The sequence below is a fragment of the Balearica regulorum genome, chromosome 3, assembly GCF_011004875.1.
Source record: "Balearica regulorum gibbericeps isolate bBalReg1 chromosome 3, bBalReg1.pri, whole genome shotgun sequence".
In the NCBI taxonomy this organism is placed as follows: domain Eukaryota; kingdom Metazoa; phylum Chordata; class Aves; order Gruiformes; family Gruidae; genus Balearica; species Balearica regulorum.
Window position 1 is genome coordinate 59387645 of NC_046186.1, and position 236847 is coordinate 59624491.

At 42.5% G+C, this 236847-nt stretch overlaps 1 protein-coding gene and 3 long non-coding RNA genes across 8 annotated transcripts; 1 reads left to right on the forward strand and 3 right to left on the reverse strand.

Moving 5' to 3' along the window:
• Nucleotides 1-104455: 104455 nt before the first annotated feature.
• Nucleotides 104456-128806, reverse strand: LOC142600991 (uncharacterized). The gene is made up of 3 exons (XR_012834530.1): nt 128699-128806; nt 112649-112744; nt 104456-105911 (listed from the first exon to the last, which is right to left on the reverse strand). It is a non-coding gene; the product is annotated as an uncharacterized LOC142600991 (long non-coding RNA).
• Nucleotides 128807-138555: 9749 nt separating this feature from the next.
• On the reverse strand, nt 138556-142645 carry LOC142600989 (uncharacterized). Of its 2 annotated transcripts, none has more exons than XR_012834527.1 (5): nt 142536-142645; nt 141169-141314; nt 140385-140528; nt 139622-139850; nt 138556-139219 (listed from the first exon to the last, which is right to left on the reverse strand). It is a non-coding gene; the product is annotated as an uncharacterized LOC142600989 (long non-coding RNA). The 2 variants fall into 2 exon arrangements; XR_012834526.1 differs by having other exon boundaries at nt 139595-139850.
• Nucleotides 142646-142677: 32 nt separating this feature from the next.
• On the reverse strand, nt 142678-152876 carry LOC142600990 (uncharacterized). Of its 2 annotated transcripts, none has more exons than XR_012834529.1 (3): nt 152516-152876; nt 147192-147537; nt 142678-144850 (listed from the first exon to the last, which is right to left on the reverse strand). It is a non-coding gene; the product is annotated as an uncharacterized LOC142600990 (long non-coding RNA). The 2 variants fall into 2 exon arrangements; XR_012834528.1 differs by having other exon boundaries at nt 145315-147537.
• Nucleotides 150410-212053, forward strand: RSPO3 (R-spondin 3). 3 transcript variants are annotated; one of them, XM_075748042.1, is made up of 6 exons: nt 150410-150940; nt 151177-151322; nt 185783-185974; nt 187476-187622; nt 189985-190182; nt 190596-190777. In XM_075748042.1, the coding sequence occupies exons 1-6, from the start codon at nt 150459-150461 to the stop codon at nt 190760-190762; spliced, it is 1332 nt and encodes a 443-aa protein (XP_075604157.1). In that variant the 5' UTR covers nt 150410-150458; the 3' UTR covers nt 190763-190777. The 3 variants fall into 3 exon arrangements, with proteins under 3 accessions (XP_075604157.1, XP_075604156.1, XP_075604158.1); XM_075748041.1 differs by lacking the exon at nt 190596-190777 and adding an exon at nt 211007-212053 and having other exon boundaries at nt 150423-150940; XM_075748043.1 differs by lacking the exon at nt 190596-190777 and adding an exon at nt 194436-194593 and having other exon boundaries at nt 150423-150940.
• Nucleotides 212054-236847: the final 24794 nt, after the last annotated feature.

Here is a 236847-nt window from a genome sequence, read left to right on the forward strand (position 1 = left end):
CACTAAATGTAATCCATGAAATAGTTTTAGTTCTTTATTAGGGAGTGGGGTCTTTGTAAAGTGTCCCTTGGCCTTCGAGCAGCTTATTTTCTTGTACCAAGCCAGTTGCACTGCACCAAGAAGTCTACTAATCAAGGAAAAAAAAAAAAATCCCTAATTCTCTGCCATGCTGGTGCGAGGAGATGGGGAGAAGCTGTGATCCGGGGCCAGCCATTGTTTCGGAGCAGAATGCTGAGGTGATTGACAGTTGCAAATTAATGGGAACGATTTTTAGACAGGGCTTGTCACATGAGGGCCCGGCCATCCTGGACATGCTGTCTGTGCTTTAACTTCCTAATTCCATCTGGAGTTTAGACAAAGAGGCCTGGATGAATCCTGCTCTCTGTCCATTTGGCTGTCATCATTTTGATTAACCTGATTCTTCAGCAGGAGCAAAAAGTAGCTGGCTTCAGTCCACGCAGACATCAGGAAAATAGCTGCCGTAATGGCCCGATGATCTCCACACAAGAGATCCTGGGGCTAATCTGCTTTTTCTCCTATGTCTAATTAAAAGCTTCTCTTCCTGTTTACATTAACAATTTTTACAATATTTTGATTAAATAATTCCTTTTGGAGCTGTGGAAAGGTCAGAACATTATTTTTTCCAGCACAGGTGTTACATAAGGAGGGAGAAAACAGGAAAAGAAGAGCAGACGTGAGAGAGGAAATTTGGGGTGTAAAGGAAAGAAAGAAAGAAAGAAAGAAAGAAAGAAAGAAAGAAAGAAAGAAAGAAAGAAAGAGGGAAGGAAGGAAGGAGGGAAGGAAGGAAGGAAAAGAAAGAAAGAGAAAGAAAGAGAAAGAGAGAAAAAAAGAAAGAAAAAGAAAGAAAAGACTTGCATAGATGAACTGCGGAAGGGAACTACACAGGCCTGGGGACCTCAGCTTGCCACTTTCCTGCCCAGTGTGATTGTCTCCTGACCTTTCCCTAGGACCTCTGGGATCTGGGGCAAGTTGCACTTGCTTAATTTATTACAAATGAGCTTCATTTACAAATAAATGTAAAATAAAATTGCCATGTTTCCATATTTGTATAACAGTAATTTTAAATACATTTGTATTTTCCACTGTTTGATCTGTTTTCCCATAGTTCCAAGTAGACTGGTCAAGCCAAAGCATTGACTCCAAAGCTTAATCCTATTCAGACTTTTCCTGACTGGAAACATTGGTGGATCCTTGTTGGTAATCAGCTGGAGGTTGGGTGCTGCACACAGCTTGTGCCCCAGTCAACTTGGCAGAAAAAGAGCATGATTAGACACTTAAGCGTAACACGTGTCTCCTTCAAGTTCAGTGTGCAGACTCCAGGTGACTGTGACTCCAGGCACGGCTAACTTGTGCTTCTCCTTACCAAAGATTTGACAAGCCTGCTGTTGATGCATAGAGCACAATCCCTCCTCACTACTCTTAGGAGATGATGGCACCTACTCCCTGCCTTGGGGCTGGGCGATGGATACGCAATCCACTGTGCAGGGAAAGGACATCTGTCTTTGGTCCAGAGGATTGGAGGAGCTGCCTATTCTAACCAGTCACTCAACAGTGGAAAAAGCTTATGTCTTCCCAAGAGGTCAGCCACGCTGCCTTGCTGCCCTCAATGCTTTCACAGTCCCTTCAGGCCTTGCCTCCCAGCCTCTGCAGCTCAGACAAGAACCACGGGACATGGCCTACAGCCAGCCATCATGTCTGTGCTCATGCACTAAAATGCATCGGCCAGAAAAGAAAGTGAAAAGGTAGAGGTGCACCTGAGTAATGCTGATCAGATGTCCCTGCTTTGCTTGTTGCTCTCGATCCAGAGGAGAAAAGTCCTGCACCTATGGAGGCAGTTTCTGTGTGTCTTTCCCCTTCGTTTCTTTTCTCTCCTCTTCCCACGACTCCTCACTCCTACTTCAGCCCCAACAGCACTACATTTACTGCTGAAGAGTGCTGTCATTTACTGAGCCTAATTACACAGCAGCAAACTGAAATCCCTCTTGTCTCCTTTGGACAACTTGGACTCATTGTGTGGATCATGCAAGTCGGATTTGGCATGGAGCCAGGAAGAAGAGTAAATTAACATGGTCACTTAAGGTCATGGTCATAAAAAGCCATAGCTTTTCTGTTGCAGATTTGTCAAGGCTTTGGCTCTTTTGTACAGGTTTCAGTGGAGCAAAGAAATACAACCTATTTTTTTAGTGGGTCAGGCAATGAGTGATATGTTGCAGTGGAAAGCTATGGGCAGTTTTCAGCTGAGCTGAGCAGCCGATGACTTTGGGATGATCTCTCAGCCATAGCTGTTTGTTCTGACAGAGAAACCAGGGAATTGAGGAGAAGAGAGGGTCATTGACGTTTTATTCTTATTTATCTCTGAATAGAAGAGACTCAGGCATGGATGATACATGGAGGTTTTCAACAAACTACTCTTGCGGACAAAATGGTCATACTTGGGAGAGCACATAAGAGAAAGAGAGAGCCGAGATTAGGTTTCCAGTTTCTTTGCAAATGAACAACCTAAATCCCATTTCTGTTTTTTTCCCTTTGTGTGGTAAGTATGATTATTACTCTGTGAAAAGCAAATAGCTGGAAATGTGACCCTAAGTCTTCTGTGGGACTACCTTTCAAAATCTGTTATTTCCCATCTTTTCCTCTGCATTACTAAGACATGTATGCTTAACGAGGGAAGCTACAGTGACATGGCTTTTAACAGCCAAACACCTCCTGAGGATCCTGGTTATTGTATAGCCCAGGCTGATGTCCATACAGCCATGGGTTCCTCACTAGTGATGGCTGGGCTGGCTGGGCTGCAGCTAGTGTGGGCATCTCCTTGTTGCGAGGCAGTCATGTTTGGTAGGTATATCATCACTGCCCACCTGAGCCTTCATACAAGAATTTCCTCGGGACTCAGCCAACATGCAAGGTCCTGTTTGGTGATATTCTTAGGTAGACTGATATGGCTGAGAGAGAAGAAACAGAGATTGCAGCAGGTCAAACCACACTGGGAAGAGGCTGGAGGGGAAAGCTGTTTGAACCACAAAATGTAGGTCATTGTGAAGCAGGGATGTTTCACCTAGGCATGAACCTGAACCAAGCCACAGTTAAGGACACTCCACATGTGTGAGGAAAGTTCAGCATCAAGTCTCTCTTCCATGGATATCTTCCACATTTCAGTAATGCACTAAACCAAAACTTTGGATCCAAACACCCATTCAGACTTAAAAGTATTTGGGTTTGGGTCAAGACTGTATTCCAGTTCCCTTCCAACTAACCCCCACCCCCTCCTCGCCCCGCTCCCACTGTCTGCAAAGTGCCTGCTTCAGAATCCCACCAATGAATGCTTCTGATACGTGGAAGCCTTCATTTCCAGCTCCTAGTTTTAGCATGCTGGCCCAGACATAATGTTGACATGTACTTACGTGAAGTTCACTGAACAATGCCACTTCATAAAAGTCCCATAAAGGTACAATCTTGTGCCTGGAGGAGATTTTATTTATGGAGTCACAGAAAGCTGTGTGTGTATGTGTATGTACTCTGTAAAAAGTCCATTAGCCAAAGTGTAAGTGAAATGAATCTGACCTCTGTGTCATTAACGTGCTGTCTGCAAAGGTGCTGCTTCAGAGCATTCCTGACCTCACCCCAAACCCTCAGTGAGAACTGAAAGTGAGAACAGGGTTAGAGGATGACTTTTTTAAGTGAATCAAGCAGTGTTTTGTCTGAGGAGAATAAGGATAAAAAAGTGGAAGAAAAAAAGTAACCCAGGCCCATGATAAATCTTGGTCTTATTCCAAGTCTTACTGAAAGCTTTAGCCAAAAAGTAAGAAACTGTATCTGAAACGTTTGTGAGGGAAGGCGGCTGTGCCAGCACTCGTCCAGCAACATCTGAGAGAAAAGAGAATTTTACATGTGATTGCCTTAGACTTGTTGTCATTATCAATTAAGCTTAGAAAGCTCATTTGATATGCTCGGCCATCCTGCACGCTTGCCAAAAAGGCAAGACTTCTCTGCAGCTGCGGCCCTGAAGATCTCTGAAATATTGTGAGGAGGAGAAAGGAGTGAATTTAGCCAGCGAGGTGATACTGGATGTGCTGTACTTTTCCTTGAGAAAAGCCACTTTGGATGGGGGCCCAGAGCTGGCACTTGGTGCACATCATCGTGTGTCACTCGTCACTTGTCAATCCTCGTGCCTCCTGTGAGTACAATGCAGTCTGGTAATGAACTGATTTTGCTGCATCCTCATCTCTAGCCGAGGGCACACAGCTCCCAGCACTGAAGATGTGCAAAACAGCCCTGTTGTGAGTGGCTTATGTCTCATTTACATGCCAAGAGGTTTGACATACTGGATAACTGTGTCATGGAGGAAGGAGCGGCAGCTTCAAACGTGGCTTTTGCTCTGTGGCTTTGTTAGTGTGAGCATTCCTGTGCTTTGAGGTTCACAGACAGCTCATGTATAGCTGTACTATGCACTCGGGGAGAGATGCAAGCCACATGCTCACAAGCATCGCTTTGCTTCAGATTCTGCATGAGACTGCTGTTCTCCATCTCCCGCTGTGCTTCAATACTCAGTACACTCTTTTAGCAAAGATACTCATGAGGAGTCCAGAGCACCCTACTACCACTTCCAGTCCAGAAGATGGTAAGGGGTGCTGGTTTAGTATCCTTTACCCACAGATAATATTTGACCTTACTGTTGGACATAAATTATTGCCTGTTGCATAAGAAATGTTGAGGGCTGAGCTCCTCAGAAACTTTCCCAGTATAACAAACCCTGATACATAGTAATCCAGACCGGCCACTGTGGATTTAAATTAAAAAAGAAGTTAATACAGTTTCTACCATATTCACAAACCCCATCCTGTAAGGGTTAATTCACACCTTAGATTACTTGAGATCTCAAGCTTGGTCCCTTCAATATCATAGGTCCAGAACAGCCCAGCAAAGATGATGTGAATACTTCTGTAAGAGTTTAACTGTACGACTGAGCTCTTGAGTTGCTGGGTTCTGACTCAACCTCACTCAGACAAAAAAAAAAAAAGGAAGAAAATCCTATTTGAGGGGAAGAGAAATAAATTTCTTACCCAAATTCCCCTGTAGGAGGGTAGCAGGAGAGTGAGAGGGATCTTGTGGTGACCCAGCTGCCTCCTGAGACACAGTGTGGATGTGCTCCACTAAGAGAGGCAATTAAGGCATTCTATAAATCCACCCCAGTTATGCTGAGGGGACATTTTCTGACATGTTGTTCGCAGAGGGTTACGACTGTGCTGGCAGAAACTGTTCTGCAGGAGCGAGTAGAGCATACACCAGCACTGGGTGGTAGGAGACCTGACCTTCTCTGGCATACCTTATGATCTGGCACAGGGACAGATCCAGTCCTCACTGTGTCCCTCAGTGCAAGGGCTAACAGTAACAAAATACCTTTGTGTGGGGAATTTTCAGGCCCATCCTTTGGGAGTTCTCTGGGGACAGAGGGGAGGGCAAGATCTGCAGGTTCCTTTTAAGTGGTTTCACTATGTTTACATCACTGAAATGAGTAGGGATTTTTGACCCAGAAACTCTAGAGCTAAGGAGGTATTCAGGACACTGTGACTACAGCACCCATTTCAGAGGGAAGGTGTCCATTGTAGAGAGTCACAATCAGCAGCTCCCAGCAAGCTGTGAGCACCAGCTTCTCTTCCCTTGTGCACCATGTTTGGCTCCCCCCAGAGCTGTGCACCCTACAGGGCATGTAGCAGTGGGGTGACATACTTCCAGGAAACATCCCGGCAAAGTTCCCCTTCCTAAAAGATGTGGCGAGCATATCAAATGGTGTTGGAGATTGAAGCTATAAGAAATTCTGAAGCTATAGGAAATTCAGTCTCAGTTCTAGACCTTGCTAGGGAAGCGATACCCACCCTTCACAACACCTTTTTCCCTCTCTGCTTTCACTTTTTTTTTTCTTTTTTTGCTGTTAATTATAGGCCCTCGTGAGGCCCATGGGTATAATCAAAAAGCGGAGGCAGGGACACCTCCTGGATTAATTGATCCTTGAACTTTATTAATGAAAATCTGATCTTGCATCCATTAAAACATATGTTCCATTCATATTCAGCCAGCATTTTCAGGGGCTGATCCAGCGCAGTATGTTCAGGTCAGCCTCAGAGTGAGTCTGAGCTGTGAACTCCAGAAACCCTATCCCAGACATAGGTCCTAATGTAAAAAATATGTGATGTGTTATCAGCAGGCAGCCTCCTCTTTGCTTTTTCCAGACAACTGGGCAGCAAAAGTAGAGATAAATTCCATGTAGATAAATGTCAGTCATGTTTTATAAACAGATAAATGGATTCAGCAATACAAAGGGTAATGCTTTTGAATGTGAATTTTCGAGCATAGGTCTCATCAACAGGATTTGGTGCTTAAACACTTAAGCATTAAATCCGTAGAGAGAATGTTTGTGTTGCAAAGTGAAAGGAAGTGAAGCCATTTAAAAAATGACAATCATCATCATCATCATCCAGTCATCTTTCCTTCAGAGAGACTGTTCAGAATGCTGTTCTTCTGAACACTTCCACAAGCAGAAAGGAAACAAAATAAAGCTATTTGTTAGTTTCACATATACTTTAGATCAGCATAAACCAGCACTGCTACCACTGTCATCCACCTCTTGCATCTTGTTTGCATCTCTGTCCCATCACTTCCCAGTGCTGGTGCAAGCATCTGTGATTCTGTATGGTGATCCAGATCACTGAATTCATCTGCATTAAAACTATGATTGCCAGAAAAGAAAAAAAGCTTGGTTTTAGCTGTGGTCATTTCCTTAAACAATTCACCACACCTTTTCACTACCTTGTGAACTTCATTTGAGTATTGAAGCTGTCCACCTCAGAGGTGTACCGATCCTCAGATCAACACAGGGAAGAGAGAAACATAGGGGTGGTGTGTTAGGGATAGGTGAGCTCTTTGCACCACCATAGTGGCTTATGTCAATGTGTCGTGAGTGTGCACGGGCAGCAGTCAGTGCCACGCACAGCTAAGTGCAAATTCGGGGTTTGTGGACACCCACTGTCTCATTTTTGCTCTTTTGCCTGATCCAACTCCCTTTGTGGATTTCCCCTCAGCTGGTTTTGAAAATGGAGGCTAATCTCCTAACCTGAGCAGACATTTGGAAAAATTGAGACTAGCTTGCATTCAGCAAAGCAACTCAGTAGCGGAGTTGAGACCAGAATCTGTGCTACCGGATTCTGTCCTGTGATTTAATGACCAGACTAATGACCCCCTTCACATCTGCCTGAAAAAGATCGCGTGCAGATCAACTTCCAGAGCAATTTGGAGGCTAAGGAACTCATCATTATAAGTTACCTTCCAGAGCTCTGCTGATAATGAGCTAACCTGCACTGGGAATAGAACATCAGTTTAAAGATGATCCTATCCAGTGCTGGAAACCAAAGCACATGCAACTTCCCTATCTTAATGGATTTGACAGTGTAGCATGTGTCATTCATAATTTTAGAGTTTTGCCAACATTTTTCTCATTAAGGGGAACAGTAACTGCCATAAAATATCCAAAATCTAACATATTTAAATGTGAAATAAAGTTTCTCTCTAGAAACAAGAGCTGCTAGACAAGTGCGCATATGATGAACATCTGTGCACAAAGAGAGTAAGAAATTAATTTAATCTGAGAAAAACCAAGCAGTGCTTGCCTGCAAGCAAAATGTCCTACCTGAGTGGTAAGCAGAGGAAGCGAGAGGCACATACGTCTGCGTTGTGACTCTCTCTGGCACTATTACAGCATGTGCAATAGGAAGACCAAATTTTAAGAAGTAACAACTTCATTTCAGAAGTATGGGGTTTGCATTCATTTTTTAGCACCTTTATTCAGAATCTAGTTTCCAAAGATGATGAATATGATTATTTTCTTTAACTTAGATCAGAGATGCAGGTAAGAGAGCTTAATCTTTAGTCTCTCTGTACTTCAGCTTACCTTCCTTTAGGGCTGATGCAGGAATATTATCATACTCCATTACAAAAGTTCTCTGTCTTTTTTAAGCAGAATGCTTCAGATTCCTGGAGGAAAAAAGTATTGTTCTCCCTGTGCAAGAAATGGATCATTGCATTAGAATTTAGTACTAATGTTACACTGCATAATGTTTCCCCATCGTCTTACATTTTCCTTCTTAATTCCATTCCTTGGCTCTGAAACCTTTGACATCGACACAAAACCTCAGGTACACTGACAATCTTGCTTTCTTTTTGAATGTTTTTATTTCATGCTATGCTTACACTACTGCTAACAATTTCTTTGCGGAGATTAAAGGAAATTACCATGCTCCACTTAATGGCAGCATGCAACATGACAGAAGTATGTCATTTGCTTATTTGTATTGCACCTTGGCTTGATAATAGTTAGGCCACTTTTTTTAAAACCATGGTTTTTCACAGCCATGTTGAAATTTCAATGGACAGGAGCCATTTTTCAGCTGTCAAATCTCTAAACAGCTAAAAGATGAGGATCAGAAACATCTTGGAACAGAAGCTGAAGTAAAACAGCAAGAAACCCAGACTTAAATATCTGAAGAAATGAATCTGTGCTTTTTTAGCAAAAAAGAAATGTTCTAGTTCAGAATTTTCCCCAAACCACTAAAGCTTAGAATAACATTCTTATCCTCTTTTTTGTCCTCACTGCATAATACACTTGTGAGAGGTCTGTGCTGTCTTTGCCATACTTTTTGTTTCTCTGAAGAGAGAATGAGCTGCAGCATTAGCAGAGGCTCTGAGTGCTGCAGCTACTGAGTCAGATTTTGTTTAAATCATCTGTACTTGTTTATTTCCTTGGAGCTTTCCACTGGGAGAAAGTTACAGACAGTCGGTGTGTTCCTACATATGCCAATTAGGACCCTCAAGCCCACACGTTCTCCTTTTCCTTGCTTTTTTTATTTGAACAGATTTTTCTGCCTGGAAGCTTCCCCACTGGCTTGGGAGGCAGATTACACTGTTCTCCATGGGATGCATCCAGTTGGCTGCAGGAGATCTGGATTTTATCTTTATTTCTGCTACTAACCTACTTTGGGCAAGCTGCTTCCTTTCTCTGTGCCTTTCTGCCCTTGCTCACCAGCTGAGATTAGAAACGGTTCAGGGCAGGGCATGCCTGTAAAAATTACAATGAATTTGTGCAATACTTTTAGCACAGTGGGGTCACTCAGTCAGCGATGTTCTTAAACTGTTGCTAAAGGACAAATGAGAGTAAGGTCCCTACAGCTGCTTTTGATCCACATCTCTCAATGACTCTTACATCTCATCCCATATCATCCTTTAATCCCTTTATCGTCTCATTTTGTTCTTCCCTTTTGTCCACACCTGCTTATGGAGGTTTTTATACGCTTTCCTGCCCCACAGCTCTGAATCCCTCAGAATACCTGAACTAATGTTGACACATTTCCACACTAAATAGCTTCCCTAAAAAATGTAGTGTCACTGTATTAGGAGCCCAAGCAAGTACCTGCCTGCCTATACCACGACTATGGCAGTGAAGAGGGTTAATTCTTGGCTTTTTCATCTTTTTTTTTTAGAGACCTCTTTTTCCATGGGCCTGAGACTACAGTTTGCTCCAGGCAGGATCACTTTCTGTTTGGAGCAGGGAGCACTGCATGGTTGTCGAGCACCCTGAGACCTTAACAGTGGCATTTACTATCCCATTTTGCATGGGAAACCCATGTGCCAACAGACCGTCTGTGTCAGCGTCTGAACCACTGCAGAAAGTTGTATTGGTGAGATCTTCCTCAGAGAACAAGGTCAGGTCACAGCCAGAAAGTACGTGAGGCCAGCAGGAAGCAAAGGAGGATTCTAGCAATGGACCCAGACTGGCAACGTGTTGCCTGTCCTTAGCTCTGCCTGTGTCCTGGTGATGCATGTATTTGAAGGAGTACGCTGCTGACCTTTGCGCATGGTGCTTCGGTGGTCAGTTAATCCAATCTTGTTTTCACATTCTCATCCATTTTAGGAGACCTAGGACTGAACTTCCTGGGATGATCAGGTAAACCAATTTTAAAATAAAGGCACAAAAATATACTCAACAAAATTAATCACAAGTCTTGATTCAAAATACTGAAAGTTATTTGTATTGGACTTTGGATCGGGATCCAGTGTCTATATTTTGATGTCTATAATAATGTTCCTGCACACACAGTTAATGCAGTTAATTGTTCTTTGTATCTAGAGCTGTTCTGCAAGTAACTCGGGGCCTCCTGACAGACAACATGAGTAAAAATTAGCACAAGATTATTGGAGGCACCAAATCACGCCATGGACTTGTTGTTTGGATAATAAAGTTCAGAGGTACAGAGGATAATCTCATCAGAGAGACAGGGTGATCAACTCTCAGTTATCATCCCTCTGTACACTTCCTTTTTAGCTAATTAAACCTCAATTCTTCACAGGAAGCAGTTTCTGCAAATTCTGCAATAGCTTGGCTTCATATTATTTGACATATCTCTCTCATTTTTATCTGGAGAAACAGGAAAAGTAAAGTTCCAACATGTAGACCTAAAGCATTGCTTTATCTTTCCATTAGTGTATTAGCAGTTCTCATCTGACATAGTACGTGCTCCATTCTCCAAGAATAAAGATTTTTTTTTAAACAACTACTTTAGGATAAAAATGTGGATGAGCTTTGAAGCTGGAGAGTTTCACTATACATGCTATTTCCTCTCTTTAGTACGATAGGGAAAGCACTCTAACTCTTTAGATTTTACTTTCACATCATTATTCACTGCCTTCTTTGTTTGAATAACATTATTTCAGTGTTCCTAACTTCAGGCCATCACATTCCTTAAAATACCAATAAAGCCAGTGTCTTTTTGTCATCTGGTGGCTCCGTCTATAGGATTTATATTTTCAACTTTTCTTCACAACCGCAAAAGGTAGAAACAATTTCTGCTGAAGAAATGAAACATGACAGCTTCCTGTAATCGTATGACTTCAGGAGCTAGGGTTTTAAGAAAAAGTGATCTCTCTCCTAATAAAATCACAAGTGTTGGCAATTCTGTTCCTGCCTTTGACCACTTAATTTTTGTAGAAGGGTCTCATAGCACAGTATCAAAGCATAGCTGACTTTTCAGAAACAAAATTTTGTTTCACAGTCAGCATTAAAATTTATGGAAAAATCAGTCCCTGCTGCTCACCAATCTCCTGTGAACCCAGTTGCAATAGATTTGCAAATGCTGGTGTTGACATGAAGAATCAATTTATAACAATTCATGAATCCTTTTGGAAATTATGAACTTGCTGCATATGTGAATGTGAGGCACGATCTCCTTTTTACCACTTTTGTCTTTGTTACGCAATTTCATCTGTGTCTGTCATAAAATTCCCCACACTAGTGGCACAGAATAACAAATCTAACAAGATTTGCTGATTTACATGCTTTTCCCTCATTAGTTTGCTTCAAGAAAGAAGGTATTTCACCCAAGTTAAAGAATTCATTGGAGAGAAGATTACCTGTCAATGGTACACCTGATAGTTGTCCCTGACCACCTCCAGGGGCTGATTCAAGCGATCTGATGACAAAAGAAGGATGTTTATGGAGAGCAGTTCCTTGCTCAGGATAGGGTAGGAGATCCCTGAAGCATAGCTTCTTACTCGACTCTGATGTCCTGTGCAGATGGGCCCCCAGTGAAAGAATGAACATCAGAGAGAAGGATTTGTATTCAGCTTGTTTGCTTGTTGGCTTTTAATCTCTCTTGCAATTTGCCCTTGAAGTGAAGAGCTATATTGCGTTCAGAATCATAGAATCATAGAATCATAGAATCATAGAATAGTTTGGGTTGGAAGGGACCTCAAAGATCATCTAGTTCCAGCCTCCCTGCCATGGGCAGGGACACCTTCCACTAGACCACGTTGCCCAAACCCCCATCCAACCTGGCCTTGAACACTTCCAGGGATGGGGCTTCCACAACCTCTCTGGACAACCTGTTCCAGTGCCTCACCCCTCTAACAGCAAAGAATTTCTTTCTAACATCTAATCTAAATCGACCCTCCTTCAGCTTAAACCCATTACCCCTTGTCCTGTCACTACACTCCCCGATAAACAGTCCCTCTCCATCTTTCCTGTAGGCCCCTTCAGGTACTGGTAAGCCGCAATTAGATCTCCCCAGAGCCTTCTTTTCTCCAGGCTGAACAATCCCAACTCTCTCAGCCTGTCCTCACAGGAGAGGTGCTCCAGCCCTCTGATCATCTCCGTGGCCCTCCTCTGGACTCTCTCCAGCAGCTCCACGTCTCTCCTGTACTGGGGCCCCCAGAGCTGGACGCAGTACTCCAGGTGGGAATCTTTAAGGTTGGAAAAGACCTCTAAGATCATCAAGTTCAACCGTCAACCCCACACCACCATGTCTACTAAACCATGTCCCAAAGTGCCACGTCTACATGTTTTTTGAACACCTCCAGGGATGGTGACTCCACCATCTCACTGGGCAGCCTGCTCCAATGCCTGACCACTCTTTTGGTGAAGAAATTTTTCCTAACATCCAATATAAGGAACTGTGCAAAGCCTGAAGGTGAGTATATTATACACCACATCTAGGAATTAAACAGGGAAGGATCTGCTTGGCTTCTTGGAGAGAATTTATGTTAGCTGTGAGCGTCTGCAAAAAGTCAGTATGGAGCTCCAAAGACTGGCTGTTGGATGGTGGTCCCAGATCTCGGGAATGAGGACAAGACAGAGATCTGAGCTGCAATGCCTTGATTTGCCATGAGTTCTTCCAGAGGTTTCTGGATCTCATTGAGTCCAGACGTGGGCTCTTCACACAGCGTGGGAACACATCTAGTCAGCAGGGAAGCACAACTAAATCTGGAGTTCAAAGAGAGATACATTTAAAGTTTTATTAAACCACATGTTAGAGGTTTACTACAACATTAACTGAAATTGTGGATGATCTCCCCATGACTTCAGAGGGGTTATTAGCAAACCAGACAGTGAATCCATGTTCACCTATGCTGTCTCCTAGTTGTGGCTAAAGGCTTAAACTCCAGTTTTATGTTGTTGGTAGAATACAGTTTTAATTAAACAAAAGATGCAGAAAGCACTTTCTGTTATGATACTTGTGAGATAAAGAGGAAAGAGACGATTTTTACAAAGCAGTTTGGTCAAAACCCATCAAAAACATCAAGAACCACAATGAAAATCACAATGAAAATTTACCTATGACAAAGAAAAGGAAACCTGAGTATCATCTAACGCCTTATTTGACCATTCTGCATACTTGAAATTTGGGAATTTCTTTAGATAGTCATTAAGAAGAAGCTGATAAACTATGTCTTTAAAAATGTCAACATGATAAAGACGTAGACATGGCCTACTAGTTGTTTTATTGCTACTTTATAGTAGCAATACTCAAGTGGTTTGAATGTTTCACATAAGATATAGGCCTGGTTCAGACAGTTCAAACAGCATGCATGACAGAATGGTTAGTTGAAGAACGGCATGGGGAAGTACATGTGCAATGACCTCATTTCAGCCTCATCCAAATTTTATTTAAAAAATTCACAAGGAGCTGGGTTATGCTTTTTCATGTGTGTACACCAATGGATTGGTTAAACTCATCCATCCAAGTTCAGATATTTCTGATAAGAATCATATTTTCAAAGTCTTCTGCAAAGGGTACTCTTTAGATTATGTTCTGCTACCAGTTGGTTTCCTTTCTGGTCTTTCAACTTCCCTTGTGCTTCTCTACCAGTAAATTAAATTTATCTTCCTTGAGGGTCCTGTCCTGGAAGGATATCACTATGACTCTCATTCAGCCACTGGAACAAGATTAGATTAATCATAAAACAAGTTTATTATGGAATGACTGTTATCTCTCTTAATAAACACAGGTTATAAACACAGCTTTGGCTCCATTCTATTATTGAACAGGAAAAAAGTCCCATACTGGTCTAAAAATTAGTAGACTAAAAATGCAGTCAAGATAAGCGTGCTTTCTTAGGAATTATGAAGGGAAGTATATAAAATTTTCTGACGTTATAGGTTAAAAATAAAGCTTCTCAAAATGTTCACATTTTTTCATGAAAGTTCAAAATTAGAAATGATACAAGACATAACTAGCTTTCATAGGAAATACTGAATAAATTATTTTTGTCACATTTCAGTTGGAAATAATTTAACATCCTGGTGAAAGAACAACAAAAAAAAATAACCACATGTAATTGTTTGCTCAGACGTTACTGTAGGTTATTCATTTTCCTTGGGTTTGCTTTGATTTTTAGTTCTTTATAAAATATTTTACATATTAATTTAAAAAAAAATTTTTTTTAGCAATCTTTGTTTTGGTGGAAAAGACAATTTCTCATAAAAAGGTAGGAAGAAGATGTTTCTGGCCTCAGTCATTAAATTCAACCTTATTATAGGTTTTACCCTGGACCTATATTGCTCTGCCACCAGGAAAAGCTGAGGACTTGTATGAGAAATAAAAATTTTAGCTTACATTTTCTCACTTTACATCTAAGAATAAAAAAATATTGTTTTGCTTATAACTTGTTGATATTTCTGAGTGGCAGCAAGTTGCATATACCAACAGTCTTAACACTTCCAGACTAAACTATTTCTGCCTGCTATTATGGTGCTATTTGACATAAAAGAATCAAGATTTGTTTCTGGATACATTTTACATATATTTTACCACGAGGATAATTTTGGTTGAAAATAATAATAATGTTGTTATAATGATGAGAATTCTATTTCATTGCTGTTGCTGAAAACAGTCCCAGTATCTCTGGGACTCAGACCTCTCCAATCATAAAATTACTTTAGGATTACCAAACTGCTGCCTCACATTCAATCAAATTTAATATACACATTATTTATCAAAAATGCATGTTCTTCAGCTTCCTGTCCCAGAGTTAGATAATTCACTGCATGTCTCAGAAAAGCATTTTATATTTTACTATATAGGTATAATTATTATGGATTCACATGCAAGTTGAGATTTAAAAAAAAGATTTCTAGTTAGTAGACTAAGTGGAAAAAAATTAACAATATCTAATGTTAGGTCTGCCTAATTTCCAATAACTTTTTAGACTACGTCTTATTCCAAGATTCCTCTTTAGTTCTTAATCCAGATCAGGACTGATACAGAGAGGACCTAGTATCATTTGAAAAGGCTGCTTGTCTAACGTCTCTGGAATATCTGGAAGCAGAAATTACCATTTAACATGTAAGAAGGTATTTCCAGCACTGTCTTTCTTCACTATTTAAATCTAAATGGTGGTGTCACACCAGAAAAAATTCTGACCAGTGTCTAATCCATCAGGCAGTTCATCACCCTGAGCAGAGCTTCTTCTACTGGCACTGAACATATTGGGTGAAGCTAGCAATGAGCTCTCACACAGCCGTACGTTTGCATGCTACAACATACAGCAGAACCTGTAAAAGGAAAGTCATGGGTGAGCTGCTGCTTCTTTTCTTTTTTCTTTTTTTTTTTTTTAATAGATAAATTTGATTTTAAATCTCATCTCTGTTATGGCATGTTCATGAGGTGTGGACTAGCAACAGCTCTGAAGTCTTGTGTGCCTGATAGTTTAAGACTTTTAAGAGTAACATACAGAGAGTAACACTAGATCTAGTGCTGTTTTAACAGTGTTCTTCCCCATGACCTTAAACATTATGATCCATACCCAAAAACCGTAAAAAATGATAAAGGCCGAGGTACTAGAAAAGTTGAATGCCATTTCCAGTGCATTTGAAGAATGTAAATAGGAAAATAAGAATAAACCAGAAGATTGAACCTCTTTTTCTCTTGGACTACTGAAAGTTTATTCAGCTGTTTCTGATGTCTTTAAACTAATTTTTCCTTCAACCATCTGTTCTAACTTTTTTTTCCTTCTATGAAAATAGACTTCTCCTGCATGTTACACTTTGGTGAAATACTTATTTTACCGTCTTGTTGATTTCATGCAAAGAGAATGCAGGCTTTACATGAAATAAGCATATCAACATATTCCTCCCCGGCATATCACTGTTCAAAGGCTTTGGTTTTGTAAGTCTGTTTTCTTTACCCCTTCAGAGCTGAAAATATTACCCCTCCACAAGCACCATTTAAGACCCAAGTGTCAATGAACCGAGCAGCGAAATGACAGTTACTTAAACAGCACATGATTCGAGACAGTTTTAGGAAATTCCTAACACTTTGCGTCCTATTTCTTTCCTGGATACAAAGGGACAGATTGTGCCTGACCTTGGGGGATGCACAAGAGGCGAGGTGGGAGGAGGGGGAGGCCTAGAGGCACATTGCTTTCCCTTTTGCTTTTCCTTCTCTTCCACGAACGCTATTCCCTTGCTGAGCGGCTGGGTACAGTCTCTTTTCTTCAGCTGTGAACACAAAGACTGTCTGGGTTAAAGTGACTAAAAGTAATGCAAGTTTTGCCACTGAGTACAAGAGGGTCCTATTGTATCCTGAGCACAGTGCTGGTAAAAAGGAAAAAATTCACTGATGAAGCTATCCTACCATGTTTACTTCTGATATATCCTGGGTATCTCTGCTGTTAGCTCTCCATGAACTATCTTCTTCAGAAGCTTGGACTGAAGATCTTGGGCAGTTCCACATTTCTGGCAAAACCCTTTTAACAGAAAGAATAAAGAGAAACTGGGTCTGTGGGCTGGTGGCTAGGAGATTCAGGACAATGGGTCAGGCCCATGTTAAGGCCTACCTGCCTGATGCAGAGGAAGAATGTCTGAGATCCTCTACCTGTGCCCTAGATTTTGGGGGTATTGCTCATATCTAAAATGTATCCTTTACCTCCCTCATTTTTTGGCTATCACAAAGTTTCCCATTCATTTTGACTCCAACAAAACCCCAAACACTCTGGAACTTTTTTGTAAGATAGAATGGGTTTCTCTCCAGTGCTAAAGACACAGATGTAAAGAAATAAATCCTGCCCACTACTAGTCACTTGCAGTCAACACCTTTGGATTCCTCAGTTCTCCATTTTAGTTCAGTAATTAGGAGGGCAGAACAATTTGCAGCAGGTGTTTAACTCTCTCTGCTTGCGATGTCATCTTGCTGCAATTTGAGTTCTAAAGTCATGGGTTGCGGTATTTTCTGTATGTAATACATGCCAGTTTTGTGTTGTTCCTTTACTCTTTGCAGCTGAATCATGGTCTGGTGGAGACTGGACCGCCAATACTAAGGATCTGGAAGGAGATAAAAAAATATTTTCTCCCTCGGCTGGAGTGTCTGCCATTAGTTAGTTTGGTTTTGCTTCAGAAACCAGATGGATTTTTCTTTTCCTGTCCAGCCTACTGTTGATAGAAATAATTGTCCTTCACTTATGTTGAGGAAGATGAAAAGCAACTTGCAGCTGCAAAATTTTACACAATAAGCCTACTACATTGTGTAAGCTTCTACTGTGAGCACTACATAAGGGCTACACTTGAAGTTTATATCAAAACAAAACCTGTATCACTTGTCAAACTTTTGTGTTTGCCTTGTTGGCAGCTACTTTATGTTTTCTTTGCAGGGCTTGTTCTTTTTTTCTGCCTAGCAGCTTTTTCCATTGAATTAAAGATGATCCACCTGGTTTTCTGGATGGCATGTAGTACCAAAATGTAGTAGACAAATGGCACATTAAGGGCAGCTCAGCAGACTAGCACATATTTAATGAATGCATCTTACACAGAAATAAGAGAACTCCACTTTTTGGCTTACAATATGAGGACTTTGTCATCTTCCATGCCTGCCTGTGGAATCTGAAGGATGCTGACTTTGTCCTTTCATGCCTGATAGAGAGTGGCTTGAGTCCCCCTGCCTGAGGTGTGATGTTGGTGCCACAGTAGCTGCAACATCTACCATGGGGACATCAGAGTAAGGCACCTTTATGGTCATCCATCTCCATGAGGAGACTGTCAGGTGTGGAATTGCCACCTGGGCAATTCTCCCATCCTGGGAGATCTGTGGAAATGCAAGGCAAAGTTCAGAGGTGTTCTTCTTTGGGAGAGTGAGGCATAAGTTATTTAAGGAATGATTTTTTGGTGAGGGCTGGAAATTCTGGCAGTTTGGCCTGAGCAACATTGCTAAGTTCAGGGACAGAGCTTGCCTCTGGTTCTGCCTGTTGGTGGTGATTGGAGTCTGAAAAAGAATCTCAGTCCTGAGATAATGGGGATTTGTGTTCTCCAGTGCTCAGACAAACACAGGTAGTGTGGATTTAACAGTCAGTCAGTAGATTGGTTCCTATCCAGGATGCTTTCCTTTGCTATGGGAACGCTAAGCAGATAGTGTGAAAAATGGTCGTGTCCTCTGATTGGCCATAAGCCAGTCCAAAATACATGCAGAAAAGTCTTTGATGGTTTAATATATGGGAAAGGACTTTAAAGCCTTAGAATTTGCTATGAATTCACTCTGCCTTGAAAGTCCAGTAATGAAAGGGGAATATGCTTTGATTTAAAGAGCGGCTTTAAAACATTCAGCTTTGTATTTAGATGCAATTAGGACCACAGCATGCTGCCCATCCAGTTTTCCCTGTAATTATTATCTTAAACACAGGACTCTCTGGCCTTTTGTTCAAGTGTTGCTGCTCGATATGATTTCCAGGATGCTGCAGGTGTGCACCTTCCTCAGCAGCAGCTGATAACTATGTACAGTTGCTCTGCTACATCACCCTGTTTCTAAAACAGTTTTTCTTCTTATGTATTTAGTATTGGGTAACTTTCGGTTTGGTTTCTCTTACAGAAAATTAAGTCAAACATTTCCAAACCTGGTCACATACACATAGGAGCCTACAACTAAATTAGCCTTCATGTTCCTGCTAATCCACTGAAGTACCTAAGTAAGGATCTGAATTGAATGCCTTTTTTTTTTTTCCACACAAGCTTGATAACGTTGGCTTAATTGCTTATCTAAAACAAATAGTTCTAAGATACTGACCCCCCTACCCCAAGACATAGCATTCTTATCAGTCTCCCTGAAGTAAGACTCCAGTCATCACACTTTTAGCTGAGAGATTAATAATGAATGAATGTTCTAGAGAAAAAAAACCCAATTGTTCACACTCCAGCTTGGCCTTACTTATGACTTACTTACGACTGTAAGTACAATGCTTGACAACTGTTAAGTGGCTGAAAGCCCAGATAAGTTTTAATCTAAAGCATTATTAATTGGGACAGTTCTCTCTAATGTATACAGTGAAGAATAATAGTGACTTACAGCTTTGAGCACAGTCATTTCAGGTGACCGGGGCACTGGTGTTGCTGAGTGGTAAGACCTGGAGGACTGAAGTGAAGCTTCAAGGCAGGTTGTCAGAGAGAGAGGTGGGAAAGGAGAAGCTGAAGGAAAGAAGGAGAGAATGGATATGATGGTGCCAGAGATGTTATGTGAAAGATGGACTAATGTCTCCTTGATTGCAAGGAAAGAGGAGACTGTTGCCTTCTGGAATGCCAGAGAGTTTCATACAACTGTTTTGTACACATTTGGCTCCATGCAGCTCTTACCAATTCACCCTGCCTTGCTCACGGCTGTTTCAGTAAAAGCACTCGTTTCATTTATCTTCACCTCACAGAAACAGAGCCTTCTTGGCTCTGTCTGTATGGGGCAGTGCAGGGCTGTGTAAGGATTCCCGTGCAAGGAGCCTCCAGACAAAATGGTGTACGTATACAGGGCAGCACAGCGATACTGGCTTGGGCCTGGAAGCTGTGGTCCCCTGTCAGAACACCATTGCCACCCTTGGGCAATATGGTCTTGCTACTCTTTGTCCATCCTGTTTCCAGATCTCTGCATAGCACCGCCTTGTAGCACGCACATGAACCTCTGAATTCCTACTACAGCCCTTGAATTGGGTGCCAATTGTTTCTTATAGCCTCTTCCCAGAAGTGCAAATGGTGCAGCCTGGCTTCCCACTGACCAGCAGACACCGTGTGTTGTGGGATCTGTTAAGAATAATGTGCTGAAATGTCTGCATTCGTATGGCATTGGGCTAGATTCAGATTTTCACAAAGGCTGAGCAAGTCTGTTGAAGTTGGTGGAATCTTTCACACTTAAACACCACAATCAGACTGTGGGCCATTCCTTAGCTGTTCTTAAAACAATGAAAATTGTTACATGCTTGTGATACTGCATCACTGTCAGTGAGTGAGCACAGGATATCACTCCAAACAGCCTTTTTACTATCCATCTCATCTGTTAATGGAAGCTTGTGTTTTATCGCCCCCCCCCCCCCCCGCCCCCCTCCACACACACTTATTATTCTGTTCCATGATTTCCATACCATACATTGTGATTGTATCTTGAAGGGTTGGTATTCTGGGCTGAGGTAGCCTCCAACCAGCAGACTATGCTGAACAGGGTTGGTCTTCCCAGGCGCTTGGCTCCAGTATCCAGTCTGCAGACTCGTCTCTCTTTTCATCTAGGTCCCTTGATTATTTGTAGTCTCATCATAAAGCTCATACTGGTGTCAGGGTCCTGGGCAGATGTGTGACTCCAAAGTCTTTTTCTGGAATTCTGCTTGATTGATTAAAATGGATAGACAAATTGGTCACCAGATTCTGGTAATAGTTGTGGGATAATTTCCCTTCACAAAACCAAGATCTGTTTGACATTCACAGGGCACTACTGATGTATGTATTTGAGATTTTTTTGAACTGAACTTGAGAGTACAAGCCACTCTAGGGCTTACATGTCCAACAGCTTTAAAGGGGGACAGTATAAAGGCTTTTTTGGACCAAAGGTTTCCTCATTTCATTTGTAACTAATATTAGTGCTGTCTGGGAGGATTGTTAGCAGATTCAAGCTGGAGAATTTAATTCCTGCTACAAGAAAGCACCAGTCAGAGGCTTGTCTCCACATTTTGTGGTTGAGGCTAGCTCTGGCAGAAGTGTCCTTGGGTTCACCATGGGCAAGACGCCCATCAGGCGGCTTCTGACCTGAGCCCGGAGGAGCAGGGGGGGATCCTCTGTCCAGGAGGAAGACATTTAACTTTCTCTGAGAATCTGGTTCTTGGCTTTCAGCTACTGAGTCTGCTGAATTATGCACCGCGGTTTTCTAATGCAGACTGCTGTTCCCCCAGGAGTGGAGCAGAGACTACTCATTTAACACAGGACTTGAGATTCAACTGAAAACCTGGATCCCAGAGGAACAAAGCCAGTACTCTATTCAACACGTCACTCAGCCTCTTCCCACACACTATATCGTTACAGCATGAGCGCTCCGGCTGGAGTCTTCAATTTCTCAGTAAAATAAGACCCAACCCTGCCATGTGGTAGAGGAATGTCAATCTATTTTGATGTTAAAAACCAAAAAGTCGCGGATGAAAGAGCATGTCAAGATTTACAGTCCTGCTTTTAATTCATCTCAAGGTGCTGATTACTAACGGCACTAAATCAGGCTCGGCTGCCTGTCTGGACAGGGAACACCTGGGAAAGAAAACCTTGATCTGCAGGGTGGCTGGGGCAGAGTGGGAGGACGCAGGCTCACCTGCAGTAACCCCGCAGCCCTGCAGATGGCTGCACTGAAGCTGCTGGTGGAACCGGGGTGGAGGCGAGAGTTGGTGGCCCAATTATCAGCAGGCTCTGATCCCACAGTGACACAGATACAGTAATGACCTGATAGCATGATCACTGACCTTTGTTTTAAAAACACAGATACTTTATAAATACAAAGCTGCAGACAGCCTGCAAAAGCCGTCTGCATCCCAGAACAATGCTATTGCACAATAACAATCCCATTTTGTTTAAAGCAAACAAACAAAAAATTCTAACCCAGTTACTCAACAGCTCAGGGGAGTGCCAAATAGTTTTGGAAAAAAATAAAATGAAATTTTAGGCCAGAGCAAAGGGGCCTACCTAGAAGTAGCTTGCTTCTGCGGTTACTCTGTGGGCCCATTTCCGATGTCCTCTATGTCCATGACGACGTGGTGGCTGCGCAGCGGGGCCACACCACTATAAAAGCAGATGAATCAGAGGAGAGAGAGGCTCTGCATGACGTCCCTCTGGAAACCTGTGGTGCAGTGACCAGGTCTGACAGCTCCTTTGCGAGCCTCAGCCTTCCTGGGCTGCTGCCCTGAGATGCTGCAGAACCACGTTATTTGAATGAGCAACTCAAGGGAACTAAAAAGAAAACAAAGACAGTGCTGGTGCTAAAATGAGCTTTTGTAGTGTTGGACACAAAATGGTAATGTGTTTAATGAACTATAGAAATTTTTTATTCATTTTTATGAGTCGGTTCTTTCACCCCTAGAAGTCAAAGCAAGGATAGTTATTACCTTTGCTACCTAGAGGAGGCTTCAAGCCACAACATTCATTCAAGATTTAGATTTGAGCACAGTACTGGGAAGGTGGGGAGCCAGTTAAGTCTGGTGGCCCAGCTTGACCCCTTATGGTAAGCAGCGTAAGGCAGATGCTTCCTGACTGAATACAAACTTTCCCAAACTGGAGGGAATCCAGCACCCATATTCACACTTGATTCTTGTAAAATGGAAGAAATTCATACTCCAGATTTTTTTCACATATCTTAGGAGCTTCAAGGCAAACACCTAACAAGACAGTAGCTTGGCTTTACATATATCTCTTCCAACCTCTCCTCCTCCAACTTCACACGTGCTGGCAAACTTATTTCAAAATTGCTTAGCTTTATCACAAACTACCATTATTGCTCCTCAACTTTTGGCAAGCCTTACCTCCTAGTAAGCCTCTGAGAGTGCACACTGACAATACACACAATGTGACACCACCATGAACTGCATCTTGCCCAAGGAAATTGCTGTGTGCTTGAATTCTCACAGAGTGACTCTCTGTATATTCGTTTGTAAGCTTTCTCACCTTAGCTAGCTTCCATCCAAATTTTAAAGCCTCCAAGGTAATGTTTTAGCAGAGAACCTTTTGAAAGTGATGATGGATGTGGAGAGGACACATCCATTTTGATTCAATTGCTCTCCAACAGATGTGTCACCAAAGTAGCAGAATTTCAGAGGTTTTCATTCCCTGCTTTGACCTTTCAAGCTAACCTTTGGATCATTCAAAGCAGTAAACTGAGAAGGAGACATGAAGGACACATCTGTTCATTCACATAACCAAATATTTCTGAATTAGAAGATATCCTAAACAAGGCTATTAAAAAAATAGAAGTGATTTTCCTACCATTGCCAACTGTAGTAAGAGAATTTGCAAGACCTATATAACTTTGTATACAAATAAATCATCCAGAAAGATATCCATTTGACTGTCTATCCTGCTTAAATACACCAGCCAATCTCATTCTCTAGAAAAGAAAGGATTTTTAATTACTTTTAAAGATTAGGTTTTATGCCTTTTTTGATAATTTATATTTTCTTTGTCTTTTACCAAGTAAGAATTCTGGTGACAGTTTCTTCCCAGCAGGAACTATAATCTGATGATGTGTTCTCAAAATGGAAAGGGAAGACATGCCACAAAACACTGGTAATGTTAAAAAAGAAAAATACTTTGTACCAATTTGAGCTATGTTCATATATACAATTTGTAAGAATTTCATAGTCTAAATACCCCAAAGAAAAGGCATTTTTGTGGTATTTCTGTTGGAAGAAGCTCAACAACAAATAATGTGGCAATATTTCTAGCTGCAATAGTGCAAGGAGGGATTTTTACTTGGGATGGTAGAAATAACATGACTGAACTCTTTGGCCTAAAACGCCTTTCTGGCATTCTTTCTGTTGAAAAGCAGTAGGTGGGAACATTTTAATGGGAGATGTGGGAATTTCTCCATAGTCAGCCTTCAGGGGCATAATCACTAAAAAATAAATGGGTTAAAACTTGGTCTTACAGATTTCTCTGCCAGCCAGTTCATTAACCTCAATGCAGGCCACATCTTCCTCTCTCCAAGGAGTCGGTTATGTTTAAATGAGGTCTCTATATGCTTGAGTATTTCCCATCAAATGCACTCAAAGCAGATATGAAAACACTCAAAGAGCCACTGTCAACATCGCAAAACTCTTACAAAAATATTCAAGAAACCATCATCAATAATGTATAAAACTTATATAGAAATATTTAGAGCCATTGAAAAATGTTCCCAGAGACATGTTTGACCTGAACCAGTCTTCCCCAGGACTGTATGTGCAATGGCACTGTGCAGGACCATCTTACGTGCAACTGAGTATTAGATGTGAGAGTATATAGATGCTCTTCTGAAAACCTGAGCCCTAGTGTCAGTCCTATCACATCTCAACCATTCCACCAAACTAGTTCATCTTGTATCTCCTGTGGAAAAACAATGTACTTCTTTTCCAACCCCTGCCATGTCCCCTCCTACATTTTTAAGACCTCCTGACTTTCTTGTGCATTGTTACAGGTCCTTTATGCTCTCTTATGAGTGTAAAGAAGTCATGCTACCCTTTACAGACACTGGGGATTTGCCAAGGGACAATCTCTGAGTTGCCTTCTCCTCTCCAAGCCTTGGCTGTGCAGAACAGAATTTACTGTGGCTGCAGTCAGCCTTACTTTGACAGCCTTCTCCAGAGGGCAGTTGCAGGCAAGGTCCAAGTCTCCTTCATAGCTTAAACTATCTTGGGAACTGATTTGACACTTTGAGACATACTGGGGTAGAATCCACAATTATGTTAACTCCCTCTCCTCTGTTGTAAATAGCAGAAACTCATTCGTTTCACAGTATCACAGAATCAGAGAACGGTAGGGGTTGGAAGGGACCTCTGGAGATCATCTAGTCCAACCCCCCTGCTAGAGCAGGATCACCTAGAGCAGGTTGCACAGGATGGCGTCCAGGCGGGTTTTGAGTATCTCCAGAGAAGGAGACTCACAACCTCTCTGGGCAGCCTGTTCCAGTAGGGCTTGGTCACCTTCAGAGTAAAGAAGTTTTTCCTCATGTTCAGATCGACCAGTTTCAACTCGTCCTGAAAGAACAAGTGAGGCAGGAAGGAAGACAACTAAGTTGGTCTAAATTAAATAAAACTTCTGGGGTTTACAAGCCAAGCAAGGCTGTTCATAATCTATAATTGGTGGGATTTTTTAGAAATTGATAGCACGTAATTTTATCTAAACAAATGTATTCAAATTATTATTTGCAAATTTCCAGAGGAATCAATACTGCTATAGAAACAGTATTTTTTAATTTGTTCAATAATTTCTGCTTTAGGAATAAGATGTTTCACATTTGCTAGAGGAACCTCCTTGCATACTTAAGCTCTTTATTTGAAATTACGTACCTGGATCCTGCTTTGTTTTTTGCATTGCTGGCTTTCAGGATCTGAGGCCTCAATTTGTCTTTGCTGTAGCCCCTTTACAGGCTCGGTCTTGGGCACATTAAGGCTAATGGTGAAGTTTCCTTTGCCCAAAATGGGGAAAGATCAGGCTTTGAGCCAGAAAGAGGTGCATACACGATCCCGCTCTCTCTCCATCTCCGATGCAGTTCCTGAGATGCTGAGATTAAAATTTTGTTTCTGGGTATTTTTTTTAGCCAGAAGTGTCCAAGGTGTAGTTTGGACTGACTTCTCTCAAGTTTGTTTTTCACAGGCGTCATTGGTAAGTATAATTTACTGGTGCTTAAATGTATTTAGTGTTCATCTATAAAACATAGAGAATATAGTCTCAGTCTATCAGACTGTGAAAGCTTTGCCCGAACACTAGTAAAGACTTACCACGAGAAACTGCATGGAAGGAAGGGCTGGAATGAAGAAAATGTAGTCATTTGACCCAAAAGAAAAGGCAAAAAACCCTCAAAGACAAGGCTTTTGTAGGAAAAACAGTAAAGCCAGAAAAGAAAACAAAAGGGATGTTTAAGTATGGATGAGTCAGGTATTGCATTGGCCTGAGAATCAGAAAATGTGAAGAAATTTTTGATAAGAAGCTCACACATGACATAGGAATTTACTAGAAACTGCAGGAGGTGTTCAAAAAAGAGAAGTGACAGGGGCTTGATTTGTATGAGAATAAATGGGATTTAACAGCATTATGTATACACCAGAGGGAAGCGTGATGAGATGCAAAGGTGAAAGTGGTAGAGGTTGCAGTAGTTGAGGCAAATGATTATCAAGGCATGTGTGGTGCAGTTGTGATTAAAATAGAACGTTCTAGTTTTTCAGATATTTTAGAAATATGAAAGAGCAGTAGGTTTCTATACCCGTTAACTGAAAAAGGAGAAATAAGAAAGATCTTAAATATGGTATTAGTGGCTTTTCTGCCCAAGGATGGTCTGGAAAACAAAGGCAAATTTACAAAACTGGTGAACTTAAAACACAGTGAGCCTGTCTGTGATAGTGCTCATTTGGAAATAGAGTGGCTTTAGCTTTCATATATTTAAACAGCTTCCAAAGGGAGTCGTAGCTATAAAGTGACAGGGGACCTACAGCGTGGTGGTGAGGGCACTCGCACCGGGGGGTTACATCCCTGCTCCCCGGGAAACCTGTGTTTCCAGCATTGTGGATGAGTGCTCTAACCAGGGAGGCTTAGATTATTAGCACATCACTCTCTTCTTTTCACGAGCGGTACTTAGATCTTCAAACCTCTTGTTTCCAAATTCCCTTTCCTTTTCCTTAAGAGTGCCTGAACTCTAATTCAAATACCATTGGCTTGTTTAGAAATTAAATTTCTTTGTTTTACTGGACACGTGAAAAAGTTTTGCTTTTGGTTTGATTAGAGATTCTTCCCCCCGCCCTCCCCCCGCCCCCAACTGCCCGTGAACAACCAAAAACTAGTCACCCAGCCCTCCAGAGAGGCGAGGTGGGAAAGAAAGATGTACTTATAGAGTCTGTGTGCCCATATGCCCGCTCTCCCTGGCAGAGCTCCATTTTGCTTTTACAAGTGCCACACACAGCCCTGAGGATTCAGCCCCGCGCTCTGCGGTACACGAGATGCATCTGCTGACAGCACTGATTAGGGCAGATTCACTATCCGAGCTGAAAAGTGACTAAGGGATTAAACATGTTAACACCAGGTCTTGTAGCATGGCTCAGCTAGGGAAATCTTCTGTTTGTTCGAGTAGCGAGGGCACGTAAACCCTTCCTCGTGGTGCTGGGAGTGAATAATGGCAAGGAGCAGAATTGCTCCTTATAAGAATAGGGGATATCTTGAAATTCTTTGAAATCTGTGAAGCCAGAAAAAAGTTTTTGAGCACACCCACTTATATCTAATATTACTTACAAAATCTGCCTCAGTTCAGTTTATGCTTTCTGCTTCTTAACTTTCTCTTGAAGAGTTTTTTCTTAATCTTGTTCATTTAAAGCCTGCACTAAATTCCAAAACCAAGGCACTGTGTATAAATGCCTAGCTGATGACATTGGATCATCTGGGCCTGAACAATATCACTATTGGAGATCTGCTAAGTGATTATGCTGTGGTGAACATAAACAATGCTGGAGACTACCCTAGCACGCTGAGCAGGGAAAGCTGAGACGCACAACCCACGCGACTGAGAGCAGTTGCTTTCCTAGGAGGTGATTAATGCAAACTCTGAGTCACACAGAGTTAATAAGAATGATGAGCCTTTGCTATAACAGTTAAAGAAAAAAATCTTAGAAGATAGATAGACTTTAGAAGGAACAGCGAGGACTTTATTTCCCAGTCAGTCTGCATATGCCACTCTAACTCCTGTGTCAGTAACTAATTTTTTTAATCAAAATGTTTCACGACATGCAACATTTCAGCCCAAAATTCTTAAAATGTTAGCATCCCTTCCAAGTGCTGAGAGTGCTTAACGGTTTGCCTGCTGCTTTGAAATGGCATTTCTCTGACTCGAAAGCAGAGAAGAGAGGAGGGAAAACTCTCAGAGGTGGCCTGTGCAGCGATCGCTCTTTGTTCGGATGTAGACAATTTTTCAAGTAATGTTCAAAACCTGGCTGTAAAGTACAAACATGAGGGCATTTAGATTGAACGCCAGGACTTAACCTATGATACCACTTAGCTTGACCTATACAAAGTGCCAAGGCGCTCATTCTTTCAAACCTACAGTGCATGGGAACAGGGAAAACTTTCCGTTTTACTCAACTGCAGCGTGCTTGTTCAACTGAAATGAAGCCAAACATTAAATGCTATTTGAATATATCTTTCTGGATCTTAATTTTCATTTCAGACTGCAACTGAGTGACTCAGTCATGATGAATTGAATGCTCTATGTAGTTCCTATATATCTGGCCCTCTTCTTTCAACAGCTTGCCTGTGAAAAGGCTAGTTTTCTGGAAATTATTCACAAGCCATTTAAAGAATTTCCTTGCAAATGGTTCTTCTTTCTCACAAGATTTATTAGGAAAAATATATAAATAGATAAATAGACACAAGTTTTTCCTTTTCTTGCTATTGTGGGTTCTTCTTGTAATTTGGATGCCAGGCTAATGGGTCTCAAGGGCATGGAGACACTCTTTAAGGGAATGTTAATTCTTTGTACAATTGTTGAGCTAGTTATCAGATTGCTGAGTTACTGGAAGACTCACTCTAGCCTCTGCTGATTTACGTCTGTAGCACGGTTGTTCAGAAAATAACGCGAAGGCAGCATATTTTTTTCAGATAACTTCAGGCCATTCTTGCAAAGCTGACAGTCTAGTCCTCAAAAGGACCTGATAAGCTTGTAATGGGATACCCTGGAGGTATCTGGAGTGACTGTCAGGGATGGGTGAGGAAGGGCTGAAGCAACCTGCCTCTCCCAAACCTCCCTGGAGATGTGTTTTGGATAAGACTGAAGTGCTTGCAGACCAGTGGTAAAAGGGTGTTTCCCTTCACTTTGCTCCACTCAGACCATGAAGATTACCTACAGATTTTTTCAGAGAAGCTGTGTGGTCACCCACTTAGCCTTGGGTGGCAGCTGTAGCCGTGCGGGAAGGGACGTGATCACCCTGGGGCGGGGGGCTTCCCCTGGAGAAGCGACAGCTCCCACCTGCCTCCTAGACACTTCCTGAGCTGGTGGACGTGAGCGTCTCTAATCTCCACACTTCCTGGAAGGAAGGGGAAGGATGTAAACCACCCATCATCACTGAGGTACCAGTGTCTTTGCCTGCAGGAAACTCCTGGCAATGATGCTAGTTTTGGGGGTACAAAGTTGGGGTCACAGGAGTTTACATGTGAAACCTGAAGGTCTGTTAGTAGGCACTGGTAGTGAACACTGCAACTTATGATGCTGATTCTCCCATCATTTTCCAAGTTGGGGCCTAGCTGTACATATTCAACTATAGACCTTCATGGATAATTTTTTTCATTTTTTATATTTCATATGAATTTTTATCACAAAAATTACATGGCCCAAGACAATTGGTACTAAGTACAGAACAAAACTATAATGTGTTACTTTTTGCAATTTAGAACTGAGACCCTTTGTACTGAAAAAGTGACAGACTGACAAAATTTCGTCCACACTATTTCGGCCAGTTTAACAATTTTTTTAGTTTAACACATTTCTTCCCTCAAGCACAGACACCAAAAGCCTTTGAGTGTTTTTTCCTAAATTCCTATGCTTGTGATGTCTTCTTGACAATTGACTTCAGGGAAACTAGAAAGCAGCAGAATTACAGTTAGACACTCTCAAGAGTTTTGCTTCTATTTTCATTTCATTTTGCTAATTTATGACAGTTTCAATAATGTACCGGAACGAGTCCCATCAAAATAGTGTTGGACACCTGGAAACAAAAGCGTAGATCTGACTTCCATCAGTGATTTCACAGACAGAAAACTATTTTCAAGTGATGGTGTAAGCAGTAATGCACCAAGCTACTTTTGTACATCACCACACAAAGTGATGTAGCAATCAACACTTAGGAATTTTAACCACACTGAGAATTCTCCATCACTTTCAGAAATAATTTTCTTCTTGCAGTGAGAACTTGAAGGAAGCATCAATATCCTGAGGGTTTTCTTTAATATGTAGATATTTTCAGACTCCATATAATATTCTTTCAATTATATTGAAAATAACAAACACCTTTAAAATGCTCCTCTCCATAACCTTAATACAGTGTCCTGTGCACATGTTGTTCAGTCAGATAATAGATACATAGTAAGAGAGGACTTTTGCTCAACTCTAAACCTATAAAGCAGCAAGCGTGGGAAATACTATTTTTTCATTGGGACTAAACACTGAGATAAAACTATTTAGTTTAGTATGTGGGATTCGGATATGATTTAATGTAACTCATTTAATAAGTTTTACAATCTTTTTTATTAGGACATATCTAAGAAGGCAGTAATTGCTAAAAAGCCAATTTTCCAATGATTGTATTTCCACAGGAAGCAGAAATGCAATTTGGGTCTCTGCAGACTTCTTGGCAAATGCTCAGAAGATGGCTATTATAAAATAAAGTATTAATAAATAGCAAGATGAGCATATACATATATATATGCACACATATAAATGTTTTCTGTAGCTTTTTTTATATGTGACGTTAATATAAAGAAAGAATAATTAGCTCCATAATGTGTACCTCTAAAGACTTTTTATTTACAAAACTCACATTATAAGCACTTCATTCTAATTGTAGTTGAAAACCCTAAATTATAAAGGCTTTGCTAAGGCTTTTAAGTAAACTTAACCGGGGAGAAAAGCCTTCACATCATCTTGTGTAGTATCTGGGATTGTCTCTCAGAACAGTTTGGGGACTGATTCCAAATTGTTCCCCATTGCTTGGTCTTCAGACATGTCCTGGGGATGGTCCTGAGCCTGCAAGAGTTAGCATGCACTTTCCTCATCACTGCAGGCTTTTTGGCTGGGAGGTCCCTGCCCATCCCAAGCCCATCCCATGGCTTGGCTCTGCCACTGGGGAGCTCCTCCTGGCACAGGGGGACAGGGCACGGGATGTGCTGCACTGCTTGGAGCACAGGAGCAGGCTGCTCACTGCCCCGGACACCCAACACACACTTTCCCTGGGAAGCTGTGGCTGCCTGTCACTGGTTACCTCCAGCTGTGCTTCATTGGTGTTGGCTTGCTCCAAGCTTGCACAGCCTACGTGCCACGGCATGCAAGCCATCCTCCTTTTCCTGTTTATAGGAGGTTTTTGACATCTGAAAGCTTCCAGTTTTGTTACTGGAGAGCCCCAGCTGATTTCCTCCTTCATGCGTGTTCCTTGTATTGTTCTGTGTCTTGTTTCATGGCTGTGTTGTGTTTATTTGATATCGGGGCTTTTATACCCATTTTCCATGGTTCATTTCTTCCTCTTTCATTTGTACTTATAGAAACTGTTCTTAAGAATAATCCCAAAGTCTACCTATTTAAAAGGCATGGGTGTCAAAAGCCTTTCTAGTATTCCCAAAACCAATGTTTCCTCATACCTCATGACTCCAGAAGAACAAGTGTACAGGTATAGATGTATTTTAAAAAGACCTAATGCTAACTAATTTTCTGCCACATGTGGGGGCTGTGCCCTGCGACGCTATTTTAGAATTGACCTTGTGAGTAGTGAGGTAGGGTGTTTTTTCTTGCAAAGATTTATCTCTGTGTTTGTTCCCAGGGTTTTGTGGAGCTGTCTGTCTAGAATTTCCACATTATAAATGGCTCTTGTTTTGGTAAAGTTTGAATTATTTTCATTAGCTGGTCACCTGGGGCCTGACCAGAGTCAGGCTAAAAACTTCAGACAAGCACTACAGCTTTTGCAATCAGTCTCAGTCTCTCTCTCCTGTCATCCCCAAGGAAATGAAAGGCAGAAACGTTTACGCTTCAGGTTAATGTTTTAGAAGCGTTTGAGGCAGGAAGCAAATGGACTTATTCATAAGTTCCTCGAGGATGTTTTGTTTTAGTCATGAGGGTTGAAGCTTTCCTGAATAAAGGCCAGCCAGCCAGAAGTGACCAGGGGCAGGGTCTGCCTCTGGGACATGCTCTGAGACCTGGGCACCCGGAGGGGACTTGCCTTTCAGAGTCCTTCTGACAGTCCATGCCTAGCTTTGACATGAACTTTCAGAGCGAAGTCTTTGATGAGACTTGTATAAATCTCATACTAAAAATACAGACCAAAACATAGCAAGCTTCGGTTAGATTAAGAGAAACTAGAAATGTTTAGAGCCATATAAAAGTCATTGTATGGACATGAAAGGAGAGAGCTGGAAAAGACCTCTCCTTTACACTAAGGATGAGCCACATTTCTTTGTTTGCAGAAATAAGGATCCTTCTGGAGGGTGCTTACTTTTGAATATCACATCACACTTATTAATATCACATATTATTAATATGCCTAACTTGAGCACCCAGTTTGCTCACTAGTGTTTCCTATGAGAAAACAAAGCATTTCTTCTTTCTGGGTCTTTGACAGTGTTCACCCTGCCAGTCACAACCCTGAGCATAAGTCAGCAGGGACCACTTGAGGACAGTGGAAAATCTGCAACAGTTATCCAGTGAGAAGGCAGGTGTTGCAGCTTTTGAGCCACTCAATTTAATTGGGCTAATATTGCACTGTAATTTTAGAAGCATATGCAAAATATGACATTTATTCCAATGGCCTAGAACAGGTGCTGTTAAAACTTCTTTCCATTAATGATCTACAAGGCAGGGTTTGCATTTTAGGAGGAAACATCAAAATATCAATTATATTGACTGAAGTTCATTTTCCCGGGTATAGAACATTACGGCAAATGGAGTAGGTTAGCGATAAGAAACGTTTCGCTTCTGACTGCATCCATGGTTCAATGTATCCCTCTCTCTCTTTTCCTGTTATTCTGACCATCTGTGGTGTTGTAGATTCTAATTCTGTAAGACATTTTGGTGTATCTCTTGCTAAGTGAAGTAACAGTCAGCAAAGTATGGTCAAAACAAAGTTGTGCTCTTTTAGTTTTGATACATCTATTTTCAGTTATAATGAAACTTCTTAATTTCTATGAAAAGCCTTCATTAAAATTAGAGCTGAATTAAAATTTCTATAGGTAAGTATATCCCAACAAAAAAGTGGTTCATGACTGCTTTCTGATCTTGTGTCCCATGTGTGCCAAAGTCAAATGCGGGACAGCAAGGGGTACATATTGCATGAGGAGCCCATATGAGGGAGCCCTGCAGCTTTCTCAGAAACCATTTTGTGACTACTTTCTTGGAAGAATTTTCTTTGTTAGATGTTCAGCCCTCACAATATTTTGTGGGTTGACCTCTGATGGCTAAGTCTGGTTCTGCTTTGTATCGTTTGTCTCTTTGTGTATTGCTTTCTGTGTCTGCTCCTTTGGTTGTTTTCCCTGCTCATTTTGCACTAAGGCACCTATAATATTCTTTTGGTCTTTAGGGCTATGATCCAAGCAACAGCGATATGCATAGCTAAGCACTTGAAGTGCTATGAAAATATAACCCTCAGTGTAGCAGTCATGCCTTACTTTCATAAGACAACCTTCAGTATTAAAAATCTCATTCACACACAAGGCTTCTGCTCACAAATTCATGGTTTCAAAGGGAAGAATTTGCACCTCTGGAAGACAATTGTTTTTGTTGGTTTGATACACATTTTCCTTCTGATTTGTTAAACACCATAGTGGCCTCCCATGGCACGGGTAGCAAGATGCTGCTCTTCCACACAGCCACATGTGAACATAAAACTGGTGTTTTCAAAATGTGTGCTTTTCCAAGCCATTCTCAACCAAGGGGATGTTCTTAAGATGGCCACAATGGTAACCATTACCACCTTTCCTTTGCTATTCTAATATGCAAAATCTACAAAATGAAAATGCACCTTTTTTGAGAAATCTCTTGGTGCATCAGAGGTAAATGATATCTTTCCAGATGATTTGCAGGATCTGGATCAATCTTGTAAAGGAAAGAAAAAGGCCAATTTATCCTTAATTCTAATGATTAGCCATGTAAAAAGTCAATCATCCTTTTTATTTTCAAGAATGCTAAAAAATATACCAGATCTTCAAGAAAGGCAATTTCTGAAGTGCTCATGTTGATGGAGGATGCTTTTTGTCTGCGTGGAACTCTTTAGTGAGGTTGGCAAATCAGAGCCTCCAGCTTCTCCATCTTCAGAGACGCATCACAACTCTGATGCCTTTGCTAGAAAGAGCAGGGCAGAATCCAGTCAAGCATGGTGAAAACATGGGGATAAGCCTTAACTTCAACTTCTCTCTACTTCAGTCAGTTAAGTGAAGTCCTGAGCAACAGCTGGCGTGCAACCTCCCCTTCCCTCAGAAGACCAAACACATCATCTACTACAATACATGGAATCCATCCAATCTGCTCTAACACATGGTCCCACCGTCCTGCCTGCATGCACCCAGCTCCGACCTCCCAGTTTGTATGGCAGTGTGTAGTGGTTGAGCCTGCCCAGCCAGCTGGCTGGGGTGAATCAACAAGCTGGAATTGACAAAACATTTTTCCTGACATATTTAGAATATTTCACTGGGGAGAAATCTCTTGAGATTCAACATCTGATTCTTCAGACTGCCCTGGGAGATTAAAATAAAGGAGAAGGCAACATTAAGTCATGCATATTCCGATTAAAAACAAACACAATGGGTCAGATTCCATCCTCGATTGCAGCCACACTGAAGTCTCTGCGGTTGCACGAGAGTAAGTGAGGACAGAGTTTGACCTGGTGCCTTGAAACAAAAATAATATAAATGATAGACAAGCACAAACTCGACTGTAAAGCTGCAGGATATTTCATCTGAGGAACCTTGAGAGAGGAAAATGATCTTATATCAAGGGGGACTTAATTCCTCAAAGGTGATGCAAGATAAAAAATAATTATTTGCAAAAAATCAGTTTTGGCTGACAGACTAAGGCGGATTTTTGTCATCTGACAGCTATGCATACTGTGTGGCAAATGATTAAATAAACAGATTGCTGCTCAAGTAAGTTGCTTTCAATTTGAGAAGCCAAAGCCACTAGAATAATCTCTACCCACTAAAAGAAACTCACTTGGTCACACTGTGACCACACAGAAGGCCCTGTTCATCAGCGGAGTTTGCCTGCAAGACAACTTCCCTGAGGAACAAGCATCCTCCTTACCTCCTCACTGCAGACAGCATTAGGCTGGCTGAAGGCATCCAGACCTCTGCTGACTCCAGAGGGGCTTTGCACTGATGGGAAAAAAAAAAAAAAAAAAGAGATTTCATGAATGGTTTTGTCTCTCCATTCAGCTTTCTTTCCTGAAGCTCTGACAGAAGTTGGATTATAAAGATCCCACCTTCTGCACTCACAAGAGCTGTTTTATAACTCTCTAGTAGCAATCCAGTCCCAGAGAGGCATGCAAATCACATGTGCTGATGCCAGGAGGTAGAAACCATAGAAACCACATGAAAGTTTCCCCATTCCTGTCTCACCTGTGACCTGAGTGGGCCCATCCTGAAGCTCCTGTGCAGTCTCCTGCCTGTTTACATTCATACCCGTCTGTTAGCATGGCATTGCACCCACTCACCAGATAGTCCATCATGTTCACCGGAGCTGATGATAGATCTGAAATGGCAGTCTGCATGACTTTATAAAAGGCTGTGATTTAGTGCATGTCCGCATATGTAGTGTCTTCGGAGTTCTGTGTAGTATCATCCTATCTGCTTAATCTCACTGTCCAAGGGTTAGGATTTTTTGTTTTGTTTTGTACTTTCTAAGCGCCTGCTCTGTCATCTGTGTACCACATTGCACTCCATATTCATCAAAGATATTTAGGACTCGACAGGACGAGTGCTTGAGGACTCTAAGATTTCTATCAAAACCCTAGCCCTTCTTAAAGCAAGATCTTGCATTTGCCTCATGCATAAGAACCACATGGTTTTCTCTCAGAGCCTACCAGCTCAGAAAATGCAGCTGACATAACTGTTTTTCTTTTTAGTTCGGTGCCTTGTTTCATCCCCACTGACCTTACTAATTGTACTTTAATGAAGAGAGAAGTAGATCCAATCTATAGCGAATGAGAAAAAAGCTCAGCTGTAATGAGAACCCTCTAAAAACTCTCTGTGTATGAGGAGAAGAGAATCCAACAGCTCTGCAGCAAGGGAAAGGAACTTGTATGTTTGGTCTTTGAATATTTGCTTTGGTTTCAGTGTGACTCTGTGTGCAACCTTACCCTTTGGCATATTTTCATCATTACCAAAATATACAGTTTCAGAAAAAAATGGAAACTTTTGGTCTGAATCATTTTACCTGTGCCATTTACAGTTTCTGGGATCAGGGTCTCACTGTACACAAGTGGTAGGAGGCAATCCCAGCTGTGAGGTACTTTTACCATTAAATAGAAGAGAAAAAGGATGGGACACAGGTAAAAGGTGATGGACTCAGGGTCATGGAGAAAGGCACTGAATGCATCTCCCCTGCTTTCCTACTCTGTTCCTTACATTGCAGTTACACACGGTTATTCCAACAGAGGCAAAGCTGATCTGAAAGAGGTCACCAGGAAGAAGTAAGATTCCCATTGATTTCAGTGGTAGGGTGCTATCCTGAAGCGAACCATCCTACAGCTCGCCTTTCATTTTCTCTCATCTAATACTGCCTGTGACAAGCAGCTGCATTCAAAGTGAAAACTTCAAGCCTCGTGATACTTTCCCTTTCCTCACCAGCCAGCAGAGAGATGCATAAACTGCAGAGGAGACATGTGCCTCTCCAGAGCTGCAGCCAAGCTCACCATGGCTCTGAGGACCATCAGCAGAGGTTAGACCTTCGCTTTGACAACACATGATGCAGCTGGTGGCAGAGAGTCAAAATCTGGCCCCAGGAATGCTGCACAAAACTTTAAACTGTGGGGTTCACACACTTCATGCACACAAGAAATTGGAGAAATGGAGGATAATCAGCAATGTTTTCATTGTTCCACGAGGAGGGATTGGGAGATGGCTCCAAGAGCCTTTTCAAAATCTGTTCTTTAGGGTGCCTTCTGCAATGCCAGTCGCTTGGCCAGCTCTCCCTGAAAGAGCCCACATAAATATAGTTACTGCTTTTTATGCTAGCCCTGCACTGAAAAGACTAGTTCAAAGACAAAACCCCAAAAGGTAGTAAAATACAAAACACCCTGCTAAAGGAACCTCTATTGTATGGATGGAGCCCCAAAATTTCTGTCAAGTAAATGTCTGGTTTATGTTTAAAAAATAATTAAAAAAAAAAAAAAAGCTATATGATTTCTGAAACAGCTGCTGTGCAGACGTATTTCCCATCTTCACACTGTAGCGATATGATTCCCTCATCCCTTGTAGCATCTTCTCAGCCGGGGAACATGTTCACCACTGGCCCAAGATTTCTGTGAAAGAAACATAAATATACACACTTCTTTTCATACCTTGCCCATCTTGCAGATGTAGATGTGAACAAGAGCAGTAGGATCAAGGCCAGAATATGCTGTCTGATTGTAAGGATGGATAAGAGGCAGAAAATAGCATTTATGTTTAAATCAAAAGCAATTTGGTAGGTTTGATGTCAGGACAAGCAGACCTACTGGTGTCTCTTTAAAATGCAGGAAAACACAAATAGCCAAACTTGGTCTATACAATTATAATCAGGTTTTTTATGATCCTGAAAGCAGATGAAATCTCTCTGCATGACAGCCTCAAGTGCCAAATCTAGATACAGATTATGGGATAGAAATTTTGAGAATTACTGTTCAATAGTCGAATATCAACAAAAATCTGTCAAGTAAACATCAAGATTACCTCCAGGAGAGGCAACTAGGCTTTTCAGACTGGCTGAAGGCACTTGTATTCTCTTCACCATTGGGTCCCTCAATGGTCTTTCACAAGTCTTGGACTACAGGCAGACAGCGAGCTGTCTGAAGAGTCCTCACAGCCTGCACAAGCCCTGGGTTTCTCAGTCCTTGAAAGCAGTGCACTAGCTCTCTGGCGATGTTTTAAACATCAGTTCTCAAAGCTGACCTGACCTCCTCAGCAGCAGGGCCCATTCAAAGTGGCTTACAAACTGGCTGAGTGGTTTTTCCCAAAATACCTGTGGCTCGAGCTTTCCATCAGGGAAAAAAACCCTAGGATCTCACCCCATGTGCTGACATCACACTGCAAATTATGAAGAATACCGTTTAAAACAGTGTAGTGAATTACTAACTTGTTTTTTGTGTTGTATATATCACAGAAGAACTAGACGTAAGAACCAGGTAACTTGCATTTTGGCATTAGTAGAAATGTTATTGGCACAGAGCAAGCCAACCTCCTGTTGACTTGAGACACAATATTACAAGTCTCCAGTAAATCCCAAACTCGGCAATAACTTCTCAGCAGCAGTAGAGCTCTCCCCTGATTTACCCTGGTGTAGAAGGCAAAATGCACCATTTTCTGACAAAATTCACCCTTGTAATTGGAACTGGTCACTATCCAGATAGCAAACATGAAACCACAACCCTGGTTGCATAGTCTTTGTGTGTGCACCAGTAAGCACTTGGTGTGATGCTAGGGCTCCTGGATGGACTGTCTGTAAAATCCAGGTGTAAACCAGAGACAGGAACAGCTGGGAGTATGCTGCAATCTGAAACTGCTATGAGTGTGTGTGTGCGCGCACATGCGTGTGTGTGTGCATGTATCTATATTTATCTGTATCTCATCATAACTGTTTTAAAATATATACCGTGATATATTTTCCTCCAAAGTCCTACAAACTGAGCTCTACTTTGATCATGAAGGAGAACAGTGTCAGCTCCTGATACCAGAATCATCTTCTCTGTTAGATGGGGTGATGTATCTCCTGTAGGCATGTGTCTGAGCAAATCACATTAATGCTAGGGTTAACCGGAATTAGAGTAACACTGAAAGATGGGGTTTAGTCTTTAAAAATGCATATGTAGATAGTAGAACATTCTTTGGCAAATTTTCCTGTTGGATGCTTGCGCTCCTTAACTTCAGAGGCCATACAAATGTTGCCTGTCAAAATTGAGCTAGACCCAGTTTGTTTATTAAAACTGACCGTAAGAGTGACAAGTCATTGGTATGACATCAAAAGTAATGAAGTTGGGTGTACTACAGCCTTAGGTTAGATTTGGCTGGGACACCTACAGGATTTATTTTCTCTGTAAGGACATTATCTTCACAAAACTTCCAGGAATTTTTTTTTTTTCTTAAAGATCTCTGCTTTTCTCTGAATCTTTGGAGAAATGGAAATTATTAGGAATAAAAGAGGAAAAGAAAGAATTTATAGCCAGAAGAAGTTACCTTCCACAAGAAACCAAGCTAAAAGGGTTCAGTGAAAGTTGCTGAGTAACGTAGTTTTATTGCCATTACTTGTCCAAAGACCAAAAAGCCAAACAACCTTTAACCAATCATTTTCCATCTGCCTGTTCTTGGTTTGTCTTCTTGCCAATACTGATTTCCACCAAAACTTATCAGGGGGATGAAGAGCTTCTCAACAGATGCTCCAAGACTGAAGAAAGACTAGTTCACCAGCATGGATGCTACTTTCTCTGGTGCGGCTTTTCCCTGTAGTGCTCATCGCTCTTTTGGACGCGGTGACAAAGGCTAACAAGCTTCCTCTTGCCAGCGAGTGGAGAGCAGCTGCTGATAAAGGGGATCGTATGCTGGGAAGGGAACGCGTTTTTAAGTAATCTGGGCAATGACAGGCTTGAGGGCTCTGCAGCTTGTAAGCAGCATGGACACTCGCTGACCTTGCTTTCTTTGCCTCATTTCACCTGATAAATGAGTGTGGTGCACTGGGAGTTCAGGTCTCCCCGCCCACGGCAGTGCAAATCACTTCAGTGAAGGGATAATTGAGTAAGTGAGAGGATTTGCTCAGAGACCTTTCACATGGTTGCAGTTGCAGAGGGCAATCGCTTCCCCTGTCTGTCTGGGCTCTGAAAGGTAAAAGTCAAATGGAGATCAATGCAGGCACTGACAGAATGAGTAGAAATGAAAGGAGAAAACCCCACAATGAACAGGCAGACCCGCAGCTGAAGTTAGCCGAGCTCTGGGGGCTGGACTCAGCCCCTGGCACACTGGCCAAGTGTGTGGTCACACCCCGTCAGTGCGGTGTGAGTGCGTGTGGATACAGCTCCCATTCCTTTGTCCGGGAAATCACAGGCAGAAATGCGGCGGCTGGCTGAATCTCCTACACATGCAGCATGCAGATGGCCAGCACGTGTGTGATACGTGCATCAGGCTTGCTGGGCATATGCAGATATGCTTGGCTGCATCAGGAAGCACGAAGGAGTGGAGAAAGAGAGCGAGCCTGCAATTATTATACACTTCTCTGTAAAATAATGGTGCACTGTAATTATGTCCCTCTGCTAAGGAACCCAGCCCTAAAGCATGGGTTTACCGCTTACATACATTTTGATAGCAGCCCAATCAGCTGTTAACTACAAATTTCCTCTAGAAACAACCTGAAATTGTATTAAGGGTGCGTGTATGCTCTCATATCAGACCAAACTGGAGTGCCAACCCACCTGTTGCCCACATGGGCAAGGTGGCAGTGCGTGCTCCTGCTCACACTACCTGGAGTGGAGAGCCAAGGCTGATGCATCCACACACACCAGTCACGCTCCTTGGCTGTGTGGGTATTAGTGGGCATTGCCCAAGGGCCTTTGTCTTGGGCAGCAGGGACACAAAGACTGTGCGGCACCCAGGGAAGTGCTGAGATTCACACCTACAAGTTACTTGGACAAAAGCCCACAGGTTCATGTTGCTCCTTTGAAGTGTTGAGCTGCCATTTTTAATTTTTTTTTTCCCCCCAGGAAAAAAGAGACTTTTTTGCATTTTGCTGCATTCATTTTGGAAAGCTAATTTCAATTTTTTACCAGACTCAAGGTTATCTGCAAGTAAATCAAGAAATGCTGCTCGGGATCCTAGCTGAACAGTTGAAGTTTCACTACAGTAATAGACAGTTCAACGTAAAACCAAAACAAATCTTAAACCTTGAAAACTGCATAAAATGAAATCTTTGTCATCCAGTCAGTTTTTGTTCTAAGCACCTTGGCTCCTAGTGAAGTCAATAAGAAATGAAGGTGCTGAACTATTATAGGATTCATCTTATAACAGCACAGGAAACATTCAGCACAGGCTGCTGGTTATGGCTGTTCTTCCTGACAGTCATTCATTATATTCAAATATAATTTAAACATGTTCCAGAAACTTTGGAGAGACTAATTCTTGGAGAAATGGGCTCAGGACCAAATCTTTACATTAACAATAATCCTTTAGAATAAAATATTTTTTGTTTCAGACCATGAGAACATACAAGCCTCTCCTTGGCTCTCACCTTTTAAAGAAAGAGATGAAATTTAAGTTTCGTGAACATTAGTATAAGTAATTCAATGCTATAACAATAGCAAATTTATACTGTTGCAGCTGGTGAAAATTCATGAGGAAAGAGTAACATGTCCAGACACAGGTTTTATTAAGGATCTGATTCTGCACACACATTTATGCAAGTAAGTAACTTTTAATCATTTGATAGGTCCAAAGAAATCAATAGCTCTATTCACAAAGCAGAACTGATTTGCATGTATAATATTATGTGCTTGCAGATGATGAGGGATAATTTTATGTTTATGCTAACCTGTAGTACTCAGGCATACCTGTGGCTTGAAAATTTCTCCAGAGTTATTTGTCACTTCTCAATATGTTGCCTTCTTTCTGGTAAACACTGTAATCTCAAATATAAAGTCATAAAAATGTTAGCTCAAGACTGGAAAACAACTACAGGTCTCAAACTGTCAAAACTGTCCATAGTTCCAGGGCAGTACATCTTAAAAATGCCAGATAATTGTCATGCCATGTACTAATCATTTTATATGGTAAAATAATTATTTTACTGTTTTATTAACATTGTGTCCTGGTTTTGGCTGGGATAGAGTTAATTTTCTTCCTAGTAGCTGGTATAGTGCTGTGTTTTGGATTTAGTGTGAAAATAATGTTGATAACACACTGATGTTTAGTTGTTGCCAAGCAGTGTTTACAATTAAGTAAAGGACTTTTTAGCTCCCCAGGCCCTGCCAGCAAGGAGGCATGAGCCTTCTGCAGGAGGTGCACAAGAAGCTGGGAGGGGGCACAGCCAAGACAGTTGACCCAGACTGACCAAAAGAATATTCCATACCGTATGACATCATGCTGTATATATAACCGGGGGGAGTTGGCCAGGGAGAGCACAGCTTAGCAACTAGCTGGGCATTGGTCAGTGGTTGGTGAGAAATTGTGCTATGCATCACTTCTTTTATATATTATTGTTGTTATTATTATCATCATCATCATCATCACCATCATCATCATTGTTATCCTCTTCCTCTTCTGTCCTATTAAACTGTCTTTATCTCAACCCACAAGTTTTACTTTTTTTTCAGTTCTCTCCCCCATCCCACTGGGGCTGGGGGAGAGAGCAAATGGCTGTGCGGTTGTTTTAGCTGCTGGCCGGGTTAAACCACAACACATTGCCTTAAAATAAATAGTTTGCAGTGGCTAAAAGAAAAATTAATGCACTTTAACTGATTGATGAAAATAAAATTAACATCGTGAAATGTTATGAATAGCGCGGCTGTCATGTAGCTTTCCGTGCCGCTGCTGTGTGGGAACAGGCTGGAGAGTGGGAAGCACGTTTGACTGCACAAATCCTGCCTTCAGCCCAGTGTCAGGCCGGGACTCCTCTTAGCCTGGCTGGTGGACAGCCTTCGTCTGCAGCCGCTCTGCCACAGCTGCTGTCTGGTCCTTTGCAGAAGGCTGTTACAGGATTCAGGTAAAACCTGTGTTCATGTTCAGCAAAACCAAACAGGATTCAGTAAAACTGCTGCCTGTGTTGTTTTACACATTCCTTCTACGAAGCATATTGAGAAACTCACGTGAGGTCCTCTGCCTTGGGTGAGCTAATTGATAGAGTCACTGCGTCCAGCCCTAGGGTGCAAACCCCCCGCAGTTTTCCAGCCCGCTTGGCTGTTTGCACGTCCGGGGTGCTGAGCTGTGGGTTTCTGGGCAGACCAGCTTACTGGGACCCCAAGCAGACTGGCTTCTTGCTAACTCTCTTCAACTTGAAATCTTTCCTCCCCACACCATGACTCACACCCAAAAATCTTTGGATGTTTCTTAGAAGACTCAATTCTCTTTTATTCGGGCCTGTTCTTTCACATGTAGGCAGTTATAATAATTTCTACCAAATGTTACTTCCAGTCTCTGATATTAAGATCATGCTTTTTCCATGCTGTTATTGGTGATCATTAGTTTATTTTTCTTTGTGCATTGTAAAAACAGAAAAGAGAAGTTAGAAAGAAGGGGTTTTGTGGCTTTGTTTTTTTTTTTTTTCTTTTCTGTAGATTAAGATGTTAGGTTGGTGACATCCTGTTTGGTAGTCCTTATGGAGGACATGTGTTCACATTCACCCAGGTAGGAATATTCAGTAGAAACTTGTTAATATAAAAATTACATAAAGATATTTAACAGCAATCTTTACTGGTCCTCTGTCTTGCTGTTATCAGTCAGTATGCTCTAGGCATCACAGAACACATGAATATTAAAGAGAAATTGTTAACATTTTGATGTTTTGTCAGCACTTTGTGTCAAAACATCTTCCTACTGGGATGCAGTGTGATGACACTGTGTCAAAACAGAATATCATCACTCTGTGTTAAAATGGTGCAATGTGATGACATTTAGATCTACGTGATCCAAGAGCTATTTGTACCACAAAGTCAAACCTTTCTTAAACTGGTGGTGGCACCTGGCTCGAGAGCAAATATGTGAGGTAAAGGTGTAGCATATGAACAGTATATACTAAAGACAGAAAAGGTGTTTTAGCAGATCTCAAGAGCCAGTACAAAAATTTAGGAGACAAGATTTTTAGTACTGCATACTAGGCATTAGAAATACCCATAATTATTTGAAGACCAGGTTAAAATCATCTGTTTTAACAGAATCCCTGCTTATCAATACTGATTATTCCCTGGATAGTCTCAATGACTTCTGGCAAAACTGATTTTAAAATTGTCATTTTAAAAATATGAAATTTCTTTTTGAATGAGAAAGCAAATCAATGATAATATTTTCTTTTTATTTCTTTTCCTTGAATCAGCTTATATTCCCCTCACATAATTGAAACTAATTCTAGATTCAATGCCTTATTTTTTTAAAAGATAGTATTGGGGGAGGGTAGTATATAAAAATCTGGAAAATAAAACTTCTGACTGAAAAACTTGAAAAGGTCCAGTTTCCAAAAGTGTATTTTGGAGTAAGGAATTACAAACATCCAGTTGTTGTTGAAAACCAAACTGAAATATTGTAAGAACATTTGAGGGACTGGAATTTTTCCCATTTCTTTAAAATATTTGTGTGTCCTGTTATATTTCAGTAAAAATACTTGTGACGTTCTGAATGATGGAAATAAAGGGATATAGGTCTATTCTTCCCTCAGGAGCTCAGTATATTCTACTTATATCTTTCAGAGAATTACTGATCATCCTAGATAATTCAGAGACCATTAATTCAGAAAATGAGTATGGCATGCAGTCTTAAAGACCTCTGTTAGGACCAAGCTTGTACAAGTTTTATATGTCTACAATTCCATTGGTTCAAAGAAACTTTGAGCGCATACCAGACCAATGTGACCAGAACAAATCCTTTGGCTTCCAGCACTGCACTTCCAGCTCCTAGCGAGGTCAGCAGAAATTGCAGCTGCCATGGCCCTCTTAGGACTGGGCCCCCTTTAATTCTCACAAAGAATTTTCCTCAAACAACAACAAAGAAGTTTTGAAATTTAGTCACCTACATATGTCGTACCATCTCAATGTTGTTTTTGTGCATCCATTTTGAAGGCAGCCTAGATGTTCAGCCAATGATGCAGCTGGCTCTTTTCCAACCTAAACAGCGTGACCTCTTCAGCTTTACTGTTCTTGCAGGCTCTCACAGATTCGGAGGTAATGTGCAATCAGGTACATGAGACCATATTACATACTGGCAAATTTCTCCCCCTGGAAAATGAAAACATTATAGTCCTAGGACATTATAATTATTTTCAATGCAGTTAAATTTAAAGAGTGAATTAATCCCCAGTGTAATTCTATTGATTTGAATAGAGTTATACAGGAATGAATGTGGTCTTAGAGAATTACATCCATAAATATAGTAAGTTACAGAGTCGCTGTTTCTGTATATTAAATCCTGATCTTAAATTCTGCTCTCAGTTACATCTTTTACTTTGGAGCTACTCTACCAGTGCTAAACGAATCATAGAATCATAGAATTACAGAATGGTTTGGGTTGGAAGGGACCTGAAAGACGATCTAGTCCCAACCCCCCTGCCATGGGCAGGGACACCCTCCACTAGACCACGTTGCCCAAAGCCCCATCCAACCTGGCCTTGAACGCTTCCAGGGAGGGGGCAGCCACAGCTTCTCTGGGCAACCTGTTCCAGTGCCTCACCACTCTCACAGGGAAGAATTTCTTCCTAACATCTAATCTAAATCGACCCTCCTTCAGCTTAAGGCCATTACCCCTTGTCCTGTCACTACATGTCCTTGTAAACTGTCCCTCTCCAGATTTCCTGTAGGCCCCTTCAGGTACTGGAAGGCTGCTATAAGGCCTTCTCTTCTGCAGGCTGAACAATCCCAACTCTCTCAGCTTGTCTTCACAGGAGAGGTGCTCCAGCCCTCTGATCATCTTTGTGGCCCTCCTCTGGACTCTTACCAACAGCTCCCTGTCTTTCTTGTACTGCGACCTCCAGAGCTGGACGCAGTACTCCAGGTGGGGTCTCAGAAGAGCGAGTAGAGGGGCAGGATCACCTCCCTCAATCTGCTGGTCACACTTCTTTTGATGCAGCCCAGGATATGTTTGGCTTTCTGGGCTGCAAGCGCACATTGCTGGCTCATGTTGAGCTTCTCATCCACCAACACCCCCAAGTCCTTCTCCTCAGGGCTGCTTTCAATCCATTCTCTGCCCAGCCTGTAGTTGTGCTTGGCATTGCCTCCCCCCATGTGCAGGACCTTGTGCTTGGCCTTGTTGAACTTCATGAGGTTCACACAGGCCCACCTCTCAAGCCCATCAAGGTCCCTCTGGACAGCATCCCTTCCCTCCAGTGTGTCGACCACACCACACAGCTTGCTGTCATGTAAATAAGCGTAAATAAGACAAAAAATCTAGCTCTATAATTAGAGAAGTGTTCCTAGAAGAGGAGGGTATGTGCCCCACATCCCACACAATTGCCATCCCTGACAAGTACTCAATGGCCACATCTAGAGGGTGGGGTTTTGCAGCAGTCTGATTTCTCATTTGTCAGGAGAGAGGGAGGAGAGGACAGACATGTGCATGGTCCCATGGAGATGCTCTAAATTTGGATCTGGGATGCACTCCCAGGTCCCACAGTACAGACATAGCCAAACATACAAGTCTTGCCATCCCAGCTATTTGATACCACTGTTCAATGGGAGTGCCTTATTTGTTTTTTAATCTTAATTCAAGTCTCAGTTATTGGACAGCTTTGGTCTGCACAATTTATTTTTGCAAGAAGAAGTGTTTGCAAATTTAGGCTGTTCTCTTAAACTCCTGACATCCTAGTTAATTATGGTAGATGCAGAGGGCTGTTGAGGAAAGACCAGTCTTGGAGCATAGTTAACCTTTAGCAGCCTATTCATGCACAAATCCTGACTTCTGTGAAAAAAATCCATCCTCAAGATGCCCACCAACTTTTTTCCTCTGTGGAATTATTATACTATTTTCCAAGACAGGTTTCATTGGGACCATAGTTTAGCTTGAAGAAATCTCCCTCTTCAAGCACCTCTGCAAGCAGGAAATGAAATCCCCTGTGAGAAATCACCTGGCAGGTCATTATTGGAAACAGATGATATTCAAGAGGTCTTGGACTCATCCCTGTGTGAGCAAAGGTTTCTTTGCTGCTGTCTCATTCAGGAACTAGCAGGGAAGCCTCCAAACCTTGCCCTCATGGGTTGCCACCATGTCTTTCCACCTTTTTTTCCTCCATATACACATCCAGTATCTCTGCAAACTAATCTGAAAATAATCAGGTACTGATAAAGCTTCAAACAGAAAGTGAGAAAGAGTAGGAGAGATTTATTAGTTAGAGTTGATGGCCGAAGTAGAGGAAAATAAAAAAAAAAAGGAAAAGGACTAATGAGCGAAGACCTATATGAGGAAAAGCTATGTGACTTGGGGCGATAGGATGGAGCACACTATTGGGTACCATATAAATGAAACAAGGTAGATACTAATCTTCCATCTCCTTGTCCCATGGCTCAAATACAGTTATTAAGAACCTGATTACTGTCTTGTACGTTTGGGAGAGCCTCACATTACCTGATTTAGGGAAGGTGAGTTTTGAGTGGGTTATTTTATACATTGTAAGTTTTCACTCCAGGTTCCTGTCCTCTGTGTGTTCAGTCATTGTGGGGGAGAACGTAAATTAAGTGCATTTCCATAGCTGCTCCATCGCATGGTGAAAGTTTGTAAACTGAACAATGTGTTGTTTTTTTTCTGTGCACATTACTCTCTTCCTGTAGGGGAATCTGAGCAACAAAATATGCAGCTTCTCACTTTCCACCAGGATTTGAAGATCTCTCTTTAAGCATCTGTAAAGCTGTGGTAATAGTTCACGTACTTGTAAGTATGTGGCTTGACAGGAGGACTGTGAGCTGGATCAGGCAACTCACTGCAGGCAATTTGCAGAGATCCTCTACTTTGTATACTGGGGAGCTGAACAGGGACTGAAGGAGATGAGAATGGCACTACAGGAAACAGATGATGTCCAAAAGGTCTTGGATGTGTCCTCATGTGAGTACTTGCCCTAGAACCTGCTGCCATACTCCAAAGGGAAGATGAGGCTGTTCTGTAAAGCAGCATCATTGGCTGTACCAATGCCCAGGCCTGTAGTAATACCCAAAACCAAGCATTTGGCACCCAAAATGAAAATGCTTAACTCTCATTACCTTCTTTGCACGGTTAGGTAGTGGTGGAATCACTGACAAAGTGAGGTTCCCAGTTTGCTGCCTTCCTTGGCAATATAGTGAATTCTGCTCCTTGTAAATTCTGGTAATATTTGTCTGACCATACATCTCCTCTCTGAAAACATATTTCTAAAGGCTACCATTTAAAGAAGAGTCTTTTTATACTCAAGAACATAGAAAATATAGAAACACATCACCTGCAGAGGCATAGAACACAACTTATAAGTACTAGTACAATTGTTCAAGGAAGGATATTGATAAAAATAAAGTAATTTTGGGTAGGATTCATCTCTTCCAACCTGAGAAATCTGAAAGTGAGGTACTTCAGCTACATCAGTTGTTTAGATTATTAACTTCTCCAGTGGACTTTTCTGTTGCTTACGGTATGCATACAGTATGCATATGGTGTACTTGTTTCTGTACATTTTTGTGTGTGTGTCTGCATACACACAAAGAAACCCCAACACATAGGTACCTGACCTGTCTGCTGTGGCAAGTCCAACTGCTCTAGTTTTCCTCTAAAGTTTGGCCAAGTTTCATCCCACAAGTGGACACTAGCAGATTTCTCTTCAATTTCTCCTTGGGTTGCTGATTGCTACTTATCGTCACTTTCCGGGAAAGATGTTGCTATTGTATAACTGTTAGCTTTTTGTGGGAACTACCTGAATTAAATCTTTACTACACTGTTCCATTGATTTTGCTATGACCTGCAATTTGTCAAATCATTTTTTCCTCTGCTGTGTGCGCAAAGCAGCATGAGATCTCCGGAAAGGGCAGATTCCTTCCAGACGGCATTTCTGCTGAAGGGCTTGGTATTCGGGAGGAGGACCTTGCTGTGGCTCTAGTGAACAACAGGTTATATAATAGCTGAAAATTTACATTCCTGCTTCTGCCTTTTCTCCAGCATTTGGGGAATATTTTACAAACTGCTAGAAGGGAGGAGGTATTTTTAAATCACATCCATTTTAACAATTTAGAACATTTTAATCCCAGCAACTGACCTTGCCAGAATGCTGATCTGAACACTCCAGAGCATTAGCAAAATATATACGCAGAGATGAATTTTGCAACGTGAGATCATCCATAATACTAAACTTCCAATCACCAGCACAAGCACAAAATGCAAGTAGACAAATGCATGCTCACATTTTTGTATGCTATATGTATTTTCATACTTTTTAAATAACAACATGAGGAAGATTTCAGGGAATAAAGAAGCAGTTAGTCTGGATAAATCATCAAGGCATAACTCACAGATTACAGATCAAGATCAGGATGTATGCTCTACCAAAATGACTGGTGCTTTGATGGCTGAAATATTTTGCTCTGGTTTGGGAGAGAGCAAGAAAGCAGTGGCAGAGGGTGCTCATTTGTATAATGCCCTAAATCAGTCCCATATGTTGACCCCGTGACCAATCCTTGCTAGCAAAAAAATCAAAACAAATCAGTGGTATTTTTCAAATGGCTTCCAAGTAAGAATCTGCATTCACCTAGGCCAGGGTACACACACACAGAGCACTTTGCACCTGCATAAATAAGACAGTGTCCTTTACTGATAGCAAAGGAAAAAAAACCCTCTGTTTTGATTCATGCATAGAAAAATAATTGTGTATAGAATGAATACAGCTTGACCAAAGTATTAGACATGGTTGTACGGATACCTTTCTATTTTTCTACCTCTAACAAATACAGCATTATATATGTCTGCAATTTTATTCCATGTGTGCTTTGGAGGGAATTGAGAAAGACTGGTATTTAGCCACCACCTTTGCTGAATACTCATTTCCCACCTAAGATGAACTAATACGCATTGAAGTTCAATGTGCAATGACTGAACAGGAACTGCCCAAGCCTCAAAACTGGCAATTTATTCGTAGATGTTTCTATCTGTAAAGATGGTGACAGTTCAAAACTCCTCAGGCAGCACAGTCAGAACAGAGTTTCTCTAGACCAAGGCCAAGGTAACTTCTGCCAGGGAAAATAAGTGAAGTATGGAGGAAAGACCAATGTGGTGAAGAACCAGGAAAGACTCCTCAGGAGCTGAGCTTCCTGTTTCTGGTACATGGGGAGACCACAGTCAATGGGAGCAGAGAACATGGTGGCTGGGAGAGGCTGCCACCACACACACTGCTGCCCTTCTTTCAGCTGCAGATGCTAATCTGCTTTTCGGGCTTCATCATGGGTGAAGTAGGCTTGGCTACAGCTTGTTTATCTTGCCTGAGAGTCCCTAGGCAAACTGAGCTTCTGCCTAGAGCTAGAGCTGCATTTCGAGGCATTGCCTTGTAGCTATAGTCCAGGATTGTAGTAATTCTTTCATGCTCCACACCTAAGCTATGCTCTGTGCTATGTTACTTTATTCCAGTGAGACTTTGTACTTCTTGAAATTACTATTCAAAAAATACTCTTGTTAATATCTTCCAATAACACTTCTAACTGTAACAAGGGTTCATTTCCCTTAGGATTTCTCAGACAGAGAAATGTGTGACGTACACACACAGAAAGCCTGACGGGCCCAGGCTGTGTCAGACCCGTTACACCTGCCCTCTATACATATCTGCAGTGAATCTGCCATGGGCAAGGTGAGCAGAGCTGCCGATGGGGTTCATCTGTGCCTTTACAATAAGCCTGACATGTCTAGCCTGCACTGGACCTGTAGCAAGTTTTCTCTATATGCAGAAAGCCCACTTGTCTGGGTCTTTTATATACCCAGCAGCACTGTCTGGTCACTGGTAATTTTGCCAGGGACAAAAAAATCTTGTCCAATGTTGTAATTATTTTCTTTCAGAATAAAATTTGGGCTATAAGAAGAGGATGTGCCTGTAGAAAGCCAGGTCTGGGTGTAAGTGCACAATGACAGATTGATTTGGCTTTGGTTCCTCTTTAGGAGTATACTGCTTCCAGGGGGCTGGTTGCTAGGGTCACGGAAGAGCACAGCTTCTGCTTGGACTAATGAGTGTGATAAACCAACAGACGACCTTCCTGAGTCAATAGCTGCCCATATGCTATACAGTACTATAAATATTTTATCCAAGAAATGCTCTTCTCCCTATCCTAAACTGGGTCAAATGCCTGCTGGATACGCCTGTTCCTTCATTGACTGTAGAAGTGACCAACACAAGTAATTTAGACTTGACACATAACTCTGAAGTGCCTAAGCCTAGAGACTATTAATCTCTTCATTGTTTCCTAAGAAAGTGGGTCATACACATTCAGTCCCTCTCTCCATTTGTTTGCATATGTGTTTGTCATTCCTCCTGGCAGCTATTGGTTAACTCCAACCAAATTTGACAGAACGATGGAAGATTCAAACAAAACTACATTTCTATAAACTTTGTGGAGTCGGTGGCTTAGTAATGGAGGTTAGCCTAGTTTAAGGATTAAACAAAAAGTTGCAGTGTGACAGTAGTAATTATCTACTTGGTTTGGTCTGCCAGCTGGCCTGTTGGGACATGCACATTAACTGGCCAGTCAGCAATGGAGCTGATACAGCTCATACTTCAGCTTCTCTAACCAATGGAGGGCAATGATGCTGATGAGCTCAGTGGAAGCAGAAGCAAGGCAGGACTCGATGCTCTGGAAGAATCCAGTCATTCTCTCAGGTATGGAAGGCCAGCTAGGCATGGGATATGCACCTGGCAGCTGCTCAGAGCACAGGAGAAAGCAAAGAGAGGAATTGTTACATCTGAAATTCTGCTTCATGTAAATATAAATTTGTCTCCTGGTGTTAAAGACTTTCTTTCCTTTCTGCTGGAAACTCCTGCTCTGTAGGATGAGAAATGCTTCGCTGTGGCCCCTTGTGCCCCGCGGGCATGCTGTTGAGAAGCCATGCACATACATTGCAGAGGTAACAAAAAGTTTTGCATGCTCAAATAGCTGTGGTCTCCTAGGTGAAGCGGCTCTGTAATGTTACCCTTCGGATTGCCTCTGCTGCAACGTGAGTCAGATCAGGTCTGGCTGGTTATCAGCTGCTGACCATGAAGGCAGGGTGGAGAGGGTTTGTTAGAGTCTCAGTCTGCAGCCTGTGGCATGTCTATCCAGGAAAGAAGCCAGGAAGCATTTGAAGGAAAGTATTGAGTTTGGTACATGCTGGGTGGTCCAGTAAGTTTAAGATTTTTCCTGCACCTTATTTCCACTATAATCTGGGGGTTCTTTTCCTTCAGTATAATAATTTTCTTTTCCAATTTAAGAATTGTCATGAAGATTCTTACATCTTTTTTCCAGCCTCAGCCACTCTTTGCCCCAGACTTTCAGGAAGGTAAAAACAAAGGAACTGCTAATGGGACATTTTTGATGCGAGGATCTGATTTTTGAGTTTACTTTGAATTCATAACCAGGAATGCTGATAAGGTCTACCAAGTTTCCCAGGCATCAGGGGAGAAAACAGCAGGTAGATGGAGGTATTTCTTTGTCCCTTTCTCCTACTTGGATAGAGTGTCTGTGTTGGCTGATTGATTATCTGGACGAGGGTTTGTATTGTTGAACTGTCATGCTGTATGATAAATTAAATGTTTCTTATGGCTATTACATGAGGCAAGACATTTAATTGGTTTATTTAATGAATAAATATGACCAGCCACTTGGCTAGTGTAGATTGCCAGTCCTAACCAGCATCCTTCCTTTCTGTGCGAAGGAATGTGGGTATCTTCAGAGAGCGTTTTCCAGCAGCACGTTTGTGCTCTGACAGAACTCCTCTCTCCTGCAGTTCTCACTCCATTTTGTTGCTTCAGTGTCTCTGGGTTGATTGCAGCTGCAATCTTTTCTTTCCCTTAATATTTTTTTTTTTCTGTAGAAAAAAGTTACACATAGCTGTTTCACCCATGTTATAAACCTCTTAAGAATACAAATCTGCTTGCTTGGAGATGTTTTTTGGCTTGAGTTGTGGTGAGAGGAGTTGAAGTTCACAGCAAATGTTTCTGGCTTTCTAACCTAACACCCTGTGGCACCCCTCTGATTTTTAAGATTTCAGTAAGATTAATTTGAAGGGGGAACATTTCATGAGACTCTTTTAGTAAAACAAATCACTCACGTGACTTTTTTTTCCCCTTTTTGAACAAGAGCCAGCTTTTTTTTTTTTTTCCTTTGAGACTAAAGATATATTATAGCTGCACCCATCAACTGCCTCTGTTGATGTCCAACAGAAGATGGGGTTAACAACATCTGGACTATTATTCATTACTAAGTAATCTGTGAGCTTGTTTCCATTTCTTCTTGAGTCAGGAGGTCTGACAAAAGCAAATGGTCACTTCCCAGCCAAGCTGTTTTGCAACATTGAATGAAAAGTGCACTGCACTAGCATCAGATAAGGTGCCATTGACGATTTATCTCTACTATGCAAAGTTAGATTCTGTGAAGCAATGTAAAAAGTGACATTTATGTTGCATGAAACAGTAATACTAATTCTATTCAGGGGGACAAGGAACCAGTCTAATTGCAGCCAGAACCTGCCGACCTGTTTGCTGTGAGAAATACCCGGCACTGGGACCAGCTGCTGTGGAGAGGGCTCTGGATTTGGCCCAAGCTGTGAGGAGCGTGGCAGATTCACCCTGGGGACCTCAAAAGGAACAGGAGGCTTTTATATATGAGGTACTTCTGTGCCTCTACACCAACTCTGGTGTAGCTTCCATGGTGCAGCGACTCCCTGAACGACTGCAGTGTGATGCTTACTCAGATGTCAGCCCTTGCTGAGGGCCAGAGCACGACCGCACCGTTGTTGTGTGGTCACAGCAGCGCAACTGCTTCACTGTGTGCCCAGGATGCGTTTCCCTGGTCTGCAGAAGGATCAGTGTGAATTTGCAGCATTGGTGAAGCCCAGGGCAAAATTTGTTTTGACTTTAGTAAGGTAGGAAGTTTGTCCCTAAGTTCCTAAAATTAAAATTGGAAATATAATTTAGAAGGAGTGAGGAGGCACCCTTGTAAGAGTAAATGGCTCTTCTCACAGCCAGCTACCTTGCCAGCCTCGTTAGTTTCTCCTCTTTTGATGTAATTTCTTCCGATAAAGAAATAAAAAGATTTCTACCTCAGCAAACAGAGGAGTGAACTGTCAACCCCCATCCAAAAATGGGTTCCATAGGTACCTCTCATCACCCTGGAAAATGTTCACCACCATGGCTTGCTCATTCTCCCTCACCACCTTTCTGCTCTCCTGACAGGTCATTTGGGTCTCCATAAGCTCCTCGCATAGCAGAACCTGTGTTAGACAGTAGGTAGTAACACTAACCCCTCCAATCAGCACTTCTTTGCTCTACCTGCCTCAGTAACTGAAACATCTGAAAATAGACACGGCATAAAGATAAATCAAAGATTCAATATCCACCCCGTGGAAACAAAAAGTAACACTGACAAACAGACACAAACTCTGGCACACTGCTGTTTTGTACAGGACATGAGAACAATTAGTAGTTTAATAAAATATGCTGCAATTGCCAATACCCTTTTCCGGTCACAACCACAGCTGAACAAAACATTTGGGAAAATCAATTAGCTGTTTCTCTGGTGTTTTGTTTGGGGTTTTTTGGTTTGTTTTGGGTTTATTTGGGGGGGGGGGGCGGTGTTGGTGTTTGAAGTGGGTTTTTTGTTTGTTTGCAGGGAGGTTTTTTTCCATTTTTCAAAAAATCAATAGCACAACTAAATCATACTGGGAAAAAAACGCATTATGATTTTGCTATAGCAGTGAAAAGTTCACATCAGGAGGCAAGTTACACAGCACCAGCACAGCAGGAAAAACATCTTATCTTCCAATTTTGCTGAATGTTTTGGGTCTGCTTTTCGCTCTGCATCTTCTGCAGATTTCCTCAGTTCAGCTTCACTGAGATGGTTCAGGGACATTGCAATCTTCCTTTGGGAGAGGAACAGTAAGCAAGATATAACACAAAACTGGTCTCTTGGTACTCAGGAAAATTGAAATTGTGAATTCAATAATTTCTTCTTAATCCACATAGAATATTTAACTTCATGTAAGTAGACTACTGTGTTCTTCTGCTTCATTTCCATCCCGTCCCATTCCACCCCACACCATCCTACTGAACAGTATCTGGGGTGAGAAGGGAACTGAGATTTTGTAAGGCAAATCCATGAGTAGACAATTTTCACCCAGTTTTCTTCCCTAGTATAACAAAAGACAACAGACGCAAGGCTTGCAGTTGCACCCCTATGTTGATGCCCTTGTTCAGCCTATCTGAGGATGTGTGAAACTTGTCTGCTTTTCCTAACACCTTCTCAGTGCCAGGTCTCACTTTTCTCCAGGCTTGGCAAAATTAAAGCCAGTAATGTCTTTACCTGGAGTTGATCCAAAGCCCAGGGATCCCTCCCCTGCCCGCAGCAGGCTCACAGCAGACTTCTGGCTACCACGGGTTAGCTGGGCTCCCAGGAGCTGTGCCAGTGGCTTCAGACAGAGTGGCTGCTAGGTCTTGCATACAGGCTTTTCCCAAAAATATCTTTGGCACTTTCTCTGGGAGCTAGTGTTCAGATATCTTCTTTACGAAAGGTGCTGCCAACCATAATGATAACCTAGACCTAACTCTTCTACAGTACTTTGCGATGTTAGATTTTAAGGTAGTTGACTGAGGATACAAGGAAAGCCACAGCAGGCGTGGGATGAGAAGGATCTGTGGCATCAGCATGCTCTTAGGGGATGCCAGGCAAAGGCTGTCACGTCCGAGGCCGCAAACATCTCCTCTGGCATCGCTGCTGCTTAAAGAGAGGGACGACAGGACAGCATGAAGAGTGTGAGCACAGGGGACATCTACAGCCATTGAAAGTGATAAGGCAGACATTAAAGTGGGTCCAGATTTACAGCTCTAGAGATCAGCATTTATCCTTACTTTCAAAAAGTAAGGCAGTGTAATAACTTCCCCAGGTTTTGTGAGCAACCCAAAAGCACAGCTGAGGCCATAACTCCTGCCTCTGAGTTCCCAAGATAGCACTAATTTTTCCATGACGCTGTGCCTTGTGTCCTGATAGGAAAATTCTCTTTTATTTGAATATTATTGCTTATGAAGAGAAATTCAAAGCACAGCTCTCAGAATTAGATGATTGTATAATTTAGTAGGACCTTTATTGAGACAGGTATTTTATTGTAGTGGGGACAAACTGCAATTTCATAATGTCTACAACATAATATAGGCTTTATCTTCACTGGTCTGTGCTGTAGGCTTTAAATTGCAATTAGAGAAAAAACATGTCTTCAGCTAACACTGTGCAATGCTCTGTTTCTGATAACAAGTCCTTGTGTAGGTATAATTTAAGTAGCAAAATATTGAGGCAGATTCTCTTTGGTGAAATCCCTTTGGCCAGTGGAGCACTGGTAAATTCGGCAACAATGATTTCTACTCCAGAAACCAAGGCGTTCAGACCTTGCTCTAAGCACTCTTGGGAAGAGTGACAGTCTTTCATTTTTCATCCTTAGGGTTAAGAGTTTTCTTGCTACAAGAAAGCTCTGGTAGAGCTCACCAAAGAGACTTGGTATTTATTAATCTGAACACTGTCAGCAACCTTCACCTTCCTCTACTACTTCAGGATCTGAGATCCCTGCAATGCAGGTCCCTAATTACCATTTGTAGGCCAAAAAAGTCAACACTGCCATTTACTTCAATCACCAAATGTTTATTTCATATTTGAGGGACTCCAGTGAAGGACAAAGGAGGACTGGGGTTTCTTAATGCAGTAAAACCACATTGCCGTGTTTCTCTAGAAAGAAGCAGTCATGTGGACTTTCCTGCCTTTTCTGTGTTATATAATCTACTATATATGTTTGCTGGGAGAAAAGGCAAGAGAGAAGAGATACACCAGGTGCTAGTAAATGAAGCATACAAATTCCCAGGACACTAGCTCTCCTTTTTTAATTATGTTGAGAAAAAAAGTGCAGTGCTTATGAAAGGGGATGGGTTGATGATAGAGGAGAACAATACTACTACTTTTCTGTGGGACTTTTCCAGTACAAGAGGCAGGTGTACTCGAATTCATGAATTTTGCTTCATTATTTTGTCCCTTTTTTTTCATTTGGGCCTTTCAGTGAAGTTATGATCCGTGGCAAAGAGTAAAGGTTGTACCAATAAAAAGCCTTCTGTTTAAAAAGAACTAAAACGTATGCCCCTATCTGTTACAAAGGAATACATCAGTGGTATTTGCAAAGCGGTTCAGCATTCCCACTGTTGTTGTAAAAGATAAGCATTTTTTCCATAGGGCAATATAAACGTAGCCTAAGTTAGATATAAGTAGTCATAATTTCCCCAAGAAATTGTGGAAAAAAACCAACTCTAAAAAAACCTCTAAAACACAAGAAGAAAAGAAGAAATATTGCTGAAGTCTAAGATGCCAGGAAATGTGTTTCAAAAAATCAGATGTTTTTATAATGCATAGTGTTCTTTGCAAAAAAATAATCCCCACTGCTCATAAAAATGATGAAATGATACAGTTGCAGAGAGTTTGCACACCCTCTTCCTGCCTACCCATGATTGCATATTTAACCTCAGCATTAAAAAATGTGAGAGACTTAGAGGAATTTTTTCATTCTGTTGCTGCTCAGGCAAACATGCTGTTTCCAAGATATATTTATATTATAAAGGTTAGTTCCAAAGTGCTCAATGTCCAAAGCAGGGTTCAGATATTCAGAAGAGCAAACCACAGTTTCCACTACCTCAGTGGAAGGCAGTGGGTACTGAACAGTCCTGGAAATCTGGCCAGTCAATTTAAATACCTAATTTAGGTAACTGAGTCTTGGTGCGGAGTCCTTTTGCAGAGCTCTCTTACTGGGTCAAACAAATTGAAAATAGAACTTGCATCTTGAATCCTATGTGCAGTTCTTTTTCCCCATTTCCAAAATAAAGAGTGGAAAGAGAAAAATACGCCAGAAATGACAGTGATGTGCAAAATTAGGCAATGACTTCTATAAAGTGAGACAGACTAGGAGTATCCATCTTGGAAAAGAGAAACCTAAAGGGATATATGATAAAGAAATAAAATGTCATGAATGGTATGGAGAAGATGAAGGATGAATTCACTAGTTTTCACAGTCCAAGGACTAGTAAGTATCAGATTAGATGAATTCATGGGATAAAAATCTATGAACAATTATTAAGCACAAAGGTGCAGCTTTTTTATTTAAGAGGTCTTTAAACTGCAAACTGCTGAAAACTGTGAAATATACTGGGAAAAAGATCATTGTAAGTTTGTTCTGGTTTTCCTTAAGTGTCTGTGACTAGCTACTATCAGAGAAGTGGTAGTGGCCTTCATGGACTTTTGGCTGGACCCAGTGCAGCAGTTCTAGTTCTTATAATGGTTAGGCAATTCAAATAGCAGGGAACCAGACTCATGATGCAAGAGGTCACTTCATCCCTCTGCAGTTCATGGCTGAATAAATAGGCCATCAGTGAGTAGGAGTTGAGGGGTAAATTAACTTTTGTATTCCACACTGGGAGAAAGATACTACAGCATCGTATCCACTTCTGGTAACTGTAGTTTTAAGAGGGTGTCAAGAACTTGGAGAGAGTACAAAAAAGAGCCACCAGAAAGACTGGGATTAGGCTTTGTCAGTAAGAATTTTTCTGTTTACTTATCAAAGAGAAACAGAAGAATTTATCAACACTTTGGGGAAAGAAAAAAAAAAAAGAAAGCAAAAAAAAGTCACTCAAGATCTCTTTAATCTACTGAGAAAACAAGGAAAAGCTGAAAATTAAATCCACAAAAATTCAGACTGGAAATAATTCAGACTGGGGGAAGGGCGGTGTTTTTTGGTTTTTCCCTCCCCAGACTTGAGAATGTTAAACCGTTAGAGAAAATTACAAAAGAAGTAGTGGATTTTCCATCTCTTAATACCTTCAAATAAACACTATTTTTCCAGTCAAGCATGTTATTGGGTTTTGTACAGGGTTAACGGGTTAAAAGCAACACCACACAGACAATTATAATATATAGAAAGATAGCCTATTTCTTCTAATGATCCTGCCTGGTGTTGTTAAATTGGTGACTGTAAAAAATCTCTCCTCCTGTGTGCCAATCCCCTCAGTGCCTCCCTCCAGTCACATACAGCCCACGTCTCTTCACATATCCTGAACAGCGAACAAATACTTTTAAACTCCAGGTTCTGTTTGATGGATTGTGTAATCTTCATAAATGGCTTTCCATATGCATTTACCCTTGCTGATTGTTTCTGGAAGTGATGAACTTCCATAAGTTCATGATGAACTTTGCAGATTGCACATGGCTGAAATGGATATCCACCTCTACCAGTCAGGATGCATTCTTCAAATCACTGAGCTGTGCTATTAACATCAGTTGATATTTTAGTTTGCTGTCATTCCTGTAAGACTGAACAATATGCAGCAGAACCAACCTTGTTTGGGGCCTGACGAGCTAATTGACTAGCTGTCTGTGTACCTGCATCGCCTCCACCGGGGAAGCACAGACAGATAGCTGCTTGTAATTCTGCTAGCTTCTTCAGTAAAATCAGTCACAGCACCAGGAGAAGTCAGACTTCCTCTTCATTTCTTGTTTAGTATTAATAATGAAACACAACATTCAGCAGTGTGGTCAAGCCAGGATGCAGCCCCACTGGCCTCTCTGTTACACAGACCTTGGTGTTACATGGAGTAAGGTTAATCATAAGATCAGGGTAAAATCTTGAGGTCCTTTTCAAGGGACCTCAAAAGATCATAGAATACTACTCTTCTAATCCATGTCAGAAACATACTATACAAACTACATCATTCCTAGCAGACATTTGTCTGAAGACCTCAAGTTAAAGAGGCTCTGAAACCTCCCCACACTTACACTTTTGCCATGGATATTTATCTTGGAAGCACCTTCATCCATTCAGGAAGTAAAAAAAAGACCCATTCCTTTCAGGACATTCAAGCTGCTGCTTTCTGGACCCTCTCCTGTAGGTCCACATCCTTCTTGGAGCAAAACTGTAGACTGGACTCCAGCAAAGGCCTTTCAAGCCTGACTGGAATTGAAGGATCATATCACATCACCTTTAGGCTCTACTCAAGTGTATATCCCCCAGTGTGACATTCACATTTTTTCAGCAAGCACGTTCAGCTTCTGATTCATCATAACTCCTTTTATTTCCCCTGTGGATCTGCTGTCTAGTCAATTGTTCCCCACTGCGAACTTGTTTTTCCACCTAAGTGTAGAAATTGGTACTTGTGCTTATCGTCTTCACATAGAATTATCCTGGTTTAGACTATTTCTCCAGTTACTCTATATCCTTTTGAATTTTACTCCTGCCTCTGGAATATGTATGATCTTTCTAATTATGGCATTATCTACAAATGTAGTAATGCTGTTTTATCCACCATCCAGCTTGCTCACAAGAGCACTGAACAGAGCCTGGCTAGGATACAGTCCCATGCAACCTCTCTTCATTCATTCTTCCCATGGGAGAGTGAAAAATTATGAGTCCCTTGGAAGATTTATCTCAACAGCTTCCACATACTCTCAAGGCTATGCTTTCCTAACCCACTTACTTGGTGCATAGCACAGTGTCAAAAGTCTTTTTACAATCAAGATATATGTTTCTGTATCTACTATTACTACACAGTCCAGAAAGTTTATTACCATTCTGTGGAGGGAAATTAGATCGTTCTGCTCCTGATGAGTCCGTACTGTTTGTTACTCAGCCCATGCAGCAAAATCATGTCTGCTCGTTATTTCCACTATTTCCTAGATACTTAAGTTAAACTGAATAATCTATCCCTTTGTTTCTTTTTCAAAAAATTAAGTATGACATTTTCTAGCTTTCCAGTACCTTGTGTGTCCTCCGCTATTTCTTAAATATAACTGCTAATGCTTCTGAGATTGCTGCAGCCAATCCTTTAAGTATTCTAGGATGAAGTTCACTAAGGCTACTCAAACTGAAATACCTAATTTAAGAAGTCTCTAACTTGTTATTTGCTTATTCTAGGCTGAGATATTACTTCTTCACAATGGTTTGAATTATAGCCATCTCCTCACAATTGACCTCATTTCTTCATTTGAAACAGAGATTTAACACTTTGATCTTCTCAGGGTGGAAATACAGCACTTTTCTCTCCTTGGCCAAAAAAAATCATTCATTATTAAGGGACATCAGCTTCAACCCACAGTGTGCAAGACAGTGGTGTTCCCAACATGGCACTAGTGTGGCTTTCTACTTCATGATTTAACTTCCTAGGAGTATATTTGCAGCTGAATTATCTTGTGCCTCTTAATCCATAGTAAAAATCCCTCATTATAATATGACATACCTCATTATAACATAACATAAGCAAGTCATCTTTTTTTGTAAGCTTTTTACTTGCATTACAGACTATGTGAGGTCACTTACATGGAAGAGTTGAGTGGGGCTTAGGTCCCTGGGCTAGAGAATATCCAATTATTTGTACAAAGGACAACAGCACCAATCTAAGAGATACAGGGAAAACCACGCCTCAGAATACTTTATTCCCTGGTGACTAAACTCACAGGGTGGAAGACCTGGGAAGCTACATACCTACTTTCCTTTCTCCAGTCAACCAAAAGGCAGAATTTTGATCTTCATATCTCACTTCTCAGACGAGCACTCCAAAGTACTTGGCTACTGCAAATATGGATGATATTTCTCCCCCTCAATGTTAGCAAGAAAGGACTTCTGTGCTTTAGATCTCTGACCCCAGGAAAGAAGCCATGTTTTGGAGTCTATTTGGAAGCAGCCATGTTTTCTTAACCCTTGACTGTCTGGGCCAGGGACTGACCACATATCTCTCCTTGATGTTTCTTACTGTCTGCTTTGGCTATCCTCCACTTCCCTGCCAGCAGATGGGCTAGTGTGTCTTACACTGTTTAGGTACCTAGATCTTTCAGTACAGGGTGGTAAGTGAAGCTGTGGATTCAAGTAGGTGATAAATGAAATAAAAGTCATTTGATTCTGATAATCTAGATAATCCTAAAACAAGTCATGATCAGCCAGTCCCTGCAGTGGCTCCGCTGCACGGATGAAGCAGACACACACGCTGCGGCTTCCAGACGGACTGACAGGGCTTGGCTACACATCTTCTGTAGGAAACAAAGTTAAAATTTGAACTCTAAAGTGAAAGCCTTGTCAGACTGGATTTTAATGTGATTATACCAGTGAATAATGACTTTCTGAGAGAAAAAAATGCATTTGTAGGCCCAGACCCTTGCTGTTTCCTGGGAGAGCGCTACCTTACCTGAAAGCAATGGATCCTTCCACCCACCCTATCAGTAACTTCTTGGAAAGAGTCTCCAGCTCGGCAGCAACTTTTCCTTGTCTCCCATGAGACTGAAATCTTGTGCCAGTATGATGTGATGACAGAAATAACTGCAGGGTTCATGGTATCTGCATGGAAAGCAGAACTCGTGGACCAAGCTGATCCCTGGGGTAGATCTGTTGAAACAAGTGTAGCTAGCCTCACAAAGGACTGTAACCTTCTTTTTGTAGCACTATAGAGTTTCCTCTACAAGAGCCCAACACTTTCAAGGCTACAGCTCTGTAATATTTTTTTCCTTTTCATATCATGTTTACCTCAGAGTATTCATCTAAGGGAGAAACTCCCTTCATGCTGAATTCTTAAATTACTAGTAAAACAGATGACTTATGAAACTAGAGATCTGCAGCTAGGTGTGTGGGTTAGATGCAATTTTTGCAGAAGATGTGTTATTTAGTTATGCCTTTTTTGCTAAATTCTGGGAGGAGAATTTTATTATTCTTTCTATTTATATGGGTTAATATAGCCATTAAGTAAAATTCTTACGAGCTTAGAGAAGAATAATGATACCTTTTAGCACTGGGTTTGTGCCAGGGAAAATGGAAGATGATGAATATATATATATGCATAGGATATGTAAAAAACAATTAAATAAATAAAGGAAGTCCAATGGAAGAGATGAGTTTTTAACAAGAATACAAGTGAAGGAAATAAAGACAGAAACCAGCTGCCCTTTGAATAACCTACAAATCCTTCATCTTCATGGCAAATGCTTTTAATATGCATTCAATGAACAAGTTCCTGCACAGCCATGCTTTTGTAAGCAGCCCAGATCAGTATGTGAGCTACATGGCTGGGACATCCAACACATCACTGTGGAAAGTGGGCTTCTATTGCTAAAGAACTGGGAAAAAAGAGTTATATTAGTTTTGTAACTGAAGCATGAGGCTGGATAATCCTGGGAATAGGGGGAAAGATCACAGATGCAAGACTAGGCATCAAGTATATGTTTTGTATGAAACTTTTCAACCAATTGGTAAAAGCCCAGCAATTAAAACCAAAGCTGCCAATAGGAAAACATAGACATTTGTGAATCTCAAGGCTATTATTATTATTATTATTATTTTAATGATTCCAATTCTTTCACCAGTTTTGTTTTGATGCTTTCCTAAGAAAAGGTTTATTTTCTGGACCCTAACAATTTTTCACTTTGACATGTGAATTTATACTAAAAGTAATGGTTTGACCCTGGTCAGAATGTATCTTGGGTGCTTCATATAGAAAATATTTGACTTTTTATTCTGATTTGGGATGGAAAAATAGCCTGCAGTATCATATAATCTAGCAGGACAAGAAAACTCTTTCCTAGACAAATTTAGGAAATAATGATGCATTCAGTACTCTGCTCTGTGACTAATTTCCTATACGATTTCTTACAGTTAAAATAATACCTCGTAACTAAAAATATCTAAGGTAATTATGTGGAATATAAGTTTCCATAATATGAGAGATTTTGCAGGGAATCCAGTTGTTGTACTCAGAAGTAACAGAGCAAGTTTCAAGGCAATATGTCTGATCATGAAAAGAAGAAAAAGGTGTTTAACTAATGAATTGTTCAGAAATGCAGAAAACTGAATATGTACAACATATTTTCAAGTAACAGGGAATCCCTGCTGAGTAAGTGACTGTAGCAGTTAATACTCTTTAACTCATTGGAAAGAATGAATCACATTTATCTAGTCTTCTGCCATTGTCAGAAAAATCAGTTCTCTTTTCCGTGTCATTTAAAAACAAGAATTAAAAGATCTCCTTAATTTTTTATAAGCCTTAATGTAACAATGCTAGGCAGAAGTAAAAAATATTTAGAGAGCTTTTATGGAATAAGTGTCGTCGCCCTGGCTGCTAGGCTGAGACGTGCTCATAAAGACCTTGCTCCCAAACAGAGAGAAGTTTTATCTGTGCACCCATCCTTCTTATTGAATGATTTCCCTCTCCCAAATAAATTCTTATTCAAAAAACATTTCCTAAATTCAGGTGAATATCTTAAGGACTAGGCCCATTTTTGGGGGTGGCTACAACAGAAAAGTGTGTGCCTTGCCACCTACTGTGATGAGGGATGACAAGACGCAAAATGGGCCAGAGTTCAGCTGGCATAAACCAATAGCAGAAGTTTTGAAATCAGTGGATGTCTACTGATTTATATCAGCTGTTCAAAAACTGAGGCAAAAGCCCTGCTTCCAGCTAGCTGAATTTTGGAGATGATGTCTGGAGCCAGTTCTGCAACTCAGGTTTCTCTCTATTAACTTCACAGCGTGAGGGGGGAAAGTGAGATAAAACAGTTAAATGTGAAGCTCATGCCAGTCCAACCCTTTTGTAATTCTAAGTGACATTCTCCTGTGGCCTTTTCAGTCCCCGTTGTAGAGTTTCACCAGCATTTTACAACAACTACAGGTGATGCATACAATATAATAATGAACATGTTCTAGAGTGATTAGAAAATTTGGAACAGAGACAGAAAAAGATCTAAATACGAAATCCAAAATCTACAAAGACCAGTATTTGAAACACACAGGCCTGTTGGAAGAGCCTGTGCAAGTGGCTGAGCTTAGTCATATCACACAATGACTGGTTTCTACTGCACTGGTGAGGTGAGAAGGTTTTAGGGTTCTTCCCATCCCTGCCAGCTCTACTGCACACACATGGATAAAGCCATGCTTGAGTGGTGACTACAGAGATGCATCACCTTTTGTTCTCTGTAGTCATGGAGACCCACATTCAGATCTGGCCAAGTCATGGAAAACTATGATGACAAGAAAGGGCAAGCACCCTCAAAATCCAGCTGACTTAGTGAACACAACTATACCAAGGGCAGAGAACTCTGGAATGGCATTTGGAAAATAGCTTTTGGACACTGCTGTCATTGTTGCTACATGACAGAACCAGTGTCAAATCTGATGCTTTTGTCCCTGTAAAGATGGAGTTTGCAGTTGTATTTTGTCCTATGATTAATTTCAGTCTGGGAATGGCTCTGATAATTGTGCCTTTGACAAATTGACCTAGATGGGAGGCACCAGAGTGGCTTATACTGTGTTAAAGTCTATGAGTTGTTTATTTGTGTTTCTAACATTAAAATTATTTCAAACTCAATGTTAACAGCTTCACGAAAGTACTAGGAATGACATTCCCACCTGCAAGAGCCAAGCTAAAACAGATGTTTTCAGAGCAGTTTAAACTTGGACTTGGAATAGAGACTACCTATCCAATTCTTGTGGTCTCTTCAGCAAAATCTGTCACACTGTAAGTAGAAGCCAAAATCCTTCTGTTCAGTGCTGTTAAGATATCCATAAAATGAAAAGTTCGTAAGTTCACCTCCACATAAGTGGAGTATCAGGCTAATGAGATATGGCCATAGTGGCATGCAGCCTCTTCCCTGTGAGATAAGGCAGGCCCTGATCTTCCATTGGGCAGTCAGAGATATCTGGGGGAACTGCCGGAGGTCTCCAGGCCACCCCGAAACCCCGAGGTAACACTACCTATGTCATTCCTGACAGATGTCTGTCTAATTTGCACCTACAGACTGCTGCTGGTGAACTGTCCACAGCTTCCCCAGGCAAGATACACCAGGGCTTCTCCCACCGGTACGCTGGAAAATTTTTTTCCTAAGTGCTATGAAATTCATCAAACTGTGAGCAATCATTTAAAAATGTAGTTGCTTGGGCTTCAGGAGCTTTTTGGCTACAGTGCTGTCCTGTCTCATCTGGCAGGCAAGAAACCAGAGTGATGGATGAGAAATCCAGCTTCCAATGATTAACCGTTTGACCCTAGGAACAACGGTTTGACCAGCTGAAACAGACAAAGAGAAAGAAAAGTGCAATGGTCTGTTTTTTCAGACCCCAGAAATGAAGGTGAGAAGACACAGTGAATGAAGAACAGACATTTAATATCAACCTATTTAATGGAGAGACTCTTCATCCCAGGAAGAGTACAGGGCAGAACATCACCAACCCCCAAACAGGGTTGAGGTTGGGAAAAATCATGACAATCTTTTCTTCTGTGACACTTTTTTTCTGTATCAAACTGAGTTGTCCATTAAAAAAAAAAAAAAAAAAATCAGTGATAATCCATGGCAGAAACTACTCACATTCTTTGCACACAGGAAGATGAGTACCCTGAGCATGATTCTGGTAAAAACTTCACCTGTTGGCTGACACCTTTTCTTACCCTCTGTGAATCAGGATTCACACCAACACCTTTCCAAGGCAGGCAGTGGGAAGGGATGCACAGTATCCTGGCCACAGGCCGTCTTTTGCTCCCTCCTACTGAAGCTTTGAACGCCATAAGGCATTCAACCAGTTTGCTATGGCTTTGTCAGGTTTCAGCACACAGCTAATGGCACTGTAATTTACATGCTAAGAAGCCAAAAAACAGTCCTGCTGGAAAACAACTGGCAGATGTCTGCAAGGTGAAGCCAGCCTGTTTTTGTCACACCATACTGCTACTCAGCACATCTCAGGCTTGCACTTAATGGATACCAGACTCATCTTACACCAAAACGCATCAGTGACTGCAAAAACCCTTCCTAAACATGTCAATGGCAAAGTTATTGCTTCATCACATCCTGGGTGAGTCCAATGAGCTGAGGTAAGCCTCCCTCTTCAGGCCCTGTGGCTTCGACAGCTGGTCCGTACTAGCTTCTGCCCAACAGAGCAGTTTCAGAGCTGCCCATGCCCCCCAATAGACCTGACCCCTCTCTCCTGCCTCACAAACACAGTCCCTGTCAAAAACGTGTTTGGTAACAAGACATTTTCTGGCAGAAGTCAGGTAAAAAGATTAAACCAGGTCCTCAGATGCAGTGCCAGCCCTGCCATTGCGTGGGTTTCTCCAGGAAGCTGGGGCCGCACACCTCAGCCACTCGCCGCCCGGACACTGACTCCCATCGCCACCCACTGCGGCCACTTCCTACTGCTCTGCAGCAAACCACCAGCATTTAAATGGCACACTCGGCGCCACATCTGTTAGCATTTAGCCTGAGTGTTGGCTGTCCTTCCTAATAATTCATCTCGAATAGGCTAAAGCAACAAGTGGGTGTTCATTCTCTCGCTCTCTTTTTTTCCCCATTGTGCCATTCAACAGGCTCCAAAGCTGCTAAAGCCACAAAAATGCTAGAGTGATTATTGGCCAATGTCAAACTTATTTTGGAGTGGTTGTCTTATATTGGGTAGAGATATTATTTACCTTTCTTATCTAAGCTTAATAGAGTTAAACAAATCAGCGCTTCCTGCCAGGAGGCTGCTAAAACATGATTGAATGAGCAGTGCCATTAGGAGAACACGTGTGCCTGAGTTCTGATGGTGCATCTGATGTAGCAGAATAAAAAAATCAGAGAGGCAAACACGGTTTAATACACCTTTGTACGTTTTGGTACTTGTAATTAATGAGTTGCTATAGAATACATATAGGAACCTCAAAAACTCAGAGGATGAAAGTGAAAAAAATATCTTTTTAAACTCTCAGGTGTTTTAAAGTAGTTTTTCTTAAAGTCAGCAAAAAATTCAGCCAAGGACAAGTGCATGGTGGATTAGCACAAAAGAAGTAACACTAATAATCAAAATGGTATCTTTTTTTATACTATGAAGGCTGCAGAAAACTACGATAGAGAGTTTCACAACAGACACTTTAAACTTCATTTTATTCCTCCAAAAACCTGTTCCTGAAGGGAGTGGGTTGGAAAAGGCCAGAGATCAAAACTATTGACAGAAGGCTCACCTTATCTGCCTGGGTACAACACGCTCATCAGCACGCTATCTAAAATCCTCATACTCCAGCTGATTTAATTTGGGATGGCCCCGCACCTTAAGAGACATATATTGTCTTCTGCCGAGGACCTTTGGCTTTAAAGAAACAAATAGCGATTAACCCAAGCAGCAGCCAAAACAGAGGCTAAAGTGAGAAGGAATAGCAGCACTCCTGCGTCCACCCACCGTCGTTGCCTGCGTGGTGTTTTCACGGTCTCACCGGGGCCGGCCACCCCCCGCTCGCCCACGCCTCAGCACGCCCACGGCCCGCTGCCCGGCACCGCCTGCGCACGAAATCTCCCTCGCCCGCCCACCGAGCACGGCAGGCGGCTGCGCAGGGGCCAGCGGCCTCCCGACCCGCAGCAGCTGCGGAGCGAGGGCTGGCTCCTGAGCAGGCAGCTTGGCTCACCTTCCCCGGCCCGAAGCATCCCTCTCTGTGGTAGGTAGCTGCCTGGCTGGCCGGGGGAGGGAGCTCACTCAGAGCCCTCTCTCCCCCCCCCCCGCCCCGAGCTGCGGTGATAGACTCAAGCGGTGGCCGTGCGGTCCCTCGCTGTCAGGCTGCCCCCCTTCCCCGCCCCGCGGTGCGAAGAGGGGTGCTCCCCAGGCCAGCAAGGGGGGCAGCCATGGCCGGCGGGGGCTGGAGAGCACCCTTGCCTGCTGCTGCCCCTCTGCTGAGTTTCTGCTGGTGCTGTTCCCCCCGCACCTCTGGAGGTCTCAATAGTGCCTTGCTGGTGAAAAAGACATTCCCAGGTTCCCTCTTTGGTTAGCAGTGTCTCGGCTTTCCCGAGTCTTACAGCCCTCACAGAGCCGTCTAGCAAAGCGAGGTTTGGAGGCATCCTCACACCACCGGTATGGTCCATGCATCTGCATAGCAGCCTGCCTAGAGATGTCCACATCATGGCCCTGCACCAAGGGTGAACGAAAGGATGATATATATGTCTGCACCTACAGGAAGAGCGCTCAGGCTTTTTATGGGTAAAATGAACTTTGGTCATGAAGACCACTTCATGACCAAGTGCAAACTTAAAAACATCTTCCTTGAAAGACTATCCCCTTTTTTTTGATCAATGCTGAGCCTAGTATCTTTGGTGATGTTTTTATTTATTACATGATAATCTGGCAGGGAATTGGTAGGCCACTTGCAAAAATGATTAATCAGAAATACCAATCTTGTTCTGATTTGCAGCATAACAGAAAACAGCAGCTCGATCCTGTGCTACTCCCCAGTGAGTTACATCAGTATGTGCCAATGATGGAAAACATGGCCTGCCTGTAAAGCTACAATTAGGGCTAGTTTCCATGGACATAATCAGTTGAATGTAGAAAAAAAAAAAAAAGAAAAAATAAAGCAGAAAGAAATAAATGGGAACAATATAAAGTAGCCATTATAAAATAACTGAGGACTTTATATGCCAGAACATGAATGACATCAAGATATATGTTTCTACTGGCAATTTTTGTACTTTTTTTTTAATGCTTTGTGAGACTATCCAAGTTGAAAAGTTCACATTTATACAGGAATAAAAGAAAAATCTGAAGAAGCCTGGAGTTTATAAATAAAAGGCATGATACATTAATATGCAGTTTCCAGAGTATTCTACTTCTACTTTAGATAACCGGAGTTATACTCAAAGGAAGTACTATCAAATAAATACAGGAATAAACAGCTGAGGAAGGCAGAATATTTACAAAGATCCAAAAGCTGCTGACACTACATCAAGAGAGGGAACATTTTGACAACTTTATACATGCCAATAATCACAAGTTGCCTTTTTTAGCATTCAGACTACTAAAGTTGCTTTATGCTGTTTCTTACCCTGTAAAGTTCACAAAAATTATGAAAGTTTTGATTCATAATTTTAGGCATCCCCAAATTTCAAAACTTTGCCATTGTTCTGTCAACAATTCTTGTTGTATCAGGATTTTTCCCTCCTAGGTTGTATGCCCAGACTTGAGAAGTCCTGAACCACCTCATACAGACCTTAAGTACCATCACTCTTCTACAGACAGTAATATGGAAGCTGATGTTTAAACACGGCAAGAGATATTTCGATTGCCAATGTTAGGGGTATTTGCAGGCACTCACTGCACTAGCACTATTGTTTCTTAGCCTTCTGTTCTTCACTACCCATGCTAGCAAAAGTGAAAATGTGTCTGAGTAACCTCTAACTCTGTGTAGGTTTTGTTTGTGAGAGAGCTGTGTAGGTCTTGATATTTTTTCTTATCAAACACTGAACTCTTCTGGGATGCTTCCCACTCTTTGTGTTACAGAGTTAGACTGACATGTGCCTCCAGTTAGGCTGCTGTAGATTTCTAACCCATTATAACTAGCACATCTTATGTGTAATAGTTTCTGGGAAGGAAACATGCAATATAAAAATACCCTTAATGATTTAACTGTACCCTGTGTAATACTGTATTACTTTGTGTTAGGGTACAGCAGTACAGAGCCATGTTTTCACAGGTTGTTATTCTGTCCCCTGGCTCTCTTTATTCAGGCAACTTTAACCATGTCTGAAGAGACAAACTCTGCAAATAGGGTATACGCAAAAAAACCCCCACAAGACAATCATGTATTGGGTAGTGTACACAATAGACAGCTAGGATGTAAGGAGCTAAGCGTTAGCATTAGGTATGAGGCTAAGCATTAGCATGCTCCCCACCCCTAAGAAGACACCCAGTAGGACATTGCTGGCCAGGCAGGTGTCTGTTGGGTGGAATGCATCAGCCTTGGCTGCTGCTCCTGGGAGTCACTGAGTTGCCATCTTCCAGCTCACTGTCTTCCCCCGTAAGATTTTATAACTTTTCTTGTCAGTGATTTTCTCCTTGAATCCTTCAGTCGTTACCTGTGCCTGTCCCAATGATGTTACCTCTGTCTCCAATTTTACCTTTTAATTTGGCTGAGTCTAGTCTACGTACTTTCTCACAGCTCTTTCTCATAACTTAACGTTTTCTCTAAAGTTTGAGCTAAGGTTGCACAGCTGGGCTCTATCAAAACTAAGCCTGGGATCACAAGCAGCTGAACTCCTAGAAGGAGAATCACGAGCTGGGGGAGGAGGGAGGAAAAGTTCTGTTTTGATGGAATTGTACCATACAGCTTTCCAAGGTTTTGAGGGGAACTGTGGTTCTAAGCTGCAGATGACAGTGCTTCTTAAGCTTTGCCAAGCTGAATATCTAGGAGATGGATCTCTGAACTCCAATCAGATAAAATTTTCCAGACACCTACAGTCAGCTATTTCTCTTTCTGAAAGTAGAATGAATAGATATTTGCAAACTATGCCACCAACCCACAAACCCAGAAACCCAGGAAAGACAATGCTACAGAATTTTAAATTTTAATAAATATGCAATCTCTCTTCTGCTTCAGCTGAGGAATAACTCAGAACAGGTCAGTAGTGATGTAACTCAGCAGGACCTGTGGAGCTCCATATTCAGCTCCTGGCTCTTCCACAGACCTTCCTGTGTAATTTAAGGCAAGATGTGTAAGTTCCAAACTTTGACACTACAATACCTTGAAGATGGTTATATGACCCCAGTAATACCAGTTTATTCATATAAGACTCCAAACTAGTTCATAAAAGGTTGTAAACTCGGGGGGGGGGGGGGGGGGGGGGGGGGGGGGGAGGTGGGGAATGATCTAGAAAGTTTAAATACTGCTTAAAGTCAAGTCCAGGCACCTGCATTTCTCCAAAGCCTTGCTGACCACATCAGTGCTGGATGCCTCATTTTTTCCCTGAAAGCGAGTCACCACTACCAATCTTCCTCTTAAAAAGAAACCAGCAAGGAGATCTTTTGCTTATGAGTCTACTGGTAAGAGTACTCACCTATAAAGGGGGAATCAGGGCACTAGCTCTCCAGAGCTTTCTGAGATTGAACCCATGGAGTTTATATACCATTTTTAAGGCAGTACTGCCCTATTGCTACAGCTGAGCCACTGTGACAAGTAAGAGTATAGGAGTCATGGTCCAGACAGACAAGTCTGGCTGTGTTCCATCATGGAAAGACCATGCAGCTGGAGGGGAAAACTTGATCCTGGTCACTGTGGTCTGGACTTCTGATGCATTTTTCAGTAGATGTTGATTTGCTAAAATACAGGAATTGTCCAGAGAATAGGGATTGTTATGCAGACTAATGCATAACATAAAACCTGAGTGCCACCACCGCTGGCCATAATTTAAACGAGACGGCCACTTATTGCTACGTGAGGTGATTTTGATACCTCGGTTTAAAAAGAAGACTTCGGTTATTAAATTCAGTCCCACGTAGGCTGAAGATGAGTGCCTAGCCTGCTGAATAGGGGAGAAGTCAGCATTTCCAAATGAACTGTGTAGGCATGTCCCCACTCAGTTAGTGGCTGTTTGTGAACCCCAACTGAAGCTCTAACTCCCCCATTTGCCGTGTGAGGAAGTGTCCAACTCCTTTCCAGATACGGCCCAAAACATTTGCTAACTATTATTTTTTGAGAATGATATCACTTCAAGAATGAACTGTGACTTTATTGTCATGGCGTATTGTCTGACTTGCACTCCTTCTCTGCAAGTTACAGCAGGCTCACCAATGGCCCTTAAATGCGTGCATTAGAAAGCTATTTAGGAGCTCTTGTTAATTTAAATGGGAGCTGTGCTCCTTGGTGGCTGTTAGGTGAGTAGCTACTTCAAGGATCTGGATGCAGATCCCTGGTGATGTGGTGATGTCACGCCTAAATCCCCTTGTAGAGCTAGCCTTAAATTTATAAAGAGAGTGAGCGGAAAGAATTTAGGTCAGGCTATAGACCAAAGCAGACTTAGCAATACAGTCACCGATAACATGTGAAGTGACTTCACCTTAGCACTAATATTTTTAACATTAGTTAATTTGTCAGAATTTTGAGAACCTAATTTTTTTTATTTTCCTGAACAATAACGAAATCTTACTGTAGTCTTACATGCCATAGAAGGGCAATAAAGTATATGCAAGATATGGTTTTTATTCTACCTGCTTTTCCTAGATTACATTGAGTCTCTGCCGACAATACCCAAATTTAAAATATTGCACTACACTTTATGACTGTTGTTCTACACTTTATGACTGTTACTCTAAATCACATGCAATTAAAGCAGCCATAATTATTAGTCCAGTTAGAGCACTTTCCTTCAGAGCCAGCCTGGGGGTTTCTGCACAGCCCTGTGCTCCAAATATGGGGCTGAAGAACAAGGAATTGTCACTGAAGTAGTCTGAAAAGGCACCTTGCTGTCTTTGCTCTCCCCTCAAAAAAAAAAAAAAAGAAAAGAAAATACTGGTCTTCACATGAGAATGTTTGTATTTAAACATTTCCTCCTCTTGTGCACTCTATATTAATCACAAGAGAGAAGAAAGGGAGACAGACAGATGTAAAAAAAGCCTGTGAAACTCAGTGGAACAAGTGGGATAATTTCCAATTTCTTTAGTAGGTGTTAGATCAGGCCCAAAGGAATCACCGGCTGAGAACCAGTCTGCCTGCAACAAACTCGTACTGAGTTTTCAGGCAGCTAGTTAAGCACCACTGCCCACCCAATGGAGGGAAAACCTCTCTGAGGGTCTCCAGAGAAAGACCCTGCCTCCCTACCCCCACACCCAAACTGAGTACCTGGTCTTCTTCTGGGGGCTCTCCAAGATGCTGCCTCCTCCCTCATTAGCAGAGTCAGGTGATTTCTTTTCTGCCATCACCTCACTACACACCACGTTAGATGCCAAAGCGAGGTGAGCTGGCTCTCCCCATGAGTACCTTGCATTAAAATTGCTCTTACCAGTATCACAGGGGCTCTGTGTCACCACTGTCAGATTGGATTCCCGTGCATAGACTGTGCAGAGACTGATGCCAAAATCTTGTGGAGTTATAGATGTGAGCTTCTAGCCACCATCATACTAGTGCTGATCCAAACTGGAACTTACAATTTTAATGTAAGAATAAGTAAACAAAGAAGCATTACAGATCTTGTGAGGATAGAAGAGTGAATGACCAGTGCACATAACTCTACCAAACCACTCAACAGCTGATGCTATGCTAATTTCCACAACAATTGCTAAATTTCACTTAAAGGAAAAGGTACTCCAGGTTTCTTACATTCACACAAGTTCTTACATCATACTTACAGACACTGCTTGTTTCTTGGCATGTAGTGGGAGAATATCCCCAAAGGAGCAGATGAAGTACATGTTGCAGATAGGATGCTGTCCCTCTCATCAAAAAAATATAGGCTACATCTATACTGGCAAATTAAGGCCAGTAGAAGTTCCTGGGCACTGCAATTTGATTGTCTATACTCTTAGAAGTGTTAGACTAGTCCCTCGCCCTGTGTTACTGGGACAACCTAGGACTCCTGCAGAGAATACCCACACACAGTTCAAGGGTTAGCATAAACTATCGCAGGGGAAAACCACTGAGTTCACAGAGTTTAAGTCAAATCAGGATTGCAGTGGTTTGTTGTTTATGATAGTAATTAACCACCAATCAGTGAACTACACATTCAGGATCAGTATCAGTAATACAACAGATAAATCACAGTGCTAGACATTTCTAAAATGTCACTAAAAACACCAACAAACCTTTCAACACCCTTCCAAACCTAATCCCAAGAAGCTTTAAACTCATGTGCATAAGCAAACATGCACATACTCGGCCATGGGGGATCTCCAGCTGTCCACCTACCCCTGCTGCTCCCTGCAACCCGTTGATGCCCCAGGAGGTCAGAGCAGGCAGCCAGGACGAGCTCCCATGCTGCCTGCCCACTCGGGGTGGGCTCCCACGCTGCCTGCCCACTCGCCGGGTGCTGGCTGCTCCCGATGCCCCATGGGGTGCTGGCTCTGACTGTCCTGCCCGAGGTCAGGGTGCTGCAGGGTGTCTCCAGAGGTGGAACACCAGGTTTTGACTACTGCTGTTTCCACATCAAGATCTCCACCCCTGTTACGAATTGAGATCCTTCTTTTATATTTCCTTTCAAGCTGATTCTTTTTTGTTTGTTTGTTTCTAAAGCCTCTTTGTAATTCCTTGGTTACTGTTTACTCTGGTTTATGGTCATCTTCCTCTTTAACACAATGAGTTTTGGGGCGGTTTTGTGTATTTGATCCACACATGCTGTTTACAGCCACATGCTTATCTTAGCAGGTGGGGTTATCCAGGCCCTATTCCAAGGGTGGGCTGTGCAAGCACCCCCACAGTGAGCCAAGGATCATTTCAAATGGACAGTTTGGGATGCAGCCATCCTGTTCTGGAGGGCAAGAGCAGTTAATGATGTGGACACAGACTCTCATATGTGGGTTGGGCTCAGTGCCAGAGAACTATCCCAAGCACCTTTAATTTACCAATACAGACAGAGCCAAAGATGACTCTCGTGGGAAATGAGCAAGCAAACTTTGAGCTACATGCAAGATGCAGAGTCAAGGTCTTGATCTGGGAGATAACTCTCCTCCAACACTCAGTGGTTTATAGCTGGGATTTTTGTTCTCTCCAGCATACCAATAAAAAACAGCCGTAAATTTCAGAGCTTAATTCTGAGTTTAGATTCTGATGCTTTGTATGTTCAAATGGGGCACACAGCCAATGTTTTGGTTCAACAACATCTCTAAAACATTGTATTATCTTTATGTCACATGGAATAAAAGGTAAACCTTTTCTGATCTTGGTCTGCAGCCAGGTCATTAGAGGTTCCCTCCCCAGCCTCTTGGGCCTGCACAGGGTCTCACTGACTGTGGAGCCAGTCGCAAGATCTGGTCGCTTGTTCCAACCTATAAAGTTTTTTTCTATAGCCATTCTTAAAGTGATAAGATACAGATATTGAAACTGGGAGGAACACTTTTTTCTCCGCGTGTCTGTGTCTATTACAGTCACTTCTCTGAAAAATGGCATAGGACAACTGATCTTGGGGTGGGGGGGGAAGCAGTTACTGTCAAATTTCTATAGAAACCTCAGAGTTTTTACTGTCTGTTTTCTCAATATTGAAGACATCACAACAGTGAAGGATGAAACTAAGTCTGAGATGCTGTTTGTGTCACTGGCACTGTCCCTGTCAGAGTTTTTCCCTTCAGGTGCCTCGGGAATTTGTCTCTTTTGTTTACACTTTGGTGTATCATGTGAATAAAACCTTCCTGAACCGAGCTCGTACAAGGTAAAGCATAGCCTCGTAAGGACTTTATTATAATCTCAGAAAAATCCCAGGAGGTTACAGGTTGACCCAGGCAAACAAACATGGGGAATGCCAGTATCTAAGGTGGAAAACACTTCCCTTCCTAAATGAGCCATGAAGACCAATCTGAAGAAAAAATTGTGGTGCTCAGGGAGTACATTACAACAAATTACAGAAATAACTGTGACTATATCCAGTCTTTCATTCCTCGTTCCTTCACATTCCTCGTTCCTTCACATTTTATTCGTAAGAATAAAAGCCAGTCAGAGTAAAAGACTGTTTGGAAGTCCACATTAGAAAGAAACCCCCAGTATTATAGTAACTTTGGAGTCAAGTTTTGGAAGGAAAGGAGAGTTAATAAGGCACACTGAGGGGCAAGAAAAAAAAACAAGACAGGACTGTGTGGAGCCAGGAGCTGGAGGAAGTATCTGGACTAGAAGGAGCAGGCCAGGGGAACTGAAGGGAGCAGTTGGGTAGGAGAATGAGTTATAAACTGAAGACTTCATATTTTATTCATTCACTGAGGCTGAATCAGAGAAATTTGGGAGCTTGGTGGTATACACATGAAGAGATGGTATTCCAGGAGCTGATATTTCAAGTGGAGATCACACTGGTGGCTGCCTGGCACCTTTCACAAGTGGTTTCTTTTGTGGGGGGTGGGGGGGAAGAAAAAGAAAAATCCTACTGTGTGGAGATAAAAGGTCCAACGAGGAGTTAAATGCGGTAGCATCCGTTCACTGTTTGTGTATGCAACTTGCCGGTAGTTGCAACACTACGTTCTCTGGAAAGTAAGAAAAAAAAGAAAAATCCCTGCAGTATTTTTTCTCATAATGTGCAGAGCATGATGTCAGCCTGGCAAAGGAATTTAAAAATAAACAATAACACACATTTTTACCAAACAGAAAAAATATCACTTACAAAGGCAATAAAATAGCGGGTGTAATATATTCTGTCTCTTACTTTCTTCACGACTGAAGAGGAAGTAGGTAAGCAGTAGCAAAACAGACATTCTGCAGGACTGTGTGGTACATTTATTTCAACCACCGTTTGCACTGACCTGTTCTCTTTTTGCAACCCTGGAGCCAGGCAGCCCTCATAAAGGTATTTCCATGAGGATGGGTAAAATGCTACAGAGAAAACAGCGCAGCTGCTTTCCCCCCACTGCCTCAATACATTATACCTCCCCCCAGTGACAGAATACACTACTCTGTTGTATTTCAACCGACAGCAATTTTTGTGTGAGGGGAAGGACACAGCTGAATTACTTCAACTCATAGAATTACATCTTTTCAAAGCAATCTAGTTGGAAAATATTCATGAAGCTGAAGCTTTGACAAAAAGTTGCTCTTTCATTGATGCCTTGTTTGGAGTAGTATTGGCTTCAGTAAAATGTTCATGGAAGATAATTTTTTCGTATAGAACTTTGAAGGAGAAACTTTGGATCTTAAATACCTGACATAAATTTAGATATTTTCTTAGCAAATATCTCCATCTGAAATAATTATTTACGTGCTTTCACAGACTGAGGAAGACACAATTAAATTGAAGTGGTGAACTTCTCTCTACCTGGTGGCGAATGAGGTCTTGTCAGAGGAAGATTTCAGAATCTAGTCATTTTTGTACATGAACTAGTTTAAGAAAGAACTTGAAAGAAATTCAGATATGTAACTACGTATTGAAAATGAACACTGGAGTGAGTCTCAGTGCCAGCTCACTTTGAAGAGTGGATATGGACCCTAAGGCAAACATCCTAACATAGAGATCCAATTATGACAAGTGAATTGCATCCCAGAAACACCTATATTACCACTTCTGATTTTAAAGGGAGCCAATAGTTCACATGAAAAAATCTACCTGGTAGATGTCCAAAGTAAATTAAGTAAATCCCACTCGCTATCCCTCACTACTTGTTTTTCAGTGTTTTGGGTACTGGGATGGAAGACATCATTTCTTGCCTGTGCTGAGATGGATTGCACATGAAAAATCTATTCTGAATCGGGCACGGGAAAGTCTTCAGTTTGATTTTGCAAATCAAAGACAAATAGATAAATAAACATTTTTGTCCTGAAAGCAGATGTTTTGATATAGCTCACTTTCCAGAAGATTTGGTTTTCATTCCAATAGAAGAGGAAAATATCTTCAGAAACTGTCCTGGTTTCATCTGGGGCAGAGTTAATTTTCTTTCTAGCAGCTGGTATAGTGCTGCGGCTTGGATTTAGGATGAGAATAACGTTGATAACACACTGATAGTTGTTGCTAGATAGTTGTAGTGTCTACACTAAGTCAAGGACTTTTCAGCTTCCCACGCCCTGCCAGGTGCAGAAGAAGCTGGGAGAGCACAGCCAGGACAGCTGACCCAGCCTGGCCAGAGGGATATTCCCTACCATAGAATGTCATGCTCCGGATAGAACTGGGGAAGCTGGCCGGGAGGTGGGATCGCTGCTCGGAAACAGACTGGGCATCAGGAGGAGGTTCATTTCTGCATGTGGTGAGCAATTGCATTTGTGCATCACTTGTATTATTATTATTATTATTATTATTGTTCTTGGTCTTGGTCTTGGTCTTGTTCTGGTTATTGTTCTGATTATTGTTGTTATTGTTATCTTCCTTTGTTATCCTAATAAACTGTCTTTATCTCAACCCACATGTTTTCTGAGCGAGTGTCTGTGTGGTGCTTACTCACCAGCTGGGGTTAAACCATGACAGAAACCTCCAAAGGAGTGGCCATCGTACTTTGGCCATGCCTTTTGTTCACTGCTTTTGACAAATCTGGATGCTATTTAATTCTTCTAATCTTTTTTTTTTTTTTTTAATGAATTTCATTAATTCCTTAATCTTTGCTGTGAGACTATTTAAGAAGATTTTTACTTCTTTAAACTGAAATCATGTATGATTTGCTTATCTTAGACCCTCCAAAGTGGACAACTATAAGGATCAGAAGATTCCTTCCGCAAATCAAGTTTTTTCTTCTTTCATTGTTTTCTTTTCCTCCAGCACTTCTGGATAAGGGTCCTGAGACATCTGTCTGACCTATGGTATGAATTTGAGAAGATGAATGTCAGGCTGAAGCACTGTCTGAAACTAAGTGCCACAGGACAGACCATATATAATGTAAGAAAACACTGCATCATAGAAGAAGACTGATTCATTTCCCTCCTTCAAGGCAGCTGATCTCCAGGCAAGCCATGAATTCCAGATTGTCAACTTCATAACAAAAAGGAACAGAAGTAAATTGTTAACTCGGAGAAGATCTCGTGTGGTTCCAAATTTCACTGCTGCCTTTGCTGACCGCTCATCACTGCCAAATGCTAAATACTCTGAATGCCAGCCTTCACCATCAGTAAAAATGTCAGTGCAGTTCATTGCTTTCACTGACACACTTCTCCTTGGGATTACAGAGCATCCTTTATGGATCACCATCTAATCTCAGTGGCTTACTGCCATGCCAACTGCGCTGAAATACTCCTAGATCTCTGGCTAGTTTTGTCTCTCTGTATTTGGACGAGTGATATTAGTAGAGCTCTGAACACCTAATGACATGATAGTAAAAAAAAGAAAATAAAATAATATCCCCAGATGACTTTCAGGACTGGTGAAAATCGAAACTTTTTATCACTTTCATATTTTCTGCTACATCTGCTGCCTGCAAAGAAAAGCATCAATGCCAATAACAAGTATGCTAATTACTATTTAGGCCATAGCCTCAAGTCTTTAAGTAATGTTGAATAATTCTTTGGTTCAGTCAGGAAATTTGCTAAGACACATTTCTCCAAACTGCTGCCAAAGGCAATGTCTGTTTTTAATACTTGAAAAATAAACCAGATTTGCACTTTTAAGTGACCACATTTTTACAGCTCCTTTTGGGCTCCTATGCAGCATTTGACTTTATCCCACCTCATGCTTTTTCCTTCTAGCCATCATGCTCAACTCATGTACCCTCCAGGGCAACACTGAAGATCACAGTTCTGGGAGCAAATTGCTATGCTATTTTATGCACTTAGATTTAATATAGCAGCAGGCAGGACTGGAGGTGTGGTGATGGTGGAGCCATTTGCTTTCAATGGCTCTAAACAAAATCTGAGAAAAGGGTAATACATGAAAGACAAAAACAGAAGGTGGGGAAGAATTTCTTTAACGTTTAGAAGAAAATACAGAGAACTTCATGCTTTCCATTGGAACTACATGTGTGATTAAAATGAGACACCATCACTTTAGGACTGAACAGACTCATTTCAGTCTCAAGTGAGGATCACAGCGGAATAATGACATCTAATAAAATTACTTTTCTTTATAATCCTTTGCCCCAGAAAGCAAAGACTGTCATCTCAAAGAAAATAGCTTGAAAGATTATAGGATGTTGCCCAGTGCTGAAAGCTGAGGGCACTGTGTGCAGCTAAGAAATTATTTGTTTCCTTCAAGGACAAGGCTTATCTGTTGTTGACATCATGACAATATCTTCTGCGGTATGGCCTTCAAGTGCCTTCCTATTCTAATGTAGTCTTCTTACAGTTGCAATTTGCCTGCTTCTCCATTTTTATCTCTGCCCTCCATAAATGTAACTTACTAGTGAGAATTTGGTTTTACCAAATATTTTTAAACAATAAAGTCACATTACTTGTAAACTTACAAGGTTGGTCTTATTTTGACATAGGATTGTGCTTTGTACTTCTATACTTTTTACCATTAGCCTATTTTGAGGCAAATAAATAAATGGTAACATGGAAAAAAAAATAAAAAGAGGGAAATCTCTCTTGTTAAGACATTTAATGCAAAAAGTTTTATTTCACCTGAAAAAAACCACCAATATGCACATATAAATCTCTCTGCAATCAAGGGGAGTTGCATAGACATACCTGAAGACAAAACAAGACCCCTTCTATTTATTTGCGATGTTCCCAAGAAGACCTGCAGGGATGAGGATTGAGATCAACTGGCAAGTTTACCACTTCTAAAATGACAGAAAAGTGAATTTAGAAAACAGTACTTTTCAAAATGTTTATTTAAAAAAAAATAAATTCACTTTTAAGAGTACTATTCACTGGGTTAATTTTCAAATGTGATTGCCCGGAGATATGTAGAGCTTGAAAGCCAGCTCAACTGCCTTAATCCTTGATAATGGCAATTAGGTTTTCAATCCTTTATACAGATTCAAAATATACATATACATGATTTAAAGAAAATGAAAACAGTCAGTAACTTTCCCTGAAATACAACAACTGGGTGTGTGTTGGCTTTGCGTGGCAAGGTTTTGGTAGCAGGGGGTGCTACAGGGGTGGCTTCTGTGAGAAGCTGCTAGAGGCTTCCCCTGTGTCTGACAGAGCCAATGCCAGCCGGCTACAAGATGGACCTGCTGCTGGCCAAGGCCAAGCCCATCAGCGCCTCTGTGATAACATATTTAAGAAGGAGAAAAAACAGTTAGAGGGAGCTTTTGCAGCCAGAGAGAGGAGTGAGAAGATGTAAGAAACTCTTCAGACACCAAGGTCAGTGCAGAAGGAGGGGGAGGAGGTGCTCCAGGCGCCGGAGCAAGATTCCCCTGCAGCCCATGGTGAAGACCATGGTGAGGCAGGCTGTCCCCCTGCAGCCCATGGAGGAAGGATGAGGGGGTGTAGAGATTCCACCTGCAGCCCGTGGAGGACCCCACACTGGAGCAGGTGGAGGCACCTGAAGGAGGCTGTGGCCCATGGGAAGCCCACGCTGGAGCAAGCTCCTGGCAGGACCTGTGGCCCTGTGGAGAGAGGAGCCCAGGCCAGAGCAGGTTTGCTGACAGGACTTGTGACCCTGTGGGGGACCCACACTGGAGCAGTTTGCTCCTGCAGGTCTGCACCCCGTGGAAGAGACCCACGCTGGAGCAGTTCATGAAGGACTGTAGCCCGTGGGAAGGACTCACTTTGGAGAAGGTCATGAAGTCTCCCGTGAGAGGGACTCCTTGCTGGAGCAGGGGAACGATGAGAGGAGTCCTCCCCCTGAGGATGAAGAAGCGACAGAAACAACGTGTGATGAACTGACCGTAACCCCCATTCCCCGTCCCCCTGTGCCGCTGGGGGGAGTGGAGGTTTGAAGCCGGGAGTGAAGTTGAGCCTGGGGAGATGGGAGGGGTGGGGGGAGGTGTTTTAAGATTTGGTTTTATTTCTCATTCCTCTACTCTGTTTTGCTTAGTAATAAATTAGATGAATTCCCTCTCTAAGTTCAGTCTGTTTTGCTCGTGATGATAATTAGAGAATGATCTCTCCCTGTCCTTATCTCGACCCACAAGCTTTTCGTTGTACTTTTTCTCCCCTGTCTGGTGAAGGAGGGGAGTGATAGAGCGGCTCTGGTGGGCACCTGGCCCTCAGCCAGGGTCAACCCACCACAGGGTGCTACCGTAAGAGTTACTGTATAGACAAGATCTCGCTGTTCCTTGTCACATAGGCTTGACAACAGGTTTTTTTATTATTATTATTTGATACTGACTTTGAAGATTAAATTAATTGATTGATGCTGTCTGCTCTTCATTAGAGTGTAGTTATGTTTTGGCCTTCACCATCGGATAGAAAGAGAACAGATACTTGTATATGTTTCCTATTGTATGTCATATAGCACTGAATACTCCAGGTCCAGCATTTTAGTAGCTGTTAACATCTATGGGTTCATTCTTTCCATAAAACTGTGAGCCCCAGAAACAATTATCTATGGCTTTTTCAGATCCTGAAAGTTTGCATTGTAGAGGAAAAGCTGAGGTGAGGTTCTGTCCTTGACGAGTAGATGATCAGATGATCACTGTTGGAGAGAACTGTTCCAAAGAATGTCTCTGCCAGAGAACCTTTTGTCTGTGCTCACTCCAGTTCACATTCCTAAAATAATTTCTCTCAGGTAACCAATGGGCCTTCCTGAAGAGTCACATACAACTACATTTTATACTTCTCAAGTATTTACACTATTCACACACATACAGCTAGGAGCACATAAATTTGCCTTCTTGTACCCCATTCAGTATTTGTTTATGCCAATTAACCCTTAGTTGGGTCACAGGCATTTGGTGGTCTCGAGTGCTGCAGCACACACATGTCCAGTCTAAAAAATTTCAGGTTTAGATTTTTCAGGGTGTCCTGGTTTCAGCAGGGATAGTGTTAATTTTCTTCCTAGCAGCTGCTATAGTGCTGTGGTTTGGATTTAGGATGAGAATAATGTTGATAACACACTGATGTTTTCAGTTGTTGCCAAGCAGCCAAGGTCTTTTCAGCTTCTCATACTGGCCTGCCAACAAGAAGGGGTGGGGGGGGCGGGGGCAAGAAGCTGGGAGGGGACACAGCCAGGACAGCTGACCAAAACTGGCCAAAGGGATATTCCATACCCTATGACATCATGCTCCATATATAACTGGGGGTTGGCCAGGAGGCGGGGCAGCTCAGGAACTGGCTAAGCATTGGCTTCTGGTGGTGAGAAATTAAGCTGTTCATCATTTGTTTTGTATATTATTAGCATTATTGTTATTGTTATAGTTACTATTCCTTTTCTGTCCTATTAAACTGTCTTTATCTCAACCCATGAGTCTTACTTTTTATTTCTTTTTTTTTCTTACTCTTTGATTATCTCCCCCATGCCACTGCAGGTGGGGGTGAGCAAACGGCTGTGTGGTTGTTTTAGCTGCCAGCTGGATTAAACCATGACACAGGGCTAGATCTGCAGCATTCGAAAAATAACCTTTGAGAGCCCCAGCTTTTCCAATACAAGAGGTTTAAGTAGCAAGAGCAACCATTGCATGTGGAGAGGTTTTTGTGCTGGAAGGGTGTTTGAGTCTCCAGCTATACGTTTCACATTACTGCTGCATGTGGAAGGGGTGATAGGGAGAGCGAGTGAGACCTGGGAGAAAATGCTCTGCTCTTTGGCCAAAAACACCTCTAGCCCCTGCCTGCCCCAAAGTGCCTGAGCAGGCTGCCAGGTGGTCTCACTCCAGTCTCCCCAAACAGTAGTTCATACGGTATAACAAAAAAAATGCAAGTGTAATTTAACACAACATGCCATCTCTGCTTGGACATGGCCCAGGCCTGATCCAGCATGGAGATTGAATTACCTCCCAGCTCTGCAGGGGGAAAGCCCTCCCGTCGCTGGCAGGCAGCGGCAGAGAGCTTGGCATGCAGCTGCCTGTCTAGTGCAGGGACAGAGAGGTGGCCTCAAATTCCTCTGCTGCCACTTCCCAGCCCATATGTAAGAAGACGACTCCTTACAACTCCTTGCAGACAAAATAAAAAGGACGGTTGTCCTGAGCATGACAAAAACATAACATACTCTTTAGGGATGCTGTAAGCACCTTGCAGCACCAGGAAAACACGGAGTCTCTGAGCAGCTTGAGGCAGGGTGAGCTTCCAGGCCAACGTGGTGCTTGCAGCAATCACAAAATGCGTGGTGAGATTGCGAGTGCTTTCCCTCTGTAATTTAAACACATTTTATTTTAAAGATGAGTGAATTAAATAAAAGCATAGCTAAAGTTAGGAACACACATACACATATATACAAATAGTCTAACCTATGTACTTTCTACAGTTCCTTTTCTTCTCTCACCTTTTTCCCCGAGTTGTTCCTAATTGGAAATGGACCACATATTGTGCTCACATTGGTATATGGAGATCAATACACTTAAGTAAGCTAAAATTCCAAAATGAGATTGACTTCCCCTGCTTAGACTCAAAGGCAGTTTAGAAATCTGGCAGGTTGCACATTGTTGTGCCCTAGCCCTGCTTAGCATCAAGCATATTAACTTTGTCTAGGGTTATTCCTCTGCTTAAAGCTAAGCTCTGAAGCAAGCTCTGAATCTTTATAGTTTACTTTCTTTTGTAAGGTGAAATAATTACGTATTATATCATAATTGCTTGACAGTAAGCAGAAATTAGAGAAAAAATATTACTGAATAACTGAATGCAATTATGCAACTTTACACAGTTACTAGAATTTGCTAAGACTGTGTGTCAATCTAGGCAATTGCTCCTCCCTGGTAACCATATAATTTCACTAAATTAAACTCCCAGCTTGGAGGACAGACTGATCATGTATTTATGTTGTAATGATACAGTATTAATTACCACATCCACCCACTGTATGGAAGGTACTGTACAATCAGTTCTGAAGACTTACCATACATGATAATTTGAAGATTACTCACATCATGTTGCTGTTCTGTAACTTAAACCTAGATTCTTTAAGTTTCTCACAGCTTCTAACATCTACTGCATGCTTGGAAAGAAGGAGGAACTGGTTCCTTCTACATAAGAACATAACCTTGCTTTGCATTCTGCATCAGAAAAAGGCTACATCCTCCAGATGTCATTACAAAATTCCACTGCTTCAATTGTGTTTTAGTCCAACATAGCTGAAAGGATGGATACAACAGACAAGATTCCCAAGGTTCATGTATCTTCATAAAGATGTGCAAAAGGATATTACTGTGCCCAGCATGACAGGGAAGAGTAATCTTCTAATTTTCTAATTTTTAGAAATTAGAATAAGAAATTAGGAATAGAAACCACAGGAGGATGACATGATATCTACCTCTTACTTTAGCAGCTTCTCCTCCTTGGTCGTCTAACTCCTGGTCTCTGTCTGTCCCTTCATGCCTTTCTCACTTCGTTTCCATCATGGTCAGTGCTACTTCGTACTCCTCTGTGTGTGTGTAGGCTGTGTTTCTGGATGACAGGAGCGTCAGAGGTGGTGCCAGAAGTCTGGTCCCACAGGCCAGCCTGATGGATGCTAGCTTTCACCTAGCTTTTCATCTGGATCTCCTTAGATGCCCCCATACCTCAAGCCTCTCTGTGCAACAGGAGCATTTTGGCACCTTCCAAAGAGTTTACCTTCATCATGTTTGGTATCTTGCCACACAGGCAAGAAACACAGCCAGAATGCTTTTGCATTTCTTCTATGACTCCTGTTCCTTAATTTGGCATGAAATCCCATTTAGCCTCCTCATTTTTACATAGCCAGCCTGAAATGATGAAGCCTACCTCTGTGGCTTATGAGAACATAAAGCTACAACAGGAATATAACTTCTCAATTTGGGCACCACTTCCACAAAATGAGGACACTGTTGACTTCTAACCAGAGAGGAAAGTCTTCCAGTCATTCTCAAGACCTGAGCCATTCTCTATCTGTGCGTATAGGAATTGTATCTAGTCAAAACTGTACCTTCTAGGCTATCATACAGGTTTTAAAATCATGTTGTCATTGCCGTTCCTTTTTCTCTGTATTACAAAATTACTATTGGAATTATAATCACGAACAGAGAAAACCCTCCCACAAATCTCTGCATTTCCAAGGAAGAACATTTCCACAGAAGCTTTATGTATTGAATGCGTAAAAACTCAATACAGCTTTAGATGATTGTGAATTGTCACACACAGGGAAAACCTAATCTTTTTTCCTTCATAAATTATTACTTGCCCCAGAGCTTCTTGCGAGCATGAAGGGTTTGTGAATTGCAAAGCCAGATCAGGTTATTTCAAGGAAAGAAGATAAGATAACCTATAAGGGCACATAACATTAACACACTAACAAGAGATGTATTGTGGAGAAGAGGAGGAAAGGCATATTAATTTTAGAGAGAAGAAAAGGTTTTGGAAGGTGAATTTAGATGTGGGGAAGAGGTAAGAGATTGTATGGGGGAAAGGATCTAAAAGATTTTAAGCATGGGTTTTCCTGACACACAGGTTTCCAAATTGCTCAATTTCCTTCTTTTCCTCTGGACGTGCCAAATCCAAAGCAAGACAAGCGTAACCCTGTCCTGTCCGGCCATTTTGGCACTGTGGTAGAGGCAGTCCTGGCTACAGGTTGTGAACTGGGAAAATTTGGGCTTTTGATGACCTGGGAAGAAAGCTAACCTGAATACTCAAACTGAAACACGGATGCAGAGGAAATCTGTTTTGTGTCTGCTTGGTCATTCTGGCTCACGGTAACAGCACTCTCACGCTCTTCATTTGTGTTCCTGAGTTAGTGCTCTCAGCATAGAACTGAAAACCTCCAAGTTTTACTTCCAACTATGATAAATTTTTTTGTGCCATTAATTTTACTTCTATTTCTCCATATGTGAAATATTATTAAGATTAATTCCCTACCTCCCAATTATGTTTCACTGACATTTTTCACATCAACATCTCCTGTCGGAAATCTTTTTAACTACATGAGGATTTTTTTTTAAAATAACTGACCTCACGCTAATTTTCTATTCATTTTTTCTTTAACACATGACAACATATACTACCCAAAATTTAGGCCTGTATTGTTTTAAGTGGTTAACAAAATATATTTTGTTACTGAGTTTTCAATAAGTAAATGAAAATTTCTAATGGAATATTTTATCAAAAAAAAACCCAAAAACCCAAACCATTTCAAGTCTTATATCAAGGGAACTCCAATATTTCTAGCACATTTTGAAATGTTTCTTCTGCAAACACTATTAACAAGGGTGCAGAGAGATTATACATCTCTAAACATTTTAAAGGTGAAAAAGAATTTTTAGAAGTTGAAACATAGCAGCTACCCATGACTTTTACGATAAATGTATACCTTTACTTCATGTATAATCATATAAAATAACTTGCAATTGTGTTAACGTGCTGGCATTCCTTTCTTTTAGCAGGACAAATTAGTATGCATTTATTTAACCTGTCATTACATCATACTGTACATCAGTCACTATGCAATTACAAAGGTAATGGTTACCATGTAATACTGACAAAGCCACTGTTTGGCTCTTGTAATTGGTAGTCAGTAAAATGCATTTTCCACATGATGAATGAAGTAGCCAGCAAAGCAGTCAATGCTGCATGAGATTTGCCAGAACAAAGATTAGTTTTAGAGTCCTGTATGAGCTTGAGCATACAATAGAGTGTCTGTTTCTTGTTTTTTCAGTTCTGTTACAAAACTCCATAGAGTGAGTTCAGCAGGGGAGACCAGTGAAGGGAAAAGGAGCATATTTGGGGGCAGGGAGGGGAAGAAAGAAACTCAAAGGATAAAATTTGCCATATATAAAGGTCAGTCCAAGACACATGTCAGTCTTAAATCACCTTATTTTAATTTAACCCCCTTCTCTTTCTGCAGCAGCTCTGCTATTGACTGTTGTTCCTTGACACAGCCAGAGATGTTAGGACCAAAGTGAGCCATTTAGTAGCTGGAGCTGATGCAACATGCAGTCAGCATATCTTCCCACAGGTACACTCATCTCTCTCCCAGACACATGAGGACAGGCTGCCTTTAACTAACAGTTAAACTTGGCTGTCTTTCTCCTGTCACCTGTCATGAATTTGCTCCTGCAAACAGATAAATCCTCTTGGAATCAGTTCCTTTAAGCATTTGTGAGGGCCATATTCATAACTTTCACAGATACAAGTTGATTCATTGGGGAAATATTGCGATGCTGTAAAATCTATTGAAGAACGAGCTGCAGGGAGGGATTTAGTCTTTTGTCTTGAATTACATTAACTTAATAAGCAAAAGTTACTGACGCTGCAGTGACTTCCACATTTTGAAGAGTAATCTATGTCAGATTTTAGAAGTATTTAGGAATCTGATTCCTAATACGAAGTATGCGTTGCAAGCCTACATATCTGGATAAGTCTGCTTTTTTGATTTTCTCTCGAAATCCATGGGAGTGAGGCACTTTTTGTGAAATACCTCTTGCTGCTCTGTGATCCTTTGAGCCCAGCACCTTTATCACTTGGTGTGCCGTTCCCAGAGAAGCTCTTGGAGACGTTCCGTGGGGTTCCCCTTAGCTGTACAATGGAGCAGCTTCACCAAGGGATCGGGATGTTGATGGCTATAAAAGAGGTGCACGCTGGAAGTGTGGAAGCTGGCAAGCTAACAAGAGTGCTTTCTGCTCCTGTGCTGCAGTGCTGCAAAAGGCTTCACACTCATCCCAAAGATAAAAAAGCTGGGAAATGTATTAGAGCTGCCTGACAGCATCAGTCACTTCTCACAGAGACACACCGTAAGCCATGGAGGCTACTTTTCTAATCCTCAGACTTTCTGTAGTATAAAAGAGATGACCAGTTCTAGTCCTAAAAGGACCAAACAGACAGAGCTCAACTGTCCCCCGGCAGCAAGTTAAGCCTCCAGCGGCTCTGTCAAACTGCAACCTGAGCTCTGTCCTTTGGGCCCTGGCCACCCATAGCATTAGCCCAATTAGGACACAACTAAGCAGCTAGGAAAATAGAAACACCTTTCATATCTCCCCCCTCACAGGGCCCGTGGAAGTGCATTTCTTCCGGACAACTTGTGGGTCCCCCTGGAATCTCAAGAGCCAGCTGAGGTTAATAGACAATAACCACAGATTTGCTCATGAGGGCCTGACTTTGGTGTGACTAGGATTTTACCTGGTGCATTATTCTTAGACATAGAAACTAGATTTTATATTTGAGCTAAGAGCTATTCTGTCACGTACTCCTCTCAGAATCTTCTTGTCTGGGTTTTCTCTGTGTTCCCTAAATCCATCAATGCACAACTGGTTTAATTACTGTGTGAAAAACAGCAACACTTTTGGCCTCATCTAGGTGAGTATTGTGTCTCTGACAGACATCAAAGCTCACTGGTGAAAGACAACTGCTTATAGAAAAACCTTTTCTCTCAGCTTTTCTGCTAATCATTGACTCCAGGAAGTGCAGCCATTTGCAGTCATCTGCTGCTTTACATCTAAGGCTTACTGTACAGAGTTCTGGATTTCTAGGAGAAAAGTAGATCTCAGGGAAATGTCTTGTCCGTGCAGACACTATAAGTTGTATATTTAGCTTTTCAAAATATCTGAAGGCAACCATGGCACAAAGTATAAAGAAAGAGCAAAAAAGGGATTTTCTAATAAACTGTGTGACAGTTTCCCAAGGTAAAAGGCATATATTTAATTTCATGGGACATCTTAGAACAAGAGCAGTAAAAACACTGAAAATGTGCTATGGAGTAATGTTGCATTACCAAGGGGATGGCCTGTATAAGCTATTTCGCCTCTTCTGACTCTATAAATTCCTTTTAATTGGCCTTTGCTTTCATCTCTCTCACTCTGCAAAAAAGCAAAGGATATGAACAGCTTTGGGGAAAGAGGGAGCTTGGAAGATTAAAACTCAATGTTTGGATTTTGTCTAGAAATAGTCCATAAGGATAGGTTTTTTTGAATACATATTCAGTGTCGTTTCAGTATTATGCATTAAGAATCCATACTTAAATATGCACACTGTTTCCTGTGTCTTTTAACAACACCAAACCTAAACAGTAAGCTATTGGCAGTACCTCTTCTGAGCTATTTGCCTAAATTATTTCTGCAGTAAATCTCTAGAAATGTCCACTTAAACAGTAAGGGTCATAAATATCTCATGGAAGCCATAAAATACAACAGAATTTTGGAAGTCATAATTTTAATGGATAAAACTGTGCTATAAAAGAAGGGCCTCTGGGACCGAGGCTAAAGTAAAATTTATCTAAGCGAGCTGCGATGCTAATCCATCTGCAAGCGATAAATTATCTTATGTCCCAGGTGTGGCATATTATCCGAAGGGTGCCTAGTGATTAAGGACACAAAGGTATAGATGTGGCTGAGGTCCAAGAAAGCCCCAAGCAATTAGTGGTGACTGGAAATTGTCAACAATTGCTCTGAATGTTTGATAATTTCCTCTGCGCTCAGGTTTGCCAAGGCACACACTCCCAAGTGTCTGTGGTCGGTCTCCAAAGTGTGCATGGGGTGCAGTGGCAGGGCCCGGCTGGGGACCCACACAGCTCTGGGTAGGATGCTTGCAATCTTTTCAACAAGGTACTAATACACCCCTCCCTGGCTCCTGCTCAAGTCAGAGGGTCAGGTCAACAATTAGGAGGAGAAAAAAAAAAAAACACCAAAAAAAAAAAGAAAGTGGGAATGCTTTTTTTTTTTTTTTTAAAGTACATACATGAATAGAAATATTTCTGTTTGGTGAGAAACAAAAAAAAATCTTAAAAAAAGTCCTTTCTGTTCTAAAGAAAACAAAAGTAATTCTTGGAAATGCTGAGTTGCATTGTGGTATCATTATAAACTGCTGCAATTCTGAAAGGTCTTTTGAAGGGGCCAGCACAGTCCCCATAAATTAACAACAATAAAATGTTTAGCCAGCAGGCAGGGTGTGTTGAACTGGATACCCAAATCAGTCCATATCATTATACAAACTGATTATGTTTCAAACAGTAAAAATGGCGAGCTGTTAATGGCAGCAAGCATGTTTACATAACTTGGTGTCACTGGAGAAATCAGAAACAAACTCCTCGGATTCCCTTATTTGCAGAGAAGATGAACGGGATCCAGATGAATGGCTCCCGCAGCGAAACCCTGAGCCCGTGCGCTGGAGGAGCCGTGCTGCTCCCAAAGCAGGCTGCCGTTCTGTCTGATGATCTGGGTGAAAGCTTCATCTGGCTGATAAAACAATAATTTGTGGAAGAGGCCAACTGGATTATCAGCATTATTCGGAGGCTGCAGTGGGAGAGGGAGAGCAGAGACATTCGGGGTTGTACTCGCCAACTGATAGCGTCTGGTATGAAGAAGGATGACACGCACTCAGTGGATTAGATGAAGCCTTTGGGTTTGAAACCTGTGCTCCGCTTCACACCCAAACCCACACTGCCGCACACGGCCGGGTCACACAACAGCCCTTTGAAACCCTCCTCGTGCACCACAGTCCAACGTGAGGTCGCTCAGTGGCGCAGAGGGCTGGTGCGGTGCCTGGTGCGAGCAGCGCCTCGGTGCCCGTCCCTGCGTTCTCCTGGTGCTGTGGCCCAGCTCTCCCTCTAACCCACAGCGCACGTGCGTGATAACTGCAGCACTGCACACGTGCGTTGGCACTCACGGAGGGTATTGCAGAGGGGACTGTCTAAAACTGGTCCTCACCGCTTATATTCTCAAATCTCCATCTAACCAGGATCCATAAGATCTACCCTCTGTTTCAGGAACCCATGAGAAGGGAAAGCTTCAAGGGCATCTCACAGGCAAGACATAACGTGATATTCTGGACGTATGAAGAAATAACACTGCTTTACTATATGACTAGGTTGGGCTAGATGGAGAGCTGGCTCCCAAACAGAACTGAGAGTGCCAGTTTCAGCCTCTGTGACAAGGTATTTTCCACCCTTGCTGGAGGACCCAGGGTACCCAACAGACCCAGGATAACATAGTCACACTGAAAGTGACACTTCACATTTGGGAGTGCCCCTTGAACTGCCATGAGCCTGTCATAGCTCACGGTCTGGCCTCTCCTCGCCTAAATCACCCGTCTCTTCAGACCCTGCCTTAGCCATGTACAGGTGTGCTGACAGTGCCTTAACCACCACCAACCTGACTGCTGTCATTCATCGTATGCTTCTCTACCTTTTCACTTTTTACCTGAAATACGTTAGTCCCTATTAATACAGCACTATGCTATCTGTCTGATTGGAAGGTTTGGGGCTGTTTATCTGCCCCGCTGTAGCTTCCCAAAACCGCTGCTAACACCAGGGTTCTCATTTCCATACAATCACACATGACAACTGTGCTTCTTCCCCAAGGAAAATGCTACCTATTGCATTATTCTGCTCTTATACAAACAAAATCACCATTCATCTAGAGACCTTCTGGTAATTCTCACAAAATGGACTTAACTGACTCTGCTCTGTCCTCCTGGGCTTTGACATCCTTGTTGCTACTGATTTCCAGTAACTTAATGTGGATTAGTTCACCCCTAGAAAAATTGTCAGCATTTGAAAAGATGCCTTCATTAAACACTAATCAATATGAGGCTGTTTCTGCAGTCATTTTCCATTGAACTCTCGCTTTTGCTCCAATTAGTCTTGTTCATTCCTTGCCACAAACTCAGGGTTTTGATTAAAGGCTTCATTATCTTCTGACCTGTCGTGGAGACAAAACCATAGTGGAAACTTCTTCCCTATCCACTGAGAGTAATCTAGCAGAGGTCGAGCTCCCTCCTGGATGCCACGGAGCCTGCTGTATGCCCTGAGGGGCTTAGTCACATGGAGAATCCCAGATAGCTGCAGCAATACGGAGAGGCTGAGGAGGAGCTGCTTCCAGGGAGAGCGGGGCCCATGACTAATGGCTACAGCCCTTCTCTGCATCACAGAGCAATTCACTCAGTTTTAGTCAGAATTTGCTTTTGCCAGTTCACTGAGTATGGGTGCCTTCTCTTACCTTTAGGTATCAGTGTAAAGAAGAGTCTGCTTGGATTACATTTGATGCATATTTTAAATTATGATCTTTATAAGCCATTAGAAAATTGGCTTCAGTGAAAATTAAAAGATCAAGACTCAGTAATTTCACCCACCAGTCACCTTGTTAGGACTATTTTTAGAGAGTTAGACAGGCTGTGGTGAGGAGGAGGACACCAGGAGAAGAGGAGGGGGGAATTCTATGTCCCATCAGAGCCAACTGGATTGCCGTTTGCATCCTGCTGCTGTTCAGTTTATGACATGCAAAGGGACCCTTCCAAGATCTCCAGTGAACCCAGTTTATCAATATCCTTCCCATGTCAAGTTGTTGTGACCCAATGAAAACTGGTGGGGTCAGGCTGCTGCAGAGGGCTCAGCAATCCCCTGGTGCTGCTACCGACCTGCCCACCTCGCAGCAGCATCCACTGAGCAGGGGACAGAAGAGGCAAGTAGCTGAACCCCCCATGTGAGAGCTACATGCAGCCACCATTGGTCATCACTGCCTTTGACCGGACAGAGAGACCCTTCTCCCCTTGTTTCCATTTACTGTAGCCATGGATGTTGTTTGTTCGTGCTCTGATGTGGAGCTGCAGGGCTGCTGAGAGAAAACTTGTCAAGTTGGGTATCAGATCCTTGCTGACAGGGGCAAGGAAGATGGGCTATAACATTGATAGGAAGGTTTCTTTGGGGTGCCTGCGTAGCAACTGAGTTGTACTGGATATTTTGGCTTGCATATACCACACAGTCATGGTTGAAAAAAAATCAAACATAATAATGTTTTATTTCATTTATTTCACTTCAGAAACTGGAGGGCTATGTGTAGACCTGACGATGCATTTGGCAAATATAAAATATAAAAATAAAATTTATCTGCTTTGTAACGCAGCTGTGAACTGAAAGACTTGCTTCAGTCAAAAAGATGAGGGGAAGATGCAGGCATTTCTAAAGTCTAACTGTTTTGTTTCAGCGGCCTTAAGAAAAGAGAGCTTAATTTATCATTTCAGAATACCAATTTTATTTTGATGCTGGGCTACAATTTTAAGTAAAAGAGATAAAAGTTCAATTGTCTGAAAGCAAAGTGTTTTATTTTGGGTTCCCACAAAATATTTTCTTTGAGTTATTTAGGGGCTAGTTGGCTTTGGCCAGTGATAGTAAACCCTTGCTGTGCCTCAAGATCTGGGGAATTGGAATTGCCTTCTGCAAATCCTGGCTCTCCCAGTGACCTGCACAGAGACTTCTCCTGTGTCTCTCCTCCAATTTCTGCTTGCCTGGCTGGGCTGAGAGCTCCCTGGGGACAGGCACTGTTGTCAGACACCTACTTGTGCAGCTCCTGGCATGCTGGGGTTTCTGTTTACATAGGTGCTGCTGCAGTGGGAGCACTTTAATAAATGTCTCCCCTCTCATATAAATGTTATTATAACTGCTGAGCACTGTAGAAAGTCCCACACCTGTCCTCTCCCAAGACTTTGAGAAAGAGAAGGGAACACAAACCAGCTGCAACTGGTAACCACAAAAAAGTTTGATCAGAGTTCATCTCTGAGGTAGCAATGCCAACCGTGCTATTATAACCAACATTTGAACCTACATTCATAAACAGAGATGACACTTATTCCCAGGAGAGGCTGCTGATATGTCACGCACACATGAGCTGTATGGGCGTTTCTTCTGATTCTCACACGCTGGTTGCAAAAGGCAAGTAGCAAATCCAGACTGATACCACCTCCCTGCTTCTGTCATGTAGCAGGTGGCTGGCATGGTTGGGTACGTCACGTTTGGATGTCTTCAGTCCTCCAGAATTAGCCATGAGGCTTCACTAAAAGACTCCCTGAACCGTAATATAAAAATAAAATGTCAAACATATGCTATACAAAAAAGGAAACAAAAGAAAGGCTGTAGTTATAAATGTAATATGAGCTTACCAAGGTCCGGGCTGCCACGGACATCACTGCTGTGGGTTTTAATGGGCTTTGAAATAGAAACCATTAGCATCTCATGTATAGCAATTCTAATTCTAATAAACAGTATTTCACAATCCTACCCCAGAGTCCATTGCATAAATCATTAATGTATTTTACTACTTTTTGGAGGCAGTGGAAGAAGGAATGGGACGTTCACGCTCTCTGCCACCACCCCCCCATCGCTGCCATGACCCGTGAACACTCTGTGGCAGAAAGGGACATAATCCAGTCTAAGCAACTTTCATTCTTTTGGGTTTTTTATTTTCGCAGCCTGCAACCCTTCTGCTCCTCCTTGAGCACAAGCACTGGCAATGGGATCACTAAGCAGGGTGCGAGCAGTTGGCGGGGCCCTTTCTCCTTGAGACCTCTGCAACTGCCTTTAATATTTCAGCAAGCTGGAAAGTATGCAGTCACAGGGCTGTGTTTCAGTGCAGACACAGGAGGTTTGATCATTGTGGTCCCCTCTGCTGGCATTGACGAAAGAGAGGAACAGAACAATCTGTCAAGCAGCTCCAAAAATGTCCCAGGTCTGGTCCAAACCCAGAAACTCACAACTAAGCATCAAACTTTAAATCTGGTACAGAACTGCGGACTGTGAAAAATGTGGTCTGATGGTTGGGAGGAATGTCTGTGCAACCCCTGGTAGGACTCTCCTGAAACCACAAATCCCATTGAAATCCCATCTAGATGATAAGGTCTCCAGACCACAGAGCATGTATTTTATTTGACGGCAAGACCCCAGGCAAACTTATTAAAAAGCCTGGAAAAAAATAATCAGCTGTGGGTTCTGTCATACCTATTTATTGAAGCTTGAAACTGGAACCTTTGTCAAGGAAAGCCAGCCTAGTGTGTAATATTACATATCCTACATGCTGAAAAACAGTGAAATGAGGAAACTTCAGTGGTTTAGCAAGGGACAGCTGTCACATGAAAGAGGAGACATGCTGTTCTTCCATGTTGTTCCTGTGCCAGACCCAAGCAACCTTCCTTCCCTTTCCTCACAGAGCGCAACACAACGAGGTCCTTCTGCAAAAACTCAGTGAGTTTTCAGATTCAGCTTTTTCCAGAAACTTTTCTCATTTACTGCTTGTCCCACCTTGACTCTCAGCCTTGTAAAATCCTCAGCCCTCAGCGTGCTGCTGCCGTCACTCTTCGCCATGGCTCATCATCATGCTACCATCAGCCTGTTCTCCACCAAATCTCTTTCCCTCTCCCCAGCACAATTGCAGACCTCATTTCACAGGCTCCTTTGTCACCTCCTCCAAACACAGCTGCCAGTTCCTTTCTCTTTTGCCCTGTCCACCCCTCACACCTGCCTTTCTGGCGCTTTGCCTCTCCTGCTCTGCTCTGAATTTTAATTCCTCCCTTCAGCTGCTGTCTGCAGTTCCTATGTCCTCTCCAAAAAGATTTCAGGGAATGAGGATTGCTTTATGGTGCCTTCTCCCTAGATCATGTTCCTTGGATACCTGTATCCCCCTCTCTACCTCTCTATATCCCTTTCCCTACTTTTCAACAAGACATCCATAGTGGGCATCTTCTTTCCTATGTGGGGTATGTCCCTGTGCTTTATCCTCCACACAGCACTGCCTTGGGCTCCTCCCTGGCTGCAGCTTCCTTCCACCTGCCCTCCTTCCAGGTACCTGTTCCCTCCCACCTTCTGGATTCTGGTTCTATTCCCTCCTCTCCAGCCCTCCCATTAAAGACCCGAACAAGATCCTAGAGCATTATTTCCTTCTTTATTTTCCTATGGTGCTCTGGCCCTGGTTTAAGTTCCTCACTCACCACTGACCAACAAATTCTGCTATGTCTTATCAACCAGGACACAAGCTTGGGCGTCTTCTGAATAGCACTGGAATGGTACATTGATGATTTCAAAGAGGAATCATGGTTCAGCTCTGAAATTAAGTGCTGTTTGTTTTGGTATGTGATAGCTAAAGACTATTTGGTACTAGTCCATTATGACTGACTTTTATTTTACTTTATGATGATGCAATCAGTGTAGTCATGTAGCAATAAAGAGAGAAACAGTATGGCACACTGAATTTAAGATTCACACAGGTAAGTAGTGGGCCAGACTGCAGTATGTTGCATTAAGTGTGCCTGTCTGACAACTCTGATTGAGACATAAGTCAAAAATATACTCTGACTCTTCCCAGATAAATTATTTCTGTAATTCATTAAACTGCATGTGCACATAATTCTGGAGAAGCAAGAATTTCTGAATTTAAAGACTTAAAGAGAAGACTGCAGGGCAAAAAAAGTAAAGTTGTCACGTGTAATGAAGATAAAGTACCCTTGCAATAAATTTAATTATGCAATAAAGTGCCAGTGTGGTGTGCAAAGAATTTGCTCAAGGTTCCTAAGGTAGCCTTTCATTCATTTTATCTTGCATTCTTAAGCATTAGCAGTCAGACTTCCGAGAGAATAGATTAAAGTATGTGTATCACCTCTCCTCATTATTTGTCTTTTTAAAATGTACCAGAGACAACATGTACAAGTTGGTTAATGCAAACTCTTCACTTTAAGAATGCAGAAGCCAAGAAGAATTCATGTAAAGGTATTTATTTATTTATTTGGTTTCCACATGACATATTCAAATATAACGTCTCAGTTTCTTTGAATAAAAGTATGAGTGGTTTACATCACTCTTTACACACTTTTCCACAAACACATTGCCCTATGGCACTCTGGCTCGGTAATACAGATGTAGATCTCACAGATCTGCATGACAAATATGATTGTAAACCCAGTGATAATTCTTCTCTTTCTTGTGTATTTACAGTCAGCTGCTATGAATAGAGGACTTGGGGAATGGCCATGCAGCATTTACAGAAACAAGATCATAACTGAAATGGATGTGATTTTCCCTTTTCATGTCATTTTTAACCACAAGACAACGATAGGCTTGTATACATTTTTGGGTAGAATGACCCACATTTTATGCTGATATATCCTGGCAGAGCCTCACTGACTTCAGTGAAAATCCAATTTATTTGAACTTCCAGGAAATTCAGCCCTCTTTTCCTTAGAAGTATTTTTATGTATTCCCCCTGAGAAGGCAAAAGTAGGTTCAGCATTTTCCTTGAGCACAGTCCCATGTGCTGCAGCCCCTTCTGTTGCCTGTCATGTTGGTCATTTCAGAAGGTAATCAGGTGGTCTATGGGCATCCCACATTTTGTTCTGTGTTTGGCCTGCAAACTGGTGGTGTTCTGCTGTACAATCTTGTGGCTTGCTATATACGGATTTGGGCTTGGCTTGTACTCACTGTGGTCTAAAGTCATGTAGGAAGGATTAGAACCAGACTCTCAAGTAAGAAGATGGTTTAGAGCCCTGTAGAGGTTTTCTCATCAAAGGGGAAAAAGCCTCCCACACAAGTATCTCTAAAGAAGGGATTACCTGTTTTCATTTACCACTGAAACAAACCCAAGCATCTCTGAGATGTTTTTGTGGCTAATGCATAGCTGGTATTGTGAGAAGTACTGTAAGTGGTGGCTGAATCCTCTTCTCAGCGATGCCCATGTAAGGCTGAAATGACCACTTTTTGCTGAAAGGAGTAATCCAGTTTTACACCGTCATAAGTGAGGGCAAAATTTTCCCCAGTGGTTGAATGTCTTTGTCCCAGTGAAGAGACTAAACAGAGTCAAATCAAAGTGGCAAACAAGTACTCCTCAGAGGTGCACTAATTTATATCAATTAAAACTGTCGTTCATATTAGGCCATTGTTCTGGAAAGCGTTTGGGCATGTCCTTATCCTACAAAGCAGGTAAAACACATGCTGAATTCCAGGTCGATGCCCCTGAGATTGTAATGCTGGTAGTGAAGACTTTTGACGAGCTTCTACCTGTGCTGCAGAGTAACAGAAATTAGGAAAATGTGTGGGGTCACTGCCTGCCCTCCGGTCCTGCAAAGCAATCTCTGGACTGAGCACCAGGGGCCAAAGGGACCGCACGCCAGTGGGAGTCAGCCAAGTCTGAAAGCATGGCAGGATCAGTGGAAGACCCTGGAGGCTGTGGGCAGGGCAGTGGCATGGAACAGTTGTGCCTCACATCTCCTACTGGGTGTGATGTGGTTGGGTTCATGGTACGTTCAGCATGGCATTGCTCTGCCCCCTTATAAAGTCTCTGTATGCTCTATAGTGTCTTTCCAAGACGCCATTTTCTGGGCACCTGGGAAAGTAGTTGCTGCAAAAATGTGGCAAAAGCCATATCCTTTTCGTTTTCATATAGGATGCAGTATTTGGCTGTGTAATATGGAAAACTCTTTGTCACATGGGATATTTGGCAGCTCTTGCACTGACGTGTGGAGTTGGGAGCTGTATTAAACTGAACGTCCAGGCTCCATGGGCCCATGTTTTGACACACAGCTGGGATGGGGTTCTCCTGAGCCCATATAAAAAGGAGTTATTCCTCTACACTTTTAGTTTGGTTGCATGCAGTAAATATCCTGCCCTTGAGGTATCCTGCTGAGTGTGTTCAGAAAGGAGCGGCATCTAGAACTAGCATCAGAGTAGGATTTCGGCAACGTTGTGCTGCCTGCAGAGCATAACTCACAGCATGAGGATCATTCAGCTTTCGGTATCCACCCTCTGAAACTCATTGACAAAGATCTGTGAACCATGGATGTGTGTAGAGTTTGGGAGATGTGGGTCTTTATAGAGTCATAGACTGAACTCTTGGATGGCTGTGTATCAACAGCTGAAAAAGAGTTTGCAGTCAATAATAGCATGGTTCCTTTCTTCCCCCATCACTAAAAACTGTTAGTGGAAGATATAACCCAGGAGTTATATCTTCCATAGTGGAAGATAACCCAGGTACTATGGAAGCTAGAGATTGAAGTGGGTAGGTTACACAACTTTCAAGAGTACATAAAAGTAACTAAGGGCTTATATATACTTTATATCTGAAAAAATCAAATACAATAAAGGTCCCCGTTCCTCTGTGTTAAGCTTTTCCTGTTCCAGATCTCTTATACCTCTCTCCCATTGGCAACATACCAAGATTTTTAGACCACTAAATTTAATAGTATTTTTGCATCTCTGCCTTTCACAAAGGTGGACTTGACCCTTGTGTAGATGAGGAACACAGCACTATACTTCTGTGCAGACATGCTTACTGTGTAAGCAACATACTTGCTTGAGACCATGCATTCTTTAAGTTTCATAACAGGACTGCTAAGGTCAGAGATAAAGCTTCCACACAAAAGCTTTGCAAAACATCTCAGGGTGTCTAGAAATGTGCTGGAACAAGCATATTATACCCTACGGAGCCACAAAGTTTTGCTTCTAGGAAGTTAGTCCTGCTTGGAGTAAGAATTTGCACTGACCATTGTGTAGTAAATGACACATTTTTTCCAGTGTCAACCTCATACTTTGGTTTCCCCTTGACACCTCCAATATTTTCACAGGTTGTGACCTGTTTGTGTTTCTCATGTAGAGGACTAGTTTTATTACAGATGTTAAAATGGTATCATAATGACTAGGAAGTTTTGACACGTGCTCTGAAATCAGCCTTCATGACATATCGCCGTATCTTCTCTTTTCAGCATGCACGTCGTAGCAGCGTACAGCAGCACATACCAGAGTCAATCCTGGGACAACAGCACAGCACGACACGCAGCGACCAGCCGAAGGCAGTCCCTCGTGGGGTACAGTGGTTGTGCTGAAATCCTATCACGTTGCTAGGACATCCTTTCAAAAACTGACCCAAAGTCTGCTGGGAATCTTTTCAGGGTTTTGCATGAGGACACCCTGATCTGATTGTAAATTAAATGTGCTGGGTGAATGTGCAGTATGGGACCTTTGAGAATAGTCAAGATACCACAAAAGGACATCCATGTCCATTAGGTAGTAGGTAGGATCAGTGAACTAACTGAACTTTAAGGAGCTACAGTAAAGCATGAGTATTTTCACATGCATGTTTCAAGGTAAGAAACTGGCTCTGCGTTTCCATTCTAGGTTCAAAGAGGAAAAAATATCATATATGAATCCAAACATTTATAAATCAGAGACATCTCTTTTCAAAATTCCCTGTCAGAAAATTGGCAAAATTCTGCCTGTATGGATTTTTGTATATAACAAAGTGCAATAAGATGAAATGCAGTCTCGGGAACAGAGACACGAGTTCCATGAAATCTCTCTGCAGAAATAGATGTATGTGCTTAGAAATCCATGGAATAGATCACTGTGGAGCTTTTGTCTTTTTCTCCTGCTTGGCTTCAGCAGGTACTCCCAGGCACTCGGAGAGTGTTGCCATATTGCTTTTGCATTAGCTTGCATCGTGAAAAAAAGGGAAGGTAGTGCTGATAAATACAGAACACATGTTGTGCAGAAAATTCCTCTCCTTCCCCTTCATGGTGAGGGAGCATGTTGAATTTTGAGGGAGTTTGAATGGCTTTAATGGAGTTGGTGTGAAGGCAGAAGTAGAGTTTATATATAGCAACTTAGAGCAGGGAGGGAAAGCAGCACATGTGCACTGGAGGGACAAGGACAGAGCTACTCAGAAGCATCGTAAATTAACATAGTGTGATGACATATGAAAAAAAGGGACCTTGTTAACGAACCAAATTGTTATTGCAATGAATGTTTATTTTTAGAGTTACAGGAGGTATGTTTTAGAGGCTATTAGAAAAAAAAAAAAAAAAAAAAAAAAGAAGGGAGGGGGGATTTCGTTCAACATCTGACCACATGCTTCTGCCCTGCAATCCAGTGAAACAAGGAGAGCATTGGATTTCACAGATAGCACCACAGACAGCTATTAAGGCCTAATCCAGTGTCACATTTCTGCCCAGTGCTGGCTAACTACCAGCACAATTTGCTGGCTTCTCTCTCCCTGTGTTTCTTCATTGTTTCAAGCCATGCAGAGACTTATCCTAATAATGGGTCAACCCTCAGCCAAATGTGTTCAATTGAAGGCCACCATGGGAGAATGGCAGGATATTGTCTTTCCAACAGCAAGTGAATTTCAGGCAGCTTAAGGCGGTATCCATTTCACTATAATGCTGGTTTATGTTACAGCCCTTTTCAAACTTCTAATTGCCCTGTACTGCTGACATTTATAGACATCCCCGACTTTAAATGAAAACACAACACTGAGGTCAGGAGGAGGTTCTGGGACAGCAGAGATCCCAGGTGAGGCCAAGGGAGGAAATTACTTCAAAACTTCCAAATGCTGAACATGTTGAGGTGGGGGGAGGAGAAGAGAGAGAAGACTAAAATCCAGAGGTGAGGGAGACCCCATTCACAGCCTCAAAGGTATAGCCACTAATAGTGGCTCTTACTTATCCATACATTCAAAGCCTCGAGCACAGCTGGTCCTCTCTCCCCTCAATTTCTTCTTCCCAGGTATAAACATTTTGAAATATTTATTCATCTGGATGTGTAACTCTATTTTGGCCCAGCTCTTCAGTTGTGCTGAATTGGTGGAGCTCCAGCGAAGTCACTGACTTTATGTCAGCTGGGAACCTGTTCTCACTGGAGTGAGAAAGTGCTCTGCCTTTTACAGAGGGGAAAACTCCCAGATTTTCTTTCTTCTGTCCAGGCATCCTCTTCTGAGGGAAACTGATTTAGCAGCGGCTCATGGTAGGAGATATCATTTCATAGGCTGCCCCTTACTTTCTGACATGCTGCACAGCCTGTTAGCCACGTGAGGTTAAATCTGAGTTAAAAGACCAAATTGAAGAAACAAGACGTGTCTCACATTCACACAGGGATCTGTTAGAGTGGTAGACTTTGTCTGCTCACTTCACATTACCCCTGTGGTGGAAATGGCTCCATTATTCCAGGGGAAAAATACCTTGCAAGAACAAAAGTGAATCATAGAGTCATAGAATCATATCATGGTTTGAGTTGGAAAGGACCTAGTTCCAACCCCCCTGCCATGGGCAGGGACACCCTCCACTAGACCACGTTGCCCAAAGCCCCATCCAGCCTGGCCTTGAAAATTTCCAGGGAGGGGGCAGCCACAGCTTCTCTGGGCAACCTGTTCCAGTGCCTCACCACCCTCACGGTGAAGAATTTCTTTCTAACATCTAATCTAAATCGACCCTCCTTCAGCTTAAACCCATTACCCCTTGTCCTGTCACTACATGTCCTTGTAAACAGTCCCTCTCCAGATTTCCTGTAGCCCCCCTTCAGGTACTGGAAGGCTGCTATAAGGCCTTCTCTTCTGCAGGCTGAACAACCCAACTCTCTCAGCTTGTCTTCACAGGAGAGGTGCTCCAGCCCTCTGATCAGCTTCGTGGCCCTCCTCTGGACTCTCACCAACAGCTCCCTGTCTTTCTTGTACTGTGACCCCCAGAGCTGGACACAGTACTCCAGGTGGGGTCTCAGAAGAGCGGAGTAGAGGGGCAGGATCACCTCCCTCGACCTGCTGGTCACACCTCTTTGGATGCAGCCCAGGACACGGTTGGCTTTCTGGGCTGCAAGCGCACATTGCCAGCTCATGTTGAGCTTCTCGTCTGCCATGAAGGGATGCTACTATATTTTTGTGGAATGTTATTTATTCCCTTGTATCTACAGCTATTCTTATGCATTTCCAGGGTGGGGCGAAGCCTGGCCTCTGCTCCCCAGATGCTTGACACCCCTGGGACTGAGCTAGGCAGAACAGGACAGGGAGGCAGAAAGCTGGTGCTGCACCAAGGAATACACTTTCTTCATTCAGCTTGTCAAAGGATGCCTATACCTTCAAGGCATCATCCCATCCTATGCAAGGGAAACTTGCATCAATGAGAAATGGTGGGGAAGAAACTTTGCAGTGCCACAGCCTCAGTACCCAGGGAGAAAGGCTGCAGCTGCCTGATGGAGCACAGAAGCAGTGCGTGATACCACAAAAGCCCACAGATCTGTGGAGCACACACAAGAGGAAAAGACATGGCAGCTGGATGGACCCCTTGGTTCTCGATCATGAGTGCCACAGCTCCTCAAGAAGTCTTAACAGGTCATCATTTTGTTCCTGCTGAAGGATTTCCTACTGCACCAACAAAGGATGATCTCTTCCTGCTACTGAATGGAGAGAAATTCAAGGGGAAAAGGGATAGGGGAGGGACTGTGGAAACCTTGTTGCTCTGTTCAATGCCACTAAGTAGAGCTACTGCCACTAAGTGATGGTGCCCTGGGAATTTATTTTTTCTCTCTCTTTGATTTATCAAATATAGACAGGCAAGGAATAAGACTGCAATCCACAGTTAGACTGGGAGGAAAAATCAGGATGTGAAAAATTCCTGTGCTGTTTGATCTGCTGCTTGGTGCTGTGCTTTATTTTTTTTTGCTTGTGTCACTATCACCTTTTGAAAAATAGGTTTATGAACTATGTGATGGAGAATACGTGATATTGGACTAGAACTTGGACAATGAACCCAGATTACTATTCTAGAACCAGACAAAATTAAGATAGTTTTCTATTAATTATGTGAAAAAGATGATAAATGCCAATGTAAACAGATGAAAAACAAAGAAAATATGGATTTTGTTTCAAATATATTGTTGAAATATATTTACAACTTTCAGATACATAATATTTTTTACTTGAAATACAGGCATGTTTATATATTATTCTATATTTCTGTGATTACAGGTTGATAATATTAATGAATATTTATAATGTTTTTATATAGCAATAAAAAAATCTTCTAAACACAGTCAACTGTGTGATGATTTTAAAGTCCTGTATTTTATCCTGCCCATAGATACACTCCTATGCCTTTCCTGGTGTCTTGCAAAGTATCTAGTAGACATGCACCAACTACTATGCAAGATATCCAATAGCTGCACGGTGACAGATTAGAGTACTTCAGGCCAGTTGTTTAGGTTGCTAATGATGCTAATGATTCAAATGCACCTCCAGTGACTGTCAGTGGGAGACAAGTAACAAAACATTTTCTAAAATCCTGTGACAAATACCATAATAGGTTTGATTCAGTTGCTCATACACAGATATTTAGTGTCACTCCAGAGACTTTACAATATCTAAGAGGGGGTATCTGCCACACTGGACTGGCAGACATAAATAGGACCTCCAAGAGAATCATACATTTCTGGAGCAACAATTTGAATATCTTTATGATAAGGACAGAGGGTGAGGGTGGGGGGCTAATACTTTCCTATGTTCAGCAGAACTGAGCCCTGGGTGTCTTATAACACTTACAGATCTGACCTTTCCTGGTTGTAGGAAATTTAAATTGAAAATTGTCACCCCAAAGGCAATTTCTGATAAAGAAATGAGGCTTTCATTGTGCAGGAACAGGTTCACTTACTTTGCTTCCTTGTGGAAAAGAAGCATGGGTGCCACATAGCCAGCCACTAAAATTCAGAGGAGATCCACTCGCTTTAGTGGGCAGATGTTAGTCTACCACACTTAAGGAAATGGCCTGGTAAGATTCCTCTTCCTGGGATTTTTGCAATTATATAGAGTCATAGAATGGAATATCACTCAACTTGTCATAGGGATAGACAAGGAGGAGAAACTCAAATTCCTTCAACTTGGTGTTTGCCCCCATTTTGAAAATACAGTTCAAGTTTTAAATAACATACTATTAATACAGTGAAGTTTGAGACCTAAGTGAAGTTTAGGACCTTACAAAGCACATCTGGACCTCAAGTAGCTGTTCTTTCCTATGTTTGTATCTGTTCCTATCTCCAGGCATCAGCAGAAGATACCGAAATTCTTCCTTATAGAGAAGACAGTCAAGTCCCATAGGACTGGTGTGGTACTTTGTAAGCTGAGACAGGTGTGCAGAATGCACAGGACAGTCCTCCTTCTCTCCTGCAGCTGCTCTTCATGCTTTTGCTCCTCACTTACAGAATTGAGACTTAAAAGCCTTGTCTGTCTTTCAGCATCCCAGTGTTGTGTCAGGGTTAGTCAAGTAACATTTGCGCTGTGTTAAGCTTTCAGTGGCTTTCCTGCTGATACCTTGGAAGGCCTGGGCCACAGCAATCTCGTTCAGCTTCACTTTCTGCCTGATCCCTTCTTGTCCCACACCGTGCGGGAAACTCCAGAGCTGGAGAGAAGGAAGGGAGAGGGAGATCTCTTGCAAATGCATTCATGAAATATCCCGTCTTTGACTTTTTTTTTTTTTGAGTGGTGACAACCTGAATCTGTGTTATTAATAGGTCTAGTGACTGCAAACAAACTTACCCAATATTTTATTTTATTTTAGTGAGAGCTGATATTTCCATTAAAAATTCTCCAACTCAAATTTATTGCTGGAGTATAAATTACATTTTCTATTTCCTCGCTCTTTTCTTAATTTCTGTCAAGTGACAACACGTCTAAGGAGGAAAAATGTCATTCTCATAATGGGATCTGTCAGTTCCCTTAAGCCCTGGTAGGTTTTTATTTGATGCTTTTGTTCCTTTCTGATTCTAGCTGTTGATGAAAAAAGGTCTCTTTAAAACCATACTTAAAGATAAAGATATTTATGAATGGGAAAGCTATTTCTAATGCAGCTCCTTGTTCTTGCACTATCATTTCTGAGCAGAAACCCTGACCCATGTTTCCACTGTTTTCACATTTCAGCTTGTTAAAGGGAGTATTCAGTATGCAGCACAACATTCAGCCAACATTTCATTACATTTTGAGATCCAATTACTCATGCAGAGGGTTGGGTTTTTGGGTTTTGGGGTTGGTTTTTTTTGGTAACTTGGTGTAAGTTTCCTTTTCCTGGGGAGGTTTTATTTTAATTCCCTTCAGTCTGCAATCTCCTACAAGTATTTAGTGATATTTTTTAAATGGTGGCAGAGGTACAAAATAAATACCTTTTTTTTCTTTTCTTTTTTTTTTTTTTAACAAATCTGGAAAAGAACCAAATCCAGATGAAATGCATCTCCAAGATTTTTGAGTGAAAGCAACATTAAAGGAGATCTAATTAGACCTACAGTAATAACATCACCATCCTTGTTATGGGACATATATATATCTAAAGGCTTGTGATCTGCTGAGTTAGGAAGTTAGCAAGCTGGAGGGTCTACCACAATTTCTGAGCACCCAATCAGCTACACCACATATTACACACACCATGGAAATTATAACCTACTCTATAGCTTTTGTGTAATCAATTTGGAATGACCAGATTTGCTCTCCAAACAAGACTTCCAGGATGCAAAAACCACAGATCTGAACAAAACCACAACTCCCTATATGCAAACTATCACATTTTTATATAGTACAGTGAATCTAAAGAATTTAAAACAAGATGCAGAAAATCTGAAATGCCAGCAAACTAGTTGTGCTGTTTGCCTATGACCACAGAATATTACTCTGGATGTCCTATACAGCCTGTAACTTTTAAAAGAACATTTAATGAGTATATAGGAATTGCCATCTATGAATCCAGGCATATAGCTTCACCAAATCCTAATATAGCATCTCTTCTGCTTGCTGTTGCTTGGCTCCTGAATGCCAACACAATCTTTAAATGGTAACCTTCCTTACTCTCCAAAATGCTGATCTGTGCTTGTGAATTTTAAGTAACATCTGTTCTTAAGAATTTCAATTACTTTACTCAACATTGATGTAAATTGTTTGGTTTTGTTTTGTCTTGTTTTGTTGGGGGTTTTTGAGGGTTTGGTTTTTTTGGGTTTTTTTTTTTTTTTTTTAGTTTTCCCCTTCTACTGCATCTATTTGCCATTTTATGCAACATTGAGTTTTGATGCTTTTATTAATCTTTGCAAAAGCTATTGAAAAGGACATTCAATACCATAAATAAGTAAACCTGGTCAATTCGGAATAGCCCATGACTGCTATGCATTGAAGGAGGCATTATGGACCGGTTCTGTTCAAAGAAAGATACAAGGAAGCATCTTACCTTGTAAAAGTCCCATTTACTTTGCCACATTTCTGTTGCATCATCCCATATGTCATGAATACAGTGAAGTACCCCAAGCACTGCAGAGTCTGCATTCAACCTATATTCTGGACTAAATCTTTTTCTAGACAATCTATAAAATACTCTTTTAATACTCTTTTCTTGCTGAGATTTTATTAGGGAATGTTACCCGGTTTCAGATCCAACAAAGTATTTTTATTGATTAATTTCTCCACAAATCATCTTCTTTCTTTTCCTTCATTTTTGCTTGAGGGGTCCAGATTTGAAGCCATCAACCTAAAGCTAGATACACCTAGACCTGACTCCCAGACTCTAAATAGCCCATTTGCATATCCTGGGGAGAATCCCTCCATCTTTACAGACATGGGCAGAGACAGGGGGAGAATGGAGAGTGTTGTCCTTCCCTCCCACCACACTGTCCACCTCCTGGCATTATGTGAGCTAAACCCATCTGGCCTCTCTATTTTAAGAGAGCCCCTGCTGCTGCCTCAGAGGATAGACAGACTTGCCTTTGCAGCACTTTGTGAGTATGGTTTGAAAGCTGCAAAGAAGGTCTAAGTTAGCAGAGCTGAGCAGGCTCTGAGACAAACTAAGGGAGCTTATACGGATGGTCATGTCATCCCAGCAAGGGAGGTGGCAATAAGCTCTGCTGGGATTGTGGTAACAGGGCAGCGGACCGATAAACTACTCTGGGTAGTTAAGTAAAAGTACATCTGCTCATATCCTTCGTTCTTCAAGCATAAATAGGAATTATGTCATTTTTCCCTCTAACACACATTAAGGATAGAAACATTGATGTCTGTGGTGGCTCTGTACTACAGAAATAGGGACTATACTAACTTCTGAAGAGGTACATTTCTTCACAGCAACTGACCCCCAGATTTTTGAGGCAAAATTTTCAGTATTCTAAATTCAACCAGTTCACATCACACTATTAGGACCCCCATTTCCAGGACATTTTATGCTGCCATAAATATTAGGGTCATGAAACTCTAAAGTCATTTGACTATAGTAGATATCAGCTCCTGAACTGCCCATTCTTGCTTCCCTTTATAGCCATTTGGGAGAGAAAAAGTATGTTTACAACAGAATTTTATGACACACTTTAAAATTGCCCAAATCCTTTCATCAAGGAGGGATAAAAAAGTGTACAGAAACTAGCCAGCAGTTGTCTTTATTTTATTAGCTGAATCTTACCCACAGAGACAGCTGGAGTGAGGCTCTTGGAGGGGCAATGCTTTTAAGACAGGGATGTACTAAGGACGGAGAGCAGCAGTAGCTGAAGCCCTGATCTGGCTGGAGAGGCTGCACAGCAATGTGGTCACAACTGCCTCACGTAATGCAGGAGCACGCATCGCCCTCGCTGATGGCTCAGGGGAACTAAAGCTCTCTCCTCTCACCTCTGTGACAAATCCATGCTTGCAACTTACGGCTGCTTTGGATCAGAGAAACAAAAGATAGGGAGCAATGAGTGTCTGGTTAGAGAAATAGCCAAGTAACCTGAATCAACTTGCAACACAGAGGTGTCTATTTTGACACATAATAGCACAGTATTTATAGATCTTTTCTGGGCTCCAGGAAAATGTTCTGCTTTCTGTTGTGCTCAGTGAAATAGATCTGGATGCCGTGCACCCCTCCTGTTATCACTAAAGTATTTAAACACCTACTCCCTTATCTCCATCATGCTGTGGATCAAAATGACTGAGTGAATGTTCTGAAACTTTAAGCTGTTGGTCTGGAGTTATTCCAAAAAAAAAAAAAAAAAAAAAAAAAGCAGATAAGGAAACAGATTTACCATGTTGTAGGAAAATATGACAGGGGAAAGGGGCAAGATTTCTTTTCTTGTTTGGTCTATACTGGCCCAAATAATGGCTAAGACTAAATCATGTCTTCCTCTATCCTGCAACTATTCAGAGAAAACAGCACTTTTCCTGAGCGCTAACAGGAGGTTCTGATGGTTCACTGTTCACTCAGAAAGAAACGATTGCCCAAGGCTGGGGACCCAATGGTCCTGTCCTTGGGGCAGAGCTGTCAAGAATGAAGAGAATTTGCAGAACACTTCTTTGTTTTGCTGAAAGTGTCTCAAATTCATTACATTTTCAAGAAAACAAATGCACACATTACACAGAGAGCATTCTGTCATCAGGAAAATGTTGACCGGATGTATTCACAGTAAAGAACAAAAGCATAAAGATAAACAAGACCTTGACAAAGAAAAGTATTTAAATATTTTTGAGGTATATGTTCAGAGTGAAACATCTCCATAATCGCTTTGCTGAAGCGTATCCAAAATACAAAACTAACATACTTATTTTTCCAGAAGTGAAAATGAGCAATGTGGTCCTTGTTTTCCTGCATGTCCTGTTGTATCTACCGATCACATAGCTCAATGCAGTACAAAACTTCTGTCAGATAAGAACAGTTGCATTTAACATGCAGTTTCAACCCACAGCAATTATCAAGCCCAGAAAACAGATTTTGCATATATATATATATATACACACACATACACACAAACTCATCTCCACATACACAGTCTAAATGTGTTTCCATTACTTCCTAAGTTATTGCAAGTCATAAGAAGATGACATAGTCAAGTAGCCCACCACAGCACATCCCCCTATCAAACAGAATGCGACATAATTAAAAACTGTAATGTAGCTTCATACAACTTGAGCAAATGCATTATTTAGTGGTGAATTTCCTGGGAGGGCTGGTGGGGACCTAAGGAGGTCCTAAAGTTCCTCTTGCACCAGCACCCTGAGTGGTGTTTCCCAGGGTAACAGCCATGCCACTGATCAGCTTACTTGCTCCCACCATGTCTCCACCCAGTACTGTCATGTCTCCTTTATATCCAGACAGTTCCTTTTACCATGTCTTAATTTATGAAGAACTCTCTAGTATGATTTTCAATCTACAAAGGCAAGTACTTCAAGGAGATGGTCCTCATGTAACTCATAAACTCCAAAGTTTTCCCACCATGGGTAGCATCTACTCATTATGAGGGGGAGGGGGGGGAGTCTGAATTGCAGCAGCCACAGCTCAGTTACGCTTCATGTAAACTACCCTTCTATAGGAATATATGTGGAAAGATGTCAAGTCAATACGTGCCACCTTCCCTACGGCTGGAAACAGTTGTGCTTTCACTTACCCCCCCCTAACTTTAGACATCTGCCTCTGGCAGTGATCCTCTCTCCACTGACAGAAAAAGAAATTTAGCAAGTCTCTGCCCATAACTTAAGCACCATTGCCAAGGACCTGAAATTGGGTGGGATGACTCCAGGTTTCTGTGATGACCTGCCATGGTCCATCTCCACTTAAATTTCTATATGCAGTTTCAGTAATGAGACATTTTAAATGTTGAAACTGTCCTTGTCCTGCCTGAGATTACACACTGCAGCATACCTATTTGCTCATGACAGTCATCGCTGCAAATGAGCCTAGCAGGTAGCCTTGCCTGGCACTTCATGATCATGTACCTTGGCCACGTATCCTAAGACTTTTTCCTAGCTTTCACACTGACACACAGTAGCTAATTATAAAAGCAAACTGTAAGCCTATCTGTTTGCCCTTGCCTGTTGCCAAGTAATGTTTGGTTTGACGTGTGACAATAGTATCAAGATGCTTGAACCAAGGTTGATATATAATAAGAGAATGATGTTCAGAGGAAACAATTGCAATAAGTAACTTTCCTCATAAGGAAAAGAATCAGAAAACTATACACAGTTTTAACATTTTAAATGCCCTTTCACTTTAACAGTAGCTTATATGTTAGAGGATAAATTTAACTTTGTGTATTAAAATTACTGCTATCATTTCACTTTCTTTGATATTTATAACGAATAAAGAAATATGTATCTCTCTTTATAGACTTACAAAATCCCAATAATTTCTTGAGGTCTAGACGTCCAGGCCTGAAAGATCAGATGAACCTTTTTTTATATAAAAGAGAAGAAAAAGAAGATAATATAGAATACCCAAGTAAGGTTTTGGATCCATGATTCCAGAGCTGTCTGGTTACTTTGTGTGTGACTTTGATCCAGCCAATGTCTACAGCTATGCATAATTTTATATATTCTGACCTTCGTGCAGCCAATGACAAATAAGATGTAGCTAATGCATAACAAATTGCAGATTCACATCCTAATCAGTATCACAGCACAGCAGAGATCATCCTTTTCACCTTTGTACGTCTTCTCAAGCCGTGATAACCTGACTAAAATTAACATACTTTCTAAGGCATCTGAAAGCAAACAAAAATGAAGTCTTGCTCAGAATACGTATTAATTTTTTTGTCTTCAGGATTTCTGGACAAAAGCTGAATCCACCAAGTCAAAATTTCTGAAACCTTTTCATAGTTTAGTCATTGATTTTTATATGTGTTATGTTCAGTTTTATATCCTAAACTCACAAGTTCTTAAATATAACCATTCAGAAGCATATGGGAGAGTTGAGCTGGCATTCCTATTAAGGCTACTCCAGTACTGACAAGTTCCTGGCATGCAATCTTCTGCTTTTTAAATTCTACTTGGTTGCCAAACCCAGGCATAGATTGGAATAGTCCGTCCATACATAAACTTCCTAAATTCCCATTCAGTTGATAACAACATATTCTTTTGGAAGTCCTAGGAATTGAAAATAATTATTATTTTCCTTGATCAGTAGTCAAAGGAGGTCCCTGTGGGTTCTACTCAAGTCACTGAAACGTAGAGGAGAAAAAGAAGTGCCACTGTCTGATAGTCATGTACCTTTAATGTTAGGCAATGCAAATTAATCTGCTTTGATAGAAGAGTAGTACCAATATCAAAATCCTGAGTATCTATTAATTTCTAATAGAAATGCACCATGGCTTCAAAAAAAAAAAAAAAAGCAGGAAAGCAGATCTTTTCTTCATTCGTTCCAATTCATACCTGTTCCAGCTATTTATGGCTTGTTCTTTCCACCCAGTCTTCTGGAGGCATTTTTGTTCCTCATGACCCTTCAGCACTTTGTCTGGATGCCTCTGCCTGTAAAGAAAGGTAGGATTGGCTTTTGATTAATCAGCTAAGTCCCTGATGAGAATGAAAATACTTTTCCTGCTGTGGGTGGAGAAGGAGTGCTTGCAATGGCTTGACGTGGTCTGAGAGCTCTCTGTGTTCAGTAACTTGTCTGAAACATTTGTTGTGGGATGTCAGCCATTTATCTCGATCAGTGTTGAAATTTTTAATAGGAGACTACTGGAAAACAACTTTCTGTTAGAACTGTTCTACCTTACAAACAACAAGATATTTAACATTCATATGGAAAAATCTGAAGCAGAATGGATTATATATTTTAATATTTTACTAACGTTATGTATTATTGGGCCTTATTTAATCACATTTCTAATTTAAATTAACATCTGGCTCCTCACTGCATCCAGAAGAAAGAATATGTTCACCTCCACTATGTTGTGTACAAAGACACAATAGCAGGTTCAAGAGACAGTACAGTCTATTTCTGGATGGCAGATGCTCTGTAGTGTAATCATTATTCATTGGCTGCAGGGATTTTCAGGCAGGCTGCCAAACAGCCCATGTGCCTCTGCTTATTGCCACATTTCTTAAAGGTAGGCTTTTTAATTGAAAAAGGGAGAGATCATGTGTGATTTGCTATGTAGTTCTTGACAAGTAGTTTTAAAAATTAAATGCTATGCTATTTTTTCACATCCAGGAAACTTTGGTGAATGTGATCTGCCTCTCCAACAATCACACATTAAACTATAAAGCTCCAGAGGACACAACTGTTGATAAGAAGAGAGGAAAACTGGGAAATGATTTACACTGGGCTGCAGTTCGGGCCCTTAGGTAAGTGCATGAGAAATGTAATGCACATATCTACCATAAAGAGCAAGCGATATATTCACTAATGCATTCCTTCTCCAATGCAAAGTGCTCTTACCATGTACTTTTCTTCTCTACCTAGACCTGTATCTTCATCTATACTTTGTACAATATACCCCTCCCATATGGCAATGGATAAAACACAGATCTACAGATCAGTCTAATTCCAGGGTTTGATGGACATGACAAACATATACTTTGCATCTTCTAGACCCTATCTAAGATTTTACTGTTGTCCAGATCACCACATCCTTAGGTCTTGGTCTGTAGATATAGGATGTAGCCCTATAGGGATAAAACTACAGGATTTTGTCTCAGAGGAACTAGAATATGGTGAAAGGATGATGTATTGGGTTTGTGTGGCAAGATTTTAGCAGCAGGAAAGCACAAGAGTAGCTTCTGTGAGAAGCTGCTAGAAGCTTCCCCCGTATCCAACAGAGCTGATGCCAGCCGGCTCCAAGATGGACCTGCTGCTCGCCAAGGCTGAGCCCATCCGCAACGGTGGTGGCGCCTCTGAGATAACATAGTTAAGAAGAGGGGGAAACCCAAAAAACTGTGCAACATCAGAAGCATCCAGAAGAGAGAGGAGTGAGAATATGTGAGAGGAACGACTCTGCAAACACCAAGGTCAGTGGAGGAGGAGGAGGAGGAGATGCTCCAAGTGATGGAGCAGAGATTCCCCTGCAGCCCATGGAGGTCCATGGTGGAGCAGATATCCACCTGTAGCCCATTGAGGACCCCACGCCGGAGCAGGTGGATGCCCAAAGGAGGCTGTGACCCCGTGGGAAGCCAGCACTGGAGCAGGCTCCTGGCAGGACCTGTGGCCCCATGGAGAGAGGAGTTCACGCTGGAGCAGGTTTGCTGGCAGGATCTGGGACCCCATGGGGGACCCACGCTGGAGCAGTCTGTTCCTGAAGGTCTGCACCACATGGAAGCGACCCACACTGGAGCAGTTCCTGAAAAACTGCAGTCCGTGGGAAGGACTGAGGTTGGAAAAGTTGGTGGAGGACTGTCTCCTGTGGGAGGGACCCCATGCTGGAGCTGGGGCAGAGTGTGAGGAGTCCTCCCCCTGAGGATGAAGGAGCAGCAGAGACAACATGTGATGAACTGACCACAACCCCCATCCCCCTTCCCCCTGTGCTGCTGTGGGGAGGAGGAAGAGAATTCAGGAGTGAAGTTAAGCCCAGGAAGAAGGAAAGGGGGTGAAGGAAAGGGTTTTTTTTAAGATTCAGTTTTTATTTTTCATTATCCTACTCTGATTTGATTGGCAATAAATTAAATTTCCCCAAGTTGAGTCTGTTTTGCCTGTGACAGTAATTGGTGAGTGATCTCTCCCTGTCCTTACCTTGACCCATGAACCTTTCGTTATATTTTCTCTCCCCTGTCGAGCTGAGGAGTGATAGAGCAGCTTTGGGGGGCACCTGGCCTCCAGCCAGGTTCAAGCCACCACAGATTAATACATTTCTTCACTGCAAACTTGAAAGGTCAAATTTTCACATTTCAATGTCTAGAAGTCATAAATCCATTTCTAGCTTTTAGCTTATTTCAGGTTTGTAAGACTTGATTTCAGCACATCCAAATGAAAATGTCACCTAGATATATACATGTCTTCACAGGTACCTAGTTCAGCTTCATCTTCATGTGTGTCTCAGCAGTGTAAATGTGTACATCTGAGCTGGTCGTCTAAGCTCTTCTTTCAGACAGCTAGAGGAAGAGGCTCCTGTAAGGCACTGCTCATCTCTTCCAGAAGTAGATTTGTAAAGTAGATCTGTTAACCACAGCCTAAAAATGCCTTTTTCTTTTCTTTTTTTTTTTTTTTTTCTACATTGACAGTAAAGAGAAGCTAGGGAACTAGCCCCTGTGTAGACATCTGCATTGTAGATATTGCACACACCTTGCGTACTAACCCACAGGGCTAACGAAACACAACCAAGTTTAAAAACTGAAAGCGAGAGTGATAACCTATGAGGAAAGAGTAGAAATGCTAACACATTAATACAGCCTGGTTAAGCTGTGACAAAAGCCCTCCTTCATGTTCTTCAGCATCAAAAATACCAAGAAAGAAAAAGAAATTTTCTTGATGTGCTGGGGTTGCCCAGCTTTATCTACATCAGTTGACTCTCAGTAAGACTGAGCTTACCTGCAGACTGCTGGGATGACCCAATCTCTAAATGTGGGTAGAAGGAGACCAGAGGGTACCAGCATCCCATCCGCGGTGTAGTGCAGCCATGGGGCCCTGTAGGAGCCACTGCCACCTCCTTATGCTTGCACCCACTCCTAGAAGCCCCCTTTCACCATCCCTCCTGCATCTATTTTGTGTTTCAGCACCTTATGAAGATTTTGTGATATATCACCAGGGGTCAAGAAGACTGTGCTGACATATAGCTAGAAATAATGAAGTAGAAATAAGAACAAACAGAATAAGTATAAGGAAAAAAAAGTTTCCTAGAGCTTTCTAACAGTGAACTCTCAACAGGCATAAAAGAGAAGCAGCTCATTACTTGCAGACTTTTTCTTCGGTGTCTTCAAGCCTGACCGTCAAAGGCATTATGAAGCAGACAGACACGTAGCATTCTCACAGATTCCCGAACCTGTTTGTGATCAAAAGATGTGAGGTCCCCTGACACTTCTGAAAATATCTCTACAGGTAATCTGCTGCTATAGCTACTTTAATAACTTTAGATATCTGACACTTTACCCACTTTTTTGCTCTTCTTTAACCCTACTAGTGTACCTGCTCAACTCTCTTCACAAGATCTCCTGTGAAGCTCCATTAGACTACTGCTTTCCACAGTTACCAAGATATGAATAGAGACGTCTTGACTCTCATGCTCGCTCACTCTCTGACTTATCCTCCCCTTTTAGGAAAGCTGTCTGACTGAAGCTATTGATTTAAATCATGCAGACCAAATCTGCCAAGCTTTCAATATTTTATGAGTAGGCGTTGTTTTCCTCCCAGTTGGAGACCACCTTGCTTTTGGACCTTAGTTGTTTAAGGCTAGGGTATGCCTTAACAGAGGTTTTTTTAGACCATGTGAAAAATCAGGTGTGTAAAGCCCACAAAGGATGGAGAAGCTCCATTTTAGGGTATGATGCCAAACAGGATAGATTAAAGTCATAGGGGCCAAAGCTGGGCTTCTGGGGGCTGCTGTGGGTTATTCAGTTGGCGGGGATTTTCATGTCTACATTACAGCAGGAAAGCATCCTACAGGTGAAGTTTGGACACAGAAGCTATTTCCCATCCTTGTGGGAGCACGAGGGAGTTTTGGGGCTGGTGATGTATGGAAGGGAGAAGGGGGATGGACACATTAGTCAGGACCATCAGGACCTCCAAGCTGCTGGCCCTGCTCCTCAGGTCCCCAGCGAAATAAGGGGTCTAAGATGTTTAGGAAGGAAAGAAAGGAGCATCTCAGAATAAAAGAGTCTGCAAGATGTTCTCAGATGCCAAAGAAGTCCTTGGGGAAAAAAATAAAAATAAAATTTAAAAAAAAAAAGCAAAAAGCTTTGAGTCTGGTCTGAATGATTAAGCAGCTTTTTCTGTCTCTAATTTCTATGACTTCATACTTGTGTGTTGAAATCCAGACTCCACTGAAACTGATGATGAAACTCCCACTGAATTCCAGGAGCCAGGCTTTTATCTGTAGCGTCTAAGGAGAACTTTTGCTAATTCTAAAAGTCCTAAGTGCAATTTGAGAAATTTCCAGCTGCCATAAAAGCTATTGTTATCTTCCTAGTACTGCAAGCACAATTCCATTTGAAAAGAATTCTGTACAAATATAAGTATTTGTGTAAGTATAAGGCTGCCTTTCTGTTTCTCATTGTCTTTAATAAGACATGTTTCCACCAATCAGTCTGAGAGTTAAAAAACAGTTATCTTACAGATGGGTAACTAAACTTTAATGAGATTGAAGATTGGCTCCCAAGTCTATATGGTTTGTAGGCTGCCTATCAGCACTTTTTATGCTGACAATTCCTGCTACTCACAATTGACAGTCTGAAGTGAAGCTCCCAGGCTCCAAAAGTCTATAGCTACAAAGAGAATAAGGGAGATCTGCAGGGAATTTGGAGAAGCCAGTTTGTTCCACACAGACATGCCCACTGCAAATACTATGAAATGTGCAAAGCAGGAGAATACTTTAAATGCTCCTTCTTTCTCCATGCTAGACTACTTCCTCAGCACCACTGCAGCACAGGTGTCCTTCTGGGTTTGGTTTCTTTCCCTGGCTGAAAAAGGCTCACACCACATCTCCCATGTTCCTGCAATTCTTTCATTTTTGGGAAATACTGAGGGGAATGCAACATATAATTTCCCTTTAGCTGCAGCAGTTTAACTTTTCATTTTAGGAATGAAATATTCATGAACACAGTAAGAAGGAACCAGTGTGAGTGCATCTCTGTGGTTTAGTGCCTCTCCCATGATGATGGAAAGGAGAGGGAAAACGTTCTCAGGAGCAGGAGGTTATTCAATGCTGCTCTTGCTTCTTGAATGCTGTCAGCCACGGCATGTTGTCTGAAAAGGGTGAGAAGGACTCTTACTTCTTCCAGTTGTCATGAGAGGGAATGGCTAACGACACTGCCTTGCACAGATCTGATTTGTGTAGGCATTTTCTCACCTTTGGGTGAGGAAGGCAAAGCAATGTCCAGCCTATGGATCCCAGGATCACTCAGAGCATCAATCACTCAGGCTTTCTGGGCTTTCTTATTTTCTTAGGACACATATCGTTCTCATAGCGTTTCCCTTTTCACAATGGCAGCAGGCACTGGAGCATTTCCAGTGCATTCTCTGGCGCTGGAAATGCTCAAGCTTCCAGTTCTGGAATGACGCAGCTGTTGCATGGACCAGCATCAGCCCTGACAGGGAGACAGGCCCGTGTTTCCTCATCTGTGCCCAGGTTTCTGCTTCCTCCCGTGTCACCTGGGTAGTCTTAGACAAATGGTCAATCTCAGCTCCCAAGAAGCAGCAAATGCCTAAATCAAATCAAAAAACTTAGGTGTTCTGAGTCATCCTAGTATGTAATTAAAGGTAACAAAAAATATATGCATAACAAGGGTGACAGGTTGCCACAGCTCAACCCATCAGCACATGGTTGTGCTTGCAGTTGGCTTTATCCAGGAATCATCATTTAGTGGGAGTCCTTTCCACATCATCTGCATGGCAGAGTCAATGGCTTACTCACTATGGTGATTTGGATAATATCTGCATAGTTTCATTCGTACAAAATACTAGTGGCTCTTGACCTTGATTCTTTGCAAGACACTTTTCCAGGTTCTTTCCTTTTTAATTCTCTTCCTTGACTACCCTGAATGTTCCCTTGGGGTTATAACTGCTTTTAGCAAAGCCATGCTCCTTAAAAGAAGCATACAAGTCAGTATGCTGGTGCAGCCCACAAGAGACAGATTGCAAAGTTGTGTTCAAGTTTATTGAGGTTTCTTGCTTTACTGACAAACTGGACAAGGATGTATGAAAAGAGTAAAGCTAACTACAGAAAATTCTGGCGACAATTGTTCTGTCCTACAAATGCCAATTTAATGTGCCTTTTTTTTCATCTGATGTGCAAAATGATGAGAAAAAACAGTTTTGATCAGAAACATGTGCACAGCAGTATGAATAACATTATATGAATATCATTAATAATATTTCTATCAAAGGGTTGGGGGCTGTTTGTCTTTAGTTTTCCATTTTATATAAATTACTATTATTGCCTCTTTTTTTCAGACATCAAGGGCTCCTAAAATATCCTTAGATAAGGACTGAATTTAGCAACCATAAAGCAAAGCAGATACCTGTTGATGGTGAGGTAGAAGAAACACTGCTGTGCAGAAAAGAATCTTGTATGGCAACCAGTCTTCCATCTACATTTCCCAAGGTAAATAACTGTAAAGCTACAGCTTTTGACACCTCTAAATTTATTCCTGGATCCCTTTTCCTTAGGTATTTAACACGAGGCATATGAATTGATCAAAATGATACATACACATCAACTTTCTACACGTTGTGAAGTAATTAAACTAAAATGCATTAGATTATCCGCATATAAAATAGTAATAAGTCATTGTCTTGAATTAATCTGTATCAATTTGGATGTGCTACAAGTCTGGCCAAACAAGCAAAAATTCCCTGCTCTGGGAAAATTTCTTGGCATCAGCTCTATACATATTCTAAGAATACGCAATTAGTCGCTTCTGTTTAAAACAGGAAAGAAAAAATTCACAGAAGCAAATAGCTCTTCCCCACAAATGCTTACAGACTGAATATTCTGAGAGAGGATCTTTGAGATGCTAACAGAAAAATAGCATGAGACAGAAGAAATATTTTTGACCAGAAAAAATCAGCAAGAAAACAATGAAAATGATCTCTTGCATGTAACAGAAAGCAGAAGTGCTAGGGAAGCTTTTTGCCATATAACAGACTGGTTTCTAGCAAGAAGGAAGAGCTGAAGAATGATGGTTTATGTAAATAAGTCAAGATAATAGAGACTAATAAATTAACTTGCATTAACACAAAGTATAAATAAATCCCATGTTTATATTTGGATGCTGAAAAAAGTACTGACGCATAAATGAAAAAGTAAGAGTTTTTCCATGGCTATCAATAGTACAGTACCTTACAGATTTCCTAGAAAATCATCCAAACAAGACAGCAAAGCCTGCCTGTACTTACTGGAATTATATTTGCTGGAGAGAATTAGGATCACACTACTAAACAGAATTAAAGCTGCTATGGCGGGTGTAGTAGCCAAACAGCAGAGAATACATTGGAAATGTATAGTGTATTTGTCAGCTAGACTGTGGCTTTCTGAATACTTCCAAACTATAGACATGGAAAAAAGCTTCCAAGAAATAAGATTTCACTATACTTCCCAAAAAACTCAGACAAAATATGGAAAGATATTTATGAAAGGCTTAGATTTCCCTCTTTTATATATTAGTGTTTGGACTCCATACTTATGAGAAGCCTCAAAGAATGTATAGCTTACAAGCTAATATGCCATCTTCGTATGCAATGAATTATGATATGGATAACTTTTGCGAATATACATACAAGAAAGTGTGTTGTGATGGAATCAAGGTTGTCTGGGAGAGGACTTGGCTTCCTTTCCTGTGAGATCGTCCTTTCCCTGCAGTCCCCTGCCTTGTTCACTACAAACTTGTCATATTCCGCAGCAAAGGAGCCAGAAAACCCAAAGAATAAAAACTGTGTTCTTAACATATGATTCTGTTTCTGTCTCCGCATATGAATTAGGATATGCTTAACCTCTTGATCTAGTTTAGCAAAAAAGAGGAGAAAAGGAAAGATGAAAAATGAAAAAATGAAATAATAGAATAATAATAAAATGAAATTAAATTAAATGAAATTAAAGAGAAAGGCAAAAATTGGAACTTTAGGTAGATTTCCCAGTGTCTTCTTTAAGAAGCATCTTACAGAAGAAAGCAGACAAATGTATGTGAGAATTTGGGAGTTTTTCTTTCCTTGTTAAGCAATTTTATTATTTTTTTAAGTTGAGATAACTTCAAAGTAGCTTGCTTTATAGTGTGGACCCACAAGTGACTTTCCCTGTTCTGTTATTAGCTTTAATTTAGAATTGCAACAAATGTATTTTTCAATTTCTTATGAAATGCAATTTTTTAAAAATATTGTGATACTTGTTTTGTCAGCATGGCAAAATGTCAGATCAGAAGTGCAAGAATTTTTGAAATCTTTACTAAAACTTGGGTTTAGGCAACATGTGACAAAGCTCAGTGGCATCTGTAATTTGTTTAAACCTAATAAATCAGTTGTGCCATACATGACAAATAGATACTTCATCAGTTTCAGTGAGGCTTCATATAAGAGCGGGAGCTACTTCACTGATTAAAGGAAAGATAAATATTGAGTTCCGTTCTCAGATATAGTAACACAAATCTGGAATGATTCCAGTTAAAGTCAATCAAATTGCTTTAGCTTCCTAAAGACATTGCACTGTGATGCAATTGATATTATCACTCAATTTTCACTCATGTGGAACATACGAATACTGTCCACAATCTGCAAGTCTCTTCTAAAAAATCTATTCTACAAATCTATACGCAAGTGGAAAAGATTTTTTGAGGCTTGCATTTAATCATTTTGCTTTCTGAATTGTGAAGTTTTCCTGCATTGTATCATGGTCATGCCTTGCATACCAAGAGATATTAGTAACGGCCGTTAAAGTATCCTGTCATTTTAAAAAAACAAAATTACAAAATCATCATGACATTTGACAGGATTACCACTTGCAAGAAGAGAATTACACAAATGCAAGAAGCTGAAAGGGTGATCGTTTTCTTTATTTCTTCATATTATAATATTGGATATTAGTCTTCCTATGGTGTTTCCAACACAGGGAATTATGTAAGTGTTTTCTGTCTGCTATTAATTGGCTTATGTGGATGCCTGTGAATTTAGACATTTACTTTAATAGTAGACTTTGTCCAACATTGAGCATATTTGAAAATTGCTTCTGCAAGTTACTAGTGACTGGGAAAAATGTTTTCCTCAGGCTGAGCCCTTCTTTGGTTAAGTATTGTCTCAAAATAGATCCCACAGTGGGACAAATGTGTTTGTTGCTTAGATATAGTCTGCCAGATTTTCATGTGGAATATTTCAAGCCAAGGAGGGAGAATGACCTGTACCATGCAAGTTCTTCATGGGCGTTTAACACCCACAGTTTGAAACTCTAGCTCTGTTTATTTTCTCAAATAAAAACCAAGTGCTTGTTTCTGGGTCCTAGGTTTGGACCAGACCTCCCTGTCAGTGAGGCCTGGCAGGAATGACTGAATAAGCAACCGCTTTGGGTCATGCTAAAGTAACCCCGGGTTACTGGCTGGAGAGAGTGGCCAGAACTTGCAGTTGCTCCTGGGCTGGCTGACAACTGAAGCCTGTTGTTGCTAGCCCTTCCCCTGACCTTCAGCCTGCCTTTTGGCTACTGACTTTGTTTTGGTCCCTGAATCCAGATCTTCATCCTAAACACTGACTTGGACCATGTGAGTCCTATTGCTTAAACAGAGGTCATGTGATGGGTTTTTTCAAGTGTGGGGAGTAAATCTTAAGAGTCTCATGTCTTCGCGGGAGTGTTTCAGAATATGCCACCCCTGGTGAATTTAATTCAGGTGCTCCCTGGCATCTGGATTAGCTGAGGGTGGATGTGAACAGCTACAGCAGAAAGCCATCCTCTCATTACTGCATCCAGATGTGCGCACCTTTCGTATGAGGTGCTAGGACTCATAAGGACATATCCTGTGACTCACAGCGCTGTATGAAGTGGCACTACTCTGAATTGTTTTCATTATGTGTTAGGAGAGACCCTGTTCCTTTCCAGATGCCTACCCTGAAGTGCTCGCAGCCCACCAACTCAGAAACATTTCCTTCGTATTTGTTATGCTCCATATTTCTGTCTAAGATTTTTATTCTAACAGATGGAAAGACACAGACTCTACAGACCTGTTCTAGCTGTTGACATCAATCCAGCTTTCATTTTGTAGCCCCAGAGCAGAATTCATGACGTGAGGTGTACAGTAGAGCAACCTGGCATGTGAGGAAGTCAGCTTGGCTTTGTTAAGAAGATCACACAGTTTACAAGTGGATACAGCAGGTTTTAATAACTACAGCATTTCCTCATGCTGATTATCAATATTGGAACAGAGTGCCAGGACTGTATCACCATGCTTTCTGGGGTAGCTTTTAAGAAGTTGCGTGAGGGACATGCTCCAACCAAGGTAAGGATGCACAAATTGGAAAGACCCTATCAAGCCAGAAATGGGCTGTTATTAAACATCTCCCTATAAACTGGCCTTTAAATGGCCAAAGGTTTGTGATTTACAATAGTTTTAACGCTGACAATTGCAGGGATTGTAATGAAAGGTAAGCTAATGATACTGTTGAAGATGTCTAAAATTCCTGCCGTTTTCAACCAAATCAGATATCAGGGCTGCTATCTCGTTTGTTGAGCTGGATGTTGTGAGGGAAAAGAAACACCGTGGGCTAATAATCTCCTATTAGCCTATAGTGATAAAATATTTTGAGGTTGAGGTGGCACTAGAAAAGCTGAACTTAGCTAATGAGTATGACATTGGTAGTTTATCTCCCTGTGTTTATGGACATCTTTCGAGCTTTGGTGACAGAGTACATTGAAGACTGAGGAAATCTGTGTGTTACAAGAAAACACTAGGATTTCATTCTCCAACACACTGCCTTGAAATTTCTGCCACAAAGGAAATTGCCCTGCACTACTGTGCAGGCAGGGATTGAAATTTGGGCTAATAGGAACAGGATGCTAAGTGAGGTTGCAGGATCCCTGCTCACGGTAAGCTACTGTGGGATCTGTGCACTTTGCAAGGGCTTGGGGCTTAAATTTATCTCAGATCAGCAAGTAGATTGAAGTTACACACTGGACTTCCAAACCAAATTTTCTCTGAAAACTCAAGTGAAGTGAAAAAACCACCAAACATATGGATCAATATACCTATGCTTGGATCTTTCGTCCACAAGAATTCCTGGATTTCTATCACAAATGCTTGCATTGAGTTCCATTGAATACTGTAAACCACTTTTTACATATGTGAAAATGTGGTTCCTCTACTTAGAGCCTGTCCTGAGTCACATCTGCTAGGGACCAAAAGTGAAACAAACAAAAAAAAATGTGGGTTCTACCCTCAACTAAAGTTTATGTGAAAAATCTCACTTTAGCTCAGGGAATATTTTACGTTCCGATAAGTGATTTGTCAGTACTAGGCAAAAGCTGGACCAGTTAATGGCCCCACAGTAAGAGTAAAGACAGCGCTCTCGGGGTTGCTGTGTGGCTGGCTTTTCTCTGTTGTCCTCTCCAGTCTGATCTTCCTTCTTGTCCTTACAGAGGTCAAAGAATCCCAGTTTGGGTTTGTCTTGACTGAAAGCTGCTTACATCCCTCTGGTCCCAAAGCTGCTAGTGACTGTTCCAGCTCTTCTTGTCTTTCTGTTCCTAGATGAGCTTTAGTGGCTCCCATTTTTCAGAAAGAAAATGGGCTTTCTTTTCGTGGAAATAGTAAGCAATTGGTCCAGCTCATCATAGTATAGATGGGATCTTAGTGAGCTACCAGACAAAAACACTGGTCAGGCTTACAGACACCAAGAATGTCAGGTGCAACAGATTTGCAGGGATGTACTGGGCCAACTCCAAGTGCAAGACGGTGCAGACAGATTATTAAGAACAGTTCTGAGAAAGTCTTGGATGAAGTTCAAATCACTGAAATGACTAATGCGTTTCAGATTTGGCCAGGAAGCAGCATTAAGCCTTCATTTTCAACAGAAGGGCACCTACCATTAAACAACATGTTCTCTCTGACACATCACTTTTTACCAACTTCGCTGTCGCAGCAATTTAATTGCTGCTTACTTTTACTACCAAGGCAAACTCTTATGTGAGGTTTGTGTGCAGATAGGATGATTCGTTTCGTATGTCCAAAATATGTTTGCTGCAGGCTGGGTTTGCTGCTAAGTAGATAAACCACATCTGAAGCACTAATGCTCTCATAAACTGGCTTGTGCTTTCTGATCTTCTTTTAAACACAGCTTCTACTCAGCATCAAAAAACATTAGCACTTTTCAGAGAAACCAGATCCCTCAGCTTTGACACATGATTTAGCACTCTGATCATTACACAACACATGGTTTCAAAGTGTCTGTTGCAATTTTAAACATGTATGATGCTACTTGAACTACACTGCCTTTTTCACAAACTGCCCTGGGGAGTTTATTGAACATATTTTCAGTCAGGTTTCCTGGCACTTTAAGTATAGTTTTCTCAAATAGCAGGGAATGTTGAAGAACTACATGAAACAAAACGATGCAGCGTGGACTGAGCAGGTGCAACTTTCATTGCCTGTACTCAGAGGTGTTGTGAATTCACAAGTGTTTTGAGTTATTCCAAGTTAGTTTTGATCTGTCTTATCCCATTTTGGCATTTGGAGAGAGTCTAAAAACAAGTATAACACAAATGCCACGACTGCTGGAAAGCAACAAGAAGTTCCTTCCTGCCACTTTAATTTCCTCCTTTAGTATCCTGAGTCCTTTACGAGAGGCAACCTCCTGGCAGAGGCAGACCAAGCACTTCCGAGGTTGCACTTGCTTGTATCAGTATGGAGCTTTTCATGGTCAAAGGAGTGGGTGAGAGAGTTTAGTTTGCAGAGGGATGCCCTCTTTGATCCAGCTCACCACAGACCCACATAAGTGCTAGTGACAGCGCTAGGGAGGGCTGTGGGAATGAAAGACTGAGCCCACAGGACGGGATGAGACCACCGCTTTCAGCAGCAGATTAGATTTATACCAGATTCAAATAATCCTGGAGGTATAGCATGAGTAATACCCATTGCTTACAGCCACTGGAAAACCAAATCAGCCCAGGCTATGCTTATTGCTGAATCAACTCCTTCCTTACAGCTTCAGAAACACAAAGCTGTGCTGCCTGCCAGCAATAGGAAAGAGGAAAATGTGGATCAGAAACTCCAGCCTGCAAGAGGATGAAGGAACTGAAGCTCTCTGCTCTCCCCCGAGCATCACTGACTGCAGTGCACTGGGAAGAGGAGGCAGGATATTACGTCTGATAGGAGCAGAGCCACTTTGTTGATGGACAAGTGCTAGCAAGGATTTCTCCTTGAGAGCAGGTCTCTGTACTGGTTATCCTGACTGCTCATCCCTCCTGGTGACAGGTTCTGTGGATCCACAGCACTGTGCAACAACTCCCATGCTGCAGGCAGCTGAGGAGACAGCCTCGCATCCCTGCTTCAGTCAGTGGAAGAAAGTGGGTGCAAGAGATCTCGGCACTGCCTTGTGGCACACACCTGCCCCACGGCAATGGCGTGGCTGGGGCTATTGGAGAGTGAGCTGGGTACTTCACAGCTACAAATTGGGCTTTTCCAAAAAAGGTTGTGTTCTGTGAAGGCCCTTGACTGCATCAGTCAGCCTTGCTCACTTCAGCCAGACAAAGGAAATGATGGAGCTACTGCAAAAAAAACCCTTTTCCTGGGAGTGCCTTCAGTTCTCCTCCAACTTCAGTACCAAAGTCCACACTAAACAAGAGACAGAATTTAGTCCTACCTGCACTAATTTGAGCAGGTACTAGTCCCCGGGCTATTCCAAAGTAAATGGGGTATCTGCCAAAATATCAACCCACTTCACCTTGTGATTGCTTCCTGGTGTGCCCCTGTTTCAGGAGGAATAGGTTAATAAGGAAAAAGCCTTAACAAGCTGAAAGGAGGGTGTGGTGCTCTGGGGCTAGCTCCAGTCATCCCAGTTTTCCTACAGACACAAATACTAATTGGCCATGAAAGCAAAAGATACCTTTCTGAAACCTAGCTTAGTGAGATGAGCAAATCATCACGGGCTGCTACAAACCCACTGTTCCAGATCTATAGACAGATGAAGAAAAACCTCTGCCCCTGAAGAACAAAAGGAAATCTCACCTCGTGGGTGAAAGGATGTAATGGTATCATTATCAGTGGTATTTGACTAGACTGAGAGTTTTGTGGTGTGAAGGTTCAGCTAGAAGACCTACATTTACTTCTTTGGAGCCTAAAAAGATCTGGTGTAAAACCACACAAGAATCAAAAGTTGCAGAAAGCTGCACAATTAATTACTTCCAAAATTCTCAGATATAGAAAATCGAGTTGTTAGTTTGCACACACAAGTATAATATCAAGGTCTAATCTCAACTGATTTTACCTTTCCTTAGGCAAGATATATAGACCAGGGATCTGTCACTGCGAAACTTTGACCAAAATTGTATTTTAAGTCATGATAATAAGGGCTACTGATCAAGACAAGCTCTGGCACTTTTGAAACATGGTTGTCTGACCCTTGGAAATACTCCTTGTCACTCTAAAATTTGTTATCCTACAGACACTGTTTTATTCTCTTCTGCTATTTGTCAATAAGACACATATCACTGTCACCAGGACGCATACAATTTGATCTGGCATTTTCTTTCTCATGTGGGAGAGCTGTTTCATTGTAGGCAGTCATGGCAATATACAATGATATGGGGTTCATAAGATAGCAATCAAATCAATGAAATCATCATCTGGTTAAAGCAGAAAGCAAAACATATGTGAAATAAATTTTAAGCCAGCAGAAAGAAAATCCAGTGCTGCCATCACCCCGGCACGCTATCACCTGTACAGAAACAGTGCATGTACGCTGGGTGATCCTGCCACCCACGTCCCAAAATCACGTGCATGCTGACCAGTCCTGTTGTGTCATTATAAAGCAGAATTTATGCATGCTACAGCAACTATGGAAAGACTGCAAGCCATCCTCGTCCAATGCGCTTTCAGAGAATGTGCAGAGAAAACAGTCAAAGGCTTTGGAAGTTTTTGGATTGGATTTCTGAGCCAGCAAGAAGCTTTCATTCGTGAGGAAAGCGTTCTTTGATACAAATAGCTTTATGTCTCAGGAGTCTTCTTCCCACCTTCACAACCACTTCTCCGTTGTTGAGGACTGTTACTGTTCTGTGGGGAATCCAACATCTGCGCAGTGGGTTTTAATTATGGGAGAACTACCACATAATACAGAAGCAGCTATTTTTATTATGCTTTGGTGTCAGAGTTTTGGGTTCGTTTTGTTTTGTTTTCCCAAGGGGTGCCACAGGATGATTGCAAGGTGGGAATTTCCCCAGCTAATGTAAAAGCCCTGACTGAGTGAGGCGGAGGGCCAGGGGACTGAGCAGCACTGAGACACTGACCACGGTGCCTGCCTGGAACTGGAGCCAGCTCCTGCTCCTCCACTCCCTTCCAAGCTCCTGTTGTGCCTGGCCATGGGTCCACAATGATAACACCAGATCTGATCCCTCCCAGCTGACCCAGATACAAATGTTTGATATGGATACAATGTGGACATGCAACCCTTCTTCCAACACAGGAAGCACCTTATTTAAAAATTGTTAATTTTATGCTTCCAAGAAAGCAACCAGAGGGCGGACAATGACTGAGCCACAAACCTAACTGATGGAAAGATAAGCCGGTGCAATCGACCCAACAAATCGGTAGTAGCAAAATGTGCTTATTCGCTAGCAAAGTTGATTAGTACTTTGCATTATGTTTTTGTGGTACCTCTTGATCTGGTAGGAAGAGCCCTTAAGATGGAGTTGCTGTAGTGGTGAACCTCAGCCTCAAGCAAAGTATTGCAGTGCCCAAACCGTAACAAACCCTCTGGATCCCAGTATACCAGGAGTGGAGAACAGAGACGTTCATTGTGCCCCTGCATGGAACCAGAATAAGCTTGTCAGTGTTTATTAGCCCGGACAGCACTGGAAAGTGGCTGAATGGCCTCAGAAGTAGCATAGCTGACTTTCATATTGCGAAGCCTGACTTAATAAATCCTGCTAAACTGGAATTAGGGATGCATGGGACTGCTTTGGGATTTCTGCACCCATGACATGGCTAATTAATTGTCTAGATAAACCATCCATAGATAAAGGCTGACGAGATCAGAAGTACCCAGTTCAAATAACTGCTATCTCCACCTTCCTATTCATCAGTTTCCTGGTATTTCCTCAATTTCTAGGGCAGGCATGTGCAGCACACAGTGCAATGCCTTTGGCATACAAGAGAAAGAGGTTGAGTGGGAAAAGACAGCCGGGCAGCACATGCTTCGTCTCCAGCCACACATCTTCCCTGAGAAAAAGGAAAGGATTACTTTGATACACACTGTGTTGGCTTTGGCTACACTCTTCTGGGAGGCGATATCAAACCTACAGGCCAGATTCTGCCTGCAAGCCTCTAGCTGGGCATCCCTACTCTACCTGTTAGAGCAGTGCTGAAAAAAAAAAAGCTTAATAAATAAAGATTTGGGGGTTGTCTAATGAAAGGAAACAAATCCCTCTGCATCCTACAGCAAATATTGTTTAAAGTCCCCCATTGATTTTGCACTGGCAGCATTGAGGGCTGTTTTCTCTACAGTTCCGCTCTGGGAATGGCAACTTCCAGCAAGACCTTACGTCCTTACACTACCTCAGAGCACACTGTCATTGCTACATGGCACCATGCAGCACCATGCAAAGAGATAAGCAAGGATGCCAGAAGGAAGATAACCAGCACAGTGCAGCACTGCACTAAGCAGCTTCTCTGAGCGCTGCTCATTTTCTTGGGTGCCGTGCCATACCGATGTGGTGACGCTGTTTCTGTTCCTGGAGCAACCTCGTCCAGTGCCAGCCCAGACATCTGGCACCGAATGTCATCACACAGGCTTGTGTTAACTGTGAAATTTATGAATGGTAATTACCAGTCCACGTTTCTAATTCATTTTACTACTTATGTGTCCACTAAAAACTAGGGAGGCTTAACCATAGGCCCCCATGGAAGGGCGGTAGTTGGACTTAAGTCTCTGAACCTGGAGTTTGATGCACACAGTGAAGGTTCACATCTGTTAATGTCTCTCCTATTTCTTCTTCGCCCCTTCTTCCTTCACCCAGCATATGCTGGCTACATCTCACATAGGCACAAAACCACCTGCAAGAGCCACTGATGTCATTTGTTCATAGAGTTTGCAAGGCTGACTGGTCTGCTACTAGATGCAGTAGCACCATCAGCCAGTATGGTCACCAAAAACCTGTACCAGCCTGGTCTATCTCAGTAGCTCCTATTTCTTATCTTTGGGTTTTTAATAGCACACATTCATTTTACCAAGGCAGGTTCTTTTCTCCACAACACCCACTGAAAATGTGTCTGTGCCCAGTGGGATGCTCAGCAATGTTATGCCTCAAAACACGTCCCTAGGGGGTTTTGGCATCAGTAAAGGCTTGAAAGTTGAAGGAATATACTTACAATGTCACTTGTGTGAGAGCCTCGCTGGTTTACTGCCTCTCTGAGGAACCCAGTGACCACACAGCAAGCTCAGATGCAGCAGCGGTCTTGAGGTGGACTGTCACCAAAGCTTTCTTTCCCCTGTTGATGGTAACAGGGCCATGTGTCCTTGAACCTGAGGGCAAACAAGCTGTGAAAACCTCTGAGAAATTCAGAAGTGATGGCAGTGTTTTGTGGCACTGAATGCCAGCGCAGCAAAACCATCTCTATAAAATGTTCCAACTTCACAATATTTCAGTTACACACGACTAGAAAGCATCTAGTATTAAGCCATACATCACCAGGGGCAGGTTTCTCATTCCTTTGCTGCAAAGGCGAAAGTAGGTAACTTGCGTGTGATTTATAGGAAAACCTCTAACTAGATGAGTGCAACACATACCCTATGCCAGCGGCAGTAAATCCAAGCCCTCTGTGCTCTCAAGGGAATGTTTCATGCAGTAGCCTGAAAAATATGTGCAATGCTTTTGAAAATCCTGCGGTTGAGGGCTGGTAGAAAATTTCTCACCACTGTCCTACGGGGCTACCTGCCTGTGCTGAGAGACTACTACAACAGCAGCAACTGCAAAAATTGCCTGATATCAGGCATTATATCAGGCATTATATCAGACTCACCAAATCACTTTTACATATAGTCAGGTTAAAAAGTTCATCTATGTTTATAAAGTCTGTCTTACCAGGAAAAAAAAAAAAAAGAGAGAGAGATATGATTATATCTAGACTTGAAAAGAAGGACACTTTAACTGCGGGACTGAAATGTTTAAAAGTGTTACTCCAGGACTTTGGAAAAGTCCTGTTCAAATTACTAAGAAGAGAGTAAAACAAGCTCTGAGGCTGGTAAAGGTCTAGTCTGAAACCAGTATCAATAAAAAGAATTTTTCTTCAGCAGGGTCCTGAGAATGCAGGATTGATGAGCAGGCAAAGTGGCTGCAGCAGGCAGCGAAAGGTGCTCAGGAAGAGGAGGAATTCAGCTGGCTGTCATCAATTATGAGTTGTTTTCCATTTTTATTTACAGAAATAAATTTAAAAAATCCTTTTTAAATTCTGCTCAGCCCTGAGTAAGAAAAGGAGCTCATCCCTTGCCATCTAAGTAACGCCCACAAAGAAATGGAGGGAAGCATGGGATCACCTCACAGTCAAGCTGTGGGACTGCAGAAGAGCTAAGGGGAAAGCAGATCCCCATGGCACGGCACTGAGCATCCTGACACAGGACGTGTCTCCACCACCTCCATCAGCCAGGCTGGAGTCATCCAGCGGGGCAGGTCTACCTCGGGACGGAGAGGCAACAGGGCAGCTGCCTCCAACCCTCTCCAAAGGAAAGGTCTGGCCCTGCTGGGTTCAGAGGCTGCTGCCTCCACTTCTGCTCCTGCAGCGAAGGTTTATTTCTCCCTCTGCTCAGAACAGACTGCTCCAGGTACGGTATCCTGGGAAGATGAAGTAGATGTCAATCTTTGAAGTAATGGCATTTGCCCCTGCCTGGAGCAATATAACCATCACTGCAGAGGGGAAGGAAGAATTAAACCACTCTCAGAAATCTGGGAGGTGGCAGGTGTCAGCCTCTTTAATAGGAGTAATAAAAATAGTGACTTCTATTAATATTAGGTATCTGATTTCCAGTGTTGAACAAGAAAAGTGCAATACCTGCCATTTTAAATTACTCTGTCATGTTTTCATTCCTTTCTTTCCTCCTAGGATTTCAAAAATCTTGACAAAATGTGTGTGCACTCTTCAAATATTTCCTGAGGCCAGTGGGGTCCATATGCTCTTAGGAACAAGTTTTTCACTCTGTGGGTCATTCCTGATGATATTTAGATTTTCTGATTGGTATATATTGGCAGCACAGAGCTAGAAGATAATGGGGATTTGCCCTTGCAAATGTAATGCAGTATTTTATATAGTTTAAGAGCAGCCCAAAAGTAATATAGCATTTTACAAAAATTAAGCAGAATACTTCAGTGTTTGTATTTTGATTATAGCCATTGGCTCCTAAATTAGAGTGTCATTGTCAAGGTAAGAATGATATTTTATTTAAACTGCTGCTGAACATATGGTGTTATTTATGCCTCAGACATCCACAGCAGAAAGAATTTTCAAAGTTTAATTTATGCTGTTAGCGAGTAGCCAGCAAAAAGATGAGACCTCACTGTTTTTACTAGCTAACAGAGTGCTGGTTTAGATTAAAATAGTTAAGGGATGTATTTTTTTGAAGGGAAAAAAAAAAAATCTACACGGATTTGTACAGAAACCATGACTAATGGAAGTACAGATCTGTATCCTTCCTCTGCTGTCAGATCTTGCCCATGACACGATCTCTGGTTGTCCTCAGCTACCCATTGTACATCATATCCCGTGACCTTCCCCTCTATCAGTAGTTTTTGATGAAAGTATTATTTGAACAGGTTGGGGCGGGTTATGTATGTCAGGGAATGGACATGTCTGTATTCATCTGTGCATGTGCTGAGAATCATTTGCTCTTTTGCTTGTACGGAAGATGAAACTCAGCTGTAGTCAAATTTCAGGTCAACCTTACTCCTAAGTAGTGGCAAATGGTGTAGGAGGTTTTGTGAGTAGGTGCACTCTGAGGAATTTTATTTTATTTTATTTTATTTTAGAAACACAGGAAATGAGAGAGTACTTAAGAAAAAGGTTTAATAAACAATCTAAATATATTTCAGTTCTGAGTCCTCTCTCTCTTCCTCACTTTCCCAGTACCACAGGAGGACTTGAGTCCATATATTTCACCTTAATTGCACTTCTTAACTCAGCTTTGTAGTTGGCCTTTAGAGATACAACAGGTCACTTCATTCAAAGCTTGATCCACCTAACCGCTTCTACCAGAGAAATAAATTTGTTTTGTTTAAATATTAGCACTTGCTCATATTAGAGAACTAGATAGGGATCTGCAGTACAACAGACTGTGCCAAAGAAAAGCTTCATGCAAAGTTGTGATATTAATCATTCAAAGGGAGCTGCTAAGGGTGCGAACAGGTAGGAATGGACACAAGAATTTTACTTTTCAGCTAGAACTTCTAAGGTGTGTCTGATTTACTTTTTTGTATTTTAGTTATGTAGAAAACTTACATATGCATATATTGAAAAAAAATGTTGTAATTTAGGTTGTCCACCATACCATTCGCCACCCCCAGCAGCACTGTGCCGAGGGGGGTCCACAAGATGCCCTGCCGGTACAGCTCTGCAGGCTGGGGAAGAGGCTTGGGCAGGAGGTGGAGCGAGACAGAGCTCCCTTTGCTGGCCCTGCTGTGAAAGGCACCCATGAACCCGCACCTCCTGTGGGGCACATAACAGGTTAAGGGCTGGATTTGGTGCTGTCCTTGTGCTCCCAGACCCCCAGATACAGCCCTAATTTCTAGAGCAATGACTTTTAGCCCTTTTCCACTTGCAGGCTCACTGATGGCCGCCCCCCTGCCCATGCATGGCCCCACCACGGGCGCGGGGAAGCACCAGGCTTGCAGCAGGACACTGCCACCTCCATCCTTGGCCAGCATGGCGAAAGGTCAGTGGGGACCAACCAAAACAACCAGCGGGACGGGATAGCTCGAGGTTTCTAAAGTATGATTTGTCAAGACAGCCTGTTCATAAAAAGCAGGCATAGCATTTCTGCCTGTTGTTTGAAAGAAAACGCACATGTTATTGCTACTTAGTTCAGCTAATCTTTGCAAAGTGCTTAAGTTTCGTGTTCAAAGACATTAAGCACATGTTTATATCCAATTCAGCACCGTTATTAAGAATTTTCAACAGGATACGAGCAAAGTCCATAAATCTGGAAAGCAGCCATCTGACAAGTCCTATGACTTGCAGTAAGGACATCCAGTAATAACACAACAAGGGGCTGTGATGCTTTCAAAGGCAGCGTACGGTAACAGCAGGCTGTGTCAGCAGGTAGTGTTATTACTCCTACACCCACCTGGGCCAGCACACTGCCTCTTTCTCACAGCATCCAGAAATAAGGACTTTATTTCTCAAATTACACTGTTGAATGAAATTACTTTGGGCTAAAGTCTCCAGTCCATTTCTTAGCAGGCTCCCAGCTCCATCAGAGGCAGTTTTGCTCAGGTACCAGAACCAAGAGGAGAGGGACTTGACATCCCACCAGCTCTCAAAATGAATCCATTCTTTTTTTTTTGCATTCATTTTTTTTCCTATTTGTTCCCCTATCCTCGTAATTCTTCTTTGAAGATTTCTAAAAAGGTCTTTTTTATTTCTTTAGAAATCATTTGTTCAAAATTCTAATGCACAGGATATGCTTATGAAGTCATTTATCCTCAAATTCTGTGTGTACAGAGAAAGCGTGAGACACAGATGTGTGCCTGTGCACAAAGCAGATGTATGCCTCCAGATATGGGCAGGGGGAGTCCCTCAAACTGGTATTTCACACACTGTGGCCAAATTTCATCAGAATCTGCAGTTTTATTTATGCCAAGGCCACTAGCTTTCAAAATACTTGATTGTTTTAAACTGTAATATGTGATCATATTTTTTCTCTCATTTAGACTGATGTAAACCCCAAATAACTTCACTGAATGAGACGTTGGTGTCAATCTGGAATAGGTCAGATCTGTCTCTGACAAACCTCCTTGGCTCTAGAGGTGAATAATGGTTTAATTCTGTCATGAGATGACGGTTCCTCTATTTGTTTCCCTTGCTTTGAAAAGTGGGGATGAATCCAGGGCTTTGCTCTGACAGCGAAGGCCTGATAGTGCTAAAGTCGTTTGCAAACAGTCCCTGACTTCCAGCCTACAAACCCGGAGCTATTCCCGTCCTAAACTTCTCCCCGGCAGATTCTGCCAATCATGACAAATTGTGTGAAATTTGTGGTGAATTTGTGATGTGGAGAAAAGTCCACTAGGGACTAATTTGACACCATCAGATGCAATTTTCCTTTATTACCCTAAGGCAAGATTTAAACTAGTTTCCAGGGGTGAGAGGTTACTCCATTAACCCACAGTGCTCGCCCCAGCAGGCTGCCACCTAGACAGCCTGGAGCATCGTTAAGTGGATGTATTTCTCCTGTTTCCTCAGTCTTTTCTGGGGTTTTCGTTTTAGGGTGGCACTTCTATTCTTAGTCTTCAGATGGACACCTCTTTTCACAGTCAGACCGATCTCTACCAAAGCCTTTTCTGCAGCCTTTTTTTTTTTTTTTCCTTCTGCAGGAGAAAACTAAGATTTAGGCTCAGTTGTTCCAACAGATCCGGTTAACCCTGTGTTCTCTGGAGAGGGCAGCGGGGGTGAGGAGGGCAGGGACATGAGGCCCCAGGTGAAGCTCAGATAAGATAGGGAGGCAGAGATGGGTGGGGGTGTGCGTAGACATGAAGCACAGCGTCAGCTCAGGTCCTGCCGGGCACGGCCAGCCATGCCGAACCAGAACCGCCTCCGCACACACCTACCCCCTGAATACATGGGCACCCAGGAGAAGACAAGAAACTTTGCACCAGGCCAGGCTTCAGCTGAGCATCTGCCTTCGTGTGACCTTGTGCCTGAGGCACTACATCCCCTGGCGCCCTGGGTCAGCGTGAGGCCCTCTGCGCCAGCTCCCCCCAGCGCCAGGCCAGGCCCAGCAGGGCTTCCTAGCTTGGGCTTCATCCCCAACCAAAGCAGCTACTTTGCTTCTGGATCCCAGCAGTACAGCGGTACAGCCCTGTTCTCGTGGAATCACCCCTGAGTTATAAATCTTTAGCATAGTGTTTTGCTCATGTCTGTCTTTAAGCACAGCACAGTTACCCTTGCTATCCACATAAACTGCACACCACTGACAAATAACTGTGCAGATGTTAATGCTGACCAGCACCAGGTGAGATTGCAGAATCACGTCCAACACCCATCTTATACTCATTCAGGACCCAGTTGCACCAAAGTCCACCGTAAAATGTCAATGCCACAAGCAAGAATGGCGTTTGCAAAAGAGCTCAGATTGCATACACTTTTTTTTTTTCCTTCTGTTTCTTCAGGTTTTTTTCCTTCTTCCTTCAACTTCAAGAAAGTTGAATTTAGTTTACTTCCATGTCCTTCTGCTTCTCCCTTTTACACAGACACTGACTGCCAGGGGACATGTTGCTTATGTGAGATTTTGCAAAGCAGAGAAGGAGAGCTCCTCAGTGTTTTCCGTGATGAGTCAGAAAAGCAAGGACAAAAAATGATAACTTTCCTCTTTAAGCCTGAGCGTGAAACAGAGTCTTCCTAGGATGCTATGTGTAAGTGGTTTAGCTGAACCGAGGACTTCTGGCACAGCAGAGGCATAACCACCCTGAATCTGCAAATATTGCAATGTTTTTCTTTGGCAATGATTTGGAAAAGGCACTATAGAGGCAGGAACAAGAATCCCCAGGAGGGCAGATGCAACATAATCTGCCCTAGTGCAACATTCTCCATGGTTTTAATAGCTGGCATAAATCCCGAATGGTGAGGTAGTTCGGCCTCTTTTAAAATGCCTTTTTAATTGTCAAGAAGAGCTGTTAAGTGAATTAAAATGGGCTAGTTTTCAGAAATGAAATAAAAATATTTGTATAGGGACTTGGATGGGTTTGACTTCACCTCTTTAACTAAATTAGGTGAAGCCAAACTGTTGGGGACTGATGATTATTACAAACTAATCTGGATGAAGACTGCTTATAAGTTTAAAGTTAATTAGCTATCCCTAAATGGTTTTTTATATATATATATATATATATATATGTGGACATTCTTGTCCTGAGGCAGACAACTGGAAAGACTCTGCAGGCTGGATCACCTGAGAATACAAATCTGGGCCACAGTACTTCTGATGACAACATCACATTTCTATCGTTAACTAGCACCTCATGGGGTTAATGCTACTCACTGTCCTTCGAGAACTGCCCAGCATCTCCGATTTTTGCCACATGCCCTCTACCTTTTTCCCCCTCCAAGGCACTGTAGGAGGCATTGCCATGTAAGAGTCTCTGCAACACACTCCTCCAGGAGGGAGAAGACAGGCTTGGAGGCATCTGCTTTCAAGATCAACAATTGCTTTGGGAGAACAAGAAAAGAAAAAAAAAAAGCCCAAACAAACAGGAAAAGCTATTTAAACTGAATTACTGGCACTACTATTTTCACCTCTCCACAACCTAGCCATGACTTAAGAGCATCCTGAGTTAAGAGTTCATAGTTCCAGCTGAACTTAATGGGAGTATTTACACAAGAATTATGTTGCAATAGCTAATAGGCTTGGTTGTGGGCAAGTCTGTTTTGCTGTGTCTGTACTGATTTTGGTCCAAAGAACATTCCCACTGCTGCAGTTCCACCAATAGGTAGGAATAATCGTAACACTGCTGTGACTGATCACTGCTAATTCAGCAACCATATCATCTAATTGTGGCCCAGGGCAGACTGCAGTGTTTGCAATCCATGCTGGTGGCTGCTGCTGGCTTGTCCACACCAGATCTCACATCGTCAGTACCACAAAAGATGTTCTGCTGGTGGGCAACTTGAAAGGAAAATGTGATGTTGAACAGGTTCTCTCTGCCTCAGCTTTCTTCATGGACATGATAACAGTAAAGTTATTTCTCAAGGTTACTATGAACACTAATGAGTAAATGCTTATAAAGTGCTTTGAAGGTGAAAAGTGCGAAATGTTCTATTTAGTTATAAAAGCATAGATGAGGCAAAGGCAGCAGACAGCCATCTAATTTAAATAAAATGTCCTTTTATAACATTCTAGTGATGCCGGTTTTTGAATGTGACAGAGGGCAGTCAATCTCTGTACATAAACAATGACACCAGGAGATGCACTTACTCTTCATGAACTTTGGAAAACCTGATCCATCTCATTTAATAATGAAAAGAAAAATAAGGAAAGGAAAGAAAGAAAGAGAGAGACAGAAAAGGAAAATATGTTCTTTGAGCCAATGTGAGGTGTAGGGCAATGTTTCATATTAACCCCAGCTTCCTCTTCATTCAGCTGATTTCTTTGAACAACACAGCCATAGTTCATCCACTGGTCCTATGGCCCTTGTTCCTCAGGGGGGCTCAATGTTGTGGTTAGAAAGAACTACAGGAAAAATATTGCTGAGGAGTTTAACTAGATTTTTCAATCTAGCAACTTGGTAAGTAAAGGGGATGCATTGAAGCTAAAGTTTCTCATGGAAACAGCGGGGGTTTTATTGATAGTATCAGGAAAGATTGGAGCATTTCCAGCCAGGACCAGACAGAAGTTATTGGATTGCATTGCATTGGATTGAGATAGGTAGGGTAGGGTAGATTATGGCACCTGCTGAGGAAATCAAACCCCTGTCCATCCTGGCTCCAAACAGGAATACCAAGGTGACTCTCCTCTGCAGCAACCAGTGTTTTCTGATTAATTATTTCCTTTTTCCCAAATCAGTTATGACTTTTCCAGCAGGGATACTGTCACAGAAGAAGGGAGATCCTCCAGTCTGCAGTGACAGGGATGCTCAGCTGCTGTGCAGAGACCTGGTCACCCATCCCCAGTGCCAGTCAGACAGGCAGTGACAGCAACCTGAGCAACATGCTGCTCTGGAGCTCAAAAGCTGGGAAGAACATTGATGGTAAGCTGCAGATGATGGGCTGGAAAAGTCTGTGTCCATGTGATGAACTCTGTTAGGTAAGATGTTCCATTCAATTTCTTGCTGCGGAGTCCATAGCAAATGTAATGCTAAAGAGGGACACGATTATGGTTTTCCCACAGGACAGACAAGCGCCCTCGTCACCCGAGGAGGCACAGGTGTAAGAGGGGAAGGGAGCAGTGCTTTCCAGGGGTTTCTTCAAAATGCCTCAGGCCTGTGTGAAACAAAGCCAACAAAAATAATTTTTGAAATCAGAAATATATGAGCAGGATTTGATTTCCCATACTCTACCAGTCGCCTGACTTTCCCTCTACATGTTCTTTTGTCTATACGCAACAGTGCAGAAGGGAAGTTATTTCATCTAACTTCAGGCATTTACATATTTTAGGACACAATTAAACTCAGCTTTTAGACATCTATCACAAGACAAAGAAATCAGTTATAAAATACATGTGTCTTTCCACTGACTACAAAAGCAGTCTAGATTACAAGTTCATATGCAGATATGCGGTCAGATCAATTCCAGCACCATGTCTACTCCCCCCACATCCTTCCCATTTCCCCCATGAAAAAATATGAATCTCCTCACAGCACAGAGCTCTGCTTGCAGCGTCACACCAGGATGTGTTCATTGATGAGTGAAACCAGGTTGAAATTCAACTGCTAGCTCTGGCCTCCCACTCATTATCTCTGCTGGGTGTTTAGATCTCAGGGAATTTGTGGAGTTTCTGGGTTTCCAGATACCAGATAGTCTTTTCCGTGAGGCAGTGGGCGTAATTCCTTGAATGATTGTGGAGGAATCTCTAGAAGGGAACCTCATGAGCATTGCTCACTCTCTCTCTCTCCTCTAAGGGAAGAAATTGAATTCATGGTTTTCTGACAAATGCTTGTTTTCTGCTGTTGTCAGAAAGCCAGCAGACATTTAGCAGCTGTAACAGTGGAAGCTAAATAAAAGCAGAAAATTTCCAGTCTGCTGCTACAGTGGATACGTACGCAAAGTGAGGGTAAAGAGAGGTAGCTCTGCTCCAGGAGAAACTGTCACCCAGAATAATTTTTGAAGTGGTACAGCCCTCCCTCCCCTCCCACCACAATCTAGGTTTAATTCTTAAAAACACGGTCCAGTGACCCTGCAAAGCAAGGATAGTTGCATATTCAAGCCACAAATGTTAAAAGTGGACTCACTTTTTAAAGTAGAATATGTTCACAGCCTTCATCCAAGATACTAGTGTGTAATCGATGGGATATTATATCTGATTCAGAGTTACGCTTCTAATATGAAGTTATTAGTGTGTCACCAGATACTAAAATCATACAAAGAATTGTAGAAATTGGTCTTTAATACAAGCAATACCTCCATTTCTTTGGGATGTGAAACTCACTTTCTTTTCTGCTTTTGTTTCCTAGGGCTCTCTTTCCTTCAAAGCGAAAACTGGTATTTTCTGGTTTCAAGGGCTATTTATTGCTGTGACAGTGACACATCACTCCAAGTAATGCCTCTTAAGTACTATTAGCACATATCTGATCTGAAAATGTACAAACACATTCAAACAAAAATGCTGTATTAATAGACAGGCCTAAAATAAATAAACAGGAAACAAACAGAACATTTTAAAAGAAGGAACTGCTGCTGAAATACTTTAAAGATAAATAAACTTTTAGATTTGACTCCCTCTAGAGTATTTTTAAGGAAAAGCTTGATACAGGAGATTCCTTTTTTTGTTGCAGAAACTCTCTCACGACAGTCCCACCGAAAAGCACTTCTCTCCAAACGCAGTAATCCCTTTGTGCCCAGCAGCCTCTCTGCAGCGGAGCTCTCTGCCTGGCGCCGGTCACAGCCAGGCCCCGGCAAGGCTCGGACCAGAGTGCCTCACTGAGACCAGAAAACAAAGGAAGATCTTCTTTTTTAATAAGAGGTGAAAGAGCCATAATAGTGGGTACCTACACTTTCCAGAAAGGGGACCAAATCCTGCCTGTCTTCGTCAACTAAAGGCAGTAGGAGGGCTTTTTCCTTCAGTCTGTAGTCAGAAGAGAGTCTGTAGGGACATGTTGTAGTACGGGACCTTCATTCGCTTTGACCCTTGGGGGTTCAAACAAACTCAACACAGTGCGGCAATGTCTGCAGATCCCAAATGTCTATTTTTTTCTAAAAGGAGGCTCAGTTACCTATTTTAAAATGAGAAGTGCCAATGTAGTTACTGAGATCTTCACATTGCTTTCAGTTAAACTTCCGCAGTCCCCTTGTGCACGACACAAGAACACCAATGTTCAGCCACGCTCCGCATCCACTAATGCTCCCGCTACCGCTCGCTCTGGGGGAGAAGCAAAGGATTACAAGTAGAAGTGAGATATTGAACAGAAGAAAAGGTAGCACAGAAAAAACAGCTGAATTGTCAAGAAAGAGCCCAGTGGAAACAAGACATGGAGTCTTCAAAAGCATTTATATCTATGTTTCTAATGAAAAACAAGCAGAACATCAAATACATTCCATAAGTTTCGTATGTAATAATGAAGGGGGAATAAAGGACATGCACAACTTTTCTTCTCTCTTTACTAGGCAGTAAGATGGAAAGATACCTGGATTTAAAAAAAAAAAAAAAAAAAAAAAAAAAAAGTGTAAATATACTGTAGTAGCTGCCTGGATCTGAAAATACAGAAATTAGATTTCTTACTAACTGGCTCCATCATTTCCCAGCATGTGATGCATTCTCAGTTACTAGTTTTCTAAAGCCATAAAAGAAAGGGGAAACAAACCAAACCACCTAGCATCTTTTTAGCTGCAGAAATGTGTAGATAAATTCAATCTGGCTACAACTCATGTACTGCACTGCAGTCCCTCCAGGAATAAATTTGGATCACTATGCCATAGACTCCAAAGGGTCAACGTGACATATTGCATCATATCCCCCTACACGAAAAAGAATTCACTAACAAACATCACTTCCAAAAGTGCTCCTTTATTCCCCTTTCACATTATAGTTTCTTATGAAATATTTTAGTGGATGACTTTGGTATTTTGCCACACTTCTCTCAATCTATTTATAAATGTTTTGTTGGAAAGAAAGTAAACATTACAGGACAAACACTTTATAAACTTTTGCTATTTTCATATAATACTCGAACTGGAATTGGTTTTGCTTAAAAAAAAAATAAATCCTGGAGTGCTGTGCAGAATGACATAAAATCTCCCATGCTTGTTAAAATGCAAAAAGGAAGAAAATCAAAAAGCATAAGCCAAATTGTTTATATCTCACCTGAGAACACAGAAAATATGTGGGGGGTTTTTTTTTTGGGGGGGGGGGGGGGGGGGGAAGGCCTGCCAGGTAGACTCCATCCTGCATAGTATGTAGCTGGTAATAGCCTTCAGGGCAATCACTGCTGTTTGATTATAAGTCGAATTGGCTAACATGTCACTAGAAAAGCGGCAGCAACAACGAGTGTCCGATTCCCTCTTCCCACCCCCCGCCCAAAAAAAAAAAAAAAAAAAAAAGAAAAGAAAAAAGAAAAAAATTGCTTAAACAAATGTTTCACACCTTAAGGCTCTGGCTGCATTTGGAAAAGCACAACTGGTTTCTCACAGGCAGAAAAGCTCTGGCTAACGTGCATGCTGCTGCAGGGATGGCTGCTAATGCACCCTCCCCACCCCACCCACCCAGTGACTTGCTGCTTGTTTATTTAAATGACACTGTTGTTTGAAATGATGGGGGCTTCTTATCCTCTTGAGTCATGCATTCTCTGTCTGGGATCCTCTGTTTAGGCACTTTTAGCACCTCATTAATTACTAACTGCAACAAAGTCATGCTGTTTTGCAACTCTATTGCCTTTGTTAAGAAATCTCAATCCTGTGTTAGAATGTGAAAGGGGACTGTTATCTACCATATGCCCTGCTTGACTCCATATTACAAAATTAGCTTTCTAGTTCCTGAAATACATATACATGTGCTCTTTATATCCATACCCCATGGTTAAACAGCCTGGCTTCCGTTAAATAGCCTGCCAGTAATAATTGTAGAAGCTACTGTTTCAGATAAAAACCACTCTTAACTCCACACGTTATAAATAAATGTTTTATCCAGGAAGATACAATTTCTTAACAATGATCGTTAAATCCTGCAACAGAATGCTACTTTAGATGCCTTTTTATGAATCTGTGGGTACTAAAACCTCCTCTAACGATTAACTATTTAAGATAAGTAACAGATTAAGCAGTTGGAGATTTTATTTCACTTTTAGATGGCAGGTTGGTGGGACAGTATCACGTAAGGAACCATGAAACTCTTCCCTGCAATGCCCTGAATGTTATTACTGTATGTAACTCTGCAGACAGGTTGGTTCCAAACAGGGACTTTGATGGCTGTGCAGAAAGCTGTGATCTAAGAATCATCTTCAGCAGCAGCTTAGCCTGGAAGCACCTAATTAAATTCACAATATCCTCCCTTGTTTGGGGTGCACCTCCTCAGTGTTCAGCCCCTGCACAGACCCAGAGCCAGCCCAGGCAGGACTCCTGGGTGAGCAGCTTGTGGGCCAAAGCTGAGCGCAGCAGAGCTAAATTCACTGAAGCAGCCAAACTCAGCCACCAGCAGGATCGGACCCCTCTCAGCAAGGAGTGTGCAATAATTTCTTTATAAAACAGGGACAGAAGAAAAAGACATGATAATGATAATGTCTTTGCTTAGTGGTTGGGATATATGCAGCCAGCAGATACCAGTTTCTGCTCATAAATTTCTTTTTAATGTGAAATGTGCAAGCAATCTTTAAAAAAAAAAAAAAAAAGACAGAAATTAAGACTTCCCTTCATGTGCCTTAAAAGCAATTCCTTCTCATGGTCTGATACCAAGAATCTGGTCTCCTTTGCTATGTGGTGGCATGGATGCAGCAAGCAGCCTGCGGAGTGATCTCAGATGAAGAATCCCATAACTGGGAGCCCAGGGCACGGGGTGCAATTGCGCCCTGAATCGCACTCGCACTAAAGGTACACATGGAGCACGGGGCCACACGCTGGCCAAGTATTATTGCTATTGGGCTGCTATACTTAAAGGGGACTCTGGAAGAAAAGAGAAAGCTAACTCAAATTGTTGAAAGAAAGGATCTGAATTTCTCCCCTGATGGAGGAGGCTGACTGGATCAGGCACGGACAGATATTCAGCTGAGCAGAAAACCCCAGGTGGGTTGGGTGTTTCCTCATTGCCAGCTCCTGCTGGATCTCAGTTCAGGATGACTGTTGCTTCTGACAGCAGTTTGGAGGGGTGGACCTATTCCCACAGTTTATTTGGGGAGTTTAGACATCTAACTGTTGAGTGGTGGACGTCACTTGCAAAGCCATATGCCTACGAGGTAAGATTTGTTACTTCTAGGTTGAAGATGCCTCCATCTTTCATTAAATCCTGGCTTTCAAGTTCTAGCTGTCTGATGCCTGGTTTGTAGCTTGTTTGGTGCAGTAAATGTTAAAACTAGCTTAGCGGAAGCTCTGCACCACTAAATCATTGTCTTTCCATGACCAGCCATCAGCCCCATATGAAAAAGAAGTAAGTCCTGAATTAAAACACAGTGTGGTTCTTTCCAGTCATGAATAGTGGTCAGAAATATGGTGGAAGGTACACAAAAATGGTAAGGCTCTGACTGAGGAAGGTGTGCCTCTTCAGACAAGTGCAAGAGTTTATTTCAGTTCTGATGATGTCAGTGCAGCATATGCACCTGCTTCAAGCTCTCCAGGTATAGGGATTGACATCAGCTCGTGCTTAAAAGTTCTTCTCAAGAGTACCATGTCTCTGGTGCACCAGAGTCAAGCAGAGAACATCCTTCTTCAGGACCACCATTTTGCAATTTTTCAGGACCTTCAATTTACACCCTGAAATAAGCAACAAGAGGACTTGAGTGCAGAAGTGTTTCTTGGTTGCCCAGTATTATCTGCCTAATACAATCATATGTTACAGAAATATATCATAGAATAAGTATCAGTGACACATTTACCAATGTTTAGTGAAAGATCATCTCTTGTAACATTTTAAATAGTATAATAGTTGTCTTCACCTGATAAAATTCTAATTAAGTGCCACAAAGCATGTATAGTAAAACAACTTCTCCTTCTGTGCCAACCCTGACCTGCTTATTTAGGAGGGGCAGTGCTGCTGTTTCACTGTATTTATTAACACGGGACCCAAGACCCATTTTGTGTGGCTTAGCCGGATTCCTGTTGCCCTTCCTTGCTAGCACAGGGCAGGGCACCCCTTGCTTGCTCACTCTGTGCCTGATGAGGTGACAGTGGCTGCCCAGTCCCTCATCAGAGCACAGCTACTACCAGCCCTGCATTACCTCTCATGCCTTCGGGTCACTGGGGCTGCACTGCTTCAGGACTTCCCGGTAATGGGATGGGGTTGTTGAGGACAGCTGGAACTGCAGCACATGAACTCCATCCACACTGTGCACCATCGTCCTTCATGCCTGCGTGTTCCTCTGCGCGCACACTAGACAACATGCCCATCACCCACCCCACACATTAAGAAGCAGGCTTCTTCTCTACTCCCTGCCTTTCCAAAGGACCCTGCATCTGTAATTTCACTTTCAGCTGTGAGATTGCTTCACTGACCCCTTTGAGACAATCCCTGCTCCTACAGTTTTACATGTCAGGCTTTTCATTCCCATTTCCTCATGGTGAATCAGATCAGGGAACTGAATCTGCTGGAAAGAAACTTTTTTTTTTTTTTCAGGATCTCATTTTTTCAGCCTGATCCAGTGTATGACTGCTAATGCTTGGGCCAGCACAGCCCAGGAAGTGGGACTGAGCAAGTCGCTTGGACAAATGTGGGATCTCCTTAGACTGACATTGTCACCAAGAAAATTCACAGGAAACACTGCCAAAGTGAGAAAACAGCTCCTAACTTAGGTGTTGTGAATCACCCTCCCAAAAACTCAAGTCATAGTGAAGTCAGTGCCTAGACAACTGGATGTGTCAGAATCCTGTGAAACCTTTATTGTTGATTACTCACATCCTCCAGCTTTACCCTGTTACAGTTCTACCTTATGGGTTGTCACCACAGGAGAAATATACTTGCACAAACTGATGCATGAGTTTAATGCAGCTCAGTTATTCTGGTATTGCCTTCTGGGTGGTTAATCTAGACTGAAAGCATTTTTTTTTTCAACTTAGCATACATTACAAAAGCATTTATGTTAATCACTTCTGTTCTGTGTTGAGTATGTACACCCAAAATACACAGATATTTCCATGGCAATGTTGAGATTTTTTTTCTCATAGATACATTTGCTCTAGGCACAGATTCTGCAAACACAGAACAAAAAGTTGGTCTGCAGCCCAAAGGTTTTACAATCTGATCGTAAGGCCAAGAGACGACCAACTGATAGATGAATTCAGGGAAACAATGACTTAGCACGGTTTGATCGTCCTCGTATGCCAAAAAGTTCTCAGTTTCATTTTGAGGCCTTCCTGTTGGACTTTCTTAAGCGAACTGCATCTGGAAGGTCTGTGCTGCAGAATTTGCCCATGTGTTTTTCCCACAAATATGCTTTTTTTTCCTACGTACAATAAAACAGTAATTCAGCTCTCTTCCAGTGTGATCCAGAAGACCAGATTCAAACCTCTCTTGGACTTGATGAAGGGTCAAGCTGACAGCAGCAGGCTTTGGACCTGGCCCAGGCTGAGGGATAGTCCAGACCGACATCCTAATTTAGGGCCCAATCCTGCAGACTTTGATTACACTGGGATTTTATTACAATGACAGAATTGCACAAGTCGGAGATGGGAAAAATCAATTAGGTCATCTAGTCTATCTGTTGCCAGTGTAGGATTGTTCCCTAGTGCACATTTTGTTAATGTTCTGCCATTATATCTTTTAAATATCTGGAGCATAAAGACATTATTAAGGATATTGGGGCTGGATCTTTAGGAACCTTTTTTTTTTTTTCAAAGTACACATATTCTCATAGGTTCAAGTTATTCTGAGTAAAGCATTTCTCATCACTCACTTCTTGGTTTATTTAGATTATGCAATTATAATCTTCTGTTTGTGATATTAACAGCTTTTGAGAATGCTCCTGATGTTACAGAAGATTAAACTCCTAAATTGAATATAGCTAAAGAACGAATGGGTTATGGTAGGAAACACAGAGAAATGTAACAACTGTCAGATTTGGAAATATGAAAAAGAGTAGTAATACGCACACATACTTACATATATGTGTGTGTTTCGGGTAATTTCTTATATATTTGTACCTCTCTGCATGCCTTGCCCACTCTGTGCCTGCTTCTTAGTTTGTATAGAAAAAAAAAAAAATCTGGGGCAAAGATTGTCATGATTTGGGGTTCTGTGCAGTGCCAAGAATATTATTGGTGTTTAACAAATAGTAGATGTATCGGATTGTGCAACCTTTACTCAGGATGACTGCTCCAGACTTCTAATGCTTCTCCCTTCAGCAGACGTTACTGCCCCAGGTCTGTGGGGATGCTAACGTGGATACCTCCTTGGTGGTGAAGTCTGACCTATGATGTCATCTACACCATGCTACAGGGAGCAGCACCTGAAAAACAAGGATATTGTATTGGACAGAGTATGCTTAATTTTCAAGTTATGTATCAGGAGTAATCCAAGGCCTCTATTTCTTTACTGTGTTTCCCAAGTTGAAAAGGCAAATTAGTGACCCTTTTGTTCACTTACACAAACTATTTCCAGTCTGGAGAAGAATGACAAAGGGTTAGCATTCAGCTGTCCTGTTCACATGGCTAGTTTTTATGACTAGAATGCCATTTTAAGCAAGCACAGTATCAGCCATTAATTGAATATTATTATTTTATTTTGGATATAATCTGAGCATCTTGAGGCTACCTTCTTTTCCCCCCAATTTATTAGCTATTCGGAAAACTGAAATTAACATTTTAAAGTTGCACAGAGAAACTGCCGGGCAGGAATTGCGCTAGTGAAACCACCACACACTATTCCTCTTTGAATAAAGGATAATTTAAAAGATAAAAAATTAAAAATAAAAAAACCCCCAAACAAACAAACAAAAAAACCCCCCAAAACCAAAACACAAACCAAAACAATACCTAGCTGATTTTACAGTCTTCTCCTGCTGGTTTTAATGCAGTTCAGAAAAACAGAGGGCTCAGACATCTTTGACTTCCCAGCAACAACATGGATCATCAGCCACCGTCCCCCTCCCCACCCTCTTTAATAAACCCCGAAAGAGAGAGGCGCACAAAACCGCCCTGGGAGCTGTTTCCGATTCATCGGTTTCAGTTGCAAGGAACTACTACATCCAGCTCCCTCCGCCGTGTGCGCTGCTGCGGGCTCCTCACGTCCCCCGGCCTGGCGAGGGGAGGCCTTTTTGCAAGCCCGATCCCCCCGGTGCCGGCAGCCCACCGGCCGCAGGCCCGCGTGCAGCTGTGCGGCCCTGTGCAGCCCAGCCCGGCCGGCCGGCTCTGCTTCCCGAGGGCTGATGTCAGCCTGAACTTTGCCACCGATATCTCATCGGGATGAGCGACATAAACAGAGAATTGCACGCCAGAGTTTTGCTCTGGAACAAGCGCCTTCCACACATTTCAGCAATATAAATCTTCTCCTTTTATCACAGAATGGCAGCAACTGTTTATGGGGTTTGTTTGTTGTTGTTGTTGTTGTTGGGTAGTTTTCCCCCTCCCTAACGGAGCTGGTTTGGGGGGGTATCCTGGCTTTCCGGCATCCTCTCGCCCTGCCTCTTTTCAGATCCCATCTCGAGTCAAGGCACAGCTTTTGTTTTCTGCCCCATCTATGCCTCTGCCCCTCTTCCACAGCAAATAAGCAACCTCTCCCCCCTGCCGCTGGTCACTCATGCATACGCTGCCCTTCTGCTTGGCCCTCAGTCGGCACACACCGCACAAGTCGGTATGCAGAGGTTCTTGGGCGACCCGCGTGCTCCCCAGGATTGCCTCCCAACACATCTGCCCCACACATCCCCACTTCAGCAGGGACACATGGAAGGGAACAGGCTGGAGAGGCAGCGAGCGGAGTTTCTCAGCCATACTTTGTCGGGGCAAGGAGAGGGAGTGCACTCCCCATTTGTTTAATGTTTTCCTTATGTTTCTTGTGGTGCGTTTATTTTTTGACATGCTTTCTCTGCCCACTGGTGCTAATGCTGCTCGAGCGAGCTGGCTGGCTGGCTGCAGGTTGGCTCACACGCGTGTCCCCTCCTTTCTCCACTGCCTTGTTTATTTATGCCACTCGCCTGGCTTGCTCACAAATTTCCACACATGTACTAGCACACGAGAAGTCTCAATCTCCAACAAAACAAAACAAAACACCCAGGCGAACGCGCTTTCTTCATGTGAACGTAGACCCTCGGCTTGTCTGCCGAATGACTTTTATTTTATGCCTCTCTGGCAATCCCACCCCATCCGGCTCAAGTATCCTGGATTAGAAAGACTTTCCCCAGAGTCCTTTTCAAAGGGAGCCTCCCACAGACCTTTAAATCCCCCACATTTTATGGTACAGATATTTAACAGCTCTGAGAGGGGCAGCGGGAGGAGAGCCTGAGGAAAACAGTTACAAATAGAGTGGCTGCTCCTCACACCACTGACTGAGGTTCCTGATGCGATCAGCGCCGTTTCATCCAGCTTTCTCTCTCATCCCAGCGATAGCCACTGAGATAAGAAGTGAAGCAAGAAAGGATTCAGTGAAGTCGCCGGTTTTCCCCTGAATCAGCCTCACCTCCCCGTTTCTAGCCCTTCCCCCCTAAAAGGAACCCTTGCCGGAGAAAGGAAACGCGATACCCTTCTGTCAAACAGGCGGCTGTGTCTCGCCTAGGTGCAGCTGAGCTGCGCCTTTGCTGCCGGGGCTCTGGTGAGGGTCCCGGCGGCGGCGGGTACCCCCCGGTGCTGCGGCTCGGCACGGCCCCGGCCGGCGGCCCAGCCCCGCGCCCCCCCTGCTGCCAGCCGGCCATGGGGAGGGTCCCCGGCCCCGACGGGACAGGCGGCTTTGCTCTGCCCCGTCCCGCCGGAGGAACCACCCCGTAAAATTCCTGTCCCGGGGGGAAAGGCAACAACGGAGAAAATCCCGAGAAAAGGGAGATGCTGAAGACCCCTTACCCCCCTCCCATCTCCTCATCTCCATTTTGAGCAGGGCTGTCAGGGGCAGATTCAGGCAACGGGTGGGGGTGCTGCGCCGTATCCCCCTCCGCGGGAAGGGGCCGAGCGCACCGTCCCGTCCCCTCGGAAAGTGGGGGGGCTCCTCCCTACAGGGGGCAGGGGCGCGGGGGGCAGTAGCAGCTCCGCGGGGGCCCCGGGAAGGCCGGCGGCGGAGGGGAGGCGAGCGGAGCTCTCCGGGCGGGGGCTGCCAGCGAGGCTGCAGAGCCCCGGCCACGGCCACGGCCCGCCCCGCCCCGCCGCAGGGGGCAGCGCAGCCGCGGGGCCGGCGCGGAGCGGCGGCCCCCACCCGGCCCCGCCGCTGGAGGATGCTCGGGCGCTGATGCCCCGAGGGGGCTCGGCCGGGGCGCGGGGAGCCTCCTCCCGCCGTGCCGGGGCACTGGGGCTCGCCTCCTCCCGCCCCGCCCCGGGGCCTCTCCCCCGGGGCCCCGCTCCGGAGCAGTTCCCGCATGAAGCCCGGGGGCTCCTGGTCGGCGGGCGAGAGACCCGGGGCGGGGGGGGGGGGGGCCCGGCCCACCTGCGCCCGGCGGCTGGCGGTGCCCGCGGCGCAGAGCGCGGCTGCTCCGGAGCGGCGGCGCGGGGCTGGGTCCTCCTCCTGCCCCCCCGCCGCTCCCGCCCTCGCACACTCCTCTCCCACCGCCATCCATCCATCCGTCCTGTCGGCACCTCGCCCGCCCGGCGCACACACGGGCGCGCACAGCCGCACGCACCCCGGCACCCCCACAACATGCTGCCGGCCACCGGCCCGGCATGGACCCCGGCGGCGGCTGCTCGGCTCCTCTTCGCTGCTGACTCCCCTCTGAGGTTTGCGGCAGGTAGCGGGGCGGACGGTTGGAAAGTGCAATAGGAAAAGCGGAGGGGGAAAAAAAAAAAAAAGAAGGAAGAGAAAAAAAAAAAAAAAAAAAGGAAAAGAAAAGGCAAAAGCCATCAACCCGGCCAAGCCCAGCTTTGGATCTCAGTGCAGGTATTTCTGCTGCTGTGTTCATCCTTTGCCGCCTACCACCCCGTTTGTTTTGGTTTTTTTTTTTTTTTTTTTTAAGGAAAGAAAAAAAGAACGAAAAGGAGAAGTCGAACTCTCAAAGGGTTACTATGCAATTGCGACTGATTTCTTGGTTTTTTATCACTTTGAACTTTATGGAATACATTGGCAGCCAGCACGCCTCCAGGGTACGGCGACAGGGAAGAAGTAAGTGTGAAGAGATTTATACTTTGATAACTTCTGCTTCCTCTCGTTGTGCTGTTCACCTGTCCGGGGGGGGTGGGGGTTGTTTTTCCCCCGGTGCCTGTGTGAGTGCGCTAGGAAGCAAGTCCCGCGCCCGCGGCGCGGCCGAGCGGATCTGCAGGCAGTTTCGTTGAGTTGGAGGGATGAAGGCGATTTTTGATCTCTTTCTGCTTTCCTCTCTCACCTCACCGGGATGAGCAGAGCTCGCTTCGGGAAGACCTGCGTCTACTCCTTTATATTTTAATGTCTGGTAAAGGGGAACGTCCTTTCCTAGTTCTTTCCACTTCCTAAAGGAAAAGCGCGATGACACGACAGGTAACTTTTTGCCGTGATGCTGTAAGCGCCTTTCTTCAGCCCGGTCACCACTGAGCCACCTGGGGGAGGACGGAGAGAGAAGCCCCCAGCCCAAGAACCAGCAGTACAGATTATCGGTATAGGCTAAGCCTGGCGCCCGGCGATGCTGAGTGGGGGTCTGGGGTGTCGCGGCGCTGCCCGGGCCACTGGCTTCCATCCTCCAGTCGCCACTAGTCACCTCGGTGGCACCGTCCGGGAAGCCCCTGGGGCATCCATCGGCACTGCCCTGGGGCTGTGGACCCTGGGGTTTTTTTATGGTTTGGGGTTTTTGGGGGTTTTTTTTGTTTGTTTGGTTGGTTGGTTTGGTTTTTTTTGAAACCCATGGGATGAAGGGAGTTCGTCCCTTCTGACTTAGCCAGCCCCTGACCAATGCCGCCTGGGTCCGGGGTGGCGGCAGGAGGGAGCCGGGAGGGCCGGGCGGCGAGGGGCAGCACCCGGGGTTGCTGGCAGCTGCTCCTTGGGCGCTGCCGTCCGGGGGAGGCGATGTGGTAAACGAGAGGCGAGGAGAGCCCCTCGGCATCGGGGCAGGAAGAAAAACGAAGCAGAAGCGAGTCGCCCCCTCGGGAAGGCGCTGTCCAGGTCGCGGGGCGCTGCGACGGGCGGGCGGGCTGTGGCGCCGGCGTGGCCGGCAGCACCGGGCAGCTCCGAGGAGCCGGGTCCGCGGTGACCCCCAGGGGCTGCCGACGGCGGCGGGATGCGGCAGCAGGGAGCACCGGGACGTCCCCCCGATCCCGCCTCGCCACCCCGCTTGCATCGGACCCGTCGCCGTTTCTGGGGAGGGGAGGCATTTTCTGCGCACCTACCGCGGAGGGGCCGCTCGTGCTTGTCCTCTTTTCCTGACAGCTGGAGATGCCGAGGAGATGTCATGAAACACGGCAGCCTGCATTTAAGCAGCAAGAAGTAACTGAGTTACTTCCTCAGCGAGGGGACGGGGAAGTTACTATTATTTTAATTATTTTTTTTTTTTTTGCTCAGCCCTCGCTCCCTTCCCCTGCTTGGCATGGCTAGCCCTTGAAAGCCTCCTTTGTATGGTTTGCCTCCTGCACACAAGGTTCGATTCACCTAAAGTGCCCCTAAAGCGGAGCCGAGGACGAGAGAGACCGGGGCTCCAGCCCTCCCATCCCCACGGCCGCGCAGCGAGGGAGCACTAAGGGCTAAGTAAAACATGTCAGGGCATCCGATTTATTATCCTTGGCAAGGGAGGGCTCCGCAGCCTCCATCACTTCCCACCCACTCCTTTAACCCCTGGCAGCCGCGGGCCCACAAGCTGCGGCTGCCCACCCCGACGGACGCGGGTGGAGGGGTTCGGCCCTGGGTCGGGGGCGCAGCAGGGGGGTTGGGGGACAGGACCCCCTCCACACCCCGGTGGGGCGAGGGTCGGGGAGCGGGCACCATTCCGCCCGTCCTTGCTCCGGCACCTGGTGCTCGCCGCGCCGGGCCAGAGCCGGGCCGGCGGCGACCTCTGCTGTCCTGTGCCGCGGCGGGCAGCCCGCGGCGGCAGGTGCTCGGCTCCGCTCGGCACGGCCCGGCACGGCCGCTGCCCCCCTCCCGGGTCTGCCCTTTTGGCGGGGGAAGGCAAGTCTCCCGCCTGCCCCCGGCCGGTCTCGGTGCTGGGTGGGCGCAGGGCAGCCGCCTTTCCCAGCGGCGAGGCTGCAGCGTGTGCGTGTGGTGTGCTGCTCATGCGAGCGCCGTCCCACCTAGGTCTGTCTTAGCCCCCCCCCGTTCAGCAGCGTGATTTTTGGGAAAGGGAAATGGAAGTGTTGGTTGCAAATAATTATCTGGTTGGTATAATGTGGAGAAGGTACTGAGTACTTGCTCAAAGTTTTCTGGTTAAAACACAAGAGTTAAGTTGGATTCACAGCAGAAAAAGTGGCTGAAAAAATCACAGCAGGAAAGAGTCAGAATGGAAATCTGTCTCATTATTTTGGCAACGAAGACAAATAACTGTCAGGACACCTCACCTGGACACGGTGTACATCGTCCACCGGCTGAGGTCTTCAAATTGGGATGGTTGCAAAACATGCTTTGGTATAACTAGTGGTTATTTGGTGTGAAGCAAAAATTGGAGCATGAGTGCTTATGAAAGTTATTATAAAAGAGATTACGGTCATCACTCACACTGATCATTTTGGCTATTAGTGAACACTGGAACTTGAAAAAAAATGATAGTGTGCAGATAAAGAAGACACCTGTCAAATTCATCTATTACATGGAAGACTTTCTCTGGATTTCTCTTCCTTTTGCCCAGATAGTCTCCGTTAAGCGTAAGTCCTAAACCCATTGCTAGGGAAGTGGTTTTAAATTTCCATTTAACCTATGTATTTTTAAATACAGTACAAACCAGTTGCCATCAAGCAGTCAGTGAGCCAGTGTTACTTCATTTTGTTCAATATCCAAGTCCCTCATTCTATGCATTATATTGCAGACTCCCATATTTTAAGATAAAGGAATAACGAAGCCTGAACGGACCAATTCAGAATATGCTGGGCCAGACCCTCGGCCAGTAGGAATTGAAGTTTCTTTTTTACTTTACCCCATCAGAAGGACCTGGTCCTGAAGGATTACTTATTTTGCACGTATTGCCAAAGTAATCTTTACTGGGAGAAAAGTCTGGTGTGCAGTCCTTTCACTCCCCAAACTCCTACTGGATTTTCTAGTTTGAGCATGCTAAATTTCTGTTTCATAATCAGTAGTAAATGCAGAATTGGCTGTACAGAGGCAGAACTCCTCTGAAGTCCGCTACAGAGTGCAGAGGATTGGGTCCATAATTAGACATAGCAGACAATATCAATAAAAGTTCAAAAGCAAACATATCATTAGCAAAGAGGTTTGTTTTTATTCTGATAAGAGCAATTAAGATTAACAAACTAAAAGTCGCTTGTTTGGGTCCTACAGGAGAGATATGCAGCCGAGTATAGACTAGCATACCAATAAATAAGTAGTTGTATATATCTGCCAATGATTACAGTTTGCTTAGGAAAAAAGTAGGAGTGAGTCAATAGTTCCAAAAGATTTTGGCTCTGCAGGCCACCACCAACCCTCAAAACTTAGTACTGACAGTTGTGCACCTTCCTCATTGACCTTTTAACTGACGGAAATGAAGTATTATTTGCTATGGGTCTGTGAACGACCGGCAGACCATTCGCCGTGACCCTGTGGACTACCAGTGAGCCACGGACTAAATTTGGCAATTGCTAGAATAAGCAAAGTGATAGAAAATTCTGCATTTGTACCACAGCTCCTACATTTGGGAGTAAAACTAGCAGTATGACTTAGTGGAACAGCAATTTGGATGTAGAGCTACCATGATGTATATTATTGGTAGCCCGTCAGCATCTGATGTTGGCAATTGCCTCCTGCCTTTTGCCGTAACGGCACGTTCGCGATACCCGGTGTTCGTTCGTTCATTCGGTTGCTCCTTTGGTCGCTCCTCTGTTGGTTCCTCTGTTGACGCGGGACGGCAGGTCTTCCAGCATCTGCTTCTGGTTACGGTCACGAGTGGAAGGCTCTACTCTGCAAATACTCTGTTTCTCCAGCTTGGTTTGCACGCAACTACTTTTGAATTCAAAATCAAGCAGATGCGTAACAGCCCATTTGAAAACATAGCTGTATAAAATAAAATGAAACGGGAGAGAAAAAACACAAACTGGTAAAATTATGTCTTCATTTTTTTAATACCCTCATGGAGGGGGTCATTTACCTGGAGGTAAAATGTCATCAAGTAAAGAGAAATTACATTATTAGTTAAAATAACACTGCATTTGGGAAGTAATTTTTTTAATAGTTCACCATCAATATATATACGACTGACATCTACGTGTATTTTTAGGGCTGGCATGGCATAGATGGTAATGCTACATATTCTGTATATAATACAGGTGTTGTTACCATTTTTTAAAAAAAGAAATAATTTAATATATCTGAGTGCAATAATTTAAAGCAGAAGTTAGCCAAGTAAGCAGTCATCAAGTAAGCTGAATCTGTCCTTGAGTGGGATTAAATTATTCAGTGTTAGTTCTCTTTCAAAGTATTTGTATGCTGCCAATAATTTTTTCTTCTGTGATGTTTTCATATTAGTATTGTTGCAGTAAATACTTTACTCGTGACAAGTGCATCTTTTTTTTTTTTTTGGTAATAAAACTATATTTCTCATTTTTGGATGAGATCCTATTTGTTTTGAAATAGACTGTAAAATTCCTACTGCAGTCATTAGAAACAAAAGCAGACGGAGAACTGTTTCATGCATTTTCGTAAACTGTGAACATATTTCATAGTAGCAATATCTTAAACAATTAAATATTAGAAAATTGCTACCCATTGCTGAAAGCATTAGAAGTATTATAGGATAGCCTGCTTGCACTGGGTTTTTTTAACTCTACGTGCATGTAGATCTGTGCTTGGAGTATACCAGCTGCATGTGGAACGATACGTGCTATTATCCCAAGAGACTAAAGGACTTTACAGACCAGTTCCGATTTCATACCTGACATCTGAAAGGGTGATAATTTTTCAGCCACTGAAGACATTTCTTATACTATTTAAAATGTATGTTAAACTGCAAATACATATATCACCACAACATCTCAAAGCCATTGATGTAGGATGGTATACCAGGAAATATAAAAAAAAGTCCTATTTCTCTTTGCAGGCAGAATAAAATATTGCTATTATTAAAGAGATGGTTTTAGAGCTTGAACCTACCCCCTGTGCTTTCAGTGGAGAAAGTCCCATGGACTGCGCTGGAGCTGGAGAGGGCTTTTTTCCCGCAGAACCTCAGGAAACATTTTGAGTTTGGAAGAATTCCTCTGTTAGGCTACTTGCAAAATTGCATGATCCAAATATGTACGGTACCTAATAGGAAAAAGCAATTCTCTGTACCTTTCAAAACTGCGATATAGAACCTGCTTGGGAGGCAAACTCTTTCTTAAGCATAGGAAAAGAACAGCTATTTTACTGCTTTCACATATGGAGCCAACTGAAGTCAATAAAGTTAACTCTGAGACTAATTTCTTCTTTTAAGCTTTGTTATTAGTGTATCGAGCCCTTACAAATCCCCGGTCTGCTGCTGCTTCTAGCTGTAGATTTTTCACTGAAGATAATGGGAGTTATGCCTAATAAAATCTGAGCTAGGACTTAAAAAATCAGACTTACTCATTATCTCTTGCTTAGCGTGCTCATTTGGCTTTCTGGTTAATAAAGCTAGTGTGCTGGTTTGACCACTGCTCTTTATCGCTAACATTAATAAGCTGTCTACCATTTCATATTCAATCATTTATAGACAGTGACTACCAGGAAAACTCATCTGTTAAACTATGGAGGTTCTTAAGAAGTTTTTTTCCACAACGGTAAATTGTCCCTCATGCTGTTGAAATTAAATGAAAAGTTGCAAAAATCTGGTGGAGGAGATGATAGAAAAGCTAACAAATAAAATTTTTTTTTGTCTCATTTCTAATTTTGGAGTCTGAACTACTCAAAATCACTTTGCCAATTTTTTACCAAAATAAAGCAGAACAAAGCAATCTTATCGGATGACAAAAGGCAGCTGAAACAATGTACACTTTTATACAAAAGTCTGTCTGTCTGCTATTACCATAAACATTGCCACAGATAAAATATTCAGAGAATATTTATACATGCAAAACATGTTATGGCTCAAAAAAAAAAAAAAAAAAAAAACAGAAAAAACCCAACCCAAGAGAAGAGCTACAACTTTTTTATAAATAATTGAATAACTGAGCTTCTGGCAATGCCAGAACAATTACTTATTAGACGCTTTGTCATAATAAAATCCAACAGATTTTATTAATGATTACTTTAACCCTATTTTTGTTGTTAGCAGTGAGCAGTGCGATGAACAACGTTACTTAAAAAGAAGGAATGATTGTACTATGGTTATACGATAGCTGATTAATAAACATTTTGTGTGTTTGGATTTCTAGATTATGAGCTATAGAGCACGCATTTTAAAATGTCAGTATTATTTACTTGTGTGATCAAAAATAGCACCCACTGAAGCAAAGCCATAAAACTTACATTGCTCCAGTGCTGCCAGGGAAGAACTCAGCTATGGGGACCGGAGCTGAACCGGGAGAGACACGAACCGTGACTGCACCGAGCTCCCGCCTGCTCCGAGCAGCACCCCGGCATTGCGCCGATACTTCAGCTCCACGCAGCAGAGTAATTAGGGGGAAGAACATAAAGAAATGCATACAGTGATACTTTTAAATAAAAGTAAAACCCCGAATCACAGGTCTACACCAAGTTCTGGTAGTGTGCTGCTATTAACATTATCCTTTCAAGGCTCTTATTGTGTGTCAGTTTTATGTCCTGACACGTTTCATGTTTAAACTTGAAAGGTCCTAGATGGGATTTCAGACGTTTGATATTTCCTGCAGGGTAAAGGAGATTTTGGGGCACTGTAAAATAAAACAGGAGCTCATTGATGGGTGTTGGAACAGCAACGATGTGTGATTCCTGTGGCTTCCTGTAAAAAGCGAGGGCAGACACAGCGAGGCTCAGATCCAAGAACAGGACTTAGGTGCCTAAGGTGTGTCTGGGGCAGGATTTAAACACCTGAGTCCCTCGCCTTCAAAGCTCTGCTTAATTGCCACCTCAGCCTCGATGCACGGGTATTTCTGAGATGTTTTGTCATTTTTAATATGAGACTACAGCTTACTGACATTGAGCGTCCACCTGGCATGGGAGACTTCTGGGCTCAGGTCCCTTCTGCAGAGACTTTGAGATTTTCTCTTAAAGAACTCCTGGGTAGAAAAAAATTATAAATAAATCACAACAAATAATAAAAACAACACTACAAAGTTCTTCCACAGGGAGCACAGGACTCTGCAGGCAATCACTTACTGACACTGGAATACAGTCACACGCATCCCTGCTCCCGTACCTGCCCCCCCCCCCAAGGCCTTTTCTATTCTGTGCTAAAATGGGTGCAAGCAAATTACCTGAGATTGCATGCAAATCCAGATGATAAAAAGACAGTTTAATAGAGCAGATCAACACAGGCTAGAGTCATGCTAGATAGAAGAATTAATTTAACTTACATTTTCAACTCTGGGCTGAATATTTTAGCTGCTAAGGTTTTGGATATATTAAGGGCAAGACTGCTGCTCCCTTCTTGGTGTGTTTCAGAAGAAAAAGAGTGAGGTCTCCTTGCTTTTGTTAAAGAGACCTACTTGCAGGGCTGGGTAGCACTGCCAGGGTGTCTAAACCCCCTGGACAGCCAGGATTTGAGACGATTTCTGACCCCAGCATTTCCCCGTGACTAGGCTGAGAATCCCCTGTTGAGCGTGCTGGCTTTTGCCAGTCCCTTTTGGAGGCGCCCAACTCTTCCCACCTACTGAAAGGCAACTCAAATGCCTCGCTCAGGGCTGCCAACTGTACTTTGATGGAGGCGTCGATGGAGGGCATCACTACACAAAGTAGAAATAGCAAAAATGCTTTTATCAAGCACCAGCTCATCCACGCCACTTCTCTCCAAATAACTCACCAGGTGCACAGCTTCCCTGGTGACAGCGTTTTGGTGGGATGTTACAGCAGAGGTACGGCTTGAGCCCTTTTTCCTCATCTCCCCTACAAAGTGAGGTTCTGTTTCACAGGGAAAGAAAAGAAGAATGCTCTTGCGTGAACCAGAAACATAGGAACAACCAGCTGGTGAGACAAGATTTCCATTGCATTTCTCGACTAACATTTACAAACATCCACATTAACCAGAGCTACTAAAACCTGACACTTTAATATGTTTACAAAGTTTATGTATGTTATCAGCACATGTAATACTCCCAACAGGATTTATTACAGGTTTCTTTAGCAACAACATTTTTTATTCATAACAGCTCAACTGGTCAGAGAGAGGAAAACAGCCAGTTTCTTCAGAGCGCGCCTCCCACGCACACTTGCCCTGCATTATTGCATTGCTTATTCATGAAGATTACAAACACCAGTGTCGGCAAGTGTTTCATAACCTTGTTTCCTTTTCCTAGAACGTTCATAATTAATTTCACTTTTTTCTATGCCACTGAATAAGGAGTTGCTGGTTTTATTTTACTTTATGTTACACTGCCGAGTGAAGGATTACCCCTCCAAAATAGAACCAAGTGGGACCAAAGGATATTTATTTAACATGGGAGTCAGAAGAGGTTAAGTGCATGTATTTAGCAAATACATGGAGATGGATGAAGATTCCAGAAAGTTTTAGTATAACACTGAACTGAAAATAATCAACGATGATGAGACCTCCTTGTGCTGGGCACAATGGTCACAGAGATCATAAAAACTAATGGACAAGATCTTGAAGGCAGGAAAAGTAAATAAATTACACAGTTTGGTGTTTTGCAAAAAAACCCCAAACCAAACCAACCAGCTTCTGTTTTGCAGTCCAAAATGAAGTCACACATTCGTCTCTTTTGTGTTTATGTTTTATGAAGAGTTGAGCAATTAATGAGTTTTAGAGTTGAGGATGTATTAAAAGCAAAAGTAGAATTCTGTAGGAGAGTGCAGAATTTATAATTGTGCTATGTCCTGGACAAGCATTTTTAAGTTCAAGGCTCTGGCTTTAAGAATGAAACAATTTAAATGTGCTATTTAAGCTACCCGTTGAGGAGAAGCTTCAGTGGTGTAAGAATTTATCAGATTCAGTTGTGAGTGAATGTCAGCAAGAGGACATCCACATGGCTGCTTAGGTCATATAGTATTTCCTAAGAAAAGACCAAAGCTATTTTGAGGAACAAGTAAATATAAATTCCCCTGGACAGATAGTGGGGAAAAAATATTTCCCTTTCTCTGTTGGCATCATTTATTTCTGTTAACAACCTATAAAATTAGCACGATTTGAGAATGCTTATTCTCTTCCATGACTGGGTACCATGTTCCTTCATCTGAGCAATTCACTGAGATACTAATCATGCTTTAAACCCCCAGCTTCTTTCAAATGCATGTTTTAGAACAAGTAAGCTGTTACATTACTAACTCAGTTCAGTGTATTTCAGGAAATAATGTAACAAGTGGTGACATATATTATGTTTGTGTGGTCTCTTGGAGGTCAAAGTGGACTCAATCACTCCATGGATGTGAAAATTAGGGAGGAGGTTTCAAGTAGGCTTCCTTTTACAACCTATGTACTGTGTCTGGAGACTCTGATGAACATAAGTCTTCCCAAGCTTTTTGGAGGCTGGAAGCACTGGCTGGGGAGCAAGTGGAGTGTGTGGGGGGGTCTTATTTGTATTTGCCAGGATCTGGCTGGCCACAAAGGAAACTGCAAACTGTACCCTTTCAAGCTGAGGACAGGCTGCTATTCACCTCTTTCTGAAATCACATCATTTCCCAGCTACCCAGTGAGCGGAGAAGTTCATTTCTTCCTCAGTATAAATCACACCTGAGTCCAGATAAAATAGATTAACCAAAAGAGTAGTCTTTTCTTGCATTTCCATGCTTCATTGATTACATAAAAAAGGAGGATTCTAACCATAGCTACCACTAAAGACCACCAAGCATTATGAAAGTCAATCCATAATCCTTTTATGAAGCCCTGCATAATTTGTTGAAAAATAAGTTATTCATGTATGGAACTTGCTGGTTGAGCCTTCCACCCTGGTTCCCTGACTAACTGTGGTTACTGCTGTGTGCACCAAAAAGAGCCTGTGTTTTTTATCTGGAAGTCTGCAGAGACCTTGAGCACATCTTGCCCAAAAAAGATAAGCCACAGAAATTGCAGTCCTGCATATGAGAGAGCTTATTCAGAAGAAGAATCTTCCACCTCATACTCCATGACTCCTACATAAGCCTTCTCTGGCTTATGTACTTCATCCCCTGGAACCCTCTAAGCATACAGCTGTTGTCCTAGAGCTGGAAAAACTCCTTTACTCAGCCTATGCCCATCATCTTCTAAAAAGACCTTTTTGACCATCAGTGTATATAACTCTTGACAGAGGTGTCAGAAAACCATAAACCTACTAAAAATGTAGGGTGGCATTTAACACTGTTCACAAAACATTGACAAAATTTATATTTTTGATGGAAAATTTAATATAATTTTATAAATTATAAAAATATAATTCTAAAATTAAAAATATAAATGACCAATAAAAATAATATAAATGTTCATACATTTAGTCATCTCTCCCTTCTCCCCTACACATTCATACCTATATCTTTATATACACATTCACATACATACATACATACAAATTCACACAGACACAATTAAAGGTCTTGACTTGGTCTTAAAGTATTTTCTCTTTGATATTGTCTTAAAATATAGGTTAAAAGTATACTGATAACCCCAGACAGAAGAAGTTTTGTTTCAAGCCACACAAAGCCCTTTGGTTTGTCTGAAAACTCCATCTCTTCTCCCACTTCTAATGGTCTGTTTGGTCATGGAAAACAAAATTATTAGTTTTATACAGGTTAAACCAAACACTAATTAAAAAAAAAAAATCATGGGAGGCTTGGTAGGAGATCTTCTTCTCTTTCTGTTGAACCTGGCATGCTTAAAACTGTACTAGAAAGTTATATGGACCCTTTTCTTTTTGGTTGTGTACAGGTGAAACCTTTATGGCTTTCCATATGACGTGTATCAGTAGGCTGGAAATTTTACTCAGCAACTGAGGAGGAAAATAACGTTCCTTAGGCTGGGCTCCAGGCAGGGGAAATTGGTGGTGCTAGAGAAAAAGCATCTTTCCTTGCCCCATGACAACCCAACAGCACTACGGCTGATGTTGCCCGGAGAGATGTCCGTGCGTATGGGTGGATGTGTGTACCTACATCTGTGCATCTGCTGAGGGAACAGCAAGAAGAGTTAATATTCCTGCCTTTTATCAGAGAACAGAAATGTCATGATCATAAGGCACATGCCAGACTAACGCGAGGTTTTCAATTAGAGCCTCTGCATTGTTTTTAATGGGAGTTGGTTTAGGCAGAATAAACATTTCATAAAGGTTAAAGGATTGATTCTGCTTCTAGTTACAACTCACGTCAGGAAGCAAATAACTCACAGAGCTCTGCCAGCATAAAATTTGCATGTGCTCAGAATCCAGCCTAATATGTTTATATAGCCTATTAAAAAATACAATAGTTGGTGGGGGATTTTTGTTCTCACTCACCAAGAAAAGGAGCAGCAATGCAATCTGCACTTTTCTTCCTGAGGTGCTGGTAAAGATCATGAGGATATTCCACCGTCTTTTGTAAGACAACAGCTGCAATTTGCCACTTAAAAGTGTGGGAGGGATACTTCTACTGCTTCCCCCATGCTGTACTTATTCACCCTGCCCAGCACTGTGTACTCACGAGCTTTCTCCTACTTTGCCATTTGCTCAATTACAGTTGTCAAGCTTCCCTCTTCCCTCTCTTCCTACCGGTACTGAACTCGGGCACTATTTCTCAAAGTAGTGACTGAAGTAATTCAGAGAGTGAGAACATACACCAAACCAGGCTAGCTAAATAAGTAAGCACAAGGATAGACTCCAAATGCTGCATTTTCTGAAGTGGCAAGTGGCAGAGGAACTCTGGATCAGCTCCATCAGCCTGCCTGATTTAGTACAGACATGGTCCATGTCCTCCTTGCTATCCATAACATGCCAGGATCCATCCCAAGTCCACCTGGAAACAAGAACCAGCAGGTGAATGTAGTGAACCAGAGCAGACGCATCAGAATTCACATGCGACGATGTTATGTAGAGTATATGATACCGTGTCATTGTCAAATGATTTTTTCAAATAATTTTTTTCTCATTGTCCTATCAACTTCTGTTCCTCCTTAGTGTCACCCCGAAGAAGCACTCCCTTAGTGTTCTCTCTCCCTCACTCCCCTATTCGTACCTATAAGCACATTTCCTCTTCAGCATACTTTTCCTTTTTGATGCCAAGCCACAAATTATTGCAACTTATGGTTCTGAGCCCAGGGTTTTGAGGAGAAATGGTGGAAAGAGAACGGATGCCCTTGAGCTGTGGTGTGATGACTTGATGATAGCAGTGGGTTTCCTGGTGAGAGAAAAGAAGCAGTGAACAGCTTCTTTGGTTTACAAAGACAGATTGTAAAAACAATCTATGAATCTTTGCATATACAAAAAGATGTGAATCCTTGGAGTCTTTGTCAGACGTGGCCTGGGAGAAGTAAGGAAGGAGCTGGAAAAGTTTTCACAGTCTAATAGAGTATGTAGCGCTGAGGTCTATCAAATACAAGAATATGAAGGGTGGAGTTTGGAAAGTGGTGAACAATTCTGAATGTGTCAGCTGATACCAAACACAGCTATGACTATTTGACCAAGCACAGATAACAAAATATTCACCCAGTTTGTCTACTGCTCTCCAAGCAGCAGTGCAGGGCCCTTCAGGGACCAGTGGAAAAAGTTCACTGTTTGCAAAAATATCGGGGGGGGGGGGGGGGGGGGGAAGAAAGCCCCCTCCATAATGCTTTGCATTTCCCTACAACTTTGTCAGGGAGTGCCATGATAGATGGCAGGGCAACTGGACACAATTTAGTACAACTTACAAAATCCTCCTCCTCAGCTGCAGAGCGACGTGGTGTCGCAGAAGGCACGGGCAGCGGAGTTCATCAGCCAAACTGCAACACGCAGCCCTGCTGGCTACACTCTGTAAGCAATTCCCAGCTTTCGTAATGCCTGATGGTCCTAACTTTCCCTATGCCAAGCACTTTCTCCGACACATTTAATTCCTCAAAGCTCTGCACATGTCTATTCTCTTGTAACAGAAGTTGAATAATGTCTACAAATGGAAATTTCTACTCCTCCTCTTGGCTTGCTGTGGAACCATGACCCCCTCCCCCAATATATTCAGTATAAGTGGATTTACAGAGTTAGCCTGACAGTTTCTGAAATAGAAAACCTCTGGTTAACAGCAGAGCCCAAGCACTGTTCTCTCTATAGGCAGGCCAGTGCTTCTTGCTTCACTTTAAGATGGACTCCCTCCGATGACGTTGGGTCAGAGGAGATACCACACCCTGTCCAGCCATCAGCCTCTTGCTGAGACAGCTATCACAACTGCCAGTTCTTCTTGAAGGTTTTACAATGCATACAGTTTCAAACAAACATCAGATGAAAGCAATTTTAAGACTAAATCAAGCACGGCCAGGTTTGCATTGGTGATTTATTGGTGAAAGTCATCAGCTCCTATTACCTATTTCTTGAGCCATCTAGTTCTTTGGCTTCCAGCCATTTCTAGGGCCTAATTCTGTTCCTATTGAAGTTAATGGGAGGTTTTGTCACTGATTTCAATAGGAGGTCTTTAACTTTCCAACTTTATGTCTATAGAGGCTTGAAGTGCTTCCAGGTTTCCATCACAGTCTGCGGTTCTCCTCTTTAAGTCAATTGGACATTAACAGATTGCCTGGGCCCACACCTTTGGACATAGGAAAGCTCTAGATCTGATTCAGCTCTCACTCACACACCAGCCTTATACCTCGGTGAGTCCCTCCTGATTTATACTGGCAGGAGAGCGAGGTCCAATGTTACTTATGCCTGGGTCATTGCCAGCAGAACACGGAGAGAATTCAAGTCACTTGTTATCCCCTTCCCTGCACCTCTCAATCACAGCATATATGTACGTGTATATATATGCGGATATATTGGAATCATCTGGACTCTTTTAAGTTATTCACCATCGAAACTGACTTCAAATTCAAGTTTTAAAGTTGAAATAACAAAGAAGGAAAAAAGAGCCAGAAGGGAGCCAGCTGCAAGGGTACTCACAATTTTCATCAGTCTACGGGACACTCCTAATAACATATTTTACTACTTTGTAGTGAACTTTCTTTGCTTCTGCCATAAATATATTCCCTATGTTGTAAATGAATAGCTTGCAAGCTCAGTAAAGTTAATATAGAAGAATAAATCTTAACTACCTAATGTCAGGTCAGAAATATAAATCTTATCTAATATGCCAGGTCAGAAGGAAAGAATACTTTTAGCTGAAAATAGCAAATACTTTCCAGTGCAGAGTAGGAACTTATTTTTCTCTTTAAAAAAATACGCTCCCCCTAATAAGATGAGTTGAACAGTCTCCTTTTAGAATCTCCAAAAGAAAAATAAACATGTAGAGCAGAGTTAATTTATAAAATGCTCCAAAGTTTATCTTGGCAGAACAGTTTTAGGCAGTGAGATTTCTCTCCCTCTCACACATGCATTCATACACATACACACTCTCTCTCACACACACACACACGTCTCAAAATTAGGACAGGCCCTTACAATAGCAAATACTTCAGAAAACTTCTATATCTGGATAAATTCACAGATCCTTATTCAGGCAAAGCTCTCATTTTCAAATCAATGGAAATTTTTCCAAAGTAAGACAACAATCCTTCAAGCCTTTTTGTGTAAGTACAGACCTGCTGTGTCACAGCGGGAGATAGCGAGCCACACAAGCGCCTCCTGTCTCACGTCCCCCTCCCATGCGCTGGCACTTCTGCCAGCTGTAAAGCAGCGATGCAGCTGCCATCCCTTCCTCCAGACTGCCTGGGGCCCCACTTGTTGGGCACAGCTGGATAGCCTGGTGGGTGACCTATCAGCCAGCTGCAGTTGGCACACAGGTCTCTCCCAGGAGCCACAGGCTCCCACTGCTGCCCATCCTCTTGTTCCTCCTTCACATGTCCTTCATACACGTCTTGCACATCAGGACCAGGGCAACTTCAGAGGCTGTTAAGGTGAAGCCCACCAAAGGCTTTCTTTCAGCCTCACGGGCTTAGCTTTTTTTTTTTTTTTTTTTTTTTTAATAGTCCATATGCCTGCAATCAGCTTGCGCCAGGGAGCCACAACAACAATAGGGGAATACTGCAGGCTCCAGATCAAACAGCCAAGAGACTGCCCAAGTGCAGGGCGCACTGCAACCAACACCATGCCCTATGCTGACCCCCCAAAGAGTTTGGAGCTCCTCCACCTCTTGCAGCAGTTACTGGCCTTTCAGGCCAGTTTTCTCTTCTCTTCTCTTCTCTTCTCTTCTCTTCTCTTCTCTTCTCTTCTCTTCTCTTCTCTTCTCTTCTCTTCTCTTCTCTTCTCTTCTCTTCTCTTCTCTTCTCTTCTCTTCTCTTCTCTTCTCTTCTCTTCTCTTCTCTTCTCTTCTCTTCTCTTCTCTTCTCTTCTCTTCTCTTCTCTTCTCTTCTCTTCTCTTCTCTTCTCTTCTCTTCTCTTCCCTTCCCTTCCCTTCCCTTCCCTTCCCTTCCCTTCCCTTCTCCTTCCCTTCCCTTCCCTTCCCTTCCCTTCCCTTCCCTTCCCTTCCCTTCCCTTCCCTTCCCTTCCCTTCCCTTCCCTTTGCTTTCCTTTCCTTTGCTTTCCTTTCCTTTTTGGCTGCTGGGAAGTTGCCAGTAATTTCCAGCATTTGGTCTGACAACTGTTCTACTGTAAATATTTAGAAGAATCCATTAGAGATTAAACAAAGTGTAAGTAACTGCTCCTAAGTGATAGCTCTTATTAATGTTTGCAGCAATAGGCGCTTTACAAATGCATATGAAAGTCCTACCTCTAGGCTGCTTGTAGGAAAGGGCAAGATAGAAGGCAGCAGCCAGAACACAGTGTTATTTGAGCATCAGTGTGTTATCATTATAAATAATCAGTGCAGAGACAGCATTCTGTAATGTGTACACCATGCTTGCAAATCTTCTAGACAGCAACGGTAGAGTGCACAATTCTGACCAATGTGTTTTAAATGATCTCTATCAGGCTGCAAAAGTACTTGGACCCCCAGTTTGGACTTCTTTGCCTTTCTCAGATCTGCCTCAAAAATATATAAAAAAAACCAAAACAAAAACACGAGCCCCCCTGCACCCCAAATTGTATCAAGAATCATTATGTGTTCCAAGGGAAAAGACAAGCACTGCTCTTGTGGAATTTGTAAATTTTATTGTATTCTAAAATTATCCTGTCTATACAGTGTCTTAAATGTTCACTGTGCAGTGTGATATTAGTGTTCTGGGGCTGACAATGAGATATTTAAGATGCAATGCTGACATATGTCACTTTGCAGTGGACTCAATTTTGTGGATAAAAAAAGCCAACTTTACAACAAACTGAGATGAATGAAGATGTATAAATGCATCTACACTCTAGCCAATTTCTTTGCTGAAAAAATACAATATTCTAGGAATACAGTGAACAGTAAATATATATCTATGCATCTGCATACCATGGCAGAATTTTCTATCCCAACAAAGGTTAGTGATACTGATTTTTTTTTTTTTTCTTCATTTAAATTACATTATACATTGTCAGTTTGCAGTGAGTAAGGTGTGTTGGTTCCAGTAAAGAAGAGGTTAAAAAATGAATCACAAGACTTGGCTTCAGTGTCCACTTTGCACTGGTTAGGTCCTGCAAGCAAAAAAGCCTGGGGCTTATCCAGGGTACTCATGATGCTTTCCTAGGGTGGTATGTCTGATACTCAGAAATAATGCGTGCAAGGCATCATTTCTAATTTTTTAAATTGGCAGCCCCCCTCAACTTTCCTGTCCCCTACCTGAAAGAAATTGTCCAGATAGTATCTAGGATTTATCTGTGTTGTTCATCCTTTCATTTTAGTTCCATAGACACATCTGACTTTTCAAATTTAAAGTCACCATTTTCTGTATGTGAGTTTAGACCATTACTGAAGAAATAAATAAAAGCAAGCTGGGTAACTGGGAGAGTTGGGTGTGAGCTGGAACATGCTGACTTGTTGGGTACTCCCATCGCTGATCATTGTGGCTTATCGAGTTGCTGGATTTGGTGTCACAGCAGGGAAAAAGGATGAAACTTGTTAAGGTAAAGTTTGGTACTGCAGGTTTCCCAGGGAAAGAAAAGGGGAAGGTATAATGCTAGTGATCACCTGAAGCAGGCCTCAGCAAGTTAGAAAGGGTGGTAGCAAAAGAAGTTATTAACAGTCTCCTCACTAGTTCAGATGCTGGGCTGGTGTCAAGAGTGAAGAAGAGGCTGACATCTGCCCCAGCTTCCCCTCTGCACAGTCAACTAGTACGCAGCACAAAAGAAGTAAACTTGTTATCACCAGTTCCCAAGCATGAGATGGGTTCAAAGCATAGGCAGCGAAGTACCTGACCCCAGGGGGTGCAGTAGGTTTTTTGAGTTGCTGCTAAAGCAAGGCTATCTCTGATGTTTGACTGAAGCCAGCAGCCGCCTGCCAGAGAATGACTGCTACAGGCTGGATCTGGCCTTGTACCACACATCATTCATGTCCAAAAGCAGGAGACAGAAAGTCATGAAGTCTTCTTTAGGCCTTGGTCTTTCTGAACTTGTTTATAGGCTTCTGGGGGCCAACACTCTTCCACCTCTAGAGCCAGTAGCCATCAGGAGGAGGGGGTGAGGGAGCTGTCCTGAGCTTCTTGACAGTGGCAAGGACGATGAATGTCAGGTAGGATGTAAGGCAATTTATCTTCTTCTATACTTCCATGTGTGCATATACGGGAGCTTCAGGAAGTCAGGCAGAAGACATGCTCGTGCTCTAGAAAAGCTACAAAGGGACAGACTAGATGGTCTCTTCAAGGAAGAAGAACATTAGTAAGGAGTGTTTCTAAGCTAGTGGGCTTGGATAGCCGAGAGTGACTGGAGTTGTTCTGCACAAAACTCCCCATAGCAAATGTATTCAGCTTAAAATAATAATAAGAAGCAGCAGCAAGAATGCACCTTTCAAAACCTGTACAAATATCAGTTCATTTTTCATATTAATCTTCTTGAAAGATTTGCAAGAGGGCATTGTCATAATTTTTCAAAAAGTGAAAAGAAGGTGGATAAGTTGTCTCCTCAGACCAGCCAACAGCAGTGATCTCATTTTAAGACACACAGATCACTTACTTGCAAATCATGCAGAATTCCAGGTGGTCAGACCTCTTATGTACCTTAAGGAACAAATCTTCCACCGGATAATTTGGCAGGGCACTGTTGATTTTTACAGGACAGTGACATTTGACCCAAATAAATAATTTTACCATTTCCCTTGACTGCAGGCATTGAAAGAATAAACACCAACAACTGAGCTAGTCATTGGACATTACATGGCAATTCCCAGGCCATGTCATCCTTAGGCAGAGGTTTAAGACAGTTCAGATGGACTGAGCCCTAGAAGTGTCTGTTTGCCTCCAATGACTACAAAGTCTGGTGTCCCCAAGCCCAGAGGATCTCCCCCTCTATGGGATCTCCCCATAGAAGAGTTAAACCCAACAAGATCCATGCTGACGCTTGAGGATCCTGGACAGATGGGTCAATCATGGATGTCCAAATCTTCAGTGCCTACAACCAGGGAAGATGAATCCCAGCATGGGTCCCTAAGTGCAGGCACCTTAATTTTAAAAATTAGATAAAAATCTTTCAGAGGTGCTAAAATGTAGTTGAAAGGGAACTGAACCTCCAGAGCTCTTAATTCCCACTCTGGAGCCATGTTTGAATGTTCAAGGGCAGCAGACATTTTAATTATACATAATTTCAGGGGGATTGCTGGGATACCATTTCCCCTCGAGTTTGTGATTTTGTGGACCATTCCCGCTTATCTTACAACATAATGATCACAATGAAAACAATTGTTTCTCAAAATTTGCTATTCCATTGCCCTATAGTCAGTTACAGCATGAGCGCATGCAATTTGAATACGAAGCTGTTGATTGAGAAGAGAAGCACTCTACAGCCACTCAGCCCAGATGTGAATGCATACCCCGGGGTCAGCGGGAGCGGGGGATCCAGCCCGACACTTCCAGAGCAGGAACCACAGTGCAATGGGGATGAAATAAAAGTGTAAAAAGAGAGGCTATACTAATAAAGGTATTTTTTCTTCTTTTTGCTCACAGCCAAGCTGGCTGATGGAATATGCTGTTTAAGGCAATGGTGTCTCCAAGTTCCATATAAGACAGCATCTTAAACACTCCTCCCAGATCCTAGTTTGAAGAAACGAAGTGGAATGCATGCTGTAGTTCAGAAAAGACAGGAACAGTTAATAACTTGGCTTGTTATTCCTTCTGCTTTTTGAAAGAGAAGTTTTCCATCATTTCACTCAATTTTTACATGAAACAATATTCCATCTTCACATCCTCTTTGAAATACTAATTTAATAGTGCTTTCTCAATTTTCTCTGATATATAGAATAAACAAACTGAGGAAGAGACCATTTTGCTGAAGAATTCTAGATACATGTTTAGGTTTTAAAAAATGAAAACGTACTGTTAATTTTCTTTTGTTTTGCCAGTAATTTCATATGAATGTTAAACAGCGTTAGACAAGTGGCTAAGACACAGCAAGAGAAAATTATGTGAAATCAAAAGGATAGTTTTTTGAGATTCTCCCCTTCTCTAACCTGCACAAATATATCATGGTAAAATCAACAAGTCTCCTACCATCTGTTTGCTTACACTGATGCCTCATCCAGCAGATATGCTACATTGAAACCTTATGAGACATAAAAATCCAATTTTGTTCATAAGGCAACAATGTGGAGTTTGTTTTAAGGAAACTGAAGTTTATTTTATTTCTGAAAACTCCTGTGAAGCAAGTAGTTCTCAAATCACAAAGAAAATATTGGATCATCACCCTATATTAAAAATATGGCATTTTTATTTGCTTTTATCCACAATTATTTCATTCTCTTTTTTATGTCATCAGAATCAGATTGATGAGCATAATACAACTCACTGTGAGTAAGAAAATGATGATATTGCTGATGCTGTATTAAGGCAAAACACTAACAAACGGCTGGCTCGCCGGCGCGTGCAGCCCCTAGCCAGGGGTGCAGCAGCAAGGGGTGTCTGAAGGTGCCTAGCAAAAGCTGTAGGACCCACTCAATCGTTGCTTTCTCAGGCACAATAATTTATGGCTAAACTACAGCACGCTTTTAGAAAGATGTCTGACCTCTTATTTGAAGCACACATGCGGCTGAGATTATACTGCCTCCCTGAGACTGTTGCAATGATTTAACTACCAAGGCTTTCTGAAATTTGTCCTGGATAATGCAGTTGAGACTCACCGATGCCCATTTCCAACCACGGATCTGTCATATCTTTACTTCCAGTAGCAGATAGTTTTATAGCATCCAATATTTTAGGGGGAACACTTAATTACAGACTGACCTTTTTTCCACCTAGAGAAAGAGGTGCTGTTGTAGAGTGTGCCTCAAGCAAGGCTGGTTTTGGAGAAAACACTCCCCAAAGTTAGATGCAGTTTTTACTATGCCTTTTTTTACCTCTAAGAACAGGCATGACTAGGCTTTAATGTATCTGATCTCAGCCCTGTTCTATGCCAGTGTAACCCTTTTGGTGTTGAGCTTTCAGGGAGCTGTTCTTTGCTTATAAAGTCATAACAGAAGAATTGGAGCAGGGTCTTACACAGTGCTGTTCCTACGTTGTGACCAAGCAACTGTGTTCCCAATGGAAATTAAGACCATGAATACATCCCAGTGCCATTTTCCCTCACGGCTGTGCCCCACCTGCCACCATCAGCTCTCAGCCATTATGTAGCATCGAGACACTTCACAGGTTAGAGCTCTTCAGAGCAAGAAAACAGCAGTGAGTTGATACACTGAGCCTTCTGAATCCCTAATACTGAACTATTGCTTCAGCATGGGCATCAGGATGGCTACACCTCCTCCTTGCAATATAAAGCAGAGTAAGACTGATAGCACTCATGCTGGGGTTGCTGGTAAGAGCCACAATTTCAACTCTAGAGGTTCCCCAAATGTCTCAGTTCAGACTGGTTATAGCAGCTATCAGACAGCCGGTGCATCCTCTTTCTTCTCCAAACACGTGTTGTTAAAGAGCTGCTGCTCCACCTAAGAGAAGGGTAATACGACCCATAAAGCATTTACTTATACTGTGGAGCTGCATCTTGTACGCTATAAAGTGCCTTGAGGACCACAGGGTGAAAGGTCCTACAGAACTGCACATCTATTTGGAGTGTTACTGCTGCTGTTGCTATTTGATTATACCATGTTCTCAGGGGTTTTTAAGGATGGTTGAAATTACAATACAATTTGCAATAATTACATTTATTTTCTTTTTCACATATCTGTGGAAAAAAAAAATAAAAGTAATCATTTTCCCCGATCATTTGGCCTCCTTTTCACTTGGCTTCACTTTGAACACCTCTTTCTAATTTTCTCTGAGAACACCTTTGTTGTACTGGCTTTTTTCCATATGGAGTGTTACATATGATGTTGGTATGGAAAGTATTATATAGTAAACAGCAGATTTAAGCTGGAAAAGATACTTTAGAGATTAATGAATGGGCTTTGAGTCTCTCCTTTTATAAGACACCAGTTTGATTCTTACTGAAATCAAAGCAATCTGTTTTCCTTCCCATCAGAATATAGTTTAATAGCCCCTTATAAAATTATTTAATAATCTCAAAGTTGAAAAACTTTACATTGAAAAAGCAATGCAATTATCACCTGTGTTGGGTCTCCTGCTGAGACACAAAGAAACACGGCTGCTAACTCCAAGCACTGTAGGAATCTTACTCCCAGATACAATGGCAGTGATTTAAATTGCATGAACATTAATTTTAAAAAGTTAATAAATTAAAGTTGTACCAGAAGCCTTTCATAAGCCTTTTGAATTCACATAGCTATGCTTTTCTCTGCAGAATTAGGGAAGCAAATTTATTGTTTCAATCTTTTAAAAAAGGAGAAAAAAAATAATGGTTTTGATTTCTGGAACACCATGAAAACATAGTCATTATGTTAAAAATATTTGATATTTAATTTCCTCTACTGCAAAACTACCTGAAAATATTGAAAAGTTAAAAAATGAAAAATAGTTTAAACTTTGAATTAGTTAACAGCTGAGAAGTTCAGGGCATTATTGTCAAAGTTAGAATGTTAAGAGTTAGACTTTTGCCTGGTTCAGGAAGATATGTGTATGCTCCAAGCACAAGAGCCTCTATTCAAGAGTGTGTCCTTAATTTTAATCAGGTATTTAAGTCTAATTTAAGTCAAGGGGTCTGTAACACGTGTGAAGGTAACCATATGCTGATGTGCTTTTTTGAATGGGGAGGAATTTAAGCATGAGCTTACATGGTAATTGTTCTGGGTTTTTTTTTCAATTGGGTCTGGGTATGCAGAAAGTAGCATAAAAGGGATCAACAAACATTAAAGCTTGCTAATTGGGTGCTCAGTATAGAGGAGAAAAAGGGCCTTTTATTTCCCTGAAATTTCTGACCTTTTTTGTTATTTTTTCTTCTCCCTGTTTCTCTTTGCTCACCAACCACAGCTCTCGTTTGCTGTGGACAATTCCCAAAGGGAACATTCCTCACTGGAGTAACTTACCCAGCTCTTTTCCTTAATTTACAGCGAGTACAGCACCCCTTGCAGATTGCATAGCACACTCTTTGGCTGCAAGCCAGCGCTAATAGCATGTTTTCCAATAATCTAATCTCTTCAGTCACAGAGCAGAAATCAGAAAGTTAAAAGAACTGGCCTCTCAACTTGTCTCAGTCCACCTTTGAAATCTGTGCATGGAAAGGTTGTGCAAGTGACTACAATAAATTGTTACCACACTTGCACCCATGACTCGGTAGCTGTGTTCATAACAGTCTGATGTATATGAGAGAATCCCGTATAAAGCAAGGTTTAATGTGGTGCCAGGAACAGAATCGCACATGAAGGCTTGCATGTGCAAAGAAGCCAGGAATTTAAGCCAAAGCTGAGGACATATTGTAAACATCCATGAATTAAACACCTCAACACTCCTAAAAGATAGGTATCATTTCTCCTTTGCAGATGAAGAAATTGAAGCCCAAAGATGACAAGGCCAAAACTTTTAAGTTTGGCTCTAGAAGTGAAGCAGCAATCCTTTGATTGGACTCCTAAATAAATAGCTGCATTTTCAGACCTCTGACCATCTGCATCTTCCACAGGCACTCTGAAAATCAGGTTATGTACGTAGGAATGAAGCAGGAGATTAGTTGTCTCACTGGAGGCCCTGGGTTTGAAAATGTGGATGTTAAAATACTTTTAACTTTCCAATGCTAGAAGGGGGCCATAAGCAAGCAACTTCACCAATTTTCAGATCCAAGAACCCTCTAGCTTTCTCCAAAAGCACCTAACTCAATGGTGCTGTTAGGCGGGTTTCAAATATAGGGAAAGACAAAGTAACAAGAAGTTGCCTTTATTTGCTTCCATGCTGTTTGTTTCTTTTTTATCTGCACTGGACTGTGTATACGTTTGCTTTAGTGGGTGGGGAACTGATACCATCGCAATCATTTTTTCTCGTTCCTAAGATTATGCAGACCTCTGGTGGCCTACAGATTACAGGTTGATAACTGGCTCCATCACCCTATTCCAGGACAGAATCCCCTATACGAACAATTTTGCTTGTTGTCACCAGGGCCGTGTACTTGTGGGGAACTGCTACCTCTCTGTGAAAGCAAATTGCTTGACTTGCTTCACGCAACTCCATGAGGTCAAGGAGTCAGTTAAGAAGGATGTTTTTGTACTAGGGTACAGTTCAACCTTTCTTTTCACTTATTCCATTTTGGCATCTGCTTGTGTCATTTTTTATCACAATTTTTGCTGCAGCAGCCCGGCATTTGGAGTGGTGTTGTTGCGGTCATCTCATATCCGAGCCCTGTCTCATGGCAGCCCAATGTGGTGCCGCAAGCCACTAGCCACCAGTCAAGCTGCCAAATATTCATCATATTGGATGCTTTAAAAATAACTGCTGTGATTTCATGTTTTTCTAATATCTAGGGGATGTTTGGTTTTCACCGAAGCCTAACTAATTGTTGGTATAACTTATATTAGTTCTATTTGCAGTGACGGGTTCTATTTCTATCATGTATTCTGCATCAGCTTAACTTAATTATTTTACAGCGTGACAGAACAGAACTAACAGTCCTCTCTTCCTCATCGCTGTAGTTATTAGAAAAATGTTCTTCAACAGAGCACTGTTGCAAAGAGCCAAGGATATTTTGCAAGCTTGCTAAGGCATCCGACACCTGAAAAAGCAGCTCTCTCAGGCCATGAAACAGCAAATGGATCATTTCGTTGTGCAGCAGGTTGGGTAGGAAGAGGCATCTCACAAATTTGTACTTGCACATGCAGCATAAGGTTAAACATGCGCCCTCAGGATGCTGCTGTGATCCAGCCTAAATGATGTGACTCCTACCATTGTTATTGGTGACATACTTTAGCAAAAGTATACTTTTAAGACTGCTTGTTCAATTGTGCATAAAAAGTGTCAGATATCACTTTGGATGTACATCAGCAATATTAAATACCAGACAAATAAAACCCAGTCATCCCTAAAAGTTATAATTCATAGATTAACCATTAATCTTTCCAAATGTTTTTGTCTTCAGTTTAGGTTAAACTGGTTTGAAAGACACATAAGGATTTATTTTTCATATTTTTTGCTGTTGTAGAAAAACATTAAAGTGGCTTCAAAACCTTTGACTTTTCAGTTCTTACTATAAAATGCTTAATGACACTCATAACACTACCCTTAAATTTCCTAGACATTTAATTCTTGGTTTTATATATAATCACATAACTTTGTTTGTTTTTCTTTACCTAGTATTGTCAATAGGTGGCCTCAGTTTATTTATTTTTTTAGTTTAGAATTTCCTTCTTTCTTTTAAATTGAAATTCTATATCTAACCATTCCTTACCACCTTTATGTTGTCACTATTATTATTTAAAATTAAAGCCAGAGAATTATTGACAAAACAAAATTCCATTAGAACATGTCACTCCTTAAAAATTGAAGTATTTTGTAAAAAAAGTTGACATATTTTTGTCAAAATATTTTTCAAATAACTCAAAGTATGTATTCCCAACAAAGTGAAACAGACTACCTTTTAATCTTTTGTGAAATATTTCATACATTTTTGCATTTTATGGAAAGCCGTGATCTATCGGCTTACTGACCACTGAGGTCATAATGGCGCTGCCTGTCATTTACCTGCGCGGCTGCATGGAGCTCACCTGGTCTGTGCAACCACTGGCTACAACAGTCACTAACAACCCCGCGCAGTCTGCAGCTTCTGTTTTCAAATACAGCCTGTGCATAAGCTTTCAATTAATTTAACTCTCTGAAAAGTTTGATGTGTCAGTGTTATGCTGTTAATCGGTTTTGGGATAAAGAACATACTTTTACAGATGTTACATTTTAAAAAAACCATAACACAACTAACTAGTTTGAATTCATTTTAATTCATTTTCTCTTGCAATCAACTGAGCTGATTGACGTGCAAATCCTCAGAGAAGCGGTGTACACCACCACATAAAAAAAGAACTGTATCCCTGCTTAGGCACAAAATGGACGATCGCCTTGATTTCATCACCAGCACCCCAATGATTCAGCTCAAATACTTCCTAGCATGGCCTTAGCTTGACTGTAAACTGCCTGCTGTGTATGACTGTGGTGATGTTAGATGTATTATGGTTTTGGGGAACTGAATGATGCTTGGTGCGAGCGCTAAATTTCTTTCATGTGGGTCAGCGTGTGAGGCAGCGAAGCCGGTTGAGAGGGGAAGGCTCAGACTTCAAAGGGAGGGCAGTGCGCAGAAGGGGTGATGAAACAAGCCCTAACTACGTGCCATTCATAGTTACTTCACAAGAAGGGCCAGGCACGCGGAGCCGTTGAACTGAGTCGGTTTCTCAGGAATCAGATGCCTACTTAAATCTCGCCTGTCCTATTACTTAATCCCAATCAAAACAGGCCATCCAGTCACAGGACTCTCTAAAAATCAGATAACTGTACTCTGAACCATGGGCTACCCTAACGTCGATTAACATATTAGTGAAATCTTCACCCTGTCTCTTTGCAGGAGTTTTGCTGTTGACTTTGGTGGGCCAGGACTTCCACCAGTGAGTCTGAGCTGACTGGTGATGAAGTCTGTTGTCTGTTTTCCATCGGAGTTGAATTCGATTTCATATCATACCTTTCATGCTTTGCACTCGAAAACCTTTGACTTTTTTTTTTTTTTTTAGATTGGCATGGGTCCCAGTGGCATGAGGGAAAGGTGAAAATAGTTGGGTCATCATCTGCTGAGTGGTGATAGCATATACATCACTACACAGCACTACAGCAGAGAAATAGTCACTAGAGCTAGTATTTTAATCATTAATTTGAATTTGGAATTTTGGACAGTATTTTGTGTCACTGACAGATGGATGGTCCAGTCAGCCTGGAGAATTTACCCTTTTTCCTTTATGAAAATTTGAGATCAGAGTTTCCCCTTGTTACGAATTGTATAAAACAATTTTTAGAGACCTTCCAGGACTGTGATACTCCTTAGTATCTATACTCTGGGTTCAAGTCTTGATGTGAGACTTGAATTCAAAGAGACAGGTTCCACTTCAATGTTTGCAGGCATCGGTCCAGAACAGTTCCACTGCAAACAACATACTTCAGGGCTTTTAGTTAGCTTCAGTATGGTATGAATTTAATCGTTACACAGAAAAAAATATTTCATTCAATACAAACTTTTGATCAGTTCCACTTAGGAAAATATTCAAAATTGAGAGGATATTAAGTAATTGACCAAAGGCACATCTGAGCAATGCCAAGGCAGTGGGCTGGCTTGCTGTCTGGCTTATTAATTTTTTAACGCTGTAAACATGGTAGTAGAAAATCATAGCTTCTACATGGGATTACAGGCTTTTGCTGTCTAAACCCTTCTCCCTAGTCCCCAGCATGGAAAGTAAAATCTGTTACATCCTGCTGTTCTTTCTGTGGTTTCTGAAACAAAACTTTGAGAGAAAAACTCCGGTCTCAAAAGACCCTGTGGGAAACGAGAAACTTGCAAATGCTACTGTAGTTGTGTAATGCTGACAGTATGAGCTGAGTGATCCTTATACAGCTTGGAAGTACATGAGCATCTGTGTAAAACGCAACAATAAAAGTCTCCAGTATGTGAAAGGAAAAAAACAGGAGAAGCAAACAGGGGCAACAGGCTCTGCTGCCAGCAGGACAACCTGAGCGCCAACGAGCTTTGCTAGAAACACATAAACGATAGATGGAACGCTAGCATCAAGAAGAAAATCAAGCAGAAAAACAGCATATGTCAAAGAATGAGCAAGTGCAATATACAGCTGTGCTTTTTTTTTTTTTTTTTTACTTGATGGAAGTATGTTTCTCTTGTAAGGAAAAGATTGGGGAGTCATGGGAGTCACGGTGACATTGACCATGTTTTTAGAGTTCTGTGTGCATACGAACAGTGTAAAAACAACTGGGGATCTTCATGACAGCATCTTGCAGGATTAGAGTATTAAAACACTGTCAAATATATGTGCATCAAATCTAATATCTTTCCAAACTCATGCCCCCTTTTTCACCTCAGCACAGATGCTTTATTTGCAAGTAGCTGAGTCTGACAAGTGTCATGACATGTTGGTTATACAACTATTAGGCTATACAACTATTAGGGCTCTTTATAGAGCCCGTACTTTCCCTTCTATAACAGGTCATTGTATCTACACAATAAGGAGGAGATAATGTAATGCAGTTTTTGATTTTTAGAGAAGATTCATAAAGTATAGTCTTGAAGCTTGGGTATTTGGAAACAACTACAGCTAACCCTAAAAGTAAGATCTGTAGTTGCTTATAGGATTTAGAACTTGATGTGACAAGGTATTATGTGACCTGGTTCTACCTTTACCATCACTACCAGGGTGCTTAAGACAACTTGCCTCAGGGATCCTCTTTGGTTCCTATACTGGTTAAACTTCCTGGATCCCTGAATGTTGGTGGTGCTCCATAGTACGTGGGAAAAAAAAAGTCAATTTCCCTTCTCTCTCCATGAAAAGAATTTTTCAGTTTATTTACAAAACTCTCTGGAATGAGAAGGAGCCATTTGTGGTCGCTGTGGCTGATTTCTGTTGTGCTGAAGATGCTAGGAGACTGCATGAAATTCTGCACCCCTGGTGAGATTTTTCAGCCTGTGATGCTCTTTCTAACCAAATTTAGGGGAAGTGTGTTCTGGCGGCCAGTACACTTAATTTTCAGGATCACTTTGCCAGACATGTGTTTAATAATGATGAGGCATTCCCCAGCGAGATCTTGGCCATTTGAGCTGAAGGCCTCCTTGCTCGTAGACACCACTATAAAATGGTTAGGGATACTCCCCGAGATGGTGAGACAGTACCATACTCATGTTTCTGTGGCTCTTTAGAACTGTTGACACTTAGTGAACAGAATAGGTTGGTTTCTTTTCCCTCAGATAGGAAGTGCCTTTTGAGGAGGAGAACATTCTATCAAGCCAGGCAGATGTTTGAGGAAATTTTTTGTCAGTCCTTATGGAATCTTTTTCCTTCAAAACACAGGAGGACACTTGAGGATCATCTCTGTTACGTGTTTTGTACCATAGAAGGCAGCAATGCTTTGAAGTAAAATTGAAGTCAGGCAAATCTCTGGAGGAGTTATCATCCTCTTAGAAAGAAATCTTAAAGTATTTGTGAAGCACAAATCACAAAGAGAAATAGAAGACGTTAAGCCTTTAACAGTTGACTTTTAGACTGATTTTTCCTCTTTGCTCCTTTGGGGCTGCCTCTCCTTTCAAGGCCGCCTCAGACTCCTACAGATCTGGGGGAGGCTGGATGGAGAGTCCACATTCCTCAGCTATCACCACTGGTTCTGCTGCATCCCAGAAAACTTATGGCCAATACAACGCAGCAATTGTCATGTATGGGTCTACCTTCCCCGCAGAGCCCAGCTGCTGCCCCATCACGACACATCAAGTCCCTTGCCTCCCTGTGGGTGATTTAAGGCCAAGCAATCAAGCAGAGCTCAGCCTGCAAGATCGAGCTCAGGTTTCATCTTGGCCCAAGCTAGCAATCTGTTTAGCAGTGATAATATAAGCTTATCAAACTCATGTGCACTTGCTCTCCAAGAGCTGCCCTACCTCCTGGGCTTTCTCCTTGCTCTGCACTGCATGTTGCCTACATGTTGGTTCAGTGGTTTTGCCCCACCATTGCACATTCCGCTTCTAACGCACAGACAAATGCTGTCCAAGAAAGAGTCTGAGGAAATCCACTGTGGTTTGCAAACTGAATTCCTTAATGACTTTCTCATTAGAAGAGCTCACTGCCAAATGCTGTTTGTGTTTGCTTAAAGGACGGTCTGCATGATTAAGAGTAGCTCTGTTTTACGTGAAGTACTGTTCTCAGCCCACTGCCACAGGCAGCTGCTTCTCACTAAGCGAGAGAAAAATGAACACCAGTGAACGCACAGAGCAATCAAGCGACCCGAGAACCCATGGGATATCCCGCCCCAAATCCCCACCACCACAAGGGCTAGTGCCCGTGTGGATACCACATGGTGGGTCTCGCGGCAAGGGGCAGCCCAACCCGGGAGGATGAATTCCAGAGCAGCTCTGCTGTGAAAATATTTCCTGTGAGAACACGCGAACCCAAGAAACCAGAAGTAGCAGCAGCTCTCTAGCAGGGATGGATTTCATTTGTCTAGCACATCCATTTCAAGACCGAGCCTCTAAACAGACATCTTATATCTGAAGATTGGTGATGAGACTGCACCTCAGCTGCAGCAAATTGGAAAAGAATATTCTTCTACCTTGAGCTGTTCCCCTGGCTTTCAGAACACATGCCCAGCTGGATTTCTCCTGCATTTTCTTATTTTCTGTTTTTGATCCTGTAAATTTTAATCTATATATAAAATAAAACTGATAGAAAAATTTAAGTGCAAAGGTTTTAGAATTTATTTGCTGCATGCCATCAAAATCTCCTATCGCCTCATCATTGAAAGTTCAGATTCAAATTCAGCTCCTTGTCCCTAACTTTCTATTTTTAACAGAGAAACCACAACTCATTGTTTCCAGAGCAGGGCTTTGGAAAATATTCTGAGAAAGGAAAATCCACAGTGATTTCATTTGCTAATGAGGCTTAAAACTAATATCTGGACAAACAGCTTGCACAAAAAAAGGCCTCCAAGCCAAAAAGGGCTTAAAGCCAGGCAGGGGAAAAGAATAGTTCAAGATTAACTTAGTGTCTTCTCTGATCTCCAGTATTTAGGTTTTATAAAAAGAAAAATGGAGGGATGGATTCTGGACCTAAAGCCAGTCACGAGCCTGCACATAAATACTTTGTACCTGATGAGTCAGCAGGCCTGGCTGATGCTCCTGTAAGAGATGGGGAAGAACTTGTCTATGGGTCTCTGTGCTCCCACCCCTTGCTTTGCCCATTGCTGTGCTGTATTTTCTATCTTTGAGAGTCTAGGATTGCACTGTGGTTAAAGAGTGTTTGAATACAAGAGGGCAAACTGCTCAATGTATGGTAGGGTAATCTCTAACGTTAGACACTGCTCCTAACAAGCCGTGCATAGAATACTTCATCCTCATAGAAGTCAGTTCTGAGGGTTGTGGAGAATTTTTTATAGTTAATTTTATTTGTCTTTATAATGGAGCAGGTTGCAGCAAAGACCAAGTGGGTTACAAGTGAGATTTGCAATGCTAAAGCCCAGACCTGGTTCTGCAGCCAGTGCCCAACCCACGAGGCCACAGCGCCTGCCCCTCTGCCAAGAGACTGGACCTCTCTTTGTCCCTCTTACCACATCTAAAACTTGTTGCTAACAGGAGTGGTCTGCGCTCTCCTAGTGCTTTTTCACCTGTAGACTTCAAAGCGTTTCTTAAAGTGGATACACATTACTTACCTATTTCTACTGTTGACCTAAGTATAGAAATCTGAAGCAATGCTTACACCAGGTGTACCATGGCTGGATTTCACCAGATGGGGTTTATGTTCCCAGCTTGTTGTGGCATATCACTTAAACTCTGAGCTCACAGTGTCTGATATGGGGGAAAAAAGGGTAAAACCTCTGTTTGCTTCCTCGTGGTTATGGTGTGCAGTTGCTGAAGTGCTTGAGATCTGCAGGCACTAACACCTTGCTGCAATGAGAGAGGAATAGTAATGGCCAGTTCCGTACCCAGTACTTGTAAGTTTCCTCCCTGTGGCAGAAAGATGTTTCAGGGCCTGAGTTTGTCCCGTTTCCTTCTGGAATCCCTTCGACCCCACTTGGCCTCTGCAGGAGGGGAGGGATGGCCCCTACATTGCAGGGATCAGGCAGGCGCCTGGATCTGAACCAGAGAGGGAGGAGGCTGAGAGGTAACAAGAATGAGATCTTCAGCTGGAGCTTGGAGATGTCTTATTTCAAACATGCTATCTCATTTCCTTGACACAAATATTTCCCCTCCATCATTTATTTTCTCCCAGGTTCAATGACAAAGCCCAGTGCCGTGCTTTCAAATGGTACCAATTTCTGGGGTGCTCAGCTGTGCCAGCTTTGCTTCTTGCCAGAGCCAGAATAAGGTTCTATCCAGCATTCAGAGCAAGTGCAGTGAGAGACAGTTTCATTATGCAGACACAGGGCTCAAAGAAATGCCAGGCACAATAGGAGACAATAAAAAAAGGATTCCTTTAATAGCTTTTAAAAGAAAAAATGTCTGTCTTCATTTAAAATGTCAGTTCTGACTTTTCAATGAGAATGTTCCTCTATGCATTTCCAAGAACAGGAGCTTGTTTTGCTTCACACATTGAGTTATAACATAGCATGAAATTAACCTTTAAATGGAGCTTGACTTACATATTTTAACTTATTCCTTGCTTCATAACACTAACAATATGATTCTCCATTTGGAACCACAGGCACTTCCCCCCCCCCCCCCCCCCCCCCCGCCATGTTATTTGTATGAGATGTATCTGGGATGCATGAAAGGAAGCAGAAATTGTGAAAATGGCTAGGAGTACATTTTATTTTATACTTAATACTTCTGGAGTTAAAGAGGAGATGGAAACTGGCCATGTAATGGATCTTAGCTATAGAGAATTATCATCGTTTGGTAATAAGTATTGCCTGTCTCAAGGGCACACACACAGAGCTTGACCTCAGAGCAGTTACACATAATGTTTTCTCTGTCAAGAGAATCTGTTCATAATGATGTGTCACAGGTGCTCACACATAATATGTTTCCCGTCAAAAGTGATCATCCATATTTTATATAGCAGCTTTGATGACAAATATTTTGTACTTCAGCTGCTTTTTCTTCCCTCTGTCAGACTTAATGAAGGAAAGTCATGGATAGTTTTTAAATAATGTCAGCTTCTTAGATCACGTTACTGTGTCTGCCTTTGAAAGTAGCTTCATACAAGAGCCACAAGGCAGAGAAGAGAGAGAGAGAAGGACATTTTCATTCACTTAACTTTAAAAAGAAAGCCAATTTTTCAGGCTCTTAATTTCAAAATCAATATGCTCTGTATCTTTGGAATCTTCTCAGAAAAAAATACGCTATACTTATCAAGCACTCTGTATTTTGAGAGTCTAGTGAAAGCAAGTCCGATAACTGAATTGGAGTTGCAGCTTCTCATTATGCACAATGCCATTTATTCTCATAGTAGTGGTGTGTCCTGGTGGTAAAAACACTTTCCTCCAGGTTGTTCTACAAAGTGAGTGCCTTGAGGGGCACAGAGAATTGCGTTCTTATGTTCTCATTGAAATTTTTTGCCTGCGGCAGGGCCAAAGTTTGCTCTTGTCCTTGTGTTCAGCCCTACTGAGAGAAATAACCCTCATCCCTCATTCTGTTAATGAAAGAGGAGAAGTGAACTTGAACTCCCTTTGAGGTTTCTCAGATTGCGGGACTGTCTGGTCATTGAAACCTCAGAGCATAGAGGAGTGCTTTTCCATTCATGGGCCACGTCTTTTCTGCCAAAACTGTTAGTGAACAAAGTACAGAGGTATTCCTGAACTTCCCTGCCACCAGGCAAACTCCCCTCAGCTAGCAGAGAGTGGTGGCTTTCAACCTGTAAGCCATGGATTCATATGGGCTTCTGGTCTGTCTCCAAGAGATCCACAGAAGGGAGCTGACAAAAGCCAGTTCATTGTGTATGCAAGCTGGTTAGCAGTGTCTGCAGATAAAAACAAAATCAAAACACTAAACCAGGCAATCAAAATATGGCACGTGCATATTTACAAAGTTATCACTGGCCTGAGGAGAAGGCAGAACAGGAAGCCAATAGTATTTACAAATAGGATTTACAAGTGTAAATGAGGACTGGATTTCTCTTACACATTACATATAATCAGATATCTCAAGTTGAGAGATGAAAGCTTACACTTAGAAAAATGCCTGGGTTTTTAATACAAGACGAGGTCAAAAACAAGGGGGGACAGGGTCTGGAGCTATTTGGTGCTTAATTAATTTGCAGATCCAATTCCTATTTAAGAATGAAAGGAAGAATGAATTAAAAGTAGGTAACAACTTCTAAAGTACAGGAAGATGCAAAATTTTATTCTCTATCACTAAGAAGCAATACACTGATTAACGTCTGCTACTGAAAAGAGAGTCTGCAATAGCATCCTCTTTTCTGCTAGCCCGAAGCCCCTAAAGAAGAACCGAATAGTCTTAAGCAGTGAGTGTAATCAGTTTTCCTTTCCTTGTCTGAAGAATTAGAACAATTCAATTGAAAGGCAAATATAATCCTACCTATGCTCCATGCTGGGACTGGAGCAGGGTAAATGCCACAGTTAAGTCTGAACATCAGGTTGTAATTGTTAGAGATTAAAAACATGCCAGAGAGAACATTCCAGGGAAAGAAGGAGGGTGAGAAGGATGGCTCTCCTGTGTCTTTTTATTAAGGCAAATTAGCATCAGATCTTACAAGGGCATATTCCTGCGCAGCAGAACTCAATCAAATGGCATTTAGTCAATGAAGGAAATTATACACTAGGTTGATTTTTAATCATCCAGCTAGGAAAAGCAAAGATAAGTGAACATGTATTTATCTGCTGAGCCAAGTGCATACAAGTCAGAAAAGCCTGTGAAAATAACTAAAATAAAAATAACTGTTCTCTAGGATGCTGCTGTTCCATAAAATTTACTTCAACTATAATTTGCTGTTAGCTATTTCTGCAAGATGTGAGCACGTCAGCTGAGCTTCTCATTTTTATGCAGATCAAATAATCGCTTAAATGAAATGTCAGGTCTTAAGAGACACGAGAAAAAATGAAGCAATCTTCAAGAGCTGTCAGACAGGTGGATGGTCCGCTCTTCCAAGTACACAGGAAGCATTATTTCATGGTCTTGTCTTGTTCTCTCACCACCGTTTGTTTTTTTTTTTAATACTTGTCTTCTCAGTGCATCCTAACGTGAGCCAGGGTTGCCAAGGAGGGTGTGCTACATGTTCTGACTACAACGGATGCCTGTCATGTAAGCCCAGGCTCTTTTTTGTTCTGGAGAGAATTGGCATGAAACAGATCGGAGTATGTCTTTCCTCATGTCCAAGCGGATACTATGGGACACGGTATCCTGACATTAATAAATGTGCAAGTAAGTGCTGGGGAAAGGGGAAGCGCATGGATTTGTTTGTTCTCTCTTGAATGCTGTGTCCCCTTAGGAGTCAAGTCAACAGAGAAGCAGATGGACAGGCCATGTCTTTATTTGTTCAGTTCTTTTATAGCAGTGCAGTAAATATTAACCTGAGCAAAAAGTTAAGGTAAAAGATCACAAAATGGCCTAAATCTCAGGGATCCTGGCTCTGCATGAATGACCTGCCTAGGATGCAGGTGATAGTCTCCTCCTGTACACCCCCATGTGAATGGGAAGCGCCGGTGGGTGCCAGGCACCACCCTCTGGCAGCGAGAGGCAGCAGTGGCAGCTCAGAAGAATGGGGGCCAAGGGATGCTCAGCCTCGGTGCCTGGCGCCGTTTAACCCATTTCCCTTACCCACCTGACCCCTGCGACAAGGAGAGAAGATGGCAGGTGGCATTCTCTGGAGATGCGGTTTGCCCTGGTCTCTTTATCGCTTGTCTCTTAATTTAGTCCTCTAAATGCCTGTAGCAGCTGGCCGGGTTTCAGCTAGCCAGGTCTCAGCCTCATTTGGGGGAAGTTACCAATTCATGCTGCCTCCAGGCTGCGAGACAGAGAACCCAACTCCATTCTTTACTGCTCAGGCAACATTTTGACCCCACTATGTATTTTGAACCATAAATGCACTGGAAAAGATCGCAATGTCCTCCCCGCTCCTCTTTTTGTTGTTTAATTCACTGGTTTTAATCCCACAGGTGATATAAAAACATGAGTGACGACCAAGCAACTGTCCCAGTTTTTACCTGGCAATAAAAGTTATTTAATGAATGGAACCGCAGAGCAAAGTCTTACAGAGTAACTTGATGCTGTAAAGTATTTGCTCACTTTTTAGCAGCGTGTTTTGCCTTGCATATTGGACATGAGCTGTGTCATACACAAACTTTTATGTATTTCTTTTAAAAATACCTGAAAACTGGGAAATATATCTCTAATACCAACTTGGGTAGTCATATAGAGAATACATGAAATACTATAGGAAATTTGATTGAACATCAAAGAGTCATTTAAAAAAATAAAAATATGTTGATGCAAAACAATGTTAAGGAGATTCTTAATTCTGGCATATTTTTATTTCTCCTGGATTGATGGAGCTAGATGATGTGGAACTGGCCCAGTACCTGTGCCCTATAGGATTAATTAGTGCCTATGCTGTGTCAGGGCAGAAGCAGTATATTGTTATTCTGATGTGCTGTGCTCTGTCTTCCATTTGCATAGGTCTGCAAGAAGACAAGCAGTGTGAGGCCGTTCAGCATCAGGCCATCCTTATTAAATCCTCACTCATGTCAAGGTCGCATGTGGCTGGCCTCACTATGTGTGCAGGCCATGAAGAAGATCTAAATATAATTTGCTTCCTTTCAAAATTGTTTAATATTGCTAGAATTGTGTAATTCTTGTATATGTGAGAGAGCCCATGGCATTTTGTGGCAAAGAGTAACACTGTTGTTTACTGTTTGCATTTCAGAATGTAAAGCTGACTGTGACACCTGCTTCACCAGAAACTTCTGCACAAAGTGTAAAAGTGGGTTTTACTTGTACAGTGGAAAGTGCCTTGAAAAGTGCCCTGATGGGCTGGAAGCCAACAATCACACGATGGAGTGCACTAGCATTGGTAAGTCCAGTCCCCCTGTGTCCTGCCTGGTTTTCTCAAGGGGATGGGAGAATCTAAGGAGGGCATGAGTTGTAAGATCAGTTACATCACCAGGGAAATGCAACTTAAAATGAAAATGTTCTGCATCACAAGATGTATTCCCCAGCACAACAAACTCAAGGTATTTCCCAAGCCTGTCATTTCACAAGAGGCACAAGCTCAGTTGTGTCCCACCATCACAGCCTTGATGCTAAGGACAGTTCTGCCTCAGGAAATCCAGCCTGTTTGGTCTGCCCTGAGGTAGAATGACATCCATCTCTCACTTGCTCTCTTACAGTGTTATGCACCACTGCTAACATCAAAGGTTCGAAAATCCTGAGCCAGACCCACATATAGTTGAAAGATTAAAATTCTAACTGCTTTGCTTTAGCTCCCTTGTACTACCTGAGCCTTCAAAGCATGTGTGCATCTACATTTTGAAGCTTACCTTCACAAAGGTGAAGGCTAGAAACTAAAACTTTAAGGAAAAAAAACCCAAACCCCCCAAATGGTATATGTGCATAATCACCTGACTCCAGAAACTGAGGATTAAAATAAAACACCAAATAGTGTCACAGAAGGAATGAGATTGGCGACACTGGTCCTGTGACTCACTGGCTGTGGAGAAGAGACCTGCTTTTGTATCTTCCCAGCCTCTGACTCACAAGCTCTTATTATTCACGCCGGGGCAATTTTAGAGGTCACCACACCTAACTGTCTGCTCCATCCCTCTGCCACCCCTCTAGCTGAAAGCAGAATGAGCAATATATTTGCCTCCAGGCTGCTGCAGTTGACATCCCCTGCCATGGGCATGCCGAAGCTGTGGCAAGGTTCAGCCTATTTTAGTATACCGGCTGTGAATTGTGGTGGCCGAGGGTTGCAAACTGCAGTGGAAGCAGTAACCTCCTCAGCCACCAGCAACCAGGGAGCACTTATGCACAGTCTGGCCATGATGGAAATCTCCTCCCCCACAGTATCATGCACATAGCTCTCCCTGGCATTGCGTGTTTTGGAGGAGAAATAATGCAGGAATAAAAATAATGTACAGCAGTTTGTCATTTTCTTTCTCAAATATATATTAGTTCAGGTGGTAATGATGGTTTTTACAGTTTTATTTTCAAGCAAAGACTTTCCTCTTTGAAAGAAATTCAAGGAATCATTTTTGTTTCTTGATGGCTGTTTCCAAGTGCTGTAGACATAGCTGCTTTAACAATGAGTCAGTCTCTACTCGGAAAAGCCATTTAAAGCTACGGAGGAAAAACAGAACCTTTTTGTGCACGTGAAGGCCAATTATTTTAACAGGAGAGCTCCAGTGTAATATGAAAAACAAAATGACCCACATGACAATTCACTGGAGGAAGGCTCAGAGATTGCTTGAGGTCAGTTATATTTTTAGGTTTTGAAAAATTTTGAAGTAAATTCTGGAGTTGGAAAAATGTTGACTTACAAATTCCTCCTTATAGAGGGGCTGGAAGTCTTTCCTTCTTCAGCAGTGGTTTGTAGCCATAAGCATGCATGTGAACATGTTTACTATCTTTTATCAAGAGAAGGATACTGAGGAGATGCCACAAAAGAAGGATAGTTATTAAGAGCATGTGGTTAAACTTCCAAGGTTACTCCCATTTTTGTCTACACTGTTTGGACAAGTGGTCAGCTGCACACTTTTTGAGTTCCAATAATATGGGATGTGCATTCAGATCACTGTGGTTTAGAAAGCGTAACCCACACTTTTCTGAAAAGTTTGCACCCCCCTGACCCAAATTTTCCTCTGCTTTGCCTATTTACAGTTTGCATATGCTACAGATGATGGCTCTTTCACTATGTAAGCTGAATATCACGCAGCAGATCACCAGAGATACTTGACTCTTAATGTAATGCTGTTTGATATCAGCTGGTTTTTAACTCTATTGATTTCCAAACTCAGTACCTTTGAGACCAGCTGCAGCAGCTGGACCCAGTGACTGCAATCTCCTTTCACATAGACATGACCAAAGTTTCATTCCACTGAAGATACAAGGATTTACACATCCACAAAACCAAAGCAACCTCAGAACAAGCCCCAGTAACTGATTTCATTGAGACCAATTGTGGTGGTGTTGCCCTGTTTTAGGAATGGAATTATGAAACAATGAGTCCAAAATAGTAACTGACATAATTATTTGACATTATGTTGTGCAGTATATCCTCAGCAGCCCAATTTCTGTCAATTCACTGCTGCAAATCCTGATTAATTCCATTATTTTTTGCCACCTTTTGGCTGATGCAGAATAAAATTAATGTACCATATGCATTGTGTATACAAAAAGATATTGGCCAGGCTCAGCTTGTCCTATGTTTATTGCAGTGCACTGTGAAGCTAGTGAGTGGAGTCCATGGAGCCCTTGCACAAAGAAAGGAAAAACATGTGGTTTCAAAAGAGGAAATGAAGTAAGGGTCAGAGAGATCGTACAGCATCCGTCAGCAAGGGGCAATCCTTGCCCACCTACAAGCGAGAGCAGAAAATGTATTGTACAAAGAAAGAGATGTCAGAAGGAAGGAAAAGGTACCACGTTATCATCATCATAATATGAGATTGGTATTGTGCTTGTTTCATAACTCACATCTGAATTCCCAGGCCTCAATTGCAGGCTTCACCAAAGCTCCCATTGATGCGGTGTTCTTTGGGCTGGAGAGAACTGTGCCCTTGTCTGGAGTAAATAAAGTCCTAATGCTGCTCCAAAAAATGCGCTTTGTGTTATCTAGAGAGACCAGGGTGGCTGGATGGGAAGGCACATTCTCTCTCGGTTCTGCTGAAAGAGCTGCCAAGATGAGGGGTTGCATGTGGAGCTCAGAACAAAAAGATCCATCGTAAAACATGTCATGGTGGGAGTTGTTTGTTGGGTATCAGGCAGCCAAGTTTCACACTTCAACTGTGGGATGCCTCCGAAACAATTCCTATTTCATGCTTCCCTACAGGTAAGACCATATCTCTTGCAATTGCAGCCCTGTGGCCTCTCTCCCACCTTGAACTCTTTCTACTAGCTCTGGCTGAGCAACGTGGCCTGATCCTGCCATCTGCATGGGAGAAAGACCACAACACTGCATGGCAGCCAAGGGAAGCTCCGCTTGGCTTCACCCAATAAGCAAGAGTGCCAGCAGAACCACCCCTCCATGCAGGCTGGCTTGTTGGACTTATTCCCCATCACAGAACACAGTGAATGGCATCCCACATGTTAAGAATGGGAGATGCTTAAGAAGTCTACGAAATAATAATTCCACTCAGCAGAGATTGTTGTTCCATTGTTCCCTTTTCTCCCCTTCTTGCAGCAGGGAAGTTACTTGCTCTGTCCCTGGTGCAGTTACTCTGGTTGGCACAGGAGTGTCACAGGAATATTTCCTTTTCCCCGTCCCTCCCATTTTCCCCATCCTTCCTATTTCCCCATTCTTTCTATTTCTCCCTTTCCTCCCAGCTCAAAAGCAAGGTTTCACCCTTTTTGAGGATGAGAGGAACAGGTGGAACAGCTGCCCCCCATGTGAACATCTGTGAGCCAGCATGAGCTGCTGGTACCAAGTAGTAACTTACTGTTTCATTGACAAATGATCACTAGGGTTGCTGCAGATTACTTATAGAAACGTTAAAGGGGTTTGGAGCTTGTAGTCATTTTGAAGGTTGGCTTCTTCCCTAGGGATATACCTCGTGAGAAGGGAAATAACATTAGTAGGAGGATCTTATGAACCAGACAGTACAGGTGCATCCCTCTGACCCAAGAACTGGCTAGATCTACTGATTTATGGGAATCTATGGGGTAGATGTCACCACCTCCTCCTTGTGTCAGGCCTTGAAGAGGTAAAGAGGCGTATCTGCCTCAGGGGAGCAGCCAAGGCAAGCTGTTCATGGATTCCCTTATGCTTAGAATCTATGTCCAAAATGTCCATGCTTGCTCCTGCTCCTGCACAGTGGCACAAATGGAAACACAGCCTCTCATTAGCCCACTGCAACTGGGCTAAGAGTCCTGGGTGAAGAGTTCTTTTTTTTTTCTACCATAGCTAATTTTGCAAGAGCTGAAAATATAGGATGGAACTGTAATTTTGGAACTGTGAAACTGTTTTTTTGAGGTGATAATGATGTTGTGCATTCGCTTATGGCAATTTGGCAATCTCTTCAGATTGAACAAGACATTTCTCTTTGAGAAATGCCTGCTGTTCCTACGTAGTAAGTACTTTAAAAGAAACTATTCACGTATTTTACTGTCAATTCTTATTTTATGGGATATGAGCCAAACCATACTTGAAAAATACTGCGCACCACAAGCATTTGTTCACAATCACGAATCTTTCTCTCTTTTTTTTTTCCCTGTAATGTGCATAAAGGTGGGGGTTTTTTCTTCCTTTTGAGCAAGTCGCAGACAATATATTCTAGCCTGTTTTACACTCAGTAGACAATTGCTTCAAAACCAAAGCAGGCAGATGGAACCTATGTTCCAACTCTACCTATGCCCTTGGAATTTGTATGTCTATGTCTGAGACCCCTTTTTTTACTGTTCTGAAATCCACCATTATATACTCCTCAGTATCCACAAAAGTCTGTCCCATTCACTTTCATACACCTTCATAGGGAGATGAATTTAAAATAATAATAGAGATAATTCTTAATAAAACTGAGGAAATTCACACATAGGTTAAAATATCTTTAAGGGATGTATTATGGTCACAACCCAGGAAACTGAGAATTAAGCTAAAAGTTTTCCTTCTGTTCCTACTGGAATGGGGAAATGAAGCTTTCCAACTTGATCTCCAGGCAGCTTATCTTCCCTAGTGCCACTGTCCCTTATCACACAGAGATAAATTTTTGTTCCCCTTTGAGCAACAGAATAATTGCACGAGGAACCAAGCCAGGCTCTGTTCTTATAGCTAGCTGCATCCAGCCAGTGAGTGCAGAAGGAGGTAACAACAAAAACACTCTGGGAAAGGGAAGGGAAAGTAAATATGTTTGTATTTACTGTAAAGAAATCTTGAAAATGCTCTTTTACGTCGTATGCCTCCCCATCGCCGCTCAGGCATTGCTTTGGAGTTTAGCTTTCATGGCATCGGCTTTTGAAGTCTAGCAGCAGACCCAGCAGCAGTCACCAACAGTGCTGCTAATCTTTCCTCTGCGGCCACGAAGAGGGAGTTAGCTCGGTCAGCCTCTGCCGTTTCCGTGTGGAATAGATGTCTGTGGCCGAGGAAGTCAGGGCAAAGACCACATGATGACGGGGTATGCTCGTCACAGATGCCTCAACGACTTTGCTCAAGGAGTTGAGATCAGAGACAGGATGTTAGTCAGTTAAGTCGCTGCTATCGCACAGAAGCAAGGACATGTTTCTGGAACGGCTACGCAAAACAAGATAAAATGGATGAAGAGGGGTTTTTTGTTTATTTCCATCTGCTGGTGTGTCATTAAAGCTGATGAGGTCAATTACAACTCTTTTTTCCCTTCGCTGGCTATAAAACAAAGTTTTACTGGGAGAAGGTGCTAGTATTTTCAGGGTGAATGCAAACAAATAGGAATAGTGAGGTTACAAATAGTCCAACTAGCCTAAAATATTCTTCTCACTCATTTTAGCACTAAATTAGTTGATCCCAGTGTGTTCTGATGTGGCAATTCCCGTATGTTTCACATACAGGCTGCTTTTATAATTCAGTCCCATCCAAACCTCACTGTAATTTATTTCATAATTCTCCTCTTTTAATCCCATGATGATGAGTTCTTCTTAGTCTGCATGACTACATGCTTTTAAGTTCCAGTTTCTTCTTCTTCCTTGCTCTCCCTCACACTTTTTGTTTTGTTACCCCAGTGCAGTGCACTGTTACTGCTACCTTCCCACACTGAACATCTTCTTGGCTCCCAGCTTTCACTGACAGGCATACTTTGAGAGTCATGTGTCTCCTGTAGCCACGTCTATTAATACCAAATGGCAAATAGATGTACTGGAAAAGCATAACTTGCAGAGCTCTTCAAACACTGCAAATTATCCATCAATATTATTTCTTTGCCTTAAGAAATGTGCTCTGGCCAAACACAAGTCCCTTTGGACAGCTGTCTGCAAAAGTGTGAGATTGACTTTTACTGGCCAAAAGACAAATATGAGAATTGCATACAAAAGTATTTGTGGGGAAGGAATTGCATGGTTTCATGCATGAGTAATTCCGCCAAGAAAAGAACATTCACCATATGACTTTCTGATGAGTCCCAACTAAACCCCCCCAGAGAGCAGGCAGTTTTAAATGCTTTCAGAGAACGTGTTCTGATCAGTTTGAAGAGACTGAAAACACTCACCAAAAGACTATCTGTGTAGTTATGAACAAGGAAGACATCTTAGAAAGCTGGGTATTATGCAAGCCAATAGGTAGGCTACGTTGGTTACACAGTTGTACTGTTGTAAACAAATAATACATTTCAGTTGTTGCTTGTTCATATATTGATTCATTCATATGCTGGTGGCATTTAGAAGTTCGAAGGAGAAAACCAATGTTAACTGCATCCAGTTCTGTGCAAACACAGACCAAAGTTCCTGTTCCTGACAGGCAAAAATTCAAGCATTAGACATGAAGACATGGTGGGATGAATGTAGAATAGCATATTTCTTTTTCATTGTGGAGTGTAGGGATTGTCACCTTGCAGAGTCTGAAAGCAGGATACTGCTATGAAAGAAAGAAAGGCAATTTATTAAAAATTCACAAGACTGCAACCCCCCGGAGACAAAGTAGCTTGTCAGTTAATGGTTTGTGCTGTAAGGAGAATATGGATATTACGATGTGATTTTTTTTTTTTTTTAGTGTACAGCAAGAATAAGAGAGAAAGCAGTATCTTTGAGATGAGGAGCTGATGCAAACTGGTGAACGGAAGGGAACCAAGGGAACACGATTTGTTGTTGAGCAGTTTTAATGAGGAAGTGTATATATTTTGGGGAAATAAAGTATAAGAAATGCTTCTATCCTGCACTGTGTACATATGAATATAAAAATCCAGGTTTGATTTGAATAGCTTGGAGAACTGAGACTCAGGTCACTCTGTAGCTTCTTTGAACTAGTTCCTCCACCCCTTATTGCTATATGTCCGCATAATGCTTCAAACATATTAATCAGATCATGTCTGAAAATGTCTTCAGTTGGCTATGGTGTGAGGAAGGAATCCTATCAGGCATCCATCAGATTTCTAAAAGCACCACTCAGCTAAAAATCCCAAGCCATTCATCAAGAATTTACTTTAGTTGAAAACAATGTAACTTAATACTAACAAACTTAAAATATTAGGCAATAAACTATTTTCACTCACTTAACTTAAAGTCATTGAGTTACCCACCCTAATGTACACGCTCTGATGCCATATGGATTCATGTAACAATGGAGCACAGAGGGCTTTGGAGTCTAAACTAAGTTGCCCCTTTAGTATTTCTCACAAAGAAAAGTTTCCGTAGTTGATCTCAGGTTGCGGTGCACCAATTTCATTAACAGTCAGTTAAGCTGTCCCAGGCCAAACACAGAAAGAAAAAGAAGGCCCCTGCTAAAATAAAAGATGCGTAAGTTATAATACATTTTAAAATGTATATGAAAGCACAGTAGTGAAGGAAGCCATTTGAAATCAGTGGGAGTTTCACCACTTCTTTGCACAGGTTTTGAATTGTGGCACATAAAATCACGGGTCTGTGACCTTCACATCCCATAGAAACTATTATGTAGCCACTTTAGACTTGCGGAAGTATGTGCCACATTAATGTGTTTATTCGTGTGGTAATACCCATTTTTCCCCAAAAATTCTGGACTGCCAGGCCTCTGGAACAGTTGCTTGTGCGTTTTGTTGAGCTCTGTTGTCACTCTGGACAATCTGAATTTGACGTGGATGCGATTTTCACAGACAGGGTTTGGCTATCTGAGAATTCAGACAAAGAATGGCAAACTGGGACCCCACTGAGGCTCCCTAGGCTTGGCAAGAGCATGATGGGATTCAATGAACTTAAGCTGGACAGCTAAAAATTAGTTGGTTTTGTCAAAACAAGGGTCATGCTGATGGTGGGGTTAATACTGCACCTAGGGACAGGGATCCACGAGACAGTAAGATGAATTCTTAGAAGGGCAAAATAATCTGCCTCCTGAAAGTGCCTCTTTCTTGCCAATGACTGTTAAGGACAGCCTAGTATGAGTGATCTGGACTTTTACCTGCTAACTTTTAAATTAAAAGGCACATTTTCTCCATCTGCAAGGTAATGACTTTGCAACACTGCAAAATCTAAGCCAAGGCTCACCCTGGCTGACTCTGTAAGCAAGAGGAGCATGTTTCAGGGGATCCATGGGTCAGCCACAGTAAAACAAAAAGTAGAGTTGAAAAATACTCTTTCCCAATACTAATTTCATTTAGTGTTGGCAAAATCAGGGTTAGAGCAGTGTTTTGTTGTGTTTGTTGATAAACATCTAGTAACGGCTGCACATGTGCTTATTCAAAGGTGAATTGCCCTTTACAGAACAAGGTCTGAATAGTCTGCCCCTATACACTCCACACACCAAAGATAAAAGTCTCTTCCCAGGGCAACAGAGGCCCACATCAGTCCAATAATTCCTCACTGTACTATTTTTAAACATTTTTTTCTGATTAAAAAAAAAAAAAAAGGCATGGGGGAAATTATGGATATTCTTGGTACTAGGTATTTGAACTTATTAATGTTTAAGTCCTAAGCATTGCTACATGGGAAAGTAAGACGTTCCAGTCACAGCTCATCCCAAAAGTCACATTGTCTCCCTCCTGTATAGCTCAGTGGCAGCTAAAACAAGAGGGCTGGAGCATGTGAGCCGGGGAGACATCACAGTGCACAGTTCGCTCGTATAACTGTGAGAGATGGGGTGTTCCTGTGTGAAGGTCACTAGTGTGGTTATGGTTAATGACCTTACTCCATGGCGGGTCACAGGACTTCTGAAGCCTCAAAATGAACACAAAGCTAATTACTGCATCCCTGTGTTTACATACTGCATACGCCAATGGGTCATAACTCTGGCCTTTGCGAGGCTGAGTTACTATAATTGAGGAATCTGTCTTGTGAAGAGTTTGGTTGTTTATTTTCTGTTTGTTGCTGCCAAGAGGACCTCTCATTTCCTTTCTTTGCAGGGGTTTTGACTCTTTAACTTTAACACATTTCCAGCCTCCAAGAGTAAGGCTATTGAGACTGGGAATCCTCTAGTTGCAACATGAAGTGAAATGGGGTCCTGGGGATACCCCAAGCAAGGCAGGGCACAGACAGCACAGGGCTGCCCACTGCCGCGGCCGGCAGACAGGGGCGTGATCGAGAGCTAGAAATCGGGGGGGAGAAGGGGTAAGAGGGGAAAAATAGGCCCAATATGAGTCAGAGCGATTTGTGAATCCAAAATAGAGAATGGTAAAGGATGTGCAATTCAAGGGCTGAAAAGGTTGGAAAAAGCCATTTTTAAACTTTAATCATAGCATTTTCAAAATTTAATCACAGGCAGTTTTGAAAGTCTTATTAGGTTACTACCTGCACGCTGAGACTTTAAAATCCGAACTAATTAATAGCACTATTGCGTTTTGCTACAAGCATGTTTATTTTGCTTGTGTTAGTGTGAATATTAAAATCTCATCGTGCGTCCCAGTTCTGACAGACATGTATCCACCACGCAAGCAGGTAATACATGCAGACTATGTGCCTCTGCACACGTAGTACTATGCACGTATGCACGCACTGCATACCTGTGTGCCGTGCCAAGGCTGTATTGTCTGAATAATATGCATCTCGATGAACAGTCAGGCTGAAAATGGCTGTGGCCATACACCAACCTGTCAGGTATTAAAATTGGTTTTAGCCTCACAGGGTGCTGGGCTGACGCTGTCTCTGTGCTCCTTGGGGGATGTTCTCCTCTCCTGCTGCCAGCTCCTTTCTTGCCACCTCCCGTCTCCTCCCTGTCCTGGGGGGCCTGGGAGCAGAGGGGAGGTTGCTCAGCTGCCCTGAGGTCCTCTGGAGTGTGCTATAAAAAATGTGCTGGACGTGCTGCTGGTAAATGGCATCAGCCTTGTATTAATGGGAAAGGTGTCAAAGCTGAGACAGAAGTGTGTGGTCAATTGCTCCCGTAAGGGAAGTGAATCAGAAAAAAGCTGACTGCATTCTTCTGTATGAGAGCTGTTCTCCTCAGATCACTAAACCAAATAAGGGATAGAAATCAGCTCTTTTTCTCTTTCTGATCTTCCCTTATGGTGCCTCCTCGTGCTCCAGAATTGGCTGGCTGACTATCTTTTAGATGCCGGAGCTCTGTAGGAAAAACAGAAGGGAATACAAACTTTTCATGAACCCCTTCCAAAGTGCCCATCAGGTATTCATTCAGCACCAAATTTCTATCACCTGCCTAAAATCTTCCCTCTTGAATAAAAATGTTTGGGATTGAGAGGAGCAGTTTCACCTTTAGAAGGTGAAATCCGCAGCTATGTCTATACTGCTGAAGAAAAGCAGGCAAAGGTCTGCTCTGTGGCCACAAGGCCAAGGGCCACCTTCTGGCTTGCTTCCAAACTAGCCGGGGCCATTCCCTCCACAGCAGATTTGACTGGGGAAGAGGGATGGCTGCTGCAGGTCAGACAGAGTCCTGAAACAAACTACCAGGTATGCTGCGCAGACACGCAGGGGTCTGCCTGGTCTCTGGCCACCTTCCCCGGTACAGCTGTGCTTTACTTCTCCGTGGCACCTTCAGCAACGTTACATTACGGTGCTGGGGGGAGAGGCAAATGGGAAACTGCAGCTACTGTCTCCTCTCAGCGCAGGCAGAGTATCATTCTCTCTTGCCCCACATCACTTCCTCGCTCTGCCAGCACATCCTCACTTAATCATCTTCCTCTCCACACTGGTCTTTCTATCACTTCTCGCAATGGATGTTTCTGAAGTTCTTGCGCTAACTTCTGGTGCTTTAAGGAGCTCTTTTGCGAGGGATGTTTGCCACAGCTGCAAGAGGAAAGGAGCCTCTTCTGGCCTGCGTGCCCCAGCAAGGTATCTTGACAACTTCTTTCTCTTGACTGTCCAGAGGACCACAGCAAGCTGTTTTCTCACCTTTGGGCAATATTACCACCAAGTAAAGGCGAAGGGAAGTGGCTGCTGACAGCAAGACTCACCCAGCCCTCATCACCCGAGATCTAACCACCTCATTATTTTGGCCTGTATGCCCTGGAAAGAAGAACAAATGCAAGAAAGACATTTTCTAGCACATCTATCAAATTTAGTCCAAGAATGCAAAACATTTGGGGTATGTGAGCTACAGAATAAATCAGGCAGTGGATGTTTCAAGTCTAATGGTGACACATGCAGCGCTGTTTAATCAGCTAAATCGTGGGCTGTGGAACACTTCCATGTATAGCAATGCTGTTATAACACTGCCAGTCGTGGGCAGCAATGGCACTCATTCACTATTGTGTTGGAGCTGCCATTCTTTTACAGGGCCTGATCCAAGACCCATTGACTTCAGAGTACTTTGGATCTAGCTGTAAAAAAGGGATTTTCAGCATTCCATTTCTAACAAAGTGAAAATAAAGCAGCACTTTTTGGCTGGTGTTTCTCCTCATCTTACTGGATATTTGTCTGTTCTTACCCCACCCAGGCTGCTCTGTTTGCTTTTCCCCACCCAGGTCTCTGCATCTCCAGTCTCGTCGTCTCTTCTCAGCACACTGTCCCTGCCAGCTCTGACACCTGATGTAGCCTTTGGTCTGCTTAGGCTGCCAACTCCCAGCTCTCTTCCAGAGCTTTGAAAAAGAAAACACTCGCTGCCATAACTTTTCTTTACAAAGGTCCAAAGGAGCCTCAGAGCGTTCCCAATGAGTTGATAACATCCAACGTTATTATCAGAGACCGTAAAGATCAGGAGAGAGGTTGTGGGAATCTCCATCATGGAAGATTTTTAAGGAGGTTAGACAAACATCCATCAGACACAGTCTAAGTATAGCTGTTCAGCTTCATAGCCCAGTAAGGGACTAGAGAACACTTTGATAAGCATTTCTAAAATTGCTACAAAATTTCCACAATTTTTTTTCTTGCCTGTTGCCTTCTGTAGGACTTCCACAGGGAGACAGCGTACTGCACATTTACAGAGCACAAATCCTCGTATCTCTCTGTCCATCGACATCAGTAAGGCCTCCTGCTGTCTTTACTGAGCTCAGACTTTTATTTGGGCCTGAGTCAAAGAACTGAAACTGACTGTCCTTTCATTTTGTCCAGTTTAGTCATTTGCATGGCTGAGATATTTGTTCATGTTCCTCTTTGCATTCATCAGCTTTGAATTATTGTTATAGGAGGATTATAGGGCTGGATTTTCTTACAGAAAATTTCAGTGAACTTGTTACGCTAATTTACCAGAGATATAAGCTAGCACATGTCTGCCAATGAAGCTATGTATATTTTAAGAGCGGATGAAGATGTGGCCCATGAGGGTAAAACTGCTGTATGCTTAGGCCTGAAAAAAAAAAGAGCTAATTTTAAGGACTGGTGCAAACGAATATTATTTTTTCAGTAATTTTTGTTGAAGCAAGTTTGCAGTGGCAAGAAATTAAAGGGGAGAAAAACACCAACCATTTAGCATTTAAAGATGCCATAGCCAGGCAAAATTCAGAAAAAGCATTTCCTAAATTTCCTATTTTTAGTTCTTTGAAATCCAAAATGGTAGCAATAGAATTAACCAGCCATCCCTGAGTGAAACATGTACAGGTGATATTAAGGCTAGAATTTAATGTTTAACTGTGGGGATTTTTCTATTGTTTTTTGGTTTACAAGCAAAATGACCCAGTAATGAAATTTCTCAATTCTAATCTAATCCTCCCCAATATCTATGGCAAACAGTAGCCCCAGCATAAAGATTTACAGCTACAGTTATGTCTCTGCTTTGTTCTTAAGCATGTATTTACTTCTGCCCATTTGCTTTCTGAAATTCTCTCTCTCATTTGTCATCTGAAGAACTCCGTTTAAAAGGAAAACAGGCTTCAGACATGAAACACAGCTACATTCCTGAAACATGAGATGAACAACCTTTAATTCACGCAACCTTTCATTTACAGTAATGTTTAATGGATGGGCCAGTTTCATTATGGACAATGCCTCTCCCTGTCATTAGCCTGCAGAAAGGTCTAAAACTCTTAAGCATTTAAAGGAATGCTCTTTCAGGCTCTGTACTCTCTTCTTCCCTCCCTCCCCCGCTCCCCATCACCCCTTCTGACTGCCCTTGTTCTAAGTGCATAATCTAAACGCTGTACTCTGCAAATTGCGCTTATTGTTGGCTTCGAGCTTCGAAGGACCCTTCTGAACACTTTTTATACAAACCCTAACAAGGTCAGAGTTGGAAAAATCTCAGCTGGTGGACTTGGATCCCATGAGCTAGTGACCATTTATAATTAATATTAATGAATGGCGGACGACAGATGTTTATTGCTTAAGTAGAAATGTGCATTGCTAAACCAGAAGGATTTAGTTTAAATCCAGAGGAACTGACTTTATTTCTTGTACAGATGTGGGTGGTGGGAGGGAATGCCAGCGGGTGATCCAGCCCCTGCTACCTTCAAGAATGAGCAAGGGAACGATGCTCAGTAAAGAAGGATCCTGAGCTCTCTATTTGATTGAAGCATGACATTTGGTCCTTCAAAACATTAACTGAAGTAAGGAGGACTCTCTGTTCACTTCAGGGGCTACGGTTTGGTTGCATCCAACTTGCCATACATCGTAATACAGGAAATATCACTTGCTGAACATTTGCTTCGGATTCCCTAGAACCTTTTTGCAGCCCTGCAATTAGGCTCCTGTAACCAGCCCCGCCATATGGGCTGCGCACACCCCACAGGCACACCTCGAAGTGTAAAGCCCAGAATTGTTACCAATCTACCAGCTCTGCTGTAGCACTCTTGAGACACCAGCCAAGCACCAAGCAGAAAAATAAAATGTGCCTACAGCAAGTGCTGCTGAACTGCCATCGTGTACTGCTGGTGGCAATGGCACTAGACAGGACACAGGGCAGATTTCCTGGTGGGGTGGCTAAGGGCTTCCAGACTTTCCTTAGCACTTGGTGGTGCCCTCTGTCATCTCGGTGGGGGCCACATCTCCTCTAACCTTCGGGGGACACGACCTCATTTTGCATCCGATCTAAATGGCGTGGTGGTCAGTTTATAAAGCATACTAAGCGAAGTGGGCTCCTGTGATGCACTGTCACATGGCATACTCATTCTTCACATTCCACTTCAAGCCACTCATAAAGCCGGCTGCTCACTTCACTGTGCAAAGCCTGTGTTACTACAAACAGCTCTAAATGCACAGCTCATTCCCAGAGGGATTTAAAAAGAATAAACTTATCACATTCTTGGAAAAAAAAAAAAAAAAAGAAGACAAGACAGTTGGATAAAATTTACATGGACAATTTCTATCTGTGATTCATTTCAAATTGAAGACTTACGGGCAATGTTAAAATACATGCATTCAAGTTTTTTTTCATGCATGTCCTCCATGACCCCTACTTAGAAATAATATTTTTTTAATATTTTATAGGGCTGAATTTTCCAAAGGAATGGAAAATACCAGATTATCAAAGTCATCATATTTCCCAGAAACTTGCTGATTTCAATGACGCTCCAGTGGAAAGTAGGCAGGTATTGAAACGACTTTGCCTTCATGTTAGGTTTCTGCCTAGTATCCTGCTGGCTTATCCATTGGGTTGGGTCTTGGCAACCCACCTGGCTGACAGGGACTCGGGAGCATGAAAACCTGAGATCCCTTTGACAGCATCTTGGTCACCTGAGCTCCCCAAGCTTCCTAGGGCTAAGTTCTGAATCACTTTGGCATAAAAATTTCCTGAGCCTTTTTCAGAGGCAGCCCAAGAGTCTTGGTGATTGCAATCACCTTCTCCACAAGCTGCTCTCTGCCTGGTGAACTGCCAGGTATCTTCTGATCAGGTGAGAAAAACTTCTCTGAAACATACGGAGATGGCCAAAGTCACATGTCATGTCACCCTTTTTGAAAGGGGACCTTTAGAGTCTCTGGTCTGTATGAAATTTAGAAACCTGACATGTCATTTTAATCAGGATGAAAACAGATTTGGAAATATTGGCACTACCTAGAGAGGGGAGGATCAATGCTTTGGCCAGCTGAAATAGTACACACACATTGGAGGCATGAAACAGAAAGAAACAGAGGTTTTTCAACACCTTGTTTTGAAAAGTATCCTTGAAAGCAAATTCTCCTGTCATTTACACCAGAGACCAACCTTGGTGACCCCTGCATGTTTGAGCAAGTACAACAGAGGGTAGAATCGGGCCTCCAGCAAATTTAAGTAATAGCACCCTGGCTCTGGGCTGATGGTTTTGCTGAGTGGATCCGTTAGGGGCTGCTGTCCCCCTGCGCGTTAGCTACCGCCGACCGGCTGATCCATCCATCAGGCTGGCCTGGGATGCGCAGGGGCTCCCATCTACCTGTCAGCACAGGTGTCACTCCAGGCGGGAACGCAAACAAATCGTGCTTAGGGTAGAGGGGACAAGTGAACCGTGCAGAGCGGGGCCAGAGGTGCATCCTGTTGACTCCTTGTCTTCCTTCACCTTCCTGGCACATCGGGAAACTTAAGGAGACGTAAGGAGGGGGCTCCTGGGAGAGCGCATAGCTGCACCTATACTAGCAAATGAAATGGTAGAAGATGCCCGGGTTCCTTGGCCCTGGCGTCTAGTACTGGGGCAGAACTGCTGGCCTGGCCCAAGCGCTACCAGTCGGCACTCACAAATCCCCTCCAGGATCCATACTCAGTCATCTGTATAGCCCAGCTCCAAGCCCTGGTTGTTTAGGGAAAAAGGCATTCTTATGGATGCATCCAAACATTAGGGTTGTGTGAGTATCTTAGGAATGGGCATATTATATTAATGCAATCAGTTTAAGTAAAGCCAAGGAAACCGTCTTTTCTCGTTTATCCCTCCCTTCAGAGCACTCTGAGTACAAATTTGAATACTAAAGAAACAAGTTTCTTTGGGTGTTTTCTCCTCTTCACTATTGTACTAGAACGAGTTCAAATGTCTGCTGAGACACTAGCATCTGTCTCTTATCACGTATAACTTTTCTTGATTATTTCTAGAGAGGCAGACTAAACATGCAGCTCTGACATAATGCAGCATCACTTTTTTATTTCTGGTTTGCTCAAAAGACTGCACCAGCTGAACCAAGTCTCTAAAAAGAACTATATTTATGACCTCAATCGAGGCTAACAGGAGGTCTTGGATTATTAGTGTCTAAAAGGAAAACAATTATAGATTCCTCTCAATATTTTGATGCCCTAAAACCAGGGCAAGGTTTTTTGCTACCAGTCACTGCTATCACCAATCTTTGTATTGGCATCTGATTCCGTTAGTGTTAAAAGAGGCTTGTCCAGTGGATTTGGACAACTCTTAGGACAGTTGTAAAAATTAAATCCCATTCAAAAGTCATTGTTAAAAATCTTGAAGCAAACTTGGTGAGAAAACACCACTTTCCTAAATATCAGCACGGTGTACGTCACTTCCTATCCTAAGCAATGCAGAGTGGTTTTCTGCTCTGCTAAATAGCCATTACTATCCTGTCTTTGGAAGCTGTGTTCAGCATTTATAAGCTGCGGGATCTTATAAGATGAAAACTGTTATGTAATTATAAAATTGCTGTTGTTAGCACAACATTAGTCCTGATTAAAACAAGGCCACTAACTAATTCCCTTAGTCCCAACAGACAAGTGCAAAGGAAATAAATCCCCACAGGCTCTGGTTTGAAAAGACAGCAGTGAATGTCTCCACAAACAGCAAACAGAACTCATTATAGAAATCCTCCTCCTCTGGCTGCTGCTTTGACTGGAGGTTATTCTTGTATTTTCAGGCACTGGCAATGTCTTTTCTATGGCACAGGAGAGGCAGATCCAACCCATTTCTATTGCACAGAAGTCATCACAAGACAGTTAAGCCAGGGAGTTTCCATAAGCCTTGCTTATGAGCTCATGAGTGTAGCAGTGTCATTTCCCAAGCAGCCCATGGAAGAAATGATCCCTTCCTACTTCCCATACACCTAGTGGGATACAACTTGCTCTTTATCTGCTACTGCAGCAAAGCCTGACATCTCCTGCCTCCGCACAGCTGATCTGCTTGGCCTCCTCTCTTTCCTCTCTGCCTGCTTTATGCAAATGACTGTTGCACAGGCCTGATCTATTCCTGTATTTAGACACAATGTTCTCCATCCCCCTAACTTGCCTGATCTTCTTGCAAGGACGAGCTAGCACACACAACATAAACAAGAACATTTTTCAAGTGAATGCAATCTAGTAGTCCAGATCCTATTTTTAGAGGCAAATTAAGCTCAAGGATCTTAAATCTCACAGAAAGACTTCTGTAGGTCTCAGGCTCCAACACCACCTAGAGTCTACATCTAGACTATTCCCATTTTCAAGAGGAGATAGGGCACATAAGTACAATTAGTCACTAAGTCACCTAATGCAGTTGCTCAACCATAAGCGTGGATTATCATTTGAGGTATCTTGGGTTATCTGAGATCACCACATAAGGCTGTGGACATGACAGATGCCTTAAGAGCTGTATCCATCTATCTGGACTGTTATGTGGAGACCAGGTAGGCTGTCCTCATGCATCTCAGCAGCAGGACAACCTATGTCTGGCCAAATTGATTGTTCCTTGAATGCCTTTGAAACTTGGCTCCTTTAAAATTTTTACCTAGATTCACTTCAGCAGTTGGTACATCTTCAAGAGTAAGTAAGGCCAGGAAATGCACCGAGCCATCTAGCACCTAGGTAATTCTGAAGTTGTTGACTCTTGCCACTCTGGTCACCTGAACATCTAGTGATTATAAAATAAGGCCACTGTGACGAGGAAAACAATGATTGGTGATAAGAAAGTTCTGCGGTTTAAACTTCAGAAAGACCTACCAGATGAATCAGCCACTAAAGGCTTATGAATGAAAGGGGAATGTCCTTTGCATCACTGGGCAGCTGGGGGTGTGGAGGGTTGTTATCTTGGCAAGTAGTACGAGTACATGCTATGGCCTGTGTTCCAGTAAAAAATGTGTCACTTTTCTTGAAAATGAGAGTGATCTGATCATTTGCATAATATGACACGACTCTATTGCAGAGAGAGCTGTAGTAAGTGGTTTTAGAGCCTGGGGCATGCTCCTCTTACTGGTATCTTTGCTCAGTACATGTCATGCTACTGTTGTCCAGCTTACATTATGAGGAAAGGATGACAGACTTTTAGCCTAAGAGGACTAAAAAAAGTCTCTGAGAAGGGTGTGGGTAGGTGGGAAGGAGGGCAACACAGAGGAGTGGCACTTAGCCCCCAAGTTTTGTCCCCGTACCTGATGGGGTATGGAGGTATCGGGGCACTGGTACCAGAGCATCGGTGCTGGCAGTGCTCCAGTAGCTGGGAAAGTGCTGAGAGGTCAGCCGAGGCTGTGAGGGGTGTGAAAGAACACTGTGGCACGTTACAGCTGTGGCTTGTGGTCTTTTATTATAGCTCTTCAGCTTATTACAGTGTAGTGGGGAGGATTTTGTGGTCCGCGGTGACATGCATAGTAGAAGCGCCAGGACCCTTCCAGATAGGGGCCGATTACGTCGGTGCCTGCAACCCCGCCAGGCACAGTTCAGTGACTCCTCCTGCCCCTTCTGCTCTTCCAGGGTAAATTTATTCGTGGGAGTGATCTCTCTAAAAGAAATACAATGATCCCAAATGCTTGACGCCAGATTCTCATCCCTCTGGGGCTTCCATGAGACCTACCCTGTGACACACCACCACCAAAGCGAAGCAGTTTACACAATCAGATTTTATGCCTTCCTATGGTGGTTTGGGGTTTCAGTGCTCACGGAAGGGTGAAGTGAACAAATATGCTGCTCTGAGTTCCCTGTAGCAATTACAGCTGAGTATAATAGGGTGGGACTAAGTGACAATGCCTAAAGTAGAAGAAATCTGGAACCTGCTGACGTTAACCCACGTCAGCCGCGATTTTTTCAGTAAGTAACTCTCTCTTACGTGGTACTCTTAAGTACTAAGTTCTCCGAAGTCGTCATCAACCCCTCCTCCCTTTATTCCATAAAATACGACTATAGGTCTAGTAGAAACACCACATCTGAAGCAATAATGCAAAGACTTCTCTGAAATACTCTGGCTTGCATACTTCAAGATGTATTCAGACATGGATTGCATAAATACAGACGCAGGGATTTCTTTGACCAGGGGCTATAAATTAGATTAACAAGAACTCAGCACCTTTAAGCTGATTTGACATGTAATTATATTGTTCTCTGAATTAATTTCATGTCTGCATTTAATTTGAACTACTGCACTTCTCAAAATTATAGCATGTCTGTAGATTCTCTTCAAAGTTGCTATTATTAGAAGTAGAAAAGTATCCCCTATCCACAAGAAAATTCACAGGACAGTGCCTACAGACTAATTCTTCCAGTACAGTTGGTTGTACGAAGTTCCGGTTCTGGAATAAAAGCTATTTTAATGCCAAATAATTACTTCAGAGAACTATTAGAATCTCATAAATCCACATTTTCATGAGCAAAACATTCTCTTGGAAAATGTTTGCCTATGTCCTATTTAAAAAGACTTACCCTCTTTTTTTTTTTTTTTAAATTTTTAAAGTTTTTATTGAATCCATAAGAAGACACAAATGTTAGTAGCATTAGTCATCACTACAAAAGAATTCTATAGCCCATCAGGAAACAATAATATTCCCATGTTGTGCCACAACACACTGCCTTTTTTTTTTTTTTATATCCTCTTCCTGGCATACTAAAAAAAGTTCACGGTGTACGCAATATAAAGCGCAGACAGAAGGTGTAACGCGGAGGAAGGGAATCGGACGGGAAACGCTCGTTGCTAAGTCCTGAAAATAAAACTGGCGGGGGGAGGGAAGGAACCCCCTACTCGTGCGGGGCCGCTGGTTTCCCGCCGGCTGGCAGGAGCCGGCCCCGAGGGCAGAGGGGCGGCGGGGTGCCCCCTCCCCGGCTCCCCCCGCTCCCGCGCACCGAGGGGCCTGGCGCGGCACTGCGGCGCCCCCGCGCGGGCGGCACCGGCACCGCCCCCCCGCCGCCGCGTCCGAGGGGAGACCCGCGCTGAAATGCAGTATAGCCGCGTGAAGGGGCACATGTACAGAGAGGTATACATGTATGTGCGCATAAAATGTGACATCTTCAAACACAGAAGGATTTTCTAACAACAGCATTCTTCGCAAGGGAAATTGAAATTTCGGGAGAATATTTTCTTCTAAGTTATATTGTGGCATCATTTACTTCTTCAATGAGCTTTAGTTTTAATGCTGTCCTTGCCTTGTCGTCTTCAAATGCAAAGTAGTTCAGAGATGAACTTGTAAACGTAGTGGCCCATGGCATTTTTGCACTTTTCATTCCACAGATAGCCAAATGCTCAAATTTCCAATGAATTTCTACAACTTATGTGGCGTCCAGCTCAATGTACTGTTATGAAGTGGGCTTCAGCAAGTAGTAGGAAGAAGAGAAAATATTCAGGAACAAATCTCTGTAAAGAAGAGAGCCGGGATATGAACAGGGGGAGAGATGCATGCAAGCATTTGGCTCCAGCTACTCCCCAACTGCTGGTAGAATCTTCCCTTGGGTCTAAACTGAACCAAGGACTCACTGGAAGTAACATTATATTATCATCATATAAAAACACCCACTAAAAGAGTGGTGAAAGGAGCTAAACAACCAGCCTGGACAAAGATGACCCTTCTATGCTTTATGGCATTACCAGAACAGCACAGGTCTAGAGGGCAGATCCTTTCATAAATGGCAGCAGTGTGGAGATGATGGCATTAAACCATGTATAAAATTCCATAGAAGACTCAGTTATCCTCACAGTAGAAGAGAATTAGGACTGAGTTTTAAGTACTTCCCAGAGATCAGTTTTGCTTGTCCCTTATAATGACACCAGTCTGATTAAAATAGAAACTGTAAAGCCATGTCTAGATAAGTCTCTAGCTAGACAGAGTGTATTCTCAGTATATTCACACACATACATATAAATGCACACATCTCGATCCATGACTGAAAAGGAAATCATTAAATGTCATTCCAACATACTTAAAGAATTGTGGCTAGGAAGTCACAGCTGAAGGATTTTGGCTAATCACCAAGTGAACAATGTCAAACACTGAATGTCTGGACAGTTTCCATTCAAATAACATTTCGTCTGGGGCCAACTGTATTTACAAACCACTGGAACAAAATTCCATACTGTCATTTATGCATTAGTAAGAGACAGCATTACAGCTGGGTAAGATGCAGGGTCACTTCTGCATGGACCTCTCCCAGCTCTCCCAGTGGTGGTAGCTCTCGCTGAGCCTCGCACGCCCATTCTGCGGGTCTCCCCTGCTCACCTCTGCGCATCTTAGATGGCATTGCCAAATTTAGAGAGGGATTCTGAAGGTATGTGGGTATATATTGGGGTAATTTCTGACTGTTTACCTAAAATTTGAGGTGTCATTTTACATCTAAAACTTTACCGCATGTTTCAGAAACAACAGATGAGAAAGGCAGATGTTTGTCCCTACTTGACTTAACGTGTATCTAAACCTTCCCTTGCTCTCTGATCTCAGGCAGTGATGGTAAGAAATGGAGAAGCTGTAAAATAAGCCCATTGAGCTACACAACAAGAGGATACAGTGTGTCCTCACATCTTAGTCTTATGCCTTGCTTCTGCCTTCTCTTCACCTCCTCTGAATCTCTCTCCCTTTATCTGACCTACTTCTCCTTGGATGGTCATCTGTTCTGAGACCAAAGCCACTGTCCCTGCACCTACTCCCCAACTGTGACCTACCCCTAGAGAGCCCATCGAGGCACCAAAAGCTCCCAGCTCTGGTTTTGAGTCTGGAATGGGCACAATTCCCTGCATTCAGCACCCTCAACAGCAAGAGCTATTGCCAGGTTTGTGTAACTCCTCCAACATCGCTGTAGGAAAGCCTGGATTATCTCTGCTGATATTTAAAAGCAAAAAGTATTTTTGCTGTACCAAAGAGGGATAGATTATTTTCAGTAGTATCGTTACCAGGATATCATAAAACAGAGTTTGGTCAGACGCTTTTCAATACTTTCCAGAAATTTCTCCATGTAAGGAGGCATACAGGTCAGTATGACATTGTATCATGAAAGTCTCAAGCGAGGTTGCTTTTGAAGACATCATTTGGATTCATCTAACCACAGGTGAATTTCAGCTGCATAGCTCAGTAGATGAACCAGTTCTACACAGAAAAAATCTAATCTGTTTTAGGCTTGCGTGTACATACAAGTTCAATTCGAAGTCATACTTGCATTGGTTTGTAAAGCAAATACAAGGAATAGAATCAAAGAATCACAAAATCACAGAATGGCTTGGGTTGGGAAGGACCTTGGAAGATTATCTAGTCCAATCCCTCTTCACTAGACAGGTTGCTCAAAGCCCCCTCTAGCCTGACCTTGAATGCTTCCAATGATGAAGCATCCACAACTTTTCTGGGCAACCTGTTCAGTGTCTAACCACACTCAGCATAAAGAATTTCTTCCTTATGTCCAAGCATAAATGCACTATACAATAACATTTCCACAGCCAATACACAAAATTTTAATGTTTGTACGGGGATGGGAAGCTTTATTGCAGAGGTTTGTGGCAGTAACAAAATCCTCAACATCTTACCTTTACAAGAATTTAAAGTAATAAAGTACTTGAATACCTAATTTTGTAACGATGGTCTAAAACTTGACTTGAGACTTGGAACACCACTTTTTAGTCTGAAGAAGGTCACACACCTGTGCTGGAGCTGATACGTTGTCATGAGATTCATGTTGCAATAACAAGAATCCCCTGGGATATGGGTATGGTGGGGGTTAAGGGAGGGGAGAGGAATTTTTAAAAGACGTAGATGCTGAGCATTGGCAGTGGAGCAACACGATGGCTAATTTCCTCTCACCATATGCTCTGGGTCCCAGTCCAAGATAAATTTAGACCAGTCAGTAGTTAATGCTACCTGGCTTCAGCCACAGATGTCCCCAAAACAGTTGTGTTTTGGTGGAGTACATGGAGCTGTGCCCCTGGCTGTGGGAGACAGGCTGTGAGTCTGTGAGATATTTATACCAGCTCTAAAGCACCCGAATTCCCCGGGGAGTTCTCGGCTCTTTGCTTAGAGTCAGACTGACAGGAGGTGCTAGTCCCATGGATGAATTTAGTAGTTTGATGAAGAGTTGGACACTTCCGAACACTGGTACTGGTGTCCAGCTTCTAACGGGAGGTGCTAATCCAGGGCCAGTTTTATAGGCTATGGCAAAGCGAGGGAGTCAGAAATTGCAACAGCCTGAGCAGATCTTCTAATGTGCCATCATTTTTATTTCAGGGAAAAAAAATAGGGAGGAGAAAAGAAAAAAGTCCAACAAAGACGAAAGCAAGGAGACAAGACAGGAAAGCAAAGGGCGAGCAGCCCGAAGACAAAACCGAGAACAGAGGGAAAACAACAACAAAACGCAGCCGAAGAAAAGAAAAGCCCCAAATAAAGAACAGAACCTGGCACCCATTGACACTGCACATTAACAGCCTTCCATGATTGTTTAAGTCTTATGATGCTGCTATCTCTACCAGATCGCCCTGACAGGTGCTCCAACCGTTCAGGCCGCAAATGGACAATGCTACCAGTTATTACTAAACTTTAAACAACATTCCAAATACTTCCTATATTCTCCAAGCAACCATAGTTCATTAAAGAGATTGACATGAGCCAAGAAAAAAAAAATCTAAAAATGGGATACTTTAAAACTGTTATATTATATGCTTCCATGCATCTGTAAAAGGCAATTAAGAAATTTTGTATATATTAATAATAGGGTATAAAATATAGCAATATAATAATGAATGACATTCAGATGAACAATGTTCTTTTTCTTTGTAAAATATTTTTCAAGTTATTGTTTAAGTATGAGGCAAGAGATATGTCTAAATCAAAGACACAAATCGTATCCCTTCATATATTGTACATAAATATTAAGAGGAGGAAAACATTTCTGAAGAGCCAGTAGGAACCCAAGGTTTTATAACCTCTGGTGGAGCAGAATGGGATTGCCTTGTGGTTCCCTGGTCCGTGCTCCAGACACGGGTGAGAAACACCTGGGGAAAGCCGGCTGGGCTTCACAAACTGAGGGAAAAGAAGCAAAAGCATCTGCAGCTTTGAAGACTGAATCCCTGAGGTAGAAGGCAACGGAGCTGAGCTTGAATAGCGCTCTTATCTGTGGGACAACACAATGTTTTCTGGTCTAAACAGTGGTACCGTGTGTGCTGTTTTATGCTTTTTATACCTATGTGTAACTTAAGTCTACATTTCAAATCTTCTGGTGAATGACAAATCGTATTTGTAGGAGACAATGTTGAGTTAATAAAAGCCAGAAAAATAGATCATGTAAGTATGTGTTTTTCACAGTGATGGTGTTGCCTTTTCTGTCAGGGGAGGGAATTGTTTCATAGCTTCACAGGCAGAAGAGGACACAACTTGCATCCACAATGTGCATCTAGTCAAAGAGTATCCATGATGATAGATCTATTGAAGGATAGAAATTACAAACTTCTGTTTCAATTTTACTTAAATTCTTGTTCTATTTCTTCTCTCTGGCGCAGCAGAGATGAAAATCTCCACTGCTCAGAGGACAAACCAAACCCCTTGGTACCACCCTGGCTATACTAGTGACTAGGGTGACCCACGAGTGAAGCACAGACTATGCTATACACTGCCTCTCTGCTCAGGAATTATTTACCCTTTACAGAAATACACTGAGGATCCAACATGCTTCACAGAATCTGTTTCATCGCCATGCTTCCCCAAGGGCAGCTGTCATAGGGGTAACAGCCTGCCCAGTGTGGTGCCTGACCAGAAAACGTGGCAGACAAGCCCTCCCAGCCAGTTCCTGTCCCTATTCACTATTTCTGTTTCTCAGAGTGAGTTGGACCTTAGAAAAGACTTTGCCCAATACTGAAGCCTGTCTTTCAGGTTCAGGAAGACTGAGCGACAGGCTTTACTGACTCTTGGAAGAATATCCTAATCACCCAGACAGCGATGCACGATAGTTTCCTACATTTTGCTTTGTAAGAGCTTTGTCTCTTCATGCTACATGTATAGATGCAGTAGTCTAATAACATGGGTGTTTAAGGCTCCCACAACTTGTCTTCAACTTTCATGAGAATTAGCCAAAACTTTTGGTAACCAGTCCCCAATTATATGCATATATTATATCTTTGCTGGTGAGAAGACCTAAATGCTAAGGGCTGAATTCTACAGAGATGAGTATCATATGCATGTAACACTCATCACATACAATGAAGTCTGAATGGGTGAGAGAGAAAAGCAGGGTGTGCTGAATGCTGAATGCCTGTGGGAGGCACCTAACAGTGGGAAACTGGATTGGGGTGGCTATCCGTGGGGTCCCAGCTCCATCACATAACTTGTCTACATCCTCCTCCAGAGTGAGTTGGTCTCAGTCTCCTGATGTCAATCCTGGCAGCAGCAGTCATCTTCTGCCATTGACATCTTCGCACCTTCTTGGCAGCAGCAACTGAGAAGAAGGTGGTCTCAGGGAAGCGGAGGGCGCAGGACCTGTGCTGACCGCTGAGGCTCTGGGTGATACTGAAGGGATGCAGAGAGAGGAAAGGAGAAAGCCTGCTGCTGCCAGACTCAGAGGTTGGCATCAAAAGATGAGGTGCAAGCAGCAGCTCTGGGCTGAGAGGGGCTCGCATCGCAACAGAAAGTGGCACTCGGTCCTTCGAACCCTCTCCGGCAGCTGCGGTCACCCATCTGTCTGGGGTGCTGGTGGGCAGACGGGGATGTTCAGCTACTCAGGAAGGATTTACTGCTCAATTTACTTCCTCCACGGACAGGTTGTTGGCCAGATGAAGTATCCCTAGTTGGATTCAGCAAACTAGACCACCAGCTGGACCACACGGACAGCTGAACCGATGAGAGCTTTGTCTACAACTCTCAAAGCTAACCAGTAGGATTGTGTGTTTTCCCTGCCTTAATTATATATAGGAGTTAAATGGCAAGGGGGTTTCAGATGGAAGACAGCTCTTGATAAAAGCACAAGCAAAAACCATAAAAATGAACAAGAGTGTTCAGAGGGGAATTAAAAAGAGGAAAAAGGAAAACAAGGAGCTAAACCTAGAATGTCCCTGATCTCAGTTATTCTCTACTACAACACTTGTAGGAGTCAAAGGAATGCCATTTATCTGGTAAAGATACTCAGAAGACTGGAAAAGCAGTATCAAGTCATCCAAGAGCTACACATTAAAGGGGGGAAAAAAAGAGGGTGAAAGGAAAAGAAGAGAATTTAGGATACAAATGTGAGCTTTGTTATACACTGCCAGATAAACCTTTATTAAAACTCCGGCATGCCTCTCCCTGCTTATGCAAGTGAGAGTGACAAGAGACGGATTGTCTCACCAAGAGCAGGACTTGGAATACTATCACCTTTCAGCAAGGGATAAAAATGCAAAAGAAATTTGGCCCACGGCAGTAATAATTCATAGCAATAATGCCTGAAAAACCATGATACGACTTTCCCTGGAAATGATCAAGGAAGCTGCCGTCATGTTGTTCCCTCCCACACAGGATAAAGTTTGATAATATTTCCTGTACCCATGGTGAAGCACTAAAAAGTACATCCAGCTCATCTGGGCAACTAAAGTTTCTCCAATTCTGGCACTGAATGTAGACTACCCTGATGGTAGGTCACCTACTCCATCAGGGCTCCCAAGAAACTGAGGAAGAATATGGAGCTTTGTAAGTCATATATATATTGTAGGTCAAATGTACATTGCAATGACACTTTTTACCCAGCCTTTTAATATGTAAAATCCGGAGTCAATGATCTTACATGCCGAGTAAGAACTAATGGGGATTCATATGACCTTACTGGAGAAGATCTGATTAAGTACTGCAAGTAGCTGTGACTAAATTTGAGTGAAACTTCTTTCCTGACAATGATTTCCTAGTTACAAAATACCTCAAAACTTTAAGAGTCAATTCTAAGTAATTTCCAGAGGAGGATTATGAACAGAGTAGGATTATGAACAACTTTTCTTAAAATGGTAACTAAACTGAATGGGTGTTAATTGTCAGCCAAATTCATAGTTATTAATTATTAAAGAACAGTTCTGGAATAAAATACTAAATATCAGTTATGGTCAGTAGATAGTCACAAATGAGGTGCTATTTCTGACAGTTAAGCTGCCCAGGGAAATATAATCAATTACAAAGAGGCAGAAAAATGCAAAAACCCCAACTGTTATGGCCCTGGCTTCAGATCTGTCTGACCAAGCTGCAGCTTGTTCTCTCACCTGGCTCCATGTTAGTGAAGACCTGAATAATGGAAACCAATGTTAAGGTATCATAAACAGTTTAAGCTCTGAACTGCTGAACCCTTCATTGAAATTGTCCCAGCAGCTTTATTCTGAGCCACCAGAGTAGATTTGTCAGGCTGATTACTGCTCTGAATAAATGACAAGTTTTGCTATACCCCATAGTAAAGTGGCAGCAGAAGGACCCATCAGCAGAATGAGACCATCACCATCACCAGTCATCCCCCACAATGAAGGTCTTGTGTCATACCCTCTACCAGCTGCCTCTGGATGCTTGTGGTCGATATGCTGATGGGAAAGCAGCACATGAATATTATTATTAATTCAGAATATTCCTCTATAGCCCTTGTGAGTCACTGTAATTTATTTTTTGTTTCTGTGGTTTTAGGCTTTGAAACTTATTGAAGGCTTAACTTTATGATGCAGCATGAATGTACCATGACTCTTGTACTTAATTGCTATGCATTGTTATTTTCAAAGGCAGCACTGGGTTTCGTATGCCTGGTTCACATGAAGTTGCAAGTATTCAAACAAAAAAATCTGCACAGCATGACATAATAGCTGATCATGGGAGCCACTCTTTGCAGCGACATTCTGCAAGTAACAGCTGAAGCTGCAGTTTCAGGCTTGCCTAAGTCCAACAGGGAGGGCTTGGACTGTACTGGCATATTTTCAGGTGCAGATCTGCTACTTCATTGCCATTACTTAGCACAAAGCCTACACAGTACAGATCTTGCGCTCTTATGCAGCAAGCGTACTCTGTGGTTACACGTCCTCAAATAATTTTCCCATATGGCCTCTTGTTAATGGGGGATTAGATTTTTTCCTACTATTTTGAGGAGCTGGTACAGCAACCAATCTTGCACTAGTGAAACAGGTGTTTTCCCAGAACATGAGATTAAGGGTTTGCTTTTGTGATTGGGGGGGGGGGGGGGGGGGGGTTGTGACTGAAAAACAGGAAGGCAGTCCCCCTTTCTACTTTATGCCATAGCAAAAAATACCTGGTTTCACAAATGGTTTGATTCTTTCTATATTATCAATGCACTGTAAAAATATACATCAGTCTATAAACCAGTCTTCTACGAAAATTGAAAATGTGGATAAAATTTCTTAGGCAAATCAACATAACCTCCTCAAGGGCATGTTCCTTTTTAATGAGAAACGACACACTGTTTTATTCTGCTGTCAAAGTTGAACAATAGTACAAACTTTGAAAAACATCTTACAGCAAAGGCATACTTCAAAATGATAAAGAAAGTTATTTTTCACTGTGACACTTTGTCCAGTAAGTAAACGACAACTAAATCTGTCATGCAGCTATTCTAATAATTCTGTTCTCTGGAAACAGAATTTACAGTTTCAGACAGCAGGAGGGGATTAAAAATGGGTAAATTATCTCCACATGACACTGACGGATATCAGTGTACCCCTGCTAGTTATTGGAAAAGTAATGTCCAAAATAATAAACAAAACCAAGGTCATCCTTTTACCACCCCTTTCTCCCCATTGCTAATCCTCAACTAGCTGATCGGAGAGCATCTGGTTTTGCAAGCAAGAGACTGAATAGCTGGGCAAGCTGTCACTCACTCTGGTTTTAAACCAGGAGATTTCCTGAAGTGCACAAGCCTGTCACTTTTGGTGATGATGCCTCTGTGTCAGGTGCTTATGTCTTGCTGCCATGTTCTTCACTATTGCTCTTCCATTGAAGAGTGACTTTGACTATTCCCAGAGTGTGATGAGCTGCTATTTTTTTCCAGATTATAGCTACTTCTTTCTGAAACACACTTCTACCCACCAGCCTCTTCCTTCTGTTCAGTGGATGGGCCATATGTAGGATAACTAACCTAGTTTTGCTGAGAACAGGATCGCGTGATTAGGAAGCTCCATGTGCGTGTGCATGTGCATTGGGGTCATGGATGGAAGGACTAGTGGAGACTGAATTTTGGATCAAACCCCTTTAAAAAAGGGAACGCATTAAATGAGGCACCATTATAGTTTTAAACACCTTGAAAGCCTGGGAGGGAGCATTCACACATCTTAGTCTCTTGTAGTCATCCCTGAAACGAATCCCAAGGGCACAGCCTGACCTCTTGGGCTACAGGCTTGGCCCATTTCTACAGGTTTGTGTTATTTCTGTATCATTCTCCTTGTCACGGATGCTGAGCTCAACTCCTAATGGGATCTGTAGTAACTGAGCAGTCTTCCTGAATGTTAATGAAGCTGTTTACATTATTGGTAATGAATAGTGAGGGCTGAGCCACTCGCTATTTTCCATCCTGACAAATCCTGTTTGGAGTATCTTTTGGTGATAGCTCTCCAGTTCATCTCAAGTACAAGTACATATTCTACTCTTTATGAGTCCTTTTACCTTACCAGCATTATCTGAGCTCCAGCAATGCATCAAATGATGCAATTAGCATCTCTCATCTGTGGTTTCTTTTCACATCCTTTTTCCTATGACCTTATATTTGCTGTGCATAATGCATTACTGAAGTCTAGACATAGACTGCTTGCTGCTTAGAGGGAAGGAGAAAAGAGAACCAAGTATTCTCCTGGTAATGGAAATCTTGCTTGAGAGATCAATTTCTTGTTTTGTTTTGCTTTGCTTTTTTATACAAGGGAGAAATGTCAACATAAGACAATTTCTTAAGCACATGCACCCGGAGACTTACGTATTCAAAATTAATCCCAGGGGAAAGAAAAGAACGATAATTAAAAGTAAGTATTTGAAAGTCAGCTGGGCACCTTAAGCTGAGATTCTGGTACACCATTAGGGGGCCATCTCAATATAAGATCTTAAGAATGAAGCTTTTAGAAAGACTTAGAAGTTTTATTCAGCTGAGAAACACTTGCTCAGGGATAAGTAAGAATTCTTTGCAATTTTCTCATGGATCCTGCAGAATCCTAGGAGCAATTTCATACATTAGGAAATGCAGGTCCACTGCACTTTAGAGACTGTCAGTGGGTGGTTAAAAAGCACAATGTCCACATTGTACCTAAGCTGTAATTAAAGAGGTATCAACTGTTTTCCAATATAGAAAGCTTTGTCTTCTGACTAAAAGAATAAATAAGCCATCGCTCAGGAATGCTGGACAGTTATAATTTTGGGCCTATAAATCATACTTAGTGTGTTTTGCAACCAGCTTTTACTGAAATGTTACTTCATAAAAAATCACACCAGCAGCACCATGCATTGTATTATTTATTACTATGAGTGGGAGCTGCAGAAGCATCCTCATCATCCTTCAGCTCTCTCTCCCCTGGGGGAGAGCAATAACTGGCATGTTTTGAAAAACAGTTGACAGTATCATGAGGAATTTCAGTATTAATTTGAAAAGTGGACATTCTTGGCTTGCTATAAGGCAACAGGCAATGCAAAGCATCTAAAGTGACTTATTTAGAGGATGCACTGACACCACTGTGTATTTTCTTAAAAAGCTTTCAACTTGATTTTTTAATACAGTGACACAGATCTGTAGTCAAGGTGTCTTTGCATATCATTTTTTCTGTAAGCAGTAACAGTGACCTATAATTCCATACAAAGCCGTCAGCACAAACACGTGTTCCCTTGCACGAGCTCTGCTGGAGCTGGTCTGAAGCTCGTGCAGTCTCTTTGCTCAGCTAAGCACAAGCACGAGTCTCTGAGAAGGCTGCAGATGAAGGCTGGGAAGGTTCCTGTTGGCTTCTGTGAAGCAGCACGATGAAATTCGAAGGGGAGAATGCAGAGCACTACAAGAAGGCAGGAATATACAAATATACAGAGGAATAAGAAAAGGCCCCTTAGGCAGCAGTGGTAATTCACAGCTGAATGCAGTGTCATGATACCAAAAAGAAAGCAAACAACATACTGGGACACACAGGCAGGAATATAGCCTGTAATATATATGAAGCGATTCTTCTGTTCTACTCAGTACTGCTAAAAGTCTCAGCTGAAGTACGGTGTCCCCTTAATGCACCACAGTTCAAGAACGAGGTAGTCTAACTGGAAATAGCTTGGGCAAGAACACTGAGAATGGTCAAAGCTCCAGAAAAATGAGCTCCAGAAAAATGTTCCCACATCTAACCGTATCTATGAAGCAGATAACAGAATACGGCAACACTGCCAAGGATGAGAGGGATATGGCCACAAATGGGAATCAGCTGAAGGAAACAGAACTAAGGAATTTTTTGTATGTATAAATTTCCCCCTTTCTGGATATAATAAACAATAACACTTATTGAGGGCAGGTAGAAAAAAAAAAAAAGCAAAAAAAAAAAAAAAAGCAGCACATGACAAAGACACTGAGAAAGCTACGTAGGTAAAATTAAAATATCCCTTCCATCCCATCTGTAGCCAGTTCATAATTTTACCCTTTCTCAGAATATGCAGCTCCTATATTCATACATTTAGACAAGAATAACACCTTTCCTGTTATTTTCCAAAGAAAATTTACCCTCCTTGTTTGCTGGTGACTCAAATGAACACTGGAGCCTCCAAATTCAGAAGACAAATATAAAACATAAACCTTATAATCTCCTTTCTGAGAGGAACAAAACTTATGCTGTCATGCTAGCCATCGGGCAGCTAGCTGTCCCAGCAACATTTCAGCTTGCTGGCCAGTCTCACTCTGATTTGCAAAAAAAATCCAAGCAAATTAAGTCTGTACAAGGTAGGCATTTGACAAACACATCCTGGGCTGCCAGTCAGCACATACAGACTTCTAGACTCATCTGCGAGGGTGCTGTGGGGAGCACGCAGCGGAGGCAGGGTCACTGGGGGAAAAAGGGAAGGGCTAGGGCCAGAAGACACAAATCCAAAGGAAAACTGGCTTCCTTATTTTTGCTGCTCATTGAGTGATTTGTTTTACTCTTTAAACTTAAATCTTTTAGTTCATGATTTTGGGGGGAGGAAGGGTGCAGAAAACCAACTTATAATTTCTGAAATCCTTTGTGGGGCAGTACTATTTCCATACAGAAGACGTGCCACCAGATCAGTGGTCCCTGTCAGCAGCCAGGATTGCAGCTTTACATTGCACCTGAAGGATGCTGCTTGGAAGAGCAGAGCCGCCTCTAACACCGCACACGAGCCTGCCCCCACGTTCAGCAACAGGAAAGCAGTCTGTGGAGGGCTCTGTTAATGGCCAAAGCAGCTGAACCATACACACCTTTGCCACACATGCTGCCACCTTGTCTAGCTCAAGGAAAGCTTCTCCAGCGTGGACTTGTGTGCAGAAAGCAGCTGAGCACTACAGGTCACTCCAGCCAGTGTGAGTGAATGCGAGGGAAGAGACAAGAAAGGGAGCACGCTCACAGCATCGCTCCGCCAGCTCCCCTGGGCACCCACTCCTGTGTGCAATCCCATCTTAAGATATACATATATACATTATATCTAAAATTAATGACAATGAAGCACTGTCCTGGATTTCTTGAAAGCCTTGGAACTTAACAATCCAATTCCTTCCTTCCTTGTCACATATGGCACTTCCCAATATTAAGATAGTTTTCCCCCACCTGCCACGTATCCTGCAAGGAAGGTCCCTACAGGGGTCCTCGGAAAGCAGAGCAAAGAGCTGCCTAACACAGTCAGAATTAAAAAGCAAATTTTGGGACTGAATCCCCAGCCGGCTGCATCAATGCCTATGTCCACCTAAGCGGGTGTGTCATTGCATGCATATGTTGTGGTCTGAAAGTCAAAGAAACACATGCAAAAGGAAAGGAGAGACCTCTACTCCAAATACCAAGATCCAGGACAGTGACATTTCACTGGACAGCTGGGTTCACAGCTGAGTGTCCCAGTTTGGAGCGGAGATGGAAGCAGAGCAGCATTCCTACTGTGTGACTGTCCCAGTTTAGGCCAAGCACGCTAAAGCAGTTAGGATCACATGGCTAGGAAGTAAAGGAACATCTTCTTAAAAAAACCCCTGTTTCAAGATCTCTTGGTCACGTGGGTGGCCTCAGCGCCTGAGCGGCGTTATATATGCTCACTGGCAAAACACGAGTCTGCGGGGCAGAAAGTGATGTGGCTGGAGAACTGATCTAGGCACAAGGAGCAGTTTTGAGGAAGGCAGTGGTTAAAGGAGCCACTTCAAAGGCACCACAGGAGCCAAAAAAAGAGCCTAGTTACTGGTTTCAAGGCTGTGTTGTTCACAACTCGCTGTGAAGCCTTTATAGATATTGGCAATTTACAGTGTTAATCTGAGGCAGTGGAGCTGAGGGATGGACGTGTTTATGCACTTGAGCAATCACTGACTTTTCACAGCACTCTGAAAAGATTGTAACTTCTCTAGCACAACACATTTCCCGGTAATACACCCTCTGCCAAAAGACATTTCCTTACATCATAACTGAAGCACAGGTGAGAGCCAGCATCCCAGATCAATACTTATCAGCTCTTTGGCTGGAGGAAGTATCAAGGAAGAATGAAGCTATATGAATAACAGATGGGACAGAAAATTTGGTGATGATAATATGCCAGTAAAACATATTATATTTTACCTGGAACTTCTTGTTCTGGATCATCTTTTTTCCTCAAAGTGTCTGTTACAGAAAGAAAAAAAAAAAACAAACCTAGTCATCTTGCTTTATGAGCATGGTATTGCTCATACCCTGCAGGGTATTCCAGACTCTGCTCAATTAGTTTCAGCCTTACACCTGGAGATAGGATGTGAGCGAGTCATGTTAACATTGTTCTCTATATTTTCCGACTCACTGCAGTTTTGTATTTCAAAATTTGAAGTTGTTTTTGTATCATGAGCCATCTTAGATAATGTAGCAAATTCCTTAGCTACAGCGTTCTCACTCATTTATTTTCTGTAGAAGCTTAGGCGATACTGAAGACCTACCAAGGGACTTCTCACTAACTTCAAATATTTGTCACTGTGTCCAGATGATCTGAACAACGTCTTCTTTTTAAATTCAATGACACATTAATAACACATATGAAACATAAGATTTACTAAGATCTTGGACTTAACATCTGATGATAATAAGGATGTGGACGAATACAAACATACACACACCTGTATATTCTCAGTTGTAATTTAGAGGGCCTGCTTTGTGGTAGAAACCTCTTCGTCTTTTTTTACTCTATTTTCCGTGATTCTATTTAGATATGATGACCAAGACCAAGACTCCCAGCCACATCCAAAGGAAAGTGAAATGCAACCCTGAAGAAGGGCATGAGAAGTGATTTCCGCCCATTTTTATTAGCTCAGAAAAATCCCCTTGTGAACCGCTGTTTACCAGTCAGAGGGCTCCTGTATAGTTTTCTGGCTTCCAGTAAGTCAGCTCCCAGGTTATTTGAAGTACATCCCAGTGAGACTGTCTTTCCTGGCAACGTCCTGCTTGGCAGGTGGGTAATGAGAGAAGCGTTACAGTGACTCAGCTGGCCCGTGGGGTGATGCCTCCATAACTGACAGAGAGGCAGGTGAAGCGATCCTTATGTGGGGAAAATCTGAACCACTGATTCAGGGGTTGCTAATTGGGGATCTGAGACTCAGAGGGGCCTAACACTATCATTTTCTTCATTCTTGTCTTGTGGACTCATAATAATAGCTTAATTATGGTTTTAATTTTGGAAATACAGATTATTGTTCTTCAACGCACAGGGCAGACAGATAATGATTTCTTTGTTGCAAGTCTGGCAGAACACAATGCCTCTTGCTTATAACAGCAACTGGATAATTTATTTGCATGCAGGAGGTAGTCTGTTCCACTGGATAGCCTTTAGCCTTTACTTCTCTATTGTTCAGAAATAACACAGTATATGACAATTACAATTATATTACAATAAGCCTTCAATTATCGGGTAAACCAATTTAATCAAACAACAGCATGGCTCATACATAGCTGCAATTACCTGTAAAGTTATGGATACTGACAGTTAACAATACTGTCTTTCACTGCATCATGAGAAACGGCATCTCCTAATTTAAATATGCTCAACTATCAGCAAGACTTCCATTGTTAAAGAATATTATGGTAAATATTCTCTTATGGTGTTATTCCACCTTAGGGCCCACAGATGGACAGTGGAAAGATGAAAACTTTGGTGTCTCTTGTATACGTTATACAGTCCCCTCACTGCCATCATACAGCAAAAATTTTTCATGTATAGCTCATTATATACGAAAAAAGATCACATGTATAAGCTCATGTGATGCAATTCTTCAGTGTCTGCCATCAGGGCAAAAAAGCTTTGGCAGCCTTGACCAGTGCAGCAGCTATCAATATCAGCCCTGTTAGCAACAGCCTCTCTTTTGCTCACAGCTGCCCTGCAGACCTTTGGCTTCTACCAGGCACGCAAGTGCTCGGGTACGGGGAAGCGTAGCTGCCAGCAAGAAATGGCAGTCTCAGGAGCAGGAGTTGGTGCCTCACCAGGGAACAACCCATTTCCCGTTCCCCGTTTCCCTCTGTGCGTGACCTGTTTCAGTGCTGAGGGAAAGGATGAGGTTCAGTCTGAGATGAACATCCTTAATTTTCACTGTCTCCATAGAAGTGTCTGCACAGGTTACGTGTCTAAAGCCCTGGCAGAATTGGTGATAGCAGCCTGGAGGATGATTCAGTTGTCTGAAGGTAGGTGCCCAGGGCCATTTTACATTCCCTATCATATCCCATCTGACTTCCTAACAGCACTTCAAAAAGGGCACGGGTCTCCTGTAAGGCCTGTATCATATCTACAATGATGCACGGTTCTCACCAACCCTCTGAAACGCCATTAGGTGTCACAGCAATTGTTTCCCACCTTTGGTGTCTACTTTAGGGTAAGTTGATTCGATCCAAAGACTCATCCGACTGTACCGCTCAGGAGCTCAGTGCAGCTGCCTGAACACCACCATGGAGTGCCATCTGAGATGCCCTGGGACAGCCTGCCAGGAGTCCAGCTACCAGTGTAGAAGGACATGGGTATCCCGAAGGTCCTGTGTCAGACATACCACCCCCAAGTGGGTGTCTCAGAAACCCTACAGCATCTCAAGAGGCACAAGACACCTGTACATGGGCACCTGAATTCTACCTACATCTCCATAGAGTTAAATGGGTGACATATCTATAGACACCTACTTGTAGAGGCGGAAGTGTGTTTAAGACTCATATTGAATCTCACCCAGTGTGACCTAGCTTTGACCTATTTCATTCCGGTTTAAAAGTTTATTTATGGGCACTCAACTAAGATCATCAGCTCTTAAGCTGTCATAACCGGACTGTGTGTCTAGTGTAAACCAAGTTAACAATTTTAAATGACTTTAAAATACGAGTCCTCCCTTCGCTACCCTTGTCAGTCTACTATCACCCCAGGTGTCCTTCCAATGTGAACTTTCATATTGTCCAGAGAGATCTTGACTGCTACTGCATCTTAGCCGGGTGATCAGTTAAAGAATGTTTCTTTATAAATTCTTACTCTGTGTAAAGCTGCAGGTTCTCTTACACCCTTATTTTTGCTACAAGAGGTTTCTATCCCGTTGCTGCAGATAATCTTAATGAAAAAAACCACGCCACAGAATCTGGGCTCCTAAAGAAGATTCAGCAGCTCTTCAGCTAATTGAAGAGGAATGATGGCAGATATCATGCACCTCACTGAAGAATGCAGCCTGACGATATCAGGTATAACTACAGAATGAGTAATCATACCAGTGTTAAAGTTTTCATCAGAAATACCCAGCTTCCGCACTTACCCAGCAATCCCAAACTGTCCACCACATCAGTCCAGATGATACCCTGAATCCTGAATACTCCTCTGCAGAGCTGGCAAAGCTTTCTGCTCCTCCTGCAGAGTCCTGGAATTTATCCCTCCTGATGCCATTTTACAGCAAACTAGAAACTGAAGTGAGAGTAATGAGGTATATAATAAGCTAGATAATGCAAAGAATTGCTTCATCAACACAATCAGTCAACATCACATCAAGCTGAACCAAAAGCACCAGCATTAATTTACCTGAACCTACACAGAATATCTACTTTGCTGGGTCTGAGCATCACAGAAATTTTGCCACAGACGCAAAGCATGAAGCTTCCACAACTGCATATGTGAGGATGTATCCAACTGCATGCATTCCTTAAAAACCCATAGATACCTCCCATGCTATGGAAATGCAAATGGCAGTGCAGGTCCATTCATCATCTTCTCTCAAACCAACAGCACTATGCCTCCCCAAAAATGTACTGCTTAATCTTTGAAACCTATAGCCTTGCAGAGTCTGTAGTATGAATCAGAAGTAAGTTACCTCATTGAACTATATCTGATCACCTCTCCCAGCCTTACTGCTCATTCTTTAAGACATTACAGTCTGATTCAACTTTGTTTCACTATCCAGTTGTCTTGGAGTTTGGGTGAAACCATATGAATGAATCTGCAGCAGGTGTAACCCAGTGTCACTTCACTGGAACTCAAAGAGTTATATGTTCTTACAACAGCAATGAATTTAATCCATGATCACTGGAATAACATAGTTGCAGCATACCACTCAAAATGAATAACAGGGACAGCTTTGAGCCCCCAGGTAAATAGATGCCATAAATTCAGTGCCTGTATAAACCCAGGAATTTATACCAGGTATGGATGCAACCCAGTCATCTTGGTGTTCACATATTCTGTAGTTTAAAGGCTACACATTATTCATTGCTGATGTGCGTAGCTGAAACTCTGCTAAACTCCACAGAACAGCGCTGAGCTATGCTAGAGGTGAGTGTGTCCCTGTGGCATTATCCAATACACGGCTAAAGTTAGCGGTGCCAAATGGTGACACAAAATGGAGACATGCAAAATGAGATTTTTCAGAGCTCGTTTCAAAGTTGATGGAAATTGTGTAGCCATTTCCTTTACCTGAATTTAAAGAAGCCTATCACAACTCACTTGGACAGAGGACAACACCAGTGGAAGAAGTGATCATCGTATGTCTGAATGAACTAACTGAAATAAGTGAAACTAATTTTAGAGTAAAGTGCTATCCAGCAAGAACAAGGGCCAGAACTGAGCCCCAGGTAACATCCTATTCAAAACCAGGAAAGGTGGTGAACTGAGACTCATCTATTTCTAACATGAACCCCTCATGGCTTTTATCAGCACTGCTGGAAGTCAAGAAACACGAACACCTTATTCCATTGCTCTTTCCCCCAGCTTTCAATCCTCCATGTAATTCAAACACTTCTAAAAATGCAGCTTGTGTGAGATCTTAGAATAAAATTACAAAATGCCTAATCTATTTACCTTAGCCCTTCAAAAGAATACACATTCTTGCATAGTAATGATGCATTAATACATCAGAAGCTTTTCAGGATTATTAAAACAGACCTAAACCCACGAACTCCAAGGTAACATTACAGATGCACCAAGAGACCTAATTCACACCACAAGCAGCTCTGGAATAGCACTCTTTATCTCACTGAAATTCCAGTGAGACGAATAATTACGAACTGATGCACACAAAGGCTAAGGCTCAGGTGTAGCAATCCGCAGGGCAGCCTCACCACAAACTGAACAAATGAATTTCATCTTGAGATCCTATCATCAACCAAACTAAAGAGAAAGAAATGTAGTGAAGAAAATCCAAGCAGATATAAATTCACACATAGATAATAGACAATAAACGGTAAGCAACTGCAGTTTAGAAACAACTGCTTTCCTCAGAGGGTCACCTGATGACACTCAGGAACCTGGAGAGGATTATGGTGCCAGCAGAATACTACCACTTTGCACTCTCCATCTTCAAAGGATTGTAACTAACGAATCTTCACATGGCCCCTGTGAGACAGGTAAGTATTATAATCCATGCCACAGGTAGATAAGTTGACTGATGATTTGGTAAAGCTTATGTCAGAGCAGAGATTAGAAAGCTGCACTTCCTGAACTCGGGATCCCAAAGGTACAGTAATCCTTCTGTGAACTTTCCTCCCCTGCCTTCCGCTTTCTTTTGCCTGCCCTCTTCCTTTGGGTCCACAGAGGGAATACAGTATTGCTGCAGTGAATTTTTGTCATTCAATGAAATCCGCAGAACTGATGTGCACTCCGTCAAAACAATTAGGACTACTAGAGCAAACACCATGAGCAGGAAATGGCCGAAGTTAAGGCATTAAGCATACAGAAGGAAAGGGTATTGCACTCTAGGCTGCAGAAAATGCATCCCGTCTCTCGAGATTACAAGTCATTTATCTTCTACTGGAGTACCTCTTCCTGACAAATGGTGCTAGTAGGGCAGCCTGCTCATGACATTTTTAAACTAGTTTGTCAGAGAACTCAACCAGGATGTAGATTTGTCCCTCTCTTCCCCTTGGGGAAGATCTACACAGGGGTTAATTGCACTCTCATGTTCTTAAACCATTTCTTGTTCCCTTCTATAGGAGAAGGCACAAACCCGTTTATACGTGCCCTGGGCCAATCCAAGCAGACTACAAGGCAGCAGGCAGTTAAACACCAACAGATATTCACTTGGGCAGTCTATCCTGCTGGATCTAATGAAACTACTTGCAAAATATAAGTACTGGCTTGGGGGCTGTGTGGGTACTCAGAATTATTAACTTTTAACTTTATTCTTTTTAACATTCAAATGGTCATTTTGCAAGCTGTGCTGAACATCCCTTTACCATCACTGCTCTACAGACCAAAGAGGAAAGACCCGTCACATCAGGAGAGGTGCTGGAGCTGAGTAAGGCAGCCCAGCCTGCTCCCCGTGTAACAACCAGCACAACTAAGAAAAGGTGACACATGATAGCAGTAGGTGACTCTCTTCTGAGAGGTACAGACACCCATGTGCCAACCTGATGCACTCTCTAGAGAGGTGTGCTGCTTACCAGGGGTTTGTATCAGGGATGCCACCGACAGACTACAAAGCCTTGTACAGTCCACTGTTATCTGCTGCTGTTGTTTCACATGGACTCCAGTGATACAGGCGGGAGCAGTCTGAGGACTATCAAGAAGGATTACAGAGCCCTGGGAATGGCGGTGAAGGACTCTGGAGCGCAGAGTTCACAAGCCCGGGGCCTCATGGGGGACTTCAACTACCTTGAAATCTGTTGGAGGGACAACACAGCAGGGCACAAGCAATCCCAGAGGTTTCTGAAATGTGTTGATGATGACTTCCTTCTCCAAGTGATAGAGGAGCTGATGAGGAGAGGTGCCATGCTGGACATTGTTCTCACCAACAAGGAGGAGCTAGTGGGGAATGTGAAGCTCAAGGGCAGCCTTGGCTGCAGTGACCATGAAATGGTGGAGTTCAAGATCCTTACGGCAGCGAGGAGGGTGCACAGCAAGCTGGCTAGCCTGGACTTCAGGAGAACAGACTTTGGCCTCTTCAGGGATCTGCTTGGTGGAGTAGCATGGGACAAAGCCCTGGAGGGAAGAGGGGCCCAAGAAAGCCTGTGATTCAAGGATCACCTCCTCTGAGCTCAGGAATGATGCATCCCAGCAAAGAGGAAGTCAGACAATGCCAGGAGGCCTGCATGGATGAACAAGGAGCTCCTGCACAAACTCAAACACAAAAACGATGCCTACAGAGGGTGGAAGCAAGGGCAGGTAGCCTGGGAGGAATACAGAGAAATTGTCCAAGCAGCCAGGGATCAGGTTAGGAAAGCTAAAGCCCTGATAGAATTAAATCTGGCCAGGGACATCAATGACAACAAGAAAAGCTTCTATAGGTATGTCAGTGATAAAAGGAAGACTAGGGAAAATGTGGCCCCCCTCCGGAATGATACAGAAGACCTGGTTACATGGGATATGGAGAAGGCTGAGATACTCAATGACTCTTTTTGCCTCAGTCTTCACTGACCATGCTCTAGCCACACTGCCCAAGTCACAGAAGGGAAAGGCAGGGACTGGGAGAACGCAGAACCGCCCACTGTAGGAGAAGATCAGGTTCGAGAATATCTAAGGACCCTGAAGGTGTACAAGTCCATGGGACCTGATGAAATGCATCCGTGTGTTCTGAGGGAACTGGCGGATGAAGTGGCCAGGCCACTCTGCATCATATTTGAGAAGCTGTGGCAGTCTGATGAAGTTCCCACTGACTGGAAAATGGGAAACATAACCCCCATTTTCAAAAAGGGTACACAGGAAGACTACATGCCGGTTGGTCTCACCTTTGTGTCTGGCAATATCATGGAGCAGATTCTGCTGGAAACTATGCTAAGGCACATGGAAATTAAGGATCTGATTGGTGACAGCCAACATGGCTTCACTAAGGGGAAATCACATCGGACAAATTTGGTGGCCTTCTATGATGGGGTTACAGTGTTGGTGGAAAAGGGAAGAAAAACTGACGGCATCTACCTGGACTTGTGCAATGCATTTGACACTGTCCCGCACGACATCCTTGTCTCTAAATTGGAGAGATATGAATTTGACAGATGGATCACTCAAGTGGATAAGGAATTGGCTGGACAGTCACACTCAAAAAGTTGTTGTCAACAGCTCAATGTCCAAGTGGAGTACAGTGACGAGTGGCATTCCTCAGGGATTGGTACTGGGACCGGCACTGTTTAAAAATCTTTGTCAGTAACATGGACAGTGGGATCGAGTGCACCCTCAGCAAGTTTGCCGATGACACCAAGCTGTGTGGTGTGGTCAACACGCTGGACGGAAGGGATGCCATCCAGAGGGTCCTTGACAGATTTGAGAGGTGGGCCCGTGCAAACCTCATGAAGTTCAACAAAGCCAAGCACAAGGTCCTGCACATGGGTCGGTGCAATCCCAAGCACAACTACAGGCTGGGCAAGGAATGGATTGAAAGCAGCCCCGAGGAGAAGGACTTGGGGGTGTTGGTGGATGAATAGCTCCATGTGAGCCAGCAATGTGCACCTGCAGCCCACAAAGCCAACTGTGTCCTGGGCTGCATCAAAAGAAGCATGACCAGCAGATCACAAGGTAGGTGATCCTGCCCCTCTACTCTGCTCTTGTGAGACCCCACCTGGAGTACCGCATCCAGCTCTGGGGGCTCCAGTACAAGAAAGACATGGACCTGATGGAGCGAGTCCAGAGGAGGGCCACAAAGCTGATCAGAGGGCTGGAGCACCTCTCCTATGAGGACAGGCTGAGAGAGTTGGGATTGTTCAGCCTGGAGAAGGCTCTGGGGAGGCCTTCTAGCAGCCTTTCAGTACCTAAAGGGAGCCTTGAGGAAATCTGGAGAGGGACTGTTTACAAGGGTAAGTAGTGACAGGACAAGGGGTAATGGCCTTAAGCTGAAGGAGGGTCGATTTATATTAGATATTAGGAAGAAATTCTTCACTGTGAGGGTGATGAGGCACTGGAACAGGTTGCCCAGAGAAGCTGTGGCTGCCCCATCCCTGGAAGTGTTCAAGGCCAGGTTGGATGGGGCTTTGGGCAACCTGGTCTAGTGGAGGGTGTCCCTGCCCATGGCAAGGGGGTTGGAACTAGATGGCCTTTAAGGTCTCTTCCAACCCAAACCATTCTATGATTCTATGATTGCTTATGGATGCTATTTCCCTTCAGTGAATTTTTAAATTAAACTCTAAGATAAAACAGGCAGTGCAGCATTACTGATTAATGCATGCCTCAAATCCTCAATGCAGTCCTCTCAGCTCAGATTTCATGCCAGTCAGAAATGCACTTTTCTATGCTATGCTGTCATACTGTCTGAGAACACTTTATAAAATGAATGCAAAAGCAAGTGATACTGTGTTGTTTCCACCTGCAACATAACCTTTGTGTTAACAGTCCCACCTTGTTTGGCTCTTAGAGGTGACAGTCATTAAAATTGCAATTATAGTAATTACTTAAGCACTGATCGACATTCATTTCCTTTGAAGATTTTGTCAGAACAACTCCATCTTCTTTTCTTTCGTTATGGAGAAAAGTCTGGAGAAGCCATAGAAAGAAACTCCTTCTCACAGATATTTATTTAGTATACATTATTGACATTTAAAAATTCAAATAATATTAATAAGCATTTCTCCATGGCAGTACTACTCAAGCACGTAGCTGAAAAGTGCATTATAGTCTGACCTAATCTTGCATTCTCTGTAACATCAGCCATCATAGGCATCCCACTGGGAGATGTGTGTGTACAGAGAAAGAGACTAGACTTCAAATGGGAACATTTACCCCAGTTATTTTCTTTACATCATGTTAATCCTCACTCAAGAAACAAAGAGATGCTGTCACACTACACGGCTACCTGTTGTAGCCAAGATAAATGCTTCTTTTGGGTGACATAACTACTTACTCTCGCTTTTCTGTACCATAGCTCTATACATCTTCAGAAAACATTTTCTCTTGCTGGTCTTAAGTACCACAAAAATCGATCTGTTCCCCGAGGCTGGAAACTGAGACCTGCTTTTCAAGGGCTCTTGTTCTGCCGTGGAGATTGCAACGGATGATGATGCTGCACGTCTGAGACTCTCTTCTCCTCGTTCGCCACCTTGATGCAGTGCTGGAGGACTACGCACCACACAGTATGGCTCCCTTCTTCATCCCCTTCCCTCCTGACATCTGTCCTACTCTTCCTCTACTGGGGTAGAAAGTACACACCATCCAAGAGCACTACCCTGCCAAACTCTGGGGAGAAGATCGAGGGCAGCAAAGGCACAGCGGGGTTAGGCTGTGCAGAACAGAGCCCTGCACAGAGTCCTTCTCCACAAGGTTTCATGCTACTGTGGAAACTGGTGACACTGTGAGAAATGGTTATGAAAGCTTCAGATGATACTGCCCACCATAATGAAAGGGTCTCTCAACCAGAAAGCCACAGAGTCTAAGCACAGGAGAGACCAAGGGAATGCAAAAAGCACAAACCACCGAAAAGCATAGTAGCCTCTAAAAAACTGGATGTTTTGGGGTTGTTTTGTTTTTTTTTTTGGCTAAAAAGCACTAAGAAAATTGAGGCTCCTATGTGGAACAGGAGAAATAAGATTTAACTGTGGAATGATGTTCATAAGTCTTGCTCATGTGACCCTTTTGGAAAGTGGAAATAGCTCCATTTATGTTGTTGAACTGTCTACCCAAATGGAACAGCATAAAATGGCTCATGGTTCTTTTATAAAATAATAACAAAACCATCTCACTTGTTAATCAAAATACTGGAGTGCTTGTTAGCTGGTATCTCATCTGTTAGAAAACTTTTATGTTGTAAGGTTGCAGTGTTACCAGGTCCTAACAAAAGCTAATGCAAGGAAGCTTTCTTGAGTCTTGCCAACCTTTTAATCGATTCAGCAACAGAATTCTTCTCAAATGCTAAAATTCACATTGATCTTCTTACAATTTCTGGAAAAATATTTTTATGGAATTTGTTTTGGCTGTCCTTTGCTTGTTTGTTCTATTATTTACTTATTTTCCTGTTCTACCTACTTTTATTTCTATTTTTTCTTTTATAATTGCTGTAGGAGATGTTGTTTTGATTGTGCTATTGTAGCATTCAAAAATATTACCTGCAAAAATAATAATGTGCCCTCTAGTGTAGAAGTAGCTGCTTGCATGGCAACTATATGATACTTCATGTAGTAAAAAGCCTAAATTTCCATTTGTTCTGTCTCTGTAAGGACTTTTATGCCTATTGAGAGCTCACAGCAGGTAGCTCAGAGGGTCTGATACATGCAGTTTGAAGACTTTGCTAACTTTCCAATAAAGTGTGAGTGTTCTCAAACATTTCAATACAGAATTCATCTTTTTTAAATATCGCCCTGAGTTAGAGACCTAACTAGCGTGCGGTTTCCCAGAAAACACGAGCACAGAACCACTCAGCACGTTTTGCCACTGCTTGCAATAGGACCAGGGTTTTGGTAGAACAAGAAGCAGTTTTAGTTGTCAGGAATTGCTTTGCATGCATTTTGCCTGTAAGCCAGGAGTCTGGTCAGTGCAATAGCTGGATCAGGAGAGACAGCAGTACCTATATGAAAATTTTTTGAAGAGCTCAGCTTCCCTACAGTTACCATATACCATCTAGTGATACAAAAGGAAATTGCAATTTCTAATTCATTATTCTTTGCATGAAAGATGAAGATGGCAACAACATATTTTTGATATTTTGCTTTCCTTCCACTAAAATAAAATGTAGTCATGAGTGTTTCCTCCTCTTTGCTATTTAACAGTTTTTCCATCTATCAAGAACCTTGTGACTCCGGCTAGTTTTCAAGATTTCATTTCTGAATAATTGTTTTTATTATTTTTTAATACAAGGTTAATAAACCCTGTTGATGGAGAGGAAGTCAAAGAGAAAGATTCTAGTGGTCTTGAGACTAAGGCACCAGATTCACTATTAGGAAAAGGTGGCTTTAATCCTGGAAACTCTCTGCCTGGCAAACTGAAAGATTCAAACACAATGCATTGTAAGGCAGTAACTGTTTTGTGGTGGGTTTTTTCCTGCTTGTCTGCATCACCATACGGATGACTTCAATTCAACAGCAACATACACTGTGATATGATTCTGACAGCTGGGATAATGGAAAAAGTCAATGTTTACTTATTGGCAGAAGAAAATTTTACCTTGCCTGCCAACTGGGGCAATAAAATAAATTTGTTTTGTATGCTGTGCGGAATTTTTTACTGCCACTAAATGAAAGCAAAACAATCAAGATCTCTCCCTGGGAGTTCACAGACAGAATGGGTACAGATCCGGTGAAAGTAACAGATTGAGAGAACTGAGAAAGAGAACTTGCCCTCAGCCCCTCTTCTCCCACTTCTCCTCAGCATCGTTCAAGTTTCTGTTTTTAAAGCAAAATGACATTGTTCTCATGACTAACCAGCACAATCCTTCCAAAACTGTTAAATAACAGCATTTTTGGCAGAGGTTGCTACATATCTAGATTATGTAAGCAAAATACAGATATTATATGAGGTACAGTAGTTGCATTTTCATACGCCAATTCAGGCCTTAACTATTCTACAAATAGTGACTGGAAATCAGTTTAGCTACAGTGCAGCACGACTGTAAGCATAGATTGCTGAGACAGACACGAACCTCAACAGTTTCCAGCTAGTTCAAAACAAAAACCCACTTGCAAACCCAAGACCGGGCTTTGGACTCCTGTCGATCAACTTACCTTTTGTACATCACCCGAACAACTGCAATCGCATTTCAAGGGAGTCGAAGCGAACGTCATTTTGTCTCACCGACACCGTCTTGGGCACTGCTCTTACAATATTTGCCTGGCTGTGCAGAGCCAGGACTGCCAGCTGCCAGGGCCAGAGAATGAGGGAGGCAGGCTGACGCTGGCTGCCCGTTGCCAGAGGGGTCCCTGGCTAGCCCAACTGGCTGTCAGGCCACTCCACGCTGTTAGCGTGCTTACAACGCTTGTAGCAGAAGGGACAAGCTTGTGTCATGGACTGTGAAAACTATATACATCGTTTTAAAAAAGAAATAATTCTGGAAAATGTGTGTATCTTAGTCTTCAGCAGCGGTAAAAAAATTATAACTTTAATGAAAATGGTCGTGTAACATGGGGATCTCGTGCTCTACAACAGCTCAGAGGAAAGCAAAACAGTGAGTGATAAGCAACAGGCGCTCATGGAAAAACTGTGGCACTCAAACAAAATCAGGATTTGTGTTTAGTATATTTACACTTTGGGACTCAACCCTCAGCCCCTCTGGCTGTCAGCACAGAAGAGCCAAGCATACACATGCACTTGAGGGGCACGCTGCTGTCTCTACATGTTCTCTGTTTGGTACAGGGGGTTTGCTGAAGGTGCGGGAGTGTGGAAAAGGGGGGCATGATACCACACATCATCCACGCCTTTACTGCTGGCATAACTTGCAGCAGTTCTGAGGTTTTCCACACTAACTCCCCAAACTGCTTTGATATAAACTGACTCAAAACCACAGCAGAAGGAAACCGTTGTTCTCCCCTTTCTCTGTGCCAAGGGCAGCAAGGATTGAGTTCTTGGTGAATGTAAGACATTGGCATATCTGCAAAGGGTTATATGGTATCACATACCTTTGAAGAAGCAGAAAAAATGGTTTATAAATAGAAGCACTGAAATATGGATTAATAGTTCTCCATTGTCAAAGCATCAGCAAAATATTAACAGCGGGATTGTAGACACTTAACAGGGGAAGTGGTGTCTTTCAAGGATTAGTCTGGTGAATCTTTACTTTTCAATCCACTGTATTAATTAATGATTTAGTGGCAAGCATCAGACATAAATTCCAGATTGATGACATTGGAGACAACAGTAAAAACAAACAAGGAGAAAAGTAAGAGAGAACAGAACTGTGAAGCAAGCATGGGGTAGAAAAGATATAAATGAGGTGTTTTCAGTTATAACAGGTATAAACTAATATGCATAAGGGAAGCCATCATTGGAATAGATGGGGTGTGTTCATGCCAAAAACAGAAACACAAAAAAGATATGTAAATAGTACTCATTCTGACTGAAATAAGAGTTGGTAATAAGGATTGATAATAGTGTAGGTAACATTTTAGAAGGTATAATCTTACTAGAACTTAAGCAGATCATTTCTGATCCCCTTATTCCAATCTATTCAACTAGACACCTTTGTGCCTCTTATTTCTTTAGTCCAGTAAGGTGCAACGCGTTTAATTCCTTGGTTACGAGCTTTGGCACTATCTAATATTCCCTTTAACTGCCATGCTTGCTCCTGAACTCATGGAGTGTAAAATAAAATCTTGCATTCATTAGTGCATTTTCCCACTCAACCTGCAGCTGCAGCGAACAGTCACAAACCTATCCAAACACAGCCACGGATTTCTTTTTTATCAAGTACAGTTTTCCAAAGTGCTGCTTCTATTACGAAGCTGCATGCATTGAGAGGAGCTTTGCTTGAACTCTTTAGATCCCTTAAGAGCCCAGGCCTGCTTTCCTTTTTTTAGGTCAGATTCTAACCAAAACCGACAGGAATTTGGCCTCAATAGGATCAAGGTCTGGTTCACTGAAGGATTAAGCCTATTGTTGCTGAACACACGCTGACAGTAACGGACCTTTCCTTTTCTCTCATCTCTGTTCTTTGACTCAGCCTCACACAGACCTCTTTAAACTGCAGCACAGGTTGCCACGTAAATGTTTGTCCTTCAATGCTATCGTGTCACGTTTGTTAAAACCAGTGCTAGTTATAGGTAGGCTCTTCGAGAATTTTTGACAAAGTCAGTGGTTTCACCCAACACATTTGGTTTAGCATTCCTTGATTACATTTAGAATTTAGTATTCTCAGATTTTTGATCTTTAATGTTCTCTGATGCTTGTAATTTCTGGGTGTTAAAATACCAAAAAGAGCAGCCAACAGTACCTCTAGGTCTATCAAGTGCTTGACTAGATAGTTTGCACCTTTAGCCATGTTGAAACATTTAGTTTTTCATTTATGTGCAATGAGTAGCTGGACACATGGCTCCTCTCCCCCCATCTAATCATTCCAGCTTAAGTGATGCGTGGATTATTGTTTCACATACCAGTTTATTCAAGAATTAGCACAGTAACCCTTTCCACTGTTTCTGACAACAGCAGGCAACACAAGTCTCCTCCCTGCACCCCATCTCAAAGGCAGTAGGTCAAGCTTTGGGACAGTCTGTCCCCCTGCAGCCACCCAAACGTCACTGCCTGGTTAAGCTGGAGCTGCCAATTTGCCCGGCTGCCGAGCCGCTGAAATTTCCAGGCAAACAAGCTGCACGATGTGCTCCCGGAAAGGCCAGCAACCCTTCGCACCTGCTGCTGCATCTATTCCCTGCCCTCATCAGCGGGGGCAGGTGCAACCGCAAGCTGCCTCCAGGTTAATCAAGCATGAGCTGCGCTAGTTCGTTTTTCCCCTGTGCTGTCACCAGCCTGGGTCACGATGCCGTGACACTCTAACGATGAAGCACAACGAAGCGCGCCTATTTGCCGGGCAGAAAGCTCCAGGCTGAGGCTCCCACCACCTCCAGACCTTTGCCCTCTGGAGGGGGCTCCTGCCCGGGCAGGGGCCCCGGGAAGGGAAG

Coding starts and splice junctions, on each gene's coding strand:
- RSPO3 (XM_075748041.1), top strand. CDS start 150,459: ATGCCCCGAGGGGGCTCGGCCGGGGCGCGGGGAGCCTCCTCCCGCCGT. Junction 185,975..187,475: donor TGACATTAATAAATGTGCAA/GTAAGTGCTGGG, acceptor TTTGCATTTCAG/AATGTAAAGCTGACTGTGAC. Junction 190,183..211,006: donor ATGTCAGAAGGAAGGAAAAG/GTACCACGTTAT, acceptor TTTTTATTTCAG/GGAAAAAAAATAGGGAGGAG.